At 43.0% G+C, this 288,358-nt stretch overlaps 6 protein-coding genes across 12 annotated transcripts; 2 read left to right on the forward strand and 4 right to left on the reverse strand.

Annotated features, from left to right (window-relative positions):
• On the forward strand, window positions 28,658-48,903 carry CHRNB4 (cholinergic receptor nicotinic beta 4 subunit). Its single transcript, XM_005656244.3, is given in 9 exon segments — window positions 28,658-29,022; window positions 33,219-33,367; window positions 41,751-41,795; window positions 41,898-42,007; window positions 42,775-42,882; window positions 42,884-43,164; window positions 43,167-43,481; window positions 43,484-43,758; window positions 47,966-48,903. Coding segments are annotated over 9 exon segments (1,479 nt in total). The 5' UTR covers window positions 28,658-28,967; the 3' UTR covers window positions 48,107-48,903.
• On the forward strand, window positions 51,549-72,582 carry CHRNA3 (cholinergic receptor nicotinic alpha 3 subunit). The gene is made up of 6 exons (XM_001925760.6): window positions 51,549-51,819; window positions 53,486-53,625; window positions 53,737-53,781; window positions 55,715-55,824; window positions 62,630-63,641; window positions 69,723-72,582. The coding sequence occupies exons 1-6, from the start codon at window positions 51,738-51,740 to the stop codon at window positions 69,849-69,851; spliced, it is 1,518 nt and encodes a 505-aa protein (XP_001925795.3). The 5' UTR covers window positions 51,549-51,737; the 3' UTR covers window positions 69,852-72,582.
• Window positions 72,699-115,710, reverse strand: CHRNA5 (cholinergic receptor nicotinic alpha 5 subunit). The gene is made up of 6 exons (XM_021098834.1): window positions 115,386-115,710; window positions 87,814-87,965; window positions 82,477-82,521; window positions 80,347-80,456; window positions 77,592-78,423; window positions 72,699-74,161 (listed from the first exon to the last, which is right to left on the reverse strand). Exons 1-6 carry the CDS (start codon window positions 115,510-115,512, stop codon window positions 74,000-74,002), a joined length of 1,428 nt encoding a protein of 475 aa, XP_020954493.1. The 5' UTR covers window positions 115,513-115,710; the 3' UTR covers window positions 72,699-73,999.
• On the reverse strand, window positions 130,415-138,438 carry PSMA4 (proteasome subunit alpha 4). Of its 2 annotated transcripts, NM_001244468.1 has the most exon segments (9): window positions 130,427-130,951; window positions 132,632-132,755; window positions 133,245-133,375; window positions 133,836-133,924; window positions 134,513-134,590; window positions 136,251-136,413; window positions 136,701-136,743; window positions 136,960-136,985; window positions 138,350-138,438. In NM_001244468.1, coding segments are annotated over 8 exon segments (786 nt in total). In that variant the 5' UTR covers window positions 136,963-136,985; window positions 138,350-138,438; the 3' UTR covers window positions 130,427-130,796.
• On the reverse strand, window positions 141,661-164,617 carry HYKK (hydroxylysine kinase). 6 transcript variants are annotated; one of them, XM_005656236.3, is made up of 6 exons: window positions 164,416-164,617; window positions 159,528-159,665; window positions 158,540-158,906; window positions 157,234-157,373; window positions 149,232-149,415; window positions 141,661-143,131 (listed from the first exon to the last, which is right to left on the reverse strand). In XM_005656236.3, exons 3-6 carry the CDS (start codon window positions 158,883-158,885, stop codon window positions 142,671-142,673), a joined length of 1,131 nt encoding a protein of 376 aa, XP_005656293.2. In that variant the 5' UTR covers window positions 158,886-158,906; window positions 159,528-159,665; window positions 164,416-164,617; the 3' UTR covers window positions 141,661-142,670.
• On the reverse strand, window positions 171,378-219,038 carry IREB2 (iron-responsive element binding protein 2). The gene is given in 23 exon segments (NM_001167781.1): window positions 171,378-171,990; window positions 172,732-172,917; window positions 175,894-176,016; window positions 176,101-176,248; window positions 178,844-178,986; window positions 179,091-179,195; window positions 181,532-181,609; window positions 181,612-181,655; window positions 182,536-182,692; window positions 183,035-183,119; window positions 184,276-184,411; window positions 185,830-185,989; window positions 187,488-187,604; window positions 190,475-190,575; window positions 192,739-192,910; window positions 195,242-195,381; window positions 196,222-196,405; window positions 196,892-196,961; window positions 199,237-199,455; window positions 200,379-200,516; window positions 202,091-202,256; window positions 217,428-217,517; window positions 218,941-219,038. Coding segments are annotated over 23 exon segments (2,892 nt in total). The 5' UTR covers window positions 218,960-219,038; the 3' UTR covers window positions 171,378-171,879.

Genomic DNA, 288,358 nt, shown 5'->3' on the forward strand with positions numbered 1-288,358 from the left:
GCAGAGATGAGCGGGCACTGCAAAGGGAGGAGGGGGAGAGGAGAGATTAGGTTTGTTTATTGGTGCTTCTCTGGAGAAGCAAACATCTCTATCCTTATGACAGCTGGTAGAAGTAAGTCAGCAAGGAGGTGCCCACTGGGCTGGGAGGGAGAAAGGGAGTTATTTCTCTAAATGTGTGCGTTTCAAAGAGACAGTTCTCAGTTCCTGGAGAAGACAGCTCTGGGTGGTGCGGTTCCAAAGAGGGAGAGAGGATTTCCAACTGCAAGCTTTCTAAAGCAGCAGCTTTGGGAGGTGGGTATTCAGGGAGCCTGTCTAGTATGGGGTCTTGACTGGGAACACACGGTGATTCTCCTGGCAGCCTGATACTATCTCAAGCAGACACTTTAACAAGGGGGCTGGGGTCATCCTGGAGAGGCAGGCTTGAGCTGTTAGAGACTCTGTTAGTGTTTGTTCAAGGCCTTTGGTGTGGGGATGGGGAGCAGGCAGATCATTTGTGCTGAGTCTGCAGTTTTTACAGACCAAAGTTGAAGCCTCATCAAAAAGGGGTTCAGAGGAGCCTGTCTAAAGTTCAACAAGAAGAAAGCCTTTGATGGTGAATGTGACTTTGGGGGAGCTGCTTTTCACCCCAGCACACCTCCTCGCCCTCCCATGTCAGTCAGCAGCTCCTCATCCTCCCAGTTACTCAACTCCCCACCTGGAGCCATCCCTGATCCTTCCCCATCAAAGCCTCCTGGCAGCAGTATTTCTGGTTTGTTCCTTTCTCTCCACCTCCCCATTCGCGACCTAGGCTCCCGCTGCTTCAGCTCTAGCTGGGCCTTCCTTCGAGCCCCTAAGTGGTCCCCTGTGGGGACCCCTATCTTCATCCAGCAGCCAGCGCAAGTCAATTAAAACAGTCACGTCATTGCTTAAAACCCTCTGGAAGAAAATCCAGAGCTTCTGCTTAAATGACATGCGTCCTGCTTCGCTCTCTCTAACCACATTACCAACTCTCCTCCCCTTTGGTGACATCCTGCCAGCCACACACACCAAGTCTGCCCCTCTGTGGAGACTGGGCCATCTCCTATCCCCTCTGCCTGGGACACTCTTCCCTAGAGCTCCATACAGGTGGCTCCTTCTATCACTTGGGTCTCAGCAAAATGTTACCTCCTCAGACAGCTGGGGTACCCCATACCCAGTCACTCTGCACCCCACCACTCTGTTATACTTTCTCCGGTGCACTTAACACCACAGTGAGAGGTTACCTATTCATTCATTTCTTTATTGGTTCCTCTCCCTCTTATTTCCCCCTCCTCCGCAGAATGAATGAGAACAGGACTTTGATTTGTTTATTAGTGTATCACTAAGACTTAGTATCCCTTAGACTGGGACACAGAAAATGCTCTTACAAATGAGAGAGTTAAGATGGGTTTAACTCTACACCTTCACAACGCTTCTGTCTGGAGTATTCCTATTGGCCTATTCCCAAGACTGGCTATAGACCACAACAACCCAAAGCAGTGGTTAAAATATAGACTCCTAGACATCACTTGCAGATGAATGAATTAGAATTGCCAGGAGAGGGCCCTGGGAATCTTTATTTGGGGATGCCTGCTTTAGATGACCAAGAATTGATTCAGGTCAGGGTCCTAGGAAAAAGACTTGGGTGTGTGTGTCAAAATCTCATGGCTAACCCTATGTGCTCTCAGGAGGATGTTAATAGCTTCATCCAATCTTAATAAATACAGTTATCAATGCCTGGCAGGCATGAAGCACTTAGGAACTATTAGTTGAGCTTTCTTCTTTCTGCTGGCAGTAGCAAAGTAGTGTCACTGCCTGCCAGAGATGCAAGATCTTTCTCAAAAAGTATTGCTGGAGACGGGATTAAGATGGCAGAGAGAAGGACTGGAGCTCAACTTCTCTCATGAAAGCAACAAAATTACAACCAAATGCTGAACAACCTTAGACAAATGGACTGGAAACTTTCAAAAAGATATCCTACTCCAGAAGACAAGGAATAAGCCACATCAAGAGGTAGGAGGGGAGATTATGTGATATAAGTAACCCTATACCTCCTGGGTGGGAAGCCTACAGACTAGAAAGAAATTGTATCACGGAGACTCACCTATAGGAGTGAGAGTTCTAAGCCCCACCTCAGGTCCCCACACCTGGGGATCTGGCATTGGGAGAAAGAGCCCCCAGAGCATCTGGCATTGAAGGCCAGTTGGGCTTGTGTGTGGGAGCTCAAAGGGACTGGGGGAAATGGAACCCCATTCTTGAAAGGCACACACAGGCTTTCACGTGCACTGGGTCCCAGGGGAAAGTATAGGAGTCTGGGTCACACCTGACTGCAGTTCTTGGAGGATCTCCTGGGAAAACAGGGGGTGACTGTAGCTCATTGTGGGGAAGTACATTGGAGGCAAAGTTCTTGGGAATATTCATCAGTGTGTGTTTCTCTGGAGGTGGCCATTTTTGGAAAATCTGGCCCCACCCATCAGTGCTGAGAAGCCCCAGACCAAACAATAATCCAGATGGGATAGCAGCCCCACACATCAGTCAACAGGCTGCCTAAAAACCACCCATGTACACAGCTGCCTCTAATCTCACCCAGAGACAAACGCCTACCCATCAGAGGGACAGGAATCAGCCCCACCTACCAGTGGGCAGGCACCAGTCCCTCCCATCAGGAAGCCTACAGCAAGCCTTCATATCAACTTCAGTCCAAGGAGGGCAGACATCAGAAATAAGAGAGGCTACTCTATTGTCTGCAGAAAGGAGACCACACCAATAACCTATAAAAATGAAAAGGCAGAGAATTACAACTCAGATAAGGGAACAAGGAAAAAACCCAGAAAAACAGCTAAGTGATCTGGAAATGATCAGTCTCTAGGAAAGACTTTAGACTGATGATGCTGAAGATGATGCAAGACATTGGAAGTAAACTGGAGGCAAAGACTGATAATTTACAGCAAACTCTGAGCAAAGAAATACAAGATTTAAAACTTAAGCAAGTAGAGATGCAAAATACAATAACTGAAGTAAAAACTTCATTAGAAGCAACCAACAGGAGAATACAGGAGGGAGAAGAACGAGCAAGTGAGATAGAGGACAGACTAGTGGAAATCACTAATGTGGAACAGAAAAGAGAAAAAAGTTTGAAAAGAAATGAAGAGAGTCTCAGAGAACTCTGGGACAATGTTAAATGTGCCAACATCCACATTATAGGGGTGCCAAAGGGAGAAGAGAGAGAGAAAAGGAAAGAAAAAATATTCAAAGAGATAATAGCTGAAAAATTCCCTAACATGGGAAAGGAACCACTCACTCAAATCCAGGAAGCACAATGAGTACCATACACAATAAACCCAAGGAGGAACACCCCAAGATACATATTAATCAAACTGACCAAAATTAAGGACAAAGAGAAATTACTGAAAGCAGCTAGGGAAAAGAAACAAATAACATACAAGGGAATCCTGATAACATTATTGGAAGATATTTGCAGCAGAAACTCTGCAGGCCAGAAGGGAGTGGCATGATATACCTAACGTGATGAAAGGAAAAACTTCCAACCAAGATTACTTTACCCAGCAAGACTCTCATTCATATTTGAAGGAAAAATCAAAAGATTTACAGATAAACTAAAGCTAAGAAAATTCAGTACCACTAAATGGACTTTACAACAAATACTAAAGGAACTTCTCTAGGCAGAAAAGTAAAGGCCACAACTAGAAACAAAATTACCACAAATTACAAGGCTTACCAGTAAAGGCATATATACAGTAAAGATAGGAAATAATCCATGCACAATTGTGCTACCAAAATCAGAAATCATGAGAAGAGGGTACAAATGCAGGACACTGAAGATGCACTTGCAATTAAGAGACCAGCAACTTAAAATAATCTTGTAGTTCGATAGACTCCTATATCAAAACTTCAGGGCAACTGCAAACCAAAAATCTACAATTGCTACCCACACAAATAAGAAAAATCAACTCAAATACAACACTCAAAATAGTCACCAAACCACAAGAGGAGAGAATAAGAGAAGAAAGGAAGAAAAAAAGCAACAAGAGCAAATCCAAAACAGTTAATAAAATGGCAATAAGAACATATATATCAATAATTACCTTAAATGTTAATGGACTAAACACCCCAACCAAAAGACATAGACTGACTGAATGGATACAAAAACAAGATCCATATATATGCCATCTTCAAGAGACCCACTTCACTTCTAGGGACACATACACATTGAAAGTGAGAGGATGGAAGGAAATATTCCATGAAAATGGGAATCAAAAGAAAGCTGGAGTAGCAATACTCATATCAGATAAAATATACCTTAAAATAAAGAATATTTTAAGAGACAAGGAAGGACATTACATAATGATCAAAGGATCAATACAAGAAGATATAATAATTCAAATATTTGTGCACCCAACATAGGGTCACCACAATATATAAGGCAACTGCTAACAACCTTAAAAGGACAAAACGACAATAACACAATAATAGCGGGGAACTTTAACATCCACATATGGCAATGGACAGATCATCCAGACAGAAAATCAATAAGGAAACACAGGCCCTGAATGAAGCATTAGACCAGATGGACTTAGTAGATATTTATAGGACATTCCATCCAAAAGCAACAGAATGCACATTCTTCTCAAGTGCACATGGAATATTCTCTAGGATTGATCACATTCTGGGCTACAAATCAAGACTTGGTAACCTTAAGAAAACTGAAATCATATCAAGCTTCTTTTCCGACCACAACGCTGTATGATTGGAAATCAATGACAAGAAAAAAACTGCAAAAAACACAAACATGCAGAGAGTAAACAACATACTACTAAATAAGCAATGGATCACTGAAGAAATCAAAGAGGAAATTAAAAAATACCTAGAAACAAATAACAACAAAGATATGACACTCCAAAACCTATGGGATTGAGCAAAAGCAGTTCTAAGAGGGAAGTTTATAGCAATGCAAGCCTATCTCAGGAAACAAGAAAAAGCTCAAATAAACAACCTAACTTTAATTTTAGGAAGCTAGAGAAGAACAGACAAGAGCTAAAGTTAACAGAAGGAAAGAAATCATAAAGATCAGAGCAGAAATCAATGAAATAGAAACAAAACCGTAGAAAAGATCAATGGAACGAAAAGGTGGTTCTTTGAAAAGATCAACAAAATTGATAAACCCTCAGCCAGACTTATTCAGAAAAAAAAGAGAGAGGAATCAAATCAATAAAATTAGAAATGAAAAGGGAGAAGTTACAATGGACATCACAAAAATGCAAAGGATCATGAGAGATTACTATATGCTAATAAAATGGAAAACCTAGAAGAAATGGACAAATTCTTAGAAAAGTACAATCTTCCAAGACTAAACCAAGATGAAATAGAAAAGATGAACTGACAAATCACAAGTACTGAAATTGAAACAATGATTAAAAAAATTCGAACAAACAAAAGTCCAGGACAAGAAGAGTTCACAGGCAAATTCTCCTTTTTTTTTTTTTTTTTTTTTTTTTTTTGCTTTTTAGAGCTGTACCTGTGGCATATGGAGGTTCCCAGGCTAGGGGTCAAACTGGAGCTACAGCTGCTGGCCTCCACCACAGCCACAGCCACATCAGATCCAAGCTGTGTCTGCAACCTATGCTACATCTCATGGCAGCGCTAGATCCTTAATCCACTAGGTGAGGCCAGGGATCGAACCTGCAACCTCATCATTCCTAATCAGATTCGTTTCCACTGTGCCACAATAGGGACTCCCCACAGGTGAATTCTATCAAACATTTAGAGAAGAGCTAACACCTCTCCTTCTGAAACTATTCCAAAAAATCGCAGAGGAAGGAATACTCCCAAACTCATTCTATGAGGCCATCATCACCCTGATACAAAAACCAGACAAAGCTATCACAAAAAAAAAAAAATTATAGGCCAGTTTCACTGATGAACATACGTACAAAAATCCTCAACAAAATACTAGCAGACTGAATCCAACAAAACATTAAAAGAATTGTACATCATAATGAAGTGGTATTTACCCCAGGAATGCAAGGGTTCTTCAATATCCACAAATCCATCAGTGTGATACACCACATTAACAAACTGAAGAATAAAAACCATATGATCCTCTCAATAGATGCACAAAAAGCCTTTGACAAAATCCAACACCCATTTCTGATAAAAACCCTTCAGAAAGTGGGCAAAGAGGGAAACTACCTCTACATAAAAAAGGCCACATATGACAAATCCACAGCTAACATCATTCTCAATGGTGAAAAGCTGAATGAATTCCCACTACTATTCAACATGGTTTTGGAAGTCCTAGCCCCAGAAATCAGAGAAGTAAAAGATATAAAAGGAATACAAATTGAAAAGGAAGAAGTAAAACTATCACATTTGCAGATGACATGATACTACACCTAGGAATCCTAAAGACTCTACCACAAAACTGTTAGAGCTCATCAATAAAATTGGCAAAGTCACAGGATACAAAATTAATACACAGAAATTGACTGCATTTCTATATACTAACAACAAATAATCAGAAAGAGAAATTAGGGAAACAATCCCATTTACCATTGCATCAAAAAGAATAAAATACTTAGGAATAAACCTACCTAAAGACACAAAAGACCTGTACTCTGAAAACTATAAGACACTGATAAAAGAAATCAAATTGATGCAAACAGATGGAAAGACATACCATGCTCTTGGATTGGAAGAGTCAATATTATCAAGATGACTGTACTACCCAAGGCAATCGACAGATTCAATGCAATCCCTATCAAAGTACCAAGGACATTTTTCACAGAACTCAAACAAAATAATTTTTTTTTTTATTTTCCCACTGTACAGCAAGGGGGTCAGGTCATCCTTAGATGTATACATTGCAGTTACAGTTTTTTCCCCCACCCTTTCTTCTGTTGCGACATGAGTATCTAGACATAGTTCTCAGTGCTATTCAGCAGGATCTCCTTGTAAATCTATTCTAGGTTGTGTCTGATAAGCCCAAGCTCCCGATCCCTCCCACTCCCTCCCTCCTCCCCTCCCATCAGGCAACCACAAGTCTCTCTCCAAGTCCATGATTTTCTTTTCTGAGGAGATGTTCATTTGTGCTGGATATTAGATTCCAGTTATAAGTGATATCATATGGTATTTGTCTTTGTCTTTCTGGCTCATTTCACTCAGTATGAGAGTCTCTAGTTCCATCCATGTTGCTGCAAATGGCATTATGTCATCCTTTTTTATGGCTGAGTAGTATTCCATTGTGTACATATACCAAATCTTCCGAATCCAATCATCTGTGGATGGACATTTGGGTTGTTTCCATGTCCTGGCTATTGTGAATAGGGCTGCAATGAACATGCGGTGCATGTGTCTCTTTTAAGTAGAGCTTTGTCCGGATAGATGCCCAAGAGTGGGATTGCGGGGTCATATGGAAGTTCTATGTATAGATTTCTAAGGTATCTCCAAACTGTTCTCCACAGTGGCTGTACCAGTTTACATTCCCACCAGCAGTGCAGGAGGGTTCCCTTTTCTCCACAGCCCCTCCAGCACTTGTTATTTGTGGATTTATTAATGATGGCCATTCTGACTGGTGTGAGGTGGTATCTCATGGTAGTTTTGATTTGCATTTCTCTTATAATCAGCGATGTTGAGCATTTTTTCATGTGTTTGTTGGCCATCTGTATATCTTCTTTGGAGAAATGTCTATTCAGGTCTTTTGCCCATTTTTCCATTGGTTGATTGGTTTTTTTGCTGTTGAGTTGTATAAGTTGCTTATATATTCTAGAGATTAAGCCCTTGTCAGTTGCATCATTTGAAACTATTTTCTCCCATTCTGTAAGTTGTCTTTTTGTTTTCTTTTTGGTTTCCTTTGCTGTGCAAAAGCTTTTCAGTTTGATGAGGTCCCATGGGTTTATTTTTGCTCTAATTTCTATTGCTTTGGGAGACTGACCTGAGAAAATATTCATGATGTTGATGTCCGAGAGTGTTTTGCCTATGTTTTCTTCTAGGAGTTTGATGGTGTCCTGTCGTATATTTAAGTCTTTCAGCCATTTGGAGTTTATTTTTGTGCATGGTGTGAGGGTGTGTTCTAGTTTCATTGCTTTGCATGCAGCTGTCCAGGTTTCCCAGCAATGCTTGCTGAATAGACTTTCCTTTTCCCATTTGATGTTCTTGCCTCCCTTGTCAAAGATTAATTGACCATAGGTGTCAGGGTTTATTTCCGGATTCTCTATTCTGTTCCATTGGTCTGTCTGTCTGTTTTGATACCAGTACCACACTGTTTTGATGACTGTGGCTTTGTAGTATTTCTTGAAGTCTGGGAGAGTTATGCCTCCTGCTTGGTTTTTGTTTCTCAGGATTGCTTTGGCGATTCTGGGTCTTTTGTGGTTCCATATAAATGTTTGGATTGTTTGTTCTAGTTCTGTGAACAATGTCATGGGTAATTTGATAGGGATTGCATTGAATCTGTAGATTGCTTTGGGTAGGATGGCCATTTTCACAATATTGATTTTTCCAATCCAGGAACATGGAATATCTTTCCATTTCTTTACATCTTCTTTGATTTCTTTGATTAAGGTTTTATAGTTCTCGGCATATAGGTCCTTTACCTCTTTGGTCAGGTGTATTCTGAGGTATTTGATTAACAAAATAATTTTAAAGTTTGTTTGGAAGCACAAAAGACCCAGAATAGCCAAAGCCATCCTGAGAAAGAAAAATGGAGCTGGAGGAATCAGGCCCCCTGACTTCAGACTAGACTACAAAGCTACAGTCATCAAAACCACATGGTACTGGCACAAAGACAGAAACAGAGATCAGTGGAACAGGATAGAAAGCCCACAATTAAACCCACGCACCTACAGTCAACTCCTCTATGACAAAGGAGGCAAGACAGCCCCTTCAATAATGGGAAAACTGGACAGCCACATGTAAAAGAATGAAATTAGAACACTTGCTAACACCATACACAAAAATAAACTCAAAATGGATTAAAGATGAAAATATAAGGCCAGATACCATAAAACTCTTAGAGGAAAACATTGGCCAAACACTCTCTGACATAAACAACAGCAATATCTTCTCAGATCTACCACCTAGAGTAATGACAATAAAAACAAAAATAAACAAATGGGACCTAATTAAACTTAAAAGTTTCTACACAGCAAAGGAAACCCTAAACAGAATGAAAAGACAACCCACAGAATGGGAGAAAATATTTGTGAATGAAGCAGCTGACAAGGGATTAACCTCCAAAATTTATAAACACCTCTGCAGCCCAATACCAAAAACAAACAAAAAAACCACCCCATCAAAAAAAAATGGGCAGAAGATCTAAACAGACAATTCTCTAAAGACAGACAGCCAAAAAAAAAAAAAAAACACATGAAAAGATGTTCAACATCACTCATTATTAGAGAAATGCAAATCAAAATCACTATGAGGTACCACCTTACAATGGCCAGAATGGCCATCATCAAAAAGTCTACAAACAGTAAGTGCTGGAGAGGGGGTGGAGAAAAGAGAAGCCTATTACACCATTGGTGGGAATGTAAATTGGTGCAACCACTGTGGAAAACAGTATGGAGATGCCTCAGAAAACTAAATATAGAATTACCATATGACCCAGCAGTCTCACTCATGGGCATCTATCCAGAGAAAACCATGACTTGAAAAGATACATGTACTCCAGTATTCATTGCAGCACACTGTACAATAGCCAAGACATGGAAACCACCTAAATGTCCTTTGACAGAGGAGCAGCTAAAGAAGATGTGGTACACATACAAAGTGTAATATTATTAAGCCATTAAAAGGAGAGAAATAACGGCATTTGCAGCAACATGGATGGACCTAGAAATTGTCTTGCTAAGTGAAGTCTCGTCAGTGAGAAACACCAACATCATATGGTATCTCTTACAAGTGGAATCTAAAAAAAGGACACAATGAGCTTCTTTGCAGAACAGAAACTGACTCACAGACTTTGAAAAACTTATGGTTTCCAAATGAGACAGGTTGGGGGTGGGGGGATGCACTGAGGATATGGGATGGAAATGCTATAAAATTTGGTTTTGATGATCATTGTACAGCTATAAATGTGATAAAATTCATTGAGCAATAATTTAAAAAAGAACTATTAGTTGAGAGGGAAATGAAATGAAATCTATACTTGATTGTCACAACTTTCCTGATGCAGTGGAGGGATCACTGCTCTGGGAACCTGGGTGGTGGGGACCGCCCCAATCTTGCTGCTTCCTAATTGGGCAGCTTCTGAGCCTTAGTACCCTCATCTTAAAAAAAAGAGAAATAGTATGTAGACCATGGAGTTGTTTCATTCGTTCATTCATTCATTCATCCATTCACTCACTCTCTCATTTATTCATTCTTTCAAACATTTACTGAGTATATTCTGTGTTCCAGGATTAAGCCAACGCATAGGTGATATAGAAATGAATGAGAGGCAGTCCTTGCAAGGAATAATGATTTTTGTGCCCCTAGGAGCAGAAATGTCCCACCCTCTTTCCGCTTATAGCTATGGTCTCAGTGAGATCCAGAGTGACACAGGAGAAAAAACCATCCCTGGAATGCAGCATCTCACGGAACTTTGTTTAAATTGCATGTCTCCAGCATTATAGCAACAGGCATGAGACTTTCCAAACCAGCTCAAAGGAAGCAACTTTCTTCAAATCTTATTTAGGATAAGATCACTGTCTATACTTTATATCTGCATTTACTCATCCATATAGCAAGTATTTACTAGGTATTTACTTACTACTATTCCTATTGGGTATGTGCAACTGGTGGAGGTTGCTATTCGCAGTAGAAGAAATATTGGTTAAGAAATAGGAGTTCTTGTCGTGGCTCAGCAGAACTGAATCTGACTAGGAACCATGAGGTGGCAGGTTTAATCCCTGGCCTCTCTCAGTGGGTTAAAGGATCCAGCATTGCCGTGAGCTGTGGTATAGGTTGCAGACGTGACTTGGATCTGGCATTACTGAGGCTGTGGTGTAGGCCGGCAGCTACAGCTCTGATTCGAGCTCTAACCTTGGAACCTCCATATACCATGGGTACAGTCCTAAAAAGAAAAAAAAAAGAAAAAAGAAAAAAGAAAAAGAAAAAAAAAGAGAGGAAGAAAGAAAGAAAGAAAAAGAAAAAAAAAGAAATAAAAGAAAAAAGATACAGGTTTGAGGGAAGACTGTGAATTCAATTATGGAAATGCTGAGTTTAGAGGTCCTGTAAGGGGACATGCCTGGAGCCTAGAGGAGATGCCTGGTCGCCAATGTGTAGAAGATTTTTTTTTTTTTTAGGGCCATTTAAAAAAAAAAAAGCATCAAAATTTATCAGGTACTTAGGAATAAATTTATCAAACCTCTACACTGAAAAAAAACATTGCTGAAATTAAGGAAGACCTGAATGGAGAAATACACCAGTTGTTGCACTGAGAGATACAAAATACCTAACATAGCAATTCTGCCCCAAACTGATCTATAAATTCAATGAAATCGCAATCAAAATTCCAGTAGTCACTTTTTTTCAGAAATTGAAAATTGAATTTTAAAATGTAAATGGACATTCATAGGACCCAGAACATCTAAAGCAGTTTTGAAAAAGAACAAAAATAAGAGCTTACCTTAGCTGATTTTAAGACTTCATTAAAGCTACAGTAATCAATACCATTTAGTACTGATGAAAAGATAGACACATAGATCAATGGAACAGAATAGAGTCCAGAAACAGACCCACACATGTATGGTCAACTAATTTTTGATAGCAGTATAAGCAATTCAATGAGAAAAGGAAGTTTTTCTCCACAATTGTGCTGAAATAACTGGATAACCAGTGAGGAAAAAATGAACAATAATATCATACATCATATCCAAAATTTTACTCAAAATAGGATCAGAGATCAAAATGTAAATTCTAAAATTATAAACTTCTAGACCAAAAATGGGAGATTATTTCTACAACATTGGGATAGGCAAAGATTTCTTAGATAGAATAAAAAAGCATTTTAGTTGATTGATGGAAAATGTATATGCTGGACTTCATCAAAATAAAAAACTGTTGCTCTATAAGAAAAAAAGGCAAGCCATATTCTGGGGAAAATAATCATAATATTTACCGGACAAGATACATCAGAATGTATAAAGAACTCTTACAACTCAGTAAGAAAATGGGCAAAGAATTTGAACAGTCATTTCACAGAAGATACAGAAATGGCTAATAAGCACATTTTTTAAATGTGTCATTAGTTATCAGAGAAATGCAAATTTTAACACAAATGAAGCCTACACCTACCACATAACCCATTTATTCCATTCTCTGATATTCACCTGAAAGAAACAAAAACATGTTTCCATACAGATGCTTGAGCAAGGAAGTTCACAGCATCGTCTGTAATAGCAAAAGGATAGAAACAATTCAAATTTCCACCAACAAGCAAATAGCTGAACCATGGAGTAGTCACACAATGGAATACCTTTCAGCAATAAAAGGAAACAAACTATTGACACACTTGATAAAATGGAGGAATCTCAGAGGTTCCCATTGTTGCACAGCGGAAACAAATCCGACTAGGAGCCATGAGGTTGTGGGTTCGATCCTTGGCCTTGCTCAGTGGGTTAAGGATCTGGCGTTGCCATGAGCTGTGGTGTAGGTCGCAGACACGGCTCAGATCCCGAGTTGCTGTGGCTGTGGTGTAGGCCGGTGGCTACAACTCTGATTAGACCCCTAGCCTGGGAACCTCCATATGCCACGGGTACGGCCCTAAAAAGTTTAAAAAAAAAAAAAAAAAAAAGAGTAATCGCAAGCTCATGATGCTGAGGCAAAGAAACCAGACTCCTCTCCGCACATCCCCAAAGAGGGCATACTGCATAATTCCATTTACACAAAATTCTAGAAAGTACACACTAATCCACGGGACAGAAAACAGATCAGTGGCTGCCAGGGACAGGAATGGAGGGAGTGACGGATTACCATGGGGCACAGGAAAGTTTGAGGCGTTACGGAAATGTTTGCCCACTGAACGTTAGTTTCATGGGTATATATAAATATCAAAACTGACCTCATTGTACTTTTTTTGGCTTCTGTAGGGCCGCAACTGAGGCATACGGAGGTTCCCAGGCTAGGGGTCGAATAGGAGCTACAGGTGCCAGCCTACACCACAGCCATAGCAGTGTGGGATCTGAGCCACATCTTCGACCTATACCACAGCTCACAGCAACACCGGATTCCCAACCCACTGAGCGAGGCCAGGTATCAAACCTGTATCCTCGTGGATACTAGTCAGATTTGTTTCTGCCAAGCCATGACGGGAACTCCAAAATTGTACATTTTAAATATTTGCAGGTTATTGTCATTCAATTATACCTCCAGAAATGTAGATGAATCTTTTTTGAAATATGAAACTAATCTACACCATTAGAAGCCAGAACAGTGGCTCCATGTGCAGAGGGTAGTGACTGGGAAGGGGCCCAGGGCATCTCCAGGAGCTGGTGATACTCTGTGTCTTGCGTCTCACCCAGTGTCACAGCTTCCCCTGGTGTGGCATTCACTTCCCAGCACTTCATTGCTGGGCTGCTTGTTTTACCCACATTACGTCATTTAATCATCAGGACAGCCTAGCGCGGGGGTTGGAGGTGGGGTGGGAAGGAGAAAGTAACTTTCCCAAGGTCATGGTGTTCCCAAGGGGCAGAGCAGGACGGGAACCCTGTCTGTCGACCTCACAGCCCTAACTACCACCCTGTGTTTTGAAAGTTGAGTCTAGAGGCTGGAAGGATGATGGAGAAAACTCCTTTGGAATCGCCACGTAACAGAGGAGGACTCTTTGAGACCAAGCAGCAGGCACTGAGATGGCAGCAGCCCAGATGCTGAGCCGGCAGAAATGCCTGGGGTGGGGCTGGCCAGAGGGGAGGGGACCAGCTGTTCTTTGTGTCTGTCCCCTCGGGTTGGGTGGCTGCACTTGCAAGGTTTCAGCTCTGAGTCAGCCTGACCCGTGTCCCTGAGCCCTAGCTGCAGAGCCACTAACGCTGTTGACTTGTGGTCTCAGCTCCTGGAACACCAGGTGCTGATTAGCTTCATGGAGAGTGGAGCTCCCTGGCTGGCGGGCAAGGAGGGAGCAGGTGGAGGAGGAGTGGGTGGTGGGGGAAGGCGGGGAGGGGGGGAGAGCAGCAGGGTCAGGGAGCAAGGGCCATGGGATCCAACAGAGGCTGGACAAAGGTAGAAATCACAGCTCTACCTCCCGCCCCAGGCATGGGTAGATGGAAGAGTTGTGGGTTCTGGACCCTGCTGGTCCTGGATTCAAATACCAACTCCACCCATTGACTTCCCCTTCATTTATAAAATGGGACAGTAAACTCTTAGGATGACAAAGTGAAAGAAACATTATGGCGTATCTAGTACCTCAAGAGGCTTGGCACCTTGTGGCTTCCCTCCTACTTGCCCTCAGAGATGAGGATCAAAGACCTTACCCTGTCTCTGAAGCCCTTTCCAACTTGAGTGAAGCTGACCCTTTTAACAAACAATTCTGCTAAGAGCCTGCATGAAAGTAGTCTTTGTGGAGCTGCCAAGGGAGAGAAGGGGAGGTTTCCTGGAGGAGGAGGGAGCATCCTGGTGGAGTGCTTGCCACTCAAGCCTGCCTTGAAGGAAGAGTCAGAGTTCAATCAGCAAAGAAGCAGATCCACCAGGAGTTATGGGCTGAGGGATTTATTGTAGGAATTGGACCTTACTTGATTATGGGAGGAGCTGGGGAAGTGGAGGTGTTAGAGAATCAGAGAAGCGGTCACCCTTTGCTCAATCTGAGAAGCCTGCCACCTAAGTGGGACTGCCAAGGGGATGCTCCTGAAGAGGACACTGGACAACTGGGCCAAGCTGGAGCTCCCACATCTGTGGGTGCGGTGGTGGACCTGGCATCAGTGTTGGTCAACAGGGCCAGCAGCTGGGAAGAAGAGCTGGACCCCACAGGCATTGCTACATCTATCACCGCATATAACCAGAGCAGCCTCCAGACAGTAAGGGCTTTCTCTTCACTTCTGCCTTCTGAATCTATACCAATTCTTCTTTTGGCTGTCTCGGCCCCAAACGAAACACAGAGGGGGTTCTGGGAAATGTAGTTCCAGCTTAACCAACTCAATGCAGTATAAACCACCACAAAGGATGAGTCGGAAGCAAAGACAAGGAAGGGCATCCAGGCAGAGGGAACAGCACTTGCAAAGGGTCAGAGGCATGAACATTCCAATCTGGTCCCACCTTAGGCGCCCCCACATCCGCATATACACCTGTTGTTCCCTCTTGGAGACTCAGTAATTTTCCTCATCATTATTTGTCAATCTTCTTTTATTTATGTGTTGGTTTAATGTGTTTCCCTTCTACTAGCCTGTTAATTCCATGAGGTTCTTCTTAGCCATCATTTTTTTTTTTATTTTCCCACTGTACAGCAAGGGGGTCAGGTTATCCTTACATGTGTACATTACAATTACAGTTTTTCCCCCACCCTTTGTTCTGTTGCAACGTGAGTATCTAGACATAGTTCTCAATGCTGTTCAGCAGGATCTCCTTGTAAATCTATTCTAAGTTGTGTCTGATAAGCCCAAGCTCCCGATCCCTCCCACTCCCTCCCCCTCCCATCAGGCAGCCACAAGTCTCTTCTCCATGATTTTCTTTTCTGAGGAGATGTTCATTTGTGCTGGATATTAGATTCCAGTTATAAGTGATATCATATGGTATTTGTCTTTGTCTTTCTGGCTCATTTCACTCAGGATGAGATTCTCTAGTTCCATCCATGTTGCTGCAAATGGCATTATGTCATTCTTTTTTATGGCTGAGTAGTATTCCATTGTGTACATATACCACATCTTCCAAATCCAATCATCTGTCGATGGACATTTGGGTTGTTTCCATGTCTTTAGCCATCATTTTATTCCCAGCACCAAGAACAGATCCTGGCACAAAGTAGATGCTTGGGGCATAGTCTGTTATTATGCCCTAATACCCATTGTCCCTTACTTCCAGCATGGTAGAATCCCTGATTGTTTGCTGAACTATAGCCACCCAAAACAAAGAGTACTTTCCCCGCTCCTATGGAGCTAAGTGTGACTAAGACCTCAGTGGGATGTAAACAGAAGTGTTGTGTGGCAGTTTTCCAAGGCATTTTCTTTAAAGACAGCTGGCCTGTGCGCTTAGTTCTTTCTTCTTGACTCTATTCTTCTGGCTACTTGGAGTGAACATGTGAGGGCTGGAACTCTAGCAGCCATTCTTGAAACATACAGACAAGGAATCTTATCTTAGGATGATAGAGTAGAAAGCTGGAAGGTCCACGTGTCCCCAGGGAGCTTTTGAAATAAAGTGACCATATTAGTCCTGTATTGTCAACTCCCAGGTTTCTATGTGAAAGAGAAGTAGATTTCTATCTTGTTTATATCACTATTACTTTTGTTTTCTACTTTTTTATTTTTTTATTTTTTATTTCATTTTATTTTATTTATTTATTTTTGTCTTTTAGGGCTGCACCCATAGCATAGGGAGGTTCCCAGACTAGGGGTCGAATCAGAGCCACAGATGCCGGCCTACACCACAGCCACAGCAATGCAGGTTCCAAGCCGCATCTGTGACCTACACCACAGCTCACAGCAATGCTGGATCCTTAACCCACTGAAGAAAGCTGGGAACTGAACCTGTGTCCTCGTGGATAGTAGTTGGGTTCATTAACCACTCAGCCATGCTAGGAACTCCTGTTTCCTACTCTTTATAATGAACCCCAAATTGAACTGTTACAACCGTTTAATAAATGTTTATGGTGTGAATGAAGGAAGGGAACAGACTCATGGCATATCTGGATAGGGTTTAGAAGGAGGAAGGGTTAAGTTTGCTGAGGAAGGCTGACCTCAGACCTTGGAAGGAGTCGGTGTTGGCCAAAAGGGGCTAGAACCACCTTACTACTGTCTAGAGCCTGAAAATCTGAGACTTTCCCAAGAGCCAGAATCTAGCCTGTTAGGCCCTGGGACCCTCCACAGCTCAGTGTCAGGAGCTGGGTAGGAAGATGCCGCAGCTACAGGAGCTCAGTCCTGGCTCCAGCATCAAAGTGAAAGGGTGACCCTTGCCAAAATGATTTGAATGCTTGGGAAAAAAACCAAACCAAACCAAACTCTTCACCCAGACCCAGGTCCTGGCTCCTGTAGTGTTTGAATGGGAGCAGCCTGGATGCAGAAGCTCATGGAGGCGTCTGGGGAAATGGGCTCTCCCCATGACTGCAGCCTGCTCAGTCTTCCTCCTGCATCCCCCTGGATGGTTGCCACCTCCCACCCCCCAGCCCACCCCTAACCCCACAGCCTGGTTTCTCCACCTCCAAATGCTGCAGTCTCCAGAGCTGTACTTCAAACATGTGAACTATAAATCTGAGCATCATCACATCACCCCCAGATCTGCTCTGGCTCCCCACTTCTTCTTCCCAGCAGACCATGTCCCTGAAACTGCCTCTCTTCAACCTCCAGTTCTCACCATGGCCCCTCATGCTCCACATCAAATCAGAGCCGACTCCTTGGGGTTCCCTCGGTGCGTCATGTTCTCCAAGCCAACCCCTCCCTTGTCAACCTTGCTTCCACTGCCCAGGGCTTCCTCCCGGCCCATCCCCTCACCATGCTTGGCAAGGGCAGCCTTTTCTTTCCAGATTCAGTGTGAGGATCACCTTTCCAGGAAGCCTTCCCTGACTCCTCCTGCAGGGCCAGTTTCTCCCACCTCAGAGCTTCCAGCATCTCTGGGCACTCATCCGTCGTAGCCCTCACATCACTGCACCACCTTGAACACATAGTGGCCTCCCCAGAGCCAGGAACCACAATGATTTAAAATAATACATTTTTTTTCCTTTTTCTTTTTCACTGAGGTGAAATTCACATCACATAAAATTAACCCTTTAAAGTGTACAATTCAATGGTATTCAGTACATTCATAATGCTATGCAGCTATTTGATTCCAAACCACTTTTATCCCTCAAGAAGAAAATTGCATACCCATTAAGCAGTGTTTTGTTTTGTTTTCTTTGCTTTTATGGCCACACCTGCGGCAGATGGAAGTTCCAGGGCCAGTAGTTGAATTAGAGCTGCAGCTAAGGCCTACGCCACAGCAACACTGGATCTGCAACCTACGTCACAACTTACGGCAATGCTGGACCTTAACCCACTGTGTGAGGTCAGGGATTGAACCCGCATCCTTACAGAGACAACGTCATTATATACAAATGAAAGATGAGAGGACGCTGAAGGGTAGAGAGTTAGATGTCTTGTGGCTGGAAGATGCCTAAGAATGTGAGTGTGTGTGTGTGTGTGTGTGTGTGTGTGTGTCCAGTGTTTGTTTCTTATTAAGAAGAAAGCACTGAAAGGAAAAGGCAACGGCAGTTCAGGACAGGGATTAACCTCCAGGAATTTGGAAGCAGACTTCTGCTTAGTCCCGATTACCCAAGGCATGAGCCACAGGCCTCAGGACCAACCCTGAACATGAGAAAATAGAGCCGGGTGAATCCTTGGGGAATACACAATCTACCATCTCACTGCTGATGGAGAAACCAGGCTTTGAGTCTGCCTTAGATTGTGGCAGATCCCAGGCTGCTTCTCTTTGTCTCTGGCCAGAACCGCTGCAGCCTGGCCTCAGCTGGTGAGCCAGCTGGCCTCACCCATGGCCAAGGCAATGGCCAAAAGCACACACACTGGTCATAGGCCAAGCCCCAGGCCAGGACATCAGCCTGTCTCTCTGGCCCTTGGAGAACTGCTCAGCCTGCAACTGGTGCCAAGCCAGCCAAGGCCCCAGCACACAGCAGGGAGGGTACTGCCCATCTCCACAGCCATCCTCCTCCTGGGCCCAGTCACCGAAAGGCACCCCTTTTTAGAAAAAAAAAAAAAAAGTTAATTAGGAAATATGTCAAACATACACAAATCTGTAGGAAATCACCTCATAAACACCTGGGTACCACTCTCCAGCTTTATCATACTTAATAGCATTTAGTCATATTTACCTCAGTTCTCTTTTTCTTATTTTAAGAAATAAAAGCATTTTTGAAACAAGTTAAAACACCCTGAACTTCTCCCTAAGCTTAATCCTCTTCCTGTCCTCAGAGGTAACCACTGCTCTGAACTTAGAGTTAATCATTCCTGTGTAATTTTTAGATTTTGATTACTTTTGTGAGTATCTTTAAACATATTTTATTTATTTATTCAATTTTTTTAAGGGCCTCACCCTTGGCATAGGGATGTTCCCAGGCTGGGGGTTGAATCAGAGCTGTAGCTGCCAGTCTACACCACAGCCACAGCCACACCAGATCCGAGTCACATCTGCAACCTACACCACAGCTCATGGCAATGCTGGATCCTTAACCCACTGAGCGAGGCCAGGGATCAAACCCACACCCTCATGGATACTAGTCGGGTTGTAACCTGCTGAGCCACAACTGGAATGCCCTAAACATTTATTATTATTACTATTATTATTATTTATTATTATTTTTGTCTTTTTGCCATTTCTAGGGCTGCTCCTGCGCCATATGGAGGTTCCCAAGCTAGGGGTTGAATCGGAGCTGGAGCTGCCGGCCTACACCACAGCCACAGCAACGTGGGATCCGAGCCACGTCTGCGACCTATACCACAGCTCACGGCAACGCCAGTTCCTTAATCCATGGAGCGAGGCCAGGGATCGAACCCGCAACCTCATGGTTCCTAGTCGGATTGGTTAACCACTGAGCCACGACAGGAACTCCGCCCCAAACATTTAGATGTTAGCAAATACGTATATCCATATATAATGGATGGTACAAGATTTACTTTTTCACATCACACTATTTTTAAAAAAAGATTTATTTAAAATTAATTAACATGACTCTAGGTCAGAGGTCAGCAAACTTTGTCTGTAAAAAGCCAGAGAGTAACTATTTTAGCTTTGCAGGTCATACATGGTCTCTGTTGCACATTCTTTGTTTTGCTTGTATTGCTGTTGTTTTATTTCTCACATTCCTTTAATAATGTGGAAAAACCATTCTTCTTAGTTCCCAGACTGTACAGAAAGAGGCTATGGGCCAGATTTGGTTCTAGGCCATTCTCTATTGTATGAATATCCCACAGTGCATTCCTTCATGTTCCTATTGCTGGACATTTCAGCTGTTTCCAATTTTCACTGTTACACACACAGGGCGACTATGAACATCACTGGGTAAACATGTGAGTGCCCAGCAAGCCATGGAAGGGCTGGGCATTGGACACGACCCAAGCATCCAGACTTCATGACGCAGCACCAACTTCTCTGTGTAATCAGTGCTGGTTGACATCCCAGCAGCAGCCTAGGAGCATCCTTATTGTTCTGTATCCTCATTAGCACCTGCTGTTACAGGGCTTTCAAAATCATGTGAAACAGTATCTCATTGTTTCTTCTATTTGCATCCCCCACCCCCCCGAGGTTAAACATCTTTGCCAACATTTGTGGGCCACTTAAGTTTCCTCTCCTGTGAATCGAGTGTTCCATGGCATTTCAGTGCTCCATTTTCTCTCTGGCTGGTTGACTTTTTAAAACATTAATGTTTATGGGAATCCCTTAAATATTCTGGAGCATATACTTTGTGAATTAGATGAATTGCTAAGATCTCCTCTCAGTCTATGGTTTCTCTCGAAGCTCAATTTGAGATCTATTTAGTCAGATGGAAGTTTAAACAGTTAAGTGAGATAATTTTCCTTTGGGGCTTATGTTTTCAGTTTTTTAAGACATTACTTTCTGGAGTTCCCTGGTGGTGCAGTGGGTTAAGGATGCTGCATTGTCACTGCTGTGGCTCGGGTTGCTACTGCAGTACGGGTTGGATCTCTAGCCCGGGAACTTGCACATGCCGGGAGAACAGCCAAAAGTTAATAAATAAAAATAAATAAATGAGAAATTACTTTCTACCTGCTATGAACTTAATGTTTGTACCCACCCCCAAATTCATTTGTTGAGATCCTAACCCCGGTGTGATGACATTAGGAGGTGGGGGCCTTTGGGGAGTGATTAAATCATGAGGGTGAGTCCTCCTGAATGGGACAGGTGCCTTTATAAGAAGATAACAGCAGAAAGTTTGCTTCTTCTCTTTCTCTGCTCCCTGCCATGTGAGGATTCAAGGAGAAGGTGTCTGTCTGTGAACCAGGAGAAGGGCCCTCCCCAAGAACTCAACCATGCAGCAGGTCTGATCTTAGCCTTCCAGCCTCCAGAACTGTGAGAAATAATTATTTATGATTTAATACCACCCAGGCTCCAGTATTCTGTGATAGCAGCCCAAACTGACAAAGACACTACCCTAGTCATAATGCTATCTTCCTATACTTTCCTCTAAACACTTGAAAAAATTTTCATTTCACAACTGAATCTTTAATCCAGAATTAAATCTTTAATTTAATCTTTAATTCTTTTGGGGATGATGGCAGCTACGATCCAGTTGTATTGAATTGATTTACTTTCTGGGTGGATAATCCATTGTCCCAACACCATTTATAAGAATATTCCATACTTTGCCTCATTGATCTACCAGGTAATCCCTGTCTCATCTCAAGTTTCCACGTGTCATAGATCTCTTGCTGGGCTCTCGTTCTCTTCCAATGGTCCACTTGTCCATCCCCTTGACAATGCTGCACTGTCTTACTTTCTATGGTATTATGTCTAAATATCTTAATAAGTTCCATTACCACTACCACCTGCCTCATTCCTATTCTTTAAAAATGAATTCACTTGGGTTTCCCCAGCAGCAGAGCCTGAGACAAGGATTTGGGTGCAAGAATTTTCTTTAGGAAGCCATCCTAGGAAGGACAGGAAAGAGTGGGGAAGTGAGATAGGGAAGGGAAGAAAGCCAGTGGAGGGTGTGTTAAAGACCAAAAGGGACAGTCACCGGAGCTGTCTCACTGGGCACTTCAGAGTTACTACGACCAAGGGGTAAAGAAACTGGAGTATTTATCACAAACTCCCACTCCTCATTGGCTATTTATAAATGTACTCAGGAGCTCCTGCTGAGGCACAACGGGGTCAACAGCGTCTTGGGAGCACTGGCACATGGGTTCATTCCCAGCCCAGGACAGTGGGTTGAGGATCCAGCATTTCTGTAGCTGCAGCTTAGTTCTTGGCTATAGCTTGGATCTGATCCCTGGCCTGGGAGAGCCATATGCTGCTGGGTGACACCCCCCCACACACAAAATAAAATAAAAATGTACCCATGATTCGTTTTAATTGGTTATGATAAGACACATAGACACAGAAATGACTGTCATAAAGGAAGAAATTTTCTACCCTCACAGATCCCTAGAAACAGGAGGCATGGCATGGCACAGCATGCAGGGCCACACGGGGAAGCACCAACATCAGACAGGAGGCAGAGGAAGTAAGGCAAAACCTGGCTTGAGCCTTTATTGTGGTTTTTTGCAGGAAAGGCAAGTCAGGTACACAGGCTTAGGATTGGCTAGTTTGAATGATTTCACGGGCTCTGGGGCATATCAATTGTCTGCAATTGTCTAGTATTTGGCTCTAGGATGACTAGGGCAAATGGATGGTGGCCTAGATTATAGGAGCCTGATAAGGAGGTGGTTGAGGGCTATGGGCTTTGGATGGTTGGTTTGCTTGTGAAAGCTGCACTTACAGGTGAGTCTTTTTTTATCTCTAGGAATTGGCTAACCCCTGGGAGCAGCAGTCTCTCCAGGATCAGCAAAGCCCCAGCTGTCAGAATATCAGAAAATATAGAAAATTGGAGTTCCCATCGTGGCTCAGCAAAAACAAACCTGACTAGTATCCATGAGGACATGGGTTCAATCCCTGGCCTCGCTCAGTGGGTTAAGGATTGGAAGTTGCCATGAGCTGTGGTGTAGGTCACAGGTGCGGCTCAGATCCTACGTTTCTGTGGCTGTGGTGTAGACTGGCACCTGTAGCTCTTATTCGACCCCTAGGATGGGAACCTCCATATTTCATGGGTGTGGCCCTAAAAAGCCAAAACAAAACAAAAAACCAAAACAAACAAAAAAGAAAACACGGAAAACAAAAAGTCATGATTGATGCACTAAGGCTGCTCTTGGAAGCAACAACTCCCTGGCATGTATGGAGTTGGTGATGCTGAGGGGTGGGGCAGGGCACAATGGTATCTGTTACACTATTCTTAGCCCCTTGATTTCTTTTTTTTTTTATTTTAATGATTTTAATTTTTTTCCATCATAGCTGATTTACAGTGTTCTGTTAATTTTCTACAGTACAGCAAGATGGCCCAGTCACATATACATATATACTTTCTATATACACATTCTATTTTTTTAATTTTAATGTTGGCCCCTTGATTTCTACATGGATTTTGCAATCTGCCCATTAAATTCCATGAAAAATTCTATGGGGATTTGTTTGGGAATCACATCAAATTTATAGATTAATTTGGTAATAAGTCATATATTTGTAACATAGGTTCTCTAGTTCATAAATGTGTTTCCATTTTATAACTTGAGTCCTTATATTCATAAATATGATCTCTATTTCCAAGTCACTTCTTCCTTTAAGTCCTCGTGAAATTTTTATTTATTTATTTATTTATTTATTTATTTTTGTCTTTTTGCCATTTATTGGGTCGCTCCCGCAGCATATGGAGGTTTCCAGGCTAGGGGTCTAATCGGAGCTGGAGCCGCCGGCCTACACCACAGCCACAGCAACGTGGGATCCGAGCCTCATCTGTGATCTACACCACAGCTCATGACAACGCCAGATCCTTAACCCACTGAGCAAGGTCAGGGATCGAACCCACAACCTCATGGTTCCTAGTCAGATTCGTTAACCACTGAGCCACGACAGGAACTCTGAGAAATTTTTAGAATGTTCTTCATGAAGTTCTTGTTTATCTTTTGCTTGATGCATTCTCAGATTTTTATGGCTATTGTGAATAGAATCTCTTTTCCTATTACATGTTCTAATTTGGTACTACTCACATATACGAATACTATTAATTTTTTTTTTTCTTTTTAGGGCTGCACCCATGGCATATGGAGGTTCTCAGGCTAGGGGTCAAATTGGAGCTAGAGCTGCTGGCCTACACCACAGCCACAGCAATGTAGAATCCAAGCCACATCTGTAATCTACACCACAGCTCAGAGCAACGCCAGAGCCTTAACCCACTTAATGAGTCCAGGGATTGAATCCGCAACCTCATGGTTACTGGTCAAATTCGTTTCTTCTGCACCACAATGGGAACTCTGCTATTAATCCTTTTTAAGTTGACTTTGAATTCAGCAATCTTGCTCTCTTACTAGTTCTCATAATTTATCTGTATATTCTCTTGGGTTTTCTATATAGACCACCATATCATCTGTAAATACAGGTAGTTTTCCTTTCCAATTCTTATTTATTTTCTTTCTTTCTACTGAATTACTGAATGGTATAAGATGAATTATATAGGTTGAATTATATAAGACGCTGCTGTTGGGCAGACTGTGACCTAAAAAATGGCAATTTCATATAATTTAAGCTAACATATGAAGGACTAGGACCTCCACTGTAGTGATAAATAGAAACCATAATAGAAGGCATCCTTGTCTGAGTCCTGACCTTGATGGAAATTGCTTTTAAAGTTTTACCATTACGTATGATCATTGCTATTTGTTTATTAGGTTAAGGAAACTAGTTTGCTAATAGGTTACATTGCATGAGTAATCTGTTCCTGTAGTATATTACGTTAGTAAGTTATCTAATGTTGACTCACTCCTGTATTCTTGGAATAAGCTCTACTTTTCCATGATGAATTACATTTTATTTTATTTTTATTTACTTATTTATTTTGCTTTTTAGGGCCACACCTGCAGCATATGGAGGGTTCCAGGCTAGGGGTCTAATAAGAGCTACAGCTGCCGGCCGCCTACACCATAGCCACAGCAATGCAGGATCCGAGCCGCATCTGCAACCTACACCACACCTCACAGCAATGTCAGATCCTTAACCCACTGAGCGAGGGCAGGGATTGAACCCACAACCTCATGGTTCCTAGTCAGATTCATTTCTGCTTCGCCATGACAGGAACTCCTCCACCATGCATTGTTTTTTGTGTACACTGTTATTTTCAATGGTATTATTTTATTTAGAATTTTTTGAATTTACGTTCATGTTAACTAATAATAGCTAACATTTATTAGGTGATTTCTATATTCCAGGCACCATTAAGGCGTTTTCCAAGAATTATTTCATTCCATCCTAGAAGGCCTATTAAGAAAGTTATTTCCTCCTCTGATGTGACATAACTGAGGTACAAAGAAGTCAAGTCACCTCCTCAAGGTCACAGAGGGTAATGAGAACAGAATACAAATTCAGACTGCTTGGCTCCAGAGGCCATACACTAACCCCTATTCATGCCATCTCCTTGTGACAAAGACTCATAAATCAGATTGGTCTATAATTCTCTGGTATGTCCTTGTCTGGCTTGGTACCACAATTATACTATCCTCAACAAATAAGTTGGATAGCTTTTAATCTTTTTCTTTCTAAAAATTATTTGTCACACTTCTATAAAAACTTATTTCATCTGGAGTGAATCTGCCAATTTCTTTATTTCATTGGCTATCTTTCCTAGCCTTTGATTGCTCATGTTTTCAAATCTTGGTTTGTAGGCTCACTTTGCTTTTTTAAAAAAATCTCAAATTTACAGAAAAGTTCAAGTACCATACAAAGAACTCCCCCCGCTGCATCATTTCAAATGCATTCCCAACACAAGCTTCTGAACAGTTTCATGTGCATTATCTGCAAAGATGCTCTCTGATATAACCAAAATACAGCCATTAATAGTAAGAAATTAACATGGTACAACCATCTGATCCCCAGACCCCACTCAAGTTTTGCCAGTTGCTCCCCTAATGTCCTATGTAGCAAAAGGATCCATTTCAGAATCAGGCATTGCATTTAGTTGTGATGTCCCTTGAGTCTCCTTGTATCTGAAACAGTTCCTCAGTCTCTCCTTGACTTGCATAACCTTGACACTTTTGATGATAACAGATCAGTTATTTTATAGAATTTCCCTTAATCTGGGTTTGTCTGATGTATCCTCATGACTAGACTCAAGTCATACATCTTTGGTAGGGATATCAGAGAAGCAATTTGGTCTTCTTGCAACTGTATCCTATCAGGTGGTGTACAATTTTGATTTGCTCCATTACTCATGATGTTATCCTCAATCACTTGGTTAAGGTGCTGTATTGGTTTCCTGTTGAAAACTGTCCTGTTTGCTGTAACAAATTACTACAAATGTAGGGGCTTGAAACAACATACTTTTTTCTCTTACAGGTCTGAAGATCAGAAGTCCAAAATCAGTCCCATGGGGCTAAAATCAAGGTATTAGCAGGACTAGTTCCTTCTGGAGGTTCCAAAGGAAAATCTGTACCTGCCTCTCTCAGCTTCTAGAGGCTGCCTGCGCATTCCTTAGCTCAGAGCTACATCACTCCAACCTCTGCTTCTCTCTTTGCACACATTCTCTCATTCTGATCTCCTGCCTCCCTTTTATAAGGATCTCAGTGACTTCGTTAGTCTCACCAGAAGAAACTCCTAATCCCAAGACCTCTAATTTACTCACATCTGCAAAGTCCCTTTCACCATATAAAGTGACATTCACAGGTTCCAAGATTAGGGTGCAGACATCTTTGGAGGCCATTATTCAGCCTACCATGGGCAGTATCTGCCAAGCTTACCCTCTGTTAAGTTAAATCCTTTTCTCCTGCTTAAAATTAGTAAGTATTTTATGGGGAGGTATTTTGAAACTATGTAAGTTCCCCATTTCTCATCAAACTTTCATCATTTATTTACTCCAATACAGGCTTATAGTTTCTATTTTTATTCAGTGAGTATTCCTCACTGTCATTATTTATTTTAATGCTCAAATTGTCCCAGATCTGATCAGTGGAGCCCTTTCAAGGTGGTTCTGGGTCCCTCTGACATGGCCCCATCATTCTCTGAGCCCTTTGCTTATGTTCTGGCACAAGTTGTTATTATTATTATTATTATTATTATTATTATTATTGCCATTTCTTGGGCTGCTCCCACAGCATATGGAGGTTCCCAGGCTAGGGGTCAATCGGAGCTATAGCAGCCGGCCTATACCAGAGCCACAGCAATGCGGGATCCAAGCTGCATCTGCAACCTATACCACAGCTCACAGCAACGCTGGATCCTTAACCCACTGAGTGAGGCCAGGGATCAAACCCGCAACCTCATAGTTCCTAGTCAGATTCATTAACCACTGAGTCACGATGGGAACTCCATGGCACGAGTTATTTTGAATGGATAGTATATCCTCTCCCTCCCTCTCTTTCCCTTCCTGCTCTGCCCCCAACCTTTGCTCACCTAACTTAAGGTTTTGCAGTTGCCTCCAGATTGTATGGCATTTTTCAGGCTCTTATACTGTGGTACATGGTGGGTAATACACATCCTATAAAGCTAGGGCCTCAGAAGATTGATCAGCAGCAGCACCCCCACCTCAGCTTCCTTTCAGGGGTACATCCAAGCCCCCAGCTCCTAGCCAAGAGTTTTCAGTCCCTTTTTATCCCTGAGGACCTGCCACTGCCTTTGGCTTCCAGAGCCTAGTAGACTCCAGGCTTCAGCCTTCCCATCCGCTAGCATTTCTTTTCTGATTTTGCTTCATAGAGATCTCATTGTTCAGCCTGGTTATGTCTTTTTGCTTTACTTTATGTATTTCACCTATTTATTACTGCAGTTTGGAGAGGATACACTCACACCTAAATTCTCCAAGTCATTTTAAAAAGAAAATCAGCTCCTTTTCAACACTGTTCCTTTTAAAAGTCTACATGTGAACATGTCAGATTGTAACAAAAAAGACATTGGGAGAAGCAACATGAAAGCAAGACTGCGAGTGCTGGAGAGAAGGTGGCCAAGGTGCCTTTTTTTAGGTGCTCACTCTCCCAGATCCTATCCTTCCCACCTTGTCCCTCCAGGTGTTAGGTTTGCTTACTGGGGCCCAGACAGGGAAGGAGCTGGGGATCTGGAGAGGAAGGGGTGACATGGGCTACAGGAATATGTCAAAGGACCTTTTGGATCCTGGATTGAGGCACCAGTTCTAGCCAGGTCCCAAAGTAGGGCTGCCCTGGCGCTGATGTCTGTTCTGTGAGGTCCCCAACCTCCAAGGGAATGATACTGATTCCAACACTTAGCAAGGGCCACCTGGCTGGGGTGGGGGCTTGCCCCCTTTGAATCACCTGAGCTGCCTGTGGTCTGCACAAGTTGTAAGGCCCTAGGTGAGGAAACAGCCAGCCCACTCTGGCCCCATCCACTCCTTTCCCAGTCACTCAGTCTAGGTAAGGGCTCCCTGAACTATTTTTACCCTCCACACACACTTGTCCTAAGCTTCCCGCTCCCCTGCACCGATGTCTGTAAATAGCTGTGCTCCATTCCAGGTGGCTTACTCCCCATTCTCTGAAGTGCTACGTTCTTTCAGCAACCCCCGTGGACACATACTTGAGAATATTTTCTGAAAGACCTCCCGAGTCTTGACAGCAGGCAAAGCCCAGGGACCTCCTGGCTGGAGCACACCCACTTTCTCCAACAGTAGAGGGATCCAGAGCACGTGTCTGCTTCAGTCTCCCCAGCTGCACAAAGGGTGCAAGTGTTGTCCTGCTGGCCTCCCTTCAGTGGTTGGAGGCCAGAGTTGGTCGGAAGTACCAAGGCCAGCCCCTGGGGTGACGAACCTAGGTGGTAGGTGGAGAGGAGACAGTAGAGCCAGAAGGTGGCGGCCGGGGCCCCAGGGACTCTTCTACCCCGCCCCATCCTCTGGTGGGCGGAGCTCACAGCTGCGGGCCCCCAGCGGGGCTCAACTGGGCGCTCCGCCGGGTCCTAGTGCCCGCCATCACCGCGTCTTCAGACTCCCGAGGCCGTGGGCAGCAGCGCTCACTCGCCTGCTTGCGGCTTCCAGTGCTTGGGTGGTCGGCCCGCTGGGTTCGCCTCAGCCGCCTCTTCAGCCCCCGCCCGTCATGAGAAGTGTGCTTCCCCTGCTGCTTTTCTCCCTAGTTGCCCTTTGCTGGCGCGGTGAGTTCTTTTCGGGGAAGGAGGGAGGGGCGCCTGATCAGGCAGAGCTCTGGGGACTGGCCACAGGTGGGAGGGAAGGAAGGTGCCCAGAGGAGTGGCCCTAGGTTGTCTGGGACAAATGGGGGCATGGGCGGGGCTGAGCCCACTCGCCAAGGCAGCAGGGGCGGGCCAGGATGAGTGGGTCTGCGAGGTTTGGAGTGGGGACCGCCTCTCCTCCGCGCGGCGGCCAGGGCCACCATCCTTAGGGAGTGCCTTTGAACTGGGCAGCGGAGCTGAGGGGTACCCGCTGGACAGGCAGCTCTGCTCAATCCCAGCGCTGTTGTGAAGATAGGGAAACTTAGCCTGGGGGCGTGGGGAGGGTGCCTAAATCGCCAGCCCGGGTGTGTTTGGGGGGTGGATCTCCTGGGAAACACACTTTTTTGGTACCACTGCCTCTAGTCACCTCCCCTTGGGGGTTGGCCAGCTGGGAGAGCCAGCTTGGCCTGCTACTCAGGAACCTGCAGACTCTGACACCTGGAAGGGAAATCCAATCGGCCTTTCCCAGACATAGTCCATATATGGTGAGGATTGCCTGCTCCCAGCCTGGCTCCCCACCTGGGTTCCAAGGGCTCTTTTGGTTCCTACCCTCCAGCCCAAACTTGTCCTCCCAGCCCCAGTCAGCCTAGAGGACCAGGCCTACATCTCCCTTGGACAGAGACACACCACAGGGGGTATTGGCAGTAGGAGTGGAGGACATACACGATTCCTATGGTGAAGCGGAGATCTCACCAAAGATGGTGTCTGCACTTCGTGTGTGTGTGTGTCCTGGCTCTGTCACCATTTGCTCAGTTGACCCTGTGCCATTCCTTGACCCTCTCTGGGCCTCAGTTTCCCTCTCTGCTCTATGGAGATGAGATGCCCTGGCTACATACTGAGGGACTCAGATGTGAGTCAGTTGCAATGATTCTTAAGCACAATCCTGGGGCCACCTGTATCAGAAACACCCAGTACACATCCCTGGGCCCCATCCTAGGCTCACGGGATCAGGATCTCTGGGAATGGAGCCTGTAAATCAGAATTTATACAAGCATCCAGGTGATTCTTACACGTGATTGGAAAAGTTACTGATGATACATTGTGAGTTCTTTGTAAAAAGTAAAAAGCTCAACTTTTAAGAAAAATCCGTAGCTGCCTTTTAGTAAATACAAATCTTGTTCCCTTCTTTAGTTAAGGACAAACACCCCCAATTGCAAATCACTCTGCCTTTCAAGTGCCCACTTGCCAAGAGTCCACTGACCCTTTACTTTTTGTGGTTTGTATTCCAAACCAATAAATATTGCCTTTCCATTTCCCAATATAAACTTTATGATCAGCTTTTCAAACTGTACACACATGCACACCATTTAGAATCCCAGTTATGGCTTCCTCTCAGACTATTAACCCCTAACTGATGGGGGGAAGTTTTTTCTGGAGAAAGCTTGGCAAGTCAGGTCAGGCCCACTCCTCAGAATCATTGAGTCATGACTGACCCCTAGTGGTGGCGTCTTTGTTTAACTGTGCCAGCCAAAGGTCTGGGAGGTGACCCACACCCCCCAGTTCTGCCCTAGAAGCTTCCACCCATTCTTTGCCACTTCTGTCATCTGGGCGTGAGAGGCCTGTCTCTTGTCTTTTGAACCCAGCAGGCCTCACAGGCATAAAGCAGCAGATTGAAAAGCCTAAACATGTGTTGTTCTGAACCTCTTTGCCCCAACTCGTAAACACAGATGCAGGTTTGAGTACACCCTGGGCTCTGGACATCAAGACAGCCTCTGCAAGGGCAATCTCCTTACAGGGAAGTTAGAAAGGGAAAGAAAGAAGGCACAGGGCTTGGGGGAGGGCCTTGACCTAAAAGAGCTTCCTAGACCAGGCTCTGCCTCTGACTTGCTGGAGCTCCTTGAGTAAGTTCCTGCTCCTATTTGGTCTCAGTTTCCCAGCTAAGAAACAGAGTGGGCTAAATGGTCTAAAGCTTTCAAAACCTACAACTCTGGAGCCTATATCTGGTCCTCACAATGGGCAAGGATCCCTGGGGGCTATCAGAATACCTGAGAGGCAGGACAGGTGCAAAGGTGAGCAAGCAGAGCATCCCAGGTGGGCTCAGAGCTGGAAGACAAGCCTCCACAGCCCACAGAGCAGCCGTGGCTTCTCAGGAACCAAGGTAAACCAGCCTCCTGGGGATGCAGAGATGTGGGATCCAGCTGCCCCCAGCCCAATCTGCCACAGACGTGCCAGATGGACTTGGGCAAGTCATATTCCACTTAAATGATGAGTCAGACCAAATATATAAAATAATGAGGGGCTGTGGGAGAGACCTGGCTATAGCCTAGGGCTACAGACTGACTTCTAGGGTATTCAAGCAGCTGGCTTCTGGGAGGGGATCCAGGGTATGAGAGGCACGGCTCAGAATATAGGCCAAGCATCCACAGGACCCCCTCTGGACGGCCTGGGGCAGTTTGGGGGAGGGACAGCAGGCAGCAGGTGCGCTGGGAGCATCTTTCACAGGCACTAAATATTGCATCTGCTCCAGATAGGCAACGAGTTGGAAAGTGCATGGAGCAGGCAGGGTGGTGGCTACTCCCCATGGCCTTGTGTCCAGCCCAGCATCCACCCAGGAGTCCACCTTAGACTTGTTCCATCAGGCAGTTCACACTCTGGGCCCTCTGGCCGCATCCAGAGGGATGGATTTGGTAAGAGAAAGTAAACTGGCCCTTTGTGGGGGGGATGTAATCCCGGTCCTGGACCCGGCAGCCAGCAGACCCACTCCCGCCTCCTCAGCCTCCCTTATTACTTATTTTCTCCATCTGTTGCCCCCCCCCCACTACTTCTTCTGCACACCTTCCTGTTTTCCTATGCTCCTGGGGTCTCCTGCTCAGGTGTCCTTGACCTTCCTCTAAGGCTCCCTCTTTCCAATCCCCCATGCCCAGCTGCCCATGCCTGCAGACACCAGAGTGCACAAGGAGTTCCTGAACCTCACCTTCCAGACATGTGAGGGGGGACAAAGACTCAAATGCCACCTGGCAAGAGATCTGGGGTGTCAAGAGGGGCAGATCTGGCACCATGGGGACTTGAGGGAGCTCAGAGCCTGGTCAGCTCCCTGCAGGAGGCTGGATTTGCTGGGTCTCAAATATGACTCTGAGCCCAAACCTCTCCACCAAGCTCCAGCTGCCAGCTGGACCCCTCGTTTTGTGTCTACCTTGCACTCTGCAGAGCCAGCTGTGAAGCCAGGAAGCTCCCCCTAGTGCAATTCCTCTTTCTTTAAATGAAAGCATCACTCCTGCCCCCCAGCTCTACACACAAACCCACGTTTGTGTGCAGTATTTCTCTTCCACACCACCGGAGGCTCTTTGAGGGCAAGAGCTATTTCTGGTTTTTTGCTTGCTTTCATCGCCAGTACATAACACAGTGCCTGGCACAAGAAAGACACTCAGACAGTCGATGGCTGGTGGCCTGGGGGACATCTAGGCAGAAGAAAGAGTGTGCTTGAAGACTTAGCCACATGGGGAAATATGTATATATGGCCAAATACAGAGTGCCTGGGTGTCAAAATGAAGAGGCAAGAAAAGATCGGGTTGAAGAAGAAAAGCTGGTGCCAAGGGCGAAGGGCTGTGGATGCCAAGCCCCAACATTTGGGTTTGAACTCTGCCTACAGCTCTGAGAGGTTACAGCCAGGGACAGGCTCTGGTCCAGTAGCTGCAGGAGGACTACTCTGGCACTATATGGTACATGATGGCAGGGGCAGAGTGGGGGTGGGGGGCTCAGCAAGGAGCCTACTGGAAGAGCCTGGGGCAGGGGGGGTGAGCCAGGACCAGGGCTGGAGGGGTGGATAGGGGAAGACAGCATGAGAGACCTGGGAAGTAGACTAGACAAGATTGGGTGGCCCCTTGGATGAACCAAGGGAGCAGTCGGGAGAAGACACCCGAGGTTTGGACTAGATTTCTAGAGTGTTAGAACTATTCAGTGCTAGAGGGAACAGGAGAAGGAAGGTGTAGGGCCTGGGAGGAGAAAGCTGAGCTCTGTCTTGGATGGACTTAATTTGATGTCCCCAAGGAGAGGCAGGCCTGTGGGACCTTAGCGGCTCCAGCCAGCCCTGAGGGCTCTTGCACGTCCTGGCCCTCGCAGCTCTCCCCTTCAGTGCCATCAGCCAGTGGAGGACCCAGCAGGTCTGATTTGTCCTTTCCCAGGGGACTGCCGCATGGCCAATGCTGAGGAGAAGCTCATGGATGACCTTTTGAACAAAACTCGCTACAACAACCTGATCCGCCCAGCCACCAGCTCCTCCCAGGTCATCTCTATCCAGCTGCAGCTCTCCCTGGCCCAGCTCATCAGTGTGGTAGGTGCAGGGGGCAGCCGGGCCTCCAGGCTCAGGAGGTGAGGCACAGTGGGTTTCCAGCGCCCCGGCCAGGTCCTGGGAAAGGAGTCAGGGATTTACTTCTGGCACCGCCAGAGGATTGGACAAGGTCCTAGGTTGTGCATCTGATATTTTTCCATATGCATAAATTAAGGAATTGGCCTAAAGTTTGAAGAGCCTGACTCTGTCTCTAAGTTATGATTCTTTCATTCCAAAATTGTGCCTTTGCGAGCGTTCTTCTCTTTGGTAGGGACGTCCTGCCCGCTTTGTGCACTCCACTTCCACAGCGTGGAGCCACCTGCAAATCCACGATCTCAGTACCAATTAAAATGCTTTGGCTTCAAGCGTAGTTGGATGTTCAACGAAACATCCAGCTACGAGTGCTGAAACAATAAGGCCATCTGTTGTATCCCCTGACAGGATAGCCAGCCAATCGTTTCAGTGTTGGTTAATGTAGTAAGTCAATGATATCAGGATTCTAGGTTGTTAGTGGTGCTGTCAGGACTCTGTGATTCTCTTCTTTCTCCCCCATGATCACAAGATGGTGCCCATGGCTCCAAACTTGACAATGTCTACAGCAGGAAATGGCAGATCTTTTCTTGGTTCCATTTTTGAGTACGAGGAAAACTTTCCTAGAGACCTGCCTTCTAGGCAGCCCCTACCACAATGGCCAGGGCTCTAGCTCATGCCTAAGCCTTAACTGATTATTAGCTGGAGGAATGAAATTACCATGGTTAGCTAAGACTTAGCAGTACATGGCATGGAGGCTGGAGAAGGGCCCAGGAAGTTCATGAGTATCCAACAGCTAACAAATTCATGGTTTTATTAGCAAAGAAGTTGTGAGGGGGGAATGACCACTGGGTAGGCAGCCAAGGGGCCTGCGGTAGACAGGCAGGCTTCTAACATGGCCTCTTCCTACCCTAATAGCTCCCCTAGCCTGCTCAACAGATGACCTCACATACGCCCTACCTCTTGAGGTTTTGATTGATGGGCATGGAAGCCCAGGTGTAGAGACAGGACCAGAGGCAGCTGCTGCCTCAGTCTAGCCAGCTGGGTGAGGGTCCAGGTAAATGAGGGTGCTGGATGCACTGGAGAGGAAGACTGGATTACAGAGTGCACAAGTAGGGCTGTCATGTGTGGGTGTGGGGCTGGGGTGGGGGTGCTGAGGCAGGCTGAGGTACTAGGGAGTTTCCCTTCTCCCCGCTGCTGTCCTGGGTGTGCCCGAGGGAACCCTGGCCATTGTTAATCTTCCCTGGGTGGCTGGGTGGCCCTTTCTAACCCCCACACCCACCCCCCAACACACACACAGGTTTGGAGCCCTGCTTCTGGAAGCAGCTCTGAGGGGAGTGTTACCATGAGGAGCCCTGTGAGGGCCCTGTGTCCAGCCCTGGGGAAGGGGCTATCCAAGGGGACTGAACCTCCTCTGGTGCAGGGGAGGTTTAGCATACTTGTCATCCACAACAGCAGCCCTGCCAACCTACAGCCCTCAGGAAGGCTTTGGCCAAATTAATGGATGGCTCCCTCCCCAGGGAGGAAGTACAGCCCAAGGATGGGGGAGGGGTAAACAGCCTGTGTTCTCTGTCCCTCCCTCCCCCCTCTACAGGCAACTGGAAGTAATAAGAGCTTCCGGCCAGGCTGCTCCCAGGCTTGTGTCTGAGTATTATCGTCCAGCCCAGGGCTTTTTGCTTAATGGAGTGAACCCAGCTGCTGCCCTGCAGCTGCTGCCCTGGTGAGGGTGAACAGGCAGGCAGCTCTGGCCATGCTTCAAGGCCAAGGATGGCCCCGCCACATCTGCTCTGTGGGCCCTGTGAGGTAACAGAAGGAGGAGGGTGCATAGCCTCCAGCCCCTACGCCTCTGAATGTAGCACAGTGAGCTGTCATAAGCCTGAAAGCTATGTATAGGGCAAATACGAGGTTTTACGGCTTAGTTTTCCTTTTGTGTTTCAGGGTTTGGTTTTCAAGGAAAGAGGGTTATGGGCATGACCAATGTAAAGATGGAAGTTTCTGGAGAGCAGACAGGGAGTTTGTACTGTGTAGGCCAGCAGGCCCTCAGACGCAGCTCTTTGGGAAGGTCAGTTCTACCTTTGGGAAGGCAGCTGCTGGGGGAGTAAAGGGGAGTGAGTGATAGGATTAAGGGACAAGAGAACTTTCTGGGTGATAGAAATGTTCTGTACCTTAAAAGGAAGGGGGTTACCCGGACAATGCATTTGTTAAAACTGATTAAACTGTATGCTTAAGATCTATGCATTTCACTGTATGTAAATTACACCCCAGCTTTTAAAAAAAAAATTTTTTTTTTAAAGACACATGAAGGTTTTGACATTTGAGTAATGACAAAATAGCTTGGTGCAGAATAACTTTTCCACAAGAACAATTAGAAAAAAGCCAGACAAAATTGTCTCTCCTTTCCCAACCCCTAAATTTGAAGCTCTCAGAGAGCTCAGGCAGGACTTGAGGACCCAGGATCCAGGAGTAACCCTGACACAGTCTCTGGTGCTTTTCCCCTCATTTGATGGTTGATAAACAGTATAGGGCCAAAGGGCTAGGGAGCTGAGCATAAGTGGTGGCTAAGCGGCTGGGAAGCCTTGCTGAACACTTGGTGCTCTTACAGGGCTTGAATGACACAAACTGGAAGTGGAGCCCCACTAAGCAGATGGAGCCTTGGTGAGGACCTGGAAAGGACCATTCCTAAGAGTTGAAATGAATCAAGAACAAACCAGCCCTCATAGAATGTGGCGAAAAAGGAATCCTTTACACAATTGGTGGGAATGTAAGCTGGTGCAACCACTATGGAGAACAGTGTGGAGGTTCCTTAAAAAACTAAATATAGAACTACCATATGATCCAGCAATCCCACTCCTGGGCATATATCTAGAGAAAACAATAATTCAAAAAGAATAGTGCTGTGTTCACTGCAGCACGATTTACAATAGCCAAGACCCCAAAGCAACCTAAATGTCCACCAACAGAGGAATGGATAAAGATGTGTACATGTATACAATGGAATATTACTCAGCCATAAAAAAGAAAAAAATAATGCCATTTGCAGCAACGTGAATGCAATTAGAGATTATCATACTAAGAGAAGTCAGATAAAGACAAATATCATATGATATCACTTGTATGTGGAATCTAATAAAATTATAGAAAAGAAATTTTTTTTTTTTTTTTTTTTTGCTATTTCTTTAGGCTGCTCCCATGGCATATGGAGGTTCCCAGGCTAGGGGTCGAATCAGAGCTGTAGCCACTGGCCTATGCCAGAGCCACAGCAACACGGGATCCGAGCCGCATCTGCAACCTACACCACAGCTCACGGCAACGCCGGATCGTTAACCCACTGAGCAAGGGCAGGGACCGAACCCGCAACCTCATGGTTCCCAGTCGGATTCGTTAACCACTGCGCCATGACGGGAACTCCAGAAAAGAAATTATTTATAAAACCAAAACAAACTTACAGATTTCCAAATAAAACTTATGGTTACACAGGGGAAAGTGTGGGGAGGAGGAATAAATTAGGAGGATGGGAATAACATATACATACTGCTGCATATAAAATAGATTATTAATAAGGACCTATAGGGAAATCCACTCAAAATCTGTAATAACCTATATGGGAAAAAAGACTGTATATATGTATATGCATAACTGATTCACTTTGCTGTACACCTGAAACTAATACAACATTGAAGTCAGCTATACTCCAATAATAATAATAATAATAATAATAATAATAATAATAAAAGAACAGACTGAACCTCATAAAAACTAAAACTTGCTTTGAACCAGCTCAGTCACAGACTAGATGAAGATGATCTGTCCCTTCTCTAATGGCCTGCCATAAAACCTACCTGGAGGCAGATAATGACAGATTAAAAACTTACCAAGTGGTCAGGAAGACAAGATGAAATAAGAAACAACCAAGAGAAAAAAAGAAGGGAAACAGACACACAGATGATTCAGATACTAAAGTCATCAGACGTAGACTTGAAAACAATCACCATTAAGATGGTAAACTTTGTTACACATATTTTACCACCAAACAAAATATTTTTTCTTAAAAAGCAAATACCATGTATTAATATGTTCAAGAAACTTACAATGGAGAAGTTAAAACTTATTGGGTGGGTTTAACAGCAGACTGGTCATAGCAGATGAGAACATTAATGAACTGGAAGAGAGGTCAACGAAAAATATCTAAACAAGTGGTAGAAAAAAGGATGGAAAATACAGAAAAGATAATATGATATGTGATAAAAAGGTTCAGCTCTAACATGTGTATTTAGAGTTCCAGAAAGAGAGGAAATAAAAATTAGACAGAAAAAATATTTGAAATGATACTGGCTGAGAATTGTCCAAAACTGACGAAAGGTATTAAGCTACAGATTCAAGAGGCTCTATCAAACCCAGGAGGGATAAATACGAAGAAAATCATACCCAGCTACATCATATTCAAACTCCGAGCAACCCAAGACCATCTTTTTTTAAATCGAGGATTAGTTTTTTTTTTTTTCCAATTCACAGTGTTCGCCAATTTCTACTGTACAGCAAAGTGACCCAGTCATATATATACATATATTCTTTTTGTTTTGTTTTGTTTTGTTTTTTGTCTTTTGTCTTTTTACGGCTGCACTTGTGGCATATGGAGGTTCCCAGGCTAGGGGTCTAATTGGAGCTACAGCTGCTGGTGTATGCCACAGCCACAGCAACACCAGCTCCAAGCTGCGTCTGGGACCCACACCACAGCTCACAGCAGCACCAGATCCTCAACCCACTAAGTAAGGCCAGGGATTGAACCTGCCACCTCATGGTTCCTAATTGGATTTGCTTCCGCTGTGCCACGACAGGAACTCCCTATATACATTCTTTTTCTCACATTATCTTCCATCATGTTCCATCACAAGTGACTGGATATAGTTCCCTGTGCTACAGCAGGATCTCATTGCTTATCCACGCCAAATGTGATAGTTTGCATCTATTAACTCCAGACTCCCAGTCCATCCTAGTCCCTTCCCCTTGGCAACCACAAGTCTGTTCTCCAAGTGCATGAGTTTCTTCTCTGTGGAAAGGTTCATTTGTGACATATATTAGATTCCAGATATAAGCTATATCATATGATATTTGTCTTTCTCTTTCTCACTTACTTCACTTAGTATGAGAGTCTCTAGTTCCATAGTTCCACCTATGTTGCTACAAAGGGCACTATTTTGTTCTTTGTATGGCTGAGTAGTATTCCATTGTGTATATATTCCACATTTTCTTTTCTTTTCTTTTTTTTTTTTTTAGGGCCGCAGCTGTGGCATATGGAGGTCCCCAGGCTAGGGGTCTAATCGGAGCTGTAGCCACCAGCCCATCCCACAGCCACAGCAACACCAGATCTGAGCCTCATCTGCAACCTTCACCACAGCTCATGGCAATGCCGGATCTTTAACCCACTGAGCGAGGCCAGGAATCAAACCCAACAACCTCATGGTTCCTAGTTGGATTCGTTTTCTCTGCGCCATGACAGGAACTCCTCCACGTTTTCTTAATCCATTCATCTGTCAATGGACATTTAGGTTGTTTCTGTGTCTTGGCTATTGTGAATAATGCTGCAATGAACACAGGGGTGCATGTACCTTTTTCGATGAAAGTTTAGTCCAGATATATGCCCAGGAGTGAGACTGCTGGACCATATGGTAGTTCTATATTTAGTTTTCTGAGGTACCTCCATACTGTTCCATAGTGGTTGTACCAGTTTACATTCCTACCAACAGTGAAGGAGGGTTCCCTTTTCTCTGCACTCTCTCTAGCATTTGCTATTTGTTGACTTGTTAATGATGGCCATTCTGACTGGGGTGAGGTGGTATCTCATGGTAGTTTTGATTTGCATTTCTCTAATAATCAGTGATGTTGAGCATTTTTTCATGTGCTTGTTGGCCATCTATATCGTCTTTGGAGAAATGTCTTTTGCCCATTTTTCAATTGGGTTGTTGGCTTTTTTGCTGTTGAGTTGTAAGAGTTGTTTGTATATTTTAGAGATTAAACCCTTGTCAGTTGCATCATTTGAAATTATTTTCTCCCATTCGAGAAGTTATCTTTTTGTTGGGGTTTTTTTTTATGGTTTCCTTTGCTGTGCAAAAGCTTGTCAGTTTGATTAGGTCCCATTGATTTATTTTTGCTTTTACTTCTGCTGCTTTGGGAAACTGACCTGAGAAAACATTTGTAAGACTGATCTAAGAGAATGTTTTGCCTATGTTCTCTTTTAGGAGTTTGATGGTGTCTTGTCTTACATTTAAGTCTTTAAGCCATTTTGAGTTTATTTTTGTGCATGGTGTGAGGGTGTGTTCCAGTTTCATTGATTTATATGCAGCTGTCCAGTTTTCCCAGCACCGCTCCCTGAAATGACTGTCTTTTTCCCATTTTATATTTGTGCCTCCTTTGTCAAAGATTAATTGACCATAGGTGTCTGGGTTTATTTCTGGGTTCTCTATTCTTTTCCATTGGTTTGTTTGTCTGTTTTGGTACCAGTACCACACTATCTCGATTACTGTTGCTTTGTAACATTGCCCGAGGTCTGGAAGAGTTATGCCCTCTGCTTGGTTTTTGTTCCTCAGGATTGCTTTGGCAATTCTGGGTCTTTTATGGTCCCCTATAAATTTTTGGATTGTTTGTTTTAGTTCTGTGAAAAATGTCATGGGTAATTTGACAGGGATTGCATTGAATCTGTAGACTGCTTTGGGTAGTACGGCCATTTTTACGATATTAATTCTTCCAATGCAGGAGCATGGAGTATTGACAAAGAAAATCTTAAGAGCAGACAGGAGGAAAAAAAGTCAGGAGAAACAATAAAACTAACCGTTGAAAATGAAAGCCAGAAAATCAAATGACATTTTTAAATGCTGCAAGAAAAAACTGCAAACCTAGAAGTGGAAAACCAATGAAAATATAATTCAAAAATGAAGGTTAAATAAAGATATTTTCGGACCAAAAAAATAAATAAATAATTTAACACAAGAAGACCCAGAACGCAAAATAAAGATGAAATGAAGTTGGGAAAGTTGGTAAGGACTTGCAGACCCTGTGAAAGTTTTGGACTTTCATTTTATGTGTGAAGAAAGCCACAGAAGTGATCTAAGTAAAGACAAGATTGAGTGGGGAATGGCAGGAACTTTGGAAGTGTCTTCTGGCTGCATAGGACACATAGATGTGTGTGTGCATGGGGTGTGTGTGTGTGTGTGTGTGTGTAGAATGGACAAAGACAAGTTTGGAGGTTCTTGAGGTGGTCCAGGTGAGCATTGGATTATGGTGGTCTCTAAGATTCTTACATTCTTCAGCAAATATTTACTGCATGTCTGACACATCCCAGATACCCTTCTAGGTGATGCCTGCCCTCAAGGAACTTGGATTCTGGCAGGAGGTGGCACACAATACACAAATAGAGGTGTCCAGTGGTGATAAGTGCTATGAAGAAAAATAAAGCAGGGTAAGAGGGAGAGAAGGAGACAGGGTGCTGTTTTATATAGAATGGTCGCGAAGACCTGAAGAAAGACCTGAGGAAGTCAGCTGCGTGGATTTCCAGGAAGAGGGAACAGCACATGCAAAGGCAGGAGCAAACAGACCGGTGTAGCCAAAGTGGGAAGAGCTAATGGGAGATTGTTGAGACTAGAGGTTCTAGAGCTAGTGAGGGGGGAAGTGGGGACTTTGGCTTTCACTTTGTTGTTTTTATTTTGTTTTTTGGCACAGTGGCATCAGCTTGATGTGGGATCTCAGTTCCCAGGGCAGGGACTGAAGCCAGTGCACAGCAGTGAAAGCACCGAGTCCTGGCCACTTGACCACCGGGAACCCCCTGGCTTTCAGTTTGGATGAGATGGGAGGGGAGTTGAGAGTTTCCTCAGAGCAACATAGTCTGGGGAGTAGAGATTTTAAAAGAATCACCCTGACTGTCCTGTAGAAAATGGACTAAAGGTAGGCCAAGGCAGAGCAGGAAGCCCAGTTAGGAGGTTACTGCAGGAGTCCAGGCAACAGATGATGGTGGCAGAGGAGATGGCGAGAAGCAGACAAATTTGGGACTCGTGTAGGAGATACAATCTCCAGGATTTACTGATGGATCAGAGTGAGGAGCCGGAAACAACCCAGGCTTCTGGCTTGTGGAACTGCATGGCTGGGGGTGCCCTCCACTGAGAAGGCAATGCCAGTGGAGTCCCAGTTCTGGGTGAAGGTCATGAGCTTTGCCACAGGCATGCTGGGTGGGAAATACCTCTGAGCCAGCCAAGGATGTTAGGTTGGCGGTTGGTCACATGGCCCTGGAGCTCGGCACCTTTTGCTTGATAAAGTGAGGTCACTCCCCTCCTACCCGGAGAACTGACAGCCTCATTTCCCTCCCCAGAACGAGCGAGAACAGATCATGACCACCAATGTCTGGCTCAAACAGGTAAGTGCCCCACAGGGTCCCCAGCCCAGGAGGCATTTTCTCCAGGGCTGCCCCTTGGCGGCGAGGGACCTACAAGTGACAGGGCCTTGCCTGTCTGCTCAGGAGTGGACAGACTACCGCCTGGCCTGGAACAGCTCCCGCTATGAGGGTGTGAACATCTTAAGGATCCCTGCAAAGCGCGTCTGGCTGCCTGACATCGTGCTTTACAACAAGTGAGTGGCAGGGTTGGCCAAGGTGGTGAGGGCCGGGCCAGGGGGTCCTCCAGTCCTGTACTTGACTCTGACTTCCAGGCCATCAGGCTGCAAGAGGAACTAGAGATGCACAGAGCTGGCACCCTCAGTTACAGATGGGGAACCGGAGGCCAGAGATGGGGAAGGCCTTATGATTCACTCTGGCTTGGCTGGAACCAGGGCCAGCATCCTCACCCCAAGTCCAGCACTCTCTCTGTCCTCCACACTGTCTTTTTGACCTTCAGTTGCTTCGTCAGTGTTGGCTGTCGGTAGCACTGACTTAATATGCATAAATATCTCAAGTAGGCGGAGGGGTCTAAAGAGACTTCCCAGGCCTTAATTGTACCAGTAGAAGCATGAAATGATTATGAGAATGTGGTCTAAGGAAAGACCTGACTTCAAATCTGGCCTGTATTGCTTACTAGTTTTCTGACCTTGAAGAAGTCAATGAACTTCCCTGAGCCTTGGGTTTCCCATCTGTAAAATGGGGATGATGACATCTATTTTATTGGACTGTTGTGAGGCTTAAATGAGCTAATCCATGTGAAGCCTTCAGGCTGCTTCATGGCAGGGCTCTCTCTGCCATGCTGTTGCCAGATAAAGCAGGCCTTTCCAGGGAGGGCACCAGGGGCTGGGAGAGTGAATAGGAAGAAATAATCCTGCAGGGCTCTGTGGTGAGTCCTGAGAACAGCCAAGCCCCGTCCAGGGATTTCACGATCTTCTTCTCCATGCCCTGTCCCCACCTCCAGCGCCGATGGGACCTACGAGGTATCTCTCTACACCAATGTGTTGGTCCGCTCCAATGGCAGCATCCTGTGGCTGCCCCCTGCCATCTACAAGAGCGCCTGCAAGATGAGGTGAAGCACTTCCCTTCGACCAGCAGAACTGCACCCTCAAGTTCCGCTCCTGGACCTACGACCACACAGAGATCGACATGGTCCTCAAGTCACCCAAGGCCAGCATGGATGACTTCACCCCCAGTGGTGAATGGGACATAGTGGCCCTCCCTGGGCGAAGGACAGTGAACCCGCAGGACCCCAGCTACGTGGATGTGACTTATGACTTCATCATCAAGCGCAAGCCGCTCTTCTACACCATCAATCTCATCATCCCGTGCGTGCTCATCACCTCGCTGGCCATCCTGTCTTCTACCTGCCGTCGGACTGTGGCGAGAAGATGACGCTGTGCATTTCCGTGCTGCTGGCGCTCACCGTCTTCCTGCTGCTCATCTCCAAGATTGTGCCGCCCACCTCCCTCGATGTGCCACTCATCGGCAAATACCTCATGTTCACCATGGTGCTGGTCACCTTCTCCATCGTCACCAGCGTCTGTGTGCTCAACGTGCACCACCGCTCGCCCAGCACGCACACCATGGCACCCTGGGTCAAGCGCTGCTTCCTCCACAAGTTGCCCACCTTCCTCTTCATGAAGCGCCCTGATGGCAGCCCCTCCAGGCCCCCCGGCCCAGCCAGGCTCGCCTGATCAAGTCCGAGGCAGCCGCCACTGCCTCTGCCCTGGGCCCCGCCAGCTCCTCCAACCTCTATGGGAATTCCATGTACTTTGTGAATCCTGCCTCTGCAGCGCCCAAGTCTCCAGCCGGCTCTGATGTGGCAGGTATCCCCAGGGATTTCCGACTGAGGTCTTCTGGGAGGTTCCATCAGGACGTGCAGGAGGCTTTAGAGGGCGTCAGCTTCATCGCTCAGCACATGAAGAGTGACGATCAGGACCAGAGTGTAAGTTGCTAGCCCAGCCCCCGACACCTCCCCAGTGGAAGAGGCTCAGATAATAGTCAGTTTCCCATTTCCCAAAGTCAGGCGATAGGGGCTCTCAAACTCTTTGTTTGAATAAGGCATCCAAGACCTGAAATGAGTTTCATTCTAGTTTCTTGCACCAGGGGAAAGGAAGGAGTACCAGTGATCCTTTTTTGTTTGTTTTGGGTTCCCCAGAAGTGGAGCCTGAGATGAGGACCTGGGCAGAGGCAGTTTTTTTGAAAAATGATCCTGGGTAGCACAGTGAAGAAGTGGGGAAAGTGAGACGGGAGAGGTGGAAAGCCAAGGTGGGTGTCAGTGAGCAAGATACTGCCATGGCCCCTGGGGGCTAGTCCAGGTGGAGACCCCCGTGGAAGCATGGGAACAAGCCTCAGAGTCATTCCCGGAGGAAGAAGAACTCCCATGCCCCATGGGTTGAGTAGCCTTGGGGTATTAACTCCTCTGCACTTCCTGGTTATGCCAGCTGGCTCTGGAGCAAGCTTTTTTTGGTGCTGGAAAAAGCCTTGGGGCAGAGAAGAGAGAACCAGGCATGAGGTGGGAGGCTGTCCGTGGGTTGGAAAATGATTCCACAGCTTTAGGGTCACAGGGGGCCCGGAGCGCCAAGGGCATCTGCTCCCATTCTTGTCAGCCTTGCCATGAATAGCTTTTTTTTTTTTTTTTTTTTTAAGGGCTGCATCCGTGGCATATGGAGATTCCCAGGCTAGGGGTCTAAGCAGAGCTGCAGCTGCCGGCCTATGCCACAGCCACAGCCACGCTGGATCCTTAATTCACTAAGCAGAGCCAGGGATTGAAACTTCGTCCTCATGGATACTAGTCAGGTTTCTCAACCACTGACCCACAACAGGAACTCCCAAACATATATAGCTTTTAGGAGTCTAGAACCATCCACTGAAACACTACTGCCACCAGGGTAATATATGATCAAGTAGGGTAACTACAATTACAGTTTTCTTTGAAAAGATTAAATTTACTTTCACAGGACAAAGCAGTGAGTTCTAGAGTTTGGGTGTCTCAACCAGCTCCTTTGAACAAGGAATGCTTCAATGGACAAGTTTTTAATAACAAACACAGAACGCGATGGTTAACAGAAATTTTCACACATTTCCAAACTGGGCAGGAGAACAAGTTTCAAAGTCTTGTGAATGTTCTTATTTTAACACCTTATCAGATCAAGTTCTCTGAAAAGGTTTTTGCAACACAACACACAGCTGCCTGGGAAAAAGAGGGCCTCACCTTGTTCTTACCTTTCTGCAATTGCTTTTCACTAGCTGCATTCTCGAGGGAAAGCATGGGATTCCATTAGCACGGAGAGAAAAGAGCAGGGCAGAAAGGGTCCAAAATACACTGTGAAAAAAGAAAGAGAATTGCTAACAAGCGGAATGTAGGACACAAGCCCTTCTACCCTCTTGTCCTCATCCTTGGAGTGTGGTCCTGCCTCGCCTGGGAGCTGGTTACAAATGCAGCATCTCAGGGCCCACCCCAGACCTGCTGGCTCAGCCACTGCAGTGTAGCCAGATCCCCAGGGGATCCGTAGGCATGGTCCTGTTTGCGAAGCACGGCTCCAGAGGACAATCACATTTCACGTTCTAAAAAATTAATTTACTTGTACTTGTCTTAGATCAAAACCATTCAGTAGCTCAGCATCACCTAATTCATTGATTGGCTCCCCAATGTTAATAAAAAGCCTGGGGCCCTGCTGGCTCAAAAGGAATCACTTGAACAACTTTTCAAACTTCACCTTTGGGGAGTTCCTGTTGTGACACAGCGTAAATGAATCCAACTAGGAACCATGAGGTTGTGGGTTCGATCCCTGGCCTTGCTCAGTGGGTTAAGGATCCAGCATTGCTGTGAGCTGTTGTGTAGGTCACAGACGCAGCTCCCATATGGTGTTGCTGTGGCTCTGGCGTAGGCTGGCAGCTGTAGCTCTGCTTAGACCCTTAGCCTGGGAACCTCCATATGCCGTGGATGCAGTCCTAAAAGGACAAAAGACAAAAATAAAATTAATTAAAAAAAAAAAAACTTCAGCTTTGGGGTCACCTGTTCTTACTGTGGCATGTGGAAGTTCCCAGGCTAGGGGTCAAACTGGAGCTACAGCTTCCAGCCTATGCCACAGCCACAGCCACAGCCACGCTGGATCCTTAACTCACTAAGCAGGGCCAGGGATCGAACCCGAGTCCTCATGGATACCAGTCAGGTTCCTTACCACTGAGCCACAATGGGGACTCCAGGAGCTACATTTTTAACCAGATTCCCCCTGGTTCTTCTGCACATGCAGGTTGAGAAGCTAGTCTTCTGCACCCTGGGCTGAGCTGCCCCTACTCTCTTCCGAAGGCCTCACCAGCCCCTAGACACTCACAGGCCTCCTCCTGTTTCTAACTCAGTTAATTAAAAGCATCTTGTGGGAAGGAGCCAGGCAAGACCCACAGTTATTATAATCACCAGTGTTCACTGAGCTCCAACCACACAGCAGGTGCTCTGCCAGGACCCAGCATACGTTACTGCTAACTCTCCCAGAAACCTGTGAAGTGGCTTTTACTAGAACCCCCATTTTAAGATAGAGAAAGCTAGGACCAGAGAAGCTCATTGACTTGCCCAAAGTCACACAGCTGGCACAGAGAAAAACAGGCTCCATGCCCAGATCTTTCTGGTGTCCTAAATCTTCCTTGCCCCTCCCAGCATCTTGCCCTGCAGACAGTGGCCTTACTGGTTGATGGGCTTTCTCATGTCTAGCTGAAGAGAAGAGGCTCTCCCCACTCCCAGAGCGTGCCCACCCCTAAGCCAGCCAGGCTGTTTCTCATCTTTGGCACTTTCACCCTCTCTAGTGATTAACTGGGCACCATAAATAGCACAAAAATATAAAAAGAAGGGGAAAGGAGGGTGCATGTTCACACTCACAATTGTAACTAGGACTGTCACAAAGAAACCCGGGACCTCGAGGAGAGTGCCTGGTGGAGAATGTGCTTTGCCTGCTGTGTCTGGGAGATGGAGTTAGCGGCGTGTTGGGCTGCGGGTGTGGAGCTGGTTGACGAGGGATCATCCAGGAGGATAGATGCACACTGCTAACCAGGGCTCTGACGAATTGGGTCACTGACATCAGCTTGCCCATTGATGCCCAAATTTGCAGCTCCAGAGCCTCTGCTGAGTTCTGCTGATCCGGGCACTCCCCATCAGGGAAAGTAAGCATGCAAAAGGATCCAGAGGGGTTGGGGTGGGAAAGCAGGGTTGAGGGGAGGGGGGACCAGGATGCTGGGTCTCTCTGGGGCACCTCCCAGGCCAAAACGGCAGGTACATCTATGGTGGCATTTTGGGAGACCAGCCATGTTTCTGCCAATCGTATTCCCCACAACTGGGTCTGAGAAGACCCAGAGAAGCGGGTGAGGGTGGGGTTGGGGGGGTGTGGACCCAGATGTCATGAAAGGAGGCTGGATCTTTTTTTTAAGGGCTGTACCTGAGGCATATGGAGGGTCCCAGGCTAGGGGTCTAATCAGAGCTACAGCTGCCGGCCTACACCACAGCCACAGCAACACCAAGATCTGAGCTGCATCTGTGACCTATACCACAGCTCATGGCAAAGCCAAATCCTTAACCCACTGAGCAAGGCCAGGGATTGAACCCACAACCTCGTGGTTCCTAGTCAGATTCGTTTCTACTGCACCTCAACAGGAACTCCAAGAGGCTAGATCTTAATTACAGGAACTGGCAGACACTGCCATTGACAGAATTGAGAAAATTAAGCAGCAGGATCTCCACTGCCCATGCCCCCTCAACTTGGTGCACCCCAAGCCTTGGAAGCCAGCTCAGGCCGGGGACTTGGGGCAAAAATGAGAGCAGGGGCTTTGTGATCCTCGGGTCTCATCCCCCTTCTTTATAATCCAAGTTGGTTTCGAATCACAATGTGTGGTATTAATAACCCCGTCCATTCCTAACCTTCCTGCACAGCCCAGTTCCCAGTGACTCTGTGATGCCTCGTGGGGCAGATAAGGGATGGGCAGACAGGTGCCCAGTGGGAAGACTGGCCTCAGACGCAGAATTGTCCACTCTAAGTTCTCAGTGGCCTGCAGGGTCCCTGGCCAGATAGTGAGACCCCAACTCAGAAGGAAGAGGGGAAGCAGGGAAGACCCCCTGAGCTACGAGCTGGACCCCTCTAACCAGCCCCTCTCTCTGCCCACAGGTCATTGAGGACTGGAAGTACGTGGCCATGGTGGTGGACCGGCTGTTCCTGTGGGTGTTCGTGGTTGTGTGTGTGCTCGGCACCGTGGGGCTCTTCCTACCTCCCCTCTTCCAGACCCACACGCCCTCGGAAGGGTCCTAGGCTGCCCAGCTGCTGAGGGTGAGATGACGTGAGTGGCCAGATGGACAGTATGCTGCTTCCCTCTGGGTCACGGCTGATGAGGCCCTAAAGAAATGAGTCTACCAGCCATCAGCCCCATCAAACAGCCAAGGCTGTGGAGGGGGTGGGAGGCAAGGATGGGGGCCTGGACCATCTCCTCTGAAGGCCTTGGAGGAACCCCAGGAAAGCCTCCTCAGGGGAGTCTTTGAACACCTGAGCCTGGCCTCTCTGCCTTCCGTGCAGCGGGCACGGGGGATAAAGTTGAGCATAACAGCGGCATCCCGTGTGCCAGGCATCTTGTCTGCATCCCGGCCTACCTCTCACTCCATCTCCCTCTGCTCCTCCTCATCCATTAGGTTCCCTGGCCTTTTGGGCCTTCCCGTGCTTCATGGTCTTCCCAGCTTCAAGCCTCTGCATTTGCTGTATGTTCTACCCAAGCTTTCCTCCCCTGATGCCTCCTGAGCTCTATCCCAGGGCTGCATCATTCAGGGCTCTGCTCCGGTCCATCATTTGTCCAATGTCACCTTCCCCAGAGGCCTTCCCCAGGTACTCATTCCAAAGCCTTCTCCTCCACAGCCACGTGACCCCGCCCCCCTCCTCCAGCAGCCCTCTGTGCCCGAGGCTCTCATGTGACAGAGTGTTTACTGTCCACATTTCAGCACTAGAGTGTGAGCTCCATGAGAGCAGGGACCTGGCCCTTGGTGTTTGCTGCAGTATCCCCAGGGCCTAGGACAGAGCTTGGCATATAGCAGGTGCTCAATAAATGTTTGTTGAATGAATACATGGCTCTGATACCTCCTTCAAGCTCAGATGCTCCCTCCTCTGAGCAGCATTTCCTGGCTCCCTTCCTGAATGAATGGCTCTCTCCTGGCCCCACTGCCCAGCTTACATTCTGCTTTTTATCCCCGCTGGGTCAGCTGTGTCTCTTTCAAAAGGTAGCATGTGGGGGAAAGCAAAAAAAAAAAAAAATAATATATATATATATATAATTATACAATAAAATTGACTTTTACTTACCATTCTATTAATTTTTTTTTTTTTTTTTGTCTTTTTGCCTTTTCTTGAGCCACTCCCACGGCATATGGAGGTTCCCAGGCCAGGGGTCTAATTGGAGCTATAGCTGCCAGCCTACACCACAGCCATAGCAACATGGGATCTGAGCCTCGTCTGTGACCAACACCACAGCTCATGGCAACGCTGGATCCTTAACCCACTGAGCAAGGCCAGGGATCGAACCCGCAACCTCATGGTTCCTAGTCGGATTCGTTAACCATTGCACCATGACGGGAACTCCCGTTCTGTTAATTTTAAGGCATGTATAGATTCATGTAATCAGACACTCATCACTGCTGCTCCTTTATGGCCACGTGCCCCTCCACCCCTAATTCCATCCCCCACCCAAGCAACCACTGGTTTTCCTCCATCAGTGCAGTTTAGTTCCTCCAAGAATGTTTTTTTTTGTCTTTTTAGGGCCACACCCACAGCATATGGAAATCCCCAGGCTAGGAGTCTAATGGGAGCTGCAGCCGCTGGCCTACACTATAGCCACAGCAACCCCAGATCCAGTTCGTGTCTGTGACCTACACCACAGCTCACGGCAACACCAGATCCTTAACCCACTGATGGAGGTTATGGATGGAACCTGTGTCATCATAGATGCTAGTCAGATTCATTTCCGCTGAGGCACAATGGGAACTCCCAAGAATGCATTTAATGAATCACACAGCATGGAACCTTTGGGGAGTGGCCTTTTTCATTCAGCGTATCTTTGAGATTCATCCAAGCTGGTGAGGTTTCAAAGGGTTTGTTTTTTTGTATCCGTGTATGGATGTTGAAGCACATTTAGGTTGTTACTAATTTGGGGCAATTATCAATAGAGTTGCTATAAACATCCACTTAGAGGATTTTGTACGAACAGAAATTTTCATTTCTCTAGATAAATACTCAAGAATGGGATTGTTGGGTCATATGGGGAGAATATGTTTTACTGTATATGAAACTGTCAAACTGTTTTCTGGAGCGGTTATGCTATTTTGCATTCCCACCAGCAAAGTATGAGAGAGCCAGCTGCTGTTTCCTCGTCTGCACTTGGGGTGGATTTGTTTGTTTGTTTGTTTATTGCCATCTCAGTGGCTGTTAAATGAATACCACCTTGGTTTTAATTTGCTTTCCCTAATGGCTAGTGATGTTGGACATATTTTCATGAACTTTTTGACTTTATCTTGGTCTTGTCTGTTTAACTCTTGCTCATTTTTAAACTGGGTTTTAGTTTTCTCACTACTGAGTTCTTAAAAATAGATATTTCTTAAAAATAACTATTTATTGACATATCATAAAATTCACCCATTTTAAGTGTACTTTTCAATGCATTTGGGTAACACAGTTATAGAACACTGGCATCTCCCCAACACCATCCCTCATACCTATCTATCCTTACTTTTGAGTTTTGAGGATTCTTTATATCTTCTGGATATAAGTCCTTGGTTGGATATATGATTTGCAATATTTTCTAAATAAAGGGCTCTTGCCAGGAGAATGCTCTAAACAGGGCCTGAGAGTAAGCTCCAATTCTTACAAATATTTTCCGAGTCCTGCAAAATATCTCTTTTTGTCTGGTTTTCATGCGGGTAGGTGGCCCATTCTGGAAATAATGAAGGCAACTCACCTGTGCTGTGAAAAAGGAACTCCAAGGAAGCTCTCAGGAGCCCCACCCCACAACTGGTGGGTGGTCAAAGAGGCCAAAGCTGCTTGCTCATCACAGAACTGTCCTGGGGCACCCAAGGGTGCAGATAGGCGAGTGGGCACAGGAGGTTCTGCAGGGACGGGGCGCGAAGTGCAGGCTCTCTGATGGCTCCATCTCGAAATCTCATTTTAAATTTTGTTATTTCTTTTATTTGTTATCAAGAGCCATTTCAAACACGTTTTATAGTAAAATAGGATAACATCCTCCAAGTGTTTCTCATCTAGCCTCAACAATGATCAACTCATAGCCGATATTGTTTCAACTGACTCCAACTTTTCCCCCCGTCGTAAACTATGAGAACTCTTAAAAATACAAGTACCACTATCCTGAAATAATTAACAAGTACTTAATCGTGTCAAAATCTTGAGGCCTCGCTTTGAGAATGTGTTACAACCTCAGGCAGACGGTCCCGCGGTCCCCAGGCCAGGGGGATGGAGGAGACTCGCACTCACCGAGGAAGCCAGGGACAGAGATTCAGCCTCTATTCTTGCCTGTGGTCTGCCAGTACGGCTACGGTTGACCAGGCGCGCAGCCATCCTTGGGCTGCAGGGACCACAGAGGGAGGGGTGAGACCGCCGGCACAGCGCACTAGGGCCCGCCAGTCCCTCTTCTCCCGGGCGGGCGAAACCCACAGCGGCGGGCGGGGCGGCGCCGGGGTTGGGGGCGGGGTTGGGGGCGGAGCAGCCTTGGCCGCACGCGCCGCGCCCGGGGCTTGCTTGGAGGGAGCGGGCTGCGTGTGCAGCCCAGTGGGGCGAGTCTGTCTTCGCCGCTGCCGCCGGGCTCCCGACGGTCTGGCTCCGCTCGTGCCGAACGCCCCACGCCGTCCGTCCCGTCCGCGCGGAGTCTCTGGTCAGAGCCAGCCCACCAACCATGGGCGCCCATCCGGGCAGAGTCCGAGTTGCTAGTCTCTCGCTGCTCCGGGTGCTACCGCTGCTGCTTCTGCTGCTGCCAGGTGCGGGCGCGGGTCGAGGGGGCACGGAGGGACGAGTACCTCGACCGAGCGGGGACTGGGGGTCCGAAGGGGTTGCGGTGTGGAGTGCGAGAAGGAGGGAGAAGGGCGAGGTGGCCGGTGGACTGGCTCCCGGCCGGCGGCGAATTGGGGGGGCGGGGTGCGCGTTTCCCACTCGGCTTCCTCCTCTTCGAGAGACATTTGAGCGCGGACGGGAGGCGCGGGGAGGGCCCTCACAGGAGCCCTTCCTTCCCCGGCCCAGGGTACGATTCGAGTCCCTGCCCTGCCCATCGTCCTGCTCCGCGCCCTGAGTGGGCGCGGAGTTCGTCCAGGCCGTGGATTCCGCCATCTGCATTCTGCCCACCCCCTCATTTTGCGAATAGATGGGAAAGCTGAGGCCAGAGATGGCTAAAGACTTGACCGGAGCCAGCTGGGGCAGAGGAGGGAGTCGCTTTGGGGGCGCCGGTCTCTCCTCGTCGTCTTGGCCTCTCTACGCTCCTGGCCGGCTGCTTTGAGACCCCTCTAGCAGCGGAGCGCGCCTCTGTCCTCTGCCTGGTGTCTAAGAAGAACCTGCTAGGGAGAAGCCGGCCCTAACCCGCCGCCAAAAAGCCTGGGAGGGCTGGTAGATACCAAGGGGCGAGGGAGGAGGGATTTGGCAAGGCTGCTGGCGCTCTCTAGGTTGGGAGAGCGGTTGTGGCCCTGCACCCAGCGTTCTGTTTCTGCCCCCACCTCCCGCCCGGTGATCGGAGCACATCCCACTGGGCTTCCCCCCCCCCTCCGTGGCCTCTCCTTTGTTTAGGGGGAGCGGGGAGAGGTCCATATCCCTAGAGAAGTGGGTTGGACTTCACCAAGGATTCCCCTCATCCCCTCCCCAGGTTGTGCCCAGATCTGTATATGGTAAGCACCAGACAGCTGACTCAAGATGCCTGGGGTGTGGCTTATAAACAAAGAGGGTCCCCAAGGGTTTCCGAGAGGAAAGGGTCTTTGATCTGGCTGTGAAGACAGCAAGGGCAGGAACCATGGGAGCCATGCAGGTACCTGCTTCTAAGAGATTTGGTGGCCAAACCCCTACAGGACCCTAGGTGGGAAGGAGAGCCCCAGTCCTGGGCCTCAGTCTCTCTCTGGCCCTGGGTGACCCCATGTTGCCTTGTCTTGGGAGTGGTCTGGTCACCTTGCCATCGTGGAAGCAGTGAGGTGCTGTACCCAGGCAGATGGCACTGGTATCACACACCTGCCCTGGAATAACAAAGAAGGTAAAGACAGCTCTTGAGCTATTACCATAGGCTAGCACTGAGCTAGGCACTTACTCATAACAGCTCTACAAGGTGGATACATTTATAATCTTTATTTCTACAGATGAAGAAACTGAGGTTCAGAGAGGTTAACCACATGCCTAAGCTCACACAGCTCACCAGCAGTTTGTCAGGATTTGCACCAGAGTGATCCAAATTCAGAGCCTGGGCTTATAACCATTCTGGTCCTCACTGAATGTGTGACCTCTTGGAATCCCTCCTCTTTTGGGTCTCCGTTTCTCAGTCTGTAACTTGAAGGAGTGAGACTGCAAGTCTGGAGTTCCAGACAGGACCCCCAGCAGGTGGAAAGGAGGCTGTAGGTGGCTGTGGGGGAAAGTGATGACTTCCTCAGGATCTGACAGGGTTACTTCCCTCAGCGGCCAGCACCTCCGACGCTGAGCATCGTTTGTTTGAGCGGCTGTTTGAAGATTACAATGAGATCATCCGGCCAGTGGCCAATGTGTCTGACCCTGTCATCATCCAGTTTGAGGTGTCCATGTCACAGCTGGTGAAAGTGGTGAGTGCCAGAGCCACAAGCCATGGTCGTGGGGTATGGAGCTTCTGGAACAGCCTTTCCCAGAATCAGTTTTGTTTTTGTAATTCAACATCTACTTTAATCTCTTTCTAGGATGAAGTAAACCAAATCATGGAGACCAACTTGTGGCTCAAGCAAGTGAGTGACCAGACCCTGAGCACTGCTGCCCCCTGGTGGTGACTACTTTATTTGCTGTCTGTGAACCAAGGGCCAAAGCCCCCACTTTGCTCCCAGGGACCCAGATCAGGGGTCCACTGGCTGGCTGAATTTTTTTCAGCCACACCCCAGTGGCCAGCACACGACACCTGTTCACTCTTACTGGTCCTCTCTCTTCTGCGGGGCTCGGGGGCTCTTGTGATCATTCAGGGGGATCATGTCAGGGACAGGGATAGGAGGGCTACTCCTGCTTCAGTGGGAAAGTTGTGTTTTGATTTTCCCTTTCCGTTGCCCAACTGGGAGTGAGGATGCCTGAAAGGGAAAATGGCTGCTGCCCCCCACAGCCTGCAGGACAGAATGCAAACATCCCTTCCATGGAGAAGGGACCATTCCAGGCCACAGTGAGCTCTGACCAAGGACCACTGTGGTTTTCTGAGAAAGAAAAGAGGGGAGGCTTCTGGGAGGTAGAGGATGAGGACGGGCAGCCACCAAGTTCACTTCCAGGGTCCTGAGGCATCTGCTTAGCTACACCTCAGTTGCCCAAAAAAAAAAAAAAAAAAAAAAAAAGCCACCTCCCCTGTCATGACAGTGCATAGGGGCTTCCAACTAGCCATGAGCCATGGTACGCCACCCAGCCCCTGACCACCGGTAAGGATGAGGCACCCCAGTGCTTGGCTCCACCTGCTCACCTTGTTGGAAGCCTGTCTTCCCAGTGGTCTGTGGCCAGCTCGCCTGGGGATGCCTGAGTCCCCAGAGCCCCTCTCCAGGCCCTCTGCCTCCAGAGGAAGGGGGAAAAGAGCGGGGATGGGTGGCACTGGCCCCAGAGCAGTCACACAGGCCTACAGTGACCGCAGAGCCAACCAGGATGCCTTCCTGGAGGGGCATGCTCCCTGGAGGTCCCTACACCCACAGCTGGACACTCCAGTGTGGACTTCAGCTGGTCTGTCTCTTCCTGGACTTGGGGTCACATGCACTGCTTTGCAGCCCCCTGGAAGGACTACAGGGTCCAGGCCCTCAAGTCACAGATGACAGATTGCAGCCTGGAAAGAGACACCTCCATGCTCACACACAATGGGGCTGGCCTGGGCCTGGAGTGTCTAGGGTGGGCCTGAGACACCTCTTTCTCTTCCTCTTGCTAAAAACTCATCCTTAAGTCAGAATCCTATGCCATGTGTTGTTGCTGGGAGGGTGGGAGCAAGGGTTCTGGATTTTGCTGTTTAGATTGAGGCCAAAGAATTCGGCTTCCCCTCGTCCTCCTCAGGGAGCCTTTGTGCAGAGGTGGACAGATAACTCACTGGCCTAAGGGTGATCCTTCCACTGGCCCAGCCAACTCAGCACTCAGCTCACGAAGCCTTCCTTCCCGGGAGGCTGGTAGGCGTGACACCCATTCCGCTCTGGGGTTCCCGTCCCTCCAGCCTTATCTCTCAGTCCTCAGGTGCTCCGGACTCAGATCTCCCAGCCTCTGCACCCAGACACTCCTTGGGCTGGTGGGATCATGGCTCTTCCCCAGAACCCTTCAGAGGCCTTCCCTGCTTAACCAGGAGGTGGAAGGGGTTCCATGTGTCCTTAGTGCTGTTACTGGGGCTTCATGGCATGTCTGAGCCATTTCAGGGCCATAAGCAGCAGGAGCTTAAGGCAGGGACCCGGACCTGGCACTGAAAATGACTGGAGAAAGCCAGATAAGGGCTGGGCCCATCCCAATCACAGAGGCAGTGGCTCCTGGCAGCCAGGAGGCAGCCTGCACACTCAGCCCAGTGCTGTCTCCCCCACAAGCACCCACATGACAAAGTGGGCCAATGTGGTCTGGGTCAAGGAGGCGGCTGTGACATACCGCAGAGGCGGGGAGGTCAGCAGGGTGGATGGTGTCATGAGAAGCAACACCATGCTGGCTCTTCCGCTGCCCTCTCCCCCCCAGATCTGGAATGACTACAAGCTGAAGTGGAACCCCTCCGACTATGATGGGGCAGAGTTCATGCGTGTCCCCGCGCAGAAGATCTGGAAGCCAGACATTGTGCTGTATAACAAGTAAGGTGCTTGGTGGCCCCCACCCTCTCAGGGCTGTCAGCCGGGACCCGGGTCCTTGGCCTGCTGTGCTCTATAGCCCAGCCTTCCCGGGACCTTTGCCAAGAGGGCTTCATTTGGTTCATTCCACAGGTATTTATTGAGCATCTACTCTATGCCAGGTGCCGGAGGTACAGTGGCACAAAATAGATGCCCCCTCCCCTTGCCTCTAGGAGTTGACCAGGCACCAGGAAAGGCAGGCATGAGTTACGGTGCCCAAATATGCTAGTACAGACTGGAGGTAGGGTGAGGAAGGCAATCCAGGTGTGTGTGTTGTGGGGTAGGGGGGTGTATCACTAAGGCCCTCCCTGGGACCTGACCTTCCCTGTAAGCTGGGCGTCACCCCCCCCCCCCGGGTTAGGACACAGGCAAGCTTCATTCTTCTACCCCCCTGATGAATGCTCCCTGCCCCTGCCCGATGCTGCCTGTGTGCCTCTGCTCACCAGCTGTAGAAAGCCTCCCCTCTTTCTTGTAAAGGTTCTTCCTCTGCTGGTGTGAATTTGCCCATCGTGGTAACTGCAAAACCTGCCTCTCTTTCCTAAGCCCACACAAACCTGACATGTTTAACCTCTGTTATTAGGCAAGTGTAATCTTAATTGATGTTTTACAGTATATACCAGTTTGTTCTCCAGTATTGGAAAGCTTCATTTTCGCACCTGTGCTTTATCTCTGGCATTATAATGTCTTAAAAAACCATTAAGTTGGAGTTCCTGTCATGGCTCTGTGGTTAATGAACCCTGCTAGTATCCATGAGGATGCAGGTTTGATCCCTGGCCTCACTCAGTGGGTTTAGGATCCGGCGTTTGCGTGAGCTGTGGTGTAGGTCGCAGATTTGGCTCGGATCCCACATGGCTGTGGCTGTGGTGTAGGCCAGTTGCTACAGTTCTGATTTGACCCCTAGCCTAGGAACCTCCATATGCCGTGAGTGTGGCCCTAAAAAGACAAAAACAAAAAACAAAAAAAAAAAACCCACATTAAGCCTATTTCAGCAAAACTCTTCATATAGAATTAACCTAATCTGATTTTAATGAATAAAACCATTCTGTGTTTAGGTTTTTATGCTCTGTTAGTACAAATTAATATGTTTCGCTATTAGTATTGGGACTAGAGACGCTATGTTTTTTGGCTGAATCCCACTTTTTAGGCACTGGCTAAAAGATCCATTCCAAAGATGGTCCATGTTTCATTTATTGCTTTCCCAAGAAAAGACAGCATTCATAAATATGTTTCTTTCATGAAGTTTGTAAATTGGTCCTTAAAGAACTGAGACAGAAGATAAATTACACTGGCTTGCAGAATATGAACCATCCTAGGAATCTCCTGGTCCAAAGGCTCTCAGGGAGCCGGGCAGGGTGGTGAGAATTTTTGCTAAGCTAAAATTAAGAAAGGGGGCACAGATTTTAACCTTACGATTTGAATATCATAGCTGCTTTTTTGCTGGCAATCTTGGGTGAACAGCTGGAGTACTGTAGGATGTATGCTTTTAACACTACTGAGAGACATGGCGAAATGCTTCAAATCAGATGTGGAGAGGAACAAATATCCCAAGGAATTTCCTTGGAATCTGAAGCTGAAAATAACATTTACAGAAAATCATCCAAGTCTTCTCTCCTTGTTAAAACTTTGGTTTTTCTCAGGACTGAACCTCTGGTGAGAGTTTCTTTTCAACACATTGGAAATACTTTTTACCTTCTTCTGCCAGCTTCTCCTTGATTTTTTTTTTTTTTTTTGGTCTTCTGAAGTTCATTCTTTAGTAGAATCCTCAGGAAGTATTCTTGGACACAATATAGCGTAAGTTCTCACAAGTTCATAATTGACTGTAGCCTTTTCAGGCAATCCTTTTAGGTCATTTCGCTGATATAAAATCTTTGGCTCTTATTTCCTTCTATGAAAATCTTTAAAATGCTGACTCATGGTGACAACTAATGTCAAGCGAATATTCTTTTTCTTGTAAAATCTGGTGACTTGGCAAGAGAAAGGAAGCTCTAGTAACAAGTGTGCCAGGACCACAAATGTAAACCATCACTGTCCTGGTTTAAATTGGGATGCAGAGTCAGCTTGTTTTTAAGTGGGTTGTTCTTTTTCTTGGGTAACCCAAAGATATTTTTTTCTTTTATCTTTAGAATCTAGTTTTTTACTCTGTACCAGATACATAATAAGCCTTCTTTTTTTCCAGTAAATTTTTTGTGAATCAGGTTTTTAAGATTTGTTCTATTGCTTTATCTCTCCAGCAACTTCATTTTCACATATATTGGAACTTCTTTACCTATAGTCTATGTTATTTTCTCTCAAATTCTTTTTTGTCTCTTTTTTAAAGTAATTTTTTTCTTTCTGTTTTTTATTCCCATCACTACACTTTCCATGGTGTCTGCTTAATGTAATGTTTTAGCTCAGTCTTTATTTTATTTTTTGTCTTTTTAGGGCCACACCCATGGCACATGGGAGTTCTCAGGCTAGGGGTCAATTGGAGCTATAGCTTCTGGCCTACACCACAGCCACAGCAACGTGGGATCCGAGCCACATCTGTGACCTACACCACAGCTCACGGCATCGCCGGATCCTTAACCCACTGCGTGAGGCCAGGGGTCGAATCCACAACCTCATGGTTCCTAGTTGGAACCATGTTTCCGCTGCACCACGATGGGAACTCCTAGTCTTTATTTCTAAAATGAGATGTTTAAAATTTCATTTTTTCCTATTCTTTCCTAAGATCTGCCAGCTCTTTAGTCATCCTCCCACTGCTAACCCAAATTATTTCTTAACGTTTCTGATTTATGCTGCTCTTTCACAGTTGTAAAAGATTGCTTAGTTTCTTTTAGTTTAATTTGAAATATCAGATTGTCGGTTTCATTTGCTCTGTGGCTCTATTTTTGTGATGTGCACTTACCTGCTTGTGTGTTATTCAATTATTTTTGATATGTTTCTTATGTTAAGATGGGGTTCAGGCTAACCCTTTTTTTTGGTTGCTCTTGATTCAATAGATGGTCTTTGCTGTACTTTTAAGATGGGCTCCCCAGGGATGGGGGGGTGGGGGGAATAAGTAGGGGTGGGACCCTTGTGTTACTTACTTGGGAGTTCCCTTGAAGCATTAAAATGCTCTGCGTGGACACCTCCGAAGCCCAAGACCTGCACCTTCTAGACAACTGCTTCTCTAGTTTCTGAACGTCTTCTCAGCCTGTCTCCCACCCTGTTCAGTTTGGATCCTACCCTAGGCAGCTTTGCTCGGAGTGGGCCTCTGTCCTCTAGGAGCAGTTTGGAAGGGTGGGTCTTTCTGAGCTTGAGAGCCAACACCAGCCCAGACCGCTCTGCAGGCCTCGGGGGACGCCCATCTGTCCTCTCCCACAAACTGGAACCTGTGGCGTCCTCCCTGCTTCGATATTCCCTTTGCTAAGGATATGACACAAATGCAGACGTTTGTGGGTTTTTGTTTTTGGTTTTGGTTGCCCCAAGGCATATGGAGATCTCAGGCCAGGGATCAGATCTGAGCCACAGTTGTGACCTAAGCTGCAATTGTGACAATGTCGGATCCTTAACCCACTGTGCCAGGCCAGGGATCAAACCTGTGTCCCAATGCTCTCAAGATACTGCCGATCCCGTTGCGCCACAGCGGGAACCCTAAGGTCTTCTTTTTTCAAGGGAAGATACTTCTTGATGATTCTATCTGGGGATCTCAAGATAAGAGAACTCAGCTTGGCCACCTCCACAGCAGCTAATCCCACAAGAATCCTATGTAGGGCCCGCTGCTGGTGGTGACTCGACCCCACACTCTCGTATCTGGGGTGCATGGGGTTCTCCATAGCCTAACTTTGCGGACGTTGTGGACAGCGTTTTTTTGTTTTTGTTTTGTTTTTTGTTTTGTTTTTTCTTTTGCTATCTTGTTGCCCTAGATTGCCCTATTTTTCTGAGGAAATGTGGAGAGATTAAAGAAACGGAAGCCAGAGTTCCTGCTGTGGCTCAGTGGTTAACGAACCTGACTAGAATCCATGAGGACATGGGTTCAATCCCTGGCCTCATTCAGTGGATTAAAGATCCCACGTTGCTGTGGCTGTGGTGTTGGCCGGCAGCTGCAGCTCCAATTGGCCCCCTAGCGTGGAACCTCCATGTGCAGCTGGTGTGGCCCTAAAAAGCAAAAAGAAAGAAAGAAAGAAAGAGAGAGAGAGAAAGAGAGAGAGAGAGGGAGGGAGGGAGGGAGAAAGAAAGAAAGAAAAAGAAAGAAACAGATGCTATTATATCTTTCTCACATCATCACCCTCGCTCAGATGCCCCCCGCTCATCATCTGAACCGTCCCTGCCTCTTCTTCTTTTAATCAACTCACACGGTTGAGCAGCACACTGGCTTTGACCTTCCCCCCCTCTGCTGACCCTCATCTCTTGGGCACCCACGGGGTAAGATCATTTGTTTTCCGGTCATTCATTCACTCAACTAATGCTTACCAAGTGCGCTCTGTGTGGCTGGGGCCGTGCCAGGCCCCAGTCCCCAGCAAGGTCTTCATCTTCTGTCTCCCAGTGGCAGAGCTAGGCTGCTGACACTGCCACCAGCAGGCCTCCTGGTCTGGGCAGACACAGCCCGGGGCTCTGTAGGCAGCAGCCACAGTACCAGGAACCCTGGAAAATAGCAGAAATGCACACCAGCAACCAAGGTAAGCTGATCTCTGGTGTCTGGCCTTTTGGACACACACTTGATGACTCAGGTTCAAGGCTCAGCCACCAGCTGTCTGTTGGACCCTGAGCAGGTGGGTCCTGCTCTCTGACCTTCAGATTCCTCTTCAGTAAAAGGAGGGGATCAGACTAGATAGACTGTTCTGTGAAGGGCTGGGGAGTAAGTCTTATAAGTTTTGTGGGCCTTGTGGGCTCTTGTCACGGCTGCTCAGCCCTGCCCTCATGGTTCAAAAGTAGCCCTAGACAGTAGACCCCAAAGAGGTTTGCACCAGTCAGCATTTATTTACAGAAATAGGGGCCAGGCCGGTGAACCATGATTTGCCAACTCCTGGACCAGACCCTGGGCTCTGAAGGTCTATTTTGTTGATCCATGATGCTATCAGGAAGGTTGTTCTGGCAGCCTCTGCCTTTCCCAGGGTGCCCTCAGCCCTCTGTCTGGTGTGGGCCAGTCTCCCGGACCTCCTCAGGGCCAAACGTACTCAAGTCCATTCGGGGCTGTGCGGGTCCCCCCTGACCCCGCATCCCCCTCTCATAGCCCTCCTTTCCTCTGGGGCCGGGAGCTGGGATTCATCTTCCTGTGGGAAACTGGGGGCCCAGAAGGAGAAAAGTGGGCCTATGAGTGTATAACCCAGCAGGGCACCTTTGCAGCAACCCAGGTGGCTGGAGTAAAGGCAGGCAGTGGATTTGGCACCGCGTCTTCACGTGTAATCACTGTCCTGCTCCATAGACGCCACGTGAGGGTGGGAGGCCCTGAAACATCCCCTTCTGTTTTCACACAGTTCTGTCCAGGAACAAGAAGACAGGATATCCCTAAACATTTAGGTTGTCATCTTTTTCCGCTCTTCAGGCAAATGGGTTCAGGGATGGTTCCCTTTAGGACATGAACACCTTCACAGGCTGACCCAGCGAAATGTCAAGAGCCTTCACTGGGCGGCAAGGCCATTGTCACAAGGAGAGACAGGCTTCACTCTCAGAGGCGATACCGGACAGGGTGTTGAGTTGTCACCAGCAAATCTTCCATTGCACAAACCAGCTGATAAATACCAATAGACCAGTCCTAGGAATCATGTATATCTCTGCATAGAAAGAAAGTCAGGGATTCCTGTGGTGGCTCAGTGGGTTAAAAGATCCCTCATCCTAGTCCATGAGGATGTGGGTTCCATCCCTGGCCTCGCTCAGCAGGTTAAAGGATCCGTCATTGCCACAAGCTGTAGTGTAGGTCACAGACGTGGCCCATATCTGTTGTTGCCTTGGCTGTGGCTGTGGTGTAGGCCGGCAGCTGCAGCTCCAATTTGACCCCTAGCCTGGGAACTTCTGCAAAAGTGGCAAGAAAAAAAGAAATAAGGAAGGAGGGAGGGAGGCCAGGGTGCACATAGCTAAAAGGAAGGGAGAAGGAACACGGGGAAAAAATGGGGAAAGACAGATGGCAAAGGGACCTGTCTTACTGGACTTGAAAGACAAGGAATCAGAAAACATGGGTTATTCCCTCTAAGGCAGTGCAGGGAAGAATGGGGAGTGTGGCGAATCAGGATCCAGAGGCAGGACCTGTTACTAGACCCATCTAACTGGCTTAGATGAATGGGAGTGGGCTCCACAGTGGTCTTTGCAGCCCCTTCCAGGTCCACAGTCTGGTTTCACATACATGTGTGTCACACACTGGGCACCCAATGGAGACAGAATGAGGAGGCATTAACAAGTGCCAAACCACAGAGACGGCAAGTGGCAAACATCCCCAAAGCTCTCGTAAACACCTGCCTCCGGATGACCTCTTGCATTGATTTCTGTTATTTCTTTAATGAAAGGAGAAAACCATCTCTGGCACTGGGTGTGTCTCAATAAATATCAAGTCGGGAGTTTACGGTGTGGAATGAACCAGTAGCATCCCCCCGGGTGATGACTATGGCAGGTTGGTGGGGGGCGGGGGTCCTAAGCCCCAGTATCCCCACCGGCACATGGTGAACAGGGCGACCTTTCACGGCACTTTGAGCTCTCATATTCCGCAGTCTGACAAATTGTGACTTGCTGTGTACCTGCTGGTGGTGTGAGAAGCTGGATTCGACGACCACCAGTGACAACCTGTGTGCCACAGGCCTCCTCTTTGTCCTTGCAGCGCTGTGGGGGACTTCCAGGTGGATGACAAGACCAAAGCGTTACTCAAGTACACGGGGGAAGTGACCTGGATCCCCCCGGCCATCTTTAAGAGCTCGTGCAAAATCGACGTGACCTACTTCCCATTTGATTACCAGAACTGCACCATGAAGTTCGGCTCGTGGTCCTACGACAAGGCAAAAATCGACCTGGTCCTGATCGGCTCCTCCATGAACCTCAAGGACTACTGGGAGAGCGGCGAGTGGGCCATCATCAAAGCCCCCGGCTACAAACACGACATCAAGTACAACTGCTGCGAGGAGATCTACCCAGACATCACGTACTCGCTGTACATCCGGCGCCTGCCTCTCTTCTACACCATCAACCTCATCATCCCCTGCCTGCTCATCTCCTTCCTGACCGTGCTTGTCTTCTACCTGCCCTCCGACTGCGGCGAGAAGGTGACCCTCTGCATCTCGGTCCTCCTCTCCTTGACCGTGTTTCTCCTGGTGATCACCGAGACCATCCCGTCCACGTCACTGGTGATCCCCCTGATCGGCGAGTATCTCCTGTTCACCATGATTTTTGTAACCCTGTCCATCGTCATCACTGTGTTCGTGCTCAACGTGCACTACAGGACCCCAACCACGCACACGATGCCCACATGGGTGAAGACTGTATTCCTGGAGCTGCTCCCCAGGGTCATGTTCATGACCAGGCCAGTGAGCACCGAGGGTAACGCTCCGAAGCCCAGACCCTTCCATAGCGCTGAGCTCTCAAACCTGAACTGCTTCAACCGTACCGAGTCCAAGGGCTGCAAGGAAGGCTACCCCTGTCAGGACGGGCTGTGTGGCTACTGCCACCACCGCCGGGTAAAAATCTCAAATTTCAGTGCCAACCTCACGAGGAGCTCCAGTTCTGAATCTGTTGACGCCATGCTGTCCCTCTCTGCGCTGTCGCCAGAAATTAAAGAAGCTATCCAAAGTGTCAGGTACATTGCTGAAAATATGAAAGCGCAAAATGAAGCCAAAGAGGTAAGGATATGTCTCTTATGACATCGGTCATTCATTCATTCAACAAACATTTACTGGGTCCATATGGGCAAGGCTTAGGGTGGGGTTAAGGAATTAGACTGGCATCAGTGGCCTGTGTTTAGACCAGCTCCTCCTCCTCCTTTTTTTTTTTTAAAGCATTTTGGTTTGGTTTCTTCCCACGTTGAATTAGGGTGTTTTAAGTTACTTTTGTCAGTGTTCTCGTTACCAGTTATATGTTCTTGGATGTGCTGCCCCACCTCTATGGGTCTGTCTGCTCACCTGTAAAATGGGATGCTAAAGCTTGTGAGGTGTGCCCTGCATGTAGCTACTGGCCTGCCCCCATCTGGGCTGTGGGAACACCTGACACCCTGAGTGGATTTGGATGTTGGCTGCAAAGGGCAAGAGGCCAGATGATCTCCAGTCAGTATTGATCAGCTGCCGACATTTTAAACGTCACGGCATCCCCTTGCCCAATTTAAGTGGGCATAAAGGACAAGTCTCTTAAGTGTACAGCTCAGTGGATTTTCACATTATGTGTATACCCGTCAACTATGATCTAGGGAAAGATATAGAGCGTTTCCAGTGCCTGAGAAAGTTCCCTTGTGCCCCCCCACCCCGACTCCCCACCCCCGCCAGTGCCTCCTCCCCCTCCTCCTTCCTCAGTAACCACTGATCCTGACCTCTTTTACATGGAGTAGTTTTACCCCCTCTTGAACTTCCTATGAATGGAATTGCATAGTAAAAACTCTTTCATATCTGACTTCTTTCATTCAACAAAATGTCTAAGGTTTATTCTTTTGGATCATTTTTATTAGTGCTCAATATTCTGCAATATGACAACATTGCCCTCTGTTTTTTTTCATTCTACAGTTGTTGGACACTTGTTCGTTTCTATTTGGGGCTATTAAGAATAAAGCTGCCATAAAGATTCTTCTGCATGTCGTTTGGTGAATATATATGCTCATTTCTCCTGGATACATACCTAGTAGTGGAATTGCTGGATCACTGAAGAGAAGCACGTTTCACTTTAGTGGACAATGCGAGGTTTCCAAAGGGTTTGAGCTGATTGACACGCCCCCAGGGCAAGATTTCAGAGTTTCAGGAGCTACACTACGCATCCTCATCCTCGCCAACGTGGGTGAAGGGGCATCTCTCACTGTTTTAATTAGCACGTCCCTGTGGAGTAATGATTAGGGCTCTTTTTCATATGCTTACTGGCCATTTGGATATCTTCTTTCGTGAAATAGCTATTCAAACTCTTGCGAACTATTTTTGTAATTGGGCGAACTATTTCCTCCAAAAATCTCATGCTAGAATTAGTGACAGGGATTAATAATGGGGAAGGAAGTTTTACACTTCTGGGTTTGGCTGCTCCCACCTTGTTTCCCTCCAGGTTTCCAGAATCACGTTCAATAATGCTGTAAGAAGCTCTGCTTTAAATTTAACTGGCTCTGCCTTAAGTTGCTTATTAGCAAAGAGCTAATTAGCAGATAATTTCAGCTTCTGATGCGCTGTAGGTAATTAACATTGGGAGGGAATGTCTGGAGCCTCTTTCATTCTGCTGTGAATGGCCTACCAAAGTGGGAGACACAGGAGGGAGACAGCTGCCCTGTGTCCTCGTCCCACCCTCTGAGCAACTATGAGCCTTGTGACTATAACAATGTAAAATCTCCCGCTGATGCCAGCAATTTAACCAGGAAGTCAGGCACTTCTTTAAATTCAGTAGAAGCAGTTGTTGGACCTTAAGGAAATGGTTGGGAAAATCTCTCATTTGTCTGCCACTAATCACTTCTGCAGATTATTCTCTACTGTTTCTTGATCCACTTTCTAAGTGATCGCTTCTTTTAAGTTCATGACAATTTGCTAAAGACTGAGCTCTAAGTACCCATAGTCTTTGTCGGGCTCTTCAAAACTGTCTTTATTCCAAAAAAAATCATTTACTGGGCACCATACAGGATGTTAGAGCTTCCCAAGAGTTTTGGTTAGTGTTAGAGTTTCCACAAGACATGTGATGGAGACAGACATTTTTCTAAAAATGTTACTGAAAGAGGTATCATAGGTGACATGCCAGGAAGGTAAATGAGTGAACAGCCTGACTGTGGTCAACTACAGGAACATGGTTCATCTCGAGTGGCAGCCACCGCTCACCTCTGGTCATCTGTTTGTTACCTTGAGGGAATGTGGCCCCACTGTTGTTAGATCCTCCAGTTTTTCCAGAGAAAGCAGAAATGAGAACCACAGGCCAGTGGGTTGCACCTGTTTATGAAAGGGTGACAAGTCTTAGAATAAAGAGGCCTACTCAGTCTGAAGAATTCCTTCTTTTTCTCTTACTGTGTGACTGACATGCTTCTAAAACCATTTTCCAAGAATATTTTTAATTTCCTAATTCTCTGGCTCCCTCTTAGCTGGTTTTAACTGTCCTGGGCTCTCAGGAACTTGGACTAAACAGGCTCAGTTCTCCCAGAGCCATCTCCCAAGCATGCTGAAAGCCTGTGAACGACCATCCCTGGACACACTGGGTCCTAAAGGGACAGAAGTGTCATTGTGTCACCTGCCTTGGCTGTTGTTTGTGTTTGTGTTGGTCATCCCCACTTGCTCACACTTGGTCTTATTAGTGAAGAGTTTAACAAATACTGTAAATTCAGATAGGGCTAGGATTGAGTTACAAGTTAGAAAACTAGGTAGGGAGCTTGTGATCCCACGTTAATAGTCTCTGTTGATGGTTCTGATAGCTGATCATTCCAAGGTTGGTTCCTCTGTAGGAGTTGCTCCTGAAGTCTGGGAGATGTGCATAGAGCAGAGCCATGATCTTCTGATCATATCCTGAGACAATTTGTTTTCTATTTGGTGGAAACTTACAAAGAAATATATATATGTATGTATATCTGTTATTTCATTCATTCCAACCAGAGTCTGACTTTTGATTGATGATTTATTTCCATGTGTTGTAATGACTGTTTTTATGAGGGTTAGCTACATTTTGGTCATTTTATTTCATGTTTTCTATTCACTTTTTTTGTGCCTTCACTTTAAAGAGAAAGTTTAGCTGGATACAAAATTCTAGGGTTGAAGTTGTTTTCCTTACATACTTAAAAAATAATACTCCCTGGCCTTTTTGCCAGTGTCATTTTTCAGTGTCATTTCAGAAAAGTTTTAAGGTAACCCAAGTGTTGTTCTTTTCCTTTCTGGTGCCATAGGAAAGGGCCTCACTCTTCTGTTTCTTTCTGGGACTGTATTTACCCCTGCCAGTCACTGAAGCTCTTGAGGTCTTGATTGCTACTTTTCACCCTTGTATTTCCACTTGATTCTTCTATAACAGCTTGTTCACACTTCATGTTTGCAATATTCTCTCCTAGAGAATATCATGTTTGGTTTAGATCCTCAGCTTATCTGTTCCATGAATTTTCTTTCATGTTGTGAAATTGGGGGCCTATAAACTCACTTTCTCTGGGGGTGTCAGCCATCCTTCCTGAATTGTGTTGGAGGGAGGGGCACAAACCCAGGCTCCATAAGGCAGAGGACCTGCAGGGCCACAAACAGGGCCGGACCCTCCTTCAGGGGTGCTTCCTCCCCTCCAGGGACTTCTCTTGACCTCCCACCAGGCTTTGATCTCCTCCATGTTCCTTTCATTCAACTCAGTTGCTTGTCTTTGACGTGGGGCAGCAAGGAGGGAAACATCAGGCTCCACCAGTCAATGGGCACCCGCTCTGCACCTCGGCCAGGTGCTGCTTTGCCTCTGAGTGACCCTGCCTGCAGCTCTGGGCTGGGAGTGTGGCAGGCTGGAAAGAGACACAGTGTTAGGGTAGAAGAGAACACAGCTCCAAAGTCCTCCCCTGTGCATCCCTCCAAGACCCTCCTCCTGCTCCTCCAACCCCTCTGCTTGTGTTTGCCAGGCGACATTTCCCATCTTTAAAGCATGGTCTCCTCTTATTTCTGGGACAGTTCCAGAGTTGGACTGGCAGAGGGAGCCAGGCGCTTGGGCTAGTTCACCATTTTGCCTAATATTCATCTACTTGAACTCATAAGTGCCAAAGCTGGAGTTCCCATTGTGGCTCAGTGGGTCAAGAACCCAACATAGTGTCCGTGAGGATGCAGGTTCAATCCCTGACCTCACTCAGTGGGTTAAGGATCTGATGTTGCCACGAGCTGCAGTGTAGGTTGCAGATGCGGCTCAGATCTTGCATTGCTGTGGCTGTGGGATAGGCTGCAGCTGCAGCTTTGATTCAGCCCCTGGCCTGGGAACTTGCACATGCCACAGGCACGGCTGTAAAAAGAAAAAGTGCCCAAGTTTCCAGAGAATGCCAATATCATTGTGACCTAAAGACCCTGAGTTAGACAGAAAATTAACTTTCACCCAGCTCTGTTTGCAGGATGACCTGTATGTGTGTGTAAGACTCAAGTCTCATCTTTGCTGTCCAGGATAAAACCATGTGAATTGTTTCAGAGGGAGATTTATACTTGGTTAATGGTTATTTTAAAAGCCAATATTTGGAGTTCCTGTCGTGGCTCAGTGGTTAAGGAATCCGACTAGGAACCATGAGGTTGGGGGTTCAATCCCTGGCCTTGCTCAGTAGGTTAAGGATCCGGCGTTGCCGTGAGCTGTGGTATAGGTTGCAGACGCGGCTTGGTTCCCCCGTTGCTGTGGCTCTGGTATAGGCCGGTGGCTACAGCTCCAATTTGACCCCCAGCCTGGGAACCTCCATATGCCGTGGGACCCTAGAAAAGGCAAAAAAAAGACAAAAAAAAAAGCCAATATTAATATCCAAAGGTATTATTCACTAAGGACCCTGTGCCAAGCATGTATTTCATTTCATCCTTATAACAACTGTCTGAGGTAGATACTGTTCTCATCCCCTTTTTACCCATGAGGAAACTGAGGCTAAAAGGGGTCACTTAATTTACCCAGATTCTTACACCTAGAAAGGAACATGAGCCGGGATTATAATGAGTCTCCGTTTTCCTACCCCACTGCCTCCGAGAGTCTTAGGAGGTTTAGCCAGTGGCTAGGGGTGGGGTGGGGGTGTTGGTAGGAATCACAGGGTCTATTGCATATTTGAAGCTTTTATAAACCAAAGTCTTAGGAATTTATATAAAGCATCTTGTGGCAAATAGGGCATTATAGTTCTAATCCATTGACTTCTCAGTGTCATCAAGAGGACACATTTACTCAGGCTCATAATGGTGAAATAAAAACCCTGTCTCCCAGCCCTATTTCAGTGCACTTAATTAAATTACTAAATCACATGCTGCCTCTTTATTATGTGATTATTTCTTCAAATCAGTTGATTCATGGGTTCTCTTTTTCCTCAATTCAATTATGGTTTCCTTGCTTTCTGAGTTGTCTAGGAGTATAATTAATGTACAATTCTTCTTTCTATTTCAGGCCTAAATTGAAGCTCTATTATATGCAATTAGTCTCGCTCTTTCTTCCATCTTCTACTTTATTGCCAGAAATTATTTCTGATGTTCAACCTGTTCTCTAATTCTACAGAAATTCCGTGATACTTTGCCCTTATAATTGAAGATAATACTTGGCTAGTTGGGCATTGTGGAGCTGGGGAGGTGGGGGGCAGTGGAAAAGAAAGAGAGATGATGGGCTTGCCCCGATGTGCTCCTTTCATGGCAAAAGGAAATTAGTATCTAGAATGGGATATGAGCTAGTACTTTGAAATAGCGGGAAATGATATTGGATTGCATCAGCTTTTGCAACAAAGGCCCAGGATCCTCCTCCAGAGGCATCAGTCAAGTAACTAGTTTTAACTAACTTTATAAATTGGAATTCAATGTGGGGGGGGAAAAAAGGGCGGTTATGTATACATTAAGAAATTTCTGATTTAAAGCAGACGTACCATAACAGATATTTTATTCCTAGTTTTTCTAGTGCACAAAAAAATTCTTGAGAATTGTAGATTTCCTCAGACTACATGAATTAGGAAAAAAAAGTTCTTTGGCATATTGATGGCAGGATGGCTTCTCCTACAGGAACATGTTTATTAAATATTCGATATTGAAAATGTGTTTACTTTGTCTTTTTCTTCCTGCTTTTCTTCCTCTTTCATGATCTTTGCTTTTGTCTTTCAGATTCAAGACGATTGGAAGTATGTTGCCATGGTGATTGATCGTATTTTCCTGTGGGTTTTCATCCTGGTGTGCATTTTAGGGACAGCAGGATTGTTTCTGCAACCCCTGATGGCCAGGGATGATGCATAAGCACTGAAGTGTGTGTTTGCCTGAGCTTACTTATGTATGTGTTGGGGGAAGGAGGCTCTTTTTAATTGTATTTTTTATTGGGGTAAAATACACTTAGCATAAAGTTTATCATCTTAACCATGCTTAAGTGCATAGTTCAGTGCTATTCAATACATTCACCTTGTTGTGTAACCATGACCCCCATCCATCCCCGTAACTCTTTCATCTTGTAAAACTGAAACTCTAGACCCATTAAAGTAACTCACCATTCTCCCCTCCCTACCAGCAACCACTATTATACTTTGTCTTTCTGATTTTGATGATTCTAAGTACCACATACAGGTGAGATCATACAGTATTTGTCTTTATGTGACTGGCCTAGTTCACTTTACATAATGTTCTCAAGGTTCATCCATGTTGTAACATATGGCGGAATTTCCTTACTTTTTAAGGCTGAATAATATTCCACTGTTAAGTATATACATTTTCCTTATCCATTCATCTGTTTTAGCTGTTGTGGATAACATTGCTATGAACATGGGTGTACAGATATCTCTGTGATAACTTGCTTTCAATTCTTTTGAGTAGATACCCAAAAGTGCCATTGCTCAATCCTATGGTAATTCTGTTTTTAATTTTTAAAAAAAACTCCATACTGTTTTCCACAATGGCTATACCATTTTACGTGCCCACCAACAATGCACAAGGGTTCCAGTTTCTCTACTGGAAAACTTCATCATACTTATTATTTTCTGGTGTTTGGATAACAGCAAATCTATTGGTTGTGAGGCAGTATCTCATTGTAGTTTTGATTTGTATCTAATGATTAGTGATTTTGAGCATCTTTTCATGTGCTTATTGGCCACGCATATCTCTTCTTTGGAAAAATGTCCATTCAAGATCTTTGTGGTGTTCCCTGGTGACCTAGCTATTAAGGACCCAGCGTTGTCACTGCCGTGGCTCAGGTTTGATCCCTGGCCTAGAAACTTCCATACAAATATCTGTTCCAAGGGCAAGACCAAAAACAAGATCTTTGCTCATTTTTGAATTGGGTTGTTTGGTTTTGTTGTTGTTAAGTTTTAGGAGCTCTCTATATACTATTAATCCTTCATCAGGTATATGATTTGCAAATATTTTCTCCCATTCTGTGCTTTGCCTTTTTACTGTTGATAATGTCTTTTGATGCACAAAATTTTTAAATTTTCATGAAGTCCAATTTGTCTGTTTTTTTCTTTTGTTACCTGTGCTTCTCGTGTCCAAGAAATCACTGCCAAATCCAATGTTATAATGCATTTGTCCTGTTTTCCTCTAAGAGTTTTATTGTTTTAGGTCTTATATTTTAGCTCTTAATAGTAACACACTTCCTATAATCAAGCTACTGGCTTTGTTTTTGGCATTTCAAGGTTTACTTATTAACCAGTAGTCTTGATTTTTGTTTAAAAAAATGATTCATGCAAGAAAAATGTCAAGAGTATTATATGTAAATGAATATTTAACCAACCTTTTGGGTAAGGAAAAGAAATGTCAAAACATAATTCTTCTACAGTGATAAGTAGCATGCTGTGCTATGGACCATGTTAAAATGAAAACTATTTTTTTTTTCCTTTGGTGGTTGAGATATAATGGATGGTTTTCTTCTTTGGCCCATAATCTCCTTGAAGTTGTATACTATTTCAGCAAGATCTCACTACTATTATTTCTTACCATGCACCACTTCTTTTTTTGAAACTGCTTTTCAAGAGTCTAAAGGTCCATGCCCCCACCGCAGAGGACCTCAATTATCTATCTCACATAATTCTAAATTTTTATACTATGAGAAATTATGGCTAGTCACACACTCATTGTTTTTGTCTCTTTAGAGTCGCACCCATAGCATGTGGAATCAGAGCTGCAGTTGCTGGCCTATGCCACAACACACAGGTCCAAGCTGCATCTCTACCTATGCTGTGGCTTGCGGCAACACCAGATCCTTAACCCACTGAGTGAGCCCAGGAATTGAACCCACATCCTCATGGATACTAGTCAAGTTCTTAACCCACTGAGCCACAATGGGAACTCCACACATTCATTATTAATGAACCTTTAGAACAGAGTTTCTCAGAGTCTGATAGCCTAGCGGGTTAAGGATTCAGGGATCCAGTGTTGTCACTGCTGTGGCACAGATTCAATGCCTGGCTTGGGAACTTCCATATGCTGTGCGCATGGCCAGGATAAACAGGGTTTCTCAACCTCAGCACTATTAGCATTTGGAGCCAGATAACTCTGTGTCGGGGGGTAGGGTCTGTCCTATGCATTGAAAGATCTTCAGCAGCACCTTGGCCACTATCCGCTAGACACCTATCCCCATCGCTCACCAGGTGTGACAACCCAAAGTGTCTCCAAAGATTGTTAAATGTCCCCTCAGGGCAAGACCGCTCCTGGCTGAGAACCATTGCTTTAGACAAGTTATTAAGGAGTGAGTACCCTATACTCCACTCTTTTTTTTTTTTTTTTTTTTTTTTTTTTTTTTTTGGCCATGTCCCTGGCATGTGGAAGTTCCTGGGCTAGGGACTGAACCTGCGCCACAGTAGCCAACTGAGCCACAGCAGTGACAACACCAGATCCTTAACCTGCTGTGCCACCAGGGAACTCCTTCACTTCTGAATCTGAATAACCACTGGCAAGAGTTGATGATTTGCATAGACCATTGTACTCTTCTCGCTAGTCCTTATGATGTTTTTCCTGTGCAAAAATAAAACTGACAAAATTGCAACCCACTCTGACTCGTGTTTCAGTAAGTCAAAAGAAGATTTCTATAAAATGTATTTACATGCAAAAATTTTAAAGTAACAGTAATGGAGATCTAAGAAGAGGCATCAGGGATGTATACATGCTATGACAGCCACCAGGCAATTTAAACTCATCAAGCAAGGAGACTCACTCATCAAACAGCATTAAACACGGAGCTACAATAAAATGCAAATTAGACAGGATCCCCTAACGCCTTCCAAAGAGTGTTGACTTGAACTTAAACCAGTTACTTGCTGTGAATAAATAAGGCATTTGTTCTCTCAAGAGCTCAGAGTTCTAAATCAAATGCAAGATTTCTATCAGTATTTTCTTCCCAGTCATAGTTGAGTCAGAGTCATTTAGAGATGAAATTTTATCTTCTCTACCTGTGATACATGACACTGTACTAAGTAAGCTGTAATAGGCTAAGATTACATTATGTCTAAAGGCCCTTGCAGCCGTAAGATTCTTGTACAGTAACTGTTGAAAGAGAAAAAATTGAAACATTATAGGTATGTAACAAGGTGCCTAATTATACATAATTAGAATGCAATCTTGAATCTTGGAAGATGGCTTTTTCACAGAATAATTTAGTAGTGTCCACAGACAGATTGTTAAAATGGGTTTCACTTAATTGTAGTAGATACTTCTAAGATCAAGGATAAAAAAATGCTACCACAATTTATATAGAAGGTGGTTCTAGTAATTGTGGAAAATGTGAACAAGAGGATTGAAATTAATGATATGTTACTGCATGTCCACATGAGTTGTTGATTTCACAATGGAAGGTAAGCTGTAAAAATAGTTAATACAATAATTGTTCAGTTTAAGCATCTAAAAAATAAAATAAGCCTTAAAGGAGTTCGCAGTCCCCATTTTTCATTTTTAAAAAATATTAGTTATAGAAAAGAAATATCATATTCAGTCATTATGATACCAAGCAGTCAGCCTATTTAATATAGCAGTATAATATTATACTAAATATTAGCTGTTACCCAATAAACACAGGGCAAGAGAATTTTTAAATGTGTACCTTTACCAAATGCAGAAAGTTTTGGAATCAGTCTTCAAATACAACCGGAATTTTCCAGCTCAGTCAAAAGATGAACTTCACTGTTGATTACAAAGTAGAATTATTTGCCAGGATACAAACATTTTTTACTAGTACAGTTTAGATAACATTTTGCTATTTTTATAAAATCAAATGTTAGTATCATACTTCAGTCATGCAGCTAAGTGTTCTAATGGGCAATCTATTAAGATGAAGCAATGTTGGTAACTCTGTCATCTATTAGGGCTTGCACCAGATTTAAACCTAATTTGCATTTTCAGAATTTTTATAGGGTCATAATAGATATGTGCCTTTTAACTAAATTCCTGCTACTGTTTTTTGGGAAGTATCACTTATTTGCATTTCCAATATGAATTGGTACTACTATATTTGCCCATTTATAAATAACAGGAACAAAAAGCCCAAGAGATCCAACAATTGAAACCAGGAGGAAAGTCCACAGAAACATCCGATCAAGAACTTGGGCTATGAATTTCCAATCTTCAACAACCTGTATCAAAAGAAAAAATAAAAACACATTAAATAATTAAAAGACATGACATAACTAGTTAATTTACAAATTAACTTGCAGTATAATACAAATGGCTCATTTTGATACATTTTTGTCTTTTTTTTTTTTTTTTTTTTTTAAGACTGCACCTGCAGCATATGGAAGTTCCCAGGCTAGGGGTCAAATCGGAGCTGTAGCTGCCAGCCTACACCACAGCCACAGCAATACAGAATCTGACCCATGTCTGCAACCTACACCACAGCTCACGGCAACACCAGATCCTTAACCCGGAGACCAAGGCCAGGGATTGAACACAAGTCCTCACAGATACTAGTTGAGTTTGTTATCTCTGAGCCACAGTGGGAACTCCCTTGATAGATTTTTTTTAATCAAAATATAGTACTCGAATATTTCACAGTAAATTTTTTTAAATTTTCTTACTATATACAATTATTTCTCTTATTCTGGCTTAGTAGTGTTTACTTATTTTAATTTTTAAAGATAATGCAGCCTGAGGTTAATTTCAAGACAAAAGCTAGTCCAAATAATATATATTCAGCAGCTGAAATAGATATATTTATCTTCCTCACCTCACCTGATTATTTAGTCTTGGGTTTCCTAGGGCCCCTGGATTCAGCTCATGAGTTCAGATCTGCTGGCCTGTAAGGCATTCCCTCCCCGTTTTTGCAGCCCAGGCAGGGAGCTGGCTCAGCAGGTCTGAGTGACCTCAAGGCAAGGTGCAGGCTAAGACCAGGCCCTGAGCACCAGAGGCTCCCTCCCATAAGGCCATGTCCTTAACAAGGGGTTTCCCTAGGCTTCTGCTCTGAAGCGTGGGGTCTTCCATAGGAACTGTTCTCCATGTTTCAGGATATGTAGAATTTAATGGATTAACAGCTTACCACTTCTCTGCTTAGTTTTTCCCCTGAAAATAAGCCCCATTTATTCATGGAAAGAGCCCTGACCATTTTGCCCAACACTTGGCAGACATTCATTAAATTCTATTTCAATCTGCCTAATATCTATATTTTTCAAGACTCCATTGGTAGCCTCACTTTATAAACTATTTATAGCAAATAGGAACTTGATAATCCACAGGATTAAAAGTTTATTAGAGGGAGTTCCCATTGTGGCTCAATGGTAATGAACCCTACTAACATCCATGAGGATACAGGTTGGGTCCCTGGCATCCCTCAGTGGGTTAAGGATCTGGCATTGCTGTGGCTGTGGTGTAGACCACAGCTACAGCTCCACTTTGAACCCTAGCTGGGGAACTTCAATGTGCCACAGGTGTGGCCCTAAAAAGCAAAACAAAAAATTTATTAGAAAAAGTGTATATATGTGTGTGTGTGTATATATATACATATATGTAGATATATGTGTATATATATATAAACTGAATCACTTTGCTACACAGCAAAAATTAACATAACATTGTAAATCAACTATTCCTCAATAATTTTTTTAAAAGAGTTTATTAGAAACATATGTCAAACATTCCTTGGCGGAGAGGGCTGTTATTTTACAGATTCATTCCATCTGCCTACCATACCTGCTAAAAATTTTTCCATTTAAAAAAGCTTTAGAGATTAGAATTCATATATATTTTTAATGCTAGGTACTATTTTATTATTTTTTGATTTACAATATATTACTTTCAAGTGTATAGTATAGTGAATCAAAAATTTTATAAATTATACTCCATTTATTATAAAATGTTGGCTATATTCCCTGTGCTGTACAATATATTCTTTTTTTTGCCATTTCTTGGGCCTCTTCCGCAGCATATGGAGGTTCCCAGGCTAGGGGCTGAATCAGAGCTGTAGCTGCCAGCCTACACCACAGCCACAGCAACATGGGATCCGAGCCGCGTCTGCGACCTACACCACAACTCAGAGCAACACCAGATCCTTAACCCACTGAGCAAGGCCAGGGATCGAACCCGCAACCTCATGGTTCCTAGTCGGATTCGTTAACCACTGAGCCACAACAGGAACTCCATGTATAATATATCCTTATAATTTATCATTTTATACATAGAAGTTTGTACCTCTTAATCTCCTAACCCCTATCTTTCTCCCTCTTCCCTTTCACCACTGGCAACCACTAGTTTGTTCTCCATATCTGTGAAAGAATTCACATAATTTTAATGAGACTGTTCAAAGTAAACTCAATTATGAAAATAGTATTACAATCATAGCTCTAAAAATGTTACACAAGACAAATAAAGATAGTAATAAGATTGAAATATTACATTTTTTTAATGGCCACACCTGTGGCATATGGAAGTTCCTAGGCTAGGGTTCAAATTAGAGCTGCACCTGCAACCTATGCCACAGCTCGCAGCAATGCCAGATCCTTCACTGCTGAGTGAGGCCAAGGATCGAACCCGCATCCTCACAGAGACAATGTCAGGTCCTTAACCCACTGAGCCACAAAGGAACTCCGAAATATTACACGTTTTGAAAGGACTCCAGTTCGATATGATCACATGAATAAAATATATTCTTGTTTGATTCTTGCAAAACAATAAAACAAAGAAGGAGCCAATGAGTTATTTTTCTGTAATAAATTTTTGAGCAAATTTTTGTTTTTAAGCAAATTAAGCATATTATTAAGTACTACACTATGCTTCACGTGTACACCCTGATGTATAATACGTAACACCTGAGAATACCTGACTGCTTTTAATTTCACTACCATTCTCTTGTAAGTGAACTGCAAAAAGATTTATCCTAGAAAAAGACCTTGGCTATATTTATAATGCCTACATTCTTTAAGAAATAAAATCACTTTTGATAAATTACAATGCAGTTGTGCCTGCAGATTATCACAGAATTCTGAAACAAAGTTACTGAAGACAAAATTTAAACAGTTAGGAGTTCTTGTCCTGGCTCAGCAGAAACAAATCTGACTAGTATCCATGAGGATGCAGGTTCAATCCCTGGCCTCGCTCAGTGGGTTAAGGATCCAGCGTAGATGCGGCTTGAATCTGGTGTTGCTGTAGGCCGGCAGCTACAGTTCCAATTCGACCCCCTAGCCTGGGAACTTCCATATGCTGCGGGTGCAGCCCTAAAAAGACCAAAAAATTTTTTTTAATTAATTAAAGTAGTTTTTTAAAAACTGAAAATGGTGAATCACGTCAAAGCCAAGAAATGAACGGCCGGATTATGATGCCTCAGCGTAACACAGTTTTTTAAGGATGCTGATGGGGAAAATGGAGGAGTGACATTTGTGTACGTGCCTCATTTTGCACATGTTTTAACTGAAACACATTTTAGCAGCAATCTTTTACAGGACAGCGTGTCAACACTTCTGGCCCTCGGTCTATGCTTAGCCGTAAAGGTCACACTGTTCGCCCAGCCTAACCTCGAAGGAGATCAGCCTTTGTAAACACACACACACACACACACGCACGCACGCGGACAGGTACCTCACGGACATCATTCTCCTTCATGACGTGTCTCGTGATATAGCGAATAGAATCAAGCGCCGCCTCCAGGGTGTCTCTAGAAGATCGCGGTCCACTGCTGCTCTCTGTTTCCTCCTTCTGACCGAAGTACCTGTCTACGTGGCTCTGCATGCAAAGCAGCTTGGGAAGCTTGTGAAGAAATATCTTGCGGACCCATGGAGCCATGGCGTTGTGGGTTGCAGAGGAACGGTGATGGATGTTGATGGCAAAGACAGTGACCATGATGGACAGTGTCACAAAGATCATGGTAAACACCAGGTACTCTCCAATCAGCGGGATGACTTTGGAAGACGAGGGTATGATCTCTTCAATTACAAGGAGGAAGACGGTCAGAGAGACAAGTACGGAAGTGCAGAGACAAATCTTTTCACCTTCATTTGAAGGAAGATAGAAGACAAGTACGGTTAAAAACGAGAGCCCAATACAGGGTATAATAAGGAACAAGGTGTAAAAGAGGGGCAGGCGCTTAATGACAAATGAGTAAGTGATGTAAGGGTACCAGCAACAGCTGTCGGTTCTGTTTCCTTTGCTTCCCGTCGCGCTCACAATTTCCCATTCTCCGTTATCGAAAAAATCTCTCTTGTCCACATCTTGGTCTTCCAAAATGATATCAACCTGGGATCCATCGTAAGTCCAAGAACCGAATTTCATGGAACAGTTTTGGAGGTCAAATGGGAAAAATGTGACATCGATGGTGCAGGAACTTTTGTAGTTTGCCGGTGGCATCCAGGTAACAGTGCCGTCGTACCTGACGACGGTTTTGGTACTGGCCCCTTCGAAACGTCCATCTGCACTGAAATACACATGCACATAGTAACAATGTAGAGATTAACCATCCTGGGCGTGCATTTTACAAGCCTAAGCTTATACCGGCGCACGAAATGCTTTCAAAATTATTATACTTGAGGTATACCTGCTACAAGTATGGGACTCTAGTTTAAGGTCATGGCCTTTAAAAATCTACTCTGCTGAAAAGGAACCCCTCTTTCCACACCAGCTCCGGGACAGACAGAGCTAAACTGACGGAATCCTGATATTCAAGTGGTTGAAATGATCTCACTTTATATAGAATGTGATTAGGCTACTTATTACAATGGACGTGCACAGAGTCAGAACCTGAATCCACATTCCTAGGCTGCCCACAGTGCTCCTCCCCATCCACGCCAAGTACTGGATGCTTCCTGCCCTGACAAGGAGAGAACAACAGTCTCCAGCCAGGCGCGACGCTGGAAAACAGCCGTCCCTCTCAGCTCTGCCACCAAGTGAATTCACACACCAGACAAGTCCAGCAGGAAGCATCACCACCACCAAGAACATCTTCAAAATATTGCTCTTTATCTTAAAATTCATGCGATTTTGCATACTCCTTTGTAATATATCCATGTTAAGTATATACGTGTTGGGGAGTTCCCTTCATGACACAGTGGAAAGGAAGCCAACTAGCATCCACGAGGATGCGCGTTGGATCCCTGGCCTTGCTCAGTGGGTCGGGGATCCTGCTTTGCTGTGGCTGTGGTGTAGGCCGGCAGCTGTAGCTCCGATTCAGCCCCTAGCCTGGGAACCTCTCTATGCTGCGGGTGTGGCCCTAAAAAGAAAAAAAAAAAAAAAAAAAAACTGTTTTGCAAGGACTCAGAGTAAAATGAGGCTCCAGGGAGCTGCATCCTACTACCCTTAAGGCATGTTGAGAAGCATGGAGGTAAAGGTTTGAAAAGTTAAAGACATTTTTGATTAGCATTTGTTCTCTCCCCCATGCCAGTGCCTTCACGCAGATAACACCAAGTGCTTTAGCATGAGGACAAATTGCTGGAATTGTCCTGGAGTGGTCCTTGAAAAAAAAAAATGAAACTAATATCCACAAGTGGCCTTTACCCTACGTGAAAAACCATCCTCAAAACACACTTGGGTAGAATACCCATAACTATGAGTTCACAACTAACTAAATGATCTCACTTTATACACAAAATGTGATTAGGCTACATATTACAATGGATGTGCACAGAGTCAGAACCTTCCAGCATTCCTCACTGTGGAAATTACAATACAGTATTTCAGCAAAATTAGAAGGATGAACATATGAACATGAAGCATGACCTTCACTGTTTAAAAAACAAAACCAAAAAATCTGGAAGGCAGTCAGCCAAAAATGTGAATAAGAACATAAGTGGCTAAATGGGGATGTCAGGCTGCCTCCCTGTGACCCTGTCCGCTCTCCCCACAACCACTACCACATGTGAGCTGTGAGGTCTTGGACGACGTATAACCACCCTCCACCTCCGTTTTTTCGTCCATCAAATAGATGTAATGACACCTAGTCCATGAAGTTATTGTGAGAACGGAATGAATAAAGCATGAAAGGCACTGAGCACATTGCCAGGCACAGAGTAAGTTCACTAATAACAGTAATTGCCTCTACACGATGGGATAACAGGATTGATTATATCCCCTCTCAGCTTCCTTACACCTTGCTGGATTTCCTAAATGTTTCACACATTTTTGAAACTGAAGAGCACGCTTATGATCAGAAAACAATATGCCAAAGCAGGGGAGAGGACCCACAGAACCAACCTGTAGGTTCGTGAAACAAAAGGACCTAAGATTAAGTTATGCGATTTTATAGCTAAACAATTTTCAAAAGGAAGAAAAAATTCCTAGTGCCTAATAGTAATACAGTTGTTTTCTCATGAAAACATGAAATGATATTTTGGTTATAACTTACTTATCAAACAAAACGATGTCTGGGGTCCAGAGAGAGTCTGAAGGGACACGTATAACTTTTATGCCACCGTAGTCATCCGGGTTCCACTTTAATTTTACATCTATCCATTCCTTTAAAACAAAGTAACCGGATTTGATTTCAATAAAATAGTCAAAAACCATGAAAATGATACTCTCTTTACCAAACACAGACATCTTCAACATGAAAGCACCTCCACTCCCAATAGAGAGGAATCCCCTACATGTCCTTCTTACAGGCACTGGGGGACAGCCCTGTCCCCTCATGCAGTGGCTCTAGCCATGGCTCTCAGGAGACACAGTAGAGGACCAGAGCTGGGTGTTCATGGCTCTGCTCAACAACCCCCTTCCCACCAACCAACCATGCCCAGGAGCTGCAGCCAAGAACACCAAAGGCCCAGGTTTAAGGGAAACCTTTTCTTTTCTAGCCTTTTTGTCACTGACTAGCTGGACTGGTCCACACAAAAGCAGCTGGATTTATTACACATTTCACATAAACACTTTGTCCAACACCCACATGGTAACAATTCTGTGATCATGTCAAGTTAAGACTTGCACCCCTGGAATTCCCTTCATGGCTCAGTGATTAACGAACCCGACTAGTATCCACGAGGATGTGGGTTCGATCCCTGGCCACCTTGCTCCCTGTGGGTCGGGAATCTTGCGTTGCTGTAGCTGTGGCATAGGTCAGCAGCTATAGCTCTGATTCAGTCCCTAGCCTGGGAACTTTCATATGCCACAGATGCAGCCCTAAAAAGTGGAAAAAAAAATTTGCACCCCAAGGAAAACATACAGGCCTTTCAGGAGTTTGGGGTTAGGAAACTGGCAGGAGGTATTAAAAATTAGGAATAATAAAGAAAAGGTGCAGCAGAAAGGAATCGCAGAAAGGAATCCGACTAGGAACCACGAGGTTGTGGGTTTGATCTCTGGCCTCACTCAGTGGGTTAAGGATCCGGTGTTGCTGTGAGCCGTGGTGTAGGTCGCAGACACAGCTCGGATCTGGCATTGCTCTGGCTGTAGCATAGACCAGCAGCAACAGCTCCAATTTGACCCCTAGCCTGGGAACCTCCATAAGCTTCAGGTGAGGCCCTAGAAAAGACAAAAAGACAAAAAAAAAAAAAAAAAAAAAGAATAAAGAGAAGTTCCCACTGTGGTGCAGTGGGTTAAGGATGAAACGTTGTCTGTAGCAGCTTATGTCACTGCTGAGGCATGGGTTCGATCCTCAGCCCTGCTCATTGGGTTAAGGATCTGGCACTGCCGCGCTGTGGTTTAGGTCACAGCTACAGCCCAGATTCCCTGGCCTGGGAAGTTCTATATGCTGCCGGTGCAGCCAAAACGGGTAAAAAAAGAACAGAGGGATGCACTCAACAGCAGCTGGGGAACATATGATGGCACAGTAAAAAGAAAAAAAAAATCCCTTTATATCAAAGGGACTACGAAAATCATTACATTCTTGCCCACTCTCATCTCACTCAGGGTTAAAAGTCCTAGATGCCCTTGAGCCACTTGCTCATAAACTCTGCTAGGAGCACCATTTGCTTCCTGTTGCTTCGCTGACCTCCTCTCCTATACCCCTACCCCTGGCCCACTCACCTTGCTGCTCCTTGAACACACCAGGCATCCTCCAGCCCCAGGGCCTTTGCAGGTTTGTGTCCCCTTGTCTGGAACAAGCTCCATCCCCAGATGCTCACAGGCCTTGCTTCTCCCCCTCCTTCAAGTCTCTGTTCAAATGGTACCTTCTTAGCAGCACTTCCCCTACCCATTCTATTTAAAAGCAGAGTCCCCAACACCCCCATCTGCCTTCCTAATGTATTCTTCTCCAAGCTTATCAACTTGAAATGTACCGCACAACTTCCTATTTATTACCCCCATTGGAATGAAGTTCCTTGAGGGCCTAGGCTTTTGTCTGTTTTGTTCACTGCTGTTTCCTAGGTGCCCAGAATAGTGCCTGGCATAGAGCAGGTACTCAAATAATATTAACTGAATGAATAGAACTCCATTTACCTCATCTTTCTGCATCCTGCCAGTCCATCAAGACCAAAGACATCCCTTTTTGTGCCACAGACCCTACAATGACAGTGGCACCAGCCAACTCTTTGAATTTAATACATACCTGTTTCAACCAGACATTGGTGGTCATCAACTGATTTTTCTCATCCTAGAAAATAAAAATTTAAATAAGGCTGATTATTTTGATTACAGAAACAATTCTTTTTCTTTCTTTTTCTTTTTTTTTTTTTTTTTAGGGCTGCACCCAAGGCATATGGAAGTCCCAGGCTAGGGGTCAAATCAGAGCTGTAGCTGCCAGCCCACATCACAGCAACAGCAATGCCAAATCCGAGCCATGTCTGCAACCTACACCACAGCTCATGGCAACACCAGACCCTTAACCCACTGAGCAGGGCCAGGGATCAAACCCACATCCTTATGGATACCAGTCGGGTTAGTTACCACTGAGCCACAATGGGAACTCCAACAATAATTTTTTAAAATAAGAATTTTCTCATTTTTATATGAACTTTCTTCTCTATATAGTACCTACATTCTGTTCATCAATTTGGTTCTCTGGAAAAGCTGGATCTTTTTTTCCAGCCTAGTTTTACATGGTTCCTTCCAACATACTCTATATTTCACATAAGCTGACCTAAAGTATACCACTGGCTTTTGGGGGTGTTTTTGTTTGTTTTTGTTTTTGTTTGTTTGTTTTTTGCTTTTTAAGGCCGCACCATGGCATATGGAAGTTCCCAGGATAGGGATCAAATCAGACCTGCAGCTGCAGGCCTACACCACAGCCACAGCAATGCAGAATCCAAGCTGCATCTGTGACCTATACCACAGCTCACAGCAATGCTGGATCCTTAACCCACTGAGTGAGGCCAGGGATCGAACCTCCATCCTCAAGGATACTAGTCAGGTTTGTAACCTGCTGAGCTACAATGAGAACTCCACCAGGGGCATTTTTAGATTTAACAATAATAGTCTCAACTAGTATATCTCCTCGAACCTGACTGCAATCCAAGAAGCACAGAATTATTTTTTGTTCTTAGCACTAAGAAAGAAAGAAAAAGGCAGATAATGAATTGTAAGCCGTCATTAATTATAGGACACATCTTAACTTCCAAAGTGCCAAAATGTGGGAAAATGTGCATCTTATCATCAGTGAGATACAGTGTTTGTACGATTCTTGAGAGACTACAACTTGCAGTCGTTTGCTTCTGCTGAGGCACAAATTTGAAACTTTCCATGGGGCTGCTATGTTAGGAAAAAAACGTTGAGGTCAGATGCTTGAGTGGCAGATTCATAAAGCTTTTATGTCCTACTTTTCTAGAGAACCAGCAGTCCTTGGGACTTGCCACTTACACTTTCCTGTTGTCATATCTTTGCTTATGCCAGTCCTTCACTGTATGTTCGAGGCTAATTAAAGTGACGGCTCTTGTGTTAAATTTTGCTGAAGTATCATGGAGCCAACTGAACCAGTAAAAGCTCATGATGATGGATCAACCACAAAGAGACCTTGTGTAGGATGCAATGCTCAGAGCACAGATACCATAGAAGTACAAGGAAATCCCTACAGATGGGCAGTGAGGGTGAGGTATAAATAGCGCAGGTGACTGGAGGGTCCCCATTCCTTATTCCATCCTAACAAGAGGTAAATGACCTAAGAGAAAGGAGGAGACCAAGAGGAAGTACGTCCCTAGAGACAAAGGCAGCTGCTAGGTCTCTGCACGGAAAGAACAGTTCCTAAGAAACACAGCAGGGCCAGCCCCTAACACTGACTTTTCCAATGAGCAACCTGCCTTGATTAAAACACTACAGCTGCAAAGGACCTAGAGATTTTATCTACTGTAATCTCTTCATTTTGCAAATATGGAAACTGGCCCAGTGAAGCAACTTGCTTAAAATCACACCACCAGGCAGTGGTAGAACCGATTCTAGAACTCAAAACTCCTAAATTTAAACTCTCCTCCACCAGCTCTACTGTCCACCCCCATCACACACCATCCAGAGTAACTGCTGAGCCCTGTATTAGAATACGCAAAAGTTCTAAGCAGAGGCATTAAAAATTGAAAAAACTTTGGGTAAACATATTACCTATGATGCTATATGGCAGTAGTTCATATTTGAGCGTCTAAGGAAAATTACGGACCCTTTCCCCAGAAAAATGTGAACACATATTGTCAATACTTAGTACCTATACCACAGCTCATGGCAACACCAGATCCTTAACCCATTGAGTGAGGCCAGGGATCGAACTTGCAACCTCACGGTTCCCAGTTGGATTCATTTCTGCTGCACCACGACGCAAACTCCTGACATAGATTTTACAGGGAGGGCGAGAACACATAGGAAATGAGACAGGAATCTGAGGAGACTTCACAGAAGAGCCAGAAAACGTGACCACTCTTGCTTCTACCATTTTCTAGAATGTTCCTCAAGGATCAGGCTCCTGTTATCCCTGCTTTAAAAACTCATCGATTCAAAGTTTTCCATAACCACCACCCAGGCCAGCATCCTCAACTTCATCTCTCACCTTGAGGCCAGTCTTGACTTTCCTCGTGAACACTTTCTTTCATTTTTAATTTTCCATTATAGTTGATTTACGATGTTCTGTCAATTTCTGCTGTACAGCAACATGAATGTTTTTCTTTTGAATGCACCACAACGACCGCATATAAAAAGCAAAAGCAAACCCCTCATCTTCTCTGCCCTACATCCATAACCAATTTTCTCTTTCAAACTGGGTACTCATCTAACCACCTGGCTTCAAAATGAGATGCCTCCCTCCATATTCAGTGGTCAGGTCCTGTTCTTTCTTATACGTGGTCTTCTAACTCGCCTCTCAAGCTTTTAACCTAACCTTTCACTCTTCGAAGCCGCGTGTTTAACTACCTGACTGATCTTGCTGAAGTACTGCCTTTACCTTGTCTGTGACCCAGCAGATCTCTCATTCATTCAGCATTTACTTTGTGCCAGAGAGCATGCTAGGCTCTGGAACAGACACAAGGACTGAAGCTCACTTGGTTCGCAGATGCCAGCACCTGAGTACCAGTCAGTGTAATGAGCACATATTTAAGTGCAAAGGAAAGGGCTGTTGGAACACAGGAGAGACTGGCTTAGGAAATTTGGATTTCAGAATCTGACAAATGCATCTGGCCTGAGGAGAAACGGCTTGTGCCGAGAAAGGAAGTTCTCCAAACAGAAGCGATGGCAAGAGCAAAGCGATGGCAAGAGCAAAGTGCAGACACCACCCCTCACTTCTCCACCACCCAGTCAGACCATTCCTATGGAGTGGGGCTCCCAACGTTAACCTTTCCATCTAAACAGCCGAACAAATAGGCTTAGTATTCTCAGGTACCTATGATTTTATTGTTTCTTGTTATTAAAATTCCATTCTCTCTGCATGCCAAATCCTATACTTAGCACAAGGCCAGCTCAAGTGCCATTTCGTCTACCCTGCCTTCTTTGATAATCTCAATCAAGATTTGAGTTCCCCGATATCTGTGACATCACGATTTAGTAGCACCAACATTCTAATGTTATTCCATTTATGTGCCAACAGCCTCAACTAGCAAGAAAGGTTGAGAGCAAGCCCTAATTTACTTCCTACTTCCCTTTTACTTCTACTTAAAATCTCCCTGTATTGTTTAGCAAAGGATCAGCAGAGTCCAGATTCACTGACCTTTCCGGAAGCAATTAGGTAACATATATCACTCAACAGACTTCAAAAATGTAGAACTTCTGGAGCTCCCTGGTGGCCTACTGGTTAAGGATCTGGTATTGTCACTGTTGTGGTGTGGGTTCAAGCTGAGAACTTCCATATGCTACAGGGGAAGCCAAAAAAAAAAAAATGTATTTCCTTGATACACTTTCTTTCTTAAGGAAAGGAAAAATTCAGACATTTATATACAAATCTATTCATCCTTCTCATTTATAACAGAAAAAAACTGGGAACGAGCTTCTGCCAATAATAGGAGAATGTTTACATGAATTATAAATCTCATATAGCCATTAAATATTACATTTGAAGATTATGTGATAAGAAAATGTTTATCATGTAACAACAGGGAAAAATAGTAATCAAAATAATATTCCAATTTTGTAACATGCTCACAAAGAAAAAACTGGCAAGAAATACAATAAACTGTACAACAAATAAAGAATACCAAGTCTTCTCTTAGTGGCAGAATTACAGACAATTTTTATTTTCTTATTTGTATTTTTTGATCTTTCCAAACTCCCTCTAAAAATCATGCATTGCTTCTCTAATCATAAAGGTGGAGTTTCCACTGTGGCTCAGTGGAAAGGAACCTGACAAGTATCCATGAGGACTCGGGTTCAATCTTTGGCTTCACTCAGTGGGTTAAGGATCCGGCGTCGCTGTGAGCTGTGGTGTAGGTCACAGGGGCAGCTCAGATCCTCTGTTGCTGTGGCTGTGGTGTAGGCCAGCAGCTGTAGCTCTGATGCAGCCTCTAGCCTGCAAACTTCCATATGCCACAGGTGCAGCCCTAAAAAGCTAAAAAAAATATTTTAAAAATTTTTTTAATTAAAAAAGAGGAGTTCCCATTGTGGCACAGCGGAAATAAATCTAACTAGGAACCATAAGGACTCAGGTTCAATCTCTAGCCTCACTCAAAGGATTAAAGATCCAGCGTTGCTGTGAGCTGTGGTGTAGGTCACAGATGTGGCTCAGATTTGGCATTTCCGTGGTTGTGGTAAGCTGGCAACTGCAGCTCCGATTTGACCCCTAGCCTGGGAACTTCCATATGCCGCAGGTCTGGCCCTTAAAAAAAGCAAAAAATAAAAAGTTTTTTTTAAAAAAGGCATATCTATGTTATTTATACACACACACATAAACACATGTATACTTGTTGACTAATCTAGGAACAGGGAAATAATTATTGATTGACATGATCAGAATAGGAAGAAACCAGTTTAAAAACCAGTGTGATCTTTTAGTTTAAAATAGAAAGAATCCATGACAATAAGAATGAGTTATCAGGGAATTTATTCCCTGGTGAACAGCACATGGAAAAACCTCTGAAATGTCTTAAGTGTGATACTGAGGCAATGGTCTGTTCAGATCCTTTTTGGTCCTAAAAACCTCAAACTCTATTCTTGGATTTCTTTCTTTAAAATTTTTGACTTTTTGACCACATTTTTAAATACATTTAAGGAAAAACTTCCATATAAAATTTAGTATATTTGAATTTTTAAAAATAGATTTAATTATCAAATGAGATAAAATGTTTTCAAACTATGCAAGATTACATAAATACACTGTATTCCTCTGTCTGTGGTATAATAATTATTCTTCCCTGGTGAGTTCCTTGAGGAAAAGGACCATGTTCATTCACCTTTGTAATCTCTGTGGCTTAACACAGTGCCCGGTTCACAATACGCTCTCCATAAATCTGCAGGAAGTTGAATATGTAATGATATGCACACCTACCACATCCACTAATTGAGATATTGCAAGGCCAAATTTTATTTTTATTTTGTCATTCAGGTGTTCCACAGGACGAACCCATCTTTCGTAGTCTTGAAATAAATCCTTAAACAAACTATCTTCGTGTTTTGCCACAAAGGACGGTTCAGTTAATCCTGCATAACAAATTTTTAAAAGTTAGTGGATTGGCTTCTGTCCCACCAAAGAGCTCTACTTTTAAAAAGTTTGGCATTACTAATGAACCAAAGTATAAGTTAGGCTATTACCAAAGGAGGTTTTAAAATGAAATATTAATACAAATTTTTGTGATCAGGAAGGGATGTTCTGGATAAGATATATTTCTTAGTTAAATCAGATGATTCACATGTAACTATGCTGAATTACCTAAGAAGCAATCAGTACTTAATACAGAGTAATTTAAAATCTAAGTAACAAAAGCTTTTAAACTACCAGGGCTGGGAGCTTCTTGTCATAAAATTCCAAACCTAGAAAACACATATTAAAGTTCATTGTCGAAATAGGCGTTCCCGTCGTGGCTCAGTGGAAACAAATCCGACTAGTAACCATGTGGTTGTGATCCCTGGCCTCGCTCAGTGGGTTAAGTATCTGGCATTGCCATGAGCTGTGGTGGTGAGAGCTCGATCTGGCGTTGTGGCTTGCATAGAGCTAGGCTCATATGCCTCCTTTTTAGGGTGTGGCCCTAAAAAGCAAAAAAAAAAAAAAAAATAATAATAATAATAATAAATAAAGTAATAAATAAAGTTTATTGTCAAAATAATTTTTTTTTTTGGTCTTTTTTTTTTTGCCATTTCTTGGGCCGCTCCTGCAGCACATGGAGGTTCCCAGGCTAGGGGTCTAATCGGAGCTGTAGCTGCCAGCCTACACCAGAGCCATAGCAACGCGGGATCCGAGCCGCATCTGCAACCTACACCACAGCTCATGGCAACACAGGATCCTTAACCCACTGAGCAAGGCCAGGGCTCGAACCCGCAACCTCATGGTTCCTAGTTGGATTCATTAACCACTGCGCCATGATGGGAACTCCGATTGCCAAAATATTTTAAAATTTGTATAGAAACACAAAAAACCCAAAATAACCAAAGCAACATTGAAAAACAGAAATGGAGGAATCAGGATTTCTGACCTCAGACTGTACTACAAAGCTACAGTCATCAAAACAGTATGATACTGGCAGAAAAAGAGAAATACAGATCAGTGGAAGGGGATAGAAAGCCCAGAAATAAATTCAAGCACCTATGGTCAACTCGTCTATGACAAAGGAGGCAAGAACATAACAAGTGGAGGAAAGACAGTCTTCAATAAGTGGTGCTGGGAAAATTGAACAGCTACATGTAAAAGAATGAAATTGGAACATTCTCTAACACCATACACAAAAAATGAACTCAAAATGGATTAAAGACCTTAACATAAGGCCAGATACTATAAAACTCTTAGAGAAGAACATAGGCAGAACAATCTTGGACATAAACTGCAGCAATTATCTTGTTTGATCCACCTCCTAGAATAATGACAAAAACAAAAATAAACCAATGGAACCTAATTAAACCTAAAAGCTTTTGAACAGCAAAGGAAACCATTAAAAAAACCAAAAAGATGGCCTACAAAATAGGAAAAATCTTTGCAAATGAAGCAACGGACAAGGGATTAATATCCAAAATATATAAATGTCTCATGGAGCTTTATATCAAAAAACCCAAAAACCCCAATCCAAAAACAGGCAGAAGATCCCCACAGACATTTCTCCAAAAAAGGTACACAGATGGCCAAAAAACACATGAAAAGATGCTCAACATCCTAATTATTAGAGAAAATGTGAGTCAAAACTATAATAAGGTATCACCCCACACCAGTCAGAATGGCCATCATCAAAAAGTCTACAAACAAAAACTGCTTAATAGATTGTAGAGAAAGGGAACTCTTCTACACTGTTGGTGGGAATGTAAGTTGGTACAACTGCTAAGAAGAACAGTGTGGAGGTCCTTAAAAAAACTAAACATAGAACTACCATATGATCTGGCAATCCCACTCCTGGGCACACGCCCAGAGAAAATTCTAATTTGAAAAGATGCATACACCCAATGTTCAATGCAGCACTATTTACAACAGCCAGGACATGGAAGCAACCTAAATGTCCATCAACAGAGGAATGGATAAAGAAGATGTGTACATATATACAGTGGAATATTATTTGGCCATAAAAAGAAGGAAATTATGCCATTTGCAGCAATTAGATGGATGGATGGACCTACAGATTGTCATACTGACTGAATTAAGTCAGACAGAGAAAGAGACATATATATGATATCACTTATGTGGAATCTAATAAAAGATGATACAAAACAACTTATTTAAAAAAACAAACTCACAGATTTCAAAACCAATCCTAGGGTTATCAGAGGTGAAACCATTTGGGGAAAAGAATTGGGAGGGTGGGAATGACATATACACACTACTACATAAAACAGATGATTAATAAGAACCTACTGCATAGCACAGGAAAATATACTCAATACTGGGTAATAATCTATATGGGGAAAAATGATGGATATATTTATATGTATGACTGATTCACTTTGCTGTACACTTGAAATTAATACAGCATTGCAAATCAACTATACTCCAATAAAACTAAATTTTGAAAAATGGAAAAAAAAAACCTCCTTAGAGAAAAAAAAATCATTAGCCAACTACAAAATAAACATGCTTTAATTTACATGCTTCTAATATATAACTACTGAATAAAAATTATTCAGATTTGTCACACTGTTGTTTACTATACATTTGTATACAATTACCTTAGGACCTAAGATTAAAAAAAAAATTCAAAATTTTAAAAGGTTTAGATGCCACAACCAAAGACTGGTTAGATGGATGGATCACAGTTATGTTTATACTTCTACTGAGCTTAAATAAGCCTCTAAAGAAATGAGTTTTTTTTTAATGTTGTCTGGACCCTGGAGTCTCTGTTAAGGAAATGCAGAATATGTGAAATTCAATGATGACATTTACTTAAGACTCAGGATTTTACAAAGGAAAAAACATTTATTTAAAACAAAATGTCACTGGCTTATTTATCATATAGTAATACACAGGGATTTAGAGTAGCTAGTGTTGACCCTTCTCTAATCTAAAAGAAATGTTGCTTCAAATGGCATTATTTCATTCTTTTTTATGGCTAAGTAGTATTTCACTGTGTATATATACCACATCTTCTCTGTCCATTCCTCTGTCAATGGACATTTAAGTTTCTTCTATGTCTTTACTGTTGTAAACAGCACTACCATGAAAACACTGGAGTGAATATACCTTTTCAAATTAGAGGTTTCTCCAGATATATGCCCAGGACTGAGATTCCTGGATCATATGGTAACTGTTTTAGTTTTTTAAGGAACGTCCATACTGTTTTCTATGGTGACTGTACCAATTTACATTCCCACTAACAGTGTAGAAGTCTTCCCTTTTCTCCATACCCTCTCCAGCACTTGTTAAGATTTTGTTCCTCCCAACAAAAAAAAGTCCAGGACCAGACATGCACTTTAATGGTGAATTCTATATAACATTTAACAAAGAATTAATACCAATCCTCAAATTCTTTCAAAAAAAATAGGAGGAAACCTTCCAAATTCATCGTATCAGGACATTATCCTGATTCCGAAATCAGACAAGGATGCCATAAGAAAACTACAGACCAATATCTCTGATGAACATAGATGCAAAAATACTCACAAAATATTAGCAACTGAATTCAACAATATATTAAAAGGATCATATACTCTGATCAAGTGGGATTTACTTCAGGATGCAAGGATGGTTCTGTGTCCAGAAATCAATCAGTGTGATGGACCACATTAACAAAATGAAGAATAAAAATCATACGGGCCTCTCAAAGGATGCAGAAAAGCATTTAACCAAATTCTGCATCAATTTATGATAAAAACTCTCAACAAAGCACGTACAGAGGGTACATATCTCAATATAATAAAGGCCATATATAATAACCCACAGCTAATATCATACTCTATGGTAAAAAGCTGAAAGCTTTTCTTCCAAGATCAAGAACAAGACAAGGATGCCTATTCTCATCACTTTTATTCAACATAGTATTAGAAGTCCTAATCAGAACAATTAAGCAAGAAAAGAGATAAAAGACACCAAATAGGAAAGGAAGAAGTAAAACTGTCATTATTTGCATATGTTATGATATTATATAGAGAGAAAACCCTAAAGACTCTACCAAATAACTTTTAGAAATTGAAAAGGAATTCAATATAAAGTTGAAGGAACCAAAATTAATAGACAAAAATCTGTTGCTTTTCTATATGCTAATAACAAATTATCAGAAAGAGAAATTAAGAAAACAATCCCATTTACAACTGCATCAAAAAAATAAAATAAAATACCCAGGAATAAATTTAACCAAGGAGGTGAAAGACCTGTAGACTGAAAGCCATAAGACAATGGTGAAAATTGAAGAAGACACAAATAAAGGGAAAGATACACCATACTCATGGATTGAAAATTACTATTGTTAAAATGTCCATACTGCCAAAGCAATCTATATATCAATACAATTGCTATCAAAATTCCAATGGCATTTTTCATGAAATACAACACAATCCCAAAACTTGTATGGAAACACCAAAGACCCAAATAGCCATAAGAATCTTGAAAAGGAGAGCAAAACTGACAGCACCATGGGCCCTGATTTAAAACTATATTACAAAGCCATAGTAATCAAAATAGTATGGTATTGACATAAAAACAGACACAAAGATCAATGGAACAGATAGACAGACCCAAAATAAACCCACACATATATGGTCAGCTAATTTATAATAAAGGATCCAAGAATACATAATGAGTTACAAAATAAATGTCATAGTGATATAATGTACATAATGCACAGCATAGAGAACATAGCCAATATTTCCTTACTATTTTTAATAAGCTTATGTGGTATGTAATCTATAAAAATATCAAATACACTGTACATCTGAATCTAATATTGTAAGTCAACTATACTTCAATTAATAATATTTAATATCATAAATATGTATATATTTGCATGCACATACACACAACAGTAAAAAGGACTGCCTCGTCAATAAATGGTCCTGGGGGAATTGGACAGCCACATGCAAAAGAATGAAATTGGACCATTATCTTATACCATACACAAAAATTAACTCAAAATGGAGTAAAGACTTGAACATAAGACTAAAACCATAAAACTAGAAAAAAACAGAGAAGGTAAGCTCCTTGGCATTTATCTTGGTGAAGATTCTTTGGATTTGACACCAAAAGCAAAGGCAACAAGAACAAAATAAACAAGTAGAACTGTATCAAACTGAAAAGCTTCTACATAGCAAAGAAAACCATCAACAAAATGAAAAGGCAACCTACTAAATGAGAGAAAATATTTTCAGATCATGTATCTGATAAGGGGTTACTATCCAAAATATATAAAGAAAACATACAATTCAATGGCAAAAAAGAAATTAACAAATGGCAGAAAAAAGAAATGATAACATGGCAGAGTGACCATTGGTTCTGTAGCCATGCTACAGTATTCGATACCAATCAATGTACAGCCAAAAAAAAAAAAAAAAAAAAAAAAAAAAAAAAAAAAAAAAAAAAAAAAAAAATCAGAGAGATCTGAATAGACATTTTTTCCAAAGAATACAGATGACCAGCAAGTACATGAAAAGGTGCTCAAATTCACCAATCATCAGAGAAATGTAAATCCAAACCACAATGAGATATCACCCCATACCTATTAGAATAGCTATCATCAAAAAGACAAGTAATGACAAGCACTGGTAAGGATGTGGAGAAAAAGGAAACCCTTATGCACTGTTGGTGGAAATGTAAATTGGTGCAGCCACTGTGAAAACAGTATGGAGCTCCCCCCAAAATTAAAAATAGAACTAATATATAATCCAACAATTCCACTTCTGGATTTTTACACAAAGGAAGCAAAAACACTCGAAAAGATATATGCAACCCCATGTTTGTTGCAGCATTATTTACAACAGCCAAGATATGGAAACCACTAAGTGTCTACCAGCAAATGAATCAATAAGGAAAATGTGATACATACATACAATATACACACACAATGGAATATTATTCAACCACTAAAAAGAAGGAAATCCTGCCATTTGTGAAAATATGGATGAATCTTCAGGGCATAAGAAAGATAAATACTATATGATCTCACTTATATGTGGACTCTTAAAATAAAATAAAAAAACCCCAAAGAACCCAGTTCATAGATGCAGAAGAACAGATCAGTGGTTGCCAGAAGTGGGGAGTGGGGTAGGGTTGGAAGAAATGGCTGAAGAGACTCAAAAGGTTAAAAAATTCCAGTTATAAAATAAATAAGTCATGGGGATATAATGTACAGCATAGTGACTATAGTTAATAATACCATGTTGCATACTTCAAAGTTGCTAAGAGAGTGAATCTTATAAGTCCTTATCACAAGAAAAAAACTGGGATTGTACATCATGATCAAGTGGGATTTATCCCAGGGATGCAAGGTTCTTCAATATCCACAAATCCATCAGTGTGATACACCACATTAACAACTGAAGAATAAAAACCATATGATCCTCTCAATAGATGCACAAAAAGCCTTTGACAAAATCCAACACCCATTTCTGATAAAAACCCTTCAGAAAGTGGGCAAGAGGGAACCTACCTCAATATAATAAAGCCACATATGACAAATCCACAGCGAACATCATTCTCAATGGTGAAAAGCTGAAAGAATTCCCGCTGAGATCAGGAAAAAGACAAGGATGTCCACTATCGCCACGACTATTCAACATAGTTTTGGAAGCCCTAGCCAGCAATCAGAGAAGTAAAAGAGATAAAAGGAATACAAATTGAAAAGGAAGAAGTAAAAGTATCACTATTTGCAGATGACATGATACTATACCTAGAGAATCCTAAAGACTCTACCACAAAACTGTTAGAGCTCATCAATAAAATTGGCAAAGTCACAGGATACAAAATTAATACACAGAAATTGACTGCATTTCTATACACTAACAATGAAAGGTAAGAAAGAGAAATTAGGGAACAATCCATTTACCATGCATCAAAAAGAATAAAATACTTAGGAATAAACCTACCTAAAGACACAAAAGACCTCTACTCTGAAAACTATAAGACACTGATGAAAGAAATCAAAAATGACACAAACAGATGGAAAGACATACCATGCTCTTGGATTGGAAGAGTCAATATTATCAAGATGACTGTACTACCCAAGGCAATCGACAGATTCAATGCAATCCCTATCAAAGTACCAAGGACATTTTTCACAGAACTCAAACAAAATAATTTTAAAGTTTGTTTGGAAGCACAAAAGAATAGCCAAAGCCATCCTGAGAAAGAAAAATGGAGCTGGAGGAATCAGGCCCCCTGACTTCAGACTAGACTACAAAGCTACAGTCATCAAAACCACATGGTACTGGCACAAAGACAGAAACAGAGATCAGTGGAACAGGATAGAAAGCCCACAATTAAACCCACGCACCTACAGTCAACTCCTCTATGACAAAGGAGTCAAGAACATACAATGGAGAAAAGACAGCCCCTTCAATAATGGGAAAACTGGACAGCCACATGTAAAAGAATGAAATTAGAACACTTCCTAACACCATACACAAAAATAAATTCAAAATGTATTAGACTAAAATATAAGGCCAGATACCATAAAACTCTTAGAGGAAAACATAGGCCAAACACTCTCTGACATAAACAACAGCAATATCTTCTCAGATCTACCACCTAGAGTAATGACAATAAAAACAAAAATAAACAAATGGAACCTAATTAAACTTAAAAGTTTCTACACAGCAAAGAAAACCCTAAACAAAATGAAAAGACAACCCACAGAATGGGAGAAAATATTTGTGAATGAAGCGACTGACACGGGATTAATCTTCAAAATTTATAAACACCTTCTGCAGCCCAATAACAAAAAAAAAAAAAAAAAAACCCACCCTATCAAAAAATGGGCAGAAGATCTAAACAGACAATTCTCTAAAGACAGACAGATGGCCAAAAAAACACATGAAAAGATGTTCAACATCACTCATTATTAGAGAAATGCAAATCAAAATCACTATGAGGTACCACCTTACACCTGCCAGAATGGCCACCATCAAAAAGTATACAAACAATAAATGCTGGAGAGGGTGTGAAGAAAAAGGAACCCTAAGACACTGTTGGTGGGATTGTAAATTGGTGCAACAGCTGTGGAAAACAGTATGGAGATTCCTCAGAAAACTAAAAATAGAATTACCATTTGATCCAGCAATCCCACTCCTGGGCATCTGTCCAGAGAAAACCATGACTCACAAAGACACATGTACTCTGATGTTCATTGCAGCACTATTTCAATAGCCAAGACATGGAAACAACCTAAATGTCCACCAACAGAGTGGACCAAGATGTGGTACATATACACAATGGAATATTACTCAGCCATTAAAAGGAATGAAATACTGGCATTTTTAGCAACATGGATGGACCTAGAAATTATCATGCTGAGTGAAGTCAGTCATACAATGAGACACCAACATCAAATGTTTTCACTGACATGTGGAATCTGAAGAAAGGACACAATGAGCTTCTTTGCAGAACAGATACTGACTCACAGACTTTGAAAAACTTATGGTTTCCAAAGGAGACAGTTTGGGGGTGGGGGGATATGCTGGAGTTGTGGAATGGAAATGCTATACAATTGGATTGTGATGATCATTGTACAACTATAAGTGTAATAAATTCATTGGTAATAAAAATAAATAAAACCAAAAAGAAAAAAAACTATGTGTGGTGACAGAGGTTAACCAAACACTGTGGTGATAAGAAGAAATTTTAAAAAAATAATAATACCTTTTAGAGCAGTCTGAGGTACACAGCAAATCTGAGGGGAAGGTACAGAGGTTTTTCTACTCCCTGCTCTCTGCACAGGCACAGCCTTCCCCATCATCAGCATCCTCCACCAGAGTGGTACCTTCCTTGCAGGCGATGAACCTATGTTGATACACCATTATCACCAAAGCCTATAGTTACATTACAATTGACTCTTTTTTTTTTTGTCTTTTATCTTTTTTTTTAGGGCACACCCATTGCATATGGAGGTTCCCAGGCTAGGGGTCCAATGGAGCTACAGCTGCTGGCCTACACCACAGCCATAGCAACTCGGGATCCGAGCTGCATCTGAGACTATGTGACAGCTCACGGGTAACGCAGGATCTTTAACCTACTGAGTGAGGCCAGGGATCAAACCCGCAATCTCATGGTTACTAGTCGGGTTCTTTAACCACTGAACCACTACAGGAACGCCTACATTACAATTGACTCTTGACGTTATATATTGTATGGGTTTGGACAAATGTATATTGGCATGAACCCATCATTATGGTATCATACAGAGTATTTTCACTGCTCTAAAAATCCTCTGTGCTTTACCAATTTGCCCCTCCTGTCTTAGCCCCTGGCAATCACTAAGGTTTTTTTTTTTTTTTTATTGTCTCAGTTTTGTCTTTAATAATCTCTTTTGGTTAACTATTTGAAAAAAAAAAAAAGATTATGGCATTCACAAGGGTCTGAATATTTGCTTCACCCCAAAATACCTGTTGAAATCCTAACCTCCAAGGGTTATGGTATTAGTAGGTAGGGCATCTGGCAGGTGCTTAAGTCATGAGGATGGAGTCCCCATGAATGGGGTGAGGGTGTTATAAAACAGTTCCAGAGAGCTCCCCAGCCCTTCGCTGGGTGAGGACACAACAAAGAGTCTGAGACCTGGAAGAGGGCCCTCCACCAGCCACATTGACCTTAGACTTCCGGCCTCTAGAAGTGCGAGAAACAAATTTCTGTTGTTAACTATTGCCTTTGGAATGTATTAGCAATGAGATCCTGCTGTGTAGCACTGGGAACTATGACTATGATGGAGCATGATAATGGGAGAAAATAGAATGTGTACATGTGTGTGTAACTGGGTCACCATCCTGTACAGTTGAAAAAAATTGTATTGGGAAAATAATTTTAAAAAATAAAAATAAATCCAAACAACAAGAAAAACAACAAAAAAAAAAACCCAAACTCCTATTGTTTATCAGCTACTCAGTCTGTGGTATTTCGTCACAGCAGCCCAAAGAGACTGAGGCAGCATTTGAGTAATATAAATGTTAACTGCACATTTTTTTCCTTTGTAAACCTCAATTGCACATTTTTAAAACGTCAACAGCACAGCTGTGAGCATCCTTCATAAGTGAAGAGACTGGAGATCTGAGAGGCTGTCATTTTCCCAGGATCATACAGCAAAGGCTGGGAAGTTGACTTGTCACAAGGCTTTGAGCCAGGTTTGTCACCAAGGCCCATGTTTTTCCCCATCAAGTGATTCCACCTTTATGATAAGATAAGAACTAATTAATCATAGAACTCTAATTGCAACCCAGGTCAATCCTCTCTCCTCTTATTGGTAGCCTTCTTGAGGTTATGGAAAATGAGAAGAGGAGCCTCTCTACGCATTTAAATGTTAAGCACTAACATAGATAATGATGCAGGGAAACATCTTTATTTTTCTTAGTCACAGATATGATCCCTTCCTTGGGAGAGGCCTTCCTGATGCCAATGATCTAGGAGTTTTTTTTTTCTTTTTTCTTTTTTTTTTCTTTTTGGGGCCACACCCGCAGCATATGGAGCTTCCCAGGCTAGGGGTCTAATCAGAGCTACAGCTGCCGGCCTACACCACAGCCAGCAACGGCAGATCCGAGCTGCTTCTGTGACCTACACCACAGCTCATGGCAATGCCGGATCCTTAACCCACTGAGTGAGGCCAGGGATCAAACCCGCAAGCTCATGGTTACTAGTTGGATTGTTTCTGCTGCACCACAACGGGAACTCCCCCCAGTGATCTAGGATTAAAGAAGAATCCTGTTGCTCTCAGACATGGTAGAGGAAATGTAAAGTGTTACTGGCTTTTTGAAAAGTAATTTTGTAATATGTTAATCTTGCAAAATTTATCCAAAAATAGCAGCAACCCCACACCTGACTTCCAAAGCACTAAAAGCACAGTGCATAAGAACATGTGCACAAAAATGTTTACCACAGTAGACACTGCAGCAAAAATTTGGAAAAAACACAATCAAAGGGAGTAAGACATCTATTATGTGAAATAATATGCAGTCATTTAAAGGCATACAGGACAAGTGTGCCAAGACTACTCAATAGGGAAAGACAGTTTCTTCAACAAATAGTGCTGGGAAAACTGGACAGCTACATGCAAAAGAACGAAGTTGGATTCTCACCTTATACCATAGACAAAAATCAACTGAAAAATGGATTAAAGGAGTTTCTGCTGTGGCTCAGCAGTAATGAATCCAACTAGTATCCATGAGGATGTGGGTTTGATCACTGGCCTCGCTCAGCGGGTTAAGGAGCCATGTTGCCATGAGCTGTGGTGTGGATTGCAGATGCAGCTCAGATCCCATGTTGCTGTGGCTATGGTGTAGGCCAGCAGCTACAGCTATGATTTGAGCCCCAGCCTGGGAACCTCCATATGCCACAGGTGCGGCCCTAAAAAGACCAAAAAGAGGAAAAAAGAAAAGTAGGAGTTCCCGTCCTGGCGCAGTGGTTAACGAATCCGACTAGGAACCATGAGGTTGTGGGTTCGAGCCCTGGCCTTACTCAGTGGGTTAACGATCCAGCGTTGCCATGAGCTGTGGTGTAGGTTGTAGACGCGGCTCGGATCCCGCATTGCTGTTGCTCTGGCGTAGGCCAGGGGCTACAGCTCCGATTCGACCCCTAGCCTCCATATGCCGCGGGAGCAGCCCAAGAAACAGCTAAAAAAAAAAAAAAAAAAAAAAAAAAGTAGATTAAAGACTTAAATTTAAGACCAAGATCTATAAAACTCCTAGAGGAAAACCTCAGGGGAAAACGCCATGACACTGGATTTGGCAATGACTTCTTAAAAAGGACACCAAAAGCACAAACAACACGAACAAAAATAGACAAATGGGGATATATCTACTTTAAACTTCTTTGTACAACTCTAAAGGTAATAAAATTCATTGAATTAAAATAAAACTTTGGTTTATTAATGGACACAACCAATAGTGTGAAAAGACAACCTGTGAAATGGAGAAAATATTTGCAAATCATGTATCTGGTAAGAGGATAAAATCCAGAATACATAAAGAAATCCTACAATTCAACAACTCCCACCACCAAATAACTCAATTAAAAAATGGGCTAAAGACTGAATAGACATTTCTCCAAAGAAGGCATTAAAATGGCCAACAACTATTTGAAAAGATGCTCAATATCACTAATCATTAGAGAAACACCAATTAAAAATCACTAGATATCACCTCAAATCCAGTAGGACTACTGTTATTAAAAGAACAAAAAACAGGAGTTCCCCTTGTGGCGCAGCGGAAACGAATCTGACTAGGACCCATGAGGTTGCGGTTTGATCCCTGGCCTCGATCAGTGGGTTAAGGATCTGGCATTGCCGTGAGCTGTGGTGTAGGTGGCAGACGCAGCTTGAATCCTGCATTGCTGTGGTTGTGGTGTAGGCTGGCGGCTACAGCTCCGATTAGGCCCCTAGCCTGGTAACTTCCATATGCCACGGGAGCGGCCCAGAAAAGGCAAAAAGACCAAAAAAAAAGTTACCAAGACTGTGGAGAAGTTAAAACATTTGTAGAGTGTTGGTAGCAATATAAAATGGTGCAGCGACTTTGGAAAGTGATACGGCAGTTCCTTAAAAAATTAAAAATAGAATTATCATATGATCCGCAAATTCCACTTATAGGTATATTTCGCAAAGAACTGAAAGCAGGATTTTAAAGAGATATATTAGCACACCCATGTACATAGCAGCTTTACTTACAAGAGATAAAAGCAACAGAAATGTCCATCTATAGATGAATGGATAAACAAAATGTGACATATATACAGAATAGAATATTTTCAGCCTTAAAAAGAAGGAAATTCTAATAGGCTACAACACAGGGAAACTTGAGGGCATTATGCTAAATGAAATAAGGCAATCACAAAAAGACAAAAATTGTATGATTCCGTCCTCGCTTAGGCAGCACATATAGTAAAAAGTTGGAATGATACAGAGATTAGCATGGCCCCTGCACAAGGATGACACGCAAATTCATGAAGCTTTCATATTTTTTGCTTTTTGTATCCAACCAGCTTAGAATTACCAGTATTTGTAATTTTTCCATTTATAATCATAATTGCAATTAATCTTTAACCACATTTTAGTATCAACTTTATGTGATCCTTGTTGAAAGTTAAATGAATTTTGAAGACGTTCATGTTTTTAAATTTAGTGTTTATATAGACAATGAGAATTATTCAGTGAAGTTTAGAAAAATTAAAGCTTAATCTGGTTTCTTTGTAAAAAAAGAAAATGAAAATTAAAAAAACACCTGCACGATTCCACTTATGTGAGGTATCTAAGGTAGTCAAACTAATAGAAAGTAGAATGTGGCTACCAGGGCCTGGGGAGAGAAGGAGTACATGTATAACTGGGTCACTTTGCTTGTACAGCATAAATTGACAGAACATTGCAAATCAATGGGTATAGAACTTCAGTTTTGCAACATGAAAAAGTTCTGGAGATCTGTTGCATAATAATGTGAATATACTTAACACCACTGAACCATATACTTAAAAATGGTTAAGATGGTAAATTGCATGTATGTGTTTTTTTAACAATTAAATACTTTTTTAACACAATTTTTTTTTTTTTTTTTTTTGGCTGAACCCATGGCATGTGCAAGTTTCTGGGCAGGGATCCAATCCTCCTTCCACAGCAGTGACCCAAGCCACGGCAGTGACAGTGCTGGATCCTTAACCCAATGTACCACCAAAGAACTCCCATTAAGTACTTTCTTAATTATTAAAAAAATAACTTGAAATCAATAATCACAGAGAGGCCATGTGAAATATCACAACAAAAAACGAGTTTGTCATAAGTTGCATCAAATAAAAATTTGAACTAAACACAACATAGCAAAAGGTGTCAGGATTTCTCTGAGGATTTCTTTAAGGGTAAAAAAGTATAGAAAAGAGGCTATACTATAATCCTATTTTTAAAAGATCAGCTATTAAAATTTATGTATATCTATCTAGCTACATGATTACATATACCTGAGGAAAATTATAGAAGTTCACATATTAAACTAACAAGGGTAATTAACAAGGGTATAGAGGGGAGGAAGAGGGGGGAGAAGAGATGGGAAAGGGAGAGTACAAAAAAGGAAAGGGGAGATTAAGCCCTTGTTGTTGCATCGTTCGCAATTATTTTCTCCCATTCCATAGGCTGACCTTTTTTTTTTTTAATGGTTTCCTTTGCTATGCAAAAGCTTCTAAGTTTGATTAGGTCCCATTGATTTATTTTTATTTCTATTTCTTTGGAGACTGACCTAAGAAAAACAACTCATACACTCAACAGCAAAAAAATAAACAACCCAACTGAAAAATGGGCAGAAGACCTGCATAGACATTTCTCCAAAAAAGACATGGATGGCCAATCAGGCACATGAAAAAATGCTCAACATCACTAATTTTTAGAGAAATGCAAATCAAAACTACAATGTGGTACCACCTCACACAGGTCAGAATGACCATCATTAATAAGATGGCAAATAACAAATGCTAGAGAGGATGTGGAGAAAAGGGAACCCTCCTACACTGTTGGTGGGAATGTAAATTGGTACAATCACTATGGAAAAGAGCACAGAGGTTCCTTAGCAAACTAAATACAACTACCATATGATCCAGCAATCCCCCTCCTGGGCATATACCCCGACAATAGTTTCATTGAAAAAGACACATGCACCACTATGTTCATTGCAGCACTATTCATAATAGCCAAGACAGGGAGACAACCTAAATGTCCATCAACAGATGAATGGATTAAGAAGATGTGGTACATATACACAATGGAATACTATTCAGCCACAAAAAGAACAAAATAATGCCATTTGCAGCAACATGGAGAGAACTAGAGATTCTCATACTAAGTGAAGTCAGAAACAGAAAGACAAATACCATATGGTATCACTTATATATGGAATCTAAAATATGGCACAGGAGTTCCTCTCGTGGCTCAATGGAAATGAATACAACTAGGAACCATGAGGTTTCGGGTTCAATCCCTGGCCTCTCTAAGTGGGGTAAAGATTTGGCATTGCTATGAGCTGTGGTGTAGGCCAAGATGTGGCTTGGATCTGGCATTGCTGTGGCTCTGGTGTAGGCTGGCGGCTACTGTTCAACCCCTAGCCTGGGAGCCTCTATGTGCCATGGGTGTGGCCCTAAAAAGAAAATGAAATAAGATAAATAAAATAAAATATGGCACAAATGAGTCTATCTAGAGGACAGAAACAAACTCATGGACATAGAGAACAGATTTGTGGTTCCCAAGAGGTTGGGGAGGAGTGGGATAGACTGGGATTTTGGGTTGGTGGATGCAAATACTACATTTAGAATGGATAAACAACGAGGTCCTGCACAGGGAACTATATCCAATCACTTGTGATAGAACATGATTGAGGATAATATGAGAAAAGAATGTGTGTGTGTTTATAACTGGGATCTGGCATTGCTGTGGCTCTGGTGTAGGCCAGAAGCTGTAGCTCTGATTAGACCCCTAGCCCGGATATAGGCTTGAAAAGACAAAAAAAAAAAAAAAAAAAGTGAATTATGTATTATTTTTACTTAAGAACTAGACATTCATAATAAATAGGATGCGTGCTATCATCTTTCACCATCCAGCTTTATGATGGGAGTCTGAGCCCCCTGGTTAACTGATTTCTAAGTTTTCATTTCTACTAATTAAGAAAATCCTAACTCATAACTATAGAATCTCAGGATGGCAGCAAGCGTTGGTGGATCTGGAAATTCAGCTTGAACAGGGACCTGAAAAAGACTCTGAGTGCTGCACCAGGCTTTACCTGGGCTTTCACCCAAGTGTCCTTCAAGCCCATTGCCTTCACCCCAAGTCCTGCTGACTCTCTCTTGCCCTCCCCTGTGTCTTTTCTTCCCCTGCCAGACCAGGGGAGGAGTTTCTCTGAGCAAGAAGAGGCTGCGCTTATATTACGTGGTCTATGCCAAGTTGTCCACTATGATCCAGGTTTTTGAAACTGAAAAAGGCAAAAAAATGAACTCCTTGTCCCCACCGTCTGCTGTCACATCACGTTCCTTCTCAGAAGTATGAGCACAGACTCAGCCAGCTTGAGCAGGTAGGGAGAAAAGCCAAAGGACGAGAGGAAAAACCAGGACCAACATAAAGGGACACTGATATTTCAAAAATATTAGCCTGGGGAGTTCCTGTCATAGCTCAGTGGTAAGGAACCAATTAGGATCCATGAGGATGTGGTTTGATCCCAGCCTCCCTCAGTGGGTTAAGGATCTGGTGTTGCCATGAGCTGTGGTGTAGGTCACAGACGCAGCTCAGTTCCTGTGTTGCTGTGGCTGCGGCATAGGCCGGAGGCTATAGCTCCGATTCGACCCCTAGCCTGGGAACCTCCACATGCCCTTAAAAAAAAAAAAATACACACACACACACACACACGTTAGCCTGTCACACCAACATCCTCAAAACTAAAAATCATAGTTTGCCCCTCAGATCATCTGGTTCTGACTATTCAAGATATGACTGTACCAATGAGCTATGCTACTTGAAAATGTGCAAAATTAGGAAAACAGCATTATCAGTATCATGAAGAAATGTTTTTCTCAAACCCCTGAAGTTTGAGAACTCAAGTGTGCCCTTTTCCTCTCGAGAGCCAGGAGAGCCCAATGCAGAAAAGCAGAGTATCTCAGAGGGCCCATTTCTGCCTGCAACAGGCAGAAAGCCAGGCTTGGTGCCTGTGATCCGCTTTATTCATGTTCGTTTACTATCTCCTTCAACACTGAGTCAAGATCAGGAAGCACGCTGCTCCCACCAGTGGCTTTCTGTGAATAAAGGCATGGAGCCCAGTGCTCCAGTTCAACCCCACTTCCTCGCACAGCTCCACCAGCCCTGCTGCCCACGGAGCTGATGCTGCCAGAGCTGTTCTCAGCACACTTTTCCAGTCTACACCAGAGACCACGGAATCCTAGCGAAATTTAGTCTCTTCTTCTATAACCTGAGTCCTTGGGTCTAAAAATAAAATGCCAGTGGGCACGTCTCCCTCACAGTACCGTGCATAAACTGAAGGGTGATCTGTGCTTTGCAAGTAGTGGTTTCGTCTAGCCAAAAAGTAAAACACTGGAACCCACACACGTGATGGTTATAGCTCTTCCACATGGCATGCTATTAATACCACGCAGCATGCAACACTCATTTAATAAAGGGGCTTTGGGGTTTTTTTGTTTGTTTATTTGTTTGTTTTTAGAGCCACAGCAACGCGGGATCCGAGCCACGTCTGCAACCTACACCACAGCTCATGGCAACGCCGGATCGTTAACCCACTGAGCAAGGGCAGGGATTGAACCCGCAACCTCATGGTTTCTAGTCGGATTTGTTAACCACTGCGCCACGATGGGAACTCTGGTTTTTTTAAATTATACTGGAATACAGGTGATTCACAAAGTTGTGTTAATCTCAGGTGTACAGCAAAGTAAATCAGTTATACATACATCCATTCCTTTTCAGGTTCTTTTCCCAAATAAAAGAACCTGAAAAACCACACATACTGAGTAAATTTCCCTGTGCTCCACAGTGGGTCTCTGTTACCTTTCTATTCTGTATATATCAATCCCAACCCCGTAATTTATGCACCCTCCCACCTTTCCCCTTTGGTAAACATAAATTTGGTTTCAAAATATATGAATCTGTTTCTGTTTTGTAAGTTTTGTTGTATCACTTCTATTAGATTCTACATATTAGTGATCTCACATATTTGTCTGACTTAGTATGGTAATTTCAGGTCCATCCATGTTGTTGTGAATGGCATTATTTCATGCATTTTTATGGCTGAGTAATATTCTACAATCCTCTATAGACAGACATTTTGGTTGCTTCCATATCTTGGCTATTGTAAACAGTGCTGCAGTGGACATGGGGGCGCATGTATCTTTTTGAATTATGGTTTTCTCCAGATATGTGCCCAGGAGTGGGATTGCTGGATCATATGGTAGTTCTATATTTAGTCTTTTTAGGGAATTTCTGCACTGTTCTCCATAATGGTTGCACCAGCTTACATTCCCAACAGTGGAGGGTTCCCTTTTCTACATACCCTTTCCAGAATTTATTGTTTATAGGTAATTATTTTGATGATAGCCGTTCTCACCAGTGTGAGAAGATACATCAATGTGGTTTTGATTTGCATTTCTCTAACTAGTGATGATGAGCATCTTTTATGTGCTTTTTGTCCATCTGTCTGTCTTTGAAGAAATGTCTGTTTAGATCTTCTGACCATCTTTTAGTTGAGTTTGCTTTTTTTTTTTTGATATAAAGACATATGAAATGTTGGTATAATTTGGAGATTAATCCCTTGTTGGTTGCTTCATTTGCAAATCTTTTTTCTCATTCTGTGGATCATCTTCTAGTTTTGTTAAAAGTTTTTACACAGCAAAGGAAACCATTAAGTTTAATTAGGTCCGATTTATTTTTGTTTTTATTTTCATTACTATAGGAGGTGGACCAAAAAAGATATTGTTGCACTTTATGTCAAAGAGTGTTCTGCCTGTTTTCCTCTAGGAATTCTACAGTGTCTGGGCTAACATTTAGGTCTTTAATCCATTTTGAGTTTATTTTTGTGTATGGTTTTAGAGAGTGTTCTAATTTCATTCTTTTACATGTAGCTGTCCAGTTAAAGCAGCTTCGTTAATAGTCACTTCTGCTTTCTCTTCAAGCAGAATAACTCGTGCCTGGATTTGCAAGCTTCTAATTAATAGCAGGCCTTACACCCCTTTTGGTACATGGAATTCATTCAACTCTGTATGATGTCTCTGGGAACTTGGTCTCTTCTGTGATGTCAACAATAATATTCATCAATTTTATTCTGTAATTTTATACTAAATTTTTAAATATTTAGTATAGTTTATATATAGCTATATATATAAATTATATTTACTATAAAAATTGTGTATATTTATTTTTATAAATTTTATACTTAGATAATTTTTATATATTTATATAGTATAAATTATATATTTATATTCATAATTTTATACTAAATATTTTATATTTATTCAAGAAAATAATTGGTTCATCAGAGAGGCCACTGTCCTTTGAAAATGTCACAAAGGCTTTCTGGGCTGCCATTATTTGACAAAGTTTCACAATCAAAGAACCCTTGGGGAATGGATTACTGATAGGGTGAAATCTGATTTCTTCCAGATAATATTATTTTGCTTTCCTCTTGTGGAGCGTATGTGAAATCACTATATTTGCAGATATATTTATCCCAGCACATACAGATTTATACCCTGTGTGCACACTATCTTTATAGCAAAATTCTGAATTGTACATTGCTATTTATTATCACTATTTTTGAACCACTGATCCATTTCTATAAAATGGAATATAACACAACAGCTAATGTCAATACCTAGCCTTAAATTATGTGAAGCTTAGCAAAACTCCACAACATTAACATGTTAGCTGAGACAATCAATACATCGCATATACATTCCTTAAAAATGCAAACATTAGGAGTTCCCGTCGTGACACAGTGGAAATGAATCCAACTAGGAACCATGAGGTTGTGGGTTCAATCCCTGGCCTTGCTCAGTGGGTTAAGGATCTGGCATTGCTGTGAGCTGTGGTGTAGGTCACAGATGCAGCTTGGATCTGGCATTGCTGTGGCTGTGGTGTAGGCAGGCAGTTACAGCTCCAGTTGGACCCCTAGCCTGGGAACCTCCATATACCTCGGGCGTGGCCCTAGAAAGGCAAAAAAAAAAAAAATGCAAACATTAGGAACACAACCATGGGAGTTCCCAAGTGGCACAATGGGTTAGGGATCTGGTCTTATTACTGCTGTGGTGCAGATTCAATCCCTAACTTGGGAACTTTTGCATGCTGTGGGCATAGCCAAAAAAAAAAAAAAAAAAAAAAAAAGAACACAAGAGCACACATGTCTTAAAAAAACAGAGTTAATCTTACATTTCAAGTCTGTAAAAGTACAAAAATATCATCCCAGTGCTGACTACCTGACAGACCTCAGGGATATTTGTTTTCAGCACACACTTTCAGAAACACCAGTCAAGTTGAGTCTTTCAGAAACTACTGGCTTAAGCATATCTAACCCTTACTTTGTCTGGGAATTTTTGAGGTACCCAATAATTACTTTTAGAAGTTTTTCAGGAGGCTTGTAAAGCTGCACTCAGCAATGCAGATTCCAGAAATTCTACTCTGGAATCTCCAAAGGTCATTTCGAAGGAACTGCAATGGAAATAAGCTTTAGGAAAAAGAGATGCTTTTATGGAATCAGTATCTTCCATGCAGATCTCCTCCCTAGTCCACACCTGAATACTCATTTCCCCCCAAAATCTCACATCATTTAGTAAAACCACAAAGCTGAAAACCTTAACTTGAATACGCAGCACCACTAATTATCCTTTAACCTCCATATGCCACAGTTCTCTAGTCTATGTGAAATCAATACGTACAAAATCAAGTTCATGATCTTCCTCCAAACGGTCCCCTGATGGTATTCCCTATCACATCACAGTTCCATCATCTGCCAGTTCACAATTTAAAAATGTTGGTTTTGCTGCCACAACAGTTATGCAAATAAAATTAAAAAGTCCATTACCTTACTATGTTGGGTAGTGTCTAAAGTAGTTTTAATTTTTTTTAAGTTTGCTCCACTAACCAGTAGGTAGCTAAGTAGATAGCTAAGGATTTTGAAAACCAATTTTTAGGAAGATAAGGCAAAAGAGTGTCTTCTGTTGGCATTCTTCCATGAAGAATCATGATTTTTTTAGTAAAAAATATTGAAAAAAAAATCTACCAAGGTGTTCTGCAGCTAAATATGAACATTAGCAATCTTTTGCCAAACTTCAGATAAATGAACAGACATCAGATATAATGTTGTTACTTCCATAAAGTCTTAAATCTTTAGTGTCTTCTACAAGCTAGGTATATTAAATACCTACTTTGGGTAGGTATACTAGTGACTCCTACTTTGATTCATTCATTCATTTATTCAACAAATGCTGAGTGATGCTTCCTAAGCCAGCCTCTGTGGTAGGTGCTAGAGGTAAAAGCAGAAAACTTTGGTGCCTGCCTTGCTGGGGGAGACAAATCAGCTTGCTTGCTTGATTTATTTATTTATCTACCTATCTATTTATTTTTAGGGCCGCACCCATGGCATATTGAGGTTCCCAGGCTAGGGGTCCAATCGCAGCTAGAGCTGCTGGCATATACCACAGCCACAGCAATGCCAGATCCAAGCCGAATCTGTGACCTGCACCACAAATCACAGCAACTCCAGGTCCTTAACCCACTGAGCGAGGCCAGGGATTGAACCTGCAACCTCATGGTTCCTAGTCAGATTCGTTTCCGCTGGGCCATGATGGGAACTCCAATCAGCGTATTTATTTACTTTCTTTATATCATTATTACAAACTGTATGGCTATGCAGATAACACCACCCAATGGGAAGGATGCTGCTTGCATATCTTAATATGGCTGCAGCCCTGAAGTCTAACGCAGAACTTCCCAACTCAGCACTCCTGATATTTTGGACTGGATAATTCCTTGTTGTGGGGGCTCTCCCAGATGCTACAGAATGTTTGGCAGCAGCCCTGGCTTCCATGGACTATGTATACCACCCCTCAATGTGACACCCCAATACGTCTCCAGACATTGCCAATATCCTGGCACAAAACTGCCCCTGATTGAAGATTATTGGTCTAACAACAGCTGGTAAGCAGTAGAGACAGAACTAGGGCCCAGACTCATTTTTCTCAAAACAACAATTTAGTTACAAAAGTCATGTGTGGTCATTGGCAAGATTCCAATCAAAAGCACAGAAAAAGTCCCTCCCTTCTTCCTCATCTCCCTTTCGAAGGCTAACTACTGTTAAATTTGTTGTGGAGACCTTTTAAAATACACGCACACAGAGGAAGAACAAATGTTTTCTTTTTAACTCCTGTGACTTGCTTTTATGTCCATTCGATTCTCTAGGTCAGTGTATATACATCCATCTCCATTCTTTCCTCAAAAGCCACAAAGCGGCCTCGCTTATGGGTAGATCATAGTTTATGGAAGCTTTCCCCACTGGTGAGCATTTAGACAGTCTTAGCTTTTTTTTTTTTTTTTGCTTTTTAGGGCCATAACTGGGTCATCTGAAGGTTCCCAGGCTAGCGGTTGAATCGGAGCTACAGCTGCTGACCTACACGACAGCCACAGCAACACAGGATCCAAGCCGCATCTGCAACCTACACCACAGCTCACAGCAACTCCAGATCCTTAACCCACTGAGCAAGGCCAGGGATCAAACCTGCAACCTCATGGTTCCTAGTCGGATTTGTTTCTGCTGCGCCACAATAACTTCTATATGCCTTTAATCTTTGGTTATTTCTAACAACGCTGCATGGAAAAAGTTCTGTCATTAACATCCTTGTACATCTATCTTCCTACACCTAGACACGGACTTCCATGACACTGACTCTTAGAAGTAAATGCTGACTCAAGGGCATACATGTTTTAAATTTTGCTGGTTACTGCCAACAGACTTCCCTTTCCTCTTTACAGGCTGCCAGAGAATGAAATAAGATAATATATCTGAAAGGTCTGTAAGAGTGATGTATACTATATACCCCTAATTCATAATTAAGGCATTCTTGGGGTAGTTCATCTCCGCTATACGTTCCTTGTATGTTTTTTTAAGTTAATAAAATGTGTCTTGTATACCTTTTTAAAGATCCTCTCTGCAGCAGTCCTTGCAGGGCTATTTTAAGGAACAGCCAGATTAAAAAGTGAACATAATCAACCATTTTGTAAATGAGGAGAAATGCATACTCTATCAACATTTTCCGTGTGGCAAATAGGTATGCTTACCAATCATTATTTTCAGTATTACATAGATGAAAGGCAAAGGGTTTTTTTTTCACTCCAGGATTTTCATTATATTTTCTATTGATTTGTATCACAGAATTATCAGATAAAGTTTCTCTGTAACTGATAGGCTTTAGTAAACCTAATTTAACATTTTGCGCTGACTCTCAGGACACTTGCAGTATGAAAATTACCTTAGGCAGTGTTAAATTTAGGTCCAGTCAATAATTTTCAAGGAGAAGAGACAACTTGCACACTTTAAAAGTCTGAGCATCATCAGATTAAATAAATGCAGAGTTCTCTATCATAATTTGACACCATAAACCTCTCAACAGGCAATAAGTATAAATTATGACCTAGTATATTTACAGCGTTATGGAACATGGAGCTGCCTCAGTTCACTACAGCCTTATGACCTTGATAAGACTTTTGCAAAGTTCCTCCTTAGGACTGTCCAATTATGAATGACTAGTAGAGACTGGAAGGATATATGGAAATGGGAAGATAGCTCTATTTGTTAGGCTGGTGGGATAGAGCTTAGTTTCTATTGGTCTTAGGCTATTTGGGCTAGAGCTCATCGCAAATTCTAGTTCCATAGTTACTGTCATTGGATCCTCTCAACGCATCCAGTTCATATGTGTGGGAAACTGTCCACTGCAAGTGTGGTACTCTGAGCAGCAACATCCATATCACCTGAGTGGTTGTTAGAAATGCAGAATCTCAGGCACCACCTCTGATGCAGTGAATCAATGCCTATATTGCAACAACCTCCCAGAGGAGTCTTGTGTACATTAAAGTTTGAGAAACCCTGGTCTATAAGACTTAGAGCAGTGATTCCCAAGGGTGGGGAAAGGGGGAACAATTTTGTCCCCTAAGGCATATTTGACAATATCTGGGGACATTTTTGGGTGGGCACTACCAGTAGCTTGAGGATAAGAGGCCAGGGCTACTGCCAAACAACCTACAAGGCAAAGGACAATCTCCCATAACAAAGAATTACCCAGCCCCAAACTCAGAGATTGAGAAATGCTGACTGAGAGGAAAAACAGTTTTGCCCGATTACATATATATGCCATTAATTATAGAATAAAAAGAAACCAAATATCAAAAGTTCATATTCTTTCTGTCAGAATTCAAATATTCATATTTAATTTCTATTTTTTATCAGGAAATGGCTACTATTTTATAATAATATATTATAGTTCTATAATTTATTTTTAGAGTTCTATAATATATTTTACAGTTCTCCTTTAGAAGAAAAGAGCACGAGGATCACTGAATTAAACACAGTTTGGAGAAATAATACCATGCTTCCCCCAAATGGGACCAGAACATTTAAAAGTAAAATTTTAGTCGCAGGGCAGAAAAGGATCATTAAAAATAACCTCTTCTCTTGTGACTATAAAACTATACTTATGCTGCTCTGGCAAGCAGATTACTAAAGAACCAAACTGTTAACTTTTTTCTCAAAACTTCCAATATTTACCAACTCTCATTGTCAAGACATGCTTATTTAGTATTAAACTTAAAATTATATCTGAAAGAATTCTAATTCTTAAGGGAGAAAAATAATGCTATTAGAAGAAAAATGTTCTGTACCGAAATTACTGTACTAAAAACTCATATAAACTGATTATAAAAAATTACTTGCTAGATCTAATTTGTAGATTACAGGTTTAAACCAAAAAAAACACCCTATTCTGACTGAAAACTTTCTCAAAGTCCCATGGATAGGCTACATTTACAAAATCAGGTACACCTGAAATGAATCAGAAGTTCTACAAAGCCCTGCCTTCCGGGTGCTAAGTCTAGTTCATAGAGCATATTCAATATTTGCAAGGAAACAAAAACAGTTTTTCATTTCAAATTAAACTGTGTGAAAAGTTTACATTTCTAGATACTCTTTTGGATATAACCACAGCAAAAGCTGAGTAGACGGTCACTATATGTGTATTTCTATTAGCTTCTTACAATGTTAATGGAAATGACTAAAGGTGAGAAGAGAAAAGCCTTTCAAAGCTCTCATTTTCTGTGAGATAATTATTTCCTTTTCCTTTGAATGAACAGAACTTGGCCACTATATACACTGAAAATAAAGTTTCAACCACACAACTACACAGCTAAGAAATATAACTGACTAATGACTCTAATTTCCATAAATCACTCTCCTTACCAGGTCAGGTCAGCTTAAAGGGCTTGAATTGTCTTAATGTACTAGTTTAATGATCTACACTTAATACAGATAAAATTGCTCTCTGAGCACCTTTCACAGCTCTGTGACCTTCCACCAGCCAAACAATATGGCTGCTGACATATAAGACATTTTCTTTTCCTAGAGACTGGCTCACAGAAAACCATAAGGAAGAGTTATTAAGACTCTAAGAGGAATACAAAAACAATAAAATGTAAATGTAAATTTAATTATGGTGCAAAGAACCTAAAATCCACCTACTATCACCTTCTAATTTTAAAGATGAAGAAATAAAGGATCAGCAAGGTTGAGCAATATGTTCAAGGAAACAGAGCAAATTAATGGCAGGTCTCCTGACTGCAGACAGCACTTCAACAGTTTTACACAGAAGTAGATTAACGCTGAGTAGCAAGTGTGCAATTCCATCATCCATTCAACATCACTTTCTTCTTCAAATGATCACTTATTAAGAGCAACAGAATCCTGGAATCTTAGAGCTGGAGAGGAAACCTTTAATGATATTACAGATGAGGAAACTAATATCCAGAGAGATCTTACTGTTCCATTCATTCATCCACAACATTTACTGGGCTCCTACAGTAACCTAGATACGAAGTTCTTTAGAGCTCATGTGGGACCAAGAGAGAAGAAAATATAAATGTAATTCATGGAGTCCCCACAGTGGGTTTAGAATCGGGTGTTGCCACAGCTGTGGCATAGATCACAGCTGCGGCAAAGATTCCAGCCCTGACCCGGGAACGGCGGCCACCAAAAATAAAATAAAATAAAAGTAATATAACATGATGGTTATTAGAAGAGAGGTATTTACTAAGAAGAGTTGGGGCAGAAAGGAGTTAATTAGCTCTGACTGTTTGGATATTATATTGAACCCCAAGCATAAAGAGATAGCTATTTACACCATTTAATCTTGGCTATAATGTTTCATACTAAAGCAGATGAAAAAAATTCCACTTTCACCAAAAGCGGTAGAGAAAATGATACCATTTTCTAGAGAATCAGGCACAGCAGCTGGCCTTTCACACATATTATTTAATCCTGAAAATGACTCAGAGGTTACCAGCTTCTCTCCACTTTGAAAAAAAAGGAGGACAGCTGAGAAAATCTTATCTAAGTCAACATACAGCAAAGTCATAATTTGAACCCAGGTTTATCTGGCTCCAAAATCACATTCCTTTCTTTCTGTTAAACTATTAACTCTCTCTGCACAGGATTTTCTTTATTCATTTAAATCATCCTCCACGTTATTTCTCTAGTGTCTACGTTAAGCAATACATCCTGCAATAAATTCTAGTCTTCAAGATCATCACTTCTTAGAACCAGGAGTCATAGTTTAAAAACCTTAAGGAAGGAAAGCCAAGGTTCTGCTTATCCCCAAATAAAGTTTCCTCACTCATAAAAACTGAAGCACTGATGTAATGACGTCAGCTTTTATCTCTTGCTTAAAGGATTCTTACCTTTCTATATTTGGATCACACTATAGGTGACTCCGTAGGTTAAAGTATTTTTCTTCAAGGTCTTGAGAGGGCTGACTCAAACTTTCTAAAGCTTTGAATTTTTAAAGATACTAAGCATTATCTTTTGTTTTTTTCTATTCCTGTCCAAACTTTTTGACATAGAAAAGGCTGAAAAGGAAAAAGGAAAACAAAACAAAACAAAAATCTCTGTTCCAAAATGCTAAGGAGAGAGGAACCTAGGATACAAACGGTGAGCCCAGGAGCCAGGGAAATCCGCTGCCCAGCATTCTACAACTAACGCGTTTCGTCTTCGGACAAAAAGAAAGACTTCGGGTGCTAAGGGACGAGATGGGGAGGAGGACGAGGGGTGGGGTGGGGGCAAGGGGTAGAAGATCAAATCCTAATGCCTAGTATTAAACTAAACGATCCTCCGTTCTTGCCTGTGAATAAAATAACAATGTGGGAAGCCCAGTTGAAACCAAGAAAGGAAAGCCCTGCTGGATAACGATGGCATCTTTTACTGAAAAAGTTCTATCGAAGTACATACAAAGTCACCCAGCAATCTCCAATGATGCAGGTCAAGGAACAAACGTCGAAGTGGCCTTTTCTCTGCATTTCAATATATCTGACCATTTAAACTGAAACCTCAGACCAAGGCCCCAGGAGAAAATTTTAACCGCCTTCCGAAACAAGGTTTTCGGTTCGACACTCAGCCCCGCGGCTCTCGACGCACCCGCATGGAGCTGCCCCGGCAGCCCCGCGGCCCCCGCCCGGCGCCACCCCAGCCTTCTGGCGTCCTGCCACCTGCTCGGAGGGCGAACTCCCGGGACCACCTTCCGCTGCCCAGGCTCACCTCTGGGCACGCCGCCCCCCGCGCTCGCTGGGCCCCAGCGCCCGGCCACCAGCTGAAAAAGGTTGAGGAAATGAAGCAGGTGGGGCCCGAGGCTGAGGACCTCGCGCCCGGACCCCCTCGCCGCCATCGCCCAGGACCCGCGTGGGAACGCAGGGAGCCGCCTCCCCACGGGGAATGCGGACTCGGGGGATGGAGCGGGGAGTGTGGGTTATAGTCGAACGAGAGCAGCCGCTGCGGAAGCGCCGCTCCGCTCTTCAGCTGAGACCGAGGCAGCCCGCACTGCCCCGCCTGGACTACCCCAGCGGGCTGGGGGCGCGCGAGGAGGCTCAGAAGCTTGGCCCCGCCCAAACCCCGCCCCCGGACGCCCCCTGTCTGGTCCCAGCCCCAGCTAGTCCTCTCTGGCACCTACTCCGCTCCGCCCACTCACTTCTTGGTCCCACCCTATCCGTTCTAGCTCCGCCTTTTCACACCTGGCCCCGCCTCCACGCCCAACTTCTGTGGCGTTTGACTCTGGAGCGCAGAACCCCAGCAAGAGGAAGACCAGGGGATGGTATCATAGGCTGGTCCTTGGTCTAACTACCGAGTGACCGTGGTCATGCCACTGCATAACTATGATAGCTACCGTTAATGTCTGCTCTGTGCCCATCACCAAGAGGGGAACCAGATGGACAGACTGCAAACAGAAAACCAGTAGACATGAGTAAGTTACTGAGTTGTGAAGAGAGATGCAGAGGAAATGAGTGGGAGGCTGAAACATAGTGGGAGAGGACGTATTCCTAGGCTCCCAGCTGAGACGCTCTCCACGCACCCTGATGCCCACTGAATTCTTCCCTGCGAGGCAAATACCAGTTGAAGTTTGCCTGCCTGTGGCTGTCATGGGAGCAAAGTAATCCCCAACAGACCAGCGAGACAACCCTGGGCAAGTCACCCTCTCCTGGCCTGTTTCTTCACCCTAAAAAGGAGGCGGATAAACTAGAGGACTCAGAAGGTCCAGCTCTGACACTCATTCAAACCCTCCACAGAAATGACATGCAGGTGCCTCCAACGTGGACAATGCCCTCCCTGTTGCCACCAATTAACATTAGTAAATACTAGTGACCCTATCTGCCACAGACACTTAACAGCTCCAATAGTGATTGATGATGACTGCTGGAATCCCATCTCACATCCCACTAGAACCTACAATTCATCCTTTCTATTCATAATTGATTAGAAAGCCTCATTTGTCTGGAGAGATTCAGGCAAATCATCTTTAAACTTCAGTGGCAGCGTGTTTCACTGATTCTTCACAGAAAGCGTTACGGAGTTGACACGTCTAAGATTCCTTGTGAACAAAAATATCACTCCAAGCTCCAGACTCTGAATCTGTTTAAAAACTAAACCTGGTTGCAAAGAATCCAAAGGGTGAAATTTAGTTAAGACTTTGCATCTAACAATCAGGAAAGTGGAAACAATATCCATTGAAACTAGTCGGTGTAAACTGGACTTCAAGAAAGAGGCTACAGAAAGGGGGTGCAGAAAATAAGTAGGTTAGTCACTACTTACACTTCTAGGAAGGAAAGACAGCATTTATTGTCCTACACTGCAAAGTTCTGTTTGCTCTGAAGAATGACTGGGACAGGTAGACACTGATGCAATGCACCCTAGCCGTGTTGGGAGAAAATGTTAACTCCACCTCTATAGCTGGGGATTTGAAACAGAGTGTGTGAATAACTGTTGAAGGTCACACACTCAGCGACTGTCAGTGGAAAAACTAGAATTAAATGGTTGTTAGCTCAGTCATGGCAAGCATAATTGGAACTCCTAGCCTCCCCAGAGTGTTATATCAATAACCATGAGAGCAACGATTATTTACATAATTTGCAAAAAACAAAAAACAAAAAACAAAACCTATTACTACTTGTTACTGTTTTTAAGTGAAAGGCAAAGTGTGTAATTTGTTGGGCACTTTAAAATCCAAGCAAATAATTGTAGAATCTAATGTATGCATCTTGGATGGCTTTTTCTAGAAGGATACACCAATTACTCTCAGTTGCTGGCTGTGCTGGCAGCACCTGACTCTGATCACAGGCATTTTCACACTGCTAGGAGACTCTCTGGCTGATCAAATGACAATGAAAACTGCTGCTGTTGCTGTGGCCACCACCTACAAAGGTCCCCTGAAGTAGCATCTGTCTACCAGCTTACTAAGATTTGCCCAAAGGGACTGTCTACACAATCTACAGTGCAGCCACATCCCACCAGATACCCCATTTCCTCTGAAGGCCGTGGAAGTTCTGTTACACTTCCCTGTCCTCGCGCACCCTACTCCCTTTCCCTGAATATCCAAACGCACCCTTTCATCAAGACCCATTTCAAATGCCTCTTGTCCCATGAGGCCTAGCCTGGTTCCCCCATCTGCCACGGGCACCTCCCTAGACTGAACTTTCAGAACAATTTTATTTCTCTCACAGCATGTACCATGTTCCACCTTTTTGTCCATTTCTCTAGAAGTCTTACCTCCTCTACCATATAATGAGCTCCCAGACCTAGAGTCTAGGTCTTATTCATCTTTATAATACCCACCAGCCAGTCAGTGCCTTGCCACAGAAAGTGGAATTTTAATACTGTCCCTATTAATCTTGCTAGGTAGCAGGGAATATAATAATAATCTAAGCACTGCTTAGCATACTAGCGCATTTAATCTCCAGCAGTATTACAAGGGTGGGACTTTTATTACCCTTGTTTTGTTTCGACTTCTCCTTCTCACTGTTCTTGGCAGGTTCCTCTTCTTCCACCCCGATGCTGCATGTTGGGAATTTCACAGGCTCAAATCTGGGACCTATTTTCCCTACACTCTGCCCCCCTCCCCCTTCTGTGATCTTATCCATTTCCCTGGCTTTAAGTATCTTCTACACACTGGCAAAGACCAGAGTCACATTCAGGTGCTAATCTCACCTCTGTGTATGTGACATCATTGTCACTTGGACAGGTCACTTTATATGTCCCAAACCACTGTCCTCTTAGTCTTCCATGGGACCACCCTCCAACTAATGACGCAAGCTAAAAACCTGAAGCTCATCCTTCATTCCTCCTTCTGCTTCACCTATACCAAGTCTGTTCAACTTAAGGTTGAATTAAGTGCTTAAATGCTATCTGCCTTGAATTTATCTGGAATCCATATTCTCTTCCTCCCCTCCTCTCCTATGATCAAGAGGGGAGCTATAGTCAAGTGCATGCTTATCTCTATCTTAGACTCCTGATCTGCATTCTCCAGTACATGCTGGGGGCAGCCCGAGTGACCATCTTAAAACAGAAAACAAATCCCACGTCCTTGCCAGGATCCTTAGAGGGGTCCCTGCTGCCTGCACTGACATCCGTCCACCCCCACCCCACCCCCTGAGGTCCTGCTTCATAAAATCAGTCCCTAGAACTGGCCAGCAGGGCTCTGCCTTAACATAAACTACTCCCGCTGCCTGCCTTTTCTCTCTCCCCTGCCTCCCCTGCTTGGCTTCACTCCTCCTCCTCCTCCAAGACTAAGCCTCCTCCTCACCTCTTGGGAAGCAACCCAACCTTTCTCTGTTGGGTCTTCAGCTCCCTCTGCCTATTACTTTCTATCCCTGCTTGCCACCCCCTCCGCCCTCCCCTCACCACATTTGTCACAACCACATAATTTTAATGTGCCTGATTCCCGCTATAGAAAATTAGCTCCAGACGGAGAGCAGCTGCGTCTGTTACCCACCAGTGTGTGCCCAGTTTATTGAGCGCAAAATGTGTGTTGGATGAATAAATGAATGTTAAGTAGTTTGCCCAAGATCTCTGAGCAAATGAGGTAAAGAATGGGGAACCAGGATTCACACCCCGCTGACCAGTCTTCAAAGTAAACTTCATCTCTCTCTGTGGGCCCCATTCCTAATCTTTAAACCAGTGCTGTAAAACCTGCCTTTCGGAAAATAAAGCAGGTAAGCTGTGGGGCCCAAGTGTTCAAGAGGTGACAGCTATTACCATTTGTGGGGCAATTATTCTCCAATGTGCTTGTGCACTTACAAAACCCTTAAGCAAAGGGCAGTTGGTGCTTTGGAGCTAAAAGAGAGTGCATGGAAAGGGAATTAGGAGGCCAAATAAATAGCAGGAAATCAAAAATTAACATTGTCCCCTGCAAGTGGTATGACCCAGTGAGTTGTCTTTCATATCAATGTCGTTGTTGACTTTTCTTTTTTATAATGGGGTCAAATGAGCTAAATTCAGAGCTAGGCAGATCCTCCGAATCTTCCATTCAGCATTTCCATTATGGCTTGGTGATAAATTCTGCTGTAAGCCCTGAAGATGAGGGCCAAACTGAAAAGTTAATTAAAGATAAAAATGGATGCTGTCAATTTTACTGCTGAAATTAAATGCATTTTCACAGATTAAAGGATACAAGCAAGTATTGATAGGATGTTAAAATTAATCCTTCAAAAGAAATGATATAAAAACAAAAGGTCCCTTTCAGGGGCTATTTCAATGGCTGTAATCAAAATGTATACATGCAGACAGATTTTAATGCAGAGCTTTAAAAGAAAATTAGTTGGCCACATTTTTACTAGATTGTAATAACTAAACAGTAGCAAATAAAATCAAATATTTCAAAAAGTATAAACCATGTATAAAACCGAGCTGTCTCAACAGAATTTAGTAATAGTATATATGCCACAATGTCACAGACCCCATTGTCATCAGAAAAACACAAGAGAACAAGAAATGAAAATTCACTACAAAGCAGAGTAAATTATAATGTGTCCTGAACAAACACCATCTCGTGTTACAAATGAAATACTGTTTTCCACCTTAAGAAAGTGCATTCCAATACCCCATGTCCCTTAAATGTTGGAAGCTTTTGTGTCTAGAAGTGATGAACCATATCATGAAAGACCTTTTTTTTTTTCTGTCTTTTTGCTATTTCTTGGGCCGCTCCCTCGGCATATGGAGGTTCCCAGGCTAGGGGTCTAATCGGAGCTGTAGCCACAGGCCTACGTCAGAGCCACAGCAACTCGGGATCCGAGCCTCGTCTGCAACCTACACCACAGTTCACGGCAACGCCGGATCGTTAACCCACTGAGCAAGGGCAGGGACCGAACCCGCAACCTCATGGTTCCTAGTCGGATTCGTTAACCACTGCACCACGACGGGAACTCCGAAAGACTTTTTTTAAAGATAAACACCAACAATACTGTATTGTGTGCTTGTAACTTGCAAAAAAAGATCTTAAATACACACACACACAAAATGGTAACTGTGCAGAGGTAACAAATATGTTAGTTAGCTTGATTGTGGTGCTCATTTCACAGTATGTATGTATATTAAACACCAAGTCATACACCTTAAAGAGACACAATTTGTATACATCAATGATAGCTCAATAAAGGTGAAAATAATTTTCTTCTTTTTTTTTTTTTTTTTTTTTTTTGCTTTTTTAGGGCCATACCTGCGACATATGGAAATTTGAAGGCAAGGGGTCGAATCAGAGCTACAGCTGCGGCCTGCACCACAGCCACAGCAACACAGGATCTGAGCCGCATCTGGGACCTACACCACAGCTCAAGGCAATGCCAGATCCTCAATCCACTGAGAGAGGCCAGGGATGGAATCTGCATCCTCATGGATCCTAATTGGGTTTGTTACCTCTGAGCTACGATGGCAACTCTGGTAAAAATAATTTTTACAGTTAAAAAAAGACAAATACAGATTTTTGTAGATAAATTCCTTCAGTAGATTTGCAACTTCTATGCAAAAGCTCAACACTTGTATATTAAACACAACTTATTAGGAATACATAACTACTCTTTGCGTTAAGTAAAATGTTCTTTATAGGTGACATTCTATTATAAACTTTTTAAAGAAACTTACGCCCTTATTTGGTGACTGCAAAACAATCGCAAATAATCAATTCTGTGCAAAGGGTGGAATTTAAATATTCTTACTAAATAGCCTATATCTCACTTCCTATTCTAGAAAGGAAAGATATTTATACACAATGCCACATACACTAAAAATAAATCCAAAGGACAAATTATGCTACAGGTATGGGCCACAAATGCTTCCAGAAATTTGTAGCCATGCACCAGGAAAACTGCTGTCTTAGAATTTAATTCACTGTTTGCAAATTTAATTGTTCCCTCATGCTTCCCATTTCAAGGGATTTAGAAAATTCTGATCCTCAAAAGCACTCAAAAAATTTTATATTAAATATATTTCACTTCCATTTGTAATTTGTAAACTGCTATATAATGCTTTTAGGGGATATATTAAAGATACATGAGGATAAATTAAAACCACAATTGAGCCGTTTCTCTACTATGTTTGGGAATCTGCTCCTATTATCCGCTCTTTTATTTAACAAGGTTCACTTTCTCATCTAGCTGCAAAACTAACTAATGTCAAGTTTTCTATATGGCTGAGAAGCAAGACCAGATAAGCAACCTTTCAGCAATACAAATCTGTCAAAACTGGAAATCATTTGGAGTTCCTGCTGTGACACAGTGGGTTAAGATCTGGCATTGTTTCTGTGGGAGCATGGATTAAGGATCTGGTATTGTGGCAGCTGTGGCATAAGTTGTAGCTGTGGTTTAGATTTGATCCCTGGCCCAGGACCTCCCATATGCCATGGGTGTAGCTGAAAAAGAAAAAAAAATAATAAAATTGAGAATCATTTGGTAATTTCCAGTTCCACAGCTGTCTCACCTGAGACACAGTCTTTCCTTACTCTTCTGTAACAGGCTTGATTAATTTTAGATGTTTTCTTTTTGTTGTTGTTGTTTTTTGGGGGCCGCACCTGCAGCATATGGAGGTTCCCAGGCTAGGGTCAGATCAAACTGAAGCCGCTGGCCTACACCACAGCCACAGCAATGCCAGATCCAAGACCCACTGAGCGAGGCCAGAGATTGAACCTGCATCCTCATGGATATTATTCAGATTTGTTTCCACTGAGCCATGACGGGAACTCCAATTTTAGGTGTTTTCAATTTGTTGAAAACTAAACAGTATTTGCAGTCACCTGTAAGGAAAAGGATATTTTGATTCTAGATTACAATGGATCTTCTCAGTCATTGGTAAAGCGGAGTTGAAACTGTATGTCGTGTTTTTGATGTCCATCTGATCTCTCCAACAGTGAGAGACTAGATTGGGAAATACAGAAAGTTTTTGACATACTGGGAAGTGCACAGCCTTTGGTCTTTGAGGTCAGATAAACATGAATGTGAGTCCTTGTTCTGTCCCTTCCTAGCTATTCATTCAACAAATATTGGAGGAGTTCCCGTTGTGGTGCAGCAGGTTAAGAATCCGACATAGTGTCTGTGAGGATGTGGGTTGGATCCCTGGCCTTGCTCAGTGGGTTCAGGATCCAGTATTGCTGTGGCTGTGGTGTAGGCTGGCAGCGGCAGCTCAGATTTGACCCCTGACCCAGGAACTTCCATATGCTGCAGGTGCAGCCCTAAAAAGAAAAACAAAAAAAAAAAATGAAGTACTTTTGCAAACTTTGCAAAAATAGATGAGTATACGCATACATTGTTAATGTTCTTCCCAGGGCACTGGAGTTTAAACTTCACTAGTAAATTTGTAAAATTCTCTGATGGGAAACCAGTGAAAGGGTAAGACATGTGCCATGTGCTCTGATTTATTTATAAAGATCACTCTAGCAATTGAGGGGAGAAGGGCTGGAGAAGGGCAAGTATGGGCGGTCCCATAGAAGCCCAGGCAAGGGGTGACAGTAACAGCTTGCACTGCAATGATGACACTGGAGCTGTGTGATTTGGTGCAAATGACTCGCCTTTTCAGAACTTTGGTCTTCGCAACTACATGATATAAAGGCTGCCTCTAAACCACTGGGCACATAGTAGGCCCTCAATGACTGAGTGCTATCATTGTACTAAATGTTTACAAGGTTACAGTGAAAACCAGCGCTAACATATATAAAGTAAGTGAACACAGACTGTGTACTTAACAAACAATAACTTCAGAGTTCTCTGGTGGCTCAGGCGGTAAAGGATCAGGCATTGTCGCTGCTGTGGCTTGGGTTATAGCTGTGGTGAGGGTTTGATCCCTGGCCCAGGAAATTCCTCACGCCATGGGTGTAGCTGAAATTTTTTTTTTTTAAATTATAGCTTCTGCTCTATTGTGTTGAGGAATAAAGTTTTCTAAAGCTGCAAAATACTTAGGAAAGCAGTGAAAAGGAAAAAAATATTTTAAATTCTCCTTTAAGATTATTCTAAAATAAATTTTCTGCAGTTTGCCAGTCTACATATACTTATTCATCAGATAAACTGGGTCAGTGCAATAAGTTAAGAGTGGGTAACTCTGGGCAAGATAGTATGGGCAATTTTTACTGAATTTGTCGTGAATTTTCCAAAGTGAGCATGTACTGCTTTTGTAACTGGAAGAAATAAGTTACCAGATTGTTCAGGACTCAGAAGACAATTTACCCTGGATTCCCTCATTCGTGTGACTCTGATTTTGTCAGAGAATGTTATTATGTAAGGTTCTTGGGTGCAGAATCAAAGACACGGCCTTTCCTAGCGTTAAGCATAAAGGAACTTAAGAGAAGAGATTCTTCCTGCCAGGAAGAAAGGGAGCCAAAATCCTCTCCAACTGTGAGGCCTACTTCAACAATAACTAACAAAATCGTATATGCACACTCAGAGGCAATCCAGTTTCCTTTTAGGGGAAAGTAGACTCCTTTTAAAATCCGTATTGCTAATTTGAAGGTATAGCATAATGATGGATTAAAAATGAACCAAGATATGACCCCACCAATTCTACTTCTAGGTATAGACCTAAGAGAAATTAAAACACAGAAACTTGTCCATGAGTATTCAAAACAGCCATGTTCATGACAGCTAGAAAACAGCAACAACCCTAATGTCCAAGAACTGATGAAGAGATAAAATGCAGTATAATCACACAATGGAATATTATTCAGTAATAAAAAGCTCTCATCTAGTAATCAAAGAAATGAATGACCAACATGCTACAACATGGATGAAGCTTGAAAACATTACATGAAGGGATAGAAGCCAGTGCCAAAGGTGCACATGGTATAGGACTCCACTGATAGGACATTTCCAGAATAGGCAGCTCTGTATAGACAGAAAATAGGTTAGTGGTTGTGTTGGGCTAAGGAGGGACCTTGGGGTGAGAGTGAATTGGTGAAGGATTTCTCTCCAGGGCGATGAAAATAAAATTGACTGAGATGATGGTTGCATAACTCTGTGAATATACTAAAAGCCATTGAAGTGTACCCTTTAAATGAGTGAATTGTATGGTATCTGAACTATATCTCAATAAAGCTGTTACCAAAAAAATAGTAAAAAAAATAAAAAAATAAAAAAGTAAATAAACCAAGAAAGGCAAATATTTCATGTAACTTATTTCATGTAACTCTGAATCTATTCAAGAATGGACAATTCCCAATTACTCTGGAACAGTGGAATTAAAGTTGCATGATTAATTTAAATAATGCCTTTTAAAAATAGATAGCAATTATACATCTTAAATTGCACATGATAAAAGTGATAAAACCACAACTTTACTAGGAGAATGTTACATATTTTGGCATGGGGCATCTCTTTATATGCATTATACTAACAACAAAAGTTATAAATGATTGAAAGCTTTGCCTGCATAAACACAAAAAGCCTTCACCCAAAGTGAATTTTTTTTTTTTTTTTTTTTTTTTTTTTGTCCTTTTAGGGCCACAGCCGCCGCACATGGAGGTTCCCGGGCTAGGGGTCTAATCAGAGCTGTAGCCGCCGGCCTACACCACAGCCACAGCAACGCCAGATCCGAGCTGCGTCTGTGGCCTACACCACAGCTCATGCCAACGCTGGATCCTTAATCCACTGAGTGAGGCCAGGGATCAAACCTGCAACCTCATGGTTCCTAGTCAGACTCATTTCCACTGCACCACAATGGGGACTCCCAAAATGAATTTTTTTAAAGTTAAATGCTCTGATAGAAAAGTGGGCAACAGGAAACAGTGCACCAAAGAATACAAATGAACAAAATCTGGGAGAGAAAGAAGACAAAAGTGTTTGACATGGTTTTACTCACTGCGTAATGTGTACTACTGTGTGCAGAATTCTTCCTTCCAGGGACATTAGCAACCATTTGGTTTCAAGCCAAAACAGCAATAACAAAAAAGATGTTAGGAAATGTTAAGAGTAGTTCATCATGTTTATTTAGAGTCTTTTAAATTGGGTTGTAAAAAAATTTTTTTAAAAATTGGGTTGTAACTACTTATCAGAAAACCTAGGAGTTCCCATTGTGGCATAGCAGAAATGAATCTGACCAGGAACCGTGATGTTGTGGGTTTGATCCCTGGCCTCCATCAGTGGGTTAAGGATCTGGCACTGGCATGAGCTGTGGTGTAGGTCACAGATGAGGCTCGGATCTGATGTGGCTGTGGCTGTGGCATAGGCTGGCAGCTGTAGCTCCGATTAGACCCCTAGCCTGGGAACCTCCACATGCTGCAGGCTTGGCCCTAAAAATCGGGAAAAAAAAAAAAAAAAAAAAAAAAAGAAAGAAAGAAGGAGAGAGAGAGAGAAAGAAAGAAAGAAAAGAAAACCTAGTCATCCTTTGCTCCCTCCCATCCCTCACTGTGGAGCCTCACTCCTCTCTATTTCCCTTCCCCGTCTCAGACCCTCATCCTTTCTTGCCTATTTGCGTAGCCTCCTACTGGTCCCTCGTGTCTTCCCAGTTAATCCATCCTCTGGACTTCAAGAGTTAGAGTGTAATTGTTTTTCTCACTCAGGAATCTCAGTGGCCTCCCTGATGTATTGAGCACAAACTCCAAGGTCAGTGAAGCCGTCTTCTTTCCTTAGCGTACATTTCCACTCTCAGCTCTTGTCAGTGCGCTTCTTCCACTGACAGCTGTGCTTCAGCTCTGCTCAGCTACTGACTTTCGATGGAAATGTGAAGTTTTCCCCCTGGCAGCCCTTTACATAAGCAGCTCCTGCCTTTTACTCCTCAGCCTCAGTGTACAGCCACCAGGTGTCTGGCACGTCCTCCACGTTGTTAAGTAGCTGAAGACAGTCCTGCCTTTCCTGCAAGACTGCAGGTTAAGGATTGAGGTGGGGGGAGGAGAAATTAGGAATTTGGGATTAGCAGATACACACTACTATATATAAATTGATAAACAAGGACCTACTGTATAGCACTGGGAACTATATTCAATATCATGTATAACCTACAATGGAAAAGAATTTGGAAAAGAATACATAAACACACATACATACACATAAAATGGAATCAATTTGTTGTACATCTGAATCATTGTAAATCAACTATACTTAATAAATAACAATAATAATAAAAGGAACTGAGGACATGTCTAATTCATCCACAAATCACCATCACCTGAAACTACCAGGAAAATGATAAACATACAGAAATAAAGAAATGAATCCACCTTCTGATTTTTTTCATAATGTGGAATATTTTTGCACTGCTAAAACAAACATGTTCATGGAACTTTCAATGTGCTAGACTGTAGAAATTCTAGTCTTGCTTATTTTCTGATTAAGAAAAACACCAGCAGTAAAATTATATGCAGGACTACATAAGTTTTTTCACCACAGGATTTATTTTTAAGGACATGATTTGTAATCCACCAAAATGAAACAACCCAAGATTTTAACTTCTGACTCAAGATTTAAAACGTTTTGGTTTTTGGTGTCCTATTTGTTTCTGTTAAGGTGCTCTTGCACTGGTAGTGCCCCCGTGAGAACCGAGTTTTGCCCAGGTGAGAGGATGAAACACCTGCTGGCACGGAGGCATGCCCCCCTACAGGTGAGGACTGCTAAGCTTACATGCCAGATGCATCCTCAGAAACCAGGGGCTCTGCAATTAGAGCTAAAAATAAGAGTCTGGGTAAGAATCAAGGCTAGCAGTCAGCCCTAGAGCAGAAAGAAACCCAGTTATAGAGTAGTGCCTGCTGTACCCTCATCTTCTGCTTTTCCCCCACAGTAGGAAATCATTTCCACAAAAGGGTAAATATGCTAACATTTGTCCATCGTTTGGGTAAAGCTCTGAAGACTTGCTCCTCATGTGGTGGCAAAATATGCCAGGCTCTCTTACCCACTAGTCTTTGAAGTTGGTACAACTTGAAGCAACAGTGTTGAAGGGGTGATCTGAATATGGAAAACCCACCAGGTCTATGACCTGGCTGGAAAATGGGTGTATTTTAGGATTTCACTCCAGCATATCAAGAGCCTATTCATTCATTCATCGATATTTGTTGCCTAGTAGGTGCCAGTTTCTATTCTAGTTCCTTGTTAAATGAAACAAGATTCCCTGCTCTGGGAGCTGACATCCAGCGCAGTAGACGGACAGTAGACAGCCAGATGGTGCTGAGCGCTATGGAGGACGCCCAGAAGGGAAAGGGAGAATGTGTACACGTGGGCAGTAGATTGCTCTTCTGAAGGAAGTAGCCAAATACAGCGACAAAGAGGGACCTGCAGATGAGTGGGCCCTACAGATGTTCCTGGGGAAGAGTATTCTCAAGCCAGAGGGAATGTTAAGTACAAAGGCTATGGGATGGAAGAGGGCCTGGTATTTCAAGGAACAAGGGAGTTCATCTGATGAACACAAAGTGAGGAAGGGAGCACAAGGTGGAAGAGAGGGTAGCAGCGAAACCAGTGGAGTTTTGTGGAGTTCCCTGGTGGCTCAGTGGGCTAAGGACCTGGTGTTGCCATTGCCATGGCTTGGGTTCAACCCCTGGCCAGGAACTTTGTATGCCACAAGTGTGGCCAAAAAGAAAAAAAAAAAAAAAAAAAAAAAAAAAAATTTGGCTTTTACTGAGCAAGAGGGGATGCCATTGGAGTTCTGAGCGAAGCCGTTACATAATCTTATATTTTGAAAGGATCATTCTGGCTGCTGTGTTGAGAACTGACCGAAGGGAAGGAAGTGGACGGAGACTGTAGTTATGCCCAAATGAGAAAGAACAATGGTGTGGGCCAGGGTCCCTACAGTGGTAAATGGTTGGATTCTGGATAAGTTCTGGCGATAAAGCCAAGAGGATTAAGTTCACTTCTCCATCTGCCTCTACGTCTATGCAGAGCAAGACTGAAAGGCCATTTTAAGACAGAGTCAACCCTCATGAACGACAAACTCTTGGTTTGCAAGTTTGCTTGTAACCGTAAAACCAATGCTCACAGCACTCTCCTGGTCACTGTGGACAAGCACAGAGCCATGGAAATATTTGTTGCCTGATGTGCACATTTCCAGCCAAACAAGGTGATTCTGTCTAGTTTCAGCTCATACTATCAAGTGTTCTTCTTTTGATCTGTTATGCTTTTCGAGTTTTTGTGCTTTTTATTGGTGATTTCACTTAAAATGTCCCCTAAGTGCAGTGCTGGTCAGTGTTCCTAAGCACTGGAAGGCTGTGACTCGCCTTATGGAGAAAAGACGTATCAGATAAGCTTCATTTAGGTATGAGAGCTATTGACCATGAGCTCAATATTAATGAGGTATCAATGTATATTAAACAAGACGTCTTTAAACAGAAACACACATAAAACAAGGCTATGTACTGGTTTGCTGAAAGTGCTGTGATCAGATGCTCAAAGGAACCCAACCTGTTATTTTACTAGTAGCAGTGGCTCCGAATTTGCTAATTCAGCGTTCACGGTGACTTTATAGAACACAGCTACCATGAATAACAAACAATCAACTGTATAAAGTAAAAAAAATAATTAGAAAGTTCAAAAAGCCCTATGTCAAAGGTGCTTGGATACCCTAGCTTAAACACTACCAGACGCAGAGAACTCCAAGAAACTGCTTTCCTTAAGAGCACTTATAAGGGATTAGGCTGGGACCTGTAGCTGACTGACAACACCCAGCCATAGCTCTGGGCACCGGTTCTCATTCCTGGCTGTCCATTAGACCACTCGGGGAGACTTAATGCAGTGGTAAGGCCAGGTCTCACCACAGAGGTTGATTTAACTGGTATGGAGTTCAGCCTGGGTACAGAGAAATGTAAAAGCTCCCCAGGTGATTCCAACACGCAGCAAAGCACTTCTCAAACTTCGGTATGCATTAGAAACACGTGCAGAGCTTGCTAAAACACAGACTGCTGGGCTCTAAGCCAAGATTTTTATTCAGCAGGTCTGGGATGGGAAACTAGAATCTGCATGTCTAGCCAACCCCCAGGTGATGCTTGCTGGTTCCAGACCACACTTACGCAGCACTGCTCTCCAGCACTTTCATCAGAGGACTCTCCTAGGTGACAGCATCCTAGTGAACGCCATTGAGCAAAGCACAGCGATGGAGCTCCCTTCAGCCAAACTAAACTTCTCATCTTCTGGTTCCATTTTTCCCCTGTGGCCTTAATTTCTCCTGCATAACCTTCCACGTGGCTTGGGCCACTGACCATGGGCAGCCTGTTCTAACTGCAGGATCCTCAGCACTCTTTCCTCACATCCACACAGCAAGTCTGCCTTGGCTCAGCCCACATGTTCATTCTCAAACCCATCCCTGGAGACAAGACACAGGTCTTCTGTCCAGACTGAGATGTGTTCACCTTTTTGAAAGGAGTGGGGTGTCTCTCACTGACAGACCTACCAGGACCCCCTGGAGTAGAGGGGTGGAAAACCAAAGTGGAAAACCAGAACTAAGAGGAATGAGGAGCTCAAGGTGGTGGTAGAGGGAAGAGGAATGAGACCTGAAAGAGACCTATAGAGGGCTACAAAAGTACTGATTAATTCATTTCTAAAACTGGGTAGTGGGTACACAGGGCTTTCAATTAATAACGCCCTTTATGTTTTACTGTAATTATTTGTGTGCATGTCTGAATGTGCATGCATGCGTACACAAACACAATTTTTCAGTCCAGTATGAATATACTCATCAATGCCAAAGGCTGGCAAATCTAGAAGAGAAACATGATTATTTCACTAGATAGGCCTCTGATAGGGTATTATCAGGTGAGGCCTAGGAAAAAGGTGGCTCTCTGTTTTGCTCAAATTGGTTCTCCAAGATGGTGGGGAACAACAAAATAGGAAATGTTCAGTGCACAGTTCTCATCTTTCTATGTGTATATTTCTGTCCATTTTAACATCTTATTAAAAGTAACTGCAAAGGCAGCCACGATATACATAAAGCATGAAAAGCCATGGTCCTTTAACAGTTATTGCTAGAGAACTTTTTCCTTCACCATTTCCATCCTTTCCAAGTTTTATTCAAAAAAGGGGGGGGGCGTGGTGATTAAGATGTCCATAGAGTAATCATCATTACAATATTCAACTGGGCAGAAATAACAAGGACCCAATTCAGTTGGTACCATCCTATTTTCCCACTAGACAAGTTTTTAAAAAGTCAAAGCTTTCTCAGTGTGGAAGAGTAGGACAGCTTTTACACTGAACTGGTGCCCCAAATGAGTTATGAAATCCCTGATTTTGTCTTCTATTTATCCTTTTCTTTCTGTTCTTTTTCTTTCTTCTCACGCTCAGCTTTAGCTTCTTCCTCCTCATGTTTTTTGATCAACTGCTCCACTTCCTTTTGTTTGAGAACTCTGATGACTGTCTTTCCATTCTCTCTCGTTAGTGTGGCAATTTCCACTAGAAGCAAACACACATTTCTATTAGGAGCAGCCATACCTGGCCCACACACTTAATAGGCAACCACAGTTTAAATCTCTTTACGTCATTTGAACCTTTCCAATTTTCTGCCTAATAAAATTCATGGGTACTTTTATGGGAACAAACAACCTTGTAATGTTATTATATTTTTACTTTTATCATCCTTCTCTTCACCCATCCTAACCTTCTGTCCTGCTGTTTGTCACTTTCTTGGAAAAATTACAAATCAGCCAATTGCTCCAGCTGCCCTGACCAAAACGAACCATAATGTCCTCATTGGGATCTCTGAAGGATCAGCCAGAATCTTATAATCAGTACTTGCACTTATTTTTCATGGACTTTTTGACTATCTTTTCAAAACAAAGTATGAAAAGCAGCTCCCATGACTATGGATGAGAAAAGCAAACTAATACCAAGAGAAGAAGAGATTCTGAGTAGGGGAAATTGAGTTGTGCCTCCTCGAAATTAGGGAGAAGTAGTAGACAAGAGGGCAATTTGCAAATAAATGGCATTTTTTAAAAGGAACACCAGGAGCTAAGTTATCCCAAACTAAATCAATATGTTCATTTACCACAATTTTTGAATAACATTATTTAGAAATATTGTTTTATATGGTCATATAACTTTAGCTAAATAAAGTATTTAAAATCACAAATAATGGCTTAACATAAGAGATCAGGAGATTCAGAAAACAGAGGATACCACAACTCATGCAAATGCTGTATCTCGGATAAAGTATACCACATATGTATATGGCATACCATAAGATATATGGTATACTTTATGATATATATGATACATATATATATCCTAGGTATATATGTTACTGCTTTATATTCTGTATTGTATATATATGTGAGCATAGACATCATCATTAAGAAGTTGCTAAGAAGAGTTCCTGTCATGGTGCAGTAGGTTAAGAATCCAACTGCAGCAGCTCAGGTCACTGTGGGAGACTCAGGTTTGATCCCAGCTCCATGCAGTGGGTTAAGAGGATCCGGCATTGCCACAACTGTGGCTCAGGCTGCAGGTGTTGCTAGGATTCAAGCCCTGGCCCAGGAACTTCCATATGCTGTGGGTATGTCCACAAAAAGAAAAGAAAAAAAAAGTCTCTAAGATAATTTTTTTTTTTTTTTTTTTTGTCTTTTTGCTATTTCTTGGGCGCTCCTGAGGCATATGGAGGTTCCCAGGCTAGGGGTCGATTGGAGCTGTAGCCACTGGCCTATGCCAGAGCCACAGCAACGCGGGATCCGAGCCGCATCTGCAATCTACACTACAGTTCACGGCAACGCCGGATCGTTAACCCACTGAGCAAGGGCAGGGACCGAACCCGCAACCTCATGGTTCCTAGTCGGATTCGTTAACCACTGCGCCATGATGGGAACTCCTCTAAGACAATTATTAACAAAAGTAGCACGGCTCAGATTTAACTATGAACATTCAGGCTCCAGTTCTTAAACCTGGAATGTAGTTCGGGATTGTGGCTCCACAACTTACCAATGTGACCTTGGTCAGGTCGTAGGAAATAGCTATAAGGCCACCTAACTTATAAGGCTGCTGTTTCAATGAATTATGATAACATGTTAAAGGCATAACACAGTAGCCACTCAATCAATTCCCTCACTAAGCAAACAAATTAGAGCAGTGGACATAAATTACCTTTTTCAGCAGAAAGCTTACTAACATCCATGGTCTTATTTAGGACTTTGATAGCTAAAGCAAGTGCTGACTTCAGAGTCATTTCTCCTTCTTTGTAGTCTTGTTTCAGCATTGACACAGCTGCCTATAAAACATAGAGAATTAACACAGAGAATTTCCTTTAAATGTTCATCCTTTCAAGGGACATGAATTGGTCAGAAGAATGCCTGAATTATTACTGGCATTATAACCAACATAAACAATTTTGATGGCCGGGAAGGTAGACATGGAATTGGGGTGTGAAGGGGGTAGGGGATGTTGATGATCTATCCCAGATGTCCATGACAGAATTCAGGGGGTCAGTGAATGACTATGTGGGGAAAAAAAACAACAAAGCTAGATCTTACTCTCATTAACTCCTAACCGAAAATTAGCATCTCCCCTCATTATTACTGTAGGAATAAACCCTAGCAATATTAGCAGTATCTGTGACTTCATCACCAAAGGAATCAGATATTTTCATATCACATTAAGGTTTGCTGCAGCTACCTTAAAATATTTACACTCATTACTTCAAAATCATGGCGGTTATTAGACCTTTTGCTAGATGTTACAGCACCACAGAAATACTCACAGCGCTATTATTTCCAATGCATGTGGCTTTCCATCCACCATAGTTTCCACTAGGGTCACTCTGATAGAGCTGAAAGCCATAGTGTTTATCCCAGCCAATGTAAAGCAACGAAACACCAAAAGGACGTTTTCCTTTAACAGAGAAAAAAAAAAAGAGCCAAATATACCAATAATCTATATTTAGTACCACTATGGTTACTTGGGCTCAGTGAATAGCCCTTTTCTGTGAAGTTAAGCATTCATAAACTGATTCATGTTCTGGTCGCCACAGATAAGCTCCAACAAAAATTCCACTTTTGTTTCTAGGATTTGGACACAGCCAGGAGAGGAAATAAAGACACAGAGGACCAGTGCTGAATTTCATTATATGTAAAAAGCAATTTGTTTCCCGAGTTGAAAATATTATTTTGGCCTTTCAATAGTCTATTAATAAAATGTTTGATAGTTTACAGAGTAGAAACAGTTCATGAAGCAGGAATGCATGGAATATGCCTACTTACTTCACTTTGAATTTTTCCTCACTGTTTCAAAAAGGCTGTAACTCATAAAACAGTTTAACTTTGGGGAATAAAACTTCCAAGAGTTTCAGTACCTCCAAACTGTGTATAAGCTTGTTTGATATCACACAGTGCTGTGACCAACTGCTCACAAGGAATTGGCTCCTGATACTGTAATAAATACCTAGGATAAAGAAAATGGCATATAAAAAATAAATTTTAAAAAAAGTGAAGCAAAGAAAGAAAGAGAAATTGGTGTATTACTCTAAGCAAAATACCCTCTGAAAAGAAATCTGTGTCATGGGGAAACATAATAGTTACTTATAGGAGTTCCCGTTGCAGCGCAGTGGTTAACAAATCCGACTAGGAACCATGAGGTTTCGGGTTCGATCCCTGCCCTTGCTCAGCGGGTTAATGATCTGGTGTTGCCGTGAGCTGTGGTGTAGGTCGCAGACGCGGTTCAGATCCCTTGTTGCTGTGGCTCTGGTGTAGGCCAGTGGCTACAGCTCCGATCGACCCCTAGCCTGGGAACCTCCATATGCCGTGGGAGCAGCCCAAGAAATGGCAAAAAGACAAAAAAAAAAAAAAAAAAAAAAAAAAAGTTACTTATAATTTGAAGGGGGGGAGTAAATAATATTTTACGAGTTTGGTTAAAAAAAAACAACACTGTAAAACTAACAGGTTTTTAATGACTTTAATCTTCACAAGCGTTTTTCTTAGAAACATCAAAACTAATTTTATATATTATTGATTATGCTATTTATGACCATACCTTTGAGCGATGAGCCTCAGTTCATTAGTTAGAACATTAGCATCAGAAGTTATACCTGCCACACTGCAGGCCATATCCCTTGAGAAAAAGACAAGACAATTATTAATAAGCAGGGAAGATGTCTGCCAGGAGTATTTTACAAGTTTTATTGTTATTTTTGTTGTTGTTTTTCGTCTTTTTTTTTTTTTTGTCTTTGTAGGGCTGCACCCACAGCATATGGAGGTTACCAGGCTAAGGGTCAAATCAGAGCTGCAGCTGCCAGCCTACACCCGAGCCACAGCAGTGCACGGTTCGAGTTGCATCTGCAACCTACACCACATCTTATGGCGACGCCAGATCCTTAACCCACTGATCTAGGTCAAGGATCAAACCCACGTCCTCATGGATACTAGTCAGGTTTGTTAACCACTGAGCCACGACAGGAACTTCTATTTTACAAGTTTTAAAAACTACCAACTTTTATTAGAAATTTACCACATAGAGTTCCTTTGTAGCACAGCAGGTTAAGGATCTGGTGTTGTCACTGCAGCGGCTTGAGTTTCTGCTGAGGGGTGGGTTTGATTCCCTGGCCCAGGAACTTCCATATGCTATGGGCCCAGCCAAAAAAAAAAAAAGAAATTCAGCTGCTACACCCTTCAGACAAAAACTATATGTTTTATCTTTGTAGGAAACTTCAACTGGATGTCATTCAACACAGAAGATAAACAAATGCACCCTTAAGTTCTTCACAACAATGCATTTACCATCACCACCCTGTGGAGAGGGAGGAGAATAAACACTAGGAAACTATGGTAAATCCCCAGATCCAACTACAAAGAAAAAGGTCTTGCCAGTCAGAAAGACAGACTACCCCCACGCTCTTAGGTAGTAGTACACTCACCTCCTAAGGACTTACTGATGGGTGGCAGTGAGAGGACCAGAGGGCAGCATATTTTATGAGCCTGCCTACAAAGTCTAGGGCTAGGCTCACAGGGAGAGTGCATTCCTTTCTTTACCTCCTGCTCCCTGGAGGCTGCCCCAGCTCTCCTACAGCCTAGGCATCCTCTGGAACTGTTCCTAATCAAGCGCAAGCTGCAGAGGGGGCCCGACAGGGATTCTGTGGAGGGATGATGCGTTCTCAGATGAGTATATGAGAAAGGCCCTATAACCAGCACTCACTGAAGGAAAAATCTCCAATGAGCGATCCAGCTCTCTGCTAGTGGCAAAGCCCTGCACACTTAACTGTAACAGAAACTTTACTAAATATACAGGATTGTCTAAACTTTCCCCAGAACTCCAGAAGACTTGTTCTTTCATAAGACTCAGTATAATTCAATACAATTCCTGAGTAACCATTCTAAATAATACCTCAACGGCATCCTATCTGCCAGACACTGTGATGGTTTATTTCATTAAACTGCCACAACCACACTAGCAGGCTGAGGCCCACAGAATTTAAACAATGGGTGGGAAGTCACGCAGTTTGTATTGGTAGAGCCTAGACTTAACCCAAAGTAGCATGGCTACCAAGCCTGTACTCTTATCATCGTATAACAGTGTTTCTACACTAAGTACTTGTCCCTGCATTTAAAAAGAATAACAAATGGTCCTAGGCCCCAAGGAACTTTTAAGCAAATAAAGTAATAGCAAATATTTTCAAAAGTAAAAACCCCACAAACTGCTCAACTCTACCATGTCGCATGAACAGACCTCTCAAAGTATGTGAGATATTTTAAACTCTCCTTTAGATTTCACTTACTCATTCAGTTTATAAATTTTTTCAGAAAAAAAGACTTCATCAAGAAGCTTGTGGATGTTGCGCCTCTCTGCTGCAAGCAAAACACCATCATTTGCTAAAATTCCCAAACAGGTGCCTGCATGTCCAATAGCTTCCATGGCATATTCAACTTGGTACAAGCGACCTACAAAACACAAGCAGTGAGAAAACATGACTCTCCTCCTTGCTCCTGAACCACTGGTCAAAGGAGAATCAGCAACAACACTGGAGGACTACAAATAAAGCCCCACTTTGACTCACTGCCCTATGATGCATGTAATCAAGTTGGTGACCATAATTACTTCAAAGTACAAAAAGGATGAACAAGACAGTAAATATTTAAAAGAGTCTATAGATTTTTCCCTCCCCTAAAATTCACTTAAATTTTTTGTTCATTTGTTTTTGAGACAGATTAGAAAATTTATATTTTACCTTCTGGAGAAAATATAGTGGTCCTGGAATCATATCTTCGAGACTGCAAAGGAAAAATAAATAAGTGATTCCTACCCAATAAAAGGAAGCAAAGCCCACAAATCATCTTGTAGAATATGCCATGGTACACAAAATTCAGAGTGTGGGAGGAAACTGATAAGACATCATTCTATTTCAATTTTCTCATCCAAGTCTGTAAGCTGAGTACAAGCAATACAATTCATTAGGCAACAGCTCATTGACATGTGTATTAACTCACCATATTTCCTGAACTTTATTTAATTCCTGTAAAAAGAAAATAGGATAATTATTAAAATGAAACTTTAAAAAGCACCACTTGACGTAAAAAAAAAAACCTGTTTTGTTCACTCCCTTCTCTCAGCCAGCATTTATGATGCACCAGGCACTATGGCAAATGCTGGAATACCAGAGTAGTTAAGACCAATCTCTTTCCTGAAGAGCTTGCAGACTGGCAGTGAGGTGAGGCAGACAGACAAAGAGGGACAATCATAACAACAATGTCAAAACAGAGGCACTAAGGGTACAGTGCGGAGGGGATGGAGAAAATCAATAAAGTATTTTTTTGTGAAACAAATACAGAAAATGATCCCAAATTAGAGATGGGAGAGGCAGAAACAAAACTGAGAACACTGAGGTCTAAGAAGAATAGGGGAAGAAAGAAGGGCAGGGCACTCAAGGAGAAGAGAAAGCCTGAGCAAAGGGCACGGTGGCAGGTTAGCTCAATGGGAGAAATACACTCCTGAAGTTAAAAAAGTAATATGAAAAAAAGGAGAGAATTAAGCAAGTATCCAGATCATGTAGAGCTCTGAATGTCAAGCTATGAGTCTTAGGCTTCTCCAGAAAATGATACGGGGTCCTGAACTCCGAAGGGCAGGAAAGGGGCGGTAATCTATGGCATCACTACCATTCCCGTAAGAGACACACTGGGGCTAAGAGTGATTTGGTGTAAAAGCCCAATTTCGGACTTCAGAGCCAATCTTCCCAAATACTGGAGTACCGGGAATTAGGAATGGAAAGACAAGCAGGGATAAGGGCCTGAAGGGCCACGTGCCTAGGTAAGAACTAAAACCATGAATTTTCTGTCTTAAGCAAAGGAGCTCCACCGAAAGATGCTGGGCCAAAGAGCCACAGGAGCACTGCAGGAAGATCACTCTGGCTGGTAAACGCTGGGGCAGGGTAAGCAGTTGTGAGGCTGCTGCAACAGGCAGGTGAAGGGAGGGCAGAGGAGATCCGTCAGAGTTCTGATTCGCGCGAGAACACAACTTTCTCATCTCCACGCCTGACGCCGGACACCGGCCCCACGAGAGTTCACTCGCACCCCCTAGCCAGCAAAGCTAACTTCCACGTACTGACTCTTCCAGGGGCGGCCCTGCCCACCAGCCCAAGCCCACCCCACCGCTGGCGCGTCCCTGGCCCCGCTGTGCCAGCTCCATGCAAGAAAGCTCGACGCGGCCGCCTGGGGCCAGTCCCGCGGCCGGTGCGCCTCGGAGAAGGCGGTGCAGAGTCATCGTGCCCACGGTTCCCCAGCGGCCGCTGCAGGCCGGGACTCGCTCTGCGGTAACGCCCACGGCCCCCGCCCACGGGGTGAACGGCAAAGCTCCGCGGAAGCCCAGGGGGCAAAGGCTTACCGAAGGGAGGACTGTGAAGAGCCGAGACCTACACCGAGGACCCTTCTCCGAGGGTGAAAACCCACCGCCGCTGCGCGTGAATCCGCCGCTAATATGGCCCCCGCGCGTGCGCAGAACCACCGGGGGCGGGGCAGCGGAAGATGCGGAAGTTCTTCTGGGAGGCAGAGCCAGAACCAGAGCAGGTGGCCTTCGTGGGAGCTGGGGCGTTGGGGTGCGACTGGCGTGGCTGGGATCCTGAGCCAGCAGATGGGGCACTATAGCATGGGAAGGCGAGCAGAAACACCCTGGCCAAGTCGGAGGTGGAGTTGTGGCTAAACTCCGTTTTTCACGCTGTGGGCTCTATTTTTACTTTCACTTTCTCTTGTGCGCTAAGTCGTAGACCTGGAAGAGCAATGGCGTGGGACCGCCTATTAAATTGCTTACTATTCCTGCCCTGTTCTCCTAATGGGCCCAAGCAAATCAGACGTTACCCTTAACCCTGCTTCTTCTCATCTCCCTTCTTGAATCTTTCTTCCACTTTTATTGCTGTTTATTCCACTTTATTCCACTTTTATATGCATTTTTGGGTATATAAAGCAAATTATAATGGGGCTTACAGCTTTGGGAGAAACTTTACCTTAATCTCCTCCTCTGCCTTTCACCTGGTCAGAAAGGCAACCTGACCAACCTGGTGAAAGTAATACCCTACCGTCACCACACATACACATTATCTTCTATACAGAGATTATGTTTGTTTATGTGTTCATTATCCATCTCTCCTTTCCACCCTTTTTTTCATCTGGCTTCGATCCCTAGATAAACTATTCATGGTTTAAGTTTCTTGACTAGACGTTAATGCTAGGTTATTTGCTCACAGTTTCCTCCAAGGGGAGGTTCTCAGGGCAGGGACTTTGTCCTCTTTAGGTTGGGTAAAAAATTATTATTGGGAGTTCCTTTCATGGCTCAGCGATTAACAAACTCCACTAGGATCCGTGAGGATGCGGGTTCTACCCCGGACCTCAAAAAGTGGGTTAAGGATCCGGCATTCCTGTGAGCTGTGGTGTAAGTCGTAGACGTGGCTTGGGTCCCTGTTGTGGCTGTTGGTGTAGACCCTCAGCTGAAGCTCCAATTCTACCCCTAGCCTGGGGACTTCCATATACCGTTGGTGCAGCCCTAAAAAGAAAAGAAAGAAAAGAAAGAAAAAAAAGAAGAGGGATCGGTTGAGATTAAAAAAGCAGAAGTAAAAAATAATTTTGACAAGTTTAGGTGACAGAGTAGTTCCAAATGAAGAAGTCAATAATGGAGTAAAGCAGGAAAGGCATTTTGAGCCAGACTGTAGAATGCCTTCAATGCTAGAACTTTTTCTGTAGGTAATGGGAAAAGAGGATTAAAGTGATGTTTTAGGATGATAAAGCCTCATGATCTCCCATGAGGGCATCAGTCTCATAACAGTACTACTTTCATGGGTTTGTTGTGGAGATGAGATGAGATAATACATGTAAAGTACTGTGATATAATATGAAATCTGTTTAGTCTTTTTGTCCCCAGTTCTAGCACAAAGCTTCTAAATCTCATGTCATTTCCTGGCTGGTAGAAGAGGAGTGTCTTTCATTGGTTTGTTTTAGGGCCGCACCGGTGGCATATGAAAGTTCCCAGACTAGGGGTCGAATCGGAGCTGTTAGCTGCTGGCCTACACCACAGCCACAGCAACTCAGCATCCCTGAGCAAAGCCAGGGATTGAACCGGAGTCTTCATGGATAGTAGTTGGGTTTATTCCTGCTAAGCTGAGCCACAACGGGAAGCCAAGGAGTGTCTTTTTTATTCATAATAAGCCCCTTTCAGCTACACCTGAATTTATGCTAACAGAGGTGACTCTTCGAGGATGGGGACTGACTGTCAGAGGAACCAACCAAGTGAATAGAGGGCTGAAACTTTTAGTCTTACCCGCCCCCACCCTCTGGGGAGGGGAGATGGGAGGGAAGTTGATTCGATCACCAATGAAGCCTCCATAAAAACCCTAACCAGAGGGATTGAGAGAGCTTCTGGGTTGGTGAGCACATCCATCCACATGCTGGTAGCATGGTGCACCCTGACTCCACAGAGACAGAAGCATCTGGGCTTTCAACCTTTCTGGACCTCATGTTACATACTTTTCCTCTGGCTGTTACCCCTTATAATAAACTAATAAACTTTTTCCTTGAGTTCTGTGGGCGCTTCTGGCAAATATATCAAATGTGAGGAGGAAGTCCTGGGAACCCCCAAATTACAGCCAGTGGATCAAAAGTACAACCTAGGACTTGAGGCTGGCATCTGAAGTAGAGGCATTTTTGTGGGACTGAGCTCTTAACCTGGGGGTCTGCTCTAACGCCAGGAGTGTCAGAATTGTTCAATGTGCATGAAAACCCCACACATTTAGTGTCAGAAGTGTTGTGAGAGTGGAGAGAAAGTTTCTTTGAAAGAAACTGAGTACTTAGTACTCAGTAAATGTTGGTTTTTTATTATCTATTGTTAAACAGTAGGGCCTGAAGGACAAGGATTATGATCATCATTTACTGTTCTAAAATTCTGAATCCTAAGAATCAGATCACTGGTTGAATATGAGAGAGGCAAGTAGGAAACTACTGCAGTTTTTTGAGTTTGGATAACCTGATTCATTCATTTCGTAAATATTTATTCTTTTCAGTGTGCCGAGCCCTGTGCTAAAAACTTTGCATTAATCTCTATGAAATCCTCACAACTAACTCTCTGAGACTGGTACCACAGGCACTATGTAAGACAGATCCTACTTCACCTTTATAGATAAGAAAATAGAGGCACAGAGAAGTTAAAGGTGAATAGCAGAATGATGCAAGTGAATGACAGAAGACCATTCAGAGAGACCTAGTTTGGGGAGTATAGATAGTTCTGTAGGTAGGTGGGTAGGTGGAGAGACATACAGTCAATATGCACTCATGTATGTTGAGAGAGAGAACTACTGAGAAGGTATTTGAATGAGCAGGGTTCTAGACTTGCGTCATCCACAGAGAATGGATAATGAAAATGACAAGAATGGGAATTCCCGTCATGCCTCAGCAGAAACAAATCTGACTAGTATCCATGAGGTTGCAGGTTCGATCTCTGGCCTCACTCAGTGGGTTAAGGATCCGATGTTGCAGTGAGCTGTGGTGTAGGTTGCAGATGCGGCTCAGATCTGGCGGGCGTGGCTGTGGCTGTGGTGTAGGCTGGAGGCTACAGCTCCGATTTAACCTCTAGACTGGGAACCTCCATATGCTGCAGGTGTGGCCCTAAAAAGATAAATAAATAATTAAATAATGAAAATAAAATGTCAAGAATGAGTAAACAGCTATTTACTAAATCATACTAAGGGGGCATGAAGAGAAACCAGCAAAGGAAATACAGTAGTATGATTAAAGTCAAGTATACATGGGCTATGTTCATCAGTATTACGTATTCATATGAAAAGAAACATAATAGGAGAAAATTTTAAAATATCTGCTTAGGGACTTTCTTGGTATTGACTTGAAAACTACTGAGGTAACTCAGGAGTTAGTGGCTTGCCTGGGGGTCTTATTTGCTTCCTTGCGGTTCCAGTATATTCTGGCATCTATCTCTGGGGTCCCAGTTTCAACTGCCCTCTCAAACAAGTTAAAGCTTTTTCTTATGAATACCATCTGTGTTTCCTCCTAAGGCATCTTAGTGTGTGCCTTATTTTCTCCAGCCTTTCTTCTAGCATACATTAATTTTGCAAATATTTTTAAAGACCATAGGACAGTCACTATATCAGATGCAAGAGATGAAAGACAAAAGTTTTACAAAGTTTCTACCATCACATATCTTAGGCTAGATGACTGTACAGTCACAATCCATGATACCAAGTGATGTGCCATAAGGTAGACAGGGTACAAAGTGATTCTGGAGAATGAAGAGATGGGAGAAGGCTTCACAGAGTTGACGTTAGGTTAACTAGGTCTATATGTTAATCCAGTTATTTTATATGTGTGTGTGTGTGTGTGTGTGTGTATAATGACTCTGAAACTTTCAAAGTTTAAAAAAAAATGATTGATTTTGGAGCTAGAGTATACCTTGAGAGATTATCTGATTCAGAATAACACTGCCTGTTTAAAACACAAGGCAAGCGAGACCCATAGAAAGAAATCCTTGCTCAAGGAGTACTTTCTTAGGTTTCAAAAATGGTCATAAACTTGCTGGAAGACCTTAGTGGTTTAATGTGCATTGATCTGTACAATCAGTTCATTTTTAACTGTGCAGGGAAAATCTTTAGGGAATTAGAGTTAGTCCTCCTGGTTTTTAATTACCCAAGTTAATGTGAACTTTTATGTAGTCAGATGGAAATCCCAGAGGCATAGGATTTGGCAGTTTCAAACCAGATTTCCTCTACAGCTTTCTGGCCCATGTCAAACATTTGCTGTAAGTGCTTCCACCCGGTTTTTGCAGTAATCATGAGATATTCTTCATTCTCTGGGTATAGCTGACAAGAATATGCAGCTATGACAAGGGACTGACAAAAACGACCACATACAAGTAGAAACAAAGCACCCCTCTCCACAGGTGTCAGTGGGATTATACTTTCAAACCCTGCAAGGACATGACCTCCTACTTGTATAGGAGTCTTGCTTTCAATCATCATGTACATGATGGTGATTGCCACTTCAAATACATAGTAGCCATAGCTCATGTCATCAAAATCTAAAATCCCAGACACTTGATACACAGCATCTCCAAAGGCTGGCTTGCTGGACTCAATTAAAATATTATGGTCATTGAGATCTCCATGATTGATACCTGAAAGGAGAAAAATCAAGCCAAGTAAAAACAGTTGTTTTTAGTAGTCCAGTTCATTTTCTCTCCATTTCTCTTTCTCAGATATGGACATTCAAATAATTTGATGAGCACTCAGAGATAAAAGTTAAACCTTCTTTTTCTTGAAATAAAATAATTTCCTTCAAAAAGGATAAAAGCAGGCAATTTTGATGGTTTTTGTTTTTTTGTTTTTTGGGTTTTTTTTTTTTTTTTTTTTTTTTTGCTTTTGCTTTTCATCACTACATGGTCAGAACATGGAGACTCTAGTTCCTGCAAACACCTCATTTTGGCTATGAAAAGAGTAAACGGAAAAGAACTACCTCAAAGCAGAAGTGTTTAAAAGTGTTTACATATGTATGTGAGTGTGTATATATACACACACGCATACACACTATTATTAGAAACAGAGAGCCCTAGAATGAGCTAAATGTGCTTTTATTTTAACCTAGGGTTTCTAAACTAAATTTCTTTTTTTTCTTTTTTTTTCTTAGGGCCACACCTGCAGCATATGGAAGTTCCCAGGCTAGGGGTCAAATTATAGCTGCAGCTGCTGGCCTACGCCACAGCCACAACAATGTCAGATCCAAGCTGCATCTATGACCTATGTTGCAGCTTGTGGCAACACTGGATCCTTAACCCACTGAGTGAGGCCAGGGATTGAACCCAGGTTCAAACCCGCATCCTCATGGATACTAGTCAGGTTCTTAACCCGCTGAGCCATGATGGGAACTTCTAAAATAAATTTCTGGTGACAAAATAATGTCCCCAATCTTTTGAGTACTAGAATAGACAGTATTATTTTAGGTCAGTACCACTCAAAGTAGGGGGTGGGGGTGGGGGTGGAGGTGGCACCTGTGGCTTGTGCTGACCTACAAACTGTGTCTGTTCTGCATGAGAAAAAATGGAAATTGAGATTGTTTAGCTAATGTCATAGTAATGTTTCATCAAAGAGTATGACCTTTGATGGGTCATACTCTTTGATGGGCCTTATCTCATTAATAGAGTAGAGACTAGTTTGGGTGTTGTCAAACTTCCATGGTAGGTCATGTGTGGTGTGAGCCATGAGCTAATCTTGAACGGTAGGACCATCTTATCATACTGCAGTAGGTTGAGGGGAAAACTCAAACTTGTCTTTTACCGTGGATAGTTTGAGAAGCACTGGCTTAAACTTCTGAGTGAGGATTAGGAGGGGAAGGGGATGTCCATACTGAAGCAGCAAGTCATGTACTTTATCATAAGTACATGATATAAAGTCTATAATATTAGCTTCTAAATATAAGGCTGATTTCTTCTATATGAGTTAGGATTGTGAAAATCATGCTTAGGTAATAAAGGATGATGACGGGATGGCGTGTAGAAGCAATGAACACTACTGAAAAATACTGGAATTCAACATACAGTTGCTGCCATTTAATAGTTTGATTGGCAATGTTTTTTCTTCCTTAGAGGTTCATAAAGTAATTGGCTATCTATTGTACAAAGTGAATATATAAGTAGATCTAAACAAACGACTCAAGAAGATGGGAGGACTTGTTCTGCCAGATATGAAGACTTAGAAGTTTAAAGAAATTAAGACTATGTGGTAATCTTTAGGGATACTTACAAATATTCCAGTTATCTTCCAGAAACATGGTGGGTAAGTTGTATGTGGACATGTGGCTTTTTTTGGCCACAGACATATGAAGAGAAGTGGAATTACTTCAGGGAAGAAGCCTTAAGATCCAGGGTACAATGACTACATTCTCTTTCCCCAGTATTTCAGTTGGTTAAAGTTCCATCAGTCTAAATCCCCAAATGAGAATATACAGAGCCCTAGTCAATCCATGATAGATCTGCAGCTTGAGCTGGAACTAAACCTTTGTTATTTTAATCCACAAGAATTGGGGGATTGGAGTTCCCTGGTGGCTCAGTGGGTTAAGGATCTGGCATTGTTGGCATTGTCACTGCTGTGGCATGGGTTTGATCTTGGCCTGGAACCTTTCACATGCCATAGGTGTAGCAAAAAAAAAAAAAAAAAAAAAAAAAAAAGAATTGGGGAGTTATGTGTTACTGCAGCGTGACCTAGCCTATCTGATACACAGCGTGGAATGGATGCAGAGATAGACAAATAGACAAAAGAGTAAAATAGAATCCAAAAACATAGTTGTTTACTACAGCAGTGGTACTGCAAAACAAAGGGGAAAACTTGGCTTTTCAATAAATGTTAATGGGAAAATTTACGCCATATATAAATTTAAGAAAAATTCACACCATAAATAAAAATAATTCCAGATGGATTATAGATTGATTATGAAAGGCAAAAACTAAAACTTTACAAAGATAATATAGGATAATATCTCCTGACCACAGGTAGGAAAATTTTTCTACTAAAGCGGAAAACACTAACCAGGAAGTAAAAGAGTGATATATTTGAAACCAAAAAATTAAGGATCACTCATCAAAACACATCATAAAGAGAGTGAAAAAAGACAAGTCACAGAATGGGACAAAATATTTATAGCACAAATAACAAACAGAGGGCTTGTATCCAAAAAATATTTATTTTTTTTTTTTGTCTTTTTGCCTTTTCTAAGGCCGCTCCCATGGCATATGGAGGTTCCCAGGCTAGGAGTCCAGTCGGAGCTGTAGCCACTGGCCTACACCAGAGCCACAGCAACGCAGGATCAGAGCCACATCTGCAACCTACACCACAGCGCACGGCAACGCAAGATCTTTAACCCACTGAGTAAGGCCAGGGATCGAACCCACGACCTCATGGTTCCTAGTCAGATTCGTTAGCCAGTGCACCACGATGGGAACTCCACCAAAAAATATTTTGAACTTGTAAAATCAATGAGAAAAAAATTCCCAACAGAAAAATAGGCAAAAGAAGCGGCTCGGATCCCGCGTTGCTGAGGCTCTGGCATAGGCTGGTGGCTACAGCTCCTATTAGACCCCTAGCCTTAGAACTTCCATATGCCGCAGGAAGCAGCCCTAGAAAAGGCAAAAAGACAAAAAATAAAACCACAAAGCAACCATTATACGCATATCAGATCAGCAAAAATTGAAATCTGATAGTACCTAGGTTGTAGAGGAATGAAAACTTACACTCATTTAGTAGTGGTACAAAGTCATACAAACACTTTGGAAAATGCATTATCTAGTAAAGTTGAATATGGACATGTACTAGGACCTAGTAATCCTACCCCTTAGCTCATGAAGTCGTATATCCAAAGAACTCAGGAACATGTACACCAGTAATATTCACAGAGCACTGTTCTTAACATATCAAAACCGTAAACAACACAAATAACTTTTAAGAGTAAGATAGCTAAAGTGTGGTATATTTATGAATTGAATACTCTACAGTAATAAAAGTGTTTTGTTTTGTTTTGTTTTGTTTTAAAAAAAAGCACCTGTAGCATATGGAGGTTCCCAGGCTAGGGGTCTTCTGCCCATTTTTCAATAGGGTTTTTTGTTTTTTGGGTGTTGAGTTTACGGGTTGTTTGTATATTTTGGATATTAAGCCCTTTCTCCCAAGAAGACATACAGATGGCCAATAGGCACATGAAACAATGCTCAACATCACTAATTATTAGAGAAATGCAAATCAAAACTACAATGAGGTACCACTTCACACCAGTTGGAATGACCATCTTTAGTAAGTTTACAAATAACAAATGCTGGAGAGGGCATGGAGAAAAGGGTTCCCTCCTTCACTGCTAGTGGGAATGTAAATTGGTACAACCACTATGGAAAACAGTATGGAGGTAACTCAGAAAACTAAATATAGAACTACCATATTGTCCCGCTCCTTTCATTGAAAAAGATACATGTACCCTTATGTTCATTGCAGCACTAGCCACAATGGCCAAGACATGGAGACAACCTAAATGTCCACTGATAGATGAATGGATTAAGAAGATGTGCTACATATACACAATGGAATACTATTCAGCCATAAAAAGAACAAAATAATGGGGCATTTGCAGCAACATGGATGAAACTAGAGATTCTCATACTAAGCAAAGTAAGTTTGAAAGAGAAAGACAAATACCATACGATATCACTTATATGTGGAATCTAATATATGGCACAAATGAACCTATCTACAGAAAAGAAACAGGGCACAATCTTTAAGACATTAGCCTGCTGTGGCCCCTTTCCCTGGCAAAGCAGTAAAGCTATCTTTTTCTCCTTTACCTAAAAAAAAGAAAAAGAAAAGAAACAAACTCATGGACAGACTTGGGGTTGCCAAAGGGGAGGGGGAGGGAGTAGGATGGACTGGGAGTTTGGGGTTAGTAGATGCAAACTATTGCATTTGGAGTGGATGAGCAATGAGATCCTGCTGTGTAGCACAGGGAACTATATCTAGTCACTTGTGATGGAACATGATGAAGGACAATATGAGGAAAAGAATGTATATGTATGCCTGGGTCATTTTGCTGTATAGCAGAAATTGACAGAATATTATAAATCAACTGTAATTGAAAACTTAAAAAAATAGAAGTAGGGTATCTTTTCTTTTTTTTTTCCTTTTTCTTTTTGGCCACACCCACAACATGCAGAGGTTCCCAGGCCAGAGATTGACTGCTCGTCACAATAGCAGCAGTAATAGCACAGGATCTTTTTTTTTTTTTCTTTTTTTCTTCTTCCTTTTTGGCCACCCCATGGCATATGGATTTCCCAGGACAGGGAACTGCATATTCAAGCTGCAGCTATCACTAAACCTCAGCTGTGGCAATGACAGATCCTTAACCCACTGTGCCAGGCCAGGGATCCAACCCCAACCCGCATCCCAGTGCTCCCAAGAGGCCCTGATCCCCCTGTGCTACAGCAGGAGCTCCACAACACCAGAATCCTTAAGTGGCTGTGCCACCAGGTAACTCCAGGAGTAGGGTATCTTTTGAAGTTAGAATGGATAGAGTTTGGTTGGATGTGAGGAGCAAAAGAAAGAACAAAGTCAAGCTGATGACTAGGTTTTTGGTCAGATCAGCTAAGTAAATAGTGGATACCATTTTAATGAGATGAAGATGACAGGGAGGGGGAAACGGGTTTGAGGGGGAAGAAATCAACTCTTTTTTTAAACCACATTATACTTAGTGTTTATATAAAGTAAGACTGAAAGTGCCACTGTCCCCTCCTCGCCTCCCCCACTTTCAGCAAATCATATGTTGAAGCCATAAGCCTCAATGCCATGGTATTTGGAGATGGGGCCTTTGGGAGATAACTGGGTTTAGAGGGTGGGGCCCTCATGATGGAATTATGTGCTCAGAAGAAGAGACAGCACAGAGCTGGCTGGCTCTCTCTCTACCACGTGAGGACACAGAGAGAAAAGAGTCCTTAGCAGGACCCGACCATGCTGGCACCCTGATCTCAGACATCCAGTCTCCAGGACTATGAGAAAAAACACTTCTGTTGTTTAAACCACCAGTCTTTGGTGTTTTTTTACTGGCAGTCTGAACTGACTCCTACAGAAAGCAGAGGGTGAAAAGGACACACATTGCCCATTCAAAGCTTTGCTAGAAATGCCCCCTCAGTTCTGTGCCCTTTGACCAGTACTTCATGCTCGGTCAAAAGGTTTGTTACATCCTAAAAAAAAAAGAATCAACCTAACACTGCATTAACAAGAGAATAGACCAAAAAAATTACAGTACATTCAAATAAATTAGGTAATTACCTTACACACACACAATGGAGTATTATTCAACAGTTAAAACTAATGAACATATATTACATGGGTCAATCTGAAAAACATAATATTGAATTAAAAAAGTAGGTTGCAGAATGATAAAATACAGTGTGATGTCATTTATCTCAAGTTCGAAAATATGCAAAATATTACTATGAGTGATTTATGGATACATACACGTGTAGTAATATTAGTAGGGAGGGGAGAGGTAGAATCATGTCACATTTAGAAGGGGTTCCAAATGTAGGATTTTTAAGGAAAGGGAAAGTATTATTCTTTAAAAAGTAATAGGAATGAATATGACAAGGTTTTAAGATTTAATCAAGTTGTACTCCATACTTTTCTGATATTTGAAATTTGACAATTTAAAAATCAAGAAAAATACTAATTTGACTGGGGGAGGATACTCACATTCTCGAAAATGACTTAATTTGGTCATGACTTCATCCTTGAACAGCTGAATGACCTGTCTGACAATCTCGCGATTCCGATTCTGGCCCAAGGCAGGCAGGTGTTTCTCCAGAAGAGGAACACTTTTCAGGTTCCAAAGGAAGTTCTCCCGATGAAGACAACTTAACTTTGGGTGATGGAACTTCTAAAGCAAAAGCAAAAAACTCAGAGTCTTTTTGACGGTTGGAACAGGTACTACTGAGAGGTCTGCTGTGGGCTGGAAGACGGCACCCTCCAAAGGGTAGGCCAGGATACCTTAGGGAGAGCTGCCTTCTCTCATGGTCACGGACGTGCTCCATTTACATTAATCTGAAAAGTGGTAACAACTTCATATTTCTACAGGATATCATACAGATGAGAGTACTCTCTCATCTCACCCGATCTTCACAGATGGGTGAAGACAGGTGTGACTATCCACAGGGCACCAAAGGAACTGGACGCAGCTCTTAAGACTCTGCTGGGCCCCCTGTTCCCTCTCTGATTTCATCTTTGATTCCTTTTTCTCATTCTCCTCCAATGACAATGACACTGGCCTCCCTGCTATTCAAGGAACAGGCCAGGGAAGTTCTCACCCCTTTTTGCATTTGCTGTTCCCACCTCTTCATGTCCCCAGGAATCCGTATGGCTAGTGCCTTCATTTCCACCAGGTTTTTACTCAAAAGTTACCTTCTGCAGGACCACGCCATCTAAATTTTCAGTGCTCCCTCCAGTATTTTATATCCCTCTTCCCTGCTTATTTTTTCTCCTTAAGCACTCAGCGTGAATTGTCTAATGTTCACCATGATTCGCTTATTTACCTCATTGTCTAGCCTCATTAGAATGTAAGCTCTGTGAGGGGCAGGGGCTTATAATTGGTGTGCTTTGTTCACTACTGTATCCTCGCACCTAGAACAGTGCCTGGTACGCAAAAGGCACTGCTCAAGCAATATTTGCTGAGTAAATAAACGTCTTCAGCATAGAAAATTCTAAAATAGGAAAGACTTTTTTTTTGGCTGTATCGTTAGGGCACCAGTGGGCTCCTGGAAAGACCTTTACGTTGACCACTCTAAGGTTCTAAGCGACTTTGACTATCTCTGCACAACTGGAGAAAAGTTCAGAAAAGGATGACAAGTTGCCACTATGGGCCTGAGAGAGGACCAGATCTCTTTCACAGAGCACTAGAAAGTGCCTAGGTCGTCACCCAGGGGAGTAGCTTTCATATTTTTTTTGCCCATGACTTGCAGTAAGAAATACATTTTACATTACAACCGGGTATACAGACAGCACACACCCAGGGGGAAAAAGTTTCCATGATAACATTTATAATCTAGGAGTTCCTGTTGTGACTCAGTGGTAACAAACTCAACTAGTATCCCTGAGGATGCAGGTTTGATCCCTGGCCTTGCTCAGTGGGTTAAGGATCTGGCATTCCCGTGAGCTGTGGTGTAGGTCACAGACCACACTTGGATTCTGCGTTGCTATGGGTGTGGTGTAGGCTGGCAGCTGTAGCTCTGATTTGATCCCTAGCCTGGGACTTCCATATGCTGCGAGTGCAGCTCTAAAGAACAAAAAAAAAAAAAAAAAAAAAAAGGACTTATAATCTTACATGTGATATATTCTGGTATTTTGCATTTTGCTTATTTTTCTTTAAAAACGTTCCTCTAAATTGATTTTCACACCCACTCACCTGACCTGGAGTTTGAAAACTTCCCTGATGTTCCTGTTACCATGATCATGTCCTTGCTAAGTGGTCACTTAGCTTGTATTTGAATACTTCCTGTAGGAGGTACTTTTACCCTTATTGACATGGCTCTGTGTTCTTCCTTTTGCTGGGCTAAAATCTGCCTCTCCCACAGTGTCCATTCCACAGGTTCTGGGGCCAGTGGGAACGGAATTAGTCTTCTCCCACATGACTGTGCTCCAGATGTCTGAAGAAAGCATTTCTGCCCCTCAGTCTCTGCAGAGTAAGCCTCTCTAGTTCCTTCAATTACTTCCCACATGACATGGTTTTGAATCTCCTGACCATCTGATGTGTTAAATGTCACCGTGGATCACAAAAATACTCTGCATAAAAAACACGGAAAACACTGTTAGGGGTTGTGACTTCTGGGGAGTTGGATTAGAAAGGAACTAAGAATGGAGAAGACGGTGGAAAGAAAATTACACCTTTGGGTACTAATGAATTTTTGCCATGTGCATATATTACTTATTATTTTTTGGCTGTGCCCAAGGCATGTGGAAGTTCCTGGACCAGGGATAGAACCTGAGCCACAGCAGTGACTTGAGTCACAGCAGTGACAATGCTGGATCCTTAACCTGCTGAGCCGGCAGAGAAGCCCTTACTTTCTTTTTTTTTTTTTTTCCTGTCTTTTTAGGGCCACACCTGAGGACCCGTGGCACATGGAAGTTCCCAGGTCAGGGTCATATTGGAGCCACAGTGGCTGGCCTACGCCACAGCCATAGCAACACCTGACCCAAGCCACATCTGTGATCGACGCTGCAGCTGTGGCAACACTGGATCCTTAACCCACTGAATGAGGCCAAGGATCGAACCCACATCCTCACGAACATTATGTAGGGTTCTTAACCCACTGAGCCACAACAGGAGCTCCCACTTTCATTTTTAAAGAAAGCAAAATATAACACTCTTGTTGGGTTTCCAGTGGAGAACAGTCCACTCAGAGAAGGCTATGAGTCAGCTTCTAGAACAGTAGCACTGCTGTCCTGTGCATCCCGCTCTGGTATGTAGTGGGAAGAATACTTGGGACCTGGATTTGGAATCAAAGAGATCTGGGTTTCAACTAGTTCTATCACTAACATCTCAGATCTTAGTTTCCTTAAGATCAGAGTATCAATACCAACCTTATGGTCACCTGTTGATAAACTAAGACATGAAGTAAATAAAGATTTCATACATAACAGGTTCTCAATAAATGCCTGAAGACTGTCAACACGGCAGCTCATGTGCCTGACTTGTCTGGCCTTTCCATTTTTTGGCTCCTTGGCAAACCAATCTGAATTTCACTACTCTTTATTAGTCTATCTAAGCCCCACCTCTTGTCAACTTCCTTCCCAACCTCTCACCCCAATTCCCATTTCTCAAGCAACGTGTTTCCTTCCTCTACTACAAAACTGACTACAATCAGACTCATAAATGTACCCTGTATTTTCTTCTTTCTTGCATTTAAATGATATCTCCTGAGGCTGACCTCCAGCCCATCTGTGAACCAAGAAATACCCAAATTCCAGTACAGATCAGTCGATCACTTCATTTGCGAAGGCCTCAATTCTGGCAATGACCACCCTCAGGACTCCTTGTACTCTGGGTCCCCAGGCCTGTCCAGCTGCTGGAAGCTTCAATGGCCCAGCCACATCTCCAGTAGAGCAGTCATGGCCTCTGCCACTCCTACAAAATTAAAATTCTGCCCCTGAGTGGTACTGTGTGCAGACTCTGGAGTTCCTAGTGCTTAGATAGAAACTAAGAACTTACACAGGCAAAGGTGTGGGGTGAGGTTAGGTGAGGGGATGAGCAATGGAATAAAGCATGATAAAATTTGCATCATGCTGCCTAGTGATGAATGCTTTTATGGTTTCCTCTAGAAGTCCCCTGTCCCCTGCGAGACAATCTAAAATAAGTTGCACAGCAGAGCAATAGGTGGTTAACTACACAACAGAACTCACTGTCAGCAATGATGGTGTGCCATTTCCCACTGAGAACTATATTTGCCATTTCAGAATCTAGCCGTAGAAGTTAAACCTCAATGGCAACAGGCATGTTAATGAAGGGCACAGAGAGTGTAGAAGGAAAAGTCTACAAAGAACTCTGTTATGAGAGGCGGGATCCAGATAGCGGAGAAGTAAGATATGGCGCTCACCTTCTCCCACAAAAACATCAAAAAAAAAAAAAAATCTACAGGTAGAACGATTGGCGCAGAACATCTACTGAACCCTGGCAGGAGACATGAAACCTCAAGAAAAGGCAAGAAACCCTCCACACAATTGGGTAGAACAAAAGGAAAAAAAAAAGAGAAAGAGAGATGAGAGAGAGAAGGGCAGGGGAAGGAATCAGGATGGACCAGCACTCCAGAGGGGAAGCTGTGAAAGAGGAAAGGAACCCTCACCTGGGAGGCCACAGTCCTGGAAAGGGGAACCTCAAAGCCTCAGAGAAAAGCACAGCAGCCAGACTAAGGAAGGCAAAGGAGAGAGAGAGCTGCACAGACCATCAGTACCACTGCCCTCAGACATCACGGGCTGAGACACTCAGGTGGGGGCCAGGTGCTGAGACTCAGGCTTTGGAGGTCAGTTCTGGGGAGAGGACTGGGAGTGGTTGTGTGGAGACAGCCTGAGAGGCTAGGGCATGGTGCACTACGGGCTGGGGAGCGGAGCATCTCAGCTGAGGGAGCACAGGAGGAGGCCTGGGCACCATTGTTGGGAGAGCAAAAGGAGAAAGGGTGGACCAGCATAGGAATATCTTTCTCGGCATATGTGTGGGCTCTCGGGTGGTAGGGTGCCTCTTGCATGGGCTACAGGTAGTGGTCGCAAACCACCACAGGCATCTCAGATTCCAGAGGTGGGTGTGGCCTGCCACCACTAGGGGTTTGTGAACAGGCACCCCCTATGGCCCCAGTCACCTCAGGGATTGGCACAGAGGATGGCACTGCAACTGAGCACCACCCATTGCCCTCACTCCCCTGGGAACACACACACCCTGCTGTTGCCACTGCAAAGGCTCTGGGCACCACCTACAGCTCCCTGAGGGTCACTGCCACTTCCCAGATCCCTGCAACCAGGAACAGCCTGCACCACCTCCCTGCAGGTCCTTGCCACTGTCAAGGGCCCAGCAACCAGGCACTGGCTACTGGCCCTGCTCACTGCCTCCATCTTCCTGAAAGCAAGCACAGGCCTTACACCAGCACACCGCCTATCAAGAGGATAACAGCCTACACATACTGAGCAAAGAGACAGCCAGCATCCAAATCAAAAGCCACCCCCATGCCACGAAAACTAGTAAGCCCTTACAAACTGCCCAGGGGTGCTCTCGCATATAAATAGCCCTCCAAGATCCTGCTGAATAGCATTGAGAACTTTGTCTAGATACTCATGTTGCAACAGAAGAAAGGGTGGGGGAAAAATATAATTGTAATGTATACATGTAAGGATAACCTGACCCCCTTGCTGTACAGTGGGAAAAAAAAAAAAATAGCCCTCCAAGACTATAGTAGTTGTTTTCCCTAAACTCACAGAATAAGAAAAATATAAGCAAAATGAAGATGCTCAGGAATCATTTGCAGTTAAAAGAACAGGAGAATTCCCCTGAAGGAGCAAACAATGAAACAGACCACCACAGTCTAATAGACACAAAGTTGAAAAAGGAGAGAGTGAAAATACTGAAGGAATTAAGAGTAGATATGAACAATAATGTAGATTACTTCAGAAAGGAAGAAGGAAATACAATAAGGAGCCAAGAAAAATTAGAAAATTCATTTGCAGAGTTGTGAGCTGAGTTAAGGCATTGAAGAGCAGAATGAAAAATGCAGAGGAAAGAATAAGTGACTTTGAATACAGAATAATGGAAATCACCCAATCAGGACATGAAAGCAATATAAGAGATCTATGGGATGATATAAAGCAGGCCAATCTACCCATAATAGGGATTCCAGAAGGTGAAGAAAAAGAAAAGGAGATTGAAAATATATTTGAAGAAATTATGACTGAAAACTTTCCAAATCTAAAGGAAACAGATATCAAGATACAGGAAGCAGAAAAGGCCCCAAACAAGATGAACCCAAACAGACCCACACCAAGACATATCATAATAAAAATGCCAAATCTAAAGATAAGGAGAGGATTCTAAAGGCAGAAAGAGAAAAATAGAGAGTTAGTTATAAGGGAACCCCCAAAAGGCTAACAGCTGATTTCCCTACAGAAACACTACAAGGCCAGAAGAGAGTGGCAAGATATATGTAAAGTTCTAAAAGGGGAAAATTTGCAGCCTAGAATACTCTACCAAGCAGTAATATCATTTAAAATAGAAGGAGAAATAAAGAATTTCTCCAAAACACAAAAATAAAAAGAATACAGCAATACTAAACCCATTCTAAAGAAATACTAAAAGGTCTCCTCTAAATAGGAAAGAAGTAAGAAGATATAGGATGGAGGAAATTACAACTGGAAAGCAACCACTTAAATAAGCCAGTACACAGACCTAAAAGTTAAGACAAAAAACAAAAACCTACTGTAAAAGTGACAATAAACACAAGGAACAGAAAAGGATAAACATGAAGATGTACAAAAAGGACACTAAAATCATAAAATGTGGGGGAGGAAAGTAAGAAAATCTAGACTCTTTTTTTAGACTGTGATTGAGCCTATTTGACTATCAGTCTAAATCAAGGAGGAAGAGGTTATTACACTTGAAAAACAGGGCAACGTGTACTAACAGACATCGAAGGAGAAACGGATGGGAATACAAAAATAGTAGGAGATTTTAACACCCCACTCTCATCAAGGGACAGATTCTCTAGACAGAAAATCAACAAGGTAACAGAGACCCCAAATGACACAATAGAACAGTTAGACTTAATTGATATTTTCAGGACATTACACCCTCAAAGGCAGAATACTCATTCTTTTCAAGTGCTCATGGAACATTCTCAAGGATTCACCATATACTAGGACTCAAAACTCACTTCAAGAAATTTCAGAGTATAGAAATTATTTCAAGTATCTTCTCTGACCACAATGGTATGAAACTAGAAATCAACCACAGGAAAAGAAATGAGAAAAACTGTCTACATCGAAACTAAACAACATGCTACTAAAAAACCAATAGGTCAATGAGGAAATCACAAGGGAAATTAAAAAATAACTCAAGACGAATGACAATGAAAACACAACCATTCAAAATCTATGGGATGCCACAAAAACAGTTCTTAGAGGGAAGTTCATAGTGATAAGGCCTTTCTCAAAAAAGAAAAAGTCTCATATCAACAACTTAGCTTACACAACCAGGGAATTCCTTACATGTTTGGATTAAATGAAGGTGGAAAAATGTGTGTCAAACAAAGTATCATTTCTATAAGACAAAAACATCCTTCACACAAATCGTTTCAATCCATTTATAACTTAGCTATTGCTTCATATAGAGCTCTGGCTGATTATGTCTTATCTGGATGAAAACTTCAGGTTTTAATTTGTGAATACAGACTGTTTTCAGTGAGCTACATAAAGAATATCATGAATTTCTGGAATTTCCGCTGTGGCTCAGCAGAAATGAATCTGACTAGTACCCATGAGGATGCAGCTTTGATCCCTGGCCTTGCTCAGTGGGTTAAGGATCTGGTGTTGCCATGAGCTGTGGTATAGGTTGAAGACATGGCTCGGATCTGGCGTTGCTGTGGCTCTGGTGTAGGCCAGCCTACAGCTCCGATTCGACCCCTAGCCTGGGAACCTCCATATGCTGCAGGTTCGGCCCTAAAAAAAATCTTGAATTTCTAAAGATGTAGGTAATCTTGCCCTTATACTAGTGAAGTACAGACCTGGGCAGAAAGAAACCTTTTTGGCATCCCCGTTGTGGCTCAGTTGGTTAAGGACCAGACATTGTCTTCGTGAGGATGTGAATTCCAATCCTGGCTTTGATCAGTGGGTTAAGGATCTGGCATTGCTACAAGCTGCAACATAGGTCATAGATGCCGCTTGGATCCGGAGTTTCCATTGCTATGGCTGCGGCATAGGCTGGCAGCTGCAGCTCTGATTTGACCCCTAGCCTGGGAACTCTCATATGCTGCAGGTGTGACCATAAAAAGAAAAAAAAAAAAAAAGATAAGAAAACTTATTGTCATAAATTCAAGCATCTAGTGTCCTGCTTCCTTCCTAACTAACACATGCTAAGAGAGTCTGGCCCTGTGTGTAATTTAAAAATAAAGTAAATCAAAACCAACAAATAAAAAATTCTTATGAATAAAATAAAACCCCCAAATCTTACCTCCAGTGTTTTATCCAATTTGGCGGCTAGCTTTCCAATTTCATATAATAGCTGAGGGCTGATGGGTATCTCAGCTATGGGTCTTCCCGGCAGGTAAGTCAGCAGCCTCACCAAGTAGGTTTTGACTTCAGAGCCGCTATCTAGATGGATGGAAGGATACACCCTGTCAACCATTCTCGAAAAAAAGAAATGATTAGAGGCTGTTCTGCCTTTGCAATTATTATCTCAAAGAATTATAGAAATTACAGAAGAAGAGAAAAAAATGTGCTAACCTAAGACAAGTCAGCAGGATTCTATGAGGCAGGGCTGAGTGGCTCAAGCAAGCAGGTAGAACAGAGAGAACTTCGAACACTGAAACCCGGCATTATATACGAACAGAATTGTAACCCCAACTGCCAGCCTTAGCTCTCAACATCAATTACCTATTTTGGTAAGTGAATGCCTACAATACACTTTTTATAAATTTACACTTGGAAAAAGGGTGATAAAGAAATGACTGAGATTCTCAGGCTTCTTTAGGGAAAAACTACTTCTTAGAGAATACTATTATGTATGTCTCGGCATTTAGAAGTGAAAGGGACCAAGTTTCACTGATGAGTGCTCGCAGCCTGAAGATTTTAAGCTGTGTGCCAAAGATCACACAGTAATTACAGAGCTGGGATCTAAAATTCCTGATTCTGGAGTTCCCGTTGTGGCTCAGTGGTTAACAAATCTGACTACGAACCATGAGGTTGCGGGTTCAATCCTTGGCCTTGCTCAGTGGGTTAAGGATCTGGTGTTGCCATAAACTATGGTGTAGGTTGCAGACGCAGCTTGGATCCTGCATTGCTGTGGCTCTGACGTAGGCTGGTGGCTGCAGCTCCAATTTGACCCCTTGCCTGGGAACCTCCATATGCCATGGGAGCAGCCCAAGAAATGGCAAGAAGACAGAATAAAATAAAATAAAATTCCTGATTCTGTGGTCTTTCTACTACATTAGCCAAAATGTATAGCTGGAATGGTGAATAAAAATATTTAATTATTTTTCTGCTTAAAAATAAAAGCTCCCCTAATTTCCACATGTCCCCTTAGCTTAGTTACACATCCATCAGGTCCTTTCTAGGCAGAAGAGTTACACCAGATCCCGGCTCTAACCACTTCTGAATCAGAGCCCCAATCTCCACTTTGGTGATGCTGTGATTCTCCCAAGTGCTGAAAAAATAACCACTTCTACACTTGCAACAACATACCTGCTCTTGATATTTCTACTTGTAGCCAAAATGTAGTAGTGTACACAGACAGGCGACGACCAGCGGTGGTCTCTTACCTACAGACACGAGAGAGGTTATGTTGTCTCCTTTAGTGCGACACACAGAGGCTGTTGGAAATCCAGCCGCTCTCAGAAACATGATGATGTGACTCTGCACTTCAATCAGGTCTGGATTTTTGCTGGACTCGGTGTTGCTTATTTTGAGAACATAATCACTTGGGCCATCTGTAGTGTCCTTGGCTCTTGAAATGCATACATGAAAGTTTTGGTCATCATAGCTAGGAAGTGGCAGGATCTTGGAAACTTTTAACCCAAATACTGATTCCACTAATGCAGAGGCTTCTACCTCAGTGAAAGGGGGTTTGGTGAGAGCCTGTGACTGGTGACCATCTCCACTTGACATTATTTCTAAGGGAAAAACAAACTAGAAAGGAGACATATAATGAATATGTTTATTTAAATGATCCTTTTTTCTTTTTTTTTTTTTTTTTTAGGGCTGCACCCACAGCATCTGGAAGTTCCCAGGCTAGGGGTCCAATTAGAGCTGCAGTTGCTTGCCTATACCACAGCCGCAGCCACAGCCACAGCAATGTAGGATCTGAACTGTGTCTACAACCCATACCACAGCTCACGGCAACACTGGATCCTTAACCCACTGAGTGAGGCCAGAGATCAAACTTGCCCCCTCACAGATGCTAGGTGGTTTCATTACAGCTAAGCCACAATGGGAACTCCTAAATGATCTTTCTTAAGACAGACCAATAATGTTTCCCCATACTGATTCTGTATTTCTTTGATTATTAATTTTTACTCACAAAATTTAAAAAATCAAATGAATAAATGAGATTAAAAAGTAGATTAAAATCTAGTGAATAAAAATCCTTGTGGAGATCCCCTGGGGCTCAACGGGCTAAGGATCCAGTGTTGTCACTGCTGCAGCTTGGGCTGCTATGGTGCAGGTTCGATCCCTGACCTGGGAACTTCTGCATGAAAAAACAACAACAACAATAAAACTCCTTGTACCACAAATGAGTTCTAAACTCACCTACCAAGCTAAAGGTGCGTTTTCAGCCACAGACCAGGAAACACTCTGGTATCATCTAGTCCAATTCCTTCACCTCTTCCAGCAACATCAACTTTATTCACGGGGGGAATTTACATCCGGAGAGGTTAAGTGTCTTGCCTAAAGTTATATACCAAGTTATAGTAAGAACTCCGTATTCTAGATTCCTAATCCATAATTACGTCCTTTTGACTATATTACAATCAGTTTTGGTTTAAAATATAAATTTAAATAGAGTGATCTGACTTTTCTATTCACCAGTTCTGTTAAATTGTACAGATCATCATCTAGTTGTACTTCAAAGCGTTGGCTGATGTGCAAGGTATCACATAAGGCACCATGGGAGATAGGAAATGTGCTTAGAGGGTTCTAAAAAGTTAACTCAACAGTCAGATATCCTAAACGATAAAAAACTTAAAAGCTGTTCAATACAAGTTATAAGGCAGTAAGTGATAAAGAGAGAGAATGCCAAAGAAAACAGTGAATTAAATATAAACCTGAAATGCCTGAATTATTAGTGACATTTCACTTAAGTATCACTGAGTTTACCTTAAAATATAAAGCATAAAATTTTCACTAAGCAGAATTGAAAAAAAAATTAAGGTCACCTATTAAAAAGAAAGGTACATCTGAGTTGATGACATCAAATTATTATCGACAAGAACTATGATATAAATTCAAGGGAGAGAGAAATTACTACAGCTTAAGGATAGATGTTCTTGAGAAGATGGATTTGATTGAGTTAGTAAATATGATTTGGATAAACAAGATGGGGAGGGGACCGTTTTCTTACCCTGGATAATACCACCCTCTGCTACACATATTTGGCATATTTCCTGAGCATACAAATATATATGAAAGGCGTTGTAGGGCTTCTGAGGCAATGTAGGTTCTTTCTTTAGGAACCAAATATTTTAAGATCCTTGCAATCTCACTTCCCACTCTTCCCAAAATTCCAAGCCTCCCTTCATACTAAATTATAAATAATGAATAACATCTTAGGATGTGTTGCATTTTAGGATACAATTTTTACTGCTGTTCAAGGGATGTAGTGGAAGAATCTTATATAAAAGAATCTCATAAACAGTTAGCTCTTGTTTATAGAAATCAGAACAATTGTTGCTTCTGGCAGGAAGGTGGCCTGAGGGAACTTTCTGGGAGGAAAATGTTCTGGATCATGAATAGACTTTGGTTACATGAGTGTATGTATTTGTCAAAACTTTGCTTAAAACTTAAGGCATAAAGAAGATGGAATATTACACAATGGAATATTAACCATAAAAAGGAATGAAATAATGCCATTTTGCAGCAACATGGATGAGCCTAGAAATTATCATACTATTTGAAGTCAGTCAGACAGTAAGACATCAACTTCATATGCTATCACTTATATTCGGAGTCTAAAAAAAGGATACAATGAACTTCTTTGCAGAACACATAATGACTCAAGGACTTTGAAAAACTTATGGTTTCCAAAGGAGACAGGTTGGGGTGGGGAGAGATGGGCTGGTTTGGGATGGAAATGCTGTAAAATTGGGTTGTGATGATCGTTGTACAACTATAAATGTAATAGAAACCACTAGAAAGATTCCCTCAAGCCAAAGTCTAATTCATAGCCTCCTTAAGTGTTGATCAAGAACAAACACAAATCTCAAGTCTTTTCTAGGAGTTCCCTTGTGATCTAGTGGTTAGGACTCAGCACTACCACCTCTGTGGCTTGGGCTCAATCCCTGATCTGGGAACAAATATCCCACATTAAGCCACTGCACGTCCTGGCCAAAAAAAAAAAAAAAAAAAAAGAGTGTTTTCCACAAATAATAAAGCCTTAGTCATTTGAGCAAACAAACAAAACTTAAGCATAAGATCTGTAAATCTCACTGAATGTCTAAGTTTTACCTTAAGAAAAAAAGGCCTTGTGAGAGACTGGCTATGACAAGGGGTGGGGGTAGGGTCTTGGGACTTTCTCAGAGCTCCCCAAATCAGACCTATGTCTGTTAATGTCTAATCACTTTAGATCTATGATAGCCAAAGTCCAACTTACTCCAGTGAGGGGAAGAGGATAAAACAGATGGTGGTATACTAGGGCTCTCCCACATGACCCCCCCTCTGACTCATCCCCAAGACTATAGCCTGATGACTCAAGAGATAACAACATAAACCTCAAAGGTCAGTCCCTTCCCCATGGAGTCATTCCTGATCTTCCACCCACACATGATTTCTCCTGCCTCTAAGCTTGCACAGCCCCTTTGCAGCTTGTAGGTTTCCACCACCTGTTACAGTTATTGCATTCTTTTTTTTTTTTTTTTCCCCTGCCTTTTAGGGCTGTACCCTCAGGCATATGGAAGTTCCCCCGGCTAGGGGCTGAATCCGAGCTACAGCTGCGGGGATCTGAGCAGCATCTGCGACCTACACCACAGCTCATAGCAATGCCATATCCCCAACCCACTGAGCAAGCCAGGGATCAAACCTACACCCTCATGGATCCTAGTCAGATTCGTTAACTGCTGAGCCATGAAGGGTACTCCCAGTTATTGCATTCTTTTTTTGTCTTTTCCAGGCTAGGGGTCCAATCATTGCTACAGCTGCTGGCCTACACCACAGCCACAGCAACCGAGGGATCCGAGCCTCGTCTGCAACCCACACCACAGCTCGTAGCAATACCAGATCCTTAACCCACTGAGTGAGGCCAGGGATTGAACCCACAACCTCATGGTTCCTAGTCGGATTCGTTAACCACTGAGCCACAACAGGAACTCCCCCAGTTATTGCATTCTTGACCATCACTTCTCGTATCTATTTTCTTTTTCTTTGCTTTTCCTTTTGTTTCTTTTTTTTTTTTTTTTTTTTTTTTTTTTTTTTTTCTTTTGCTTTTTAGGGCCACACCTGCAGCATATGTAAGTTCCCAGGCTAGGGGTCAAATTGGAGCTGCAGCCGCTGGCCTAGGCCACAGCCACAGAAATGCCAGATCCAAGACGTGTCTATGATCTACATCACAGCTCATGGCAACACTGGATCCTTAACCCACTGAGCAAGCCAGGGATTGAACCTGTATCCTCATGGATCCTAGTCGGGTTCATTAATTGCTGAGCCCGGAAGGGAACTCCTCATGTCTATTTTCTGATCAGAGCAATTGTGCAAATTAAGTCATCCAGATTTTGTTCACTAAAGGCATTGTGACAAAGCCTAAATGGAGTTTAAGATAATCTTTGCACCTGAAACTTCTGGGAACCAATACATCCTGCCACATTGTATTTGGGCTTAAGACTTTACATGGGATGGGGTTTTAACATTCCTTCTAGAGATTTATAAACAGGTGTATGGCCCATATTCAGAATGTAATTTGAACTAATGCTTTAAATCCAAGATGAAATCCTGGGGTAAGTTTTCAACACTTATAAACCATTAAAGACATCAGAATAATTCTGAGTTTGATATTAATTATAAATCTTTAAAGTTGGAAGGAAACTTAGAGACAATTAGTTAAGGCCTATAACATTCCTAAATGGGGTTTGTCAAGCCTCTGCTTGAAGAGCCCTATTTTCTAAAGCAAGTTAAAGCAATGTTGGCAGCTCTAGCCACCAAAAGGCAGCCTGGTGTAATAAAAAGTTGTGCTGCCTAAGTGTATTTTACCACCATTTTTTTTTTTTTAAATGGAGGGATAAAAGTTCTATGCTGGGAGAAAGTAAACATATTTTAGCTCTATTTCTTAGCCTCTGAAACTTTGGACTATTCATATCTCCTCTAAAAGGGAGTTGGGGGCGCAATGTGTTAAGGATCCTCTGTTGCTGCAGCTGTGGCTTGGATTCTATCCCTGAGAAATTGTTTGTGGCCAAAAAAGAAAAAAAAAAAAAAAAAAAGAAGGGGGTTGGAATTGGAGTAGATCATCCCTAAAAATCTCTTTTAGTGCTAATATTATATGTTTCTAAAGATCTTTCTTTTTGAACTTAAATTTGCCTTTTTTCTGTGTATACAAGGACTTCAAATTATGGTACGAATGGCATAGATCAAGTCAGTTCCTGTAAAAAGTAAATACGTAGAAAGTAATGTGGTTATCAGCAAAGTCTGTCTTAACCAAATGTCTTTTGTACGGGTGGAGGGGACCAGCAAGGGACCTCAAATACTATAGGCAGCAGATCTATATTTCCTGCCAACAGTGTTTGACCTGGCTTCAGAGAAAGCACCCTGAAAGCAATTTTTTTCCAATTCTAGGCCTTATGCCAGAATTTCAAAACCTTTGTCCTACAACTCCGAGGGGGCCGGACCTTAAACTGCACTTTGTGTAAGGTATACCAGCCAAGAAACAGGAGTCATTCTTGATTCTTTCTCCCTCACTCTCAAAATGTTACAACATCCAGTAAATTCTCCCTAAGCTTAACAATGGGTGCTCTGAGTATCTTCCTGCTGGGTGAGACGAGAGTGGTGGGCTAGTGTGCTGCAGAGGGGTTGCTGATCCAAGAGGCAGGAAAATAAGGGAGGGGGAGGGCGCAAGTCAGGTGCAGAGCGTTATTATGTTAGTGAGGTCCAGTGGAGCCCTAAGAAATTGTTCGCACCAGACACCTGGCCGCAAGTGCCAGGCGCCACACCTGCCCTCTGCCAGGGTCTCCACACAGGTCTCGGCAGGGTTGGACCAGATGGCTTCTTGGGTGCCACTCCTCAATTCTGGGATCTCAGGCCAGTCTTTGGATTACGGGTGCGGTCCAGAGAGGTGACTGACTGGCGCATCACGCACGCAGAATGTCTGAGGAGAAGCAGGGACTGGAAGACCCCAAGGCTCACGACTCCTGGCCCCAGACTTGTAGCGAGCCTCCCTGCTCTCCGGGTTGCCCCCCCCGGAGGGGGGGTTCGCGTCTCCTTTCCCCACCCGGCTCACCCGCAACGACCCGAGGTCCTCAGGTGGATCCGTTCTCCGGTAGCCTCGACCCTGGCTGCTGTCTCGCGCTCTGGCTGGGAGGTCGCGCCGTACCAGCCGCCCCTCGGTCAGCCCCTCCTCCGAGCCCGCGAGTCCTGACTTCTGATTGGCTCCTGGATACCCCCTGCCGCCAATCAGCACAGACTCCTGGAAAGACTAAGCTCTACCAGGCCTACCCAACCCGCCCTGCCCCTGGCCTGCCTAGGAAGCTGCGAACAGAAATTCTGAGACTGGGCTTCTGATGGGCTTTCTGCAATCCTGACCCGCCTTCTCTCGGTGGTCACTCCAGTCAGAACCCTGCTACTTCTCTATAAAACTGGACTTCTGGTTTCTGATTGGTTGTTCGAGATTCCGCCCCACCCCTTGGCAGGCTTTAGCAGGCTTTCAGCTCTTGAGTGGCACCTCGCAGTTCTTCCCGGTCCACGTAGCTGTGGAGGCTTCGTGGACTGCTTCTCTTAGATTTCCAGGTGTGTGGGTAGAATTCACATCCTCGTTTTTCTTTCCTAGCCCTCCCTCCCCTTCCTGCTGGAAACACGTATCCCAGAGGCTTTGCAAGCATGGCCCAAACCCATTCAGTCCCCTGGAAGTGTAAGGGTTCTGCGCAGAGGACCTGGGAGTTGGGCCTGGCAGCGTTCTGCACAGGACCTAGCTCTCCCAGGTTACAAGAATGTTAGGACATCAAATTGTCTTATTCATCGGACAGGTCCACACGTTCCTTGTACTGATGGGGAAAGTGAAGTCTAGATGGCACAGAGCCTCAAGGAGACCTGGTCACTCAGGTGCTAGTTTAAGCTTCAGCACAGTACCACGTTTTCTACTCTCTTCTCAAGCCATTAAACTGAATATATTACCTGTAAAGGGAGTGGGAAAGCCACCCTAAAAGGTTCCCCTGGGCCGGGGCATGGGGGGAGGGTTTCAGGTCTGATGTGGTGAGTGATTCATTTACAGAGAAATTGAACTGATAATTGGGTCACAATCCTTATTTAGGTAGATCAATTAGTGGATTCTCCTGCAGGAAAGAGCAGAAACCACATGATTATCAAGAGGCTGCTTTAGGAATTGCAATAACCTGCTAGTTGGTGACCTTAATTGTCAAGGGCACTGGGCTCTGATGGCCAGTCTGTTACATGTCTACAGGCAAACAAAACCTCTCTGATAATACAGAGCACTCTCTCTACTGGAGGACATCACTCACGCCTGCAACTTAGTCTGTTTTTTTCTTTTAAGGGCCGCACCTGCTGCATATAGAAGTTCCCAGGCTAGGGGCCAAGTGGGTGCTGCAGCTGCAGGCCTACACCACAGCAACACCGGATGGAGCCACATCTGCAACACAGGATCCTTAACTCACTGACCAAGGCCAGGGATCCAATTTGCATCCTCATGGACACTGTGCTGGGTCCATACGACTCGCTAAGCCACATGGGAACTCCAGTTTAAGTCTGTTTTTGTCCAGGCACATCTCCCTCTCTCAGGGTGCCTACCTCCTGGTCAGGAAATAGCACACTCCAGTTATTTACAGTCACCTTGACTAATTAACTTGAATGTTTCCCAAACCTCTTATTAACCACCTGCTGAAGGAATCTCTCTCCTCTTTGCTCCCTTTGATATGGTTCTTAGCTGCTTCACTTTCTAATTTCCAAGTTGCAGGTTGTTTTTTTAATAGCCCCAGGGCAGGTTTCTTAATGTATCATTCCTTTATATTGTCAAAGACCAACTGTGATTAAAAGGATTATCTGTAACCAAAATCTGACTCCCACTGGCTCTGTAGGCCCTTCTGCTTGCTCTTCCCTCAGGCAGGTACTGAATTCTCTGTACCCTCTCACCATTCCAGCTCTATTGGTCTTGTTTTTGTTGCTGTTGTTTCTTCTATTTTCCTTAGGATGAAGGATGGGAAGATTAAATCTGGAAATTGTGGTGAGAATTGAAGGGACAGGGCTATTGCCTCCCTTGGCACACCTCTTTCCACATTCAATATACCTTCTTTAGAAATAACCCGTATTTTGTAACTTTAAACAAGCATTTCCTTGTCTTTAAGAACGTCCTCATACATAAATCTTTTGTGCGCACTTAGTGATGTCTTTTAAGATACACGGCTCAGTCATATTACTGGATCTAAGAGAATCAACATTTCTAAGGCCCTTAATACATGCTACCAAATCATGTTTTTCCTCAATAATGCCAATATAGGATACCATGATAATAACAAAAAAAAAAAAGCTCCACCAAAATGATAGACAAGAAATGTCATGTCACTGTTGTATTAAATTTTTTCTTCTCCATTTGCTCACTGGGAAACTTAGGAAATGGCTCTCAAAAGAGTTTAGGGATGAAAAATTAGAAACAAAATCAACAATGTTTAGATTAGTAAACATCCTATAAAAACATAATAGCCCACAAATTTTATAATAAACTATAGACTGCAAGCTGTTTAGTTGGCAAACACAAAATTCACAGTGACAACACAACTGTCATCATACAAGCAGATTTTGTGGTTATTACATATACATCTGCTTCTGTAATTTTTTTTTCTTTGAAATATACTAAACACAAGCTTTATAATTTGATATTTTGGAAAACTTATCAACCAAACAACTCCTATCAAAACAAACTGAAGCTGGAGTTCCTGTCGTGGCTCAGCGGAAACGAATCTGAATAGCACCCATGAGGACACAGGTTCGATTCCTGACCTTGTTCAGTGGGTTAAGGATCAGAAGTTGCCATGAGCTGTGGTGTTGGTTGCAGTCAAGGCTTGGATCCTGCATTGCTGTGGCTGTGGCTGGCAGCTACAGCTCTGACCCAACCCCTAGGCTGGGAACCTCCATATGCTGCCAGTGTGGCGCTAAAAAGACAAAACAAAACAAAAAACTGATGCTAAACTAATTCATAATTAAAAAGCAAAGCTGGCATCAAGCAAGAATCATAAACTAACAAAAATGAAACACTGATGTCACGCTAAGTTTCCTTGAAAACTCTGGATATTCAAGCTATCACCATGTTCCTGCTGGTGTAGCTTTTGTAAAAAGAAATAATTTCTTAGGATACTGAACTTGAATCCTTAGAAAACTCTAAACAATGTACCAATTTGAGTTTATGAATACCAAATTTTAATAAGCTTTATTCATTTAGGTTGTTATTAGGAGTGGAAGAAAGGGCAGATATTCTGGCATATGGAGGTACTCAGACTATGGGTCAAATTGGAGCTGTAGCCGCTGGCCTATTCCACAGCCATAGCAATGCCATATCGGAGCCAGGTCTGTGACCTACACCACAGCTCAAGGCGACGCCAGATCCTTAACCCACTGAGCGAGGCCAAGGATCGAACCTGTGTCCTCATGGATACCAGTCAGATTTGTTTCCGCCAAGCCACAACAGGAACTCCAGGGCAGATATTCTTAGATCAATGAGCAGCAAACCATATTCACAAAACATTACTTTAGGGTAGAGGCTTATGAAAACACAGCACCGCCATCCTGCATCCGCCGAGATAAGGCCTTTTCTCTTGTAATACACAACTTTGTCCATGAAATGAATTCAGTCCTAAATGGTCACTTTAACATAAGTTGCCTCCATATTAAAAGTGTGGAGGTTATATGCAGGGTAATTTGTGGAGGGTCTAACTTATTCATTAAATGTGTATTTTACATTCAGTTGCACCAAGGTGCTTTAAGAGACATACACAAATTAGAACCAGAATCAGTTGGTATAAGCTACAAGGAAGCAGACTTTACCTTGAAATAAAATCTACTTAACCATCAAAACTCAGTTAACAAAATAGATTGCCTAACAGTCTCCATCTCTTGAATGTTCAAGAAAAGGTTTGCCCAGTTAGATTTTCTTTGTACAGGGGTTCTTGCTCTGGGTGACAGATTAAGTCTTTTCAAATCTAAAATGTGACTCCCATGAATTTAAGGACCTGCTGGAACAACCCCTGAATCAAATTCAACTTTACTTATTGTTTCCTGAAGGCTATCCCTATTGCAAACTTTATCTTGGTTTGCATTTTTATTTTGGAGTCATATTGGGAATAATTAATGTCTGAACATTTAGATAACATGTTTGAAGAGAAATTTCTGGATGGCATCCTTTTTAAGTTATGGTATTTTATTTTCAATTACCACAAAATATTTTATAAGAGTCAAATATGTGATAATACAATTTTCTTTATTAAAAATAATTTACAGCATCCGTAACATATACACAATTGTCATCAACTGAACTTTGCCTCCAATATATTTCTATACAATACTTTAACATTGTTGAACTTAAAACTGTTATACTGTTTTGTTGGCTTTAAATAATAGACAATGATTTATAGTTACTTAAGTGAGATATATGGTTTCATAATTACATACTATGTGTAAAATTGATAGAAACATCAGCACTATCACACTGCAGGGGAAAAAGTCAATAAACAAGCCTAAAGTCCTTCCCCTCTCTTTTATTACTCCAAATCAAACTAAGATAGGGTCAACATCCAGTATCTTAGCACCTTCTACTCAACCTAAAGGCAAAACAAAGGTGTCTTTTAATTCAACCATAGAAAAATGTCAGTCAAGTAATTTCTCCTCATCCTGTCACTCAACACTGAGAAGGCGAATGCACACAACACTGTTGCCATATATGCAAACTATGATTCTGGTTTAGGTCTTAGTTGTACTTTTTGACTTCAGTACCACTGAGGTTTGATTACCAGTGAAAAACCAAGCAATCTGGCTAAAGGGATTCTAATAACTTTCATTCAAAAGTCAGCTTGGAGATAAAATAGGAAATAGCAACAAATGTCTGGGAACTTTTAGGTATAATAATGGCAATTCAGTGACTGAATGAAATTTTTATCGACTAGCAAAACCCAAAGGCATGAAACATGGCAAGGTATGTAGCGTGTTTCTTAAAAGATAACACAAATGCTGCTGTTACAATGACCCTTGAAATTGCACTCTTAAGTTTACAACACTAACTTGCTTCTCTCATGGGCTTCTTATATTTCCTGCCACAATACCTGTGTATCTTTTTTTTTTTTTTTTTTTTTTTTTTTTTTTTTTTTTTTTTGCTTTTTAGGGCTGCACCCGCAGCATATGGAGGTTCTCAGGTTAGGGGCTGAATTGGAACTACAGCTGCCGGCCTATGCCACAGCCACAGCAATGCCAGATCTGAGCCCCGAGCCACATCTGTGACCTACACCACAGCTCATGGCAACACCGGATCTTTAACCCACTGAGCAAGGCCAGGGATCAAACCAGCAACCTCACGGTTCCTAGTCAGATTCGTTTCCACTGCGCCACGATGGGAACGCCTGTGCATCTTTTTAAAAACACAGAATTATCCAGATAGAGTCAACGAAGGAGATAAGTAAAACAATAAAAACCAATAGGTGCGCTATTTTCGCAAACACAGAATTTGGCTGCGGGCAGAATTATAAGGTATACTCTGGGACATTTATCTATGACTCTCCTCCCCAACTGATAACCACTGCTTATCAAGCTTTTTGGTTCACAGAATATAAGTAGGAGATTAAGGGAATATCGATTTTGTTCCTGAAATATAAGATTTGCTTGTACTATGACTGGACTGGGTAGACTGGAAATGTAAATGCTTAAGCTAGCTTTATCATCTCTTCATCTCCTGGATCTGCTCTTTATGGTGATGCCCAGGACTCTGCATATAGGTTACATATTACAGTACAACTTAAAAACAATACAGATGTTTTCCCCACACAACAATCTGGGTTATCATTTCTTCAAAGCCTATAACACATATTTTAACATTCAATTTGAAAAGTCTCCATCCCTAATTCATGTTTTCATGTGAATTAAAAACACATGCACTGACAAATACAGTATAATAAAATATTCAAGAACACAATATGACTTAAAAGTACCAAAGAAAATATTTATAAAAAATTTAAATAAAAGGGAAGTCATTTGCCAAACTCTAGTCCATCTAATTGTCTAAACACATATTTGCAGAATATTTTCAAAAAGATTGTATGACTGATTATGTGCAAAGTTCTTAGTGGTCTATACCCACTGGTTTGGTGGTTTCAACATTTTAGCTTAAAACAAATAATTATTCTGTGCAATGTGAGCTAATTCTGAATTGCAGTACTTAACTAGTTCATTTAATAATCTCCATGGGGGGGGGGAATCACTATAGTTAACCTTCTGCCTGCTAAGTTTAATTTCTTAATTTAAAAAAAAGGTACAGGACTTTCTAGAATTATTCATTCCAATCTTTTTTCTAAAAGTTGCCAAACTTCTTGTTGACAGAACATTCGATGTGGTAAACAGACATGCATATAGAGAAAATATGGTATTCAGACAGCAACAATTTAAGTGTTTTATCCTGATGGTCAGCAAAAGCATAAATAATTAATAATATCATGCATCCCAGGTAAAATAATGATTCAAAATGACAGAAAATTGATTTAAATAATTAAGAAATAACCAACATTTAAAAAATGCTTAGGGCTGAGCAACCATACAATTTATGGTAGCTAATTAAAAAAATCTAGAGGAAATCATGTTAGCATTTAATGATTAAATAAAGTTCTCTTCAGCAATGATAAGTAAGTATGGAATTTTGGTTAATGACCCCTAAAGTATTAGGTTATAGGAAGTTATAGTATCATGTAAAGTGAGCAAAATAATCTAACCCAATTAATATAATGCTATCTGACGCTTGCCAGAGTCACAGTAGAAATTACTGAAAAATCAAGGGCTGCATATGTGACATATTTTCACTGCTGACACATGGTGCTGCGCAACCAAAGTGTATTCTGTAACATCCACCTTCAAATGTGGAGGAAACCTTGCGGAAACCTTGGCTGGATTGGACAGAAGGATTGTGTCTGGAGCAGGTTCTATCCTTTACAGTTAAGATTTACGATAACCCTGGCTTCTAATACAACTAGAATGCCAACTACGTCCAGCTCAATTCTGAAAAGGAATTATCATACCTCAAAGTCCATTTATAAATCAGATTCCACCTTCCACAATTTTAGAGTTATCTGGCTTATATTTCAATCTGCTACTCTTAAACCAACAAACAGTAGTATACAGTTTTATAGGTGCAAAACTAAACAAAAGACTTCAGGAAGGTTATTCATAAGAATTTTCAACACAAGTTCAAATTCTGCCTTTATTTACAAAATGGTCTGATAAAATATCCCCCCATACTTACAGGTCTCTTCCACAACACACTTCACACATTGATTTTAGCAATGTTAATAGCACCATTCGTATATTATTTAAAATCAAGAAGATTTCATTTCAGTCACTACGTTGATTCATCATCATTTACATCCATGGATGAGATAAGTGAGCATACCGGGACTACCTGCAGCTCCATGGTAAGGATTCCTGGGTCCAGCACAAAAGGCTTTGTTTGCAGTTACCAGTTATGAAAGGTATCCATGGTGAATAGATACTATGAGAATTTTCGTGCCACAAAGTTTAATAATCCTCCATGTTTGTATAATATTATTTCCACATCATTTTCAAACGAAGCAATCACGCTGAATATTTTTCCAGTGCTTGTCTTTAAACAAACAAAAACATCTCACATGAGTGGTAAAATCTACAAAGTGTTACTTAGCGGTTAAGACCATTTGTCTTCGTATGCAATGACTATACTTACCACATATCCTGCGAAACCTTTTTCCTGCTTGAAAAACACCTATGATACCTAATGATAGGCTTCACAATCAAGTAGAAAAACAGAAGCCAAGTAGAAAAAGATGTTTTCATCCCTGATTCTAAATAACAAGTATTATATCACCTAAAACATTAAATCAAATGATTTAGATTTTGACATACTCATTAGGAAAATTATACTCATTACTCATATTTATTCTATGTTAAATGTTCATTGCATATAATATCTGCTACTCTTTCCCCTTTTTTACTTAATTGTAAAGTCTGTATCACTCTGACTCTCAACATTCCATTTTGTCTTCTCTTGAAGTGCTGTACATGCCTGGATTAAAACTGATCAGGACAGAGAGAGCTGATAACCAGGAAAAGCAAGTTGACACAAGTAAATGGAAGTCCATGTCCCTTCTTCTGGACTAAGTGTACAGTGTTTTCTACTTTTCCTCAGAGAACATCAACTATATTAACATAGGTTTAAGTACATAGGAAAAAAAAGCCATTTTAAACGACAATTTATGTTCACTAACTGACATTAGTATGTAATTTATAGTAATTATTTTTATTTGATTTATGACCATCTATTTCAATACATAGTACACAATCATATAGTTGAGAATTTTAGAAATACCTTTATATTTAATGTAACTCCAGGAGACAGTTCTTCGGGAAATGTTAAAGAAAATGTTTCTCTGCCAGAGAGGCCCAAGGAATCTGCATTTTCTCCCGGAAGGAACTGAAGCGGAGCTATGCCAATTCCAATCAAATGATCTTTGTGAATTTTTTCATAACTTTCAGCCAAAACAGCTTTCACACCCTGTAACAAACATGCATTTTATTTCCTCCATTCATCTCTCAAAGTTGCTGTGAGCATTTTAAAGGGAAAAAAATTCTACTTTTGGCCTTTCTGTAAAAACTTTTAACCCAGTAACACATACTAAAGGTCAATGTTATATCAAAGTATTTTAAAAAGCCTTTTATAAATCATTTTCCTGTATCTTTAAGTAGCTCCTTACTCCTTCTAACTGGTCTTCTGCCCCTCCAGGGTTAGGTACTCCCAGTGCCTACCACATAGTAAGAGTTCTCTAAATATGGAGGCAGCTGCTTGAAACTCAAATAGGGCTCAGGAGAATTTCTGTTTAATTATGGTGGATCTAACACATGCATGTGTTCATCAATACTCCTTTTTAAATTGCCACTAAAATAAAGGAAAAAAGAAGTATAACCCCACAGCAATGAAGGGAATAGGATGCATAAATTCTGTAAATATCTAGAGAACAGAGATAGGTAACTGGCTCGGAGTCCACATTGCTGTGTCTGTGGTGTAGTCCAGCAGCTGTGGCTCTGATTCGACCCCTAGCTTGGGAACTTCCATATGCTGCAGGTGCGGCCCTAAAAAGAAAAAAAAAGAAACTGTATAGCCTCAGAGTAAATATTTATAGATACTGACATATCAATTTATCATTAGTAAGGCCCACTCTGACAAAACCCAGCCCACAACCATAGCTTGTAATCAGTTTCTTAATGTCTAACTGAATGGACAGCTAAGGATCAACAGCTATATGAGGAAAGCCTGAAATGCTTTTTTTTAAAAAAAGGGGGGGGGAATAAAAAACCTTCAGGAAAAAGGGAATCTATACCTATAACTTTCATGATATAGGAATACCTTGGTTTTTTTTTTTTTTGGTCTTTTTTCTAGGGCTGCACCTGCGGCATATGGAGGTTCACAGGCTAGGGGTATAATCAGAGCTGTAGCCGCAGACCTACACCACAGCCACAGCAACGTGGGATCCAAGCCACGTCTGGAACCTACACCACAGCTCACAGCAACGCCGGATCCTTAACCCACTGAGCAAGGCCAGGGATTGAACCCACAACTTCATTGTTCTTAGTCGGATTCGTTAACCACTGAATCACGACGGGAACTCCCAGGAATATCTTGTTTTAATGTGCTTTGCAGATAGCGTGTTTTCTTAAAATTCAAGTTTTGTGGCAACTCTGTTAAGCAAGTCTACAGTTTCCATTTTTCCAACAGCATTTGCTCACTTCACGTCTGTGCAACATTTGGGAATTCTCATGATATTTCAAACTCTGTCATTATAATTTTATTTGTTAAGATGATCTATGTCAAGTGATCTCTGCTGTTACTACATAACTTTCATATGCACCAGGAAACCAAAAAACTTGTACAACTTGCTTTGTTGCAGTGGAACCTAAACTACAGTATCTGTGATGTATGTTGGTACTTATAGTTGTTATCTTACAAAGATAAAAGAATTAGGTTTATTCTTGTAACTCCTTAGAGTATTTGCATTTTAAGGGGAGAGATTAAACATTCAAAAAGAATGACATTTACATGATTATGACAGCTATGTGGGCTACATTCGGACCAGCCTTTTCACAACTACAACTGTAGAGAAGTAAAGTATGAGTGTGAAATGGTAGAAAGCATAGTCACATGACTATTCACTCCAATAGATCCCCCTATTTGCTCTTCAACAAAGAAACAGTCTCAAGACAAATGTGTTTCCCAGCAGACAGCCAGGCATCACCACTTTCTATTTGGGGGGCGGAGGGGTGAAACTTGGCCCACTATCCCTGAGTCTGTTAACTACTGATGGAGCAAATCAGAGAAAATTAAATGAAAAAGGGGCAAATAAAACTACCAATGGGGAGTTCCCATTATAGCTCAGTGGTTAATGAATCTGACAAGGAACGATGAGGTTTAGGGTTTGATCCCTGGCCTCCCTCAGTGGGTTAAGGATCCGGCGCTGCTGTGAGCCGAAGGTTGCAGATGCGGCTCAGATCTGGTGTGGCTGTGGCTCTGGCTTGGGTCAGCGGCTACAGCTCCAATTAGACCCCCAGACTGGGAACCTCTGTATGCTGCGAGTGCAGCCCTAGAAAAAGACAAAAAGACAAAAAAATAAATAAATAAACTACCGATGGGTATAAATAATTATTACTATAAAGTAATAGTTTAAGGAGTTCCCGTCGTGGCTCAGTGGTTAATGAATCTGACTAGGAACCATGAGGTTGCAGGTTCAATCCCTGGCCTTGCTCAGTGGGTTAAGGATCTGGCGTTGCCGTGAGCTATGGTGTGGGTTGCAGACTTGGCTTGGATCCCGTGTTGCTGTAGCTGTGGTGTAGGCCGGCAGCTGCAGCTCCGATTAGACCCCTAGCCTGGGAACCTCCACATGCCGCAGGAGCAGCCCTAAAAACTGCAAAATAGGAGTTCCCGTCGTGGCGCAGTGGTTAACGAATCCGACTAGGAACCATGAGGTTGCGGGTTTGGTCCCTGACCTTGCTCAGTGGGTTGACGATCCGGCATTGCCGTGAGCTGTGGGTAGGTTGCAGACTCGGCTCGGATCCTGCATTGCTGTGGCTCTGGCGTGGGCCGGTGGCTGCAGCTCTGATTAGACCCCTAGCCTGGGAACCTCCATGTGCTGCAGGAGCGGCCCAAGAAATGGCAAAAAGACAAAAAAAAAAAAAAAAAAGGCAAAATAAAATAAAATAAAATAAAAAATAAAGTAATAGTTGAAGACAGACTCTCCTTTCCCTTTACCATATTGATTTACACAAATAAGACTGATGCAGGTTTAATCAAATTTAGAGTATTAAAAATGCAACTAGATTAGTATAATATATTATATAGAGATCACTTTAAAAAAATCCAAATATGAGGTCCCAAGAAGCATAAAAAGACTGAATAAACAGAATAAACTTTGATAGGATGCTACTGACAAAAGGAAATATTTAAAACTCTTTGATATAAGAAGAATTTAAGAATCAATACCAGCAAGTATGGTCCTTTGGCAGCCCAGTCTCTTGAATTTCCTGAACCGTATTTCTTTCCTGCTAAAATAATCAGTGGGATACCTTCCTTCTGGTACAGCTCTGCAGCCTCAAATACATCTAGCTGTAGATTAAAACAGACACAAAATTTTTAATACAAATTTTGATCTTGTCAGCAACTGCCTAAATACTTCGTAAACATACTTACCGTCTGTCCTGATGGAAAATGAATTGTTTTGGGAGCTGGTTTTCCAATGAACTTATTAAAAAGCTTGATATTTGCAAAAGTGCCTCTTGTCATTACAGCATCATTACCTCTTCGGGCTCCATAAGAATTGAATTCACGAGGGGTAAGGCTGCAAGAAAGTTTGAAAGTTAGTTATTTAAGGTGGAAAATAATCACACATTACCGAATTATAAAACTTAATCAAAAACCTTTACTATGGAAAATTTCAAACATGTACAAAAGTAGAGAAAACAGAACAATGAATGCCCAGAAGCCTACCATTAAACAACAATAAACTCTTGGAATCTTTTTCCTTCTACAATCATCCTCTATTAGATTGTTTTCAAGCAAGCTCAGAAAATATTATTTTAAATTTCAGTATGTTTTTCTACAAGATAAGGACTTAAAATACTAACTACCCTGACACAAATAAACAAAACCCCCCAAACTTCTTAATATCAGCTAGCTAGTCAATATTCAAATGTTCCTGGCTTTCTCTTTACTTTTTTAAATTGCTGGTTTGCTCAAATCAGATCTAAATATGATTTATAAATTCATTCAGTTGATCTCAAGCCTCTTTTAATCTATGTGTGCCCTCTCCCTTTGTGTCTTCTTTTATACTTTATCTCATGATATCAGGTCATTTGTAGTAAAATTCCCTGTATCTAGACTGTGCTGACTGCATCTCCACAGTATCACTTCACATGTCATTCTCTCTCCTATATTTCTTGTTAACCAGATGTCAGATCTAGTGGCTTGATACATACAGTTTGGGTATTTAATGTTTTGCAACAATGCTTCATGAGCTGTACTTTTATCAGGAGGTGCATGATACTCGGTTGTCTCTTCCCGGAATGCTACCATTCCAGAAAGATAATTATTATTGTCCAGACCGCATTAGGGACTATAAAATGATGGCTCTTATTATATTACAGCTTCATTATTTAGCTGGAAAACTTCAATAAAGACAAACTTCCTTCATCAATGATCTGGTTATACTGAAATACATTCCATACAAAAAAAGACTTGTTCCTAAGTCATACAAAAAATTACTTGTTAAGTAGTAAGATAGTTCTCCTATCACCTTTCAAAGGTGTTTTTTAATTTTTTCTTTTACATTATTATGAACTCATGGATTTAAACATATTCATTATGTTTCAAACCACTCCAGTTATTGATGCTAAACATGTCCCATCACTGAGCAGTGATAGGTTCAAAGCTGGCTTCTGAGACATTTTAACAGAAAGCCTAGTAGTCGCTGACAGCTCTTTTGCTATTGGTATAAAACATCTAGAATCTTCCCATATATTTTCCTGTTCCAAGTCTGGAATCAATCATTTGTATAGTTAAACACTGTACTTCAGGATGGAGGCGGTGGTGGGTCTGAGTATCTTAAAAAATTGGTGATATTTTCAGGTGGAATCTATGTCACAGTTATGACCAAGATGGAAATCAGAATAAAAAAATATTTGGGAGAAAGAAAACTTATTTCTTACCACTATAAACAAAAGCTGTGTGTAAAATAAACTGATTCATTTTCATCAAATCATACCAATGGAGCTGCTATTAGCAATTTCTACCAAAAAGTGTTTTAATTCATACCAAACTAGAAATAACTAGAAAATAATTTCAGATTTCACAATATCACTAATGAGATTATATAATAAGCTATACAGTATTATTACATGTCAAACCAAGCTATGTAGCACTGATTTTTCTAAGATTATTTCAGTGAAAAGTCTTGTCATTTGCATAGCTCAAGTATCAAAAAGCTAATCAGGAAGTGTCCAAAACTAATCAGGCAGCAGCACTAAAAATTTTGCCTTTAGCAAAACTTTGGTGTCAAAACAGTTCTTTGGGAGTTCCCGTCCGTGGCGCAGTGGTTAACGAATCCGACTAGGAACCATGAGGTTCCGACTAGGAACCATGAGGTTGCGGGTTCGGTCCCTGCCCTTGCTCAGTGGGTTAACGATCCGGTGTTGCCGTGAGCTGTGGTGTAGGTTGCAGACGCGGCTCGGATCCCACGTTGCTGTGGCTCTGGCGTAGGCCGGTGGCTACAGCTCCAATTCAACCCCTAGCCTGGGAACCTCCATATGCCGCAGGAGCGGCCCAAGAAATAGCTAAAAAGACAAAAAAAAACCAAACAAACAAAAACCCAGTTCTTTGATAACAGAGCAACTCCATATTATTAATCATATAGAAATGAAACAAAATATTTCTAGTTTTGGATTTATATACCCTATGTAAATTATTTTTATATTCACATGCATTATTTTTGCAAAATTTTAGGCTCAAAAAGCAGAAATCCATTGTCTTTGATTTGTCTTTTGATTTGATGAAGCCTAGCCTCATGCATGTGCATTTTATAGCCCCCAATACACAAATTTAAATTGTGCACTCCAACAATGGGAGATGGTTAGAACCATCAGGCTTTATTTGGTAGGCCAAAGCATCTGACTTTTCAACAAAGTAGCATTAAAAAAAGAAAAATCTTGTTTCCAATCAGTTTAGACTACAAGGGATCAATTTAAAACAGCATTTTCAATGTCTATAGTCATAAGCAAAATCAGGTACAAATACCCCAGTTATTGTTTAGGTCAAATACATGGACAATCAGGCACTCACAACAGCATGTAATTTACTGGATAAAGGAATGTGACCAGTAGAAGTCTCTTAATCAATGAGAAAGATGAAACAAAAACAGCCTATAACCATGCACGCATACCCTCTGTTTGTCAAATACTTAGCAGCAGCACTACTCCTTGCGATGCTTCCAGCAGGTGATATGTGATCTGTTGTGACAGAATCTCCCAGATACAACAGGACATGGGCATTTTCAATAGGCTGGAGTGCAACTGGCTCTTTGGTCTAAAAGATAAAAAATGTTGAAGGTATTTAACTCTTAATGTTTTTTTTTTTTTTTAAAACTTCATAACAATCTTTAAAAGATCATAGAGTAAAAGAGTACTTACAAGCTTATCAAAAAATGAAGGACATCTGATATAAGTAGACTTTAAGTCCCATGGAAACAAAACTGAATCCGGTGCTTCTAAGGAATTCCACCGTTTATTTCCCATCTGTGAATATGATTTTGGTTGAAATAAAGATAAAATGGAGTCAGAAAAAGAGATTTATGGAAAAGATCAAGGAAATTAAGACAGTACTTATGTTAGAATAAGGAAAATAGGTCTTTTTCATTTGGAAAGGAAGCTAAAATAATGCATTCTATATTTTAGAACAGGATGGATACAGATTTGCTCATCAAATTCTAGCACAGCAGATTTTTAGGAATACCCTAAGAGTTAAGTTTTAATACAAATTGAACATGAAAGACTCTACAGGATCCACCCCTCCAAAAAAAAACCAAAAAAACAAACAAGAAAAAAAAAACAAAAGAATTTAGAAAGATTATACATTGCTTTCAAGATTAAGTGTGTTTGGGGTTATGCCTTTCTTTTTGTTTTGTGTCTTTTTTTGGCTGCACCTGCAGCACAATAAAGTTCTCAGGCCAGGGATCAAACCTGCGCCACAGCAGCGATCACGGCCACTGCAGTGATGATGCCAGATCCTTAACCCACTGCACCACAAAAGAACTCCTGGGGGTATGCTTTTAATCTTTAAGAATACTATCATGGAAAAAAATGTCTGCTTTTTTCAATGCATTTGTCCTACATCACTACGTGTTAGTCCTGCCTTCAAACTATATTCAAAATCTCACCATTACTCACTACCTCTATGGCTACCCTAAATGTTCCATGCCATTACCATTTTTCACTTTGGACTACAACAATGAGTCTACTCTTTGTGCTCAACCCTCTTGCCCCCAATATATTTACATTTCGAAGACAGAGCAATCCTTTTTGATTATGATACCCCTGTTCAACATCTTCCAATGGTTCTCCATCTCATGTCACTCAGGTAAAAGACTAAGTTTTAATAATGGCCTAAAATGTCCTATGTAACCTGGACTCTTTGAAAGGAAAGCTAAGATGTCTTTCTGACATTTCCTACCATCACCCTTTTTAGTTCCTATGTTCTAGTCGCACTACCTTCATTAAGGTTCCCTCCTTAAGGCCTTTACACTGGTCCCTCCATCCGGAAAGCACTGTTCTTTGTGCAGATACATGACTAGCTTATTCACTGCCTTCAAAACTTTGCTTAAGTATCATGTTTTCAACTATCCTATATAAAACTGCAATCTAGCCCCTACATTTTACACAACTGTTTCACTTTGTTCTATAATTTTTCATGGCACTCATTACTTTTTAACATATTGTATAATTTACCTAATTATTCTGTCCACAGTTCACTATCTGCCTCTCCCCATGAGAATTTTGTGGTTTCTTCACTAGTATATTCCAAAAAGCTAGAACAGTGGCTGGTACATACTAGGGGCTCAGTAAATAAAGTAAGTATTTTTGGCCCTCATATTTATATTCTAAGTTCTTTTTAAAAAGTGTGAATATATGTATTTGTAGATGCACAAAACATCTCTGGAAAGATGCTTAATAAATTAACATAACTGGTTGTTTCTGAAGAGGTAAGGTAGAGTGCTGGGGAATGAGTGGGAGGGAGATTTCATTGCTCGATTTCTTCTGAATTTTGTTTGTTTTGTTTTTTTTTTTGCTTTTTAAGGCCGCACTTGTGGCACAGGGGTCAAATCGGAGCTACAGCTGCGGGCCTATACCACAGCCACAGCAATGCAGGATCCGAGCCATGTATGCCACATACACCATAGCTCACAACAACGTCAGATCCTTAACCCACTGTTTGAGGCCAGGGATTGAAGCCACAACCTCAGAGTTCCTAGTCAGATTTGTTTCCACTGCACTATGACGAGAACTCCTATTTCTTTTGAATTTTGAACCACCGAATGAGAATGACAAACAAGGCAAGTTTCTATTAAGTATGTCCAAGATGCCAAATAATAATGCTTGCTATACATTTCTAATAAAAATAAATAAAATCAATTCTGATACCCTAATCCTTTTTTTTTTTTTTTTTTTTTTTAACTTTTTAGGGCCACAGCTGCAGCTCATGGAAGTTCCCAGGCTAGGGGGTCGAATCAGAGCTACAACTGTTGGCCTACTCCAAAGCTACAGGAACGCGGGATCTGAGCCCTGTCTGCGACCTATACCACAGTTCAGAGCAACAGCGGATCCCTGACCCACTGAGCGAATCTGGGAATCAAACCCACATCCTCATAGATACTAGTCGGATTAGTTTCTGTTGTGCCACAATGGGAACTTCCTAAGTTAATTCTTAGATATTAGAGATTCCAGATACAAAAGGACTATCACTCATTAAAAACTGTATATTCAAAATAATGGGTTTTTAATTTTTATTCTATTCAGAGAGATGCATAAAATAAAGAAACACTGCCACTTTATTAAACTAACCTCTATTTTCTTACCTCTATTTTCTCTTTTAATGCTTTAAACATGGATAATACAACATGTTCTTCCTCTATCTGATGAACTTCTTCTCGACTGGCCAAATATCATGCAGGTAAATGTTTTTGCCAGTAGGGTCAGTACCTGGTTAAAAGATTTTAACACGAAATTTAGTATAAAAAGTAACTCCCTCAAAATGTTCACATCTTTTAAGAGACATATCACAGAAACCAAACATATTATTCAACAACAGTGATTCAGGTATAAGCAGCTGAAAGAACTATTACTTGCACATTTTATATTCTTCATATAAATAAAAAATTAAACCTAAATGTCCATCGACAGATGAATGGATTAAGAAGATGTGGTAAATATACACAATGGAATACTACTCAGCCATAAAGAAGAACAAAATACTGCCATTTGCAGCAACATGGATGAAACTAGAGATTCTCATACTAAGTGAAGTAAGTCAGAAAGAGAAAGACAAACACCATTTGATATCAGTTCTATCTGGAATCTAATATATAGCACAAATGAACCTTTCCACAGAAAAGAAAACCTTGGACTTGGAGAACAGACTTGTGGTTGCCAAGGGTGAGAGGGAGGGAGTGGGATGGACTGGGAGTCTGTAGTTAACAGATGCAAACTATTGCCTTTGGAATGGATAAGCAATGAGATTCTGCTGTATAGCACTGGGAACTATACCTAGTCACTTATGATGGACCATGATAATGTGAGAAAAAGGAATGTATATGTGTATGTGTGACTGGGTCACCTTGCTGTACAGTAGAAAATTGACAGAACACTGTAAACCAGCTATAAAGAAAAAAATAAAAATCATTAAATAAAAAATAAAAAATATATATTAAATACAAAAAAATTAATAACGCATTGTGCTAAGACTTCTTGGGATAATTCAAAGAATGAATGATATAGGAAGCATCTCAAAAATACAACTTTTGGGGGAAAAGGTATGTGCAGGTATTTGTGTGTGTATATGTATATATAAATGAAAAGATACCTAATGGCTCTGTCCGGAAATCTATATTCACTGTGCCTGCTATGGCATAAGCTACCACTAAGGGTGGAGAGGCAAGATAATTGGCACGAACACAATCACAAAGACGACCTTCAAAATTTTTATTTCCAGATAAAACTCCGCAAGTAACCAAATCACCCTGAAAAACAAAACAAACCACATATGTTCAACTCAAGAGATGATACAAATTTGGATAATCACATATAAGCAATCTCAAATATTCTATTTCTGAGTAGTAACAATCATTAGGTACAGAAGTATCAATCATGTAAAACAAACTAAAATAATTCCTTGTACCATTAAAAAATTATTTCAAGGATCTAAAAATTATTTCAAAGAATTACTTTTTGACAGGTTACTCTTTCCAAAAGATGCAAGGATTATAGGAATGTAAATACATCAACATACATTTTCGCTAATTTAATAGTGAAAAATGGTTAAGAAAATCCATTTGGATGTCTTACTGATCCACACAGTTTACCTGTTTTACTGCATTTAAAACTGCTTCTGATAAGGGTGCTGTATTTCCCACACATGTTGAACATCCATAGCCAACTATTTCAAATCTGCATTTAAAATAAAAAGTCACATAATTTGTAAAGAAAGGATGAATCTTATCTTTCATTTCCATCACTGTATAAGATGCCTGAAGGGAACAGTCACAACATACGGGAATATTCACAACATACGAACCTTCACCATCATAATTCATTTCACAGCATTTGAGCAAAATCAAGTTTGACTCTCAAGCATGCTATCTGTACTGAATGCAAACCTCTGAAGAGCCCTGATATTTAGGTTAACTAATTGTGACACAGAACTTACCACATTACACAAGAAAATTCCTCAAACACTACTTGCTAGGAATATAACATGACCATACAAAAATTTGATATTATACTTATTTCTCTCCAAGTATCTAAAATGCCAAGTATCAAGAGGACCCGGTTATAACAACCTGACTTAAAGGCCCTCAAAGAGGCACTGGAATTGAGTACTCTGATAGGAGTAATCTTTCAATTCTCAACCAACTAAACCCAAAAAAAAGTCTGACAAAAATTCCAAGATGATACAACTGAAAAATTAAAGGTATAATCCTTGAAATTACTTTCAGCTGTTCTAAACAAAAAAGAAAAAACACCTAAAACTGTTAAGTTTTGCAAAAGAACTATGATTTATGTAAGACAGTATGTTCCAAAATACACAGTGAAAACACAGCCAGCATCTATTTTTTTGAGTATATAAGAAACACAAAAGTTATTTTCAATAAAGCTCAGGGACAACTTAACCTATGTATACTGGATCCAATAATCTCACAAAACCTCATTTAAGGTAATTTACTCAGTTAATAATGTCACCTATAAAACTTCACTCTGAAAACTCTTCTACATGACTCATGGAAATTATGCAGTACTCGATACCATCCCTAATCCTGTCTGTCACTGTTACCCAGTTTTACTTGTTTGTCTTGTGTTTCTATCCTTAGAGATCACTTCTGCTACTTCTTTGTAGCCAACAAACTGCCTTGCTCTTTGAATACGCTCAGTAAATGTTTGCTGAGTGATATGGCCTCAAAGATTTTGTGGTAATGGCAAAGCAACAAGTAGAACTAAAAGTGCTTTTTGTCCTATCTTCTTTTTGTATTTATGAGAAGTCCTAACAAGCAGCTTCGATCACTGCTGAATACCAATGTCAGTACAAATAATGGTAACCATCACTTACCCAAGCTTACTAAGATAGGGTAATACTCCACTTGAACTGAGGTAATGTGTAACCATCCCACTGCCTGGAGACAAACTTGTTCTAATATAAGGTTTAACACGCAGACCAGCTTCGACAGCTTTTTTAGCCAAAAGACCTGCAACAATAAAGAAACAATAATTTATTATGGCAATGTTTTTTCCTTCTTGTCCTCATATTAAAATATGGGTTTATTTTACAGCTCATCTCCAATTCAGGTTAGGCTAACAATCCAAAATTCATGAATTTACTGTCATTATTTTGTCCATTTTATTCTACTGATTTGTTTCATTTAAAACAAATCAAGAAATTCCCGTCATGGCTCAGTGGTTAACGAATCCAACTAGGAACCGTGAGCTTGCGGGTTCGATCCCTGGTCTTGCTCAGTGGGTTAAGGATCCGGCGTTGCCGTGAGCTGTGGTGTAGGTTCCAGATGTGGCTCGGATCCCATGCTGCTGTGGCTCTGGTGTAGGCCTGTGGCTACAGCTCCAATTACACCCCTAGCCTGGGAACCTCCATATGCCATGGGAGCAGCCCTAGAAAAAGGCAAAAAGGCAAAAAAAAAAAAAAAAAACATCTAAAATTGTTATAAGGAGTTCCCTGATGGCTCAATGGGTTAAGAATCCAGCATGGTCACTGTTGCGATGTGGGTTCAATTCCTGGCCTGGGAACCTGCGCATGCCACAGGCATAGCCACAAAAAAATTGTGGTAGATGTACCAGCCTTTACATTATAAATTACTAAGACACAGTCTGTTATGGCATCATGTACACAGAGACACATATCCTTTTTTTTTGGCCACACCCACAGCATGTAGAAGTTCCAGGGCCAGGGAATGAAACTGCACCACAGCTGCAACCGGAGCCACAGCAATGACAACACCAGATCCTTTATCTGCTGCACCATCAAGGGAGCTCCTAACACATACTAAGTGAACCATTTTAAGTGTTATAATCATAATGAAGTAATAGCAATTAAAAAATATTAGACTTGATTTAATACATTATTGAATTGTTCCATGTATATACAACTGATTTCATTTATAATCCTTGTCAATAATCTTTTACTTTCTTTATACTCACAATCTAGCACATTACTATGGTAAAATTCTAGATTACCAAGAGATTTGCTAATTAACTATACTTATAAATTAACAGAAAAAGCAGATATAACCTAAAACACACAGACACAAGTTTTAATTTTAAAAACTTATAGATAGGAGACCCCTGCAGCCTAGTGGGTTAAGGATTCAGCATAGTCACTGGCTCTGGTGCAGGTTAAACCTCTGGCCTGGGAACTTCTGCATGCTGAGGGCGTGGCCAAAAAAAGAAAAATTACCTTCTTTGTAATAAAAACAAAATAAATAACATAAATTAAACTTAGGCTCCTTAAGACCTAATTAAAATCTCAGAATGGCTCTCAATATAAAACAAAGACACCAACAGTCATGCACATCTAAGAAGCAGAATGTGAATATAAAGAAAAGTAAAAAATAATTTAGGAAAAGAAAATGTATGGCCATTAAACAAAACCTACCTGCAGCAAGCATGACAGATGGATTGCAATTATTGGTACAACTGATAACGGCAGCAATGACCACAGACCCATGAGACAGCTTATATTCACTTCCTTCATAATGAATAGAGACGGTATCATTTTGCTTTTCAGCCGCAATCTGGAAGCCTTTAAATCCAACCTATATAAATTTGCACATAAATATAAATTTTCTGGATATATACAGAAAAAAGACTGGTAGAAAATATGGCAGATCCTTGACATTCTGTAGCTATAATTCCGCTGAAGCATGAATCTCAACAATCACGACAAGAGTCTGGTGGTGTTCATAAACTTTAATCTACTGTGTGAGTCTAGCCAACTATTCAGGACCTAACTCTTATGTGGCTTTGCTGTTCTTTATTCATTCCTGCTTAATAGTAATTCTCAAGAGATGGTATAAAATCTTTCTTTGTTAAAAATGGCCTTGGAGTTCCCGTCATGGCGCAGCAGAAACGAATCTGACTAGGAACAATAAGGTTGTGGGGAAGGTTGTGGGTTTGATCTCTGGCCTGGCTCAGTGGGTTAAGGATCCGGCGTTGCCATGAGCTGTGGTGTAGGTTGCAGCTGTGGCTCTAGTGTAGGCCAGCGGCTACAGCTCCGATTAGATCCCTAGCCTGGGAACCTCCAGATGCTATGGGTGCGGCCCTTAAAAAAAAAAAAACAAACAACAACACACCTTGAAGGAGTTCCTGCTGTGGCTCAGCAGGTTAGGAACCCAACTAGTATCCTTGAGGATGTGGGTTCAATCCCTGGCCTTGCTCAGTGGGTTAAAGGATTTAGCATTGCCATGGCAAGAGGCCAGCAGCTGCAACTCCGATTCAACCCCTAGCCTGGGAATTTCCATATGCTATAGGTGTGACCACTAAAAAAAAAAACAACGGCCTTGAAGATTTGCTTCAAAATGATCATACGTGTGCGTATGTGTGTATAACAGATGAAGCAAAGTGGGCTATGGGTCGGTAATTGTTGAAGCAAGATACATGGGAATTCACTACATTTATTTTATTCCTGTACAAGTCTGACTTTCTCCACCAATAAATAAATAAATAAAATCAAGAAATTATAAAAGAAAGGCTCTGAAAAGAAAGCCAACCACTGATTCCCAGAATAGAGAAAATGACAAAATTGAAGCCATGAGTCTCAAGAGGGAAACCCCCCAAAGTTGAAGAGGTCCCCTGTTACTCAGTTAATTTACCAGACTCAAAGAGAGTAAGCACAACAGTATAGTGTTTTTTTTATAGTCTGGAAACCACAAAAGTCTCGAGTAGTGCCGTCCAATAGAACTTTCTGTGATGGTGCAGATATTCAATAGTTATGCTGTCCAATATAAGAGCCATGGCCACATGCAGCCATTCAACTTGAAATGAGGCTATTGTGACTAATAAACTCAATTTTTAACTTTAATTTTAATTACTTTAAACGTGTAAACTTAAATATACCCAATCAACCTCTGACCCTCATGGTGGACCTGGGAATAAGCTTATAAAATGTCTCACTCACACTCTGGACAGACGTAAAAGAGTGGGGTGCTGGTGTGTGCCCTAACATACAAAAATATAGCAGTCAACTGGGTTCATGGATCATTCTGCTAGTTTCTACTACTTACTCCACACAAAGTGTATTGACAAGTAATGTACCTTTTCATTTAAGCAAGCTTGGAAATCACTTTTCATATCCGTCACAGCAACTCTGTCTTGAGGTCTTTTTGGACCACTGACAGATGGAACTATTGAATTCAGGTTAATCTGGATCACCTGGGAAATGAGAGAAAAAGAAAGAAAAGGAATTAGAATTCGTAAGTTCAGATTTCAACTTGAATACTACTTTCTGATGCTGAATGAGTATATTCCCATTTGTTTACAAACATTTATTTTAATGGTGATATATACTCCTTAGAAACATTTTAAAACAACCCCATTTATGAAACATAAAAATTTGCTCAAAGACTAGCAGACCAGCATGCACACTCCCACAATACCTAGCGCATAGTCTATTTAAAAGTTTATCATTTAAGTTTTTGTTCCCCAAATGTTTTTCTCCACAAAGATTAACACTATCTTCACAGATGCCTGATGATAAAATAGATGCCCGCTCTTGCCATCAGTTTATTGCCTCAACTTCAAATTCATCCTTCTTTGCCTGCTCTGTGATAACGGAGGTGGGCTTAGTAAACACTTCTTCTTTCTCGGCCTGCATGTTAAATCTAGTCAATAGAGGGTGCTGGAGGGACACAGCAGAAAAAGGGTTTTTCTAGTCCTGGTTCCAGTGTGTCTAGCTGACCAAGACGCTGCAGACCATGTTTTCATCTCTTGGTTTAAAAAAAAAAAAAAAAATCATTATTTTATAAAAATCCCACCTCCCACTAGGTTCTATTAATTTCTTCTGGTATTTCTATCACTTTCCTATCTACATTCTATTTGAGTATACTCAATTTAAGTTTCTCTTCACTATGGCTTTCATCATTATTTAACAGCCCTGTTTATACTGGTTGATCACAATTGCTACACCTACTTTTCTTACACTTTCATTTTAAGGATCCAGGTGTTCCACTCTATGTCTTTAAGTATGTATTTAATGAGTTTCTCTTGAAAACATCCTAAGGAATTTTAGTTTTATTTCTTATAATCTGGTCAGGTTTTTGATAGACAAATTTATTCTATTTCATTATACCACCCAAATTTTCCCATTTTTCTTATCCTTTTCCTTTTTTGAAAAAAGGGAACACGGAGTTCCCATTATGGCTCAGCAGGTTAAGAACCCGAGTAGTATCCATGAGGATGGAGGTTTGATCTCTGGCCTTGCTCAGTGGGTTAAGGATCCAATGTTGCTGCAAACTCTGGTATAGGTTGCAGACAGACGTGGTTCAGATCCCACACTGCTTGGCTGTGGCACAGGCTGGTAGCTGTAGCTCTGATTCGAACCTTACCTCAGGAACTTCCATAAGCTGCAGGTATGGCCCTAATAGGAAAAAAAAAAAAATGTAGTAGACGAAGCACCAGGTTGAATAAACACAGCCTAAAGGGACCAGAAGATGAAGACAGAAGTTAAAAGATTTGCCCCAAATGTCACACAAATTCAACTCCGATTGGTTCTATATGGCACTCAATATACCTATATGTGTTCACTTATTAATCTAGCACATTTACTGAATATCCAGTATTACTCTTCTAGGAGCTAGGGATAGAGTACCAAATAAAACAGATGAAGTTCCTGTCCTCATGGAGCCTACTTGCATTCTGGTAAGGAAAAGAGAGGCAAATAATCATAGAAATAAACAGATTTCAGGCAGTAATACAAGCTATTAAGAAAAACAACCTATTTCAGGCAGTAATACAAGCTATTAACCCACTGTGGCACAGTGGGTTAAGGATCCAGCATAGGCTGCAGCTGTGGCTCAGATTCGATCCCTAGTTCAGGAACTTCCATATGCCATGGGTGCAGCCAAAGAAATATAAAGCTGGCTGAGAAAATGGATTTCTCAACAGAAAAAAAGCTTAACAGTTAACCATACCAATGTTAATACCAAGTTGTTCCTGATCCCTGACACACTTCTAGAAAATATATTTTCTTAAAACTTGCCTGAATTAATAAAATGTATTTTATTAAAACTTGCCTGAAAGAGTCATAATGGGAACTCCATGTCCCCTTATTTAATATAATTTCCAACAGATAAGAAATATTTGCTTAGATTACAAAATATCTTTTAACATTTAAGACCACATAACTGCATATCCCTTTCATAAAAATGGACTTTTTAAAACAAAATGTAGACATTAGCCAGATGCACACATCATCAAAATCGGTATTTAGGCAGTATACTATAGTATACTCCATTCTAAAACAGAAAATAATTAGAGTGATAAATTAAGAGTCAATTTTATATTTTAAGTACTAAATATTTAGACTTTATAAAATGTCATAAAATTCACTGTAACATAAATCTATGTAAAGTTAACGAAATCAGAGCAGGGTTACAAACAACATTAACTTGTTAAATAATAACAGCTAACATTTATTGAGCACCCACTATGTACCTGAAACTGTTATAATATTTAATCTCTTAAGAATCTTATGAGGTAGATATTATCTTCATATTTTAGAGATGAAAAAACTGAGACAAAAAGGCTAAAAAAAGCGGAGTAGTTCCTGCTGTGGCTTAGCGGGTTAAGAACCCAATTGGTATTCATGACGATGCCGGTTCAATCTCCGGCCTCGCTCAGTGGGTTAAGGATCCAGTGTTGCTGCAATCTGCAGCACAGGTCATAGATGTGTCTTGGATCTGGAGTGGCTATGCCTGTGACATAGACCAGCAGCTGCACCCTGAGACAGAAAAAAAGAAAAAAAAACAAAAAGGCTAAAAAAAGTGGGGTTCTTGCTTTGGTACAATGGATTAAGGAGTCGGCACGGCACTGCTGCAACTGTGGCTTAGATTCCATCCCTAGTCCAGGAACTTCCCTAAACTTTGAGTGTGGACAAAAAAATCAAACCAAACAAAACAAAACCCCCAAAACAGATGCCAGGGCTATATAGATATTAAGTCTTAGAGCTGGGATTCAAACCCAGGTGGTCAGGTACCAGAATTTATACTCTTAAACCACTAGAAGGTGGATTATTCTGTATATACCTGGGAATATTCAGGTTCTCCTGAATTATCCTGGTCATTTCGAAACAATTTCACAGCTTTAAGGTATGTTTCCATTGACTTGAGTTTGGCTTTGTTAAAACCTAAAAAGAAGATTAACAACAAAAATCCTATCAGAAATTTTTAAGTCTTTAGGGATAAGGATGCTGAATTTCAATGATGAGTAAGAAACAAACATTACTTATTACTAAGCACTCAGAAAAGATTTCTTTACAAAGTAATATTATTCCCAATTCTAAAAATGTTACCCTTCATGGAAACTATAAAATACATACCAGACCACAACCCCTTTAAAAGTTACTCAGTCACAGCTAAGATCAAAAATAATGAGACAGTTCTACAAAACTCACAAAAAATAGTTTGCAAAAGAAAAATCAATAACATAATTGACCATAATTTCTACCCACCATGAAAGATGAAATTCATTACTTTCCCTAAATAAGAAGCAACATTAATAGTCAAAATGAAAGGATAGTTTTACACAGTAGAAAGATAGATATTTAATAAGATCTTCCAGAAATTAAAAGAATTCAGATGTTAACAATTAAAGTTTCCAATTAAACATTTTGGTAGTTATCTGTAAGCCTGATGAGAAGTAAATAATTGCCAGATATTTGCCAATGATTGCCACAATATATATCCAAAGTTGTATGTTCTCTTACAATGTGACAATGACACCCATTCATCAAGAGGTAGAACCTGCATTATTCCCCTTGAACCTGAGCAATGTGACTTCTAGCTGGCTAGCTGGCTAGCTGGCTAGCTGGCATGTATCCTGTCTCTTTCTCCCTCTCTCCCCCACCCTCCTCTCCTCTTTAAGGTTACTATCTTTGAAAAGCCACCACGTGAGAAAACCCATACATGCAGAAACCACATATAGGGTGTTCTGTCTGACAGTCCTGAGTACTCAGCGGACAGCCAGCATTCACTGCCAGACATACAAGTAAACACGCCTTCAGGATTGCTGGCCCTAGCTTTTAAGTCTTGCAGTTGAGGCTCTAGACATCATGAAGCAGAGACAAGTTGTCCTAGCTGTGCCCTGTCAGAATTACTGACCCACTGAGATTATGTGGCAATAAATGATTATTGCTGTTTTAAGCCACTAAGTTTTAGGACAATTTGTTACACAGATAGATCATTAATACATTAACTCATTTTAGTAGTAAGGAATGAGATGTGTCTCTCTTGAATATTCTATCACCCAAAATCCAGTTTGGAAAAAGCTCTGCATTTTATGAGGACCGTTCCCTCCAAGGTTCCAAATGACCAGTCAAGCATTTTGCCATGTGACTTATAAAAATCTGCTCCCAAATGAAGAATGCCAGAATACATCCCTCCAATACACTTTTGATTAGAGATCGGTAGTTCAGTAATGATCGCCTAAAAAGAACTGAATCAAATAAAGAGATCCTATTTTTTAAATAGAGGCCTTACAAGATACCAATACATTCTAGTTTTGCAGGTATTTTCTGTATTAAATAGTCAACAGAACAGCGATCAAAATTCCTAGTTAATTGGTCTACAAAAAGAATTTGGAAACTGTAACCCTATATTGCTTTTGACAAAATTATGAGCTTTTTTTTTTTTGGTCTTTTGTCCTTTTAGGGCCACACCCAAGGCATATGGAGGTTCCCAGGCCAGGGGCCTAATTGGAGCTGTTGCTGCAGGCCTACGACAAGCAATGCCAGATCCGAGCCACATCTGTGACCTACACCACAGCTCACAGCAACACCGGATCCTTAACCCACTGAGCAAGGCCAGGGATCGAACCTGCAATCTCATGGTCCCTAGTTGGATTTGTTTCCGCTGTGCCATGATAGGAACTCCCATGAGCTTCTTATTCTTTACATAGAGCAGTAGGTCCCAAACTCTTCTGTCTGTTGGCTCCTCTCTTCCTGGATATAGAAGGGCACAGCTGCAAAAATGCATATGCCTGACTTCCACTGAACTACAATCTTTAATCACCAAGCTGGGTGGAGGTATCCATCATTATGGGAGAAAAGTGAGGGAAAGATCAGTAGTTTGAATAATTCCTCTAAATTGTTGTAAATGGGTCACAGTGGGCTAGGGTTTGAGTACCGAACACTCTTTAAAGGCATCTGATGCAGTTTATTTCAAAGTTGCTGTTTTAAACTAAGGTAATTTCACGAACATCAAATAGCATGTAAAAGGTAGTAAATTTATCATAAAATTCTTCAGACATACTGGGAATATAACAAGTTTATTCTAGTGATCATATACCTTACCTGTATATTCTAAATGTTTTAATGTCACATTGTCAACAGGGAAAAAGCTGAGAATAGCACCATATTCTGGACACATGTTTGCTATTGTAGTTCGATCCACTATAGATAACTGTGAAACTCCACTTCCAAAAAACTCAACAAACTTTCCAGCCACTCCTATTTGCCTGAGGTGCTACATAGAGAGAAACACAGAAACACAGAATTGGCAATGGCAAGGTCAGAACGGCATGGATTCTCTGAAAACTCTAAAATCTAATTTGTAACCCATACAAATGACCAAGAAGGAAAGAGGTCCTCTGCTGTTTTTATGGAACAAAAACTCGTTCAGGTTTTGTAGGTATTTTAAGACAAATGGTCAGTCGAAGAGTGGTCCAATGTCACTGTTAGGGTAGAAAAGGGCTTGAAAGTTCAAAACGGCTAAGATACACATTTTAATGTCTCTGAAATCAGGTAATCCCTTGGATACAATGTTGTGTGTGTCTGTTAGCTGGCAGTCTTACTTCTTTCTTAGCAGCACATAAAACAATGGTACTTCTAACCATTGAGGGCACCTGAGATTTAATGAAATACTAATACATTGATGAAACTGTATCTGAATTAAAATATCATATACTGGCTATAATCTTAAAATTTCAACTGCTGGTTCAAATATTTACAGTATCATTAATTATAGGTAAATTTCATTCTGATAGGATTTAACATGTGGCTTCAAACTTAATTCCTTCTAAAATCATTTTTCTTATTACCAAGTAGTCAAACAGCTATTCATCTTCTCTGAATTGTAAAATGGTCTCAGAATGGTATAGGGAGAGGGCCTAGGAGAGTGAATAAGTATGAAACAACATTTCACCTATGAATTATATTAAGTCCTAACATTTCAGAGGTGCTAGGGATCACTTAATGCAAACTATTTTACAGACGCAAAAACTCAAGCCTAAAAGAAAGATGTTTATTTTCACAGTTATATTTTTGAGGTTGAGAGCAATACAAAGCCAAATGCTGCTTTCACCAAACTCAAGCCTAAAATAAAGATGTTTATTTTCACAGTTATATTTTTGAGGTTGAGAGCATATACCAAGCCAAATGCTGCTTTCACCAAATTAATGAGGTACCACAATATACATTTTGAAAAACAACAGAAGATTAATCCTGTCAAGATCCTGAATAGAACAGGACCTCAAAAAAGGGACAAAGTATTCAAAAGATACACATGTATAACAGATTTAACTTTTGGATCAATGAGCCAAAATGTGAAAAGTAGATGTATAATATTAAGGAAAAAATAGAGCCAGGAGTTTTAAAAAGTAGCATTAGTTTTCAATATGCCTGAAAGAAAAGAATTGATTTCTCTAAACACACAATGGAATATTCTTTTCCCTTTAGGAATAATCCTTCAATTCTCAATTTAACTTCTTGATCTTTTGCTGCCATACATAAAATCAATCATTTCTTCAAGATGTCAATTTTTTTCTAATTAGGGAAGAAGGATCAATACTAAATGGTGAAAGGGTGGCAATTCCATTTTCTCTCCCTAAGGAGGATCCTGAAAGCCTTCAGACCAATAATCTAACCAAAAATGCTGAAACTCTGGGATCTAAATTGGAATTACAGGTGAAACATTTCCCACGTTCATTCATTTAACAAAATGGGACTTAACCATTACAATAAAGTTAGTGAAAACTAGAAATTTAGGGTGGAGAGTTAAAAATTATTGTCTTTAGGAAACCCTAAAGTAGATGTATTAAATGAACATGCCGATATTTTAAAAATTTAGAAGAAAAGTTTCTATACATTACTTCCATCATTTACTTTTATTTTTTATTGACGTATAGTTGATTTATAATGTTGTGTTAGTTTCAGGCGTATGGTTAAGTGACATACTTTTTCAAAATGTTAGAATAGCCAATAGAAAAATCTGACACTACCACATTTTTACAGGCCATATTTTTGAAAGTACTATCTTACACACTATCAGTTTCCAGAGGACAAATGATTCAATTAAGCATAAAGGAGATGCAATTAGACATTTCCTAAACATGATTTTTTTTTTTTTTAAACTCACGTGGTCACCAAGTATTTACTGAGGCAATAAGGCATAATGCTTAAGAGCACAGACTTAAGAACCTGACTGCCTAGGTCAGAATCCTTGTTTTACTCTTATTATTCAGCCCTATGACCCTATAAACCCAGTCATTAAACCTTACTGTGTCGCAGTTTTCTCAAAATTAAAACGGAGATAGTAATAATACCAATCTCACAGGCTTGTAATGAGGAATAACTGAGTCAAAATATCAAGTGAACAATGACACCACAAATTGTTTTGTACTGACTAGTACAATGCAAGGTTTATGTTCTTCCATTATTACTATGATGACGTAGTTAATAATGTCAGTAGGTTGAGGGATGAGGTGATGAACCCAAACCCCTGCTCTCATGGGGCTCTTCTACTTACAAAAAAAAACTATGTCCACTAAATTATACAGTTGGCACAATGTTAGCTTACCTTTGTAATGCCAAGAACAACATCTATGGATGTAACAAAAGGATTTGATGAGCCAGTTAATTCACATCCAACCACCTCTGGTAAAGTAAGAGAAACTGGCAGACCAAGCATAACTGCTTCGGTTTCGATGCCTCCAACCCCTAATGTAATAAAGGCAGGTGTATGAGCACAGTACATTTAAAGATAATTTAAGTTACCTTTGTAACATCTAAACCTCTGGGTGTTTCATGAGTTTGTCTTATATAGTTAAGTACCTTACACAGAATTGCTACAATGCCATTACTGTAAATAGAGAACCCAAATCTTCTTCACAGAATGACTCCATGCACATGGTTGAAAAAACTCACTTTTACGTTTATATTAAATTCAGAAAACATTTAGTATTTCTTATGCTAAGTACTGTATTATGCTCAAGATACAGATATGAATAGAACCCAGCCCCTGTTAACCTCAAGAAGCTCTGTCTAATGATGAAGTCAAAAAAGACAACAATGATAACACCCTGTAAAAGAGTAAATATATTCTGCCAGAGGGGAATAGCCTGCACAAAGCCATGAGGTATAAGAGCACAGCACACTCGGGGAATAAACCACTAGTCTCTAAGATATGTTTGGCTAAACATCAAAGAGGCGCCAGATTGTGAAGGGCCTTATATAAATTGTGAAGAAATGCGGATTTATAAAGAAGGCCAGGAGAAGTCCTTGAAGGACTTTAAACAAGGGAGTAACCACATCACCATCAGAGACATCATTATCATCACTAATCATTCCACAAATGGCAGTGCTGTGCTGGGCACTGTACACATTTCTTTTCATAAATTCTCTTACACCACACTTGAATTAAGACTTATTTTTGTTGCTATCATTATAAATGAAAAATAGCTTCAAATAGGCTGGTAAGACCCTGCTCTTTATTTTCTTTCATAATGTTCCTGACATCCTGTCCCCAAAACAATTAAATATATTTAGTCACTTACTTACCCCACCCCAGAATCCCCAAACCATTCACCATGGTTATATGAGAATCTGTTCCAACAACACTGTCCGGGAAGAGGAGGTCCTTTTCTTCAAAAACCACTCTCGACAAATACTCTAAGTTTACTTGATGAGCCATTCCAGTTCCAGGAGGGATTACAGCCACATTCTTAAAAACTCTTGAACTCCACTATATTTTTGTTTAAATGTAAGAAATCCAACTGTTAGTATATTATCTAAATTAGTGCCAACATACAAATAAATACTGACATTAAAAATATTTTACCAATGTTCAACATGGTCAAAGTTTATAGTACCTACTTAAAAATAAATATGCAGATACTAAACCTAAATATTCATTTGCAGATTAAAACAAAATTAAGTCAAAAGAAAATGCCCCCAAATTCCAAATAAAGAGTAGTTTTTGACTATGTTTCAAGGATTCTCAGGGGTGGGAAAAGGGGAAGGCCCAAGTACAAGATTCTCCAAGCTCACTTGAATTAGACCCATTCTGTTTTTATATTTTGTTATACACTAGAGTTTCTGATTAAGATTTTATTTGAAGAAAAAAAAAATAAAAGAGGGTTCTACTGCTAGGGTTTAAAAACTTCTAAAGACATAAAAATCATACAGCATTTTATAAATTCCAGTTAAAAGATTTCCAAGTCATTTATACCTTGAAAAATTGAAGCCTCTCTCGATTTCTGCCAAATTCTACTTCTTGATTTTTTAATACTGTTTCAGGTCTAAAAAGAAGAACAGGTATTAAATGCATGTATTAGAGAAAAGACATTTCTAAGTCTTCATTATTATGCACTTACATAAAAACATATTTTAAAAATCAAGGAAGAACTGCTTTAAGTAACAAGTTGCAAGGACTTATTATTTTACTGGGTATCACAAAGCCACATCCACACCAGAGTCCTAAACTGTATTTAATATGCATTATTATGACACTTGGCTAAAATATTAAAAGTAGCATGGCAAGCTTTGCTGGATTTTCCTTAGCAAGGAATAAAGACGGTAAATAGCATGTATATTTCTACCCACTTGGCTCTTGTGCCAGTTAAACCAGGAGATGCTTGTTGATTATCCATATGCAGCAATGACAAAGAATAACGCAACATCATTTTAGTTTACAAACAGTGTTTGGCAAAAATCTTGTATTCATCTCACTCCAAATGGAAGGTTCTATCTTATGTACAAATAGTAGTTTATATGGATTACAAATACATTTTACATGAATTAAACGAAGAGATAAAAACAATTCAATGCCAAGCAGTAAACATAGTGCCATTTTTTTTGGAAGCTATTTTTATCTAATTGTTATTTTTAAAAAAATTATTTCTAACAGCTTTAAGTTATTTCACCTGCCAGATGGTGATTTAAGTATTGACTAGAATATCAATATAACTTAAATTATACATGCCCTCCAGGGTCCAGATAATTATAGCTGCTTAACTGTCAACTTTTAACAAAGATTACTTTAATAATTCATTGCTGAGTGATCATCTGTAGCCACAGCACATCTTAATGGGATTTTTCTTAGGACCTAAGGGAACACAGCTTTCTAGAGTCATTCCAATTATTTGACCTTTCACAGCACATACAGCTACAAAGTGCCATACATTTACTAGCTCATAACCTGACATCAAATTAGGGTGATTTCAAGTGTCAAATGTATGCTCCCAACACTCCACCCCTCAATTTCCTGTTCGAGTCTATAATTAGTACTTCACTGACGCATTAAAGTACATCAAAGAGTTACTATTTTCATACAGCCAGGGACTATAACATATCCCATCTTAATACTTAGTAATTTATAGAGTCAAAATTGAGGGAAAATGTTACACCAGATTGGAGTTTTAGAAATAAAACTACAGAGTTCCCATCGTGGCACAGCAGAAACGACTGACTAGGTTGTGAGTTTGATCCCTGGCTTCCCACAGCGGGTTAAGGATTTGGCACTGCTGTGGCTGTGGCGTAGGCCGGCAGCTGTAGCTCTGATTAGACCCCTAGCCTGGGAACCTCCATACGCTGCGGGTGTGGCTCTCAAAAAAAGACAAAAAAAAAAAAAGAAAAGAAAAGAAATAAAAACACACTGTCTTAGCACTTCATACTCTGCCAGTTATAAAAAGATGACCAAGAAAATCAATGATTTTTGAATCAACAAATCTTTTTCAGGAAATTAATTTCTGTATAAGACGAGATGTTATTCTCAAAAGTCAACACACCCCTAACAATTAGGACAACTAGGTAGGAGAAATGAGGACTTACATAAAACTGTCATAATCTGATGGCAAAGGACCCACAAATTATATTGAATTTTTAGAGAGGAGGAACAATTAAGGTCACTGTAACCTGAGGCTTTACAGAAATAGTGAACACAAAATTTAGAACTACCCAGAACCTGAAAGATCCAGTTTAGATACAAGTGAATTAATGTATTATTCCACACTTATGAAATAATGTGTTGATGTTATTCTGAGCTAGTCTATATCTTAAATGTGGTTTTATTGTTTTGTTTTTTGCTTTTTAGGGCCACAGTGATCTGGCATTGATGGACACAGCTGAGGTGTAGGCTGCAGCTCCAGCATGGATTCGATCCCTCGCCTGGGAATTTCCATATGCTGCAGGTACAGCTGAAAAAGAAAAAGTAAAAAAATACACATATATAGGGATTTCACAAAAGACATCTGCATAAATCATGTGCATGTGAATGGTACAAATTCACTAAAATAAAAAATTTACAGTTTAAGATATTTTTCTATTTACATTAGTTACAAAAATTAAATATATTTATAAAAAATTCTTAAGAAAAGTTTTCTTTCAAAGGAATAGAACTAAGTAATATATTTAGAGACTACCATTTTAATTAACTTTGCTCTTTCGGTGCAAGAGGAAGCACAGTAAGTATGAAGGCAACATAATAGGGATCAGGAAGAGAAGGAGAATAAAGGTGATTTCCTTAACTGAAAAATAGCCTGGCACTAATAAATATTTTAAAAAAACATCTCATACTCAGGCACTGGTTGCAAATGAAAAGGACACAGAATGGGTGTGTTTTCAATCTGCGAAGAAAATTTTCCTGAGTTTCGGCCTAGGTCTCCAGAATCACATGATCCTCGGCAGGCAGTCTGGCCTCTGCAGGGAAGCTTCTTAGGCTGAACTCTAAGTGGAGAGAGCTTTCCTGCTTTCTGTAGGTCACCACCTCCAGGATTTGGAGCATTCTGTATTGCACTATCGTTCCAAAAAAGGAAACAAAATAAAATTATTTAAAAGTGACAGAAATTTGGCTCTTCAAAAAGCACACACTAGCAATGCTACCTGAATGTAAGAACTGAATGTTATTCAAAGGTTAATGTCATTTAATTCAGGTTTCAAAAGCAAATCTCAGATTATATTAAAAAAAGACAAGTAATTTAAATGGAAACAAATAATTCTAAGTGCCTATTAAAATCATTTCCATATATTTCTTTAACAATTTAAAAAACTTTAGCCAAGTACTAAAATATATTTTTTTCATCTAACAAAAGAAGCTCAGAGTCACAATTTAATCTAGAAGGCAAAAACTCTCATGGGTTTTAATAAATTATAGTCTTATTTCATTACTCCAGAGAATGTAAAAGAAAGCTGGTGCGTGAAGACAGAATCACGTATTCTCTGGTTTGACTTTGGTCAAAGGGACCTTTTAAATAAAAGAAATTTATTTCAGAGGAAGGAAAACAGAGCTGTAGTAAGCTCAGTGCTTTCAATCACCAATTTAAAGACATTCACGGCTCACATCTTTAGGTTCTCTCTGGAAGGGAAGTGAGAAAACAAAAAGGAGATAAAGCCTTATTTCAGACATTTCACTCCAAAAAGCAGGTTGTAGGCTTATACATTTTTATAACATATGGTAGCAGAACATGGAACATATGGTATACAAACATGAAAAACATACACTGAGTTAAAAAAAAAAAAACAAAAAAAACCCAAAAAAACCTCACCAATACATAAACTTTTCAATAGTTTTTCTTTTGTATATTAGTCAACACCAAATGTAGCAAATTTTAGGCTGGACAAATTATCTTATTTCCTTTCTTCTATACCATACAATCCCAGTAAATTGGCTGTCAGTTAACTTGCATGGATGTCTTTATAAATATAAATATCTAACATACCATTTGTTGAAGTCAATCTGTAAAGAATGGTCAACCGTGAGATCTGTTGGACAGGCAGGATGGACTTTCTTAGGATCACCTCCAAGAGTTTTCACTGCCTCCCTCATAGCAGCAAAATCCACCATTGCCGGTATTCCACTAAAAAATAAAGGAATATCAACTTACAGTTCTAACTGTTCTTCTTATATATGCTCAAATGATCAACATGCATTTATTCATTTTTAAATTTTAAAAATATCCCTTTTTAGTTTGCAATCATGTTTGATAATTTACCAGTTATCCAAAGTTAGATGTATACTGGTTTAATGAAAATATTAAATATTATCTGAGAACTGGAGTGTTAAAAGGTAGATGTGCCAAAAACAATGAGATGATTTTTAGAGGCATAAGAGAACGTCAACTGCCTATAGAATTCTTTCTCTTGCCTTAAATTTTAAGATACCCTCTCCCTTTTCCACAGCTCCAACCCCTTCACTCCAGTGCCTTCTTGTCTCCAAAGCTATCCACTAAATATATGAATATAAATATACATCTCTAGTCAACTATATAACAAGCATTTACCAAATGCCTTCAGTGTGCTAGGCACCAATGGCACAAGACAAAATAAGGGACAATAACTGCTCTCAAGGAATTTGCAAGGAAGATAAACTAGTGATTATAGAATAGTATCTTAAGTACTATAGTGGCAGCATATACACGGTACACAGAGAAGGAGCATACAACCCAGATTTGGGTGATGGGTAAAGGGGATATTCTCATTTGTCTAGCTAACAACGCCTATGCCTCCTTCAAAGTCTTTCAGGTTATGGTAAATAGACTCTGGATTTTATCCTAAGTGGACGGAAGTCAACTGGAGAATGGGGAAATGATATGACCTTGATTAAATTTTTTAAATGGCTGCACCCACGGCACACAGAAGTTCCCAGCCAGGGACTGAATCTGAGGCGCAACTGCAACCTAAGCCACGGCTGTGGCCAACGCCAGATCCTTTAACCCACTGCGAGGGGCCAAGGATTGAATCCATCCACGCCTCTGCAGCAACCCAAGCTGCTGCAGTCAGATTCTTAACCCAATTAACATTTTTTAGTAGGAATCCCAATTAACATTTTTTAACCAAGTCACTTCATCTACCATGAAAATATAAGACTATACATTCCAAGTATGGAAGCAGGAGTATCAGTTAAGAGACTATTACAGTTGAGGTAAGTGAGAATGGGGCTAGAATCACGATGATGGTGGTGAAGATAGATGGTAAGAAGTATTTGGCTATCTCCATTTCAAAGGTAGAGCTGACAGAACCTGCTCACAGACTGGATTACATATTAAGGAAAAGATAGGAATTAAGGTTAACTTCTAGATTTTTACCCTAAACAAATGGGAGACTAAAGTGCCATTCACTAGGACAGAAAAACTGTGAAAGGAATAGGTGAGAGGTGGGCTGAGCAGTGAAGTTTTGAACAAGTTAAATTTGAGAAGCCTACTGACTAGGTGAAGATGACAAATAGGCAGTAAAGTAAAAGTAATTTTTAAATATATGGTACAAAAAAATAAGCGCCTAATTTTTAACAAATTTCTTCAGTTTAGAAAAGTCAACTTTTAAAAAATTTATAAACTAATCTTCGCAATTAAGAAACAAGAGAGCCATCAAGGAGACTGAATTTTAAAAAGGGAACACTGAAAACTTATCAATGAAAAATAAACCTATCACTCACGTAAAATCTTGAAGAAGAACACGGCCAGGGAAAAAGGGCACTTCAACATTGCTTTGTTTGGTTTTCCAGTCTAAAATGTTCATAACATCTTCCTTTTTCATTAAAAAGCCATCACAATTTCGCACAGCAGCTTCCAACAGGACCCGTATTGAGTAAGGCAGAACATCTGATTCAAGAGAAATCGCTATTAATAAGGGATAGTCATAATTACATATTGTAAAAATTACCGTAGCGAAATGTTAAAGACACAGATGCATTGTTTTCTTGAAAAAAATTTTAGTATAGTTGATAAGCAACAAGGATTTGCTGTAGAACATAGGGAATTACATTCAATATCTCATGGTAACCTATAATAGAATACAAACTGAAAAAATACACATAAGGGAAGCACTGTGTCATATAACTGAAACTAACACGTATTTTAAATGAACTTTACCTCAATATAAAAAAATTTTTAGGCGTTCCCATTGTAGCTTAGTGGGTTAATCCAACTAGTATCTATGAGGATTCGGGTTGATCCCTGGCCTAAATGGGTTAAGAATCTGGCATTGCCACAAGTGAGGAGTAGGCGGGAGGCTGTGGCTCTGATTCAACTCATAGCCTAGGAATTTCCATATGCTCTGGGTGCGGCCCTAAAAAAAAATTTTTTTTAATTTTTTTTAGTCTAGTATAACAGGGAGTGAAACACCATTCTTGTTAATACCAGGCTTTTTATAAATTTAACTTTCCTATATGTAAGCTGAGACCCAGAAAAAGCAGAGATAAAACCTTAAACAAGAGCTGTACTGATCTGGGCATATGAGACTGAAAAATACATTCAGGGAAGACAAAAACTGAAAAGCAGAGAAAATTAGAATTAAACACAGTAATGAAAAATCACTATTACGGCAAAAAATGGTTTAACTGTGTAAAAGTTAGTAACAAATTCAAAAGATTTTCATCAAAATTGGCTAAAGTTTAGGAGTTCCCATCGTGGCGCAGTGGTTAACGAATCCGACTAGGAACCATGAGGTTGCGGGTTCGATCCCTGCCCTTGCTCAGTGGGTTAACGATCCGGCGTTGCCGTGAGCCGTGGTGTAGGTTGCAGACACGGCTCGGATCCCGCGTTGCTGTGGCTCTGGCGTAGGCCGGTGGCTACAGCTCCGAGATTCAACCCCTAGCCTGGGAACCTCCATATGCCGCGGGAGCGGCCCAAGAAATAGCAACAATAACAACAAAAAAGACAAAAGACAAAAAAAAAAAAAAAAAAAAAAAAATTGGCTAAAGTTTAAATTCTCACACCGAATTCTGCCATATAAAACTATTTCCTTAGGACTTAAAAGGGAAGGCTGAGAGTTCCTGCTGTGGTGCAGTAGGTTAAGGACCCGGCATTGTCTCTGAGGCAGCGAGGGTTTGATCCCTGGCCTGGTACAGTATTCAAGGATCCAGCGTTGCCAAAGCTGTGGCATAGGTCACAGCTGTGGCTCAGATTCCATCCTTGGTCAGTCAGGGAGCTTCCATATGCCATGGATGCAGCCGGAAAAAAAAAAAAAGAGAGAGAAGACTGAATCAGTACATTAGCTGAATAAATCACAGCATACATAACAAATTACTATGCAGCTGTTTATTTTGTTTTATTTTTGCTTTTTAGGGTCATGCCCGCAGCATATGGAGGTTTCCAGGCTAGGGGTCAAATCAGAGCTACAGCTGCCAGCCTACACCACAGCCACAGCAACGCAGGATCTGAGACTCATCCACAGCTCATGGCAATGCCAGATCCCTGACCCACTGAGCAAGGCCAGGGGTGGAACCGACATCCTCAATGATACTAGTCGGATTTGTTTCTGCTGCACCACAATGGGAACTCCCACTATGCAGCTGTTTAAAGGAATAATGATCTCTACATGCTTATAAGAAGTGATCTTCAGATTACATCATTAAAAGAAAAAGAAGTGCAAAACAATGTTTACAGTATATACCTTTTTGGTAAGAAAGGGAGTAAAAAAAATATAAGAACATATATTAAATATAAAATTTAACCTATATAATTTAAAATATATTAAATATATATATTATATATTAAATATATAATAATATATACTTTCCTCCCCCAAAAAAGAACAATGAAAAGATAAAATAAAAAACCTAGTTTATGTCCCATACAGTATTTTGGTTGTATCTCCCTAGCGGGATATATACAAGGACAAAAAGACCACAAAGAAAACAAATTATATTCAGTCATCAGTACTGATACCATAATTTTGAAACTGTCATATATATAATGAGAACAAAGTAAAAAATACTTTGTTACTACGGCTGGGAACAAAGATTTAAGAGTAATGATGTATAAGTATAAAAAGAGAGTAGCTAAATTTTGAAAAAGTTACATTTCAATTGGTATCCTGAGTACAAACATGATTTTTTTTCTTTCTTAAAAATAGGTACGTACCTTCTATTTCTGTCAAGTGAAAATGCCTAAAAAGGTAACAATCCAATAGTGACGAACCCCTAACAACTCAGCTTGCTGTTTCTGAATACTATCCCGTTCTTAAAGAACCAAGGAGTTCTCCTTGTGGCTCAGCAGAAATGAATCCAACTAGTATCCATGAAGATGCAGGTTCAATCCCTGGCCTCGCTAAGTGGGCTAATGGCATTGCTGTAGCTGTGGTATAGGTCGCAGACATGGCTCAGATCCTTCATTGCTGTGGCTGGGTGTAGGCCAGCAGCTATAGCTCTGATTTGACATCTGGACCGGAAACTTCCATAGGCCGTAGGTGACCCGCCCCCAAAAAAGACAGAGTTCCTTGGAGAAGGAGTTGGTTCCATGTTTGGGAAAGGCTATGTATAAAATGAGCCTGGAACTTTGCGTCAGAAACCATGGGAACACTAATGGATCAATTTGAGCATCAAAATGAATAATGATTGTAATACACTGAAATATACCAAATACATAAATAATCCTTAGTTCATGAAGACGCTCTGGCTACAGAAGCTTATTACTCTGAGAAATGACAAATAAAGGGGGAGAAAAATCAATTATTAGTCTTGTCTTTCCTGATCTCAAGCAAGTAACCAAATAGTTAAGAAGAGAAAGTTCCTTGTTATAGAAGAATTACAGCTAATAAATGTAGAAGGGCAATGATGTAATTAGAAAAATCACCAATGTGCAATACCTAATGAAATAATGGACCTATATATATAATAATCATAAATGGATGCTAAAATCATCAGGTAATATTTTAATGGGGAACTTACAATGAATGGATCAAGCTGAGAACAACCATACCTGATTAAAAGTGGGACATTATAGGTATTATTTGCCTCCTGATGAAATAGGATATACAAGCACCAACTATGAAATGTTCTTTGCAAAAATAAATAGATACATAAATAAACCTGAATCTAAACAAACATCCAGCTCTAACTTCCAGTTAACAGGAAATATGGGGTATAGTACAACAGTAAAATGAAACCATGAAGAAGCAATCAAATCCAGAATGTGGTACATTCTACAGAATAAAGGATCTTGTTTCTTCAACATAAAAATGACATGGAAAAGGGAGAGAGGATGAATATTATAGATTAAAAGAGATTTAAGAAACACGAAGACCAAATGCTATGTGTGGATCCTATTTGGATACTGTGAGAACAAACCAACTGTAGAAATATATTTTTGAGATAGCCAAAGAAATCTGAATATAGACTGGGTTTTAAATCCCAGTATTAAGGAATTACTGTTAACTTAGCTATAATAAATGTACTGAGATTATGGTGGTGTTAAGTCTTTTTGTACAACAGAGACATATATTAGAGTACATTTACAGATTTTAAAAAATGATGGGATAGTTGAAACAAAAGACTGGCAAAACGTTGATAACTGGCTGACAAATATATGATGGATTATTATACCATTTTCAGCCCACTTTTATGCTTGCAATTTTTAAAAACACAAATTAAAGGTTAATGAAGTTATAAGTAAAGAGGATAAAGGACTATAGAATCAGAAACACTAGACTGAAAGCTAGTATTTGCTATTTACAATAGGTATGACCTTTGGAAAGCTACTCAAGTTGATTCATTTTCGCACTTAAAACGAGAATGCCAGCTATGTAACGGAGATGTGAAGACTCTCTTACCTCATCATCTATCTAGTACATGCAAAACGCTCAAACAAACATTATGACAAATAGTAGGTAATTAACAAATATTAGTTTCCACTCTTATCTTGTTTGAAAACACAAGCCCCCAAAACCAAGGGGGACTTTTTTTTTAATAGAGCATGGGGAAATAATGAGAAATAAAATATTATCATAGAAGCAAACACAAAAAATTAACTTCCTATTTGGTTAATTATTCTGGAAAAACAATATCAGGAATTTTTTTGTTTAAAGTATCTTTCTAGAAAGTATTTTGTCAGATTTCTAGTAAAAATAAACACGAGTAATTATCTCCACTCCCTCCTGAAACCCACTAAGATAACAGTAAAGAAAAAAAGTTAGGAGTTCCCATCATGGCTGGACTAGGATCCATGAGGATTCGGGTTCCACCCATGGCCTCGCTCAGTGGATTAAGGATCTGGCATTGCCATAAGCTGTGTGTAGGTCGCAGATGTGGCTTGGATCCTGAGTCGCTGTGGCTGCGGTGTAGGCCGGCAGCTGTAGCTCTGAGTTGACCCCTAGCCTGGGAATCTCTATATGCCTCCAGTGTGGCCCTAAAAAGCAAAAAAAAAAAAAAAGAAAGAAAGAAAGAAAGAAAAAAGTTATAAATCCACAGGAACAAAGAAATAGGAGGAAGCAAAACTAACAAAATTTTGGAAATTGGTTGGTTTGATGGTAATGGACTGAGCAGAATAGAGAAAGCTGAGAGCACATGTCTACATAGAGGAAAGACAATCAGAAACAAAGACCAGGAAACAGGATAGTCGGGATTTCTTAAGAGGAGTGTGAGAAGCTAGAAGGCAATATAACAATGCCTTCAAAATTCCAGGTGAAATCAATTTCCAAGCTAGAAATCTGTACACAGGTAAACTATCAATTAATCAGACAAGTTCACAAAAATTTACTTCTCAGGCACTCTTTCTTAGGAAACTACTGGGATAAGTTCTATAAAATAGGGAAATAAAGGAAAATTTTAAAACCATGAAATCTAGGAAATAGAATCTCTAACACAGGAAAGAGCAAAGACTCTTCCAGGGCAATGCTGTGTGAGCCACAGTGCAATTAGTCTCAAACGGAACAGAAGATGAAGTCCAAATGGGATGCTGCCAAAAGAAGGGGAAAAAATTGATAGATTTTACCTGATTATCCCAGGAGCAGTTTAGTTCTTTTGGAGAATTATTGATAAGGGCACAGAAAACCAAGCAAACAAAAAAAGACTCATTAATTCCGGAAAAAAAAAAAAAAGTTGTAAGAGAAATGAGATGCAATCATCAACTACATGGATTGGCTGAGAATATACAGTCATGATAATTTAAGCAACTGAAAAATGACTTAAGCAAAAATTATAACTATCCTATGAAGAGGTATATGAGATATATGTAGGAGAGAGGAAAAGTCCCAAATTCTCATTGGTGAGAGTCTAAAACTGAAAAAAATCAAGAAACAGCTATATAAGCAAGGCTAATAATATGGAGGCAATTACCAAAAAAGCCAAAAGAATTAGAAGTAATATTGCCTGCAGAGAATATTATTTGGGGCAGGGCTACTCTTTTGTTATAATTTCAGTGGTCTCAGTGGTTTTTAACTCTATCATTTGAAGATTAGTATTAAAAGTGATTTTCACGTAAGAGTGCCCTAAGAAAAAACAAATCACAAATCACTGTCATTAAGGTGCAATAACTTGCAGATTTGTCTTATTTCATAGTAACTACTAGAGGTCTACAGCAAGGGAAGATGCAAATAAACACCCCCTTCTCCTAAACAAAAATAATTTATTTCTTATTTCTCTCTTGGTAGCCAGCCTCTAAGATACCAATAATCTTTTTTCTGCCAGGATCTGGACTTCCCCTGCAAGCTGCCCAGAGTTACACATTGAGCTGCTGCTGCTTCTGCAAGCCCCCCCACATGGCCCATGTACTCTGAAGGGCTCCTGCCCCTGCCAGCATCTGTTCTCTTAATACACGCCCACACTAGCAGTTGCTGGTTGCCTAGGTACCTGCCTGTACTCCAAAGGATGGCCTACTGCCTGTCCAGCAACTCCAGACTGGCTAAACGAGCAAACTTCTCTGCTAATAAGCTGAACCACACCTTCTCCAATGAGGTTTGAACCTCTTCCAATTTGTTCTTCCTGGAGTATTGTCAGCCCTATAGTACCATATCGAATCTCCTTACATCTTACAATTACTCTTGCATTACAGTTAGTCATTATTTATATTAAACTTCCCTCATTCTATCTCCTGGTTGGACTGAAACTGCTACAACATAATAAAGCACTGTACATACATATTTTCCATTACTAAACTGTGTGCTTTCTTCAGCACAAAGATGCTATCTTAGTCCTCTTTCACTTGCCAGAAACAAGTGAGTACTCAATGTTAGCTGAATGAATTAAACAGCACTGTTGAGAGATGCCATGTACCAAGCAAAAAACTGGGCTGGATTAATACTGCCTCTTCTAATCAGCAATTTGCAGAACCCTATGAATCTGGGAAGCTAATCCTCTGAGGATAGGTAATGAAAAAGACATGTGGGGAAACAGAACAAGCTTGTAACTTAAACTGAAAAAGTATGATAATTTATGCTATCACACGCCTGAAATGAGTCACTAACAAAATATACATATTTTTGATCAATTACGATCAATTACTCAGTGGAAGATCCAACAGGTGGTTCAGGCTTTAAAAAAAGATGCTGAGGTCAGTTATTTTACATGGGAGGCAGCTGATGAAAAGCATATCCAGGTTCCAAGGCCTGCAGATCTTACCAATTAAAGCTAATTGGCTGCTACTAAGATTAGGCAATAAATGTAACTCTCAGTGCTGAGGTCACAAACTGTTGACCTACAGACATGTTTTGTTTGTTCTGCAGGATTTTAACATTTTAAAGTTTAATTGCCAATGTTGAAAAACCAGAGACTTTTTACAGAAAAGTTCCAATTTCTGGCTTCTGAAGTATCACAATTTTACAAGTCCAACCCCACCTTTCTGCTGGAACTGAGTAGCACCTACTCCTTTATATAAGGCATCTGCTCTCCTGTTTGCCACAATTCCAGCCAGGGCCATTTCCCTTGTTTAAGGAGCTTCTACAGCCCTTGTAAGCATGAGCATGGAATCCCCATTGTAGGAGTTTCACAATCATGGGTTTTGACATCACAGTTTATTTACTCAATTATTTATTTGCTTTTTAGGGCTGCACTTGCGGCATAAGGAGGTTCCCAAGGCTAGGGGTCTAATCAGAGCCACAGATGCTGGCCTATGCCACAGCCATGTAGCATCCAAGCCTCATCTGCGATCTGCACCACAGCTCACAGAAATGCCAGATCCTTAACCGACTAAGCGAGGCCAGGGATTTAACCCGCAACCTCCTGGTTACTAGTCGGATTCGTTTCCACTGCGCCACAACAGGAATCCTCATGGTTTATTTATTTACTATCACAAAATTTTAAGTTTCTCCTCTATCATTTACTAGGTAACGGTACTTAGCAGGGGGACCTTGGTCAAGTGAATAATAACAGAACTTATCTTACAGAATGGATATAGTAAATAATCAAGAAACACTAGCAATTTATTACTGCCATTATTAAGCTGGGCAAAAGAATGGTGTGGGGGGGGCAGGGGGAGTGCTGGTCTGAAATCAGAAGATTTGAGTCTTAAGACCAACTTTCTCACTTAGAAGACATGTGACCTTAGGCAAATTACTCAGATTTTTAGCCTCATTTTCTCAACTGCATAAAACTGTCTTCCCTGCCTAACACAAAGCAATGTAGTGAAGACAGATGATGTAAAAGGGTTTTATTATTTCTTAAAAGTGATAATTCCATGTTTAAACAGTAGATAAAGAAACTACCCATAGGAGATAGCAGTGTTAACTGGCTTTAGTTATATAAATATGACAGAGAAATACACCAGACTGAAGGAAAGGGGAAACACTCAAATATTCTAGGTGTGCCTGAAGCCCCAAGGAAGTTATCTTTGGAGTCCAGACTAGGAGAGCGAGTTAACTGGTAAGAACCTGCCAGAGTAGCTATAGGGTAAACTGAAAAACCTTGCTCAAGACCAAGAGCCTAGAGAAAAGATTAACTGTTCTAGAAGGACCTGTAACCCCAGATTTGAGAAAGGATTAACTAATGCCCATGCCTCATTAGAGTCAAGGTATTGTTTCTAACTGGAACCAAGTTAAATGGAACTGATTTCCAAGAAAGATTTTTTTTTTTTTAATATTGCCATGGAGAGTATAAAGAAAGCAAAAAGAGAAAACAGATTCTTGCTTCTTTAAGCTTGTTCTTTTTCACTCGCTCTAAAGAAAACTAGGAAAATAATATCTATCGTTGATAAAGGTACAGAAACTCTTCTCTCCTGCTCCTGGTAAGCATCTGGCACATTTGCTAACATAACAGACATCCTGCATGGTGCCTGAATGGACAGGGCTCAGTGTCCCACTGCTCCCTGGCTATAGCAATGAAGCAAGAGCCAATCCTTTGGCAGGTCAATGACCAACAGCCTGGTGGAAAAATACACTAGGACAATTAGATTCCTCTCTCAGGAATTTGCAATCAGGACAGAGACTGAACCAGAAAGTTAAGAACTAAGCTAGAGACAGAGGTTGCCATTTGTAGCATGTATAAAGTTATAGGCTGAAGCAGCTTGTTTACAATGAAGTAAAAGGAGCAGAAGAGGGGGGGGATCTGAAGCTCAGAGAGAAAATAAAGAATTCCCTCAACTCTGGACCATTGCCCATTTTCTTGAGATATAGCCACATTTCATTTGCCTGGGAGCTCTGTATCATTAAAATAAATTTTTCTTTACTTGAGCTAGTGGGTGTCTGTTTTCAGCTACCAAAAGGACCTAATCTAGAACAGAAATTGTCTACAACAGCAGTTAAAATCAACAGTCCAGTGGACAAAATGTGGAGGGTTGGCAAGTACATAGTTGTAGACGAAACAGAAATCATGTTAGGTAAAAGTACTCCTTACAAAAGTCATGTATTGCACGTAAGCACCACAAGCAAACCACTTCATTGCTTACCTAACTTCCAGCCCTTTCCAGAGTCCTTGGAAGAGACAAGATGAGAAAACATGGACTTGTGTGCCTACCAGCAAGATAATTGACTGGCAATAGATGCCTGACTTGCCCAGCTAAACTGTGGGTTAACTATAGGTTAAAACAATAGGTGAAAAAGTCATCTAGATATACAAACAGTTTTAACTGACTGGTGAGTCAAGTAGTGGTTATGCTGGGTATTAACACAGTATCTAATAAATAAAGTGAGCTGGAGAGAAACAGGGATAAAGAGAACAGGCAACCTCTAAGGGACAAAAAGAATGGCCTCTGGCTTAGAAATTCTAGTTCCCATAAGCCTAACTGTGCTTTCTTCCTTTGCATTTGGATGTCTGGAAACTGCAACAGCATGTTTTCTACTTGAGTGCTGAATTAAGTGAGTTTTTGTTCCTTATACTCAAGGGCAAAGACTGGAAAAGACAGTATACACACAGTAAAAGTAAAAAGTGCCTGAAGGGGGTGGAGGGAACAACACTTTCAATCCAGTAATTCTATATAATGATAAGCTTGCATCAAAATTTATTATACACACATAGCAGCTTTATTTATAAATAGGGAAAAGCTGGTAAAAACCTCAATATTCAGAATGTATACATGTGTCACCTTGCTGTGCAGAACAACACTGCAAACCAGCTATAATGGAAAAAATAAAACTCAGTATTAAAAAAAGAAAACCTCAATATTCAAAGATCTGCTAACTGAACTACAATGTATTCATCCTAGCAATACTGTGTAGCCATTAGACGCTATAGATAAGTACAGGTACCCATTTCCACTCAAACTCATGCTCCCTGACTGAGAAACCAAGTAGATCAGATAGCAAGGGGTACTGTACTCAATACGGAAAGATGTTAATGATATATTAAATTTTAAAAAGGTTACAAATATATATATACTGTATTTTTGTTGAAGTAGCATATTTATATATATTTGTACACACACACATCAAATGAAACCTTTTCTACAATGCCTGTAATGTTTTTGTCTTTGATTTCCAATCCCAACCTAATTTGTAACAATCATTAAAAACTCTCCTGAAAAATTAAATACAGATTTCTTTCAGAGATTCTAAGGTAGGATTTGGAAAACCAAGTTCTAGCTGTACTATAGGACTGAGCAGCACTATGGTTAAAAGGCAAGCAGTTAGGATGTAAAAAATAAAGGGTGGGAAGTTCCTGTTGTGGCTCAGCAGGTTAAGAACCAAACTAGTATCCATGAGGATTTGGGTTTGATCCCTGGCCTCACTCAGTGGGTTAAAGATCTGGTGTGGCTGTGGCTTAGGCCGGCAGCTGCAGCTCCAATTCAATCCCTAGCCTGGGAACTTCTGTTTGCTCTGGGTGCGGCCCTAAAAAGAAAAACAAAGGAGGCCTGAGGCTTAACACCAGCTGAAGGCACTCTTGCCCAACAAGAGCTACTCTCTAAAATGTTTCAATATAGCTGGGCCAGTCTCTTCACTGTCTCCCTTTTAAATCATTTTCATTTGTTTTTCACCATGCTTGCTGTTCATTCTAATTCCCTGAAAACTGACTGTCCTCTATGAGCCCCTCTGTGTAACATCAATTCAAGTCTTAATTCCTTCAGAAAGCAGTCTCTGACTATTCCAGGCAACAGTGATTTTTCTTTCTTGCAAACAGGTGTATTTTCAAATTGAGATCTATTTAAGAGAGACACTCAAAATCTCTAAGGTTGTAGTCAATACAATGGAGTGCCAGACAGGAAGCTCCAGGTCATTAAAAAGGCATTTTGCCACAAGCAAAAACATGTAAGATCAAAATGCACTCAATGTTGGAGATGCTGTCGTGGCTCAGTGGAAAAGAATCCAACTAGGAACCATGAGGTAGGGGGTTTGATCCCTGGCCTCACTCAGTGGGTTACGGATCTGGCATTGCCTTGAGCTGTGGTGTACATGGCTTGGATCTGGAGTTGCAGTGGCTGTGACGCAGCCTGGCAGCTACAGCTCCAATGAGACCCCAAGCCTGGGAACCTCCACATGCCACAGCTACGACCCTAAAAAGACAAAAAAAAAAAAAGGTAACTGCACTAATAATGAGCCCAATATTCAAAACAAATAAAATGAAATTTTAAAAAATTTTTTAAAATTAAAAAAAAAAAAAAAAGGGGAGTTCCCTTTGTGGCTCAGTGGTTAACAAACCCAACTAGTACCCAAGAGGACATGGGTTCGATCCCTGGCCTTGTTCAGTGGGTTAAAGATCCAGCGTTTCCGTGAGCTGTGGTGTAGGTCACGGACTCGGCTCGGATCCTGCGTTGCTGTGTCTGTGGTGTAGGCCAGAGGCTGCAGCTCCAATTCAACCCCTAGCCTAGGAACCTCCATATACCTCAGGTGCTGCCCTAAAGGAAAAAAAAAAAAAAAAAAAAAAAATGCAGTCAATGTGCATAACGTGTCCACTTCCATATGATCCTTGAGTATAAACTTGGGAAGCAAAAAGATAAAATGGCAGTAAAAAAGCAGAAACCAAATAAGTCGTGTTGCATTCTATTTAAAGACAAACTTAATACAGGAAGGTATTGTTAGTGAGGCAGATAGCCTAGGCTAGTTCACTCACTCACAAGCATTTCACCCACTCACCCCTTGCCTTTCTCTAGTGCAAATGCAGGAAAGCTAATAGCCATCTTTTTTTTTTTTTTGTCTTTTTGCCATTTCTTGGGCCGCTCCCACGGCACATGGAGGTTCCCAGGCTAGGGGTCCAATCGGAGCTGTAGCCACCAGCCTACGCCAGAGCCACAGCAACACGGGATCCAAGCCGAGTCTGCAACCTACACCACAGCTCACGGCAACGCCAGATCCTTTAACCCACTGAGCAAGGTCAGGGACCGAACCCGCAACCTCATGGTTCCTAGTCGGATTCGTTAACCACTGCGCCACGACAGGAACTCCTAATAGCCATCTTTTAACCTTTAAAGCTGAGAGTGGCAATGACATTTTGACCAAGTAGATATAGACAAAAGCTCCTGGGGAGGGCTGTTCTTCCCGTTTTGCCCTTCCGGCTGCCTGAACATAATGCCTGGAGGTAGAGCAGCTATTTGCAACCCAAAAAGTGAAAGCAAAACAGAAAAAAGGGAGAAGTCTAGGTCCTTGCTGACATATGACACAGGTGCTATACAATCCCAGTATGTCCACATCCAGATTTCTTTATATGTGAGGAAAATAAACCCTGTCATTGTACAGTAGGTTTCCCATTCCTTGCAGATGCAGATGTTCCTGATTCAGTTAGCAGGGAGCTTGGAAGGGTGTTCTCAACTATCTTTCCTCCTCAACACATAAGACAGTGAGAACACTTTCTCTCCATTAAGCACTTCACTGTATACTACAGCTGCGAGCCTCAGCCTGGCAGGCACCAGAACATGGGAAGCAGAAAAGAAAGTTCTGCTGTTCGCCAAACCATGGCGATTACCAAAGCAATGTCTCCTAAACGCATCTCTGGGAGGCCATTCAATCTGGTCCTTCCAAAAATGAAACAGGAATTTTTGGTTTTCTACTCAAGTTGCTCCTCCTTTCAAAGTCAGTTCTTTCAAATTTTATTCCTTACTAAGTATTTACTAAGAAATTTAGGTAATTACTTAATAAACCTCTCATAAAACCACTCTGTTAGAAAAATGTCGTGAGTTCCCGTCATGGCTCAGGGGTAACAAACCCAACTAGTATCCATGAGGACCTGGGTTAAGTAAGAATCCAGTGTTGCCGTGTGCTTCGGTGTAGGTCAAAGAGGTAGATTAGATCCTGCACTGCTGTGGTGTAGGCCGGCTCCAATTTGATACCTAGCCTGGGAACTTCCACATGCTGTAGTTATGGCCCTAAAAAGACAAAAAAAAAAAAAAAGTTTTAACCCCACAGAAATAAAAAACCAAATTTTTGCCTTAAAGACACTTATACTTACAGGTGTACTATTATTATTTATCATGGTTACAAAAACCCTGGTACTCTGGAACTCAGTTCTGTACAGATGCCCATGACAGCTTTTTTGCAGGGGTAATATAGCTCTGAAATTATTAATCACTCTTTTTTTTTTTTTTTGCTATTTCTTGGGCTGCTCCCACGGCATATGGAGGTTCCCAGGCTAGGGGTCTAATTTGAGCTGTAGCCACCAGCCTATGCCAGAGCCACAGCAATGCGGGATCCGAGCCGCGTCTGCAACCTACACCACAGCTCATGGCAACGCCGGATTTTTTGTTTTTTTTTTTTTTTTTTTTTTTTTTTGTTGTTGTTGTTGTTGTTATTGTTGCTATTTCTTGGGCCGCTCCAACGGCATATGGAGGTTCCCAGGCTAGGGGTTGAATGGGAGCTGTAGCCACCAGCCTACGCCAGAGCCACAGCAACGCGGGATCCAAGCCGCGTCTGCAACCTACACCACAGCTCACGGCAACGCCGGATCTTAACCCACTGAGCAAGGGCAGGGATCGAACCCGCAACCTCATGGTTCCTAGTCGGATTCGTTAACCACTGCGCCACGACGGGAACTCCTAATCACTCTTTAAATGCATTTTACAGTTGTAGTTTCCTACTATTTTCTGCATTTGGGAAATATCTTCAAGTAGGCGCATTTCCACAAATTATCCACAGAGGAACTTATACTCAACTTTAAAAAAAATCCTCATGTATGTTCTTTTACTTTATTAAACTATAAAATTTGGACTAAGAAACTTCCCAGCCAGAATCATTAGATATTTGAAAGAAGGGAAATAAAAAATCCTTCTAGTAGATAATCAACCAAGCTGTTCCCTTTTTAAAATGAATACAAACTCATTATCAGTGAAGAGCTAAAATAAATGTGAATGGAAACTACATGGCATTAAGAAAATGACCAATCTCTCTTAATGCTAATCCCAGCAACTAAACATGCAACATGAAGGATTTGGGTAAACTGTTTACTTATCTATTTTTGGCCATACCCACAGCATATGGAAGTTCCCAGGCCAAGGATCAAATGAGCTGCGGTAATGTCAGATCCTTAACCTCCTGCACCACAGTGGGAACTCCTGAACTATTTATTTTTTAAATGGCAACCTAATTCTAAGATAGAGATATTCACCAAAATACACTCAATATATATTTTCTCACAATGTACAAGAAAACACTGCTAATGGCAGTCTAGAACATTTATATCCATTAAAACCTACAGAAAAATCATGAACACAATCTTAACACAAGTTTTTAAAAAAAGATTAAGGGAAATGCTCCCTCCAAAACTGCAATCGATTTGGCATTTATCTTTTCAAGTAGTTTTCACTGAAAAGTCTGAATAATCTAAATCACTCTTCTAAGCAGGCCTTCCCTTCACTGGCCTGGTTGAGAAAGGTACTCAGTTGTCAACAAAGTCAAGACTTCCATCCAGTACTCTGGGGTTCCGCCAAATTCACTCTTCTTAGACTTCAGTGAAAGGTTTGATCCTGATTAGGCGCCTGCAAAGGTCTGCCAAGAGTTCTGGTGCACAAGCCTGGGCAAATCAGGCCCTGGTGAACAACTCAAACCAGTGGGCCCTGTTGATGATTCCTATTCAAAGGATAGCAGATCAAGAACTGTGGGCACTAGAGTTCCCGTTGTGGCACAGTGGTTAATGAATCCGACTAGGAACCATGAGGTTGCGGGTTCCATCCCTGGCCTTGCATTGCCGTGAACTGTGGTGTGGGTCATAGACGTGGCTCGGATCCCGCGTTGCTGTGGCTCTGGTGTAAGCTGGCAGCTCCAGCTCCGATTAGACCCCTAGCCTGGGAACGTCCATATGCGCAGGAGCGGCCCAAGAAATGGCAAAAAGACCAAAAAAAAAAAAAAAAAAAAAAAAAAAGAACTGTGGGCATTGTTCACTTGAAGAATTAAAATATACATTTAATAGCTCTAAAATATCACCAGTCAGGTTTCTGTTGTTTTTTAAAATTGTATTAGTAGTTTCTTTGGGGGGAAAAATCATTACTACATTAACTTAGAGTCTAAATGAGAAGTAAGGTATGGGCTTACATCTTCCTCAAATAAAAGCTGTCCCAAGAAGAGTGTTTAAAATGTTACATATATGTGTAGATGTACTGCTACAACATGGTGGAAATAAATTTACAATTTCTTCAACTCAGCTCAACCACTGCATTTTTATTATTAGAATCTAAACAAACCCAAGAAAATTTAGGCAACATTACCATACTTGGTGCCTCCAAGTCTAGGTACATTGAAGAACTTCTTATGTGAACTGTCATTTAATGTTTCAATAAGGTACTCAAAGGCATATCCTGAAAAAAAAATTATACTTCCATTAAACACAGATACAAAGGACCTTTATTCAAACAAAAAATAGCTAGAAATCAGCTTTGTCCAATAAAATTTTCTGCAGTGGTCCAAAAGTTCAATTCTTTGCACTGTCTATCAAGGTAGCCATTAGCCACATGTGGCTATTAAGCACTTGAAATATGGTTACAATGAACAGAGTTTTAAATTTTAATTAATTTAAATCGTTACATGTAGCTAGCGTCCACTGTATTGGATAGTATAACTCTAAACCATGACTCTTCTCGAATTAAAAACTGGTAAAATAACTCTTGAAATGTGATAACAAAGAATACCTAGAAAGGGACAATAAGAATTATTTATAAGAAGTATAGGTATATTTTGTGAAGACCTGCGTAAATACAGACAGGACAATTTGAGAACCGTCACAACTATAAGAATTTTTTTAAAAAAATAATCAAAAGACAGATTTTTACACTGTAGTCAACAACGTGAACAAAATCAAAACCAAACCAAAACAACTTATCAGGTCAGACCTTAATAGGTCTTAAGACTAAGGGTAAAGGTGAAAAACAAAACATCTGGGTATATTAGCATGTCTTCCTGGTTTTGCATGAATTGACGCTTAACTACAAAGACCCAGGGGTCTCCTGCGAATGTACCCCAACTCCTACATTCTTGAAGTAGTGGGGAGGCAGCCTTGAGGTTAAAGAACATTCAGAGCTTTTGTGCAGACTCATTGCGGTGGGTGGGCAGGACCCTCAACATTGTTCGGACCTTGCTCGGAAATGAGAAGCAATAAGCAGAGCTCACTTTGGGGGAATACTAAATGTTTTTCCTCTTTTTTATTGAGGAGGAAGCTAAGAAGGTGGTTGGGGGTAGGGGGGCGGCGGAGGAGACCCAGAGCTGCAATAAATGGTCTGGGAACTGATTAACCAGTGTTCGGCCTTGACCGCCCCCCACTCCGCTTCCAGAGGCAAAGAGAGAGGGAGTGACTTGAGGCTGGACAGCGGAATAAACAACTATCTGCGAGAGACCCAACCAAGGAGACGCCGGCCCCCACCCTCATCTCTTACAAATGGGGGGCGGGGAGAGGACGAAAGTGGGCCTCTCCCTGACCGTAGTGCTAAGTGAGGAGTACCAAAAGACTCTGGAAGGGGCCAACAGGCTGACGCCGCCACTGGTCGAGGCCAGCGGCGGAGCGGACGGGCCTGATGGGGTCACGCTGCGGGGCGAGGGCGGCGAGGCCGGGCTCTCGGGGCCTGGAAGCAGAGAGTGAGGCCCATCAGGCAGGCCTTAAGGGAGCAGGACCTGAGCCCAGAGGGCCCGGGAGCCGGCCGAGTGACTCCAGGCGAGAAGCAAAGGACCCGGAGCCCGGGAAGCGCGCGTCTCCAGCTGCCACATCCCAGGGGGCGGACTGAAACTAACCTGCACTTGGGGCGTCCATCGCCGGAGACCATATTATCCCTGCGGGGAGGGGGCCCGCGGGGTAAGGAGGGGGAGGCCGGGCGGGGAAAAAGGGGAGGAAGGCAGGCGGACCCGCAAGGGAAGAAGGAAAAGAGCAGTCTCGCGCAAACACCGCGAGAGCCGCAGAGTCGACCCCAGGTCTAGGTCTGAGCTCGCGGGATTTGCCGCCCAACTCTCGCGAGATCATCGGACGTGGAGACAAAGAAAGAGAAGGGGCGGAGCCAGCGAGAAGGCGATTTTTTGCGCCTGCGTCCCTGTTCTCGCGATCGGACGCTAAGGCTGGAGCGGCTGTATCTTCCACGGCACTAGCTTGGCCCTCCTAGCGATCCGTTACTAAGTTGCGGCTTCAAATATCTAATTGAGGTTGTGAGATCCAGCGGTGCAAGGGCTCCAGCGGGATATCCAGCGGTGTGGGGGAGGGAGGAGTCAGAATTGCTACTCCTAGGAAAAACAGCCTAAGGCGAACCCCTTTCACCAGAAGATAGTCTCAGGCTAAACCTGTCGTATGTGTGGCCTGCACGCGTGTTCTTGGAGAGGGTGACCGGACTGATCTGGCATGTAGGAAGCGCTCTAATTGTTGAATGAATTTTCCTTTCACCCCTGTAGCTTCATTCTCTCCTTTTCCACACACTCCTTCCCATGGGCAGTTAATCATGCTAAAGTCTCCATCCCGCCTCCGCCTCCGCTCCTCTAGTACCTGCGTTCTCTGCCGCCTTATCTCCTGTTGGCAGCCAGCTTTCCAGAGAGCGCTGGTTGCGCTCTCCCTTCCCCTCCCACTCCTTATCCCTCTCCAGTCTGCTTTCCACCCGCTAGAAACACCTCTGGTCAAGGACAGCCATAACCCCATTCGCTAATCACACGTTTCTCAATCCTTATTCTCCTTGATCTCTGCCCTTGTTGAGAAATATTCTTCCATCAGTTTTTGTGACCTCAGATGCTACTTGTTTTTCTTCCTATCCTTAAGGGTGCTCCGTCTCAGTCTCATTTGCAGGCCCCTCTTCCTCTGCCCAGCCATTCAATGTACTGGTATTAAATATATCCCAGGGCTCTGGCCTTGCACTGTTTTCCCGGCGCATCTCACTCTCTCCTTTGGCTTCAGTTATTAGTTATATGTTCTTATTTACCAGTCTACCTCCAACCCAAACACATCTCCTAAGCCCAGAGGTGTCCCTGAAACCCAAACACATCCCCTAAGCCCATAGTTGTATATTCTAGTACCTATTGGATGACTCCATATCTCACAGGCACCCCAGACTCAAAATCTCCAAAACAGAAGTCATCATTTTCCCCTTAAAACCCTTTACTCCTTTAGTATTGCCTGTATCAATGAATGGCACCACCAACCCCTAAGTTACCCATGCCAGACACAGACACACCATTTTTCTCTCTCTCTTTTTGGCAGTGTCTGTGGCTTGCAGAAATCTCTGGGCCAGAGATCAAACCTGCGCTACAGCAGCGAACCCAAGCCCCAGCAGTGACAACGTGGGATCCTTAATCTCAAGGCCACCAGGGAACTCCCACAGAGACATCATTCTTGATCCTGTACCCTCTACCCTAATCACTAACCCAACAAGCCTTGCTGAAGCAAACCCCAGTATAGTTCCTCTATTTATGTGCCTTTCTAACCATTCCCTCGGCCACCACCCAGGTCTAGATTTGAACATATCCTGTCTAGATGACTGACAGTCTTCTCAAAAAGACCCTGGGACATGAGTACTACTGTAATTGTCATTTTCATGATAATGAGACTGAAACTCTGCGAGGTTAAGAAACTTACACAACATTGCTCAGCTACCAAGTGACTGAGTCAGGGTTCTCTCTGGTATCTCATACCTATTGTTTGTACCTTTTCAGGAAACTTCCTTTAGGCAGAATCACTTCTCCGTCACGCTGTAGTGTCTCACTTGCTGTTCTTCCTTTGTGGAACACTGTGCTGTGCCCTGTCCTGCTACTACTCAGTCTTCAGGCCTTAGTCCAGATATTTCCTAAAGAAAATACAACTCCACAACCCCCAGTTTGGCTTGGGAATATGATGAAATGCTTCCTTATCTTCCTATATATTTCAATTAGAGCACTTGATTGTAATTGCCCACTTACTGTATTCTCCATATCTTTGTTAGATGCTTGTAGTTGCATGCAAGAGAATACCCAACCAATGGGAGCTTAAATAATACAGATCTGTAATTATCTCACACGATAATGTCCATAGTAGGCAGATCCAGGGTTACTGCAACAAGATCAATAACACCATCAAAGACCCAGGCACATTCCTTATTTTGGCCCCATGCTCCTCAACATATTAATTTTCCTTCCTCAGACTTGCTGCCTCCCGGTTGCAAGATGACTGCATCATACAGAAAAATTATGTTGTCTTACAACTTCCAAAAGAGGAAGGGAAAGTGGTGCAGAGCGCCCCCCGCCGTCTTTTTAAATCAGAGAAGAAAATATTTTCCTAAAGATCCTCCACACACCTCTTACTGACCAGAAGTTAGACCAGTAGTTCTCTACCCTAGCAAACCCAATACCCTCTTCCTACAACGTACAATTTATAATGTCTCCTTTACTATCCTGGCATGAATTTCACAGATAATATAACCCATACAAAGCAATAAAATAATCTATATAATGCCCTAGCTGTAATGTAAAGGAGAAATAAAAGTAAAGTAATTGATTAGAAAATAATACGTGTTATAATATGCAGGTGCACAGGCACATCTACAACTGCATGACATGATGTAATCAGATGCCTGCATCTACTTATGATTTTACAGAAAATAATATATTCAGCCGAATGTAGTCAATGCTTTTTATTTATATTTGACAGTTCAAAATAAGGACTAGGATTTCCCGTCGTGGCTCAGTGGTTAATGAATCCGACTAGGAACCATAGGTTGCAGGTTCGATCCCTAGACTTGCTTAGTGGGTTAAGGATCTGGCATTGCCGTGAGCTATGGTGTAGGTCGCAGATTCGGCTCAGATCCAGCATTGCTGTGGCTCTGGCATAGGCCAGCAGCAAAAGCTCTGATTAGACACCTAGGCTGGGAACCTCATATGCCATGGGTGTGGCCCTAGAAAAGACCAAAAAAAGACAAAAAATAAAAAATAAAAAAAAAGCAAAATAAGGACTAAAAGCATGTTATGCAAAAATTTACATCACAAATGCATGTATATAACAAATGATCTATGTGCATTTGTATCATGAATGACTAGGTTATATGGAGGCTAATGAAATATATTGGTGACTCAAGTATCATTGGAAGCCTCGTTGTTGATTTTCTGGAACAGTGACTAATTCTTGGCAAAGTTCTAAACCAAACAAAATAGCCATCTTTCCTCTTTTTACATGATATTTGCTTTGCTGGAACATATATATTAAAACCATACACAAATTATATTTTCATTTATTTCCAAATGGGATTAAGTTCTAGGTTCAGGTAAATAGAAACATGTTTGTTGTTACTGTTTTTATGTCTGTGTGTGTGTTATCTACCTGAATATCTGGCAGCATGTTCACTGGAGGAGGCTGATTCTTTGCCATGAAATTCTGTCCTATGGAATGAAGGTGATCTCATATCCATTAAATGCCAAAAGTGCTCCCCTCCCATGGTGACAACCAAAAACACTCTATTATCTTCTTCTTGAGATTTAACTTACCCATTTAAAAAAATTTTTAGGAGTTCCCATCATGCGTGGCACAGCAGACATGAATCCAACTAGGAACCATGAGGTTTCGGGTTCAATCCCTGGCCTTGCTCAGTGGATTAAGGATCCGGTGTTGCCATGAGCTAGGGCATAGGTCACAGACACGGCTTGGATCTGGTGTGGCTGTGGCTGTGGCTGTGGCGTAGGCCAGCAGCTGTAGCTCTGAGTGGACCCTTAGCCTGGGAACCTCCATATGCCGTGGGTGCAGCCATGAAAAGCAAAAAAACCCCCCCAAAACAAAAAACTTTTTCTTCTGTGATTTATAGACTTACAAGGAGTTCTAATAGAGCTCCCATATTAACTCCTCACCCAGTCTTCTGCAGTGTAAAATAGTACACTATCAAAATGAGGAAATTGACATTTACACAATCTTTCAACCTTACACTGATTTCAGCAGTTTTATAAGCACTGGTTCATAGGAGGCATGTGTGTATGGAATTCTATGTGATTTTATCCCATGTGTAGATTCGTATCACCACCACCACAATGAAGCTATAGAACATTTCCAAGGATCCTGCATGTTGTCCTTGTATGACCACATCCACCTTCCTCCTAGGCTATACTCTGCCATCTCCTAACCCCTGGTCATCACTGATCTGTTCTCCATTTCTATAATTTTGACATTTCGAGAATGTTATACAAATGAAATCATTCTGTATGTAACTTTGGGGGACTGGCTTTTTTCACTGAACATCATTCCCTGGGGATCCAACCAGGTTGTTGTATGACTAGTTGGTTCCTTTTTATTGCTGAGTAACATTCCACAATATGGTTGTATTACAGTTTGTTCAACCATCACTGAAAATATTTGGGTTGACTTCAGTTTGGGGCTATTACGAATAAAGCTGCTATAAACATTCATGTACAGGTTTTTGTGCAAATATAAGCATTTTTTTTCTCTGTAATAAATGCACAAGAGTACAGTTGTTGAGTTGTATGGTAGTTGCATATTGAGTGCTTAAAGCAACTACAAAACTGTTCCAAAGTGATTTACCATTTTATATTCCCACTAGCAATTTATGAATGATCCAGTTCTTCCACATCCTTGCCAGCATCTGATGTTGTCACTATTTTTTAATTTTAGCTATTCTGATAACTATGAAGTGATGACTCATTGTGGTTTTAATTTCCAGGTTTTAATGACTGATGAAATTGAACATATTTTCTTGTGCTTCTTTGCCTTCTCTATATCCACTCTGGTGAAATGTCTATTCATAGCTTTTGCCCATTTTCTAATCAGAGAGATTTTTCTTTCTTTTTTTTTAATTAGTTTTGACGGTTCTTTATACATTCCAGGTACTAGTTCTTTGTCAGATATGCGGTTGGCTCATATTTTCTCCCAGCCTATAACACACATGGCTTTTCCTCCCTCCCACATTGTTTTTTGCACAAAATCTGAGTTTTATTAGCAAGAAAGAAGAGGAAATTCCTGTAAGGTTGGCAACCTCTAATATTTGCCACACATCACTGGGCTGCAAACTCCATGGGAGCAGGTGCCATATCTCTGTTATTTTTGCTACGTTCCCAGAATCTAAAACAGTACCTGGCACAGAGTAGGTACTAAAAAAAAAAAAGCTTGTTGAATGAAGTACTTGTTCAAGGTTGTACAACTCACTGGCAGAACCAGATTAAAAAGAGAAGCTTGTAATTTGGCTCTCTTTTTAACATTTAAACATATATATACTTAGTTTTTTATGAAGAAACAATTTTTTCCCATTTTATTTTTTTAAATGTCATTGGAGTGAAGCGGACTTACAATGTTGTATTAGTTGCAGGTGTACAGCAAAGTGAGTCAGTTACACATATATCCATTCTTTTTCAGATTCTTTTCCTGTATACGTTATTACACAGTATTGAGAAGATATCCCTGTGTTATACATAGATCCTTGTTTGTTGTCTATTTTATATATAGTAGTGTCCATATGTTAATCCCAAACTCCTAATTTATCCCTCCCATTGCATCTAGTTTTTTTTGTTTGTTTGTTTTGTTTTGTTTTGTTTTTTTTTGTCTTTTTGCCATTTCTTGGGCCACTGCTGCGGCATATGTGGTTCCCAGGCTAGGGGTCTAATCGGAGCTGTAGCCACCAGCCTACGCCAGAGCCACAGCAGCGCAGGATCCGAGCCGCATCTCCAACCTACACCACAGTTCACGGCAACGCCGGATCCTTAACCCACTGAGCAAGGCCAGGGCTCGAACCTGCAACCTCATGGTTCCTAGTCGGATTCGTTAACCACTGCACCACCATGGGAACTCCGCATCTAGGTTTTAATTAGAAGAGACCAAGAACTTTATAGGGGAAAAGTAGAGAAGGAGGGCCTTCCCTAAGAGGCCAAAAAATGACAGTAACTGTTTACTGATCCTTCGCTTTGCCCCTGGGAACGTCATCCCTCGACCACAAGTGAGTTGTCTTAAGCATTTTTTCCCAACCACCTTTGTATGCGCCATAGAGAAATGTTCACAGTATGTTTTTCTCAAGTTACATTTCTAGTGATTTTTTAACTCTCCAGTGGTATTTTAGCACCTTTTTAGCCTGGTGTCCCAGGCAATGTCCAGACTGGTACATCTCTTCTTTTTTAATTAAAACCTTTTATTTTGGAAAAACTCAAAGATACAGAAATACTGTGAGAAAATTGTAAGTAAATTTCCGAGTACACTTCACCTAGATTTACTTAACCTTAGCACTTTGTCACATTTGCTGTGTCTCTCTATATATTTACATATTACATGATAAGATCCTCATTATTTGGGGGGAGAGTTTATTTATTTTCCAGCTTAAGTGAGATACGATAGACAGACAACACTGTGTAAATGTAAGGTGTATAACGTGATGATCTGATATACATATACATTATAAAATAATTACTACAATAAAGTTAACACATTCATTGTCTCACATGGTTACCTTTTTTCCCCTGTGGTGAGAACTTTTAAGATTTCCATTCTTGGAGTTCCCATCATGGTGCAGTGGAAATGAATCCAACTAGGAACCTTGAGGTTGCGGGTTCAATCCCTGGCCTTGCTCAGTGTGTTAAGGATCTGGCATTGCTGTGAGCTGTGGTGTAGGTCACAGACGCTGCTCAGATCTGGCATTGCTGTGGCTGTGGTGTAGGCTGGCAGCTGTAGCTCCAATTAGACCCCTAGCCTGGGAATCACCATATGCCTTGGGTGCAGCCCTAAAAAGCAAAAAAAAAAAAAAAAAAAAAAAAAGAGAGAGAGAGAAAGTCAATGCAGGCTTGCAGGGGAGAACACTATTCTTGGAGCTATAAGAAGATACAAAAGAAAAAAAAGAAAAATAGAAGAGACTCTTATGCCTCAGACCTGTAAAATTTCTATCGGTAAAATGACAGGACTTTGAGAAGTAGTGTTATAAGTTGAATTGTTTCCCCAGCAAATTCATATGTTGAGGTCTTAACCCCCAATACCTTAGGACATGACTTTATTTGGAAATAAGGTCGTTGCAGATGTAATTAGTTGAGATGATGTCATAACTGCAGTAGGGTGGCTCTTATGACTGTGCCCTTATGACCGTGTCTCCTATGGGGACACCAATGACTGGTATCCCTATAAGAAAAAACAGAGATATAGATACACCATAGGGGAAGCAGCCATGTGAAAAGGTGGACACACACACACACACACACACACACACACACACACACACACACACACACACAGAACACCATGTGAGCATGAAGGCAGAGATCACGTTGATGTGCCTATAACCCAGGGAAAAAGGCCTGGAACAGATGCTCCCTCGCAGCCCTCTGAAGGAGCCAACTTTGTCAACACCTTGTTGTCAGGCTTGTAGCCTCCAGAACTGTAAGACATTAAGTTTCTGTTGTTTAAACCACCCAATTTGTTATATTTTGTTATGGTAGCCCCAGGAAGCCAATACCTTCTTGGAATGTCCAAGGTGCAGCAAGTGTAGTAAACAGGAGATATGGGTTTAAATCCCAGCTAAGCCCCAAACACAGTGTGCTGTCGTATCCAAAGGAAAGAATATATCAGGCCTCAACTGTAAAACTAATTGGTTGAAGTATGTCTTCTTCTAGGTTCAAGAATTATTTTATATAGTCTATGATTGTACATTTCCACTTTGGGGCATATGCACTTTCCTTTGTCCCTCTCATCAAAGAAATATGGTGTCCTATCAAATTAGACTTCCTAAATGTCTCTTGGTTTCATCTACTCTGCTGCTGTCTTCATTTGGCCTCTAATCATTTCTTTTTTTCTTTTTTTGCTTTTTAGGGCTGCACCTGCGGCACATGGAGGTTCTCAGGCTAAGGGTCGAATCTGAGCTGTAGCCGATGGCGTATGCCGGAGCCACAGCAACACCAGATCTGAGTCGCCTCTTTGACCTACACAACAGCTCATGGCAATGCCAGATTCTTAACCCACTGAGTGAGGCCAGGGGATCGATCCCACAACCTCATGGTTCCTAGTCGGATTCATTTCTGCTGAGTCACCATGGGAACTCTGGCCTCTGATCATTTCTTACCGGACCATTACATTGGGTTGAACCATATGAAATTCACGACATTTGACCATTTTCTTTAAAAAAAAAAAAAATAGTGATTTTACATGGTTCTCCCTAAAAGTCATTTCCTAACTGGCCTTCCCCTAATTGCTTCAGGCTTACCCTCTCACCATGGCTCCAATGAGCCTTCACAACACTACCAGGAGAGTCCTTCTGAAATGCAAGTCTGGTCACGTTTGCTTAAATCCTTCAAAGCTCCCCCAGTTGTCTTCAAGATAAAGCTGAACTTCCTTGCACGGCATTTGAGGTCCTTTCAGAGGGACGTGACCCTCGCCTACTCTCCTGTCTGACCTCTCTGACACAAGATCTATTTACATAATCTGTACCCATACAGAACTAACCCTATTTGGGTTTTGCTGAAAATAACCTTTATGTTCCCTCAAGCCTTTGCACATGCACCAGCTCACTTCTAGTTGTCCCTCAGGAACAGCTGAGCCTCCTATTTGTGAAGATTTCACTGCTCTCACCAGCTCCCCACCACCCCACTGAGGGCCCCTCTTTCTTGCCCTCCTAGTCACCTTGCTTCCCTCTCATAGCATTTAGCTCACTAGACTGAAATCCTTGCTTCATTGTCTGTTTATTTATTAGACTGTGAAGTCCCTGAAAACAGCTACTTCCTAGCACAGGGCCTGGCATATGACAGTTGCTCCAAAAAGTTGTTGAGTAAAAGGAATGGATGAGTGAATTACCAAATAAATAAAAGAAACCTGATCATGCATATAAGAATTTCCAGGTTTATACAACAGCCAAATCAAACATAAATGATTTGAATTATGAAATGACTCAGCTTTCAAAAATACCTTTTTTTGCCTGTAGTCACAGCATGTGGAAGCTTCTGGGCCAGGAATTGAACCTGCACCACAGCAGAGACCCAAGCTGCCACAGTGACACAGTGAATCCTCAACCTGCTGAGCCACAAGAGAATTCCCCAAAATATTTTTCCACAGAAATTCTTTAAATAGCAAGCCATACTCATGAATTTGAAAATATAACTTGCATTTGAAAAATGCCATTGATGGGAGTTCCGGATGGCCTAACAGGTAAGGATCCTGCATTGTCACTGCTGTGGTATGGCTTTGATCCCTGGCCCAGGGAATTCACATATGACAAGGTGTGGTTAAAAAAAAAAAATCCACTGATGGAAATTTGGCCCTTGTAAAGTAGTGTCCTGGATACTTCAATTTGGTTGAAGTATATTTGAGTATTATTTACTACATTCCAGAACAGGAGGATTCACCCTGCCCTTGAGAAACTCATAAATAGATAATGTCACTGTAAGTGGCAATAAAAATAATAATGGCTAACACCCATCATACCTTGCTAAGTACTTTACATGTATTATCTCATTTAAATCCTCCCGACACCCCATATGGCATTTGTATCCATTAGCATGTTTTTAGCTGCAAGAAAAATATTCCACTCAAACTGGCTTAAATCTAAACCACTGCTTAACAGCCATTGAAGTACTTACATTTTCTCATAAATGTTTAGCCTGTTCAGGCATCATCATAGCTCCCTATGAACTCAGAGAGAGGTAGCCTGTGAGTGACTTCCTGAGTGGCTCACCTCTCTGGAGAAAGGAGCCCAGTGATCAACAAGCATTCCTCTGATGCTTGGACCCTGGTCTAGGGTGCTGGAGACACAAGAAGAAGTTAGGATGGCTCCAGGCTTGCCCCTTAGTTTTACTGAAGGGTAAACAATGACATTGTATCCAAAGAGCCAGAAAATGAGCTTCCTGGGAGGCAATGGAATTTGAACTTAGAAGCTTTGTGGCAGGACACTGTGGATGAACATTTCCTGTTTCTCCTGTCCAAATGGCCCTCATCTCCCATCAGGCAATTCAACCCTTCCCCACCTCCTATTCACAGGCCCACCATAGGGGCTCAGTATTTAGCCCAGGAATTGGGGACTAACATAACTAGAAGCAACAAAAAATCCCCAAGAGAGTTTTGCTGGGCCATCTGAAAAAAAGGAAGCTTTCTTTATTCCTCTAAAAGTCTTGGGGAGTGAGGTTGTGATATCTGGAACTGCTGTGGCCATTTTTGCCACTTCTGTGATAAATCTGGAGCCATGGGGTCCCCTGTGTGGTGCCTGAGAATCAAGCCAAGACAATGGAAAATTGGCACAAGAGGTAGAGAAATATTGGATCCTTGGTGTCATCTTTGAGCTTATGGATCAAACCTTGTGGGTTCTCCACAAGAACCTCCTCTGGGGGAGTTTCCATTGTGGCTCAGTTGTAATGAACCCAACTAGCATCCATGAGGATGTGGATTTGATCCCTGGCCTTGCTCAGTGAGTTAAGGATCCAGTATTGACACAAGCTGTGGTGCAGGTCACAGATGCAGCCTGGATCTGGCATTGCTGTGGCTGTGGTATATGCTGGCAGCTGCAGCTCCAATTCAACCCCTAGCCTGGGAACTTCCATATGCCTCGGGTGCGGCTGTAGAAAGAAAAGAAACAAAAACAACAAAAGGCTTCTTAGAGAAAATGATGTCAAATTCGAGTCCATTCTAAACGAATGTCTGCCATTTATCACATACCTCAGACATTCTGCCAGATGGTTTGCACAAACTATTCATAATCCTTATAATAACCCTGAAGATAAATATTACAGATTTAAAAACCGAGGTTCCAGGGATGGGGAAAAATATGATCTCTCATGCTCACTCATTACTTGATGGAACTAGAAGTCAGTTTTGATGAGAGCAAAAGAAGAAAAAAAGCTCCCCCAAACTTGAGGCACAGGCAGGAAAGGCAGGACCAGAGAGAGCCTTGCAGTGTGGTTTCACAGGTTTCCTTAGGTGTCAGGAGGGATGTCTGGGGAGAGGTAAAAGGCTGCAGGGATCTAAAAGGAACCGGGGGAGTTCCCTGCTGGCCTAGCGGGTTAAAGATCTGCTGTGGTGCAGGTTGGATCCCTGGCCCAGGAACTCTTGCATGCCACAAGTGCTGCAATAAATAAATAAAACAGAACTGGGGATGATATGGCAACCATATTCCATCTAATGTATGGATTTCACAAGCTCCTTTAAAATGTCAGCACAAGAAGGGAAAACGAGGAACCGTCTAGTTTAAGGGCTTTCTATGTGAGAACGGGTTCCTCGGGGAGTTATCCAGTGAGACAAGACCGAGCAGGAATGGGAAACTAGATCCCCAGTCCCACATCCCTTCTGGGAATGCAGGCCAGATACCCCGAGGTTGAACCCCTTTAGAGTCACACCTCATTCTCAGCTCTCTGAGGGCTCTGCCATGCTGCTCTGCCCGTGGAGCGGACTTTTATGCCTGAAAACAGACGGTGAGGTTCAGAAGGTACAGCTTGGTCTGCGATGCGGCAAGTAGCCTCTGGGGGGCAGCAGCACGAGGCACTGTGGCGTGATTATAATAACTAGAGACACTAAGGACTGGGTGACCTGGGCACCAGTGGTGAATAAAGCACTAAGGAAACAATTTACTCTCTAAAGGAGAAACACAAGGAATGAAGTTCTCAATTGTGCTCTCTAAAGTGGCAATAAAAACTGTTTTTTTAAACATTAGGACACCCAATGGCCCTTTCAAAGCGGCTCTCCTACCAGGCTTGGTATCTATTCCAGAAGAGTTTGTCCCCGCTCAAATCACTGCAGCAACTCTTCTTTCAGAATGACCTTGAGAGCCCAGGGCTGGACTAGAAGGATCAGGCTTGAGAGCGGGCACTTGTTTGGGGGCTGTTTGTAAAGTTAAAATCTGACCTTTCCTCCCCAAATGCCAGGTGCCCTGGGCCCTACTCCTACAAAGTGCTGCTAATGAGATCACCCTGACCTGAACTACCACCAGATTATTGTAGTGGCCTTGTGACCAGTCTCAGAACAACAGCCAGAGGGATCTGTCCAGATGGAAGCCAGCACATGGCTCCTCTGCTCAGAAGTCCACATTGGCTCCCACCTCACACCCCAGAAAACTGAGACCCCTCAAATCCATGCAGCAGAGAGCCCCACAGCACAAGGGAAGACATCTTTGTCCTGGTCAGATGTCACAAAAGCTCACACTCTTAGTTTTAGGACCTGGAAAACCTTCATGTTTCTAAAGCAAGAAGCTTTGTCTCTGAAAATGTGGTGACTTAGTCCTGACATTCCGAAAGAACCCTAGGGGATGACAGAGTGTTGCATGGAAGGAACCAAAGTATGGCTCCCAGGCCCCCAAGCCCAGAGCATAGGGCACCCTCCTCCTACTTCCCTGTCTCCATGCTCTCACCTCTAACCCTGCCTGGGACCTGGATCATCTCTTGCCTGGCCTCCTACCTGGCCTCACCTGCACCCCAGCTGGGTTTCCAGAAGAATCAACTTTGATTACAGTAATTTTCCTGCTTAAAACCCTGAGTCCTTACACAAAGGCCAAAGTCCACGTCTCTAGCCTGGTATTTGAGCCCTCTGGTACGTGGCTCAGGACACCTGTGGCCATTCTTGTTACTGTCACGCCTTCCTGGCTGCATCATCTCACATAGCCATCTAACAGGTCCTGAGCTTCCCCACCTCAGCCTTTCTGCATTTGCTCCCCCCCCCCCCCCCCCGCCACCTCTCACTTGTTTCCCCTGGGCCAGAACGCCGTCCCCTTTCCCCCTGGCTAGGCAGCCCACCCAGCACCCAGGGCCCCTGTTTCCCCTGAGGTCTTCCCAGTTTTCCACCTCTAGGCATGATCACTTCTCTCTCAACGCCAATGACATCATTAGCTGAGACTTGATTGAAAGATCTCAGGAATTCCCATTGTGGCTCAGAAGCAATGAATCTGACTAGCATCTATGAGGATGCAGGTTTGATCCCTGGCATCATTCAGGGCATAAAGGATCCAGTGTTGCTATGAGCTGTGGTGTAGGTCACAGACGTGGCTTGGATTGGGCGTTGCTCTGGCTGTGGCATAGGCGAGAGACTACAGTTCCGATTTGCCCCCTAGTCTTGGAACCTCCATGTGCCAGGGGTGCGGCCCTAAAAAGACAAAAAATAAAATAAATAAATAAAGAGGAGTTCCCGTTGTGGCTCAGTGGTTAACAAATCCGATTAGGAACCATGAGGTTGTGGATTTGATCCCTGGTCTCACTCAGTGGGTTAAGGATCCAGCTTTGGCGTGAGCTGTGGTGTAGGTCGCAGACAAGGCTCGGATCTGGGGTTGCTGTGGCTGTGGTGTAGGCCGGCAGCTACAGCTCTGGTTAGACCCCTAGTCTGGGAACCTCCATATGCCGTGGGTGCAACCCCAAAAAAGACAAAAAGAAAAAAAAAGAAAGAAAGATCTCTTTGCAGACCTAGGGGAAGGGCCCTTTAAGACCAAGAAGTGCTGACAGAAGGGGTGGTTGGACTGGGAGAGCTTAGCAGGGTTGCTGGGGCTCCTTTAGCAACTTTAGCACCACTGCTTCTCTTTGGCCTCATCTCTGGAGCCCCTCCCGCAACATGCTGGCCTTTGACCTTTCAGAGTCCCACCCTACACATTCCCCCTGCTCTTGATGTCAAGGGCCATTCCCTGTCCTTCCTCTGGTCTTTGTCTGTCCAGCCCCTGCATCTCTCCCCTCAGCAAAGCTCAACTTTTCATCACATGAGCACTATCTCCCAGCACTAGATCTGTCCACAGCATTGAACACTTTTTATTTTCATACAACGCAATCCCCAAACACAAGCCCACTATTATATCTGGTGTTCAAATACCCCAAACTAGAGGAAAAACTGGCTGTACTGATCTTATTGAAAGATGATATTATCATGCAACACAGACTCAGCTTCGGGGATTTTCAAGGGTAATTTTGACTAAAGAGGATTTTCACTTTAAGTGCTGACTTTAGAACCTAGCCCCTTATAAGCTGTGAGTCCAATACGTATAGTTCATGAGACCATTAGGGATTAAGACTCTATTTGGACAAATTGCTGCTCTGCATAGGTAGTGGCCTTTGTGTATTATTTCCTGAGTCCAAGGATGCCCTCCCCTCTAGGGGGTGACCCCCTCATTAAGCCTTATAATCACAGATCTGAGCACTGGGAGGGAGCTGGGGTCTGGCACCAGGATATAACACGCTTCTATCTCTCTCTCTCTCTCTCTCTCTCTTTTTTTTTTTTTTTTTTTTGTCTTTTTAGGGCAGCACCTGTGGCACATGGAGGTTCCCAGGCTAGGGGTCTAATCGGAGCTGTAGCCACCGGCCTATACCACAGCCGCAGCAATGCCAGATCCAAGCTGCGTCTTCGACCTACACCGCAGCTCAAGGCAACGCTGGATCCTTAAACCACTGAGCAAGGCCAGGGGTGGAACCCGCAACCTCACGGTTCCTAGTCGGATTCATTAACCACTGAGCCACGACGGGAACTCCATTCTATCTCGTTTTGTTAGATGAAGTAACTGAGGCCCAGAGAGTGGAAAAGGGTAGGCAAGACCCAGCTTTCCAGTGGTTCCTGGGGCACAACTCCCCTCTAAGCCCCACCAGTTGCCCTTGGAAAGAACAAGAAAGAAGATGGGGAGAGCTTGTGTCCCCCTGCGGGGAGTATCCAGCTGCCCTACATCCTGAAGGCTTCCCTCAGTTTAGCCCCAAATCATACATTTTAGGAAGCGTTCTCAGTCAGTGCGTGCTCCTGCAGCAGGTCCTAATGGGCCTCCCTTCTGCTTCCTAAAGAATAAATACCAAGTTTATGGAAGGCACTAAACCTTTCCAGTAACTCTCACCTAAGCTTATACTGGGGCATTTGCCTGAAAAATTGCCAACATGAGAATGGACCTAGAGATAGTCACAGGCTTATGTGGCAACTCAAAGGTTAAGTTTCCATGGCAAATTCTGAGAATTCTTAATTCTTTTGCTCCTTTAGGAAACATTACCTTCACGTTGCACAAAAATATAACCACTTGTTGACTATCAAAAGTTGGGATTCACAGGACATATTTATTGAGCACTTACTCTGTGCCAGATGCTTTTCAAATTTTATTCTTTGTAAAAAAAAAACAAACCCATTACAAAGGCACTATGACTGTCCACTTTGCTCAAGAGGAAACTGAAGCCCAGAGAGGGTAAGTGACTTGTCCAAGACCACACAGGATAACATGTCAGGATTTGAAACCAAATTAGCTCAACTTAGAGGAAACAAGTTTTCCAAATCCCATAGTGTCTTCCTTTTGGAGAAACATCATGGATCCCTGGATACTGGGTATATGTGGTCTAGACTCCCAATGAATGCAGAAATTCCTTCTGGAACCTGCCAGAGATTCAGATGGAGCAGGTGGATCAGGCAGACAGGGCTCTGAGCTAGATGTTTGTACTCATGGATTTTTGTCTCTAAGCAGCTGTCATTTTAACTCTAACTTGGACAACCCAAGTTCATCTGCCTCTGGAGGCTGAACTCATCTCCTCTCTAAGATCTCTCCCAGCCGTAAAAGTCAATGATTCTGTAGCAAATACTGTGGCCTGGCTCAGGTGATTCCTTTCTGAACCACAGGGGCTGGACCACTGATGGACCACATTTCCAAGGCTCCTTTGCAGGCTGAGATCTGTTTGTGATTTCTGTTCTGCCGGTCAAATGGATCCATGTGAGACTCTGATTCAGAACTGAATTATGTGGAGTAAGGGTGGGGCACAGACATCTGTTTTGCTGGCACAGAATGGCATAGAGTTGGCATGATTCTGGGATAAGCAGGTGAGGACAGTCTCCTGATTGTCACATAATAACAGCTCCCTCAGTAGCTCAGTTCTACAGCGTAGTTTTGTGAATTGTTTCCATCAGCTCAGCCTAGACAGAGTCCCACTCATTTGTTATGCTCTGGGCGTCTCTTTGCGTCAGCTAGGGCTCCCTTGCAGAGGACAGAATTCATGGTAGTTCATTTAAGGAGAACATGATTCATTGCAGAGTAAGAAAGGGCTTACAGGGAGTTCCCGTCGTGGCGCAGTGGTTAACGAATCCGACTAGGAACCATGAGGTTGCGGGTTCGGTCCCTGCCCTTGCTCAGTGGGTTAACGATCCGGCGTTGCCGTGAGCTGTGGTGTAGGTCGCAGACGTGGCTCGGATCCCGCGTTGCTGTGGCTCTGGCGTAGGCCAGCGGCTACAGCTCCGATTCGACCCCTAGCCTGGGAACCTCCATATGCCGCGGGAGCGGCCCAAGAAATAGCAACAACAGCAACAACAACAACGAAAGACAAAAAAGACAAAAAAAAAAAAAAAAAAAAAAAGGCTTACAGAGTTGGTGGCAGAGCTGAAGGCACAATTCTAGGTTGAAGTTGAGTGAATGACTCTCAGAGGAGTCAATGGAGCTGCTGCCTCGACTGTGATCAGGACACCACTGGCTCCAGCACCACACTGCTGCCCTCCACGGCAATCACACTACCACAGTCAGGATGCTACCATGACCAGAAACCACAACCACTGCTGCAAAGCCAGAGTCACACTGTGCCTGCTACGGTCTACACTAGTGGATGCCTCATGCTCTGCTTCCGAATCCTCATAAAGCTAGTGATTGGACACTGGAATTTCTGCAGGGCCACTGAAAAATCAGTAGACCCAGCAGAATTGTGGCTTCCTCCTCACCTTCTGTGCACCTCTGTGCAGGCCCATCTGAACTCTGCTTCATGGGAGTCTGGGAAACCCAGACTAGATTTCCAGCCTCATCAGAAGAAGAAGGCACATAAGAACTCAAAGCTAAGCTCCGTCCACCATTGTGAACTCTTTTCTGCTAAAACTCACCGGAGGACATTCGGAGGTCTACAAACCTAGGACACTCACCAACACAGGCTCTGAGTCTCGTGACAGGCACTGACTACCTCCAGGAGGTGCTTGGTGAATATGCGACAGCCTGACCATGAAAACGTTTTATGTTGGGCTGAACCCTGCGCTCCTCCGTGTAGCCTGTCTTGGTGTTGCTTTCTGGCACCAAACAGAATGAGTCAGCTCCCGTGTCCATGTAACTGTCCTCCAGAGATCTAAGGATGAGGACAAGGGTGCTGCCCACACTGCACAGCAGCCCTGAAAAGCCTGGCTTTCAAAAGCCAGTCAAGCACCAACGCAAAGCCAGAAATGGCCCAGGATGAAAGAGATGGCAGAGCTGACCACTGAGAGAAGAATACATTCACGGAGGCTTAGCAAACGCAAAATCTCAGCCGTTTGGCAACTCCCAGGCCACTGAGAGGCTGGAGAAACCAATTAATTCAAAATGTATTACATACAGTATACTAAATTGGTCACCAGAGGGAGTCTGGATGTAATAGGATCTTTGGCTAAAACCATCGTTATAACAGTTAGTATCGAGAGAGCCTTTTCCTCCTCCTTTCATCCAAAGTGCTCTAAGCACCTTGCCACCACCGGTCTCATTAATGAACAAGTGCCTCCGTGAGCTAGGCAGGTGGCCAGTCTCATTATCCCACTTTTTAAAGAAGGGCACCTAGAGGTCAAGTGACTTTTTTCCATATTATGCTAATTAAAACCTTCTGTAGCTGTTATTTGCAAGTTCATGGGCTCCTTAAAAGCCCCGTCAGTGATTTTTAAAAGCCCAATTCACTCCCTGACTGCTTTGACACTCTCATTAAGAAGAGGAGTCAAAAATTAAAAGAGACCAGTTTCCCTCATTTTGGTTATGTATGAACGTCAAAGAATTTGGTTAAATAAGTGAACTGACTCTAGTGCCAGAATTTATTTATTCAATATTACTTCTTGGTTTCCTATATTGAGTAAATATTATGAACTATGTAGAGACCGAGAATTTGACCCTCAGGAAACACAGTCCAGCTGGAAAGGGCCTGTTCTGACTGGGGTGGTGTGGAAAAGCTTTGCAAAGAGATGACAAAGGACAGGAAAACCAACACTAAACAAAGTGGCCGACATTCATTCCTTGCAGTGGGAGCATCCTGAGGAAGTGGCCCAGGAGTTATGGACACCCTGGTCCTTCTCCTGGCTCTTGCTCTGCCTCCTAGTCTTCCCACAGATTCTCGTGCAGCCCAATATCTTTTTTTTCTTTTCTCTTTAAAAAATTTTTATAGGAGTTCCCGTCATGGCACAGCGGAAACAAATCCGACTAGGAACCATGAGGTTGTGGGTTCAATCCCTGGCCTCACTCAGTGGGTTAAAGATCCGGCGTTGCTGTGAGCTGTAGTGTAGGTTGCAGATGTGGCTCAGATCTGGTGTTGCTGTGGCTGTGGTGTAGGCCGGCAGCTGCAGCTCCGATTAGACCCCTAGCCTGGGTACTTCCACGTGCCGCGGGAGCGGCCCTAAAAAAGACAAAAAGACACACGCACAAAAATTTATAACTGTACCTGTGGCATATGGAAGTTTCTGGGCTAGGGGGGAGCTGCGACTGAAGCCTACACCACATCTGCAGCAACACCAGATCCTTAACCCAGCGAGCAAGGCCAGGGATCGAACCTGCATCCTCACAGAGACAACGTTGTGTCCTTAACATGATGAGCCACAATGGGAACTCCTCAATATCTTTCTAGTAACTTCCATCTTGGCTCAAGCCAGCATGAGTCTCTGGCTAGTAAAGAATACTTTCTCAGCAGAAGCAGTGAGTGAACAAAGTACTGGAGAAAAGGAAAGGCCAAGGCTTTGGGGGAAGGATGGAACAGACTTTGTGACAATGTCTGAACCACTAAATATTTTCATACCAGGTCCTTGCCCAGATGGTACAAGCACCAGACACATGTTTTAGAAGTGTACTGCTGACATGGAAAATGTTACTGTAGGAGGAAGCTCAGTGGAGGGTACATAGGACTTCTGTATTACTTTTGCAACTTTCTGAGTGATTATAATTATTTTGAATAAAAGTGCATTAAAAATTTTATTATAGTTGATTTACAATGTTCTGTCAAGGAGGTCCCATCGTGGCTCAGTGGAAACGAATCTGACTAGCATCAATGAGGACACAGGTTTGATCCCTGGACTTGCTCAGTGGGTTAAGGATCTGGCGTTGCTGCGAGCTGTGGTGTTGGTCGCAGACGCAGCTTGGATCTGGTATTGCTATGGCTGTGGCGTAGGGCGGCAGCTGCAGCTCTGATTCAGCCCCCTAGCCTGGGAACTTCCGTATGCCACAGGTACAGCCCTAAAAAGCAAAAACATAAAAAAGTAAAATACAATTTTTCTGTCAATTTCTGCTGTACAGCAAAGTGACCCGGTCATACATATATGTATATTCTTTTTCTCACATTATCCTCCATCATTTTCCATCACAAGTGGATTGGCTATAGTTCCCTGTGGTATACAGCAGGATCACATTGCTTATCCACTTGAAATGCAATAGTTTGCATCTACTAACCCGATACTCCCAGTCCATCCCACTCCCTTTCTCTCCCCCTTGGCAACCACAGGTCTGTTTAAAAGCACATTTTTTTTTTAAAGCATGTTGTGTTTGATACGACTAGTGGAGACAGTGTCTGAATTCGCACCCCCTCTCTTAGGTGTGTGGTTCCACAGTCAGAGAAAGGAAGATGCTAGCATCAGAGGTGTAAGCTAAACCAAAACCACACTGGTGAGCTGGCTGGGAACTGGGTTAGGAAGTCAGGGAAATTCAGGGAGCCTAAGTCAAGGATCAAGCCAGCTCAGTATATAGACATTCAGGACCAGAGGGAGGATGGGAGGGCAGAACAGGTTGGAGCTTCAGGCTAAGACGTGAGCAATTGCCTCCACGGTCCAGTATGGTCTGAAATTTTCTCTTCCAAGCTGCTGCAGTGTGGTGGTTAGGGGTGCGCTGGCCACAGCTTAAAAAAAAAAAAGCCAGCGGAGAAGCGGGAGACAAAGATAGGAGGAGGGCTATGCGGATAAACTGGATAAGAGGAAACTTCTGCTGCTGGCTGTCTAGACACTTACCCTGAGCCAGACCCTCCTGTGGATTTCACTTAACTCTCAGACATCAGCTCTTCTTGGAAGGTAGGAGCATCTTCGGTGAATCGATGATTCGGTGAAAAGCAGCTCCAAATGACTTGTGTTAGACCATACAGCTTGTAGGTAGCAGAGCAGGGACCAACTGGCAGGCCTACCAGATTCCAAGCTCTCCCGGAAGGGTGCCCTGGCAGCCAGAAGCTGCTCCCCAGCCCCAGCCCGCTCCCCATGACTCCAGCAGTACTGTTCACCTGCAAGGCACTGCCAGTGAGCATCACCTCGCCTACACCCCAAGCGTGGGCTTTAAGTGAAGCTGCCTCGGGTCATTCTGCCCTCAAGTGGGTGTGGCATGTCTCACTCGGAAGGGGGGCGGGTGGCTACCACCCTGGGGGTGGGCCATCTGCAACCACCAACCACCCGTGCCGTCGCGGGACCTCGCCAGCGCGTGCGTGTGACCAACTTTGATGATTCTTTCCAAATTGCCCTCGGCTGAGGTGGCGCTGGATCCTCCCACTGCCCCACACCCTTTGATGCCCTTCTACTACCAGGATTTTTGATCTTTACCAATTTTGGTGTAGTTTGGGCGTTTTAAATCAGTTTTATTAAGGTATAATTTACATGTGATACCCGGGGTTGTTTTGATTCACATTTCCGCCTTTAACAAGCAAGGCTCCCGTCTCTTCATATGCTTGAATGATGGGGAGAGTTTATCACTTGGGTCTTTTCTTGAGATTTTTAAGCCCAAGACTGCATTGTCGCTGTGCTGTTATCCTGTTTGACGCTCCCAGTTCTGTGAGCTGGTCATTTTCTCCATTGCCAGGGATGAGGACGCAGGGGAGACACAGTGAGCCATCGGCAATGCTGGGTGTAAATTCAGCCCACTTTGAGTCCATAGCCCAGACTCTTCTGACCCTCTCCAATCATTGGGCTTGGAGTCATACCACCAGGACTTGCATCCCCGTTCAGCCATCAGCTGCTGTGAGACTCTGAGAAAATCTAGTCCCCTCTCCAGGCCTCTAGGCAAAGAGTGGTTGGAGTTGCCAACTTCCATGACCTGAGTGGGAGAACGGGGCAGGAAATAATCCAAGACAGTCTAGACTCTAATCTTTTTATTGTTCATCAGCGTGAGTGAGTTGCAAAGCAGAGGAAAAGCAAAACTTCTGCTCCTGCAATTCAAACAGCAGCTCTTCTTACTGAATTCCAACCCCCAAGGATGGGTGGTGAGGGGGGAGAAGGTCCATATTTCAAGCATTTACCCAACACATGCGAGGCAGCCTAGCCTTGTCGAGAGGCTTTCCTTGTCCCAGGAACCAATTACAAAAGCAGGTGGAAGTAGTTATCCTTGTTGAAAGAAACAGGGCACAGGAACTGGCTCAGAGGCCCTGAAAGATGATGAGAATGAAAACCAGATTCCACAGGGTTATGGAGAGAGTAAACTAGAGTTGCCATTTAATTTTAGAATTCTGGCCGGGGGGTGGGGGGAACACACATTTTAAAAGGAGGGGAGATTGAGGCATAGACAAGCAAGTGTCTTGCTCAAGGTCACACAGGCTTTAAGACTTGAACACCAGTCTCTCGATTCCCCAGTGCAGTGCTCACCATCTCCCCACATTTCCAGCAACTAGCCAATTTTGCTTTTCCACCAACCCACAGGGAGACTGGGGAAGGCCTAGACTGCTGGAGAGGAGACATAGGTTGGAATTGTCTTGCTGATGCTAATAGGATACATCTGTTAGGCTTCACAGTTGGGCTTTTATTATTTGCACATTGGTGATGCCGTTGCATAATTACCTTTGGATGTTAGGTTACAATGACTCTGTGTTTTGCTCCACAATTTGCTGGAATCTGCAGAGACAGAACTTTACCATAAAGCAGAGCAAAGTAAAATGCCAAACATGTGGTTCAGCCTGGGACCACATGATTTTTACCCAAAGCTCGTAAACCACCTCCATCCTTTTCAGCCCTTCTCGGCTGTAGAGCACATGAATTTTGAGTCCTTAGGAAAGCTGGGAGACCAATAGTCTCTCGAATGAGGCACACCACGTTGACCACAGTTATGGTTGTATTCTACCACTGGACTGGGGCGGGAGACCTATGTTAGGGAAAGTCTGGTGGTGCTAGGAGATGGGGGTAGGGAAGGAAAAATGGCAACAGGGAAGACCAGCCCACAGGTTGATGAATATTGGCTCAGCCACCTTCTGTTGTTACTATCCGTGCCTTAGGTTGCTAACACCTGGAAGAAAAATCCAGGCTTTGACTGCAGTTCTGAACCAGGATACAGAGCTTGAGCCCCAAGGCTTTGTGGTCTCAGCTCTGCTCATCAGCATTGGGCAAGTTACTTCTCTTTGGAATCTCAGTTTATTCACCAGTAAAACGTGAACATAATAGTATATACATTATAGGGGCTGTTAAGAGGATTCAAAGCGGTAATATACAGTCTGATTAGCATATTGTAAGGACTCGGTAAATGACAGTGTGATTGTTATACATGTTTCATCAAATCTGTGATGTCATCAGTTGTAAGATACACTGTTATCTTATGTACCAGTAAAAAAGAAGAGACATTGCCAATTAAACCATGTCACAAAGCTTCCTTACGTAGAATTTTAAAACATGTAATTAATGAAAAAACTCAGATATATTTAGGCATGGTTTTTTGATAACATACCACTTTTATACATATGTAAAAAGAAAAATGTAAACACAATGAATTCCCTTCAGAAGAATGTGACTCTTCAGAGTCACTTTTTGGTTCAGCATCACGAATGACCATATTTTCACATAATAGTGTCCTCTGAACCAACAACAGTGAGTGATGCACCATTTTTTTTTAATTTTTAAAATTATGGTTGATTTACAATGTTCCTTCAATTTCTAATGTATAGCAAAGTGACCCAACCACCCATACACATTCTTTTTTTTTTTTTTTCATTTTCCATCATGTTCTACCCCAAGAGACTGAACACAGTTCGCTGTGCTATACATCAGGACCTCATCACCCATCTGTTCTAAATGTAACAGTCTGCATCTGCCAACTCCAAACTCCCTGTCCGTCCACATATCTCACCCCCACTCTCCAGGCAAACACAAGTCTGCCCTCCGTGTCTATGATCTGTTTCTGTTTTGTAGATAGATCATTTGTGCCATATTTTAGACTCCACATATAAGTGATATCATATGGTGTCTGTGTTTCTCTTTCTGACTTGCTTCACTTATATGAGCGTCTCTAGTTCCACCCATGCTGCTGCAAATTGCACTATTTTGTCCCTTTTTATGGCTTATAGTATTCCATTCTATATATGTACCATATCTTAATCTATTCATCTGTCAATGGACATTTGGGTTGTTTCCATGTCTTGGCCATTGTGACTAGTGCTGCAATGAACATAAGTGTGCGTGTATCTTCTTCAATGAAAAGAACGGGACAATATGGTAGTTCTATATTTAGTTTTCTGAGGTACCTCCATACTGTTTCCCACAGTGGTTTTACCAATTTACATTCCCACCCACAGTGAAGGAGGGAACCCTTTTCTCCATGCCCTCTCCAGTTTTTGTTGTTTGTTAACCTGTTAATGATGGTGATGCACCATTTCTTAAAAGAGATCTTCTCTACTGTCTCCAGCATTTCCTTGCAAACCACTGATCCCCATCCCCGAGGCTGTATGCCCATGTGCAGACAGTGACACTGTGTGTGAGGACCACCTGCCAACCATGATTATACAATGCATCCTGAGTGCAGAGGTCCAAGTGCAGGAAAGTGTGTGTTTAAGAATTCATGGCATCTGGTATTACCAACTGGTTACAGTCAGTGTGAAGTGTATTGTGAAATACCTGTAACTAGAAATAATCAAAGCCTGAAGTTTGTGAATGGCCTCCTTAGAAAGTATTAGTGTGTTTGGAGTTCCCGTCGTGGCTCAGCGGTTAACAAACCCAGCTAGCATCCATGAGGATGTAGGTTCAGTCCCTGGCCTCACTCAGTGGGGATCTGGTGTTGCTGTGAGCTGTGGTGTAGGCTGGCAGCTACAGCTCCGATTAGACCCCTAGCCTGGGAACTTCCATATTCCGTGGGTACAGCCCTAAAAGACAAAAAGATAAAAAAAAAAAAAAAGAAAGCATTAGTGTGTTCAATGTTATTATTCTTTATGGCAGAGTTGCTGCTACTATGACTCATGTAATATTCTCTAAGTGCCATTCATGGACATAAATTATTAATATATTTGATTATTAATACATTCAGTTCTCACGACAACCATATAAGGTAGATGCAATCATTATGCTCCTTTTACAAATGAGGAAGCTGAAGCACAGAGAGGTGAATTAACTCCATTGAAGTCGCACAGCTGGTCTGTTTCTAGAGTTTTTGTTCTTAACCACAACACTGGGGTTTCTCAACTTCAGCCCTGTTGACATTGGGCCAGATAAATCTTTATTATAGGGGGCTGTCCTGTGCATTGTAGGCTGTTTAGCAGCATTCCTGGCTTCTAGCCTCCAGAGACCGGTAATCTTCCCCCGCCCCAATACACACACCCAGGTGTAGTACCCAAAAATATCTCTAGACATTGCGAAACATCCTCTGTGGGGCAAAATCAGGGTTGAGAACTGCTCCATCACACGTGGTCCTTTTGCATGGCCAAAGGAAGCCAGATCCCAGGCCCTACTGCAGATCCCAGGTCCTGTTTCATTCGAGTCCTGAAATGATGGGGAACCCAAGATTCTGGGTGTGTGATGAGTCAGCCTCTGGTGGAGACTTGTGGGCCTGCAGAGAGTCTTTTGCTGTGGAGTGCCTAAGGGTGGAGGAGACAGGTGAGGTTGAGAGCATCTGAGAGATGCATCAGAAACAACCGACACAATAGCCTTATGGAGAAAGTGAAGCTCCCTTTGCCCTTCAGACCTGCCCCATTACTTTTCCCACTTCTCAGGAACAACCACTATCATGAATGTGGTGTGATCCTTTCAGTCTGTTTCTTATGCTTTTACATTTACGAATGTATATACATCTATGATAAATACCTAGTACTGATTTTTTTCGATTTGAGAATTTATATAAACAAGATTGAGGTTTTGTACCAAACATGCAAACTATTACATTTAGAATGGATACGTAGGAGTTCCCATCATGGCGCAGCAGAAACGAATCCGACTAGGAACCATGAGGTTGCAGGTTTAACCCCTGGCCTCGCTCAGTGGATTAAGAATCCGGCGTTGCCGTGAGCTGTGGTGTAGGTTGCAGTCTCGGCTCGGATCTGGCGTTGCTGTGGCTGTGGTGTAGGCTGGCAGCAACAGCTCCAATTAGACCCCTAGCCTGGGATCCTCCATATGCTGTGGATACAGCCCTAAAAAGAGACAAAAAGACAAAAGAAAAAAAAGAATGGATAAGTAATGAGCTCCTACTGTATAGCACAGGGAACTATATCCAGTTACTTTGGGATAGACCATGACAGAAGATAATATAAGAAAGGGAATGTATATATATATGTATGACTGGGTCAATTTGCCATACAGCAGAAATTGGTACAACATTGTAACTCAACCATACTTTAAATATTTCAACTAAAAATACATAGTCGAGAACAAAAAAATAAATTTTGACTCAAACAGCAATATTCTTTTTTTTCGCTCAACAATAAATTTGGGGGATCTATCCAAAATGATACATACATATTTAGTTCTGCCTCTTAACTGCTGTGCAATATCCCAGCATGCAACTATACCATATTTTGCTTCTTCTCTCTCCCATTGGTGGGCATTTGAGTTGTTTCTATTTTACATGAATACCAATATTCTGTAACGAAAATCCTTGGAGGTGTTTCCTGTGTACACACTGAACTCCTCTCAGGCACAGCCTTAAAGGTGGAATTGCGGGCTTCTAGGGAATACAACCAAAATGATGTGTTCTGTTTCATCAGATGCAGCCCAATTGTTCTCTTTTGGGTCCACATCCATTTACACTCTCACTAGCAGTGTGTAAGAGTTAAACCTTTCCCACCAAGACTCGATGAGGCCATTCTTTACAGTTTTTGCTGATCCAAGGGAGTCTGTTCCTACTGGGGTGGGTCAAGCATGTGGATAAACAACATCCATCATGTGTGTCTCAAAGGGGAAAAGGTTGGGAGTCACTCGGTCTGTGAGAATGGTCGTGTTTGACCACAAACATCATACTGAGGTTCAAAAGTTGATGAATTGCTTAACAACTAACTCCTCAGGGTAATTCACCTTGGTCAGTGAAACACAAACTGCTCTTAAAACAAAGCAGTCATCAGATTAACTGTTGTGCTGAAAGAACCTCCGGGCGGACTTCAAAATGTGATCTGAAGTCAGCCCGGTGGGACACCGTGGCTGTGCCTTGGTGATGAAATAACATTGAACCCCAAGGTCCACCCCTGTTTTGCGGGGCTCTGCACCTGGGCAGGTGTGAAATGAGAGGCCTCCAGCAGTACCTCTGGTACCTCCTCCCACAACCCACTCCCACTCCTTGACCAAGATTGGTAGGGCAGACAGTTGATGGGCTGCATGTCAATCCACTGGGGGAGAAGCTAGGACCGGCCCAGCAAGACTGCTTCAGGGAGTGAGGTCTGCCAGGTTTGCCTGTCTGTGCTGAGACCACCTCCTGCCCCAGCCTTTTCAGACCTTCCTTGTTCACCTGCTCCCTCCAGAGACACAGTTTTTAGGCAGTGAAGAAAATACAGCAGGGAGTTCCCGTCGTGGCTCAGTGGTTAACGTATCCGACTAGGAACCATGAGGTTTTGGGTTCGATCCCTGGCCTCGCTCAGTGGGTTAAGGATCTGGCGTTGCCGTGAGCTGTGGTGTGGGTCACAGACACGGCTTGGATCCCGAGTTGCTGTGGCTCTGGCGTAGGCCGGTGGCTACAGCTCCGATTCGACCCCTAGCCTGGGAACCTCCATATGCCATGGGAGCGGCCCTAGAAAAGGCAAAAATACAAACAAACAAACAAACAAAAAAAAAAACAGCAGGAGTTCCCTGTTGTATACAGTGGGTTAAGGATCTAGCATTGTCACTGCTGTGGCGTGGGTTTAATCCCCATCTGGGGAATTTTTTTTTTTTTTTTTTTTTTTTGGTCTTTTTGCTATTTCTTGGGCCGCTCCCACGGCATATGGAGGTTCCCAGGCTAGGGGTCTAATCGGAGCTGCAGCTGCCAGCCTACACCAGAGCCACAGCAACGCGGGATCTGAGCCGCGTCTACAACCTACACCACAGTTCACGGCAACGCCTGATCCTTAACCCACTGAGCAAGGGCAGGGAAAGAACCCGCAACCTCATGGTTCCTAGTCGGATTCATTAACCACTGCGCCACGAGGGGAACTCCACCATCTGGGGAACTTCTGAATGTTTCCAGTGTAGCAAAAGAGAAGGAAAGGAAGAGAGAAAGAAAGAAAGAAAAGAAAATACCAGGAAGCCAAGGAGTCTGATGTGGAGTCCACATCTGTCCACTGCCCAGTGGCCAGGCACTATGTCTGCACAATGGGGCGGATCTCTTTCCTTGGGACCTCTCAGAGTTAGCATCAGCAGTGCCATCGGTGACAGGTTAAGGTGGTGGAGGGGGTGGAGTTCCTTTAACGGAGGAGGCTCCAGTTGGACTGTTCAGTGGCCTAGGCCCCACTGCTTAACTAGCTGTGTAATTTCAGGAAGATTCTTCCTCTCAGTGGGCCTCAGTTTCCCCTCAGTTTCTATGAAATGGGAGCATTGGGCACTTCCAGAACTGTATTCCACTGAACGTCCTGCATACTCCCTGGGAAAAGGGTTCCACTGTCTACTAAGCCTGGGTAATACTGCAATCCGTAACTACCCTGGAAATCACACTGAAAGATAGCGTTTAAAAGTTCAGAGATACTTGGCAGGAATGAAACTTGTTTTTTCCCAAACACCTTTGGCTTTGGAACACTTTCCCTGTTGAGTGAATAACACTATTTTAACAGCTCTGAAATTGTAGGTGTGTCTCACAATTGATCTATCTTAAGAGACTTGGAAATACGGTTTAGTAATAGCAATTGAGCGTCAATGAAATGCTGGTACTCACTAAGTATCATGTATTTTATTAATATTCCAAGTAATTCTATAAATTAGGAACTATTAATATTTCTGCTTTGCAAATGAGGACACTGAGTCACAAAGAGATTAAGAAACTCACTCAAGATCATACACCTAATAAATCGAGCCCTGATGATCCTGAACTTTTGTTTTGCTTTTTTTAGGGTGGTAGCTGAAACATATGGCTGTTCCCAGACTAGGGGTCGAACCAAATCTGCAACTGCTAGCCACAGCCATAGTCACAGCAATTCGAGATCTGAGCCAGGTCTGCAACTTACACCACAGCTCACAGCAGCACTGGATCCCTAACCCACTGAGAAAGACCAGGGATCAAACCTGCATCCTCACGGATACTAGTCAGATTCGTTTCTGCTGAGCCATGATGGAAACTCTGATCCTGAACTCTTAAACAAAGGTAACACCCATCTTTGGAATCCAATCTTGATTCAATGACCATGAAGGACATAAGCGCGGTCATCAAAGGCCTTGAGGTGTTCCTGTTGTGGCACAGTGGAAACAAGCCTGACTAGTATCCGTGAGGATGCGGGTTCGATCCCTGGCCTCACTCCGTGGGTTAAGGATCTGGTGTTGCCGTGAGCTGTGGTGTAGGTCGAAGACGCGGGTTGGATCCCGCATTGCTGTGGCCGTGATGTATGCTGGCAGGCATAGCTCCAATTCAACCCCTAGCCTGGGAACCTCCATATGCCTTGGGTGTGGCCCTAAAAAAGTGCACACGCGTGCGCACACACACACACACACACACACGCCTTGAAAGGATCGTGTTCCATGAGGAAAAGCAGAATCATAAATGGGCCAAACTTTATATTAATATTAGTAATCTGAGGACGGCTGCTCCAGGAATGTGAGGAGCGGAGGGGAGCCTGGGGGAGCTCTGAGAGGGATCTGGGTCTGGCGTTTCCGCAAAGAATTTTATAATGCGTCTTCGAAGGGCCATGGGATCAGGCACCCCGTTGACCTAATAATAAGGATTGTGCCCTAGACTTGTGCCTTGCTTTGAACCCTGAGAACTGTTTTTCATGCTGGCAGTCCTTGAATCACCCCTGTGAGGGGAGTAGGCAGAATTATGACCCTCACCAAGTGAAACTCAGAAATGCTTTCTTGCAGCTCTTTCTCACTGGTGTCTGCAGGAGCCATCTGCTCCCCAGACTCTAACATGCAGAACAAAATGCAGGCAGTATTTCACCCTGGGAAGGCGGATTTCTAGGCCACCATGTTTCCAAAGGAGGCACAAACTCCTCTCCCTCCTTCCCCCTCCTTGTGCCCTCTAGAACCCAGAGGCCCCCCTGGGGTTCCTGACATCCTACTCCCCAAAGACAATCTGAAACTCATCCCTGTTGAAATGTCTCTGACTGATAGCTGTGTTCCTCATACCAGGGATTTGCATTATTACGGGGAAGGGAACACTTAGAACCAGGCATGTTTCTCAAACGTGCATACGAATCCTGGGGGAACTTGTTAAAATGCAGAGTCTGAGTCTGTGAGTCTGGGTCCTGCATAACGAGCCTCCTGGTGGATGCTGAAGTGCTGGTCCAAAGTTCACACTCTGAGTAACAGAGACAATAGGTTTGGTAGAGAACCTGGGATCAGGATGTCTAGCCATCTTTCTACCCAGCTGACTTTTGGAAAGCTGCTTAACTTCTAGTCCCAAGCTCTCCCTCTGTAGAGTAATAAATACCGCTAGTATTTAGCAAATTCCTAATTATTAGTAAAACCTCAAAATAGTACTGTCTACTGAATGGAGTTGTTAAAAGGATTAAATGCAAAATGGACCTGCATACACAAAGGCACTTAGCCCAGACGCTGGCACATGGTAAACTCTCACTAAATACTAATTAGCAGCTATTATTAATGGGTATGGGATGGCTGATTGGTAAAATCAGGCACCAGAAAGCCAGCAGGGAGATAGGAAGGGATTTTTCTGGCGTCATGAGGATAAAGCCATTGATATTCTGGCTTGGAGCCATCAGAGGCAAGCTCCTCTCCTGTAATTCATCACCAACGCCCGGCTGGTTTCCCTGGAAGAATCAGAACCTGGGTCACCCTCGGCATACGGGTGACATGTCAGGGGTCCAGCCTCCTGCCTCAGCAGCTTTGTCTTCCCAAGACTGTCTCTGTGGGTTTTTCTCTTGCTCGCAGCTACCCTCAGCTGCTTCTCCTTAAATCATCTCCACATCATGGAGGGTTGGGAGCCCGCCTGCCTCCCGGGGGCTCTAGCCGTCTCCCGTGGAATATGAATAGCGCCCGTCAGGCTGTTTGTCTTGTTGCCTCTGCAATCTGCTTTCTGCACAACGTCTAGGTGGAGCATGTTTGCAGGCTTGGGGCAGTCATTTATTTCTCTCAGTGACATTTCCTGGGAATAGCATGCATTCATGAAGAGATGACAGTCTTTCCTTGTGACTGGAACTATGTAGCCCCCTTGTCATCTGCATCTATTTGTCCTACAGACCTGTCCACGCTCAGACCAAAGAATCCCAGGGCTGGAGCTCAGGTATCAACCTCTAGGTACACTGGAACCCCTGGGGACTTGGAAAACTGTAGAGTCTGATTCAGTAGGTCTGAGGCCAGGCCGGAGAGTTTGCATTTCTAACAAGCTCACTGGTGATCTGATGATGCTGGTCCATAGACCACACTTTGAGTAGCCAAGTGGTCTCTCTATCGTGCATCAGAATCACCTATAGGTCAGTGTAAACCACAGATGGCTGGGCCCCACTCCCAAACTTTCTTATTCTACAGACCAGGGGCAGGTGGTGGGGGGAACCCAATAATTTGCACTTCTAAGTATTCTCTGGGGACCCTAATGCTGCAGATTCAGGGACCGTGCTTTGAAAATGCTTGTTCCAGTTTCCTAAGCTTTTCATTACCTCTATTAGTAGCCTTTGAGTTATGTGACTTCTCCTAGAGGACTGTGGTCCTAACTGCTTAACGCAATTCGATCAGCTGAGTGCCTCTCATCTGTCATATGCATGGCTGGCAATGCCCCAAACTTGGCCAATGATCCCTTGGCATCTTTTTTTTTTTTTTTTTGGTCTATTTTTTAGGGCCGCACCTGCAGCATTTGGAGGTTCTCAGGCTAGGGGTCAAGTCAGAGCTGTAGCTGCCAGCCTATACCACAGCCACAGCAACACGGGATCCGAGCCACGTCTGCAACCTACACCACAGCTCACGGCAACACTGGATCCTTAACCCACTAAGTGAGGCCAGGGATTGAACCTGCGTCCTGCTGAGCCATGACAGGAACTCCTCCTTGGCATCTTTATGACTCTGTCTTGGACTGGTTGCCTTTACTTGCCTCACACTCTGCAAGCTTGCTGGCCTCATATGCCCACTGACAGCCTCTCCTGGTCCTTCTGATCTGAGCCCTCCCAGTGGTACCTCCAGCCTTGGTCTTTGTATCACTGCTCTGCCACCCCTCGACTTCCTGCCCTGGCTGCCAGCAGTCTGCTCCAGCCCTAGAGTGCCCCCCTCTTTTCCTGGCTCCTCTAAGGATACCAGGCAGTGGCTGGGGGTCTGGCATGCGAGGCCATGCCCAAGGGAAGCAGAAATCATGGAGCTAATTAAACCAACATGGACACACGGCCCCAGAACTCAGGAGACTGCCCTCTCCCAGCCCCTCAGAACAGAGCCTCACAGAGCTGGAATGAGTTAGTTTGACCTTCTCAATTGATGTGGTTAACGAGGTGGTTGTGCAATGCTTTGTTTAACAGGACTGGTTTCTGGGCCTGGCCCAAGGCTAAGCTGGACTCTGGCAGCCGTCCACGTCCTCAGCCCTGCCTGCTCCCTTGAGCCTCACCCTGGTCAGTGTCCCCAAGATACCCAGGGCTGGTATTTTGTTGCCAGCCATCCTGAACTCCTCTGCCTCCTCGGAGAAACCTGAGGACAAGTCCCCTGACTTTTCCCAAAAGCCCCATCTCTGTGAAGCTTTCTGTTTTACAAGCTGGCCCTTCTTTGCCTGGAGAATCTGTTTCTGTGTTTGAAGTCAGAGCAGAACAAAGCTGCCTAATAGCATTAAGTGACCGCCTGAGGGCCAAGGAGCCATACCTCTGTGATGGAACTTGGTCTTCATGCTGCACAGTGGAAAATAAATAAATAAATAATTAATTAATTAAAAAAAAGACTGGGAGTTCCCGTCGTGGTGCAGTGGTTAACGAATCCAACTAGGAACCATAAGGTTGAGGGTTTGATCCCTGCCCTTGCTCAGTGGGTTAAGGATCCGGCGTTGCCGTGAGCTGTGGTGTAGGTCGCAGACGAGGCTCAGATCCCGCGTTGCTGTGGCTCTGGCGTAGGCTGGCAGCTACAGCTCCGATTAGACCCCTAGCCTGGGAACCTCCCATATGCCGCAGGAGCGGCCCAAGAAATGGCAAAAAGACAAAAAAAAAAAAAAAAAAAAAAAAAAAAAAAGACTCTCTGGCCTCAAAGATAAATTTTCTCTCTTTTCCTTACTATAGTTCTCAAAGTTCTTCTTAACGCTGTATGAGAGCCCCTGCCTCAACTGTTCTAGGTCATCTTCCCTGAGCCCAGCACGCTGGAAGGATAAAGGCTTGATGTCGGATTGGCCTAGGTTCATCTTCTCTATTCATTTCTCAAGGTATGACCTTGAGCAAGTGACTTAACCTCTTTGAGCCATAGTTGCTTCGTCTGTAAAATAAAGGACACAATTCCTATAGGGGGAGTCTAGGAAGTGAGTGGATTTAGTAAAATAGCCGGCACAGTGACAGGCATACAGGGTTTTCACTGGTCACCCCAAACCAAGCCTAGCACCCACCAAGGGGCTGGGCTTGCTGTGGCTCAGCTCATCACACAAGGAATGAGCGGGTGGGCTTCGGGGCTGGCATGATTTCCTTGTGGCTCTAAGCTGAGTAAAGATGGCAGGGTGGGCTAAACAGCACCAAGACCGGGGCCTGGCTGAGCCCCTCCCAGCCTGCATCATGTCAGGCAACCCACCCTCTCTCTCTCTGCCTTGGTGGTCTCACCTGTAAAGAGGGAGCTTGTCTGTGAAACTCAAGTTCTCTCCAGCTCCATGATTTTGAAACAGATAGGCGATAAACTCCATAAACATATCCGAGCCAGTGGATGGGACTTGCATGAGATATGGAGTTGCCAGCGTGGGTTCAGGCCCTCCTCAAGCCTCACCTCTCAGTGAATGCTGAAAACCTAGACCCCCATCCCCCCCCTTTTTTGTCTTTTCTAGGGCAACACCCGAGGCATATGGAAGTTCCCAGGCTAGGGCTCTAATAGGAGCTGTAGCCACCGGCCTATGCGACAGCCACAGCAACGCAGAACGCAGGATCAGAGCCGAGTCTGCGACCTACACCACAGCTCACAGCAACACCGGATCCTAACCCTCTGAATGAGGCCAGGGATCGAATCTGCATCCTCATGACCAAACCAACCCCATCCCTTTTGCCCCAGGCTCGGCCATCAGCGTCTCCACCCCCATCACAGAATCCTTAAGGCTTGTGCTGCTAATCTGCGCTGTTATGCAGTCTTGTGCTCTGCATCTTTCTCAGCTAAGTGCAGCTTCCTGGTGAGCCCAACATCCATCGAACCCCATGAGGTAGAGCAGTGAAAGGTTCCAGAACCTGTAGGTGGTCTCTTCCCAGTGGGCTTGTAATCACTTCCCGGATTCCAGAGGCTCATTATGTGAAATCCAAGCTGGAAGCCCCGGCTGGGGTTTGCCTCTCCCATCTCAGCTGTCAGCGGGTGCTTGAATTGTTTAGAAACGTTCTGGGGAGAGACAGGAGGACTGAGGCCCGGGAAGGTCTGTTTGCAACCCCCTCATCCTTTCCCTGTTTATATTGGCTCCACTGGAGTCTGCCCAAGAAAGAGCATCTTGCCCTCTGAGTGCACCTGCTGTGGGCCTGCCAGCCCCCATGGCCTTGGGGGTGGAGCATTTGACTTGGGCCTGACACTCCCATTGGGGGGTAAACTGGGGGCGGAGATGGGCAAAGCAGGGGTTTCATCAGGAATGAGCTCTGTAACAGTGTGAATTGATCTTGAAATAGGTCTGGACCTGGTTCTACCATTCCTTCCACTTTTCCTTCTGTAAAGAGGGCTGAACACCTCTTACAAACCCAGAGGCAGGTACTGTGGGGGGCTTCAAAGAATGACCACACACAAATCCTGCCCATGAGCCAAGAATGATCTTGAGAGAGATCAGAGTTATCCTCTGTTCATAGTTTCATGTTCCGGGTTGGCAGTCTGTCTCCACAGCCCTCTCCTCCTCTTGAGTTCTTAGGTAGAGATGCATGTAGTTTTTGGGGGGACGGAGGGGGAACTGAATCTGAAGAGAGTCTGTTTTTGTGCTTCCCCTCCCTTCCTGGGGCCTGTGCAGACAGGACACTGAGATGGGAAATGCAGCCCCTGCCCTGAGCTTGCACGGAGGCCTGGTATGTACACAAACAACCCTAGGTGCCAGGCTGACTCTTGGAAGTGGCTTCGTGAAGCAGATAAGGAGAATCAGGGAGCTCCTGCCGTGGCTCAGCACGTTACAAACCCAACCAGTATCCATGAGGTTGCGGATTCGATCCCTGGCCTCACTCAGTGGGTTAAGGATCTGGCGTTGCTGTGAACTGTGGTGTAGGTCACAGACTTGGCTCAGAACCCACATTGCTGTGGCCGTGGTGTAGGCCAGCCGCTGAGCTCTGATTTGGCTCCTAGCCTGGAACTTCCATATGCAGCAGGTGTGGCTCTAAAAGAGAGAGAAAGAATCAGGAGTTCCTAGGAGGGAGGGGTCACTCCCGGGAAGATTTCCTGGAGAAGGACATGATCTGAGCCTGGAAGGACGAGGGGATTCTACAGCAAGAGATAGAAAGGAGTGAATTACAGGTACTGGCAATGGCGAGAAATCCATGGGAAGGCTGGAAAAAGCAGGATGTAGTCAGGAAAGAAGTTCACTAGAAATTAACGCAGAAACCTCTTCTCTCTCTCTCTCTCTCTCTCTCTTTTTTTTTTTTTTTTTTTTTTCCTTTTTAGGGCTACACCTATGGCATATGGAAATTCCTAGGATAGAGGATTGAATCAGAGCTGCAGCTGCTGGCCTATACCGCAACCACAGCAACATGGGATCTGAGCTACATCTGTGATCTATGCCACACTTGAGGCAAAGCTGGATCCTTAACCTGCTGAGGCCAGGGACAGAACTTCCATCCTCATGGATACTAGTCAGGTTCTTAACCTGCTGAGCCACAATGGGGACTCCTCCTCTTCTCTCCTTAATGGTTGCGTGGTCTTGGACAAGTCACCTAACCTATACACAATGGGGAGAAAGCAGAGAGGCTTCCTATGAGGTCCTTTCATCCCATCTTTCTTTCACAAAGCGGGGAAGAAGACAGACAAAGTTCCTGCCCTCATGGAGTGGGGACAAAGAGAATAAACAATACATAGGACAGATGGTGCTAAATACCTTGGAGAAGCAAAAATTAGACAAAGGATGGAGGCTAAGGAAGTGTGGGATAATTTAAGATGATTAGGAAAGCTCACTGATAAGATGACAATTGATCCAAGATCAGAAGGAGGGGAATGAGCCAGCCAGGTAGATATCTGGGGGAAGAGCTATTGAACAGAGAGAAGAGCTAGTGCAAAGGCCCTGGGGTGCTTGCAAGCTTGGTTCAAATTCAATCAAGTTCAAGGCCCAGTAAGGAGGACAGTGGAAAGGAAAGGAAGAGCAGTAAGTTCCATAGATACTGGCTCTAGAAGGATGTATTATAGCTGGTCCTTTTTCTGCCAGGGTTAAGTCCCATTAGAAAATCAAAAACAGCTTGATGGGCTGGTTAGCAGGAAGCATTCACAGTGCTGGCATCAGCAGCTGGCAGAGTGCCAGGGCACCTGGGGGCAATTGTTGGCTGGACCAATTTGCTGTGCTAAGAACACACTTCCTGACACACTGACTGCAGGGATTCTCAAGTGCTCCTGCCTTTGACCGAAAGGGCTCTGCAGTTCTCTGTGGAGTGCATCAGGGTACAGCATGGTCCTCAGCAGCATTCCTGCAACACTAATACTGTTACTCCTCAACCAGACCCTAGCCCTGAGAAGAATCCTCAGTAAGGTGACAACACATGTGGAGTGAGAACATTTGACATCTTAACTGAGCCGTTTCCCTAATCCCCAACATTTCCTTCTGCTCCAGACCCTTCCCCCTTTCCACTAGCAGAGGATTCCTCCCTTGCTCCTTGATGGAGGAGAGCCCCAAGAATAAAATCTTTTGGGGGAGTTCCCACTGTGGCTCAGCAGCTTAAGAACCTGACTAGTATCCATGAGGATGCAAGTGCCAGCCCTGGCCTTGCTCAGTGGATTAAGGATCCAGTGTTGCCACAAGCTGCAGTGTAGGTTGCAGTTGCTGTGGCGTAGGCCAGCAGCTGTGCTCTGTTTCAATCCCTACCCTGGGAATGTCCATAGGCTGCAGGTGTGGCCCTAAAAAAAAAGAAATTAAAAAAAAAAGAATATTTTTGGCTTTTGAATTACAAAATGCCCTGGAGATATTTCCAGAACTAAGGCATGAGAATGAGTGTGAATGGGACACTCGGCTCCCTAAAGAGAAACAAGTTTATGGTTAGTAGGTGGGAGGGGAGGTGGAGGAAAATAAAGACTAAAAATGCTCTGCCTTCTTCCAGGTCAAGTGCCCAGTGTGGAATAGGGGCAGAAGGGGGCACTGTGTGGTGTATCTAGGCCAACTGGGTTCTGAGAGTCTGCCTTAAGCTCTCCGGGTCCAGCCTGATCTAATGCTGGCACTGCTTTTAGTCCTGTGTGATTAAGAAAGGCCTGGATGCGGTCCTGGGAACCCAGAGAGGCCAAGCCACAGAGAATGGGGAGGGATAACAATGTTAAACCCCCATATAAAGAGAAATAAATATTTATTACATATAGCATTTATTCTAAAGCACTTCACAAGCATTAACCCACTTAATCCTCACAGTAACCCAGTAAGGTAGGCACCATTATTATCCCCCCATTAGAGAGGAGGAAATGGAGAGGTTAAAAAAGCTTAGCTAGGGAGTTCCCGTCGTGGCACAGTGGTTAACGAATCCGACTAGGAACCATGAGGTTGCGGGTTCAATCCCTGCCCTTGCTCAGTGGGTTAACGATCCCGCGTTGCCGTGAGCTGTGGTGTAGGTCACAGATGTGGCTCAGATCCTGCGTTGCTGTGGCTCTGGCATAGACTGGCAGCTACAGCTCTGATTCGACCCCTAGCCTGGGAACCTCCATATGCCGCGAGAGCGGCCCAAGAAATAGCAAAAAGACCAAAAAAAAAAAAAAAAAAAAGCTTAGCTAGGAGTTCCCTTCATGACTCGGCAGAAATGAACCTGACTAGCATCCATGGGGACGCAGGTTCAATCCCTGGCCTCGCTCAGTGGGTCAAGGATCCGATGTTGCCATGAACTATGGTGCAGCTCGCAGATACGGCTTGGATCTGGTGTTGCTGTGGCATAGGCTGATGACTACAGCTTCGTTTTGACTTTGACCCTAGCCTGTGAACTCTATAAGCCACTGTTGCGGTCCTAAAAAAAAAAAAAAGCCAAAAAAGCTTAGCTAAGGTCTCAGTGCCAGCAAAAGACATGACTAAGTTTTGAAGAACCTGGTAGTCTGCCTTGGTGGATGATGCCCCGTGGGTCCTTTTCTTTCTTTTTTTTTTTTTTTTTTTTTTTGGCTGCACCTGTGGCTTTTGGAAATCCCTGGGTCAGGGATCGAACCTGAGTCACAGGAGCAACCCAAGCCGCTGCAGGACAACACCAGATCCTTAACCTGCTGAAGGGAACTCCCCCACGTGGATTTTTGACAACATGTAGGATCAGATTCCACTCACCCACCCCAGGTTCTCCATAAACCTCCCCAGAGCTTAGGCACAAACCAGATAAAACAGGGAGAGGAAATCCCAAATTGACTGAGATTAAATTTCTACCACTAGCTAGAAAGGGACTCACCAGTGAAATTTAGCTCAGTTACAGATCAATAGAGTGTTTGTGGACTAACACTCATTCTCATTACAATAACTGGAGTGCTTCTTCCTGCTATTGCTGCTCGTCCTGCCACTGTCACCACCATTAGGCCACCTGCCATGGGGCATGTCAGGAAAGGTGCCACCACATCTAGGGTAAGAGCAAAGATATACCTACTACCAGGATTATGGCTTCCTCTTCCCTGGCTAAGGTGGATCTTGGGTTGAGCCATTCCAAGTGAGTGGGTTGGGGCCCTTGATGCCAGCTAAAAACTCCCTGTGATTGGCTGGAGGCATCAATCACCCCACTCACTCATCCAGTTATGCCTGCAGGTCTACCCTCATCTGGAAAGAATGAATGCAGCAAAGCACTATGGTTGCCTAATGTAAGCCATTTGTGTAGTCAGGAGGAAAATGGGATGTGATTCACATGGACATTCCAGCTTCTTTTTCAAGAAGCCAGTGGTCAGTATGGAGAGGGCAGGGCATTTTGCAGAAAAGGGATATTTCTGGTCAGACTCGATTCATTCTTCCATAACCATCCCTGGACTTCCTTGGGAAGCTGGGTCTGATCCATTCCTGGTTCTCTGCAGATGGGCTGTATGTATGTTCCTAAGAGGCCAGGGAGTTTAGGAATTGCGATTGCATGAGTTTGACACCATTCTAATTTCTTACAGGCCATGGCCCAAGATGCAATAATGTATTTTATATGCCAAAAACATTGAAAGGAAACTTTCAGCAGTTATTATTCTAATTCAGTGGAGTATAAGCTGCTTGAGGGCAGATCTGTTTATAATTGGCTTGACCTCCAAGACCTAGCACAGGCCTCTAGGAAGCAACTTCCTTTCCACTCTCTCTCATGTCCTCTGACTCTGCCATTTAGCAACGTCAATCCCTTTTCTGTCCCTCAGACAAAAAAAAAAAGACAAAAAAACCAAAAGGATTTCCTGTTGTGGCTCAGCATTAATGAACCCAACTAGCATCCGTGAGGACACGGGTTCGATCCCTGGCCTCACTCAGTGGGTTAAGGATCCAGTGTTGCTGTGAGCTGTGGTGTAGGTTGCAGACAAGGCTTGGATCCCGTGTTGCTGTGGCTGAGGTGTAAGTCGGCGGCTACAGCGCTGATTTGACCCCTAGCCTGGGAACCTCCATATGCTGTGGGTGCAGCCCTAAAAAAAAAAAAAAAGAGGAAAGATCTTTTCTGTCCTTTGTAGACTGCCAAGTACTCTCCTGCCACAGGACCTTTGCACATACCTTCCCTAAGCCTGGGGTGTCCTTCCCTCAGCCTGGGGTGTCCTTCCCTCCCTTATTTGCCTAGTCATCACAACCTTAGATCAGCCTCCCTGACTAGGTTAGTTCCCTCAAGACAGATTCTCTTTGCACATTGTCACTCTCCTTGTTGCATCTGCCACAGCTGTCATTTTACACTTTGTCATGTGACTTTTTGATTAAAGCCTGTCTCCCTCTCCACACAGTTCATTCTATGAGGACAGGGACTGTGTTACCATCAACTCCCTGACTGTCTTGCCCAGCGCCTGGCCCCTAGTGAGTATGAATGGGTAGACCTACCTTCATGGAGCACCTGATCCTGGATACCAATAGCTGAAAATCCCAGAAAATGAGTATTATCCTCCCTTTACAGAGAAGTAAACTGAAGCCTAGAGAGGAAAGAAGGATTGTTCAAAGTCCCATGCTTTGCAAGGGCCAGAGGCGGGCTTTGAATTCAGTTCATCTGACTCAGGCACCAGCATTCTTCCTGCCTGGGTTGCTCACTACATCTCTACTGGTTGGTTGAAGGATTAACCTGACTATTTGGGATGGATGGCATCAGCTTTGCCTGTGAATCTATAGATGTAAGTTCTGTGGTTCCGATGCAAATTAGCAGAATCCTTGCCCAAGAAAGGAGGTTGCTTGGGTTTGGATCCAGGCCAGACTTTCACTGCTTAGCTGGTGACAACAGTTCCCCAGCCAAACAGCAAGGTGGCCCCGTTCTCTTGTCCTTTCCGGCCCTACTGGGCCATGAACTCTGAGAGTGGGGAGAGAGACATTTCCGGGGCCCTGGGTTATGCCCCTCTGGGGTGATTGCTACAGCGGGCCACATGTTCACCAACTGCACTTTGGGAAATTGCCCCAGGTCCCGGTTCATAGAATTGCTGGGAAATTGACAGCTCTGGGTCCACATAAAAGGCATTCTTGGAAAATCTCTCCACCCTCCCTCCTTCCCCTGCTGGAGAACTTTATGCTGTGAATTATTGCAGCAATGGGCGGTGCGGATCGTTTCGAGTGGAGGGGGCTGGACCTCATTGCTTTATTGCTCCAATGTGTGCAGAATCAACTCAATTCTCTGGCAGCATCTCTTCTTCATGGAATGAAGATGCTCAGAGAAGTGGAAGCAGGAGACAATGGGCCTCAGTGTCTTTGCAGTTTGTCTGTAAAGCTCCCCTCCACACTCCAGACCCTCTAGCAAATAAAGAGGGTGAGGGGAAGGGACATGGGAGCCAGGCTGTCCACCTTCCCTCTGCACCAAATCACTCCCAGGAGAGGGAGAGCCATGGCCATTCCTGACCAAGGTGCACCAAGAGGGAAAATGCAATGTAAGACTGAGGACTTCGTTCTGGACAGAATAATAACTTGTGCTTATGCATTTGGTCTCAAGTAGACTTTTGTTTCCCCTTGGCCACTCTGGGGGTGTCAGGGATTGGAAGATGTCACACTTTGGGGATTATATTTGCCAACGCCCTCAGCTCTGCAGAGCAGTGCTCTCCTATGGAACGTCATGTAATGATGGAAATCTTAAATACTTGGGTGGTCCAGTATGGTAGCCCTTGGCCACGCATGGCCATTGAGCGTTTGAAATGTGGCTAGTGTGGCTGAGAAATTAATTTTGAATTCCATTTTCATATTTTAATTTAAATAGCCACATGTGGCTAGCTGCTGTCATATTGGAGCGGGCGGTTCCAGAGTCTTGCTACTCAAAGGGCGTTCCAGTGACCAGCAACATCAGTATTACGTGAGAGGGTATTAGAACTAAGCCTCACCCCCAGACCTATTGAATCAGACATTCCGTTTTTTTTTTTTTTTTTTTTTGGCTTTTTTTTTTTTTGGCTTTTTTTAGGGCAGCACATGTGGCACATGGAGGTTCCTAGGCTAGGGGTCTAATTGGAGCTATAGCTGCTGGCCTACACCACAGCAACACCAGATCCTTAACCCACTGAATGAGGCCAGGGATCGAACTCGCAACCTCATGGTTCCTAGTCGGATTCGTTTCTGCTGTGCCACGATGGGAACTCCAGACTTGTGTTTTAACAAGATCCCAGGTGATTCTTCTGCACATTAACAACTGAGAAGATTTCTCTGGAGCATTGTCAAGGACAAAGAAAGGGGAAAAAAAAGAGAAAGAAGCAAAGAAAGAAAGGAAAGAAGGAAGGAAGAGAGGGAGGGAGGGAGGAGGGAAAGAGGAAGGAGAAAGAGAAGGAAGTGAGTGGACAGAAAGAACAGCTATAATGAAGTCTTTTTCTTTCTTTCACATAGAATTCTCAGCACTCATTTGGGGGGTATTGATCCCTGTTTTGGAGTCAATTCTAACAGCTTTGGCTGCAGAATTTTATTTTCCAGCCTGCAGTAAATTAGAAACAGCAATACATAGAAGCAGCTAGAGGCACGATGGGAACAACTTGGCCGCCTCTAAAGCCACACGTTTAATGAGCACAAAGTGCCATGTGAGTGTAAGACTCACGATGACCAGTTTGGTTCTGGAAGTTGAGGTCTGGAGCATCCCTCCAAGACTGCACTGGAGTCTCTTGGCTGGAATTACACAAGCCAGGGCAGCATTTCAGCATTCCATTTTTAAGTACATGTTAGTGTCTGGTGTAATGAAACACATGCTGTAGACTGATGAAATTTAATGTTCAAGCTAAATAATAAAGTCTTTTATTTATGGGCAAATTTTATGTGTCCCTGTAGGGAGATAAGTTAGTGTACAAGTCTTTCCCACTTCTGCTGGGTCTGATGTGAAGCCAGTTTGTTTCCTCTTGACATCACAAGGGAAATATGGGGAGAGAGGGAGGTGAAGGGTGGGGTGGGGGAGGCTTTATATTTATGAGCCTGTGGTCTGATGTAGCAGATGCTGACTCTACTGGATTTGTGGGTGTGTGGACAGCGGAGGAAGGAGTTAAGTGGGACTCCCTTTCTGACATCTGCCAAGTCTCTGGTAGGATTGATGGTAAGGGCTGCACTAAAGAATTTTTTTTTTTTTTTTTTTTTTTTTTTTTTTGCTTTTTAGGGCCACACCCATGGCATATGGGGGTTCCCAGTCTAGGGGTTCAGTCAGAGCTATAGCTGCCAACCTACACCCCAGCCACAGCAACGGAGGATCTGAGCCACTTCTGTGACCTACACCACAGCTCATAGCAATGCTGGATCCTTAACCCACTGAGTGAGGCCAAGTATTGAACCCACGACCTAATGGTTTCTAATTGGATTCGTTTCCACTGCACCACGACGGGAACTCCTGGAGAATTTTTTTTTTTTTTGTGGCCATGAAATTTTTTTTTATTGCACAATGAATTTATTACATTTATAGTTGTACAATGACCATCATAATCCAATTTTATAGGATTTCTATCCCACAACCCCAGCACATCCCCTGACCCCCCGAAATGTCTCCTTTGGAACTCCTGGAGAAATTCTAAAGATGATTCTGATGATGCTGGGGAGGGTTTCCAGCCCCTTGAGACACTCTCCTTCACTGATGAGTTTGTTCTTTCATTTCAGAAGTCAATCAGCAAACATGGATTGGGCTATGCACCAGGCACTGTTCTAGGTAGTGGGCATTAAAAAGTATGAAACAAATCAGAGACCGTCTTCAAGGAGTTTGCATTCCAGGGGCACAGAACATGAACAAAAGCAATTTTAGGGTCTGAGAAGTGATGCAAAGAAGGTAAAACAGAGAAGCTCAGTGATCATCAGAGAAGGCTTCCTGGAGGAAGTGCCATTTGAATTGAGTCCCTTAAGACAATGAGAAGGAGGCAGCTCCTGAGGGTTTGAAGAAGGGCATTTTAAGGAGGACAGGGGACAAGAGAGTGGGGGGAAGGTGGGCTGTTTCATGCAGGGCCATGGTCAAGGTGGCAGGATTTTATTCTAAACACAGTAGGAAACCATTGGAAGGCTTGTGTCCCAGGCAGAGAAGTGATTTTTCCAAGCTTACTCTGGCTGCTGCACAGAGAAAGGTCTGTAACTTTGGAGGAAGAGACTGTTTTATTCCAGGTGACAGGTGGTGGAGACTTGGGTTGGGAGGTCCTAGTGGAGGTGTAAGAAGAGACCAGATTCAAGAAATATCCCAAAAAGGGGACGGACAGGTCTTCCTATGAATTCGATGCTTATGTGAAGGTCAAGCTCAGTTCACGGAGCAAATGCGAGTATGTCTCTCTGAACAGGTGATGGCAGCATCACTTCCTGAGATGGAGAAACCTAAAGGGAAAGATTTGGAGGAGGAAATCAATATTTCTGTAAGTTCGGGATATCATTCCAATAGCCAAGAAGATGAACATTTAGGAAGTTGGATATGAGTCCAGAGCTCCAACTCTTGGGCTAGAGACTTTTTGTTTTTCGGCCATGACCAAGTCATGTGGAAATTCCGGGGCCAGGAGTCAAACCCACGCCACCTGAGCCACAGCAGTGGCAAAGAAACACTGAAGGAACTCGAGCTGGAGATTTTTCAAATGTGGTTGTGGGAGTACCTTGGTGGCTGAATAGGTTAAGGATCCATTGTCAAGCAGTGGCTTGGGTCATGACTGTGGCGCAGGTTGGATCCCTGGCCTGGGAACTTCTGCATGCCATGAGTGTGACCAAAAAAAAAAAAGTGGGGAGTCCCTGTTCTGGTAATGAGCACAACTAGTATCCATGAGGATTAGTATCCACTCCATCCCTGACCTCGTTCAGTGGGTCAAAGATCCAGCATTGCTGTGGCTGTGGTGTAGGCCAGCAGCTGCTGCTCTGATTCAGCCCCTATCCTGGGAACCTCCATATACTGTGGGTGTGGCCCTAAAAAAAAAAAATGGCATAGAGAAAAGATGTACAGGACCACCTGAGAACAAAAAATGACTAGAAGGGATAAGATTAAACACTTAGACCTGGGGCACATGACCACTTAAGAACTAAAGGAGAAGGAGGAGCTGGCAAAGGAGCCTGGGGGAAAGTGGCCAGAAAGAGAGGAGAAGACAGGGGAGTGGGAGACCACATCAAATGCCTCCAAGAACTTGAGAAAGATGGAGACAACTGCCCTTTGGCTCTGGCCAGACAGAGGTCACTGGTGACCCTGATAAGGGCTTCTTCAGAGTGTGGGTAGATATAAAAAGTACAGTTCAAGTGGACTGAGGTTTTTACCTCTTTTTTTTTTAAGCTTCACACCCACAGCATATGGAGTTTCCTAGGCTAGGGGTCAAATCGGAGCTGTAGCCGCTGGCCTAGGCCAGAATCACAACAACGCAGGATCCAAGCCTTGTCTGCAACCTACACCACAGCTCACAGCAACACTGGATCCTTAACCCACTGAGTGAGGCCAGGGATCTTACCCACAACCTCATCGTTCCTAGTTGGTTTCGTTAACCACTGCGCCACAACAGGAACTCCTATTTACTTCTTTTTTTTAGGGCCACTCCCTCGGCATATGGAGGTTCCCAGGCTAGGGGTTGAATCCGAGCTGCAGCTGCTGGCTACACCACAGCCACAGTAACACAGGATCCAAGTCATATCTGCAGCCTACACCACAGCTCACAGCAATGACAGATCCTTAACCCCCTGAGTGAGGCCAGGGATTGAATTCATGTCCTTATGGATACTAGTCAGGTTTGTTACCACTGAGCCACGATGGGAACTACTGGATATTTACTTCTATATGGAATATGAAATAAGTAGTATCAGTTGCCTCTGGGGAGGAAAATTGGGTGTCTGAGAGCAAGAGAAAGGGACAACCTTCCTTTTCACTATATATCCTTTTGTGTTTGTTTAGACCCTGTCACAAGCACCTATTCAAAATGCCCCAATGGACTAAGGAAAGAACAGGCAGCAAAATCCAAGGTGGGATATCAAATACAGACTGTTCTTGGGAGATGTTTTGCTGGGAAAGGGAAGAGAGAAACAGGTTGCAGTGGGGTCAAGGGGAGGTTTTGGAAAAGGATGTTTATGCGTTGATGAGAGTGGCGGGGGGGCATGGGTAAGACAGGAAGAGGGGGAGCTGCCGGAGCAAGATCCTTAAAGAGGCCAGAGCAAGGAGGTGGGACCCAGAGCGAGGGTGGGAGGGAGTGGGGGCTGGCCTCAGACGGACGGTTCACCTCCTATCACAGGAAGGAAGATGGCCTTGTGGATTTAAGTAGAGCAGGACAGTGCATGGGAGGTGGGATGATGAGGCCCTCCGTTAAAGACAACTGTGCCAGGGAGATATATTGGACAGTCAGGAGAGAAAATGTATGACACGGTTACTCTAGGGTGTGGCACCCAGGGCAGCAAAGATAGGTTTGTTTGGTGGTATCAAGCCCCCGTTTGGAGTCTGGGGTCATAAAAGTGCAATGTAATCATTGCAAGGGCTGCAGTCCTCCGCTCTACCAGCTGAGCTAGTGAAGGAGCGCTGGCAACGTAATAGGAGGAGGGTGTTGGGTGGGGGGAGGAGGAGGCAGAATTCCTTCCCTTTCATTTGGGTCCCTCTGCATTTGGGAGTCTGCCTTGATTCTTCTTTGGCAGAGAGGTCTTGCTTCTGTGCTCTTTTTTTTTTCTTTCTTTTTCTTTTTTTTTTTTTTTGCATTTTTTTAGGGCCGTACCCAAGCCATATGGAGGTTCCCAGGCTAGGAGTGAATCGGAGCTACAGTTGCCGGCCTACACCGGAGCCACAGCAATGGCAGATCCAAGCCGTGTCTGCAACCTACACCACAGCTCACATCAATGCCAGATCTTTAACCCATTAAGCAAGGCCGGGGATCAAACCCGCAACCTCATGGGTACTAGTCCGGCTCTTTACCACTGAGCCATAATGGGAACTCCTCCTCTGTGCTCTTTTGGCTCCCTGGATACTTCTTGGTAGTAAGGGGCTGTCAGAAAGTGGCGTGGCATGGAGACACACGAGTGGGGCAGAGCTGGGATTACCAGGCACTTAAAAGAGCACCTGGCCGCAAAGGACCAGCTGGCTCTTGGAAGATGGGCCAGTGGGATGTATTGGTAACACGGTGGATGTGTGGATTCTGGGGCGCTGGCTTCAGATACTGGCTCTGGGTTGTTGTTGATAGCATGTGGGCAGAGGGGTATTGGCATTGGGCTATTTGGCACTGAGGTGTTCTAGGGCCAAGAATTGCTGTGGATGTCTGGAGGGGCACCAAGAAGAACTGTGAGGTACAACCCAAATTGTACAATTGGAGAGATGAGCATGAAGCCTAGCTAAATCCATGGAGAAACAGTAGCTTAGTGGTTGCCTGGGACTAGAGGTGGGATAGAGATTAACTGTAAGTGGGCATGAGGGTTCTTTTGGGGGTGATGAAAATGTTCTAAAAGTAGATTATGGTGTTGAGGATACAACTCACTAAACACACTAAATCTCACTGAATTATATACTTGAAATGGATAACTGTTTTGATATGTAAATTATACCTCAATAAAGTTGAAAAAAGAACGACCTGGCATCATGCCCAGCACATAGCAGGTACTCAATAAATAATTATTGAATGAATAAACAATCTCTTCACCACCGGGAGGGATGCCAAAAAGCTGGCCACATTCTTGACAATGAACATGCGTTACTCTTACAATCAGAAGAAATGTTTGTTTGGGATTTTTTTGGCCACACCCATGCCATGCAGAAGTTCCTGCACCAGGGCCTGCACCCATGCTACAGCAGTGGCAACACCAGATCCTTAAACTGCTGTGCCACCAGGGAGCTGAAAAGCAGGTTTCTTTGGGTGTTGGTGGCCCTTGGCATTCTGCCTCAGGCATCTATTCTCATTCAGGATGCCCTGGAGTTCCCATTGTGGCTCAGAGGAAACAAATCTGACTAGCATCCATGAGGATGCAGGTTCGATCCCTGGCTCGCTCAGTGGGTCAAGAATCCGGCATCGGGGTGAGCTATGGTATAGGTGCAGACATGGCTCAGGTCCCATGTTGCTCTGGCTGCAGTGTAGGCCAGCGGCTACAGCTCTGATTGGAACCCTAGCCTGGGAACCTCCATATGTGGCAGCCGAGGCACTAAAAAGACAAAAAAAAAAAAATCCCTGCCTGTGCTGAGTCCTTCACACCTAGGTTTCCACTCTTACCTGTCTGCTATCGGTGCCCCCATAACCCAGCTGGGCCTGGGGAGTTAAAAAAGTGGGAGTTCCCATTAATGGCTCAGTGGCTAACAAACCCAAATAGGATCCATGAGGATGCAGGTTCCATCCCTGGCCTCGCTCAGTGGGTTAAGGATCCAGCGTTGCTGTGAGCTTGGGGTGTAGGTCACAGATGCTGCTCAGATCCGCATTTCTGTGGCTGTGGAGTAGCCTGGTGGCTACAGCTCTGATTTGATCCCTAGCCTGGGAATCTCCATGTGCCTCATGTGTGAACCTAAAAAAAAAAAAAAAAAAAAAATATCTGTAAAAGTGAAAAAGGCTTCTAGGAGCCAGTGGGGCTTGTTACTACCGCTCCCCCCATAGGCCAGCTTGGTGCTGGGTGTCCTCATACACCAAGTGGCTTGACCCCATGCCAGCCCTGGGGTGGGGTAGGCACTATTGTTACCCCCATTTTACAGCTGAGTAAATGGAGACTGGGCAGCGGAAGTAGGCAAGAAAATGCTGGAGACAGAATTTGAATCCTGATGTACCTGCCCCCCAAGATGGGTATTCACAGAAGCCATGCCCTACACCAGGATGGTTTGGAAAGGGGTGGGGTTGGCCCAGCAAGGTGATGGCCCCTCAAGGACCTGGCCCCTCAAGGACCTGGCCCCAGGCCCCTGGGGGGGGGGGAGCTGGGAGCAGGTAGCACTTAGAATCCCAGGAGAAGAGGGAGGTTTCCCTTTCTTTTCATTTTAGGGCCTCACTGGCAGCATATGGAAGTTCCCAGGTCAGGGGTCAAATCGGAGCTGCAGCTGGCGGCCTACACCACAGCCACAGCAATGCAGGATTCGAGCCATGTCTTTGACCTACACCACAGCTCATGGCAACTCTGGATCCTCAACCCACTGAAAGGGACCAGGGATCGAACCCGTGTCCTCGTGAATACAAGTCAGATTCGCTTCCACTGAGCCACAATGGGAAATCCTCTAATTCCTTCTTCATAAGCCGCACATGTCCACTTCTGTCCTCAAACCAGCGGTGGTTGTTGGTTTTCAACCTGATAACGTCCAGATGTCTTAATTTGGCCTTCAAGTTGCTCTTCAGTCCAGTCCTTGGCTGGTTGCCCTGCCTTATCTCGCTTGCTGATCTCCTAAGCCAGCTCTTGCCAAAATTACCCCGTTTATCATTCCTCTGAACATTCCTGTTGTCTTCCTGCCTCTGAGACTTTGCCCATGCTAGTCCCTCTACCTGGAATGCCTTTCATCCCCATCTTCTCCATGCAAATCTTATCCATCCTTCAGAGCTCAGTTTTATTGGCACCATCTCTTTCCGTGGCTTTGTCCTCCATCTCTCAAACCTGAAGGATTATTTCCTCCATTAAATCCCAGGGCACTTTGTTCATACCTTCTTAAGACCCTTAACTTGCTGCCTCAATTATAGATGTTCTCTGTCTGTGTCCTTCTCTTTTTGGACAGTGTATGTATGAGGGCGACAACATTGTCCAATCCATCTCCATACTCCCAAGGGCCATGCACACCGTAAGTGCACAGTGAATGCATAATTGGCTTAATAAAGGCACAAATAGACTCCTAAAATCCGTGGGAAGTCGTCCTGGCCCAGCGGCACTTGGATTTTAACAGAGATCACCATTTGTCCGAATGCAGAGAACTTATCCTTGGAAATAAGGCAGAAATGTGCCCCTAGGGCATCTTCTAAGGGTTGTTGATTGTAGAAATGTCTGTTTTGATTTTGTCTGGTCTTTTTAGGACTGCACCCTCAGCATATGAAAATTCCCAGGCTAGGGGTTGAATTGGAGCCCATAGTCTCCAGCCTATACCACAGCCACAGAAACACAGGATCTGAGCCGCATCTTCGACCTATGCCACAGCTCACGGCAAGGCCAGATCCTTAATGCACTGAGCGAGGCCAGGGATCAAATCCACATTTTCATGGATACCATAACGGGACCTCCTAGAAATGTCTTTGTTTGACTTACTACTTGCCATTCATTACAACCCAGACTTTGTAAAAATCGACATTAACTGTAGAAAATTGATGAGTTGGAAAGATTTCCAGACATTTAGAAAAGGATAACCCTAAAGGTTATGGTTTGATTGTCCCGTAGGACATTAACAAGATTTTCTCATCTAATTCAGAAATTTTATTCCAACATTCTTTCAGTAACTGTATACACCCTATGCCTAGTGCCCTCCTGCTGGGTTCCCTCATTCATGAATTGAACAATTTTTTTTTTTTTGTCTTTTGTCTTTTTAGGGTCGCACCTGCAGCACATGGAGGTGCAGCTAGGGATCGAATCGGAGCTGCAGCTGCCAGCCTACACCACAGCCACAGCAACACCAGATCGAGCCATGTCTGTGACCTACACCACGGCTCATGGCAACGCCAGATCCTTAACCCACTGAGCAAGGCCAGGGATCGCACCCCAACCTCACGGTTCCTAGTCGGATTCGTGTCAGCTGCGCCACAATGGGAACCCCCTGAACAAATCCTTGATGTGTTCATCTTATGCTTGTTTGGAAGTTATGTGTTATAAGTTTTTGAAGATTATACATTGACACAAACTTTGAAGCATGTTAGAATCACCTGTGGAGCAATTAAAACTTACTGTTGAGAGTTCCCATTGTGGCTCAGTGGATTATGAACACATGAGGATGCGGGTTCGATCTCCAGCCTTGCTCAATGCATTAAGGATCTGGCATTGCCGTGAGCCATGGTGTAGGTCAAAGATGCCACTCAGATCCTGTGTTGCTGTGGCTGGGGTGTAGCTGGCAGCTGCAGCTCCAATTTGACCCCTAGCCTGGGAACTTCCATATGCTGTAGGTGCGGCCCTTAAAAAAAAAAACATTATTATCTAGTCTCTACCTCTGTTATTTTAAGTCAGATAGTCTTGGGTGAGGCCCTCATGCCTGTTTTTTTTGTTTGTTTGTTTGTTAATACTTAAGGGAATTCTAATTAATATGCAAAGCTAAAGACTTCTCTACCAAAGGCAGACAGCCTTTATATTAAAGCACTTAACCACAAGCCTGGCACATAGCAAGCGCTCATTAAAGTTAGCCGTTATTCCTGGTAGCCTTGATGATCAAATTTCAGACACTGAGAGTGAAGGTTTGGCGTAGGGCCTCTCTGCATATTTCTGAAGTCATACCAGCTTCACACTGGGCCTTTTAGATCATGAGGTGCAGCTGTATACCATGTTTTTCACTATAGTCATTCTTATGGCTGCTATAACAAGTTACCACACACTTAGGGCTTAAAACAACACGAATTTATTCTCCTACAGTTCTGGAGTTCAGAAGTCTAAAATGAGTCTTATGGAGCTAAAATCAAAGTGTCAGCAGGGCTGGTTCCTCCTGTAGGCCCAGGGAAGGACCAGTTGCTGGCCTCTTCCAGTTTCTGGTGGCTGCCAGCATTCCTTGGCTCAAGGTCCCATCACTCCAGTCTCTGCTTCCATGGCCACATGGCCTTCTCCCACCACCCACTCTGACCTCCTGCCTCTTCCTTCTATAAGGACCCCTAGGATGTCATCAGGAGCATTTGAATAATCCAGGATAATTTTCCTTTCTCAAAATCCTTAAGGCAGGGAAGTTCTCATTGCAGCTCAGCAGTAATGAACCCTACTAGTATCCACGAGGACAGTGGTTCTTTCCCTGGTCTTGCTTGGGTTAAGGATCCAGTGTTGGCATGAGCTGTGGTGTAGGGAGCAGACACAGCTCAGATCCCACGTTGCTGTGGTTGTGGCATAGGCTGGCAGTTGTAGCTCCGATTCAACCCCATATGCTGCAGAGGTGGTCCAAAAAAAAAAAAAAAAAAAAAAACCCGAACATAATCATAACTTGGAATTCTTTTTGCCATAAAGACGGCATTCACAGGTTCCAATAGGGATATGGATATTTGGGGACATTATTCGGTCTACCTCAGTCCCCTTCCCCTTAGCCTCTGGGATCCAGGGCACCACCCTTTGCTGAGAGCTGGCTGCTATCAACCACCAACCACTGCAGCTCTTGTAACTATGGGGACCTCTTTTCTCAGTGTTGGGGATCACAGAGAGCAAGTGAAAGCTTTGCGAACCTCCAAAACTAGGACTTTTATGCAGAAAACAGTAATATGTTTGGGACTAAAGAGTCAGAAAGGAGAATTTAAAGGCAACTCCGACAATCTGGCTACCTGCAGGTGGTCCACAAAGCAAGTGGGCCGTCTTCCTGCCACACAGCTAGCTCATGGCCACTGCTCTCAGTCCTGGACAGTCTGACCTCTGTGCTGGAGCCTTTACTGTGTACTAAGCTGCTAAGAAGAAAAAAAAAAATCTATCTGCTGTTTTAAAAATTCTCTCTGCAGCAAATGACAGAAATGAGTTGATTGTTGCAGTTCTGGATGTCTCCATTAAGTAATTACCATCTCAGAGCTCCACAAAGGCCCATTAGAGAAGAGGCAGAAGGTTCAGTTCCCTTCCTCCCACTGATGCGGCCTGGGCTTGCAAGGGCAGGAAGGGCAGGTAAGGACACTGTGCAACAAGCAAAGGCCTGCCCTCCACCGTCCTGTGCCAGGGTGAATGGCTTGGCAAGTAGGGGAGGAGCTGGATGTCTGGCAAGCAGAATAGGGAGGCCAGACTCCCATGAAAAGTCAACAATATGCAGATGTGGACACAGCAGCCCTGCTCATCCAGCTGCATCCATACCCCGCCCTCTATATGTCAACTTATTTCACAGAAGCTCAGTGTTCACAAACCCATAAAGCATTCCCCCACATCTTCTCATTCAGTCCTCACGAAAACCTGAGAGGTTGGCCATGTTGTTATTATTGTATCATTTTATTTTATTTATTTTTATTTTTTATTTTTTGGCTGTTCCTGTGACATGCAGAAGTTCCCCAGGCCAGGGATCAAACCTGCACCCTAGCAGTGACCTGAGCCACAGCAATAACTACACTGGATCCTTCAACAGATAGACTCCTGCCCCAGTGTATTTCTTTCTTTCTTTTTTTTGTCTTTTTGCCATTTCCAGGGCCGCTCCGGTGGCATATGAGGTTCCCAGGCTAGGGGTCTAATCGGAGCTGTAGCCACTGGCCTATGCCAGAGCCACAGCAACTCAGGATCTGAGCCGCATCTGCAACCTACACCACAGCTCATGGCAACGCCAGATCCTTAACTCACTGAGTGAGGCCAGGGATCGAATCCAAAACCTCATGGTTCCTAGCCGGATTCATTAACCACTGAGTAACGACGGGAACTCCTATTTCATTTTTATTCATTTAAATATTTATCTACTTTTGTTTTACATTATTTTGATTTAAGCATAGTTGATTTACAATGTTCATTTCAGGAGTACAGCAAAGAGATTCAGAATATATATATATATCACCAAACCCCAGTGGTGGGAGGAGGACACAGCCAGGCTGGAGGACTTAGATACATATATATATATAAAACTATATGTATATATGTGTGTGTGTATATATATGTACAGACACATATATGCAGTTATATTGTTCAGAATATATATATATGCAAAATACAATATATATTGTTGAAAAAGTATACATATTCTTTTCCATTATATGTTATATAAGGTATTGCATATAGTTCCCTGTGCTATTCAGGAGGTCCTTGCTTATTTTATATATAGTAGTGTGTATCTGCTAATCCCAAACTCCTAATTTATCTTTCCCCTGCCCTTTCCCCTTTGGTAACCATAAGTTTGTTTGCTGTGTCTGTGAGTCTATTTCAATTTTGTAAATAAGTTCATTTGCACCATTTTTTAGATTCCACATATAAGTAACATCATATGATATTTGTCTTTCTCTGACTTATTTCACGTAGTATGATAAGCTCTAGGTCATCCATGTTGCTGAAAATGGCATTATTTTGTTCTTTTTATGGGCTGAATAGTATTCCATTGGATATCTATACCACATCTTCTTTATGCATTCATCTGTTGATGGATATTTAGGTTGCTTCCATGTACTGTCTATTGCGAATAGTGCTGCTATGATATTGTCCTATTTTAGAGATGAGAAGACTGAATGAAGCTACAAGCTGTGAATGTTTTGCCAATGCCAAATGTCAGTGAGTGACAGGGCTAGATGTAGAGGCACTCCCTTTGTGACATCACTCAGTGCAAGGTGGCCCTGGGTGGGGAATGCATTTTAGCAGGCAAGGCTTTCATCTTGTCACCTGCTGCCAGAGGCCCAGACTTTAGGAGACTCCTCTTTAGAAAGCTACCCACTTTCCCCACCCTTCACTGCCCTCCTCAGCATTCTCTTCTTCTGATGGATTGCACCTCTAAAACACTCAGTCACTCCCCGCAACCTTCGCAGCATAATTATAGCAACTTCCATGTTACAAGTTATAGGGCAGATAAATCAGTTACTGATTCAAAGGAGTGAGGACATTAACATGCCCTGAGTGGATTTAGCCCTTAATTTAACAGGCCAGTACTTGTGCTGTGGGCCTAGACTGAAGACCATCCCATCAGGGTGGAGCCAGCTGGCCTGCATCAGGGCCAAAAGCAAACGAAACTGAAACCCCGCTGATGGGAGGAGCAGGTAGCCAGGTTGGAAGACTTGGAAAACCACTTGGTGCCTTGTTTTGGTGTAACTGAAAACCGGTTCTAACTGGGAGGTGTGTGTTTTGCTGAGCTGCTGAGCTATGATGCCCTATAGGCTCATCTTTCTCTGCCTGCCTCCCCGCCCCAGCGCAGAGATCAGAGAAGCACCCAGACACCCCACCTACCCTTTGTTTGAAAACCTTCCGCCCTGGGGTTGGCAGTAGATCTCACCTGGAGATTTGCAGCGGAACAGCCACTAGATCAAGGAACACACGAGATCAAGGACTCACTAAAGCAGGTTACCAACTGGAGCAGAGATTTGCAGATAGAATTCAGAAGGGTCTGGGATTTAGGCACAAAAAATAACACCTTTATTTTCCCTAAGTTTTTTGCTGTTTTGTTTGTTTGTTTGTTCTTGGTTTTTTTTTTTTTTTTTTTTTTTTTTTTTTTGCTTTTAGAACCGCACCTGTGGCATATGGAAGCTGCCAGGCAAGGGGTTGACTCAGAGCTGCAGCTGCTGGTCTACACCATAGCCACAGCAACACGAGATCCAAGCCACGTCTGCGACCTACACCACAGCTCACGGCAACGCTGGATCCTTTAACCCACTGAGCAGGTTGCATCCTCATGGATACTAGTTGGATTTGTCTCAGCTGCGCCACAACAGAGACTCCCTATTTTCCCTAACTTTTAAATGTAATCCAGCATTTCCTCCCATTGTGAACACAGGCAACAAACCCCAGTACTAGTTGCAGCACTTGGAACTCTGTCCCCTCAGAAATCACCGATATTTTCATATCACATTACAGTTGTTGTAGGTATCTTGAGGTATGGTTTATGTGCCTCTCACTACTTCAACATTAGGGTTGTTGGAGTTCCTGCCCTGGTGCAGCTGGTTAAGAATCCAACTGCAGCGGCTCAGGTGGCTGCAGAAGCATGAGTTCGACCCCGAACCTGGGGCAGGGGGTTAAAGGATCTGGCGTTGCCACACCTGCAACATAGGTCACAGCTGTGGCTCAGATTCAGTCCCTGGTCCAGGAACGTCTATAGGCTGCAGGTGCGGCCAAAATAAATAAATAAATAAATAGGATCGTTGTTAGATGTGCTACTGGATCCTAATCGTGGATTAATGAAGAAACATATATGACAATGACACAATTCAAAGATATTTTAATTACCATATTTCAATATAATTGATTTGCCAGCCTACGTATTTTATCCTATGTATTTAAAAACATTTTTCTGAGAAGGGGGACTATGGCACCAAGAAAGTAAAAACATTAAGATCTCACACATCCAAAGTAACCTTCACAGTGGGCAGAGACTATGGATCACATCACTGAAGTGGAGGTGGGTAAAATAGAGATTCCAGGGCCTTGTCACCGTTCGGGCTCTCTGGGAAGCTCGTCTGAGATGGAGTTTAGAGTTCAGAGGGTTTATTAGGAAGTGCCTTTGGGATCAACACTCAAGGAAGGGAGAGGATGGAAGCAGGATTGGGAAGAGGGAGAAGATGCAGGCTCCACAGAGGCCTCAGCCAGCCCTGTGCGTGGTGCTGAGGCTGTGATGACTCTTCAGAGTTGTTCTGAGTTGCAGTAACGGGGCCAGGCCTTTATATCCCCCATGTTGACCAGTTATTCAATACAATCATCCCAGGAAAAGGGATATGACCTTGGGCAAGGGATATGACCTTGGGCAAGGTGCTCTTCCAGCCAAGGCATTTATTTCCAAAAGAGAGCTGACAGTTGAGAGCTTCCTGCCAGCAGCACTCACTGCACTCTCAGTAGCTGGGGGAGAACGCCATGATTCCTCAGTCCAGCACAGGCTCCACCCCAGGCCTATTGCTGCTGAATCCCTGGATGGAGTCTAGAACCTGTCATTTTAATTTTATTTATTTTTCTTCCTTTCTTTTTTTCTTTTTGCTACCCCACAGCATATGGAGCTCCCCGGCTGGGAATCAGATCTTAGCCACATTTGTGACCTACACCATAGCTGCAGCAATGCCAAATCCTTTAACTCCCTGTACCGGGCCAGGGATCGGACCTGCATCCTGGTGCTGCAGAGACACCACCGATCCCATTGCGCTGCAGGGGGAACTCAAGGGCCTGTCATTTTGAAAGCTCTCCCAGTGATTCTGATGCTCTGCCAGGTTTGGAAGCCTTGCTCCCTGGTGGTAAGGGCTGGCGGGGGCTCTGAGATCAGGATGTCCAAGGGACTTGTTCAAGGACAGGATGCAGCTGACCCAGCCTTGTCCATGGCATCTCTCCATTGATTAGTTTCACTCAACAATACTTATTGAAAGTCTTTCACCATGCTGGGCACTGGGGATGCATTTGTGAGCAAAAGAGATATAGCTCCAGCCCTCATGGCACTTATAGTCCTTGGTCTCACAAACCTCTCAATGCAGGATGCTGCATGGGTGACTAAGTTGGCACAACTTCTCTGCAGGGCAAGTTGGCAACATCCATCAAAATTATAAAGCTACCTACTCAGCAAGTCTACTTTTAGGTACTTGTCCTGCAGAGAGATCTCCATATGGGTGAAGTCATATATGTAAAGGATATTCACCAATAATGATTCACAACAGCAAAAACCTAGAAAAGCCTCAGTATTCATCAATGGGGACTGGTTGAATAAATTGTAGTATATACAAAGGAATCCTACATAGCTATTAAAAAAAAAAAAAAAAAAAAAAAAAAAAAAGGAGTTCCTGTTGTGGCTCAGCAGAAACGAATCTGACTAGCATCCATGAGGAAGCAGGTTCCATCCCTGGCCTTGCTTGGTGGGCTAAGGATCCGGTGTTGCCATGAGCTGTGGTGTAGGTGAAGATGCAGCTCCGATTCGACCCCTAGCCTGGGAACCTCCATATGCCACAGGCGCGGCCTTAAAAAGACAACAAAAAAATTTTTTAAGGCAGCTGTATATATATATTTATATAAAAAAAAAACCCAACAACAATCCTACAAGGCATATCAATTTTAAAAGGGTGGGGGTGGAGGAGAGATGGAAGATGCAGAATCATATATATCATGTCACAATTTGGGTGGAAATAAAGGGAAATACTTATGTGAATCCATGAACATTTTCAGCTGCCCAAGAGTTTTAAAAATGAAGGAATCAGTCTTTCCAGTTAGAAAAAGAGAAACCACCCAAGGTTTTTCAGAGAGAGAATTTAATTAGGACATTGATCAGACAAGTGATGTGAGGAGCTGAGAGGCCAAACAGGGAGGGGAAGTCCAGGGAGCTCAGATACTAGAGGCCTAAAGAAGGTGTGGAACCCGTGCACTGAAAAGACATAGGGATGAGGCTGGTCCTGAAGCTGAGCAGCTGGAGTCCCAGTGGGCCTTGAACTCGGCAGGCCATTCCCCATCCCTGGAGAAGAAGGGATGTGCTGCTGAGGAGCCACGCCAGGCAGAGAGGGAGAGGACAAGAGGGCCTTTTTCCTTCTCCTTCAGCCTGTTATCTCCGGGTGCCTCCCCTGACTGCGCTTGACATGAAGCCAGCCTGACTTAGAAGCCTGGAAAGAGACAGTTGTGAGGGGCAGCCTTTTCAGGTACAAAGAAGATCAGGGGATCCGAGGAGTGGATCTGTGGGCCAGCATAACAGTGATGGGCATAATGAGATGTGCTTACAAAATGCAAAGTAGGAGTTCCTGTTGTGGCACAGTGGTTAACGAATCTGACTAGGAACCATGAGGTTACGGGTTTGGTCCCTGGCCTCGCTCAGTAGGTTGACGATCCGGCGTTGCCGTGAGCTGTGGTGTAGGTTGCAGACGCGGCTCGGATCCCGCGTTGCTGTGGCTCTGGCGTAGGCCGGTGGCTACAACTCCAATTCGACCCCTAGCCTGGGAACCTCCATATGCTGTGGGAGTGGCCCAAGAAATAGCAACAACAAAAAAAGCAAAGTATTTCCCAGAGGCCACATAAGAAGTAGTGAGGGTCTTGCCTCAAGGAGTTGGGGACTGGAAGGCAGACGTAGTTTATATTAAGTTCCCCCTGGTACTTTTAAATGTTGCCTATTTGAAACAAGATGCCTGCCTGACATTCACATTTAGTACTTCAGAAAGGGCAAGGCTGTTAAATTTTTTCATTGGAAAACATCCCAGGGGGGGAAAAGTGCCAGCAGAATCTCCTCGTAAATCTCCCATGATTACACCCTCCAGAGACAGCGCAGCACTTTTTCTGCACTTCTTTTTTCACAAGTGTCCTCTTCACATCCCTCCCTCCACTGCCTGGTCCCTGAGAGGAGGAAGCAGGGTCCTGAGTGGAGGCAGAGGGGTGGTGGAGCGCGAGCTGGAGTGGGGAGGATATTGTCCTCTCAGAGCAGCTGTCCTGCCGCATGATCTCACACCACATCTGTAGCCACTTAGAAAACTGCTGGCCGGAAGCTCTCAGCTCGCTGGAGTCTGGAGCCGCGCCTGCCTGCCTGCCGGAGCGCCAGGCTTACCACCTCCCTGAAGGGCCGGCTGCTCCGACGACGATGACAAGGTGGAGCTCTTAGCGTCCCTCCCCCGTGGGATAGCACCCACGGGCTGCCACAGTCAGTGAAGCCCCAGATGCCCACGGGGGAGGAAGATGTGGGTCCCTGGGCTCTTGAGCTCTGCTCTCAACTGATGCTGCATTCTGCATTCTGCATTCAATACTACATAAAGACGGGCAGAGGAAGAAGGAAGGGGCCACCTCTTCTCTTTGAAAACTGACCCTTGTTGAACTCTATGAAGAGAAAGCAGAGGTGCGGGAACTCTAAGGGACCTACCTGCCCGAGGGCACAGGCTTGAGAGAGGCTGAGTGGGAACTCAACCCAGACCCTCTCACTGTGCAGACAGGAATCCCAAGGCCATCAAGGGGATCACAGAGACATGGGCTCAGGAGTCTGTGCCCTTCCAGGCTGCCTCCCTTGTCCCTTGGGGGATCCCAAATCAGACTGCAACAATTCCTTAGGGAAGCTCTCTAAATCACAGTTTTCTTGGCTATAACGTGGGACCACTGATACACATCTCAGAGGTGGTGATGAGGATAATTTGCCAATGACTGAAATGCTTCTGACACATACGTCTGAACAAACATGAGTCCTCTTCTTCCTTCTCTTTAGTATCTTCATCCCGAAAACTCACAGGTGGCTTGAGGCTCAAACAAGAACACCGCCCTCTTTACATAAGCCACGGGCTGTGCTGAAAAGTCCCATGGGCAGGCCTGGGAGCTGGACCCTGCATCCTGGATCCTGCCCTGAAATCCAGATCCAGATTTGCTCGACATGCTGTCCCCCTTCCTAACACAAGGCAGTGAGGGCAAGTAGGGTTAACCTTCCCTGCCAGTAACATTTCTAGGACGGCTTTCCCAACTACATTCTGAAAATTTTTCCTAAGAAAAAGAAATGAAAACTCCCTCACCTTGGGTCTCCCACTCCTGAAAGGCAGGGCTACCTGGGCTCTCTGGCTGATGAACATGGGTTAGTACATCTGGGGACCCACCCAGGTCTCTGATACCTGCCCCTCCACCTCCCCTTCCCCTCCTCCCCCAGATCATGATGATCTAAATAAGCAAGCAGATCCATCACTGAGTGGGGCAGGTCGTACCTCTGATTCTAAGATGAGTCTCCCCAGAAAACATCCCAGGCCTGGCTCCTGGCCCCAGAGCTCTCCTTTCTACATGATGGAGGCCACTTCATCCTCGTTCTGGGCTCAGCCCCTCTCCAGCCTCTGAGACAGCCACTGGTACTACTAAGGGTTGGTACCAGTGGAAGGAATCTGAGGATGCCATTAACCTCAATGGCTTAATTTCAAGTCATCCTTGCTGTGGGCCTCACTATGGCCTCCAGCCTAGAGTGTTACCTCTGCTGTGTCAGCTCGGTTTCCATGGAATCTTGCATGTGGCTAGACTTCTCCTGTTGCCTGTAACAGCTGGGGCTGCCAAGAGCTTCCCCAAGCCATCCTCATTCTCTCTCGTCTGCTAATGTCTATGTCCCTGGGCATGGAAACATGGAGATGAAAGACAGACGGTCCCTGGCCCCCTTTCTCCCCAGGACGTCATAGTTGAGCAGAAGAGACAGGCATGTCATGAGACAATTACAGTCCAGTATGGCCAGGGCTCTGTTGGGGCAAGGCACAAGGAACGCTGGAAAAAGGCAAATAAGGGAAGAAGCACTGAAGTTTGGCCACTGGAATCAAGGGAAATCAGGGGTGGTGTTCCAGTTATCTCTTGCTCCAAAACCAAGCACCGCACAAAACTTAGCAGCACGAAACAACCCTGAGTGTTTGCAGATTCTAGGGGTCAGGAATTTGGACGAGAACCACAACGCCTAGAGGCTCAGCTGGAGGGGTAACTCTCATGGCTGGAGGTGACTTGAAGAGTTAGGCGTCTGGGCTGGGCTAGCTGAAGAGTGGGCTCAGCTGTGCCTGTCCACCAAAGTGACTACTCCTGGCCTCTCCAGCATGGTGGTCTCAGGGTAGCTGGACATTTTACATGGTGTCTCAGGGATTCAAGAGAGGGTTCCCAGTGAACAAGGTGGAAGCTGCATGGCCTTTTTATGACTTAGCCTCAGAAGATACGCAGCATTACTTCCAACATGCTTTTCTGGTCAAGCAGTCATAAGATGAACCAGAATTCAAGGGATGGGGTCCTAGAATCCACCTCTCATGGGTAGAAAGGCAAAAAAAAAAAAAAAAAAAAAAAAACTACCCCTGCAGCCATGTTTTCAAACTGCCATGGAGGGTTTTCCAGAAGAGACACTCTTTGAGCTAAATTTTGAAGGCAGACCAGAGGTTTGCCAGATGGACAAAGTGAGGAGGGTGTCCTGGGCTGAGGGATCAGCATATGCAAAGGCCCAGGGGCACAAGAGCAGACTGTATTACATGACACAAGTCCCATCAGATTTCCTAGGAGCTCAGCGAAGAAATCCTTCCTGCCAGCCAACTAGGTGGCTATCCTCTGCTAGTCCTCCCCAGGCCCACTGTGCCCCGAAGCTTACATACCAGCTCCTCAACTGAGGGTCCATCCTGATCAGGGGCTAAGTGGCAAATCCACATCCCAGTGGCCCCACTTGGCTACTGGGCTGTAGTGATTATGCAGGGAGAAGCCACCTAGGAGAGGCTGTGAAGAGAGTCTAGCCATTCCCCAGGCTCATGCTTGCATCTCCAGCTCTTGATTTAGAAGCCCCTGAGGCCCAGCCAAAACTTCCCTGGTTTGGTTTTTCAAAGCATTGAAGGCTCTGTGTCTGTTGGCTTGAGTCCCGGCAATTCTTTCCACAACGATTAGTTCTTTTGATTGTAGGCATAAAAACTCAGACTAGATTAAACAAAAAAGGGAAATTATTGGTTCTTATAACTAGAAGGTTCTAGGAGTGAATCATGGAGTTTAAACTTTATCAGAATTCTGCCTTGTCCTCTCAATTTCTCAGGGTTGCATTTCTCTGTGTTGACTTCATTTTCAGGCAGGATCTCCTCAAAAGTAACAAGCAGTGGCTTGAAAGTTCTAGGCTTAATACTCAGAACCAGCAAATTTAGCCAAAAGAGGGCGCCCCTTCCCTGAATCCTCTGGCTTCTGTCCCAAAGAGGGTTCTGATTAGCCCAGCTTGGATCACGTGCCCTTCCCAGAGCCAATCACTGGGGCCATGAGCATGTGGTAGTCTGACTGGTTATGACTAAATCAAACCCTACTATCTGGTTGTGTTAAGAGTGAGCTCCGGCACGTCATGGCGCAGGGGAAACGAATCCGACTAGGAATTATGAGGTTGCAGGTTCCATCCCCGGCCTCGTTTAGTGGGTTAAGGATCCGGCTTTGTCAGGATCTGGCTTTGCCTTGAGTTGTGGTGTAGGTCACAGAAGTGCTTGGAATCTGGCGTTGCTGTGGCTGTGGCATAGGCCAGCAGCCACAGCTCCAATTGGACCCCTAGCCTGGGAACCTCCATATGCCAAGGGTGCAGTCCCTCACCCACTTCCCCAGCCACCCCCCAAAAAAGAAAAAGAAAGAGTGAGCTCTGGCCGTAACCACATAGAATCATGTTCCAAGAAATGGGGGCTCTGGGAGTTCCCACTGTGGCACAATGGGATCTAGGGCATCTCTGCAGTACCAGGACGCAGGTTCGATACCTGGCCCAGCATAGCGGCTTAAAGCATCCCTTTGTACCCTGGCCTAGGGACTCCATATGCCTCCCTGTGCAAGAAGGAAGGGGAGGGGGAGAAGAAATAGGGGTGTTGCAAAAGGGAAAAAGAAAAGGCGGGTGTTGTAATTAGAAAGGAAAAAGAAAATGTGAGGGTCAAACAAAACTTAGTGGCCATGGTCCCAGGGCCACTAGAGCAGTTTCAGTTGGTGTAATGCGTGAGGGAGGCTACCTCCTGTGTCTGCACAGAGGGCTTCCCTTATTCTAATTTACACAAAGGCAGTTCTGTGGACTATTGCTGGGCTTAGCAATGTGGACTAACTCCTTTCCCCAGTGCTTCAATATTGCCTGGAAAAACTCCTTCTTATTCTTCAAGTCCTTGTTCAAATGCCTACTCTTCCATGAACTGGCTGGAATGAAGCATAAGTTCCCCATGGGCCTCAGAATTATGGCTTCTTCCTGGGTCACGGTTATACAGTTGTCCAGTTGGGATTCCTTGTCCGTTCCTCATCTGGCTGAAGACAGGCCCCACGAGGACAGGGAGTGTGCCTGAGCTGCCCTCCTGGCTGTCAGGGGGGATGCACAGGTGGGGTCTGTTGGGTGGGTGGGAAGACAGAATTGTCTCCTTGCTGCAGTGGCTGCGGAAGTCAGTCACAGAGGAACGTGAGCCCTGCCCTTTGGTCACGAGCCACCATTGGCCTGATCCGTGCATCTCACCCAGCCTCTGGAGACACTGCCCAAAGGAAGGGGCCTTGAATGGTACAGTCATGGGGCCACCACCCAAGATGGAGCTCCAGAAATCAAGCACCTTTCTTAGGAGGCTCTGGGGAGGAGAAAGTGGCTGGGCTCCAGCGAAGCCTCACCAAGGACCGACAGGCAACGGCTCTAGGGCTCAGCTCTAGCTCCTGATTAAAACCAGATCCCAGAGCTTGGAGCCTTTGGTGAAACTGGATACTCATCAATGTAAGCAAAGGAAATATACTGTGGGAGGGAGGGAGGCTGGCTGGCAGCCCGGCAGTGCTGGGCTGGGCAGTAGGTTGAGCTTTCCTCCTAAGAGGGTCCCAGGAGCCCTTGCTATGTGGGGTGATGACAACTCTGAGAAACTGGATCCCCATGGAAACCAGAGACATGCACTGTCACTTTCGTCCCACTCCCCTTCTCTTTATCTGCTTTTATTCTTTAGAGAGAAGTCCTGGGTTCAATCCCCCACCACCTTCTATTCATTCATGGTAACAGTATTTAACTTTGCTGAGCCTCAGTTTTATCATCTGTAAAATGGGGGTGAAAATAGTACCTACTTGGTTGGCTTATTTTAGGATTAAAAGTGATATTGCACTAAAAAGTGCTTAGCATAGGACCTGGAACAGAGTAGACCCTTATTAAATGTCAGTTTTTGTTATGCTTTCTCCCTCCCTTTTCTATGAAAGCTGTTTGGTTCCATTGAAATATAAAATATAAATATAATCCTTGATGGTCATGGTAAGGAAACATTTTGTGTCCCTAATGGCTGACATGGTAGAAAAAGCATTGGCTCCAGGGTCAGACAGGCCAGGATTAGAATCCCCGCTCTGCCATTTGCAAACCGGGTACTTACACTCACTGAAACTCAGTGTCCCATCTATAAAATGGGACACTGATGAGTTCCATTGTGGCTCAGCAGATGAAGAATCTGACTCATATTCATGAGGACGTGGGTTCCATCCCTGGTCTCACTCAGTAGGTTAAAAGATCCAGCGTTGCTTTGAGTTGTGGTGTAGGTCACAGATGCCACTTGTATCTGGTGTTGCTGTGCTGTGGCTGTGGCGTAGGCTGGCAGCTGCAGCTCCTATTTGACCCCTAGCCTGGGAACTCCCATATGCTATGGGTGCAGCCGTAATAAAAAGGGACAATAAATAAATAGATAAATAATAAAATGGGATACTCATAATACCTGACCTGCCTATGCCCCAGCACTGCTGTGCATGTCACATGGGATACATGGGTAAAGGGGCACTGGAAGCTCTACAGAGCCACACACCCTGTTAGTCATTATTAATGATCCCAATGCTGTATCTTCCTTTTGACTGTCTTCTCTTGTTTTGTCCTTCTCTTGCTTTCCCAAAGTCTTGAGTCTGAGAAATTTTGTCAGGCCCTAGAGTTAGAGCTGGGAGAGCTTTGTGGCCCTGGGTTCAGTTGTTCTACTAGAAATCACTTGGGGAAACACAAGGAAATTCAGATTCCTGGGATCCAACCCAAACCTCAAGAATCAAAATCTCTTTCTTTTTAAATGAAATTTGTTTTAAATTACAAAAGTAATACATGCTCATTCTAAATGAATTCCAGCAATACAGAAATTATGAAAGTAAAAAACGGCCAATCCTCAGAGGTAACTGCTATTAACAGTTTGGTGTGTGTCCTGAAGAGCTTTGTGTTTTTCCTGGAAAGAGCTGACCATGTAGTTTTTATTTCCCCCATTTAACAAGATCACTCATTTTTTAAAAACTTAATATAACTTGGACATCTTTCCACATCAGTACACATATGTCTGCCTCGTTCTGCTTGACAGCTGCAGAGAATTCCGTGATGTGGCTTATTGTGGTTGATTTAACCATTTCCCCAGCGATGGACATTCTGGATTCTCCCTGATGATTCATGTGTAGCCAGTCCAGTTTCTGTCCACATTTTATAAACTTTGCTTTGCCCAGATGGGGAATCAGTGGCCCAGGGAAGGACACAAGCAGGCCATGTTATAGAGCAAGTTAGTGGCAAAGCCAGGCTAACAACTCTGGTCCTGATGCATTCTTCGCATCAAACAATAACGCCACATTTTTTTAAAAAATATGGTCAAGGGAACTTAGCATTCTTCTGAACCTATTCCTGATAGCAAGAGAAAAAGTCTCAGTATGAATTTTATCTCATGTATTTCTGAGAACTGGATTTTTCCCCAAACCTTCTCAGAGGTTTTACTTTTAATTATGTTCTTTGTAAGCATTCATGATTCAATAGCTTTTTCCTGCCTGTTGTTTCTGAAGTCAATGTTTTTTATGTAGAATCTCCAAATCCCACTTCCTCTGGAATGCCTAGTCTTAGAGACCCTGATCAAATTCCACTTTAGGGACCCCAAAACCCTCCTCTTCATTCGCCGTAATTGATGAGTTTTCCTCTTGTGGAAACAAACGGAATTATAAAATTGTGACAGTCATCTATTTTCTTATTAAGTAAATTTCTCCAAATCCTGTAGGTAACTTTCCCAGAAAGATAAATTGCCCACTTTTAACAAATATGACACGTAATGTTTGCAGAACCCTTGTGAGAATTTGCTCTTTGCCCGGAAATTATACTTAATCTTCCTACTAAAGGATGGAACATTAAGCCCCCCTCCCATGAGGTAAGAGAGCTTTGATTGGAAGTGACCACTGCCCATCAAGTCACATTCTCTTTCAGACAGTTCCCCCAGATCTTGGCACTGAACTGCAGACAAATGTTTCCAAGTTACTGCCTCCACCACAAAGGGATCAGAAATTGCCCAGATTTCTGTTGAAAAGAAAGAGATGTCATTCTCAGAAGACTGACCACAGTGTTGATGACATTTCAATGTTGTTTAGCATTGTCTTGGGGAAAACATAAAGGGAACATGGGACTATAGAGTAATTCCTTTGTCTAGTACCTGCCTCTTGGGTCCTAGAACTCTGGCTTCTATCTTAGAATTAAAAGTAGACCTTTCTCCTGGGTCCTAGATTGTGGTCTCTAAATACCACTGCCTCCTATAAGGACTGGACTCTTTGGAGAAATGGTTGATTCCAGGTCTGGAGCAAGATATGTACAAAATGAGCCTGCAGCATCTTGTCATACCAAATGGCAAGGAATTTATCAAGAGCCAATTTGAAGAGATTCCCACTGGCCAAAGATGGGCCACATTTAGCATCCATAAGGAGAGCAGCTGCAATGAACTAAAACACATCAGACATGTTTCAACCCACAAATTCATAGTGACTTTCAAGAAATTAAGAAACAAAACCAAAACACTCCAAAAACACTTTGGTCACCTTAAAGGATGCCAGGAGGACCATTTCACTGCTTTGAAAGCTAGTAAATACAGGGGAAGAACCAGACATTCATTCTGCTTTTCCCATATAAACCATACTTCACGATAATCACACGATAGGAAGTATCTTTTTTGGGAAATATTCCAGCTCACAAATGAAGAAAGAATGATGGAGTTAGACTATCCCCACGTTTCAGCTTCTAGCTGAAACCATGGGACTAGACAAGGGTCGCTTATGGCTGCCAACATCACATAAAGAGGCAGACAGGACGAGTCCACTAAAGGGAGCGCAGCAGACTGTCCACCTCTGCAGTTTATTCAAACCTGAATCTGAATGAGCTTCTGGATCTAACTGCCAATTTGCAAAAGATACAGGGGACAACACACATGTTAAACAACATCATGGAAATGTAACCACGGAGGCATTCAGATTATAGGAAACTCAAGGAGACAAACAACTCGTTTCTCCAACAAATATACTATAAAAAAATAATACAGTCAGGTGGAGAGGAACATAGAGATTAAAAGAGATTTAAGATCTATATCAACCAGTCACGGAGTATGGCTATTTCCGGCCTAATTGAGCAAATAGGGAAAAAACTTATGAAAGAGTCAGGAAAATCTGAGCACGGACATGATATTCGATATTAGGAATTATTGGAACTATTTTTAACTTCTAAGATGTGACCATGATGTTGTAGTTATTTTTAAAGGTAATTATTAACTTTTAGAGACATTATACTGAAATATTTCTAGGTGAATTTTTTTTTTATCTTTTTAGGGCCACACCCACAGCTTATGGAGGTTCCCAGGCTAGGGGTCAAATCAGAACTACAGCTGCTGGCCTGCCCCACAGCACAGCAACACAGGATCCAAGCCACATCTGCAACCTACACTGTAGCTTACGGCAACACTGGATCCTTAACCCACTGAGCGAGGTCAGGAATTGAACCCGTGTCCTCATGGATACTAGTTGGGTTCTTAACCACTGAGCCCCCACAGAGGAACTCCTATAGGTGAAATCTTAAAATGTCTAGAATTCGCTTCAGTATTTTTCAGGAGGGGAGAGTAGATGAAACAAGATTGGCCACAATGGTTGTTGAGGGTGGGGGTGGGTAGGTGGGAATTCATTACACAATGCTCTCTACTCTTGTGTATGCTTGAAATTTTCTATAAGAAAGAGTTTTTTGGAGTTCCTGTCATGGTGCAGTGGAAACGAATCCGACTAGGAACCTTGAGGTTGCAGGTTCGATCGCTGGCCTTGCTCAGTGGGTTAAGGATCCAGCCTTGCCATGAGCTGTGGTGTAGGTTGCAGACGTGGCTCAGATCTGGCATTGCTGTGGCTCTGGTGTAGGCCGGCAGCAACAGCTCCAATTAGACCCCTAGCCTGGGAACCTCCATATGCCGTGGGTGCGGCCCTAAAAAGACAAAAAGACAAAAAAAAAAAAAAAGAGTTTTTTAAAATAGTCAGCTCAATCAAGAGAAGGAAGTCTCCCTGATCTTGACAAGCACCTACAATGATGACCCTGTGGGCAAATCATTTCCCATCTCCAAGTTCTATCTCTTCACGGTTGAGAATGCTTAAAACTGAAAGGGCTCTGATGGGTTGGGATAAGCACAACTGTCCATCTAATTTAAGGGTTTTCAGTCAGAAAATGTTTCAGATCTACTCTGACCTATATTTCTCTGACCCTTGGGGGACGTTGTGAAGATTAATTTTTCAGTCAGTGACATACTGCATCTCTTTTCTCGTAGAGCAGTGTTTGTTGGACATTGGGAGGCCAGATACACATGCCAGGGACACGAACTGTAGGCTTTCCTGACATGAATGGGCAGTTACAGTAAAGGAAGGCAGATCCCTGGGTGTATTCCCAGAGGAGAGAGGTCTCTGAAAACATTTGGTGGGAGTAGATCAGTGGTGCAAAGGCTGAATTTGTAGGCTGGCCGCCATACATTTTTTCAGGTAACATCTGCTGTTTACTTGGAGATGTTAGCTGTCATGATGATGAGAAGGGGCTGAAGTAAAAGGGCACTGAGAAAGATGTTACAAATGTATGGGGTCTTAACTTACATTAAATATTTTAACATTTTTTTTTCCTTTGAGCGTGATGGCACATGGTCTAGATTCATGGTGCTGGTAGTCATCATCAACACAAGACTGCCTGGGAGTTCCCACTGTGGCTCAGTGGTAATGAACCTGACTGGTATCCATGAGGACTCAGGTTCAATCCCTGGCCCTGCTCAGTGGGTTAAGGATTCAGCGGTGCCGTGAGCTGTGGTGTAGATCGAAGACCTGGCTGGATCCAGCATTGCTGTGGTGAAGGCCGGCAGCTGCTGCTCTGACTCAGCCCCTAGCCTGGGAACTTGCACATGCCATAGCTGCAGCCCCCCCCCCCAAAAAAAAGACAAGGCTTCCTAGAAATCTGCAAGCCAGACAGGCCCCTGTCCTTCTTTCCATTACTTCAGCATATCAGTTAGGAATGCTTTTACTTGTAGGTATGGAAGCCACAGAATAATGGGCTTAAACAAATGGGGGCTTTTTGTTTTTTTAATTTCATAGCAATACCTCCAGAGAGGTATGGGGTGTATTATCTCAACGACTCTGAGCAGGCAGCTCCTTTCCTCATGGGTATAAGATGGTTGCACCAGCTCCAGCCATCACGATCTCACACCACATTCAGAGACATTAAGCAGAAGTTAGATTCTCAGGCTCTCCTTGCTTATCAGGAAGAAAAAGCCTTTCCCAGAAGCCCCAGAAAAGGCATCCCTTTTTGTTTCATTCATCAGAACTGGGTCACTTGTTCAAGTCTAATTACAATGCAGGCTGGGAAAATAAGCTTTGACTTTCCCAGCCTCTAGTGTGATAAGTGGGCAAGGGAGCAAAGGGTTTGGGACAGCTGTTGGGACAGGGAATCAGTGAGGTTGCTTCTTCCAAGTCTTCCTGCTCCCAATCAGGTTTTCCAGCACTATTCACATTTTTTCTTTTAATGGGGTTTGCAATCTCTGCACCCCCTGCCTCTGAGATATAATATGTGATATATATTATGCTGTCTACCTGAGGGTTACTCTTGCTGTCAGATGGTGTTTGACTTGAGTATGGCTGTTTGCTTCCTTATGTTTGCCTTTCCCTGAAGTAACCCATTCAGGAAGGCTTGGCTTTTGTAGAAAATGCTGGCCTTCCATCAGTCATATAATCAGCACATGTTTACAGAGTAACCCCCATTTGCCAATCCCCATGGGGGTTCAGAGATGTTTAAGCAGCCATTCCTGGCCTCAGGGACCACACAGGCTGGTTGGCGGAAAATGTCAGAAAACTAGGAGATGTGGAATGACAACCAACACAGGACCACAACAGAAGCCCTGTGTGCACAAGGCAGGCTG

Source organism: Sus scrofa, chromosome 7, assembly GCF_000003025.6.
Source record: "Sus scrofa isolate TJ Tabasco breed Duroc chromosome 7, Sscrofa11.1, whole genome shotgun sequence".
Classification (NCBI taxonomy): domain Eukaryota; kingdom Metazoa; phylum Chordata; class Mammalia; order Artiodactyla; family Suidae; genus Sus; species Sus scrofa.

Coding starts and splice junctions, on each gene's coding strand:
- CHRNA5 (XM_021098834.1), bottom strand. CDS start 115,512: ATGGCGGCGAGGGGGTCCGGGCGCGAGGTCCTCAGCCTCGGGCCCCAC. Junction 80,457..82,476: donor CCAATGTCTGGTTGAAACAG/GTATGTATTAAA, acceptor TTTGTTTTAAAG/GAATGGATAGATGTAAAATT. Junction 78,424..80,346: donor GACATCGTTTTGTTTGATAA/GTAAGTTATAAC, acceptor TGTGTATTTCAG/TGCAGATGGACGTTTCGAAG.
- PSMA4 (XM_021098292.1), bottom strand. CDS start 136,806: ATGATTTGTGGGCTTTGCTTCCTTTTATTGGGTAGGAATCACTTATTT. Junction 133,376..133,835: donor AGCTTATACACAGTTTGGAG/GTACTGAAACTC, acceptor TCTCTGTTAAAG/GAAAACGTCCTTTTGGTGTT. Junction 132,756..133,244: donor GCATTGGAAATAATAGCGCT/GTGAGTATTTCT, acceptor TATGTTTTATAG/GCAGCTGTGTCAATGCTGAA.
- HYKK (XM_005656236.3), bottom strand. CDS start 158,885: ATGTCAAGTGGAGATGGTCACCAGTCACAGGCTCTCACCAAACCCCCT. Junction 157,374..158,539: donor AACCTCTCTCGTGTCTGTAG/GTAAGAGACCAC, acceptor CCATCCATCTAG/ATAGCGGCTCTGAAGTCAAA. Junction 143,132..149,231: donor ATTAAGTCATTTTCGAGAAT/GTGAGTATCCTC, acceptor TTCTCCTTTCAG/GTATCAATCATGGAGATCTC.
- CHRNA3 (XM_001925760.6), top strand. CDS start 51,738: ATGGGCGCCCATCCGGGCAGAGTCCGAGTTGCTAGTCTCTCGCTGCTC. Junction 53,782..55,714: donor CCAACTTGTGGCTCAAGCAA/GTGAGTGACCAG, acceptor TCTCCCCCCCAG/ATCTGGAATGACTACAAGCT. Junction 55,825..62,629: donor GACATTGTGCTGTATAACAA/GTAAGGTGCTTG, acceptor TTGTCCTTGCAG/CGCTGTGGGGGACTTCCAGG.